This window comes from Mauremys mutica, chromosome 2, assembly GCF_020497125.1.
Source record: "Mauremys mutica isolate MM-2020 ecotype Southern chromosome 2, ASM2049712v1, whole genome shotgun sequence".
NCBI classification, from domain to species: Eukaryota; Metazoa; Chordata; order Testudines; family Geoemydidae; genus Mauremys; species Mauremys mutica.
Window position 1 is genome coordinate 215,061,903 of NC_059073.1, and position 288,358 is coordinate 215,350,260.

Consider the following 288,358-nt stretch of genomic DNA (forward strand, 5'->3'; position numbering starts at 1 on the left):
AGTACTGTACTAATTACTTCTGGTGGAAAGAGACAGTTCCATTTACCACGTCCCCCTGTTTGGGTTTCCCGTCTTTCCCATCCTTGTTCTTTTTCTTCCAATTTTTTTCTGAAACCTCTCCAACCTAAACGTGGCTGCTTTACCTCCTCAACTCTTCTAGGGAAATAGGGTCCCCCCCCCTCTTTTCGCTCCTCCCCAACCCCTACCCCATACTTCTACCTCAGCTCCCACAGTTACTCCTTTTATCTAGAGTCGTGTCCCTCTGCTCTGGGGAACAAACCAGCCCCTTCCTTCTGAACGTGCTCGCTGCCTCTGTCCCTCTCCCTTCCCCCACGCCGCCAGCGAGGGGTCCCTCTCCAGCCCCCACCTCCCCACGAGCCTCTCCACACCAGCTCGGCCCCTCCCTGCTTCTTCCACCAGCCCCTGCCAGCACCGACATGCTCCCCCCTTCTCTCCCGCCAGGGCCGCCAGCCCCGCCCCGGGCCGGGCGCTCCCAGCCGGCTGCCCAGCAGCGCCGCGCAGAGCCGGGTCCGTCCGCACGAGGCGCCCTGCAGCCCGCCGGGCTCCCAGACTCCCGAGTCCCGTCCCCGCTGCCCTGTCCGGGGAGGGCTGGAGGCGGCCCACGTGGCTCCTTCCTTCCTTCCTCCTCCGAGTCCTGGCCCGCCCCTTGTAGCGCGGCGGGCTGCGGCTGCCTGAGACCCTGGCCTGGGGGCACAGACTCCCGGAGGCTGCGGCTGGCTCCTCCCTGCCGAGGGGTGTTATTCATGCCACCCCGGGGGGCTGCTGCTGTTGTCCGGTGGGCCCGCCCTAGACAGCGGGGCAGCCCGTCATTGCTCCCCTGGGGGGGAGTGGGGCTTGAAGCCTGTCTAGTTGGTAGGGTCCGGTGGGGAGAGCCCGGGCAAGCCCCTGACCTGTGTGGGGAGCCCCACTGCCGGCCACTTCACGGGTGCACAGGCACCACAGGGATGACCCTGGTATAAACTGCTAGAGGGACAGAACCAGTGACACATGCCCGGCTCCTGGGTGACTCCAGCTGCCAAACCCATGGAGATGGGAGAGCAGCAGTGAGGGCAGCATCCCAACCTGGCCCCCAACGATGGGGACAGCTTCCTCTCTGGTGAGCCCAGCGGGCACCGGAGGGGAGGTAATCGAGGATGCCTATGGGGGAGGTGGCGGTGAAGCCTGTGAGATCCCAGTGGAGGTGAAGCCCAAAGCTCGCCTGCTGCGCAGCTCTTTCCGCCGGGTGGGTGCTTCGCGGCCTGGAGGCCTCATCGGGGCCAGCTTCAAATCCACTGCCTCGGTGCAGGAGTTGGAGTGCATGGCTGAGTATGAGCGTCTGAAGAAAGAATATGAGATCTTCCGTGTCAGCAAGAACAACGAGGTGGCCTCTATGGTCAAGAAAGAAGCCAAGCTGGACCTGGAGAACAAGAGACTCCGGGCAGAGCTCCAGGTAACTAGCAACTGTACTGACCCTTGCCATGGTTGATAGGGAAGGGAGTGGGAGTGAAGATCTCATCTCCTGAGACAAATAATAATACTTAGCTCCTATATAGCACTTTTCATCCTTACATCTCAAAGCACTTAATAAGTTGAGTGTATCCATTTTACAGATGGGAAAACGGAGGCATAGAGAAGACAAGAGATTTGTCTAAAGTTATTCAGGAAATAAGTGTCAAAGCTGGGAACAGAACTCAGATCTCTTTCTACTTACCATGCACCTTCTGAAATGGGGAATAGACCCCCCTCAGCTATGGCTTTAGCACTGACGTCCTTCCTCCCAACTAGTCTTTGGGTGGAGAGCAGTCCAGTGCTTTTTATCTCCTCCCCTTCCCAGCATCTTCTGGATGGGCTGTCCACCTCCCAGTATTCTCCCTCCTACTCTGTGTGGAGCTGCTGAGTAGCACCCTTATAAAATTCCAGTTTTTAAATGTAGCCTGATAGAAACACCATTCAGAACTGCAGGCTAAATATTTCAGATCAAGATGGCATTTTTTACATGAACAAATCAGAAACTAAAAAAAGAAATGGACAGTTAAAAATGTGTTTAATTTCTTTACCTGTGTTAATCTAGATGTCTTTAATAAAAACATAGGTTGGTATAATAAAATAAAACATTTAGTTTACTTTTCACCATTTAGACAGTTGGTTTATTATTTGCAATACTTCCAGCTTGAACTGGTCAGTTTCACTTTTCTTTCCAGGTTTCTTCAGAGCCTCACTGAAATAAAAATGAAGTCAGTGGGGCTGCATTAGAGCACTGGGATCTGCTTGCACTATATGTATCTTATGCCTTTAAAAACAAATTTTGTATTTGTGGATAATCTAAGCCAGCATTTCTCAAATGCGGCCACCAGCGACTTTTCTTAGGCCACAGCCTCTTGGGTTATGAAGGGGGGCAAGGAGTAACCTTCCCCGAGGGCTGCCAGCAGGAGCTGGTCTCTGTCACCTTATGGAGTCACAAACACTGTAGGAGCAGGTGGCCAGCGTGAATTCCCCACCTTCCTGGGGACCATGGGGCTCGGGTTTCAGGCTTAAAAGCCCTAGGGTGGTGGGCAACAGGCTCTGGCCGGGCAACAGCAAGCTCCATTCCTCAACCGCAGGGCTCCAGGCTCATCCACTGCACATCACCCCTGGCCCTCGCTGCCTCCTCCAGTCCCCATCTGTGCACCAGGGCCCCAGACTCTCGCGCTAGGCTCACCTCCCCCATCTCCTTTGACTCCTGCTATCTCCCATCTATCCCCCTATCACCCCTTGGACCCCAACCACCTCCCCATCTGGGGCTTAATTTGTCCCCCAGGTTGCAGGGGCTGAGTAAGTCTGCTGTGAAACCTGATATTAACAATATCAGGGTTTCACAGCCTCCCAGATAGTTAGCAAGTCTGCTGTGAAAAGTGATATTAACAAATATACAAAATGTCACTTTTCACAGCAGACTTACTAGCTAGCAAGTCTAAAAAAAAGCAACCAAAAAAAAAGGCAAAACATGCAAAGCACCTTATTTGTGTTTCTATTCTGTTTAGGTCCAGTAATTAATAGACAACTGTACATTATTTTTAATTACTGAGTCTGCAAAAAACCCCTACATAAATAAATTACAATGATTTGGACATGTATATGTGCATATTTATTTATTTTTCCTAAAATTAATTAAGTATTTTAGGAAGAATTGTCAGAGCAGCTACCAGCAAGAGTTGCTAGCCGCACTCTGAGGCCACCCAAAAATTTGTTGCGAAAACCCCTGAATCTAAGCACTATACCCAGATGTACAGACACTCTAGTCTCAATCTGTATATATAATTTTAACCTTCACTTTAATCAAAATTTTAAATATTTTGTTTCTCATTCATGATAGGATTGCACTGCTGCACTGATTTGTGTTCCAACACTGCAATGCAATGTTTAAATCTAAACAAATAAAAAAACCAAACAAAAAAACTTCTTCATTGAATTAAGAGTTGTAAAAGGGCAATTGGAGCAACACTTGAATTTGCTGTCTAAACTCAGTAGCTGAAAAATATGCTAAAACTTTATAGCAATAATATTTTTCTCTCAGAGAAATAATATATTAAATATTTTCAGGCTCTTCAGAAAACTTACCAGAAAATACTTAGAGAGAAAGAAAGTGCTTTAGAAGCCAAATATCAAGCCATGGAGAGAGCTGCTACATTTGAACATGACCGAGACAAAGTCAAGAGACAATTCAAGGTAAGCATCTTCAGGAAATTGACCAAGAAAATCTAAAGTAATCCCTTTGGCCGTGATCCTTCAGTGAACTCTTTGTGGGTAGGTTCTGCGTAGATGCAGATGTCTGCCAATATGAAACTCATTGCAAGACCAGGGCCTTAATCCACTATTTACTCCAAATTAATCATACCAAAATTTACCTATAGAAATGTTTTTTAATAACATTTAGTCTTAGTGGAAAATAATGCTTTTGAAAACGGAAAGGAGAACATTTATCATTGCTCAGCATCCTAGCACCTTCTGTGCCATTTCGTCAGCTCTTGCCAATTTCACAACTAGAAGGGGCAAGGAACATGCAGATCAGAAGTTATGTTACATGGTGTTTTAAAGAAAAATAAATTGTAGGTTCAAACACTGATTTTTGTTATTTCTCAGTAATGTTTATATTTAATTTGTTAATGTTCAACATTTTTAGTTTTCATTACAAAAATAACCCCATGCCAACTATTGGCACCTCTGTGGGCTACTAAAATACAAGAGCCAAGTGAAGAGAAAAGCCTTAATATTTTTTTGCCTTAGGGTGGCTTGAAAGGCTTATTAATTGCCAAGCTGACGCTTCTGGTTTTCCCCTCCTGCAGCTAATCCCACTCCTAGCACCCAAAATTAGACAGTAAAAGCACTTCTCTGCGCTGTTTTAGGGCTTACCAATGTCATCAACTGCAGCAGAGGAAATGTTTTGGTAGAAAAGTAAGGCAAGAATTGCTTTCAAAGAGTTTTGTTTTAAATTATATTTGTAACTAAGTCTACCAATCTCTTTTATACTCTTGGGATCTTAAATACTTAGTTCTGATCAAAGACCAAGCTCGCTAATCAGTTTTAGCTTGTGATAGTAATATTGTATATAAAAGACAATTCCAGATATCCGGTCTCTGTATTTTAAACTACTTAAATTAAAGATGTATTGTACAACAATCCATAGTAAAATAATAGACGTCCATTCAAAAAATAATAGGGAAATCTTTGAGAACAAATTATAGTTTTGTTGCTGAAAAAAGCTGGCTTTTATTAAAACTAAGTTAAAAACCATGCATATTACTTATGAGCTTATTTTAGTACCAGACATTCAAAAATCCTGAATCACTAACTCCAAAATCATGGCATTGATTTAAAAATCATGATTTAAAAATAATAAATGTTGGATTCCTTTATTCGCCTTCTGGTTTAGAGAGAATGGGTTGCACTTGGGATGTTGTGAAGGCCAAGACTATAACAGGGTTCAAAAAAGAACTAAATCAATTCATGGAGGATAGAGCTATCAGTGGTTATTAGCCAGGATGGGCAGGGACTGTGTCCCTAGCCTCAGTTTGCCAGAAGCTGGGAATGGCTGACAGGGGATGGATCACTTGATGATTACCTGTTCTGTTCATTCCCTCTGAAGCACCTGGCATTAGCCACTGTTGGCAGACAGGATACTGTGCTAGATGGACCTTTGGTCTGACCCAGTATGGCCATTCTTATGTTCATTTGGGTCACATTTTCAAGTCTTTCTCTACTACAACGAGGGCTCAAATCTCACTTTTTTTTTTAATGACAGCTGATCACAGGAATTCAGGAGCTGAGGCTATAGATCAAACATCAAATTTCACAAGACTTGTGATAAAATAGTAAGAGTTGGCTTTATACGTTAAAAAAAATCCTTTCCTTTTTCTAGATTTTCAGGGAAACTAAGGAAAATGAGATTCAGGATTTACTGAGGGCCAAACGAGAGCTGGAGACAAAACTTCAGAGACTGCAAGCCCAAGGGATCCAGGTGTTTGATCCTGAAGAGTCTGATTCAGATGACAATTGCACAGAAGTTACTGGTAAGAATTCCATCTGCTACTTTTAGCAAGAGAATAAAAAAATTAAATTCTATGAAGTATAGCAAAAGAAAAATATATATGCACTGTAGCTTTTGAGGTTTTATAATGCAAGTTTTAAAAGCACAAGGAAATATTGTGTGAAGGATAAAAACAGTTTACAATTTAAATTGTGTTTTTTGAAGTCTGTGGAGGCCCTACACTAATTAGCCATTTCTGGTTATTCCATTTATTTTTATAGTGCCCCATATTCTAAAAGACACCTTGATTTTCTACCTTCCCTGAACCTTTCTGCTTCTCTTGTATTTTCACTGTGAGTTTCCTGCTATCTGATCTCCTTTTCACAAGTCTAGAGGTTATGTTCCAGTTTGGTGCATCAGCCCCATATTAACCCATCAGAACAGAAAATGATTAAAATTCATTGGAAACTTAGGCAGAATATCAAATTGGAATTTGACAAGTTTTTAACAGCCTTAGTCTTTAACAACACTGGATATTTAGTGGTTGTAGGCATTCAGTCTCCTGGTTTTACATCTAATCCAAAACATGGTATCTGCATCAGCACAGTGCCCATTAGTGCCATGCCAGGGTATTGGTTAGATACAGACTAGGGATCACCAGCCTCACTTTCTGCAACACTTGCGTTTTCCCTTGAGATTCAGTGTCCAGTGCTGTTATATCTGACCCTGCTTTGCTAACAAGATGTGACACAAATCACAGCTGAAGTGGCTGAATAGCCTTCAGAACTAGAAATGTTTCATGTGATATATATGGCTCTGATTCTGCAAAGCACTTATGCACGTGCTAAATTCTAGTGACACCATTGATTTTAATGGGCCTATGATTCCTACCTCTACCCTGTGCATATTTTCTCCTTTCTTCTTTTATGTTCCTTCTTATTTGTTCCTTCCTCATCCCTCTTTTTTAAAAATCTTTCTTAACTTATTCTCATTTATTTTCTTCTTCAAAGAGTTGAATTTAGTGGTCTTGAAAGTGATAGATTAGTAGGCAATGGTGTAATCCAAGGATAATATGAGAAGTCAACTAAGAAATGTATTTCACTCCTGACCTGCAACACTTCTCTGCTTTCTAATTCTGGGTCTTCTTAAACAGAGACTGTCAACAGTGTGGTGACTTTGTGAAGTGCACAAATGACTGCAGTAAAACTATGAACCCCTTCCTTATAGGTGACCTAATAAAACATATGAAACCAACGATGAGGTCCTTAGTTTTGAGAGACCCATGTACTAACACGCTCTGTTACCTATTACTTTAATAGCATGGCTTCTCTAACTGTGAGGGAGTTCTGATTTAAAACTACATTAGCCAAAGCAGTGAGCGAACCTGCTATGGGAGAAGAATTTCAATTAGTGGCATTTGTCAACTAATTTTAACTGAAGTGTTTAGGTTTGACAATGTATTTCAATTAGTGAAAATCACTTTGTATTTATTTTCAAGCTACTGGAGCCCAATCTGAATATTGGACTGGTGGAGTGTTGGGAAGTGAGCCATCAATGGGTAGTATGATGCAACTTCAGCAGTCTTTCAGAGGGCCTGAGTTTGCTCATAGTTCCATAGATGTGGAAGGACCATTTGCGAACATAAACAGAGGTAAGCAACTGGTGTTTGTCTGCTAAGTGGGTTTAACAAGGGGCTGTTTACATACAAGTACTGTTTACCATGGAGGTCTTTTGCATCCATTCTTATGTTCTGTTAAGGGATTTACTGTGTTTGTCACTCCATATTTTCCTTTGAATGACTGTTTTTTGTAAAAATAAAATGGAAGTAGAGCTAAAACACACCTAATTGTGTTTAATATTTTTGCTGCTAACAATATGTGCAGCAGTATTCTTAGGTAATGACAGTGAATCTCAATGCTTCATAGTAAATATACCAAATACCAATTTATTGTATGGGGGCTCAAAAAAAGGCTTTAGATGACCCTGCTTTGAATGACATAATCAAGAAAAAATTATTTTAAATGTGATTTATTTTAGCCTGACAGAGTCCCAGTATCTTGTCCAATTTTTGCCTTGTTTTTCAAATTCTCAGATCCTTCGCCACATAGGACACATGCATGGCCCCTCACAAACTATGGCCCCTCTCCTTCAGCTGAATTTGCATAGGAAGACCCTTCTAGGCGGTGTCCCATTGATTTAAATGGAACTCTGCATGACTTTGAGGGTTCATCCACACAGATCCAATTGCATGATCAAGACCTATGCATGCTGAATTACATTTGTGCTATGGGAAAGATTATCACTGATTTCCCTATCAATTCCAGTATTTTGTAGTTAGTAACAACACTTTCTAACTTGGCTTGACTCACTACCTTAATCTCAATACTAGCCTGTGACACAGACTCAGTTCAAATTAGTTACTCAGACAAGTAATTTATCATCCATAACTTTGAGTTTCTCTGCATATGTTGCTTTGTGACACCACTTTACTCTAATGAAAGATCACTTTTTTGACATTTTCAAGAGACCATTAGTAACTCAGTAGTCAGCTTATCAGAAAAATGGTGTTTTATATTTCAAAATACATTTGCAGGAATTTACAAGATTATAGTGAGCTATTAGAGATCTCATAAAATACAAAATTACACACGTCGTCTTTCAGAAATGCTAAAGTGTTAAGACTTTCCCATGTCAAGCAGCTTCCCTGAAACTGCTCAGAACATAGGTAATGTTAGCCTACAAAATGAGAAGCTAAGAAAAGAATTAGCTTAAAGCTTTCTATGAGAAGATGAATTGACATACAACGTACACATGGAGAACAATGCAGTTTATCGAAAGAATTATGCTACCTATTAGTCCACCAACATTTGTTAGCTTAGTATATTTACAATTAATTTTGAAGCAGAATATTTTACTAAGAATTGCTTAGTTAGGCATCTAATTACACGGGCATCTTTATTACTCCTGTTAGAGAATTTAATTTTTTTGTATGGCAGCCATCAGCTTGACGTTTTGGCTAAATTTCACAAACACTTATTTTAAAAGAAACATGATAATAGGTATGTAATGTGAATATATTTAACATTCAGCTGTTATGTTTTGCTATGTTTTATAATTTTGCATATTATTTAAATCTAACTTTTAATTAAATCTGAAGTATTTTGTGATATATTAGTATGAAAGATACTCTATAAAATGAAGTTTATTATTTCCTCAGGGTGTGTTAGGAGAGCATTGATGCAAACTGTTATATGATGTAACAAGATAAGGAGACCTGTGTCTTTGTATATTGTTTGCAGATGACTGGGATGCTGCGATTGCCAGTTTATTGCAGGTCACACCACTGTTTTCTCACTCTCTGTGGAGTAACACAGTAAGGTGCTATCTCATTAATACAGATGAGACTCAACCTGAAGTGGACATCTTCATTAGGGTGAGAACAGCGCAAAAGTTATGTTAATTAATCATTAATTTAAGGTTCTGTATTTTTCTCCTCTAATACTTGTTCATTGAAACTCTGTGGTAGTTCTTAAAAGGTTTAGGAGTCGGATCTTGATCCCATTGAAATCAGTGGGAGTTTTGTTAAGGATTTCAATGGAAGAAAGTTTATATTGAAAAGAAATTGGGGCTTACTAATAGGTCCTTATTGAAATACGTAATTAATAATAAAAGTCAGTTTATTTAAATTTCCTTTCAGAACTACTCACCAAAACTTCAAAGAATATGTGAAACAATGGGGTACTTCTTTCAAGTTGTTCATTTTCCAGTAGAAAATGGAAATCATTTCCAGGCTGTGAGAAAATGGGAAATTGAGAAAAGTTCCTTAATCATTTTGTTCATACATTTAACTTTGCCAAGGTAAGTTAATAGTTTTGCAGATTGACAAAGCAAAGAGAAACTGATAATTTATGTACAGCACTTAGCTTATTAACATGTATGCAGTGTTCCACTTACAACATTTTTAAGCTAGTTTCTTCTAACAAATTTTCCTTCAGACTTTAGATTTTCTAGCACAGACAGTTAAGAGAAAGCAGCTTCTTTCTGAGGTTTCCCTGTATCTGTGGCTCTAGATTCTATTAAAATGCAACATAAAAGAGTCATCACAATGTGCAAATTTCTTGCTTTCCAAGAACAGCTTTTGCTGTTCATAGTGATAGAATCATAGAAATTAGAGATGGCGTGTGTGAACATCCTCTGTGTGTTTTATTTGCTTATCTGTCTATTCACCTGCCTATATTACCTCTGTTTTATTTGGTCCCATATTCTTTTTGTCTCTCTAAGTCACTTCTCAGTTAATTTCCTGGCTCTTCAGTGCAGTGTCTTGCCCTTGCCTGTTGTGATGTAATTTACTAAATCCATGATATTTTATAACAACTGGTAATGCAGTGCTTTTCACTTGTACAGTGGATAATTGGTCGTCTTACTAGAAGAAAAATAATTTCCTAAACCAAAAGTATTGAATTAAGGATAATGTTACAATTCAGTTGTGATTGTTTCTATTTTGCAGCTTGGACTTTTTTTCTTTTTGGCAGTATACCATGAAGGAGGAAGAAAAGAGGGATTAGAAGTGAAAATACTAAATAATGGGCATAGAGTAGTCATTTTCAATATGTCCTTATACAGTTGGACAGCCGTTTTGATAATCTCTGTCAGGATATTGTCTGACCCTAATTTTTTATCAGCAAGGGGCAAGGAACAGTCTAGATTCTGGCCTTTTAATGAACTCTGACATTACTGCATTAAGTGTCTGAAGTTTAGCTGCCTTTGGAGTTGAGCGAGGATTGGGGAAGAAAACTGGGAGATGAATAAATTGATTCATATGGAACTCTGTCAGCTTTGGTCAGGAGCTTGGGATGAGGCTTCTCTAGCTTTTTGAGTCTGCTTAGAGAAGGAGCAACATATGGAACATCAGTCAGGAATGTGTCCCTCTCCTAAACAAAAAAGGGTACCTACAGTGTCTGTTGTTATGTGCCATTGAACTGTCACACACAGGATTAGGTTGTGAATCCTGGCGATTTTCCTTTTGCCATTTTGCTAGCACCCCTGTTCGGATGTGGGGTGTCTAGCCTATAAACTAAATATCTGACTAAAAAAGGGTTTTTTTGCTAATGGGCAAAAAGGCTAATTAACAACTTGCTAATTGATAATACTGCTGACTAACTAATGCTAGCACTGTGTGCAAAAAAGCAGGCTGACAGAGACACAGAGGTTCCATCTCGCTGGCACAGGTGATAAAAAAAGAACTGAGGGAAAATTGGGTCTGCTCTGCCCTTTGTGTCCTTGGAGAAGTGCGGGGCAATGCAAAGATATTGAGAGCGTTTCAGGCCCTGCTGACATTGCTGGCCAAAAGAATCCGATCGTGTGTGCATGGGCCACATGTGCACCAAGAGTGGAATCCATGTGGACAATACATCTCAAAGAATGGAGAGCTTCCTGACAACCAGGGTCAGCTCCAGGCACCAGCGCAGCAAGCAGGTGCTTGGAGCGGCCAACGGAGAGCGGCAGTATGTCCAGCTCTTCGGTAGCAATTTGGCAGCAGGTCCCTCAATCCCTTTCGAAGGGAAGGACCTGCTGCCGAATTGCTGCCGAAGAATAATGAAGCAGTGGTGGGAGAGCTGCCGCTGATTGTGGCTCCCCCTTCTCCCCCCCCCCCCCCCCCCCCCCCCCCGGCCGCTTGAGGCGGCAAAAACACTGGGGCTAGCCCTGCTGACAACAATATTAATTTAAATAGTTTTTTTGTACAAAAAGTGAGATTAAGATTATAATGCCTCATGTGAGGAAGATTACACCTATCTGCTAGTTTGTCTCCCTTGAGGCTGGCTCTATATGTAGCATAATAGATTCACAAGGCAGAACTTTCAGGAATAAATATAGATATTCCTTCTTACAAGTACAGTGCACTGTCCAGATTCAAGATGGGAGTATAATTAGTCCATTTTGATGAGCCTTAACTAAGATCCTGACCCTACTTCTAATGAGCACAAAGGGAGCTTTCCCTTTGTCTTTAGGGAGCAGGATAGGGCATTCAAATAATTGATGACAGTGTGTCAATACATTTGTTAATAATGACTTGTGACTCTGTTCTCATGTGTTTGAAAAGCTAATGCAGAACTATTACTGTTTAATCTGAGTACCAGTATGAGAGGGTTTGTAAAAAATAGACTTTTGAATTAAAAAAAGCAATAATGTGTAAACCTGCTACTGAAAGAATCTTAATATCTACAGTCCAATTAGCAACAAGAGAACTTTTCTCCATTTTCTTGGCCCAGACTTTAGGTATCCTCTGTTTAAATGTCTGGCTGCCTCTGTGGTAAAAGGCATGCTCTTTCAATTAGATTTTGCACTGAAACCCATCCTTAGAATTTATGTTGATTGAACTGTGAACTGCAACAGTGTAATATAATTCAAGAATGCTGATTTCCAATTTAGCTGTTTGCTGGAGGACTGTGAAGAAGCCTTACTGAAAAATCCGGAAGGAAAGCCCCGGCTGATTTACCGCAGAATAGAAGATGGTAAAGTCAGTTCAGACCCTGTGCAGCAGTTAACTGAGCAAGTTTGTTATGTGAACAAAGCAAAGGTACCACATGTAGAAGGTTGTTATGTTTCAGAGATTTGTTGTCCTCTTATTTTGTAGCATAAAACTTGTAACTTCAGATATTACAAGAAATTGCGTAATGCATCCTTTGTTATGATATCTTTTGTGAACAGGTGTATGGTGTTGAATTTTATGAAATTGTAGATTTAAAAAATTGAGCACTGTGCACTGTGTACAGAAACTTGAACAAAGTTTTATTCTCAGCTGCACAGAGGGGTGCAACTGAACAGAATTTGGCCCTAAATTTCTTACAGAATCCTTATGGAAAAAATCCTATAAGATTTAATAGAAAAGAACTGTTCTATATTATTTTAGATAATCCTCTGGGGAAAAAACAACCCTGCTATAGAATTCTTTAGAATGATTTAAAAAAAAAGTATATACAAGGGACATCCTGTTTAAATTCTATACTATACTGTAATTCCCATAGAATACTATTAAATTGTTATATGCTAAATCCCTATTACATTTTACAGGACTTTCCAATTAGAGAAATAGTCTAACCACATCATTAATGATACATTTTCCTGTAGTGTTTTTTTGTATATCCTCAAAACAAAGGAACTCTGATTCAAAGTCCCCTCCTCCTCCTGCCTGTGGGTTGACTACTCAAATAAGGAAAAGGACAACAAACAAATAATCCCCTAAAGCATACAAGACATTCCAGGCTCTGCTTGAGTACACTCTCCTGGCAGCCATCTTCCCTTAGAAGCTGACCTCTTCTTACAGGCACCTTCATTACCAATGAATCGCAGCTGCCTTAGTAAATCATTCTCCAGATGTCCTCTCTTAGCTTCCATGAGCTAAGAGGGGAACCCTCCTGGGTCCTAGCTCATTGTGAAGCCTTCCTATCCACTGCCAAGGTATCTTTGGTGAGGTGGAAGCATCTCAATTTTAAATGAAATTGTGTCTTACGGTGCCAGAGGGTAAGCCTCCAAAGTATTTTTCATTTTGAAAGGTGGCGAATGTTGTTCTGGAAAGAATATAAGCTTTGGATATATTTTATATCTACATGCCTCAGTAACTGCATCTGTGTTTAATAGTCAATCCCAGAGTTGCTTCATACTTTGTCATTAACTTTTTCAGCTCATTGATCACATGGGAGGAGTGGAAGAAGGAGCGTATGAAACTTATAATTGTGTGGAAAAGATCATTAAACAGGTAGAGTACATGATGCATGTATTCCACATGAGAGGCTACTTTGCGCATTCCTGATTACAATTCGAATGATAGCCTCTGGAGCAGTGCCATCCAGGGCTTTACAAAATTGCCATATTGCCAGTATTCTGCAAGCACTGTAGTAAATCCACAGTCTATTTAATAATCTATTTATATTCACTACAAATGAGTGATGTTTTGTCAAAATTCAAAGGCCTCCATATGTTTCAGCATTGTTAATACCTGGAAGTAAGCAAAGCCACAACCGAATAAAATAGTTTAAGAACTATGCTACTGTAGGCAACCTCCATCATGGGAAAACTGAAAGCACCTTCTTGAGATCTCAGTATAAAGTGTCACTAGGACTCATTTGGTCACATTCTCTGCTGGCGTAAATGGGCACAGATCCATTGACATTAATAGAATTCACTCATCTACCCCAGTGTTGTTACCTGAAGCGGGAATGGATATAGTGCATAAAAACTGTCTTGTCCAGTGTGTGTCAGTATGGTATGCAGCCCATACTATATGGAATACATTTCATGCCATAAATGTTAGTCCAAAATGACATGCAAGTGGTGCCCACTGCCTAGTTGAAAGAATCTGGGGCAATGATAGCATATACTTTTAAGGAGTAAGTTACAATATTTCCATGTGGTTTGTTTCTTACACAGGATATATTTGGCTGTGAAAGCACAGAAGTAGAAGGCAAAGATTTGGGTAATAAAGAGGAATCCACTGCACCCGAGGAGGAAGTTTTTGGAGATGTACTGTGGGATGCACATGATGAACAAGAACAGATGGAAGCTTTCCAGCAGGCTTCTAACTCAACATGTGAACTAGGATTTGAGAAAGTAAGCAGATAGAAATGTCTGTTGATTAAGGGAAATAACTGTGTCTCTGTTTCATGTGCAGCAGTAATGCTGTTATATGGAAAGACCTATGTTTGAGAAGAACCTTGGGGCTTTCACACCTTAGGCTAGAGGAGACCATATATGTTAGACAGATGACATATTTTGTTTCTGGAACAATGCCAGTTATGTCTGTCTTAAAGTGTCCTTAATGAAGAAATGGTCCTTGTTTCTCCATTGGAGGAAATGTTGCCGTGATAGCATGCCGTCTAGAAATAAGGGGTTCTCTTAGAAGGTGGGTAACACACCATACTCTGAAGCCTAAATGAAAGGCCTCAAACAGCTCTTTGAAGCAAATGAAAGCCCTGTCTCAATACAGAGAATTAGGTCTGTTGGAATTGGATAATGAAAAGACTATCGTATAGTCCCACAATCTTAATGTATCTGAGCCTGTGTGAGAGAAAGACATAGTAACATTAAAAATAAAGGAGTACTGAAATGCTCAGTACTTCCTGGGCTGCCTCACCTGTAAGCCCTTGTAAAATTAGGAGTGTCAAAAACAGATACACCTAGAAAGGATTGATTTAAATATCTAGAGCAGGAGTCGGCAGCCTTTCAGAAGTGGTGTACCGAGTCTTCATTTATTCACTCTGATTTAAGGTTTTGCGTGCCAGTCATACATTTTAACGTTTTTAAGTCTCTTTTGTGGAAGCCAGTAAATAATTAACAAGGTTTGAAGAGATCTTAATGAATGTTAGTTAGCAAGAGTCAGGCCATACTGTGACCCTTATGACGTGAGATTTGTAGAAGCAAGATAATGTAAGACAGAGTGAACTGTGTGAAAGTATTACGACCTTGCAATGTGCAGTCTTGCTTTTTCTAGTAAGATAGCAGAAAAGCTTATGTATAAACAAAATGTAGTTGTTGCTTTTTACTGTCTGTATTATTGCTAGAAATTGTCTGAAACAACGGTATAAAGGCTTGATGTAATTGTTTACCAGTTGAGAGACATAAGTCTATAATATATAACTAATCTATTGTTGTAAGTAAAGTAAATAAGGTTTTTAAAATGTTTAGGAAGTTTCATTTAAAATTAAATTAAAATGCAGAGCCCCCCGGATCAGCCAGGACCTGGGCAGTGAGAGTGCCACTGAAAATCAGCTCGCATGCCACCTTTGGCACGCGTACCATAGGTTACCTACCCCTGATCTAGAGGAATCTGTGAAAAGCGCCTCTGGTGGGGAGTTATGTTGCTGTTTGAATAGGTCGGTGTGCTTTCATGCTGTGCTGTGCTTCCTAGAGGAACTGGCTGACAATGTATGTTTGCGCCTCTTGGAGATGCAGCACGCACAAGCACAGCTCCGACAAAGCAGGGCAAAGGTGGCTATAAGCCATCATTTTGTCCCTGGGATTTGGGGCTGATTGGGAATCAAAATGGCCCATGCTGTAATTTAGGAAGTTGAGGGGACTGCTCTAAATTACAGCAGTCCTCCCTGGACTGTCTTTGAACTGCCCTTCAACCTGGAGCTTCTCAAAATGGCTGTTGTACCATGCACTATGATCAGACTCCCTGTTCCAGGACTCGCGAGCGGTCGAGTGTAAGCCCTGGTCTATCCACAATTTTTGTATTGATTGAACTATTTCAGTTAAGGGTATGAATTATCTACTGAAGTAGTTAAATCAATGTAACTCCTAGTTATAGCAGCATAAAGGTGCCTTATACCAGTGTAGCTGTTCCTCCACCCTTTACACGAATAAGCTATACCATTCACCTATAAATGCGTTCACACTAGGGGGTTGCACCACTTTAACAACATACGGGAATAGTTAAAGTAGTATAATTTCTTTGTTAGTTACAATCTAAGTGAGCTGACAGCTGTGTGAGAGAAAGACATAGTAACATTAAAAATAAAGGAGTACTGAAATGCTCAATACTTCCTGGGCTGCCTCACCTGTAAGCCCTTGTAAAACTAGGAGTGTCAAAACCAGATACACCTAAAAAGGATTGAATTAATGCAGTACCTGTACCGAGGGAACCCGTGCTCAGGGACTTTTATGGCTCCTCTACACTGCCACAGCAGCACTCAGGGGCTAGGCCGTAACGGGAGAGAATCTCTTCCATGAGGTTTTGGAATGCAAAAATGTAATGATAGGGATCAAATGTGAGAAGTTAGTCCTGGAAAACTGTCCATCTCCCACTGACAGATGTTGTCAAACCTGACACCGTCTGCTGTGCTGCCTCCAATAGAGATGAAAGTTGGAACAGAGACAAGTTTGAATGCCGTTTTTCCAGTAAATTTGATTAATTTTCTTTAGAAATGGAAATTAAAAAGTTAACACAGTTAAAAGTTAACATTCCTTTCCTTAGAATTGTAAGGAATGTGCTCTGCTATTCTTCATTCATAGTATTCTGTACTTCTGGCTCTATAAGAATTTGTAGCTTCTAAAAATAGCCAGTTCCATATGATCAAGTGACATGGAACATTAGAGCACTATCCTTTTGTCCTTGGCTATCTATCTTAGTTTTTTATGTGCCCCCGCCCCCTTCAACATAGTGTCTGAGTGCCTGTATTTATCCTCACAAAGCGAGTTTGGAAAATACTCTATGATGGGAGCAGGGATGAGAAAATCTACAGGAAGATAATGGCAGTGCCATTATCCTCATTTTAGTGATGGGTAACTGAGGCACAGAGAGGCTAAGTGACTTGCCCAGGGTCACACAGAAGTCTGTGATGCAGCAGGGAATTAAACCTAATGCACTAACCACCGTTCTCGGAGGTCTACATTCAAATTTGCCTTGTCACACATCAAAATGAATTTTTGTCTCACTCTAGTCCATAATGAACATTTGCTTACCTTATAAAACCACAACATAATAATTTAGTCCAGTTGGTAATACATTCTCATGAGACACAAGTCTGGAACACCACTGGGGTCTGGCACTCCAAGATTGCAGTACATTAGCAGAGGTGCAGGGGGAATTGCATGCCTTCTTGTACTAGGTCTTACTGTACCAGTGCCACTAGTCAGTCACATTTATTAGTACTGCAAATTCATCCCAAACTAATTTTTAAAAATTATTTTCTACTTTAAAACGTTTTATGGAAGAGGTATTAAATAGTAGTTTTTAGTGATTCTAGCACTTTCCATTCTTTCTTCTCCATTAAAAAAGCAACAACAAAACCACTTTGTTTCTGTATCCATATATTTTGTTTTACTCTTAGTCCCTTTGACTTCAATGGAACTAAACATTCTTAAAGTTAAGTGTGCGCTTAAATATTTGGAGGATGCATTAATCAGTATATTAATTAATTCGTATATGTATTTCTTTAATACTGGAGCCATTGTAACTTAAATTGTTGTGTTTGCAGTATTATGAACGTCTAAATGATCTAGTGGCAGCACCAGCACCCATCCCACCTCTTCTTGTGTCTGGAGGACCAGGCTCTGGCAAATCTCTTCTCCTGTCAAAATGGTATTTTTAAAAATGGTTAATCTTTTTTTAAATTACACTTCAAACAAGAACAGCACAACACTGGATTGGTAGCAGGAGAAACCAGCATTAGAAAAATACTGAAGTTCCAAAAGCACCCTGTAAAGTCTAGCTCTGTTTTTAGTAATACGTGAATAGTTGTTCCCCTCTAGGCACCAGTTACAACCCACAGGGGACGGTGCCATGGAGAACCCCAAACCTCAACTCCTTCACAGGGGTCTGTACACTGTTCTGAGAATGAGGGTGGTGGTGGCTCCAAGGGAAAGTGTCACCTCTGCTAAGTCACCCCGCCGAGGGTAAATGGGAGGGAGGATCCAAATCCAGAAACCTGTTGCAGAAATGCATCTTGCAGTCTCTCATGATCTACAATAGAACCTACTGCCATAAAATAAACTGACAGTATTCAGATTAGTAACACTTGAATGCAGATGCCATCAGGGAATTCATTACTGTCTCCTCCCCCAAGGATCTCCTCTTTTTGATGTTTTATCTTTGTAATCTGTGAATGTAGCGAGTATCTGAAAATCCCTCTAGTCCAATGGAGATCAAAAGTGAAAATTCTGATGTAAAATATTTAATTATGGATGATTAATTGTCTGACTTATTTTATTATGTATATGCTGCACATGCCAAGCTAAAATGTATAATTACATTTGACAAATCTACAATAATATTTATTGGAAATAAGAATATATTTGCAAAAATGTGGGCTATTGGGAATGTGTGTGTGGTTTTTTTTTGCCCCGTTAGGATTCAACTGCAACAGAAGCATTCACCAAACACACTAATTCTCTATCACTTTGTTGGGAGACCCATGTCTGCCAGTTCAGAATCTGCACTAATAATTAAACGGCTTACTTTAAAGGTACTCTAGTTATTGTTTAGCACATATAGCATTATTCATTTTGTGTGTGTGTGTGTGAGTGTGTGTGTGAGAGAGAGAGAGAATCTATTTAAAGTTCTTATGGCCCTTCTGTACCAAATCAGGGTGATACAGATGATGATTGCCCCCATTTTGTTGAGTTGATCATATATCAGAAATAAATTAAAATATCCTCTCTGAGGCTTTTCATAATACATTGTCATCAATTTTGATTCAGATGAAAAATATTGATGGTTTATAAAGAAAGCCACATAAGCTTCTTTTACTATTTCCTGCCATGTAGCCAAGAAAAGAAGCAGATGGCATCTGTTTTGTCTATGCATTGAGAAACCTGTAGCTGCATTTGCCAGTTAGCACCACACTGTAGTTGGACTATTGTTCTTCTGTGTTAATTTGTTTTAGAAGTACATGTCTGATATGTGTGGAATAAATGAGGGGCCTGATTCTGCCAGGATCTGAGCTCTCTTTATCTTCAAAAGAAATCACTCAGGGCTGCACAGGACTGAGCCCTTCAGAAAGATTAAATCAGCTCTTCCCTGTGTTGTTAAAAGCCTACACATTTTTATTTATACCTTTTCCACACTTCTTATTCCTCAGATGGTCCCATGGGATTTTTAACCTCACGTTGTCTATCTAAAATTAAATATATAAGAACTTCAAAAAACATTCTCCTTTTTTAAAAATGTCTTGCTCCTTATATGCAGTGAAGGGAAAACAACTTTGTATGGACTTGTTTGAAATCAGCTCCCCAGGAGTGAATGATTTTATCTTCTGTCCACCTGTTTCTTTCTGTCCAACTCCCCTAAGCATTTCTTAAGATGCAATATTTTTATGCATGTTTTTAATTTTGCAGCTCATGCAGCATTCTTGGTTAGTGTCACCTTTAACATTGGATCCAGCTAAGCTCTTGGAAGAATTTCCTCGTTGGCTGGAAAAACTTTCTGCTCGTCACCAAGGCAGCATTATCATAATTATTGACTCTATAGACCAAATACAGGTACATTTCCAACCTAGTTAGCCTTTACAAGTGCAAAATAAACTTGGAGTGATGTATCAGGTTAGTAGTGACAGTGAGACAGTAAAACAATAAGTTTACTATGAGAGAGAAAATAAGTAGAAAATTATTTTGCAGTTTTACTAGATTAATTAAATTGTCATTTGATTTATCTATAAAACTTTGTATTTCTGGAATTTGCCAGAGCACGTTGCCTTTTGATCTGTCTCATTGCATTATCTGCTGGGGGTGGATCCAAAATTATGAACTGATTTGTGGGTCAGGTCACGTATCCAATCTGTAGGTGGTGAGAGTCTACATGACACCATGCTAACTACTTTACTTAAGTTGTCACCATGCTGGTGCACAGAAAAAGGGGAGTTTGGCTCTATATAAGAAATGTGGTCCTGAACAATTTTAAGAGAACGGAGGCAAGGAAGATTGTTTTCACTGGGCTGAACAGTTAATGAGATGATAGTGATTTGTGGCATTTGTTTTTAATGAATTTTGAATTAATGCTCTGAAACTTGTTTTTAAGCAAGCTGAAAAACATATGAAATGGCTGATAGATCCCCTGCCAGTGAATGTAAGGGTGATTGTATCTGTGAACGTGGAAACATGTCCTCAGGCATGGAGGTATGTTGTTCTTTGGGGAGGTTTCAAAGTAGCCTGGATTTGAATATACTTATTATATATATGTTGCAGAATAAAATCTGAATCTGATTTTTTACCCACTGAAGTCGGTGGGAATTTTGGATTTGGATTTTCCCCACTGAACATATTATAATGCATATTAAACGTAGGCATGTGCACTTGCAGACTTCCAGTACTTTGATGTAATCATCTGTCTTAGGGCAAGGTTAAAATACAAATGTGACTTTGTATTATTAAAATCCTTTAACAGCAGAAGAGTGTAGTTTCAGATTTCTGCATTGGTATCTTCTTTTTTCCCCCCTTCAAGTAGTTAGATCTCTTTTCTTTCACATACTATTTTGCTGGATTTTAGTGTCATTTTGTTCTCTCCCACTAAAAGGTTGTGGCCAACTCTTCATCTTGAGCCATTGAATTCTAAAGATGTGAAACGTCTCATTAGTGCAGAATGTAGCTGTGCAGATGTTAAATTGACCAAAGAACAGGTATGTCTGTTGTAATTCTGTTGAAAGTATTTCACTCTAGAGTCTAGTACAAATTTTTATAAAGATGTGGAAGAGTAAAATGAGCTGACAAAAGCTTATTTTTGTTAATGTTTCAATAGCCAGGAAAATGTGTTTTATTTAGTTAACTTATAGCCATTTTACACAGGATTTGGTGTAAATATTTGTATCCAGAGGCTGATAGCACCAAATTCAGATGGAATCATAGGCGCCGACTCTGTGGGTGGTCTGGGGCTTGAGCACCCACGGAAAAAAATTGGTGGGTGCTCAGCACTCACCGGCAGTTCCCCGCCCTGCCCCCTCGCTCCAGCTTACCTCCGCAAGCGCGCTGCCACATCCTGCTTCTCCCTCCTCCCTCCCAGCGCTTGTGCTGCAAAACAGCTGATTCGCGGGGCAGGGAGGGAGTGGGGAGGAGGGGGAACGTGGCGCGCTGTGGGAAGAGGCGGGGCCGGGGCAGGGATTTGGGGAAGGGATCCAATAGGGGCAGGGAGTGGGCAGAGTTAGGGCAGGGACTTTGGGGATGGGGTTGGGATGGGAGCGGGGCCAGAGGCGGGGAAAGGGTGGAGTTGGGGCGGGGCCAGGAGCAGGGAAAGGGGCCGGGGAGCGCAGGCACCCACCGGTGCCAGAGAAAGTTGGCGCCTATGGATGGAATAGTATAAATTACTAGTAAAGGAACTATACTTTTACCCATCTTTCTGCAGACGTCCTCCTGTTTTAGTAATAATATGTATTTGCAGTAAAAATGCTTGGACATATACAAGGAAGCCATTTTGAATCCTATCCATGGAGCCTGATACTAACAAGGTGCAGATCATCTCTTGAGATGATCTAGCCCTATTTGATCCTTAACTTGAAAGGAAGCCTTCACTTACATATATCCCACATGATGGAAAAACACACAACGTTTTTTACACTAGTCATGATGTGCTTTTTTAACATCCACAATCTGTGTTTTAGTGTCAAATCCTTAACTCTTCAGAGTGCTTAATATTACATTGGCTTATAATGTTTCTTTAAACACTTGTCTTAGGAGAAGAAACTTGAGAAACACTGTCGTTCTGCCACAACTTGCAATGCTTTGTATGTCACTCTTTTGGGCAAAATGATTGCTTGGTAAGTTGAGATGGCCTGACATTATTGTGCGAGTCTGTGGATTTTAAAAATACAAATTGCTTTATCAGCATATCAGAAAATGTTCAATTGAAAAAGAATTATTCTTTGTTGAGATGAAACTGCTTTAGCAGAAAAAAATAGAAAGTTATTTTCCCCATTTTTCTATAAAAAGGAAAAGAAAGCAGCACTTTACAGAATTAATGGTCTGTCCCATTTTGATGCTAATATTTAGGTACCCACTGAATCTGAATATAGTATATTATCCTCTCCCTATTCTGAATCCAGGAACCAAATCCAGGTCTCTCTCCATCCTTTTGCTTCACTCTTCTTTTTGTAGCTGTCAGTCCCTTTATTCCCTTTTTAAATATTAATTGGGAAGTATTCCTTTTATATTGAGAGGTGCTTTGTCTGTGGGCTGATGTGCCTGATGCTTTGCATCCTAGACTGTGTCTACACTGCGCTGCAGTGTGGACTATGTGGGTGTAAACTCCAGTGTGCACCATGAGAATGCTGCTGCTAGTATGAACTAAAAGGTAGCTAGTGTGTATTAATGTATTCCTCTTCAAACAGGTTTATGTTAATGTGAACTAAGTACCTTTTAGTTTGCGCTAGCAGTGTCCACACGGGACAGTTACAGTGGAACACTTCACACCCACATAGTCCAAACTTCGGGGCCATATAGATGAGTCCATAAGATTTTAAGAACTGGGGAGCACCACTATGATCCTCTGGTCTGACCTCCTGCGTAATACAGGACATAAGATTTCACCTGCAGGTGGAGAGGATTCATCCTCCCTACTGTGTCAAAGAACATAACTGAGCACAGCAACTTGTGGCTGATCCAGCACATATCTTTTTAAAAGACCATCAGTCTCACTTTAGAGACTCCAGGGGAGGACGCTTGTGATTGGTGGCTCACAATTGCTGCTTGTTCTTTATTATTTAAATATTATATTTTTAGTTGCTTAGTTGCTGCTGGAGACACACTTTATAAAATAGTATCAGAGGGGTAGCCATGTTAGTCTGGATTTGTAAAAGCAGCAAAGAGTTCTGTGGCACCTTATAGACTAACAGACGTATTGGAGCATGAGCTTTCATGGGTGAATACCCACTTCGTCGGATGTACCTCCTGAAGCCAGTAAGAGTTGAGGGCACATAGCACTTCACAAGATAAAGATCTTTAATAGCTTAAATGCACTTTGTGGTTGTCAAATTTAACATATTAAAAAAGCTAATCTTGTCTATTCGCTCAGTGCTGGAAGTGCAGGAAATATTGATGAAATCCTTCAACAGTGTTTCCAGTGTCAAGATACAGTATCACTGTATGGACTTATTCTGAGATCAGTTCAGGAGTCCATGCTGAACGATAAAGACAAACACCTTATGAGAGAGGTAAGCCAACAATGCAATGGAAACTTTTGGAAGAAACATGTTCCCTTTCCTCTGGATGAGTTTCTGTGAATTAAATAAAAACAAAGTATTTGACGACTTTTCAGTTGTGTGAAATTGGCCTTTTTTAAAGTGCCAAATATATATAGCGCTAGATTGGACAGTGTCCTGTTCTGCACATAACATATATAATCAAGCTATGCTCACTTAAACCAAGTAACCACAAATATTTAGTTCTGTGGTCAATTCCTTTCAGTCAAGAAAAGGTCTAATACAAAATTTCCCTGTGTTGGATTAAACACTTCTTGAGTTAGGAAATAATCATCTGTAACTTTTAGAAATTCTGAGGACATTTTAGAACTGAGCCCTCCACCATATGTCACTCAAATTGAAGTCCCCATAATAACAGCTTTTTTCCCTCTATACTTTATAGATAGGTGCTTAAGGAGCCAGTCATCCTGTTCTCTACTATGATTTGGTGGTCTATAGCAGGCACTTAAGTAGTGCTCCATCTTGTTGCCCTTCTGTTAAGATATTGATCCACAAACATTCAAGAGCCAGTATCTAATGTTTGGGTTATTCTAAGAAGAAAAAAAAGTTAATAGCCAAATCCATCTCATTGAAGTTACATGAGGGACAAATTTGTCTCAGAAAGTGACAGCTGTAATACTTATAATTGTATTTGCAGGCAATTTTGGTGCATGTAGTTCTTATGAGATTAAGATATTTATATTGTACTGAATAGCGTCTCGAACAACTGCAATATCTGAAGTTCCCTTATTGCTTCAACAAAACACCTTTTGAAGGATAAAATATGTATTTAATTTGCTGTAGTAAAATGGAAATTGACAAATTTGCATAACAGTCTTATATGGGGACCCCAAAGATGAATACTTTACCCTTTCTATAATGTTTCCAATCTAAATAGTCCCTATTTTTTAAACCAGTTACTATATTAAAAACTACATAAATATTTCTAGAATGCTTGGGTAACAATGTTCACTAGAGACATGGTTTTGTATATTTTTGGAAAGATTTCTGAAGTCACTGTCTTATTAGCCATGTTGGCCCAATATTGCCTTTATTTACTCCAGTATAAATCATTCAGTCATTCCACTGAAGCCAATAAGATTGATTCCAGATTGACACCAGTGTAACCGAGCAGAATTTTGCCTGAATTGTACATCCATAACTTCATCTTTAGGTGGAATTAATTTGTGAAGCCTGTTTTCCACCCCACCCCCAGTAACTGTCCTATGTACTTTGTGTACTACATGTATCAAGGAAGCCTATATTATGTTTTAAAACCTGGCATTCAGTATTTATCTTGGGATTCAATATACCTGAGTTACTCATTGAGCAGTTGTTAAACTTATGAAAGCATTAATGTTTTGGCTACACAGGTTCTCTGTCTCATCAGTGTTAGCCACAATGGAGTGAGTGAATCAGAGCTGATGGAACTTTATCCCGAACTATCCTGTGCCACGTTAGCCTCTCTAGTTCACAGTCTGCACAAGATGTGTATGCTGACATATGGCTGTGGTTTGCTAAAGTTTCAGCACCTCCAGGTAAGATTCCATACATTTAGACATATGCAAATAATACTCCACTAAATTAGAAATATTTCGCCAAACTCTGCTCTTAAATACATTGGTGTAACTCCAAGAGTAACTTTGAATCCACTTATGTTTCTCTAGATTTACAACAAGGTAAATCAAAGCAGTATGGCCTGCTGTCTTCCCTTAGACACACAAGCATACTATATAAGTCTGTTTAATTTTTTTATGTAATTGTCATTGACTTAGTCTACAAAGTGTTTGTTGTTTTTTTGTGCCTGCGTTATTCTTAACTATTTGAATGATTGCAAAGCCATACTACGTGTTTGTATTTTTTCCCTCCTCGGAATAAAAAATTCATTGCTCCAAGGTCCAGGACCAGTCCTTTATTAAGCCCTGGACCAGTGCTAAAGAGCACTGCTGGTCTAAAAGGTGTGACCATTTTTAAGGTTTAGAGAACCAACAAGACTAGAAATAAATGATGTACGCCATGGAAAGCGGGAGATTCCCAAGTTGCCAGTTATGCATTAATTTCTAGCTCTGGTGGTTAACTAGATAGCCTTTAAACTACATAATTTTGTTTATTTGCTTGTCTTCTCTCCCACTCTTTCTCTCTTCAGTTCTGATCTGATGTCAGTGTCTGCTATCTTGAGAATTCTTACCAGGATGATCAATGTTGTTCTCCATCAGCATTCAAAAGTTGCTTTCTCATTGATTGCTAACTCTAGCGGTCCGAGAAAATATTGTCTACTAAAAATCAAGCCAGAATTGAAGGGGAAAGGAGGAGGATAATTTTTAAGCAAGTGATAAATCTAGGAGCTTTAGCCTAATTTAGTACTTTGTTTATAGTATAGTTGAATGCCAACAATGTATAACTTTATTAGTTTCACAAAAAGTAAATATACATTATCAGTTGTACCTCCATTATCTTCCCCTTTCCCAGCAAAGCCTGGGAGGCTATTTGAGAACGATGATGTTAGTGGCAACCAAAAGAGTTACAGTTTCCAAGGTCAAGGGGAACATGAAAGACCCAATGAAATTGTTACTGAGAAAAATAAATATCAGGCTTCCTCCTTTCCCCACTCCCTCTCCCACAATATGATATATTTCCTCTTCTTAAATCCCTTGGGCCTTTGTAGCTTCTCTTAACTCATTTTTAAAAAATTGATTTGCTTTCAAGTTGAAGATCCCTTTAGCAAAAAAAAAGAAAGATTTAAAATTCCTCAGCACAAGATCCTTGTTTCCCTTTTGTGTCTTGTAGGGAGCCCCATGCATTGTTAGTATGTAACAGACATATATTGATTACTATAACTCTCTTTTTCAGGCTTGGGAAACGGTGAGACTAGAATACATGGAAGAAGGTCAAAATATTATTTCTACTTATAGAGGAAAACTAATAGACTACTTCACCGTGCAGCTAAGGTATTTCAGAACTCCTCAGAACACAAGAAATGTTATAGTCTTTATAGCCATACTAATCTGCCAGGGAGAGGGGGGACACAGAGGAAACACAGGTACTATAGGCCTGAGAACACAGGAGCAATCTATGCTGGAGGAAACAATACCTTCCTCAGCTCTCATGGACCATCTGGGCACAGAGCCTAGAAATTCAGGCTATGCACAGGGTACAGGGTTTGCCCTTTTGTAAAACTTTTGTTTGCATGAAAACATGTCAGTAAACGAGGGTGTGCTGACCAGTCTAAGGATAACTTGGGGACATTTTGTTTTTGTATTACCTTGGGTTTCATGAGTTTTGTAGATCTGTTAATAATCTGTAATCTGTAAAGAGTCAAAGACAGACTTTGGATCTTTGATTCAAGCTTTAGTTAATAGTTTCATATTATAGACCTCCTTTTCACAAAAAGGGGGTGGGAAATTGCATACACAAGTCAGGTAATTGGTGATCTAAGAGGCTAACTGGTTGTTTGTCCATGTAGTTGTATGACTTACTATTTTCCAAATCAAGCCCTATAATTTTAAATGTTAGGAATGGAAAAGGATTTTATTTTGGTTGCTTTTCTTCCATTAGTCAAGGCAGAGTGACTTGGAGAAGTGCAGATGAACTTCCTTGGCTTTTCCAACAACAAGGCAACAAGCAGAAGCTACACAAGTGTCTCCTGAACCTCTTTGTATCTCAGAATCTTTACAAAAGGTAATAGAGTAGCCAGGGCCTTCGTTTGTATAAACATACTGAAATGGTTTAGTGTTAAGTTAAAGGCATGAAATAAAGTGTCTTTAATGTTTTGTTTAAAAAATAAATAATAGAAATGATAAAATGTACAAATATGGAAGAAATTTACTAGGCCAGTATGTAACCCTATGGCAGAGATTGAAAGCTGGCTGAAGGGTGCTAACTGAAAGGGTGGTGAGAAATAGCAAAGCATAAAGTTATATGGCAATATCTAGTGAGGTACCACTTATGGGATACTCTGCCTGGCTGGCTGGTTGCAAAGCACCCAAGGCATGGGAACCAGTGCTGTTCCATTGCAGCCGATCCCTTTTGTGCACCTAGGTATATCCTGGTGTAGCGTGAACCCTGCTTGTGGGTGCTCTGAACATGGTAGTGTGTAGGTGCACCAGGGGGCGGGGCAGTGAATCCACTGTCATGCTGAGACCCTCTGTCCTTCCACTGCTTCACAGTTGGAAGACCAGTAAGGTGCTGCATAGGTCATTCTGACTGTTGAACTACAATAGCCTTCACAGAGCTGCTTTGCAGCATGAGGGAAAATTCCTGACATGCATATTCCCCATTCCTTGCACCCTGTCATCCAGCCTGGTAGCTGGTTCTGAGCATGGAGATTTGGTGTTCTGTATTTTACTTCTTACTTTTCATGTTAAAACAGGGGGCATTTTGCAGAATTACTGAGTTACTGGCAGCTTGTCGGAAAAGATAAGAGTTCAATGGCAGCAGAGTATTTTGACTCTCTAAAGCAATATGAGAAAAGCTGTGAGGGAGAGGAAAGTATGATCCGTCTGGCTGATCTTTATGAAACTCTGGGACGATTCTTAAAAGATCTAGGCCTTCTCAGCCAGGTAAGTGCATCTAGGAACCAAAGGGAATACCCTGTAACAGCAAGCAAGCAAGGAATTTAAGCAGAGCATAGTATGTGCTTGGTAAGATGTTTTGTGTTGCAGTGTTTTTTGTACATTATCTTACCGGCTCTAGTCACATTCTCAACTCCTTTATTACAGGCAGTTGCTCCTCTGCAGCGTTCTCTGGAAATTCGGGAGACTGCACTGGATCCAGATCATCCCAGGGTAGCACAGTCCCTCCATCAGTTAGCAGGAGTATATGTGCAGTGGAAGAAGTTTGGAAATGCTGAGCAGTTATATAAGCAGGCTCTGGAAATCTCTGAAAATGCTTATGGGGCTGAACATCCCAGGGTTGCTCGTGAACTGGATGCACTTGCAACATTATACCAGAAACAGAACAAGTAAGATTAATAGTAGTGGTGATTTCCTGGATTTGTCATAACATGCAAGTCTTTTGAGGTTGTTACATTGTCTATTTGTTTCTACAATTACACATTTTAATAGATTTAACTTCCTTTTGATGCATGTGCAGAACTGCTATTAATATTAATGAGAACTATGTGTTTCTTTCAAGAGGAGGAATCTAGAAAAAGATTTGGGGTCTAGAAAAAGATTAGTAAACATTTGTGCATTATTCAAATATATAGTTATAACAAAGTAATCTTTTTTAAAAATGCCCTTGTATTGATACAATTGTCACCCTCGCAAAATGGTTGTGAATACTTAAGCCCAAACACAGGAGGTAGGTGGTATTATTATTATTTATTTATTAAGAACAGCAGCATCTACTCACCTGTCTTTACCTTGTGACTGATGATAACAGGGAAAAATATCTTAAGGAGATTTTTCTTTTCCATCAAAAACAAATTACTAGCCCCAGGCAAATGTGTAGGTAGAATTTACAAGTCCGGTTGCAGATTTCTATGGGTTTTCCAAAGGATAAATGTATCCAAATCCTACTTGTTTTATTTTAACACCATGTCTATGGAGTAGGGAAGTTTTACATATGAGCAAAATGATTTACCCTTAATTTACCCTTTAATGCACATGTATTAAGTGACCTTTTCAATGTGACAGTAAGTCTCTGGTGGAGCCAGGAACAAAACCCAGATCTCCTTAGTCCTAATGCAGTGCCTTAAGGACAAGAACATCCTTCTTCTCCAACACATACTTTAATATACTGAAATATCCTGACACCACTTATGAGGCAAATCCTTTCCCAGTGCTCATTGCAAGTAGGCTAGTGATATTGGTGAGGGGAGAAAGGGAAGGAGTCCTCCCCTGGGAAATGTACTTCGGTGTAACACTCATTCAAAAAGTTCCTTGGTACAGTTTGTACTGTTGACTCTGCAGATCAAGCTCCTGTACTTGCATGTAATTCTAGAGGAAACTGCCAAAATTCTCCTCTTTCTTCCTCTGCAAACTACTCCCCAACCAAATCATGGAAAACCAAGACTCTGATTCCTTACCGTCTCAGTTGCAGAACGCACTCTAGATTTGTGTTCAAACTCACTCCTGTTTCTTGGGGATTTTCTTTTAAGGGCAGTGGCAATAACATAATAGTTCAGCCTAAGTTTCTCCTTCAGACTAGGAAGTTTCTAGCATTGGCTTTAGAGTTTTTGTCTTACTCAGTTCTCTCTATGCAGAAAGCAGCTTGCATCTGTTTACATTTGGGGTGGAATTAAGACATGCTGTCTACAACTAGTCAGCATTTCTATGCAGGATTCCAACACCCACTAAGAGGGAGGGGTAACAGAATAACCTTGCTAACTTGTTAACACCCCTAACGCAGTCATAAGCATTTTGCATACTTCCATCTTTGACAAAATGCGTGATCCTTTCATGTATTTATACCTGCTCCTGTATTTTCCACTTCATGCATCTGATGAAGTGGGTTCTAGCCCTTGAAAACTTAGGCCCAAATAAATGTGTTAGTCTCTAAGGTGCCACTAGGACTCCTCGTTGTTTTTGCTGATACAGGCTAACACGGCTACCGCTCTGAAACCTGATAGGTGACTTTCAGGGGGATTTGTGCTCTTAAGTCACTTAGGTGGCATTTTGAAAATCTAACCCAAAATGTATACTTTTGCCATGTATGGTGTTCTAACATTTTAAATAACTATTTTCAGATATGAACAAGCTGAACAGCTGAGGAAAAAATCCTTTAAAATGCGACAAAAAGCAGCAAGGCGGAAAGGCAATTTGGTAAAGATTTGATACTTCATCATCCATTCAACAAAGCCACAGCTAGCCCCTATTTTGATTAAGTGTCTTTGAGGAGGTGTTCTAAAAATCTGATGCTTAAGTGCTTTTGATAATTGAAAGTTTGCCATCTTAACCACTTTAGGAGCAGCATTGGTTTCTGCTCTTTCAACCTCACTGGAAATAAAGGTGGATAAATACAACTGGAATATAGTGGTGGGTGATGGAAAATAAATAAGTGGATATAGAAACCCTCCAAATGTCAGACTTTGGGGATTCAAATTTCATGCTGAGACTATATGTTGTTGAAAGGAAACTAGAGAAATTGCTCTGTAGGAGGTAACTGAGGACCTAATTCTACAACACTACTGTGCATAGTGCCTACTACCATAGATAACAATGTCACAATGGTGACAATGCCAGTAAGCAGTATACTTGGTAGTGGTTTAAGGATGATGCCCTAAGAGTGTGCTTCCTTTTTATGGCACTTCAGTGATTTAGATAATGGCATAGAGAGCACACTTATAAAGTCTGCGGATGATAACAAGCTGGGAGGGGTTGCAAGGATAGGATAAAAATTCAAAATGATCTGGACAAACTGGAGAAATGATGTGAAGTAAATAGGATGAATTTCAGTAAGGACAAATGCAAAGTATTCCACTTAGGAAGGTACAATCAGTTATACACATACAAAATGGGAAATGACTGCCTAGGAAGAAATACTGCGGAAAGGGATCTGGGGGTCATAGTGGACCATGAACTAAATATGAGTCAACAGTGTAACGCTGTTGCTAAAAAAGCAAACATCATTCTGGGATGTATTAGCAGGAGTGTTGTAAGCAAGACACGAGAAGTAATTCTTCCGCTGTACTCCGCGCTGATTAGGCCTCAGTTGGAGTATGGTGTCCAGTACTGGGTGCCACATTTCATGAAAGATGTGGATAAGTTAGAGTCCAGAGAAGAGTGACAAAAATTATTAAAAATCTAGAACACATGACCTAGGAGAGAAGATAGAAAAAATTGGGTTTGTTTTGTATGGAAAAGAGAAGACTGAGAGGGGACATAACAGTTTTCAAGTATGTAAAAGATTGTTACAAGGAGGGAGGAGAAAAATAGTTTTTCTTAACCTCTGAGGATAGGAGAAGAAGCAATGGGCTTAAATTGCATCAAGGGAGGTTTAGGTTGGACATTAGGAAAAACTTCTTAACTGTCAGGGTGGTTAAGCACTGGAACAAATTGCCTAGGGAGGTTGTGGAATCTCCATCATAGAAGATTTTTATGAGCAGGTTAGACAAACACCTGTCAGGGATGTTCTAGTTAATACTTAGTCCTGCCATGAGGCAGGGGACTGGACTAGATGACCTCTCGATGTCCCTTCCAGTTCTGTGATTTCATGGAGGCATACTGGGTGTAATTCACCCCCATGCAGAGACCAACAAAAGGCCTATGCAACCCTTAATTTTCAAAATAGGGCTTACATGGGGTCTATTTGGCACAAGGCCTTGTGCTGTCCTTCTGCACAGGAGTGAATTTCAGTTGTAGATATTAAACTTTTGATGCTGATGGACTTTCATTACCTTGTGCTTTGATTTAGTTTGGATTTGCTCTTCTACGTCAACGAGCCTTGCAGCTGGAAGAGCTCACGTTAGGCAAAGACACACCAGATAATGCTCGAACCCTGAATGAGCTTGGAGTTCTCTATTATCTGCAGAATAATCTTGAGTAAGTAATGTTTGTCACAGAGTCATAGATTCCCTCTCTCTTTCTTATATCTAATGAGACACATTATATGGAACCACATGAAAAATTCCCAGTGATAAGACTAAATGCTTTCAGATACTAAAGACAGTGCAATTTCCAATTTCTTTTAGTTTTCTGTTATGAAATTCACTCATAGTATCTGAAGTCTGCTGTACAGTGAGTGTCATTGGCATCTGGCTATTTAACACATCACTGCATTTCCTATTTTAGAACTGATGTACTACTACATTAAATTTAACTATCACTAGTTGTTAATATAGGGGATTGTGACAAGTCCTCTGCCTGCCTCTCTTCCTGGGGCCCACTGGTTGCCCCAATAAAGCTTAGAGAGGCTTCTAGTTATGCAGCCCCCATGGCTTTATTTACACAACATTCTCCCACTACCAGTGTTATGCTATGTACAGAGCTTGCGGGCCTGATAATCTCCTCGCCTAAACAGAGTCTGCCTTCAGCCTGGAGACTGACCTCCTTCTGGCCGCCAGCCAGCCTTTATAAGCCCTTGAATCCTCAGGCCCACAGGTGCAGCCAATTCTAAAGGCCCGGCACCAGGCTTCTCCCCAGCCCCAATCTATTTCCCCTGATTGGGGCTGGCTGAGCAAGGGCTAATTAGGTGCCTTTGCACCAGCACCCAGCTACAGGGATATTTTATGTCCTCTCTACCATGGTTCTCTATTACATCAGACTCTTTTATAAAATTCTAACAGCAAGGGTTTTTTTTTCTTTTATAGCATTCAAAATGCCAGTCCTACAAAGAAAGTAATGAATTGTACGTATATATTATAGGTGAGATCCTTGTCTCTACTCTGGTTCCTTTATGATGTGCAAAAGGGCCAGAGCAGCGTAAAGAGGCACCATAACTGGCCAGGAGAGAATTCCCCTAGCACAAGAAACTGTCTCCTAAGGGCCGCCTCGCAAGCCCCAGTTCAGAGGCTGTGATGTGTCAGGGCCACAGCCCTGCAAGCTCAGCCCACAGGGAAACCTGCAGATGTTCTTTAACATAGCCCCTCCTCCCCGAGCTGTGTAAGTTACATTGAGATTCTCTCAGATACCTGAAGTAGCCCTGAAATGGGAGAATGCTTTAAAGCCACCTTAACTCCTATTCTTTTTTTGCTGTGCCTCTTAGAAGTGCAACACAGAATTTCCCCTCAAGTCTTTAAGTCCTTTTAGATTTTTTTTTTATTTTTTATTTTTTTTGGTATCTGAATGTGAGGATCTTAGTGGCAGAATAAAGAAGTTAAAATATGTTGTGGTTTAGAGTGTTTACATGTATAGCCACTAGTTAGTGCAAAATCCTAGTAATGAGAATTGACTTGTAACAGTTGATGCATGTATGTTATTTCTTGTTTTACCTATCATGTAGTCAGGCCAAAGTCACTGACGATAAATGACTGATAGCTGTAAAATCTGCCATGTGAGATCATTGTATACTCCACAGTCTGTCAGTTCAGCTGCAATTTTTTCAGATGCTCCCTTTTTCCTGTAGCTCTTTCCCCCCAATTTAATTGGTGAGGAAAATGGCACACTGTCTTCTAGTAAAGATGAAAGTTTGTTATTGCGTTTTGAAACAGAGTACTGTGCTGTAGTTCTGAATCAACCATTAAAAGGGCCTTTTTGATAGTTTGATGCAGCTGAAGAGAATCAGTGATAGAAGCGAATTTGTTTGTATCAACTGATAAATGTAAGCCTGTAGCCGTTATGTAGGGAGCACTCCTTTGGCTCCCACAAGGTGACTCCAGGCTTGAACCCATCTTTTGTGTATATATTAGTCCTTCTCTCCATCTACTGTGAAACAGATATTTCCAATTTACTAAACTGACCTGTCTCAAGAATAGGGTGACATAGAATGTGTGTGTGTCAGGATGACAAACTACCTAGCTGTAATGGATATTGCATACAGGGATTCTATGGGGAATCACTTTCTTTTTGTCACAGAGGGAAAATAGTAAATGTAATAAAATACATAACTATTTGATAGGATAGACACTTGAACAATTACTTCAGAGAAAGCCTTAGGATAGATCTTAATGTGTAGATTATAGCAGCTGAGCCTCTTGTTTATAAACCTATTTCTTTTATGGGCTTTACAATTGTTTGCAAAGGGAATTCTAACTTGCTACTTTCTGAATTTTTATATAGTTCCAGAATTGTTTTACCTGATCCTGCTACTTGTTTCATGAATGTTACTCCTGGGAGGAGTTACATTGAAGCCAGTGGGATTACTCACATGAGTAAGGGTTACTTGTATAAAAAAGAGTGCAGATCAGACTCAAAAGGAATACTCACAAGATAATGTAATATAAGAAAAAAAATTGACCCAACTGACCTAAAGTGCTAGCTTTTGGGAAACTGGTATTAATGTTCTGAGATTGCATTTGGTGCTCTGGTTAACTCTATAATTACATTCTTTCAATTAGACAGTGTATTGTTACCTATTGTCTGTCTTTCGTGTTTGGATATACAGTTACTCACTAAGCCTGTTTAATTGAGTTGCTCTGCTGTATTTGTTTCACTAGAGGCAGCTGAAATGTCTATTAGAATACAATGGCACTTCTGCAGGTACAAAAGTAGCTTTCATGGAATGCACACATTTAATCTTTGGAATATTGTTGTGTGAATTTGTTTGTAGGACAGCTGAACTTTTTCTGAAGCGCTCCCTAGAAATGAGGGAGAGGGTCCTGGGACCAGACCACTCAGACTGTGCGCAGTCTTTGAACAATCTGGCAGCTTTGTACAATGAAAAGAAACACTACGATAAGGCTGAGGAACTGTATGAAAGAGCTTTAGAAATTAGGAGGCGAGCACTAGCCCCTGATCATCCCTCACTGGCTTACACTGTGAAACACCTTGCAGTACTCTACAAAAAGCTGGTAAGTGTGTCTGTGTGTTTTATACATCATTTAAAAATAACGTCTTGCTCTTTCCATCCCAAAAGAGGCAGAGTATCAAAAAGAGTTTGGATATCAGCATCCTCCAGAAATGCACAAAAAAAATTTAAGTAGATAAAGTTGTCTCTGTTTTTGTGCCCCCTAGGAGCTCTGTGGGATATTTTCCTAAAGAAAAGTCGTTCTTGAATAATGTCTTCAGTGTATTGGGCACCTACAAGCTTTTCCTTTAACTTCATTCAGGCAAATATATTCAGCCAGTATATTTACCATAAAGGAAACAACTCAGTTAGAAGACAGAATTATGGCTGTTGCCAGGGAATCTCTTCTCCACTTTCCTATTTTGAGTTCCTCTGCATACTGTATGCAGCATCCTTTGCAAGCATTTGTTCCCATCAGACACTATATTTTTGGCACCTGAGAATAATTTCTCCTAATTTTTACATATGAACCCTGTCAGCCATCTAAGTATTTATAATAGAACTGGCAGCAGCTCTCTGTGTGGGTATCTTGAGCCATTTCTACTTCAGTTCAGTGAAAAATAAGCAATCACTCTGGTGTAGAACACTGTGATGATAATAGTAATTTATATTTTCAAAATACCTTATAAATGTTAACTGTCAATTGACTAGCCCTATATGAAGGGGAATCCCTGTCTATAGGAATATTGTAATCTGTCCTCAGCCTTGCGGCTAGGCAGATCATGAACCCTAAAATTTCCAACTGTTACACGAAGAGTTCAAATTCAGAATAGAGTGATGGTAGCTGAGTGTTTCTTTCTGCATTCTTGCATTTTGCCATTCTTCTAAATTGGAAGTGTTGTCAGTAGCTACCGGTGTGGTGCTCAGCTCTTGTTCGATGATGATAAGTCAGCTTTGTGCCTGTTCCCTCTGTGTGCTGCCCCAGCAGACCCCGAGAGAAACCCCAAAGACCACAGATTCTGGTAAGGTATGAAGGCACCTGGCCAGGTGTCATAGGTCTCACCCCCACTCTGAACTTTAGGGTACAGCTGTGGGGACCTGCATGGACACTTCTAAGCTTAATTACCAGCTTAAATCTGGTCTCGCTGCCACCATCCAGAATTTCTGAGTACCTGGATCACTCCCTTTCCTCCCAAAACCTTCCCCTCCCTGGGTAGCCTTGAGAGACTCCTCCACCAATTCCCTGGTGAGTCCAGATCCAATTCCCTTGGATCTCAAAAATAAGGAAGAAATACTCCTTCCCCCTCCCTTTTTCCCCCCACCAATTCCCTGGTGAGTCCAGATCCAATTCCCTTGGATCTCAAAAATAAGGAAGAAATACTCCTTCCCCCTCCCTTTTTCCCCCCACCAATCCCTGGTGAGTCCAGATCCAATTCCCTTAGATCTAAAAAAAACAGGGAAAAAAATCAATCAAGTTCTTAAAAGGCTTTTAATTAAAGAAAAGAAAGGTAAAAGAAAGAAAGGAAAAAAAAACCCTCTGGGGACAGCATATCCGCTAATCTCACAGACAATAGATTGAAAACACAGGATGTTCTCCTGGGCAAAAATCTTAATACACACAAGAATACCCAATTTGATAATTCCCTTAATGGCACCAAGACAATTCACAAAAGAAAATAAACATAAACCTATTTATTCCTTTCTAAAACTTACTACTCTGAGAAGAGGCTGGTTCCTTGATCTTTTTCACTCCGCTGAAACTGACTAAACAAAGGAAACTTCCCTCCTTCCTTTTGAAACATCTTGTTCCCCCATTGGTTCCTCTGGTCAGGTGTCAGCTAGGCTAGGTAAACTTCTTAACCCTTTACAGGTAAATGAGGCATTAACCCTTAACTATCTGTTTATGACACCAGGTTTATTGTCAAACGAAGCACAGTAATAGTTTCCCGTAGACTCTACAAGACATACTACGAATTTTTACCCTGTAGCACTGGACCGGCTCAGTCAGTGGGGGGACTTTCCACTGCCCCCGAGGCCAGACAAAGATGCGCACTCCCGGACCTCCTTTTATAGTTACAGGACTGATTACTCATCCCTACTGACATATTGAAGTACAACCCATTGGCTCATTAGGGTACTGTCTCCTCCTTTGATCATGTTGTTTCAAACAGATAGAACTATCTATCATGCAGTCCTTTTGACCCTGTCTTTAAGATGCACCTGCTTCTAGCAACCCTCTTCTCACCAACTTCTGTGAGTGAGGCCTGCCTCTGGCTCACAGCCCAGCTTTTGCTTAGCAATGCCTGAAAGTACTTTGGTTCAGGCTTCAGGCCTCAGACTGGGCCTCTGACACAAGAGTTTATGTTTTAGGGCCTCATTTTACTACAGGAAGAATCCTGTAAACTTATTTCTTGGCCAGACTGTTCCTGTGCTTTTGCAGCTAACACCTCCAGTAGCATTCTGAAATGGCTTGAGATCACATGAGCTTTTCCCATTTCAGACTGCTGCAGTTGACTCTCAGAAAAAAAACACTGCTGTGCTTGGATAAACATAAATGAATTAGTGGAAGGGAAGAGAATAAAGAATAATTAGATACTTGACTGTAGACAGTTACCTCTTGATATAAAATCATAGCTGGTGTGTGTGAAGAAACAGAAAAAACTGCAGACTTTACACATCCAAAACTACCTTAGACATGTTCCTGAATTTCCATTTCATGCTAAATGTCAAACATCCATATTCCAGAAATAGAATCCCAAATACATGCCCCAAGTTAAAAAAAAAAAATCATCACTAACTCAGTACATCCAATGAAGCAGATACAAGGAAGGGAGCAGATACAAATCTGGAGTGGAACAAAATTTGCTGGTAAGTTTCCCTTCCGACATCTGTAAAATTAAGATCCACTAGAACTATTTGCTGAAAATCAACTCACGCCTCTGCCATGTGTAGTAAGGGTGGGGAATAGAGCTGCAGGGGATGGAGAAAATTTTTTGATGGACAAGAATGAAACAAACCTTTTAAACACTCTCTCTTGTAGTTACTATTGGAAGGAACATGCTTGAGAAGTAATCAAAGCTAGAGATAGTACCTGGAAGGACTTAAATGGGAGTTGAAGGCACTCGGACCATTAATAATGATCAACAGGAATGGTTTATTGTAGATATTCATTAAGGGTCCAATCCTGCAAGGTTTAAGTGACCTTTCTTGTCCTGAAAGCAATGACAACTTTTCTAAGCTCTTTATTCACAAAAAAATGATATATGCATATAGGCCTGCTATAACCACATGTCTGGTTTTAACAGTGGTTTGTTTTCTAGGGAAAGCTTGACAAGGCAGTGCCTCTGTATGAGTTGGCCGTTGAAATTCGACAAAAATCGTTTGGTCCAAAGCACCCTAGCGTAGCTACTGCCTTGGTAAACCTGGCTGTTCTTTATTGTCAGATGGTAGGTTTTTCCTATCTTATATATTTCAGCAATTATATATCTGAAATTTAACAGCATATAAAAAGGACACCCTCAGGGAATTCAATCTCATGTACATTTTTACAATCTGAAAGAAGATAATGTGATTGTACTGATTGGAATTTAGCCGGGGTGAAAGGTTAAGTTAATCCCTTTAATCTTGTAAAAAAAAGACCATGGGATTTTTAATAAATCATATAAATCACGGCCTTTGGTTTAAAACTACATCTAAAGCACTGGTTTAGTACTGACTGAGGGAGCATTACCTACTGAAATTCTGGCACTCCTTCATGCACACTGATCAAGTGTAGTCTTGCCTAGTCTTTTAAGCTCTGATAAGACTGCAGTTCTAGACTTTCTACACCATACCTAATATAGGTCAGAGAGAAAGAAACATTTACCAAGATCTTACCATCCATTTGTTTCCTTAGTATCAATAACAGTAAACACTTCTACTTCATATATCGTTCTGTTATGTTGCTTGGGATCTGTAAACCTGACTTTCAATAAGAGGTTACAGCTCATTCGCTAAAACCCAGGAATGCGTTTGGTAGTTTATAACCTATTCATTTAGGATGAGACTTTCGAACCCACCTAAGGAACTCTGACCCCAATTATCATAAAATTAATGGGAATTGGGTGTCCAAATCTTTTAGGTTGCTTTGTGTCTCACTCTTATGTAAACAGCAGTTCTTTTAAAAACAAAACACTGTTTTGGTTTAGCAAAGAAACTTAAGTCTAGGATGTGCCTATACAGTTTGTAGAAACCAAATAGTATGTGTAATACCTATTTAAACAACTGGTTTTCATCTTGTTTTCCTTCTCCCACCCAAAAAGAAAAAGCACATTGAAGCCTTACCTCTGTATGAATGTGCATTAAAGATTTATGAAGACAGTTTTGGTCATATGCATCCTCGTGTGGGAGAAACACTAAAAAACTTAGCTGTGTTGAGGTAAGGACAGATATTTTTCTCCCATCACCTAATATAGGGAACTGCTTCCATTAAAAAATTAACAAATGTGAATAATTATATCAATAGAAAATGCTTTATTAGGCAAGTTGGGGGCTAAAATGTAAACAATGTTGGTAACTGCGTTAATTATAGTAGGGTGACAGTCTGAAATGATGCAGACTAGAACCTTGAGGTACATATGCACCTCTTTCCTTTGACAACATGGAGGGACTTGGATCCAAGTCTTGTCCTATCACAATCACAACTCTTCCAATTTATTCCTCCACTATGCAATATAGTTACACTTAACACAGTGAATGCAGCTGGAGTGCATGCTGAAAATTCCTAGTGGCTAGTGCCAGCTCCATTAGGGAAGAGTGAAGATTGTATGGTCCCTTACCTTACCTTTGTATTTCCTTGTTTTCAGAAATTTTAGCTGAACTCAATGTCCTGGAAGGGCACAAGCTAACACCAGGCAATCTTAACTCGGCCTTAAGAAAGATTTTTGCCGATTTCAGTACAGGAGTGAGTTGGTGGGACGGGTTTGGTTAAATTTTGGTTTCTCTCCCAAAGCTATGAAGGAGGAGATTTCGAGAAGGCTGCCGAGCTGTACAAGAGAGCCATGGAAATCAAAGAAGCAGAGACTTTGTTGATCGGAGGAAAAGCAGCTTCCCGGCCCTCGTCAAGTGGAGACACTTTCAGTTTAAGAAGTACATTATCTCCAAATGTTTTTCTAGACCATGGACAAAGGTGATGCAAACTGGCACAAATACAAATGCTAGTGAAGAATGCTTGATGGTTAAGTACTTAAAATAAATCTGAGCATGCTTCAGAGATTTAAAAAAAAATGATTTTTAGGAGACAAAGTGTTTGTGATGAATGAATATATGAAAAAAGTTTTACATTTTAGTTTAAAATATTTCCGTTCATGCCAGTTTTTTTGTGGATCATGTGGTACAGAGTTACTTCTGTGTTACACACAGGTATTTAATGAAAGACTGCTGAGTGTGTTCTGTTAGTTACTTGTTCAGACGGTAGCTGTAATGCCAGAAAACATCAGTTTTGTTTTTTCTCTATACCTCTTTTTAGTAGAGGACCTGTGAGCTGCAGGGTATAATCAATAAAACAGGTACTAGTTGTTATTCCACGTCAGTTCCTTCAGTGTCCACACTGTTATGGTGTTTGTATCTTTCCGTCTTTTCAGGAACAGTTTGTTGTTCAGGGACACAGTACTTTTGAGACCCATATATTGTGTTTCCACCAAAAGAAGGAAAAGGGTTCTTAGTAAGACATGCTTTTGAGTTTTTAGATCATGGTTGTTGAGAGGGGGCTTGTCTATGTGGTCAGTTTGTGCATGGCAAGCCTGGGTGTAAATCTACAGCCCACCAGCCTTCACACTAACTGGCCATTGGGACCCTGATACCACACACAAATTTCTATTGTGTGCTTTGATTTAAACTCTGTTTGAAATAGATTGAAGTGCACTATAGAACTTTTAGTGCATGGTAGCAAGTCCACACGGCCTCTGAGTGTTCAGCATGCTAATGCATTGTAGATTTACACCCCAGCTTGTCATGAACTGATGACGTAGAAAAGCTCTGACTGATATTTTTGTCCTCTTTAGCTAAAGCTTTTTAATAGGTGTCAGTTATATCCACTTATTTTTAGTAGGAATATGCTTTTTCAATGAGTAACCTGAGAGAAAAATATTATGAATTAATTGGGGACTGGCGCACACCTCTCAATTTTAATAGAGAGAAACTGCTCATTAAACTCCAGTATACAAGCATACTTGTATTAACCAGAAGAAAGAACAGAATAGCATCAATGAATAGCAGTAAACTGATTTGTATTAAACTTACAATGGAGTATTTCTCCCAGTTAGTTACAATGATCAATTAAGTCTGTTTGTTTACAAACAATAGAATAAATTTAATAAATTCACGAATTTAAAAATAACACTCCTTTTCATACTTTAGAGTTCAGTGTCAGATCTATGAGGAAACTTCATTGGTGAACTAATCCATTTATTCAGCTAGTGTTAAAGTGCCGAGGCTGTTTATCTCAAAGGGATACTATATCTTCTCCTTTTTCCCCCTTTTACGGTGAGCAATTAAGTCAATTCCGCACTCTCCCCTTCCTTCAGCATTTTTTCTGAATAGAAAAAGAAATATTTAAATAAGAATGTAACTTGGGAACGATTAGTTTTATAGTGCTGCAATTAAAAATGTACAAAATCAAAACTGACATTGAGCACTAAAACTTAGTTGAAGAAGAAATTTCTAACAGACTACACAAACGCTATGAGGTTCTTGCAGCATAGGAAAAGCTGTTTTTATCTGGACAAAAATTGTAATCTTCTAAATTACAAACAGACGGATGTTTGACTTCTTTGTAATGGTGTCCGAAACAAGTGTAATAGCTCTCTTGATTCTCCTTCTGTAGAAAACATATCCTACCAAGTCCTATTCGTACATGAAATTGAAGCGTTTGTATATTTGGTATAAGCCAAATTCTATGTAACTTAATGAACACAGTAGAACTCCACATCAAAACTGATAGTGTCTTCCAGTGTATCAGCGGAGATTTAATGGTACAGACCCATAGCAAGGTCTCATTATTAAGATTCACTGTTAAAAAATTTAAGTTGATAGTATATTGTAGCTTACCACATAAATGAACAAAGTTAGCAAAAATATACAGCATTGAAGTGTATTTGTTCACTGAGTTACAAAAAAATCAGACATTTCCACTAGATTTCTCAGTCAGAGAAATACCATGGTTCTTTTTAGACTTCTAAATTCCAATATGCTTTAATTGCAAAGGTGAAAATCATCATCAGCCACAGGGCTTTTTTTTTTTTTAATTAGTTTTAAGCACTGGTACACAATCATCGGCAAAGTTAGGTCTTGACTCCACCACCTCACTTTACAATTTGGAATGGGCAAGTGTAAAAGTTGCTTTGCTAACTATAGTCAGTCAAGAACTATTTTGCATACACTAACATCATCTCTCTAATAGTAATTAATACATATATAAAATTATTTTTGTAAAACTGTACATAGGATAAAATTGTAAATAGTTGCTTTTTTATAAAGCTGTCAGCCATGTAAAGTAGTAGCTAAATCAGGGTTCTCAAACTTTTGTACTGGTGACCCCTTTCACCCAGCAAGCCTCTGAGTGTGACCCCCCCTTACAAATTAAAAACACTTAAAAAATATATTTAACGTCATTATAAATGCTGGAGGCAAAGCAGGGTTTGGGGTAGAGGCTGACAGCTTGCAACCCCCCCATGTAATAACCTTGTGACTCCCTGAGGGGTTCCAATCCCCAGTTTGAGAACCCCTGAGCTAAATAACTAGATTTTAAAAGTAAACAAAGAATGGTTTTTAGGTGTTTTTGAGAAGACTGAAGTTTCCTGTGCAGTTAATTTTTTTCAGTGATAAGTCATAGCCATGTGTTTACATAGTAAAAATTCTCATCAGCTGCAGTGATGACATGCTAGGAGCTGTTTTGGTCAACTCAGTCATTGACCCAGTAACAAAGAATTCATACCAAAACACTTGTGCCTTACAACTGCATACTCACACCACTATCAAACACAAAGCAATACATACATAAATACTTGTTTATGAAAGAATAGGGATGTGACACAAACTGACAAATCACTGAACCCTTTAAAATTTTTCTAGTGAAATTTATGGCCTATGAAAAGATTGAAGCCTTCCATTTACCCACAACACAGGTACAGCCACACTACAAACTTAGACAGCATAGTCCATTGAACAGTAGCCAGCAGGATGCTTACAACTACCACAAATCTGGTTTACATTTGAAGCGGTAATGTACATGTTAAAGACTCCATTATCAATCCCCTGAACCACTCTATCCAGATAAGGTTACTCCACCTTTAATTTCCCCCATATTGCCAACATGTGGAATATCATTCCACATCATGTGCGATGCTTACTTTTTTTGTGTCAGTTTGTCTATTATCTTTAATTTTCCCCTAGAGATTTGGACCCTAGCATGATGAGAAATGAAAACTTACAGTAGTACAACTTTGTATTTTAAAGCAGTATATAGACAGCAGAATACAGTTATGAGATGCCATCTCCAAGTTTTTATAGTTCTGTTTTACCAAAAGTTCAAGTTTTAAGAAAGGAATTTCTTACAGGATCTTATTTCTTGTGATATTTCTTGATTCAGCTCTAGTGCAAGATCCCAAATGTTAAATTCAATATTCCATTTGCCTACATGTTCTTCATCTTGGCCATGAGTTCTTCTAGGCTTTCCTCAGATTCTGCCACTGTTGTTTCCCCAGCTACAACATTCTCTTCCTATTAGCAAAAGGAGGGGGAAGGGAAATATTTAGTTTCTTTGCTCTGAATAAAACAGGATATAACGGACCCAAGGAGTTCAGAATACAGAGTTCTTGCAAGATCAGGCCCAAACATTACAACATAAGCTATTCCATTGCCATTTACAGTTTTGTGTGTGTGCCCCAAAATCCACTGGTAAACTCCATTCTGATTAGGATTTAAGAAAATGAGTTTTTGATGCATAAATATGAAAGTCAGATTTCCCGGTGACCGAGCTTCAGTTTTATGGTAATTTGACTGCATCTTTCTTTTAAAGGATAAAAGTAATTTGTAGTTGGGGATTGGACTAGATGACCTCCTGAGGTCTCTTCCAACCCTGACATTCTATGATTCTATAAATTTGTAAAAATGGTTTTGCCTGTCTAAACAATTGGGGAATTCCTCAGTGTGCTTAAACCTCAATACAAATAGAGAAACTGAAATTCATTAATTCCTGTTGCCCTCAGCAGCTTCAAGCTAATAAATTGTTTAAAATAATTTTATTGTACAGACTCAAGCAATAATAATTTGATTGTAAGATATACTCAGATTGAATGTACAGGCATGCAATTATTTTACTAGAATTGTTACAGATGAGGTTTTACTATGGACAAATGGTAATAAGTTGATAACTATCATGTATTTTCATCAGTTTATGTAATAACTGAATGCTTTTTAGTACATTCCAAAGGATACAGCAGACAACTGCTTTACAGTGTTTTCCTCTATGACTAGTTTCACATAATATAGAACCTTCTAATACTGTCATTAAATAAATCTATAAAAAGGGTGATTTAACATTACCTTGTTTGGTATGGTATATGCTACTGTAATTCCCTTTGGAAGATCAGGAAGTGGACCAGAAGCAGCCTTCAGTTCCTCTTCTGAAACCTCCGATACCAGCTCAATACCTAAGTGTCAAAATGTCAAACTAATTATTTAAATAAAAAACTGTAGTCAGAGGATCAAAGTTATTGCCATTAGATGAAAACTGCAGCAACCAGAGCTTATTAAAATAAAAAAGTACTTTAACAGTACATCCAGTAAGAGACCTTTTAAGTCAGATTCCTACAACATATTTTAAATAGCTCCAGGGATGGGCCTTTCAACTCCCCTATGGGTACTCTTTTATAGTCTAACTCCTTCATCGTAGGGACTTTTTTTTCCCTGATAGTAAACTTACATTTTCATTTTATTAAAAATACAATATTCAGAGAGTAACTATTTCTAGAGTATATGAATTTAATTTTTTTTGACAAGTGTGCTGACAGTTTCAGCCCAGCATTTTCTCAGTTTTTAATGCCCTTACAGGGAATTTATATAAATAAAACCCCTTATGTTACAGAAACCTGATTATAATGAATATTTGTTGACAAGCTATTTAAAGGGACATGCAGATAAACTTAGACCCAAACTTGAGTTTTGTATAAAAGTTCCTGTAAAATCTAATGAATATTTTCACAAGATTAAAGAAGGTTAAATAAAATATTTTCATTTTATTTAAACATACTTCTGTAGTGTTGAGATTAAATGTTCAATGTATGAGAACCAAAATGTGAAACTGGTTTAGTTTAATTATCAGATTTATTAGAAGTGAAAAAATGTGAGTAACCGATAGTGTTTAATAAAGATTAGTTAAATTCTTTGATTTGTTGGTGGTGTCTGTTCGAGTTTGAGATGATTGCTTACCCCAGTCATTGTCTTCATGCACTATTTCTTCTTCCTGTTCAACTACTACTTGTTTTGGTTGTGCAGCCTTTTTTTCCTGAAGAGACAACATGAAATAACAAAACACAAACATGAATTTGTGGTTATTTTTGTTGCAAGACTGAGGAGAGTTAATACAGTCTAAATATTTATGTGAGTTTGTTTATAGCCTTTTAGGAAACATTTAAGGGTGACCTGCAAAGGATTAAAAAAGGGCATGCTCCTTTACTATGTATAAAGAAGGCCTGAAAGGATTTCTTCCCCCAATTCAACATCAAAGACTAATGAAAATTTTGGGGAAAATAAGATTTTTAATATTCAACACTCACACTCTTTAATTAAGAGGCTAAGAGAGCCCACAATATACATCATCCTTAAACCTTCCACAAATCTTAGAGCAAAAGCAGAGAAGAGCAAAGGTGACACTCTTGATATTTTTAATACAATATAAAAAATAATAAAAAACAGTTCAAATCTTCTTTATTGATCAGAAAGCAACGCATAATTTTTTAAAGAAATCCATTAAATGTCATCTTTACACACTGTTAAGCATACGTAAGAGGTTGCAGGATTGAGGCCTAAGCGACAAATATTTTATTAGGTTGTTTTGTTTTTTTCTGGGCAAATCGATAATTTTCATAAGTCACTTTGCTTACCTTTTACTTTAAGATGACATACAAATACTTCTGAAAATATTTCAAATAATCGAACTTTAAAGTTTGTGCAACCATCAGGAAACAGCCTGTCAACACTGCTTCAGTTCAGAATGATCTGCTTTATTTACCACAGACCTTCAGCATGCATTAACAGATGGATTTTTACCTTGTATTCTTCCTGCTGTTTCCTGCAATTTTTGTCACTGCAGTGTGGGTTTGGTTTCATGGCCATAGTTGGAAAGAAATCCTGCATCGCATTGTAACCAAGATAGTAACTCACAGTACCAAAATTTAATAAAAACCTAGAAAAACAGAATGAGAACTGCAGTGAAATGAAAGTATTTTCTTGTTCGCAGATCCAGAGTGAGTTGCCTAAATGCTTTTTCCAGATGTTATATCTTGTAATCCTCAGTCGTGGTACTGTATTGTTACTCTAAATTACTGTCATTTGGTTTTAAATTACCTATACCAACTTCAGAAATTATGTAGTAGATCCTCACTTGGTGTAAATCAGCATAGCTTTATCAGATAATGGAGCTAGCCTGAATTATACTCCATGAGATTTTGGCCCTATGTTTGTATAGATATAAATATGAGAGATGGATCACGGATGAAATTTGATACTTGACTGCAAACCCAGGAAATGGTAAGTTTATAACAGGGATTGGCAACCTTTGGCACGCGGCCAGTCAGGGAAAACCGCTGGTGGGCTGGGACGGTTTGTTTACCTGCAGTGTCGGCAGGTTTGGCCGATTGCAGCTCCCACTGACCGGGGTTTGCCGTTCCAGGACAATCGGGGCTGCGGGAAGCAGTGGCCAGCACATCCCTTGGTCTGCGCCACTTCCCACAGCCCCCATTGGCCTGGAACGGTGAACCGGGCCAGCGGACACTGCAGGTAAACAAACAGTTCTGGCCTGCCAGTGGATTTCCCTGATGGGCCGCATGCCAAAGGGTGCCGATCCCTCATTCAGAATGTCTCATGGTGCAACCTTCCCCTCCACCCTACTTGTGTCCAATACCATTCAGTCAGGGTGGAATTTTCAAAAGCAATTAACATTGGCTTAATTCTCCTACAAAATTAGGCCAGGCTGACCTCTTGGAAATCACACACTAAAAACAGTTAATTTCTTATATTTATTACTAGAGAACCAAATTCTGCCTCTATGTAAATTCACACAACATATACTAAAGTCAATGTAACACCTCTGTAGCTCAAGGCAAAACAACCCTCTGTTTTACTTCACAAGTTCTGGATTGTTTTTAATTCGGCATCTGCAGCTAACAGCATCTGGACAATTATCCCCAGAATAAGTTTGTCTAAAATAGGATTTTAGCACACGAACTCAAGAGACAAAAATCCGATTTTCCAGACTTAAAAATAAGGAAAGGGAAACAAATTTATGCACAAAGTATTGTTCAAATTTTCTCATGGACATAGTTCTTTGAACAGCTGGAGTTTGTGATATTACTTGTAGAAAATTTTACTATACAGTAAAAATATAGCTGTTTTGCATCACTGAACAGAAACTATGCAGGACTAACTCTCTTCCTATGCTTTGTGCAAAGGAAACCAAGAAGTTATTCTGCCACGTTGACATTCTTCAAGACTTCGTAATTCAAGATGAATAAAAAAAAAAACAAGTATCGCGAAAGAGCACTTGAAACAATCTGTAGAAAATGGTAGCTCCAAAACAAAAAGTTCAGTGACTCAGGATACGTCTACACTAAGGGAAAAAACAAACTGTGGCAGCAAGTCTCAGAGCCTGAGCCAGCTAACTCAGGCTCACACTAAAGAGCTAAAAAATAGCAATGTAGATTTTTCTGCTTAGGCTGGAGCATGGGCTCTGAGCCCCTCGCCCCCACCCCTCCAACCAGGTTTCAAAGTATGGATTCCAGCCCAAGCGGGAATATCTACAATGCTATTTTTAGCCCCACAGCACCCGAATCAGTTGACCCAGGCTCTGAGACTAGCTGCCATAGGGTTTTGTTTTGCAGTGTAGATATACCCTCCTATCACATATCTCGGTATCAACTCCTTTAAGCAAATGCCTTTGTACATGAGTGTGTATGAAAGAAAGGCAGATCTGTCACTGGGAAAGAAAGATCACCAATCTCATAAGCTTATAAATTCCTGAAGATGTGAAGCTCTAATGATCAGAAAGAAGCCTGTTGTATTCTTTATAACAAGGTACTGTAAGTTTAGTCACAGAAGTTCATTCAAATAACTTACTTCAGAACATTTTGTACAAGAATCCCTGCAACTACTCCCATAGTGGTAGGAAGGCTGGCTGCACAAACTCCCTCTCGCTTTAATGTTTTTTCATCAATATTAGCAGCAACTACAAGTGGGGGAGCACACTGGGAGGAGAAAAAAAGAAATTTCATTAAAAAAAAATGAATAAAAACCTCAGACCACACAAAGGCAATAACCAGAATTACTCTGAACTAAAACAAGCTGTGGCTATATAGCTTGAAATACCAGTTTCACACCACACATCCTGTTTTTAAAAGCACAAACTAGAAATACAGTGAATCCTAGATTTCAGAAAAGAACCCCTTCGCCAAGGACTGCATACCGCAAAACAAGCAGATTCACCAGGTATGATAAGTTGTATATGTCCTGAGACTGCATTTTCACTCACTCCAGATTCCATCCATGTTTGTCCAAGCTCATTGCAGGCCTTGAAATCACAAACATACACAAGAGTTACAATAAATTAACACTGTAGAAGTTTGTTGCAAAAGGTTATTAGAAATCATGCATTATTACACTGATGAATCTGTGACTTTTACCCCTTAAAGCCAGAAGACAAAAGAACTGTCAGATTAAAAGAGGTATGACTATAAACTATTTCTGTGCCTTTTTTTAGTTACTCTGACAATAATAAAAATCAAAGGCCAAATATGGGTATTGGATTCAGGACAGCAGATCTCTGCACTTGTCTGGAGCGCCATAAAAATCAATTGGGCTCTGCGCATGTACAGGGCTCCAACTCACAGTTGCCAGATCAGGGCCCAGGAGTCTAATATGGTTTATTAGGATTTTCTATTCAATTTCTTTACTGTTTTCTCCCTTTAATTATATTTATTTTACACACATGCACACGCAAGCATGGATTTATTATATTTATACTATTATATGTGTCATACATACACATGCTGATCAAGCTAGCAGGTGGATGGCAACAAAAATGTGTGTTTTGGAAAATACACTGCATTTGTTACAACTGTGAAGGAAAACCGCACAGTAAAAACTGTATACTGCCTTAATAATGTACATCAAAATAGAACAATTCTTATCAAATTTTCCATAGGATAGTTATACAAAGAAAGTCATTAGTGAATTTAGACAGGGTTTACAAGATGACTCAATACAAATAAAATTTAATAACAAAAATACACTTTTCCTTTATTAACCATTACTTACTATCACATCTAATCTGTTTTATGTCTACTCTTTATGCTCTAAGAACTGAATAAAAAGCTCATTTCCTCCCCACATTTCCTTATTTTCACATATACTAACAGACTCCTTAATAAGGTTTTGCCTTCTTTATGGTGCACATAACTTCTGTAAATAATAATAATGGAAGAATGTATTAGCAAACCCACAAGAATATGCGCAGGCCTCAGATGCTGCACTTACAGTGTTAATCGCCATACGAGCTTCAAAGTTGTCCACGCAGCTCAGTACAAGATCAACAGGTTTCCCTTCTTCTAACCCACCATAACTAAAGTAAATACCACAGTTTACATGAGGATGGTTTGCAAAACACATTAAAATTGTAGTCAAGACATTTCATTCTTTTCATTACATAAATTGATGGGAAATATATTCCTATCTAACAAAATAGTCTGGATCCTATTTAACACTCACAGTCTCAAACAATTCAATAAAACCCTGTTTATCCAAAATGTGCAGTGACATCCATAGAATTAAGTAAAAAGGCAGTCCTTAAAAATGGGGTCATCTGAGGAATCATAAGAGATTCAGTTAAGAGGATATTTCAGACTAAAGGAAATATCACTGGGTATAATTTGCACCTTTTACAAATTTTAAGAAGTGTAGTATAAATTTTTATTTCCCCTAATGGTTTCTCTTTGCATAACATATCTGCAGTCATTTCAGAACTAATTTGTGAGATATTAATTACATTGGAAATGAGAGTCAAGCTACTCAAAAGAAAGGATTGTGCAATTTGATGTCTTTTTAAAGAAGTATGACAACATATGGAATCTTCAATTTGGCAGGAAGCTAAAAATACAGTAATATAAACAAGGAACAAATTTAATTTCAAGTGAGACAAAAGTAAATGCTATTTACCAAGATCTACTTGGATAACAGGGCTAGGAAACAAAAAAGTGTCTTTATATACATATATTTTACATAAAAAATGATTGTTTTCCAGTTGGAGGCCTAACGTTTAAAAAAATTATGAAGCCAATGGAGTATTTTAGACTTTATTTACCAACAAACATCAAAAGAAGTTGTGTGCTTTTCTAAATTTTTTTTACCTTATTCTGTCCATGAAATGTTGGAAGTTATCCACTGTTGTGATATTGTAGTTATGTACTTCAAACTGAACATCAGGATTAATATTCCTTATAAAGAAAATAAAATCAGTCAACAGTGACAATGAATGCAGTAGCAACCTCAAAGAACTCCCTCACTCATCCAAATCACAAGCACTGCTGGAATTTTTAGAAACACACCTTAGCTTACAAAAGATTAGCTGCTATAGCTATTCTGGCAAACCCTTCTAGCACAGACGCAGCCACTACTGGCAAAAATGTGCTTATGCCAGTTCTCTGAATGAAAAGCTTTACTGGCAAAAATCACTTTTTGCTGGTCTAACTGCATCTGCACTAAGGCTTTTCCAGTGTAAAAATGTCATTAACAAATAAATAAAAAATCCTACATCTACCCTAGATTATACCAGCAAAAATTCTAGTGAAGCTCAGTCCTTGGACTCCATGCAACTTTGTTATGGGTTTTTTTTAGAGTGAAATATCTAAGTTTGAAATAGCATCCCATGTTAAACATATCTGATACCCACTATATACCTCAAAGTATGCTCCGCTGCCTGCACTTTACTTAGTCCAGCTTGATGAGGTTGGAAGAAGAGCCTGTTCATGTTCGCCAACTCCACCTTGTCATAATCAAACAGGAGCAGCTACAATGAAGATTATAATAATATATATGAATTTTCAATGGGTCTCTGCTGATGAACACCATGTTGGTATTATAAACAGCAAACTGTGACAGGCCCTGATCCTAGAAATACATCTGAGCAGTTCCATCTATTTTACTGAGTCTACTCAAGTGCAAACCATTATTGAGGTGTATAGACTGCAGGACTGGGCCCTAAACTACTGGTCACTAAGACCTGAGAACACCAAACTGTTGAGATCAAGTCACCAGAACGATGGTTAACAGAACACATTTATCTAAAACAAGCAGAACATTCAGCAGATTATCCACATCAATAGACACTAACTTTAGTGACTGTTCTTTTGACATTCCTACATTTGATTATTTCAAGCTAATTTCTGATTGTATTTTTGAGTTGCAAATCTAGCGTGTAGATAACAATTACTCATTTTCAATGACTAGCTAATACAGAAGGACATCTGATATGTCAATTTGTATCAGGTCAGTAGACCAAAGAGTCAAGTATCCTGTCTTAGACAGAGGCCATTACCAGCTGCTTCAGAAGAAATCACAGAATCATAAGACTGAAAGGGACCTTGAGAGGTCATCTAGTCTAGTCCCCTGCACTCATGGTAGGACTAAGTATTATTTAGATGAGGAGTTCTTAACCTTGTTTTTTTTCCTGAGGCCCCCACAACATGCTATAAAAACTCCACGGCCCACCTATGCCACAATAATTGTTTTTCTGCATATAAAAGCCAGGGCCGGCATTAAGGAGTAGCAAGCAGGGCAGTTGCGGGGGGCCCCACGTCACAGGGCACCCCGCAAAGCTGAGTTGCTTATGCTTCTGCTTCACCCGTGGGTGGCAGGGTTCAGGGTCCCAAGCTTCACCCCTGTGTGGCAGGGCTTAGACTTTCTGTCCTGAGCCCTAGTGAGTCTAACACTGGTCCTGCTTGGCAGACCCCCTGAAACCTGCTCATAGCCCTGTGGACCCCTGGTTGAGAACCACTGATCTAGAGCATCCCTAGCATGTGTTTGTCTAACTTGCTCTTAAAAATCTCCAGTGATAGATTCCACAACCTCCTTAGGCAATTTATTCCAGTGCTTAACCACCCTGACAGTTAGGAAGTGTTTCTTAATGTCCAACCTAACCGCCCTTGCTGCAATTTAAGTCCATTCCTACTTGTCCTATCCTCAGAGGCTAAGGAGAACAATTTTTCTCCCTCTTCTTTGTAAGAACCTTTTATGTACTTGAAAACTGTTATCATGACCCCTTTCAGTCTTCTCTTCTCCAAACTCAACAAACCCAATGTTTTTCCATCTTCCGTCATAGGTCATGTTTTCTAGATCTTTAATCATTTTTGTTGCTCTTCTCTGGACTTTCTCCAATTTATCCACATCTTTCCTGAAATGTGGCACCAAGAATTGGGCAAAATACTCCAGTTAAGGCCTAATCAGTGCGGAGTAGAGCGGAAGAATTACTTCTCATGTGGCTTACAAGACTCCTAATATATCCCAGAATTATGTTTACTTTTTTTTTTTTTGCAACAGTTGACTCATATTTAGCTTGTGACTGCTAAGCACTCGTTTCCCATTTTGAATGTGTGCAACTGATTGTTCCTTCCTAAGTGGAGTACTTTGCATGTGTCCTTCCTGAATTTCATCCTATTTACTTCAGACCATTTCTCCAGTTTGTCCTGATCATTTTGAGGTTTAATCCTATCCTCCAAGTCACTTGAAACCCCTCCCAGCTTGGTATTGTGCACAAACTTTATAAGTGTACTCTCTCGGCCATTACTGTATCTAAATCATTGATGATGATACTGAACAGAACCAGACCCAGAAGTAATCCCTGCGGGACAACACTCAATATGCCCTTCCAGCTTGACTGCGAACAACTGATAACTAACTACTCTCTGGGTATGGTTTTCCAACCAGTTATGAACCCATCTTACAGTAGCTCCATCTAGGTTGTATTTCCCTAGTTTGTTTATGAGAAGGTCATGTGATACAGTATTAAAGGCCTTACTAAAGTCAAGATATACCACATCTACCACTTCCCCTGATCCACAAGGCTTGTTAGCCTGTCAAAGCAAGCTATTAGGTTGGTGTTACATGTTTTGTTCTTGACAAATCCATGCTGCCTGTTACTTATCAGCTTATTATCATCTAGGTGTTTGCAAACTGATTGCTTAATTATTTGCGCCATTATCTTTCTGGGTACTGAAGTTAAGCTGACTGGCCTGTAATTCCCTGGGTTCTCCTTATTTCCCCTTTTTATAGACTGGTACTCTATTTGCCCTTTTCCAGTCCTCTGGAATCTCTCCTGTCTTCCATGACTTTTCAAAGATCATCACTAAGGGTTCAGATATCTCCTCAATCGACTCCTTGAGTATTCTAGGATGTATTTTATCAGGCAAAGGTGATTTGAAGACATCTAACTCGATTAAGTAATTTTTAACTTGTTCTTTCCCCATTTTAGTCTCTAATCCTACCTCATTTTCACTGGCATTTACTACATTAGACGTCTAATCGCAACTAATCTTTTTGGTGAACACCGAAACAAAAAAGTCATTTAGCACTTTGGCCATTTGCACATTTTCTGTTATTGTTTTTTCCCCCTCATTGAATAACAGGCCTGCCTTGTCCTTGCTCTTCCTTCTAATGTATTTGTAGAATGTTTTCTTGTTACCTTTTATATCATTTACATAAAATAGCTAAAGACATAACCTGCTTATTAGGATGAGTTATGATATAAACTCCTCATAAGGTTTCCTCCTAACCCCAAAGAGATAGAGGTTAGCTTTTGCCCTGAAGCCTGAATGTTTAGATCCCTTCCTACACTTAAAAGCCCCTGTACTATATTAACTCTGGATGTTCTCGTTACCCATATAAATCTAATTTTTCCTGCTGCTAAGTTCTTGGCCTCTATATCTTGTGACAATGAGTTCTATGTGCATTGTGTAAAAAAATGTGTCCACTTATTTGTTTTAAATTCATTGCCTCTCAGTTTAACTTAATGTCCCCTTGTTCTTGTTTTTCTGAGAAACAGAAGTGCTCAATCTTCCTTCTCTGCATTATGCATCCCCACCCCCCGCAATCTTTATTAACAGCTTTTCCCCCTCCACTGCCTTCTATGGCTGAACTAAAAGCAATACAGAAAGAACCTGATCCAATAGAGTGTGCAGCACCCAGCTGAGGGTGATTTGCAACATACAGGACTAGGCCCTAGGTAAGGCTAGCCTACTTGAACAGAGAACAAGTTACCTCAGAAGACTCATCACTTTCAATGTTTTTGTCAGTATTACTCTTTTGTTTGCTTCAGATGACTAACATCGGTGCAGACTCAAACAAGAAATCCATCTTGCCAGTACCTATTATATACAGGACTAGTTCATCTGTTTACTGGTACATGAAGAAAATGTATATTACCTTACCAATGCCACATCTTGTCAACATTTCAGCAGTCACACTGCCAACTCCACCAACACCTACTACTGCTACCGTAAAGGTACGGATTTTCTGTAACAAGAAAAATAAATACAGATTAGTATGTTACAAAGTAGCCTGAATGAGAGGAAGTAAAAAACAATTTTCTAAAACAAATATAATCATACCTCATAATCTTTCACAATTCCCATTCGTTTTAATGCCATCAGGCGGCTAGGAAAAAACAAAACAAATAAAAAAAAATCCAACATAGTCAAGGAAAGCTCTCTCAAATCACTGAGATTCAACTTTTTACTGTTGCTCAAATAGTTGTGACAAAGAACAAGCCCCAGAGGAGCTCAAAATAGAATTAACAGTTACACAGTAAATGCTGTGGAATTCTTGACTATAGAGAAGGGATGCATAAGAGGGATTAGCATCTATAATTTTATTTCTGAAATATTTAGATTTACACTACTTCACTAAGGTATCTAAAAGAAAAAGATTCAGAATATGAATATAGCCATATTTATGATAGTACTCCTTTAAGATAACACTTTTTTAAAAAGCAAAGTTTAAGCAAACAATTAAAGATGTACTAAAGACTGGAAGAGTAAAACTAAAGTAAAATGCTAAATTATTTGAAAATAAACATAATAATGTTGATAAATTCAAAAGCAAAGAAAATGAGTTAATGGCTTTGAAATCAACACTAACATAAAATGTCGTATTTCTCACCAGATACTATAATCTCTTCCCTGAAATCTAATATTAAGTAGTCTCTAAAGCAGATTACAATAATTAAATTTTCCACTTGTAGCTAGCTGTTATCAAGAACAATCTGAGACCCTTAATTTATATTTTTTTCCTTTTATTTTATTTGTTTTCCAATTCTATTTCTAAAGTTTATGCATTTCAGAAAGTTGAAGTATTAGGCACACTTCAGAATGAAAGCCCCCATGTCCCTATATCACGAAACCAACCTACTAGCATCACCATCACATTCTGTAAACAGCAGCTTGGAAAAAAACAAACATTTCCTGCTAGCTTCAGAAGAGCATGACTTTAACTCTTCTGCATACTGGGTTTCTAACGAATAAACCGAAGACCACTGTGCTCATTACACTTAAAACTGCTAAGTGGACATGTACGAAATGAGAATGGAAACCCATATCTATGCACAGAACACTAAGGCCCCGATGCTGCAAGCACTTACATGCTTTTCAACACCCCATATGGCAGCACCCCTCCCTGCTACCCCAAACCCCTACGTGCCAGGCTCGCCCCCACTGTCCCCAGATGGCAGGGCCCCTTCCCCCCACGCCCCGTGGCAGCCCTGTCCCTTCCCCCCACGCCCACAGCGCTGCCCCTCCCCATAGGGCAGGTGCCCCCCCCCGCAGGGCTGCCCCTCCCCTAGGGCAGCCCCCCGCCGTTACCTGTAGGGGTTGGAGTCGGTCACCTCCGGGCTCATCCGCTCGATGCGAGCCCGCTGGCCCTGCCCGCCGCCGCCCCGCTCCCGGGCCAGCGCCTCCTCCAGCTCCCGCACGCGGAGCTGCAGCTCCTCCACCAGACTGGCCGAGTCCATGGCAGCGGCTCGCGACGGCCACACGCTCGGCCCGGCAGCGCAGAGACACGTCCCCACTCCCGGGAGGCTTCCGGCCGGGAGCCCCACGAGCAGGGTCCTCCCCGCTGCAACCCAGCCCGCGCGGAGAGTTCCGGGCACCAAAGAGCCCGAGCTGCAGGAGGCAATGGGGTGGGGGTGGCGAGTCTACTGCTGTCTGTGGTGTGTGCACGACGGATTATCATAATAATAACGATCTGTAAATAGAAAATAAATGCTAGTGAGTGCCCCGGTGAAGTCAGAGCCCAAAACTTTGCATCTGGTAATAACCATGTGTAGAGACACTGCCTAGAGGAACAGAGATACATCGCTCTGTACAGGAGACATACATAAGGCCATGCACGGTATTATAGACGATATATGCACTGCATTGTACAGGAGGCACAGACGCTGCTTTTTACTTAGAAGATAGACACCTTGCGGGGAATACACAGTTATTATAAACATGTATGGTCCATCTGTGGCATGTTTTGATTCAAAATATCCTGCATTACCAACCCTAAGCATTCAAAAAATCTTGATTCACACCCCTAAAAATCAGGAATTTATCTGAAAAATAAAGAGATTTTACAAAAGAATACATTTTGGGTTCTTTATATTTGTCTTCTGGTTTTTGAGACTTTAAGGTTCAAATTTTCAATGCTTTCAGACCAACCATGAGGACTAGTAACTTCCATTTTTAAGTGAAGGCCACAATTCTTATGCAACCACTTGACTCCGGAATTTAGAAGTTTAAGGAAAACCCCGAATATAGCAAGATTTGTGATAAAAATCTGGATAATGTCACAACATCATTTTCATTTAAACATCACACAGCAGGCTTAAAAGCTGATGTTTCAACATGGTTTTCACTCACTGTTGTGACATGGTTGTAGGTTAAACATCACAACATGATTGCTGTGATGAAGCTGTGAGTTAAAAGTCACCTTGTGGTTGTCTGTGATACATTGCAACCAGGTTGTCATTCGCATGTCACAATGTGATTGCACGTGAAATGCTCTGGCCAGAGCTAGGGTTGGAATCTTCTAAACCTGAATGAAAACAAACACAAAGACCGAAGTGTTCACATTTTATACTAAATCATCACCTCCCCACCCCCCAAATCAGCTCTACCGTTGGTCGGAAAACTTGCAAAAGTGGCTGTGACATACACATAGGTGCCAGTACCTGTGTCTGCCTGTCTGCCACACTCCTGGCATCTCTGAGAAGTGGTGAAGGAGCTAGTTTTGCTCTCACTGCCGCTTGCCGACCTACTCCCTCGCACTGCAGAGCTGCCCAGGCCCCTTCACTCTACATCCCCTAACTTCAGGCAACTTACTCGAGCCTTGCCCAGGGGGGGAGGGTCCTCAGGCCAGGGGACTGTCTGCGCCAATAGCGTACGCCGGGCGTGGGCTGCCGCCTGGCGTAGCTCAGGGGCAGGGGGTGTGGTTCCGCTGCTGGCGTACGCGCGCTGGCTGGGATTCGCAGCGGCGCCGAGAGGGGCTGAAGATGGCAGCGGAGCCTGGCACGACCGCGGTGAGGGAGCCGCACAGGTTTGACCAGGGAGCGCTGGAGAAATACCTCTCCCGCCACTTGGCCGGGTTTCCTGTGCAGCCCCCCGACGCGCTGGCAGCCCGGCAGTACAGGTAACCCTGCAGGGGCTCCCCGCTCCCGTGCAGCGCCGGCCTCTGCCCATTGCTCGCCCGGGACAAAACGCTGCACATCGCCGCGGCCACGGCTGGCCTGACTCTGGGGCAGCGGAACAGGGACAGGCCAGCGAGCGCTGCCAAGGGAGCCCTGCTTGCTTGCACGGTCTCTTCGGGAAAATTAGCCCTGGAAACCTGGGATGGGCAGCAGAGGTGGGCTGCCTGCCTGCCCGCCTGCCCCTAGATTGTGGCTTCGTCTGGTGGCACAAATCTCTGCGTCTCAGCGGTTGCCCGTGTAAGATTGCGAGGGCACCGCCGCTGTGTGAAGCGAGCTGTCATTTAGGTCAGTGGTTCTCAACCCTGGGAGTGCTCAGAGGTCTTCCAGGGGGTACGTCAACTTATCCAGGTATTTGTCTATTTTTACAACAGGCTACATAAAAAGAACTAGCGAAGTCAGTACAAACTAAAATTTTATACAGACAAATGAGAAAGCAGCAAAGAATCCTGTGGCACCTTATAGACTAACAGACGTTTTGCAGCATGAGCTTTCGTGGGTGAATACCCACTTCTTCGGATGCAAGTAGTGGAAATTTCCAGGGGCAGGTTTATATAGGCAAGCAAGAAGCAAGCTAGAGATAACGAGGTTAGTTCAATCAGGGAGCTGCCAACCTGAAGCATATTCTCACCAGTAAGTGCACACCGCACCATAGTAACTCTAGCTCAGGAACCAATCCATGCAACAAACCTCGATGCCAACTCTGCCCACATATCTACACCAGCGACACCATCACAGGACCTAACCAGATCAGCCACACCATCACCGGTTCATTCACCTGCACGTCCACCAATGTAATATATGCCATAATTTGCCAGCAATGCCCCTCTATGTACATCGGCCAAACTGGACAGTCTCTAAGGAAAAGGATAAATGGACACAAATCAGATATTAGGAATGGCAATATACAAAAACCTGTAGGAGAACACTTCAACCTCCCTGGCCACACAATAGCAGATCTTAAGGTGGCCATCCTGCAGCAAAAAAACTTCAGGACCAGACTTCAAAGAGAAACTGCTGAGCTCCAGTTCATCTGCAAATTTGACACCATCAGCTCAGGATTAAACAAAGACTGTGAATGGCTTGCCAACTACAGAACCAGTTTCTCCTCCCTTGGTTTTCACTCAACTGCTAGAACAGGGCCTCATCCTCCCTGATTGAACTAACCTCGTTATCTCTAGCTTGCTTCTTGCTTGCCTATATAAACCTGCCCCTGGAAATTTCCACTACTTGCATCCGAAGAAGTGGGTATTCACCCACGAAAGCTCATGCTGCAAAACGTCTGTTAGTCTATAAGGTGCCACAGGATTCTTTGCTGCTTCTACAGAACCAGACTAACACGGCTACCCCTCTGATACTTGACAAATGAGAAAGTAAACGATTTTTTTTCAGTAATAGTTTTTGTATTTTTATGGCTGATATTGTAAGCAAGTCGTTTTTAAGTGAGGTGAAACTGGGGATATGCAAGACAAATCAGACTCCAGAAAGGGGGACAGTAGTCTGGAAGGGTTGAGAACTACTGATTTAGGTAGCCCTAAGAATGACTTTGGCAGCTGTGAATGTTGTTTGTGGTAGGTAGGGTCATCCTTCAAAAGATGGATCTATCCGAGACATGCTGGGAAGGATGATCACCCGTAAGGTAGGCAAAGTGCCTAGTTTTTGGTATCTTACCTGTTTTTAGTGCACCCATCATCTTGGTGTCTATGACAGGCAGATTACAGATGTTGTCAAAGTGTATCAGTTAAATACATGTATTGAACAGAGTCACAGGTGTGTGTTGTACTGCACTGAGCTCATTTTGCAGTTAAAGAGGGACACCAAGGAAAATCATGACTACATCTTATGGTAATGCAGAAACAAAATACTGTATCTTCTGTTATCAGTATGAAAGTTCACCAGTTACAAAACATGTTATTGTGTTCAAAGTTTATTTACTGTAAAACAGTAACCTATCTTGTTGGGCACAAGTTCAATGTGAATAAACAGTATTTGCTCTAAGGACAAATTCTTTGATGAATCTTTTATGATTAACTTTATTGCTGTGTGTGTTAGAAGTAGACAGGGAACAGTGCATAGACCCTTAACAATTCTGTAGTGGTGGGGCCTTTGGGGTTCTCTCATGTTTTATTGTTTGAAGCAAGAGACCAGAGAAATTAGCATGTGTGTGATCTAAAACAAAATACTTGTAAAAATTGAGTTAAGTCTTCTTAATTGGATCTCAAAAAAGTGAGAGTTGACAATATACCAAAAAATTGAAAATACTGGTAATATCATTGTAAAACCACTAATGACATTTTCCTCCCCAAAAACATGACATAACAAGACCATAGGTATAAGTATAAGAAAGTGACATTAAAATATAAATTTTTATAATGCTGAAGACTGTATGATTACATCTACCATAGCAGAATAGACAAAATAGATTTATGTCTTTTGTAAATTTATATGTCTTGCATCAACCTAACTCTGTAGTGTAGACCAGACCGTAGACACTTAGGAGAATAAATGTAATTGACTTGAGATGCAGGTTTCTAAGCACCTAAGTCACTTCTAAAAATGGAACAGGGGCTCCTAAGTCAATGAGGCACTTTTGAAAATGTTACTGTGACAGAATGCACCCCTGTGTTCACACCCTATACACTATTGTAATAATCTTTGTACAAAATATGCCTTGTAAGGTATCATTTGAAAACTAACAACTTTCTGGTCAATAATATTATGGTGAAATGTGTGTAGCAACATTATATGTAAAGTTGTGAGTATAAGATGAAATCACGACTGAAGTGTGTTTGCCAGACAAGTCTGGGATGTGAGTAAGCCAGTTTTCCCAAGACAAAGGCAAGTTGAGGCCCCTAGTCAGGTGTCATCAAAGCTGATGGGCCATCACCTATTAGGTGGCCATTATTTGGCAAGGGAAGAGGGCAGGAACAAAAAGATGTACATTTTCACCAACAACAGCATACACAGGTGAAAAGAAATAGCATGAAGCCTCCTTCCTCCATCAGACTCCATGTCTCCATGCTCTCAGTGAGAGAGAATTTTAACTAGGGGTCACACTCAGGAAAGTGCTTTTCGAAGGGTGACAACTATAAAAGTGAGGGGCAAAACCACCCCAAGTTATCTTTTCCTGTCCCTCGGTCTCTTGCATCTAAGAGGACCTTCGGAGCAGATTCTGATCTGAAACTTGGTCAGCAATGCCATTGAAAACCTGTACTAAGAATGTAACCTTGAACAAAGTCTAGTTTTGTTAAGTTTAGTACTAGAAAGCATTTTATCTTTATTTTTCTTGTAAACATGTTTATGTAATGCCTTAATACTTGTACTCACTCAACACCTATCTCTTTGTAATTAAATAAACTTGTTTTATTGTTTTAATCAAAACTAATCCAGTGTTGTGAACTGTGTGGGCAATTCCATTGAAAGTGGCAAATTGTTGTATATTGACCCCCTTAGAAGGGCAGTGGATCTAATATATCTGGACTGTGCAGTAGGGGGCTTGACAGTGCAGAGCAGACATGTTTTTGGAAAATCTGGGAGTGGTTTGGGGTAACTCTGCATATGGTAACCAAGGCTGGTGGAAGCCAGAGTTGTAACTGGTGTGTACTGACAGGTTGCAGGTGTCAGAGCTGCTGAACCAGGGCAGTAGCTGTAGACGGAACTCCAGGTGTGATCTGCTTGCTGGCAGGCTGTTTGTGAGTGACCCAAGTTGGAAGCTACCTTCGCGAAGCTACCTCTGCAAAGCAGTATGAGACACCCACGGTTGCAGGGAAGTGTTGAAACAGCCCCTCAGTAATACTGGATTGCAATCCAGAATGTCATAGTTACCCATGACATAATAAAGAGGGTAGCAAGATAGTAGATGTTTGGGGAAGAAGAAGAAGAGGGGTAACCAGAATGATGACTTGGTTATTTGGCAAGCATAGCATGGAGGAGCAAATATATTTATTTTAAACAAAATAAATGGATGTTTTAGTCATCTAATATCTCATAGGTGTTGGTGCAGAGTGAATCTTAAAGAGGAACTTGAATGAGGAGAAGGTAGTCGATCATCCAGAGCATTGAAGGTGAGGACTAGAAGTTGAAACCTGATATGGTGGAGAAAGAGGAGTCCCTGAAGGGATTTAAAGAAGGAGGGACACTCTGGTTACATTGCTTGCTTGGTAATAAATATGATATTAAGATTGGAGGTGTGACTTAATAGCATACTTCCCAATTTTAGTATTCATCCTTAAAAACTTGCCAGTTGCCTCAGGCAGTGCCTTAGGGACAGATCACGCACTGGATGAGTATGAGCAGACTTTTGTGCCCATATAGAGCAACATGGGCTTCACTGGGGCTCAGTGCTAATGCAAATGTCCACCTGCTTGGATTCCATCACAGGATTGGGGCCTTGATTAGAGAACTATCTCAATGTGTGCTGTATTCAAGATATAACCTATTGTCATGGATGTACAGGATCTGTGCTATGACTTGGCCTTTAGGCAGTCTTCTGGGAGTATCCCTAATATGCCAGATCGCCAGTGGATCACACTTTTCCACAAGGGTTGGTCACTTGGCCTTAGCTCCTCTGATACCTGGCCTCTTTCTCATCATGAGCACTGAACAGTGGGTCCCAACTGAGGGAGACTCCTGTTCAGAAACGTTTACCCTTAAATGTACATCCGTAGGTGTCTGCAGTAAGACTAGGCAGCCTTTTCAAAACAGAGTAGGGTTTATTAACTGGAATATAGCATCAGGGACTCCTTAGGTTAACGTAGAGAAGCAAAGGTTAAGACAGTTCAGACTGGCCAAAGTTAGGGCGTGTACATATTAGCGTTTACTTTGAAACAGTTTGTCGTTCAGGGGTGTGGAAAAGCCGCCCTTCTGAGCAACGTAAGTTACACTGACCTAAGCGCTGATGTGGACAGTGCTATGTCCGTGGGGGACGCTCTCCCACTGACATAACTACTGCCCCTCAGGGAGATGGAGTAATTATGCCGATGGGAGAGCTCTCTCTGGTTGGCATAAAGCGTCTGCACTAGCAGTGCTACAGCAGTACAGCTGCACCACTGTAGTGATTCTAGTGTAGACGCCCTTAGAATTCCACCAAGCCAGGTTGCTCTAGTGCCCATCTTGGCTTTCTCTGTCTGTCAATCCCAAGTGAGAACTGCTGTATGTCTGTCAGCCCAGATCTTACTGCAGATTCCTGTCACCTCCAGTACTTCCACATGAAAACCATGCTGAGTTTCCATGTCCAGCCTGCCCGAGCATCTTGCTGTTAAGTGTCAATCATTTAGTCACTGGGGTTCCCATTGTTTTTTGTGGATCTTCCATTGATATGTGTTGATTCCAGCCAGCACTTAATGACTCATTCAAATCACCCCAGACAGTTAGCTGGCACCAGGGCCGTCCCTAGTTATTCTGGGCCTCTGTGGGGGGGGGAGTGCTGGCTTGGGGGGGGGGCAGGGAGGAACACACACCCCCAGCACTCACCGGCAGCGCGGTTGTGGCCGGGTCCCTGCATTTCCTGCCACTGGTGAGTGCAGGCCTGGCCCTGCTGCAGTCCTCAGGGGTGGAAAGAGGCGGGGTGGAGCAGGGTGGGGGCTTTGGGGAAGGGGTGGAGTGGGGGCGGGGCTGGGGCAGAGCAGGGGAAATGGCAGGGCAGGGTTGAGGGGCCTGGGGAAGAGGTGGGGTAGGGGCTGGAGCAGTACACAGCTGCGCAGGGCACCGGGAAATTTGGTGCTCCAAGTTTCCTGGTGCCCTACGCAGCTGTGTACTTTGCGTATGGGTAAGGACGGCCCTGCCTGGCACAAATATCTTATACCTTTTCTCCATTCGAAGGGAAGCATTTTACCCCTTCTGCACCCACTAGGTAATAATACTAAGCCAAAGGGTCAACTGCCATAAGTATCATTCATAAAAGTGTTACAGAAAATTCCCACTTCTGTCACATCTGTTGTAAGTCAAAGGAAGTTTATGCACTACTGTATAATTCTATTTTTCTTAATCCAGATTGGTAAATTTTTAAGGCTACTACTTTCCATCCAAGAATCTGAGTGAGCTTTGAAAACATTAACTGATCTTCACAACATCTTTGTGGGTGTTACCTCCTTTCTCCAGAAGAGCAAACAGAGGCATAGAATAACTGTGACTTTTCCAAAGTCAAACAGGAAACATGTGGCAGAGCTGGGAATAGAGCCCAGGGCTACCGACTTTCTGAACTGTCATCTGCTGATTTGTAAGATTGTATGTTTAAAAGAACACCCTCATTGTTCCTGGACATCCTCTTCCGCCCAAACAATGATGTGCACTTTTCCAATTTGGAGTTGCTGCTATTCGTTCTGTTAAATGTTTGCAACTTTGTTTCTTAGTACCTCATTTCTTGTTCCTCCATAGCTCAGGCCAGTCCAATCCAACCTTTTACTTGCAGAAGGGTTTTAGGACATATGTGCTTAGGAAGAAGCCTCATGGCCCTCTTCTGCCTAGAGCTCACAAGGTGAGTAACCAATTCCTTGGCAAACTATAGATGCATTTCATAGTTCATGTGCTAAAAGTACATAACTGTGAGGAACAAATGTTTTAATGTAAGGACAGAGACAAATGGCTCACAAATACCTTGGCTAAATTATCTTCGTTTTAAAGGTTTCTGACCCAGTTGCAAATATGAAAGAAAAACTGGCTTTGTATACTTTTTTATGGATTTTATTACACATTAACAAATAAGCAACTTTAAAGTTAATCAAACTTATCACCAAGCTAACTACTATAAACACTTACCGGTACTATACTAAGAATCAGAAAGTACAATTATCAAATCAAGCTCACAATTAGAATTAATAATGATATGAACTGAGTCACCAATTAAGTCATCAAAGTAATACAATAATCAAATCATAAGTAAGGCTCAGATTTTGTCACGGATATTTTTAGTAAAAATCAGGGACAGATCACGGGCAATAAACAAAAATTCACGAACACCCATCACCTGTCCCTGATTTTACTAAAAATATCACTGACAAAATGTGGAGGGAGGAGGGTCTAGCACCTACAGCAGCTGGGGGCTCTGGGGTCCCCTTGCCTCCTGCAGCAGCTGGGAGCTCTGTGGTCTCCCCTGCCACGGCTGAGCCCATGTGGGGTCCCTTCGCCGCCCACTGCGGCTGGGCAGCCTGGAGGTTTTCCCCCCACCGCAGCTGGGTAGCTACTGGGGGCCCACCGCCAGCCGTGGCTGAGAGCTGTGGGGCTGCCTGCTGACAGCTTCAGCCCTGGGGCAGAAAATGTCATGGAGGTCTCTGGAAGTCACAGATTCTGTGACCTCCATGACATAATTGTAGCCTTAATCATAAAGCTACTACAGCACATGATCAGTTTTTACAAATACGGAAACTTGAGGAGGCAGCCACGTGCTTAGCTCTAACCGCCAGTTACAGGATCTTGCTCATGGCAAAGTAATCTATTGAACTGGTTGAATGTTTCAGAATCAGAACCAAACTTGTTTACCTCTCAGCCCTTGAAGCAATATTTAGACTCCTCCCAAAGTTCCTGTGTGCTTAGTGACTATACTGATCACTCCCTCTCTGGTTTAATTACCCAATCTTTGATACAACAGCAGTCGACAGCTCTTACTTCTCCTGTAGAGTAGTGTGGTATTCCTGACACCCTTCACTATTCAGGGCAAAAGTCTAAGTTTAAAGCAGGACTGCCTAGAACTTGAAATAGGAAATGATTAATGTTGCTTACTGCAAATGAACTCACATATGCACACAGTCATTTAAACACACACGTGCATATCTCAGAAGTGTTAGAGAATAATAATAATGGGGGCATCATCACCCAATAACAACATAAGAAAAAGAGGGGGAAATACTTAAGGCAAAAGATGCATTCTTCGTCTTGTGTGGTCTTTGGCGTCACATTGCATCAGTCAGGACTGCAGTTCAGGGGATTGGGTGGTGTCATGTCTGGTCAGTACCTCGGTGCTGGCAAAGTCTTCTGGACACTTAGGCCAGCATAGTCTGTAGTGGTCTTTGTCTTTAGTTGGCTGGTACAGATGGCACCAATTCATTAGAAGGCCTTGATATGTTGATGGCTATAACTTCCCTTGTCCGCGCTTATACAGCTCACACATCTCCATATCTCCTCTTTTAGCATTTCTTAAAACAAATGTAAAGGCCTTTTTGCAACTGTCACATGATCCTTATACCGACAAGGAACTGGGGAACTAACAGTTAGTTGCTTTAACTGGCTGAAGGGTCGTTAGCAACTTTAACCCAGAGACAGAGCTGCTCTAAATGTTGTTAATATAAATCTGATTTAAGATAAAGAAAATTAAAGTTTATACCAGGCCCAACTCTGAAGTGGGCTATTTCCCTCACGTAACTATTGGCATAAAAATTTAAGTGGCTGTTGAATGTTAGAAATGTTAGAAAATGCAATTAATTATTCAAATGCACAAACCAGTAGCAGTGTTCTGTACTGCTTGGTGTTTAGTAGGGCACAGTGTTATATTCTGTATATATGTAAAATTTAATTAAATGTGTTTGAAAAATTTGAACATTATTCTGTACTTACCATACTATATCCTTCTTAGGTTGAGAGAGAATATCATGTGCAGAAAGCATTATTTTCAGCTGGATTTCCAGTTCCTGAGCCCCTGCTGTATTGCAGTGATGTTTCTGTGATTGGAACTGAATTTTATGTGATGGAACATGTACAGGTTAGTCAATACATGTTGTAGGTTTTTGTTTTGTTTTCTTTTTGGTTTTATTTTCATTGCAAGCTGTTTTAAAATATCTAAAGTTTTATATGTTGAAATAAGAACCTTGATGAAATTTTTCAATCTTGGGTACCTAGAATAGGGCTCCTAAGCCCCTTTTTAGGCACCTAAATAAAAATGGCTTGATTTTTTTTCAGAGGTGCTGATCACCAATAGTGCCAATTGACTTCAAGTTTTTTAGGATTTATTTCCCTCTCACAGGGTCATGTGTTTGGCTCACCATTCAACATGATCTTCTCAGGTTGGTTGTCAGGCAGACATTCTGAAATCAGGCAGGATTACTAGTGTGAAAACCCTAGACTTATTAGCGGGAGCTGGTCCGGCTTTAAGGTTGGGCAACTGTTCTCCATCCCAGGCCCTCAAAGTTTCTGGGTCCACAATGTTTTTTTTAAAAAAAAATGATGACTGCATTAGCCAGCTGTTCTTCAAAAGCTAACAGAGTTGTAGTCCAGGCAGCAATTATAAGAATATAGGGTAGGTCTATGGACCACCACTAGACGGGTCACAGAAGTGCCTCTTATTTACTCTGGGGACTCCTCAGATTCAGAACACTAACATCTGGGAAGGAAACCTCTAAACCACAAGCTTCCAATGTTCTATATTTTATTAACTAATCTAAATAAGCAAAAGCATAAACTATCTGTAAACAAATCAAATGACAAGAAAGTGGGTTAATATCAAATCATCAGGTTGTGTGTTCAGTTTAGGAGACAGATGAGTTGAATGTTTGTTTTGTTAACCATGTTCTAATGCTGCTTCCAATTAGATTAACTTTGAAAAACTGCCGGGATATTTCTATCTTTTATACAGTTGGAATTTTCTCTGTCTTATCTCGAGCAAGAAGTTTCTTTTTAATAAATCTAGTTCCCTTAGCATTTATTTTTTTCCCAAGAATGTAAGTTTACACTTGACTAAATTGGATAGCTCAGTTGCTTTTTTATTTTTTTCATTAATACAGTCCAAGGTTTTAGAAAGTAGAACAGAACTTGATGAAACATGTATGTTGACTAAACAATATCATGTAATGCTACAATAAATTCTATTCTTTCACAATTAATTGGCAAAAACTAACCTAGTCAGTGTGTTAGCTGTGTACATTTATTTAAACCATAAACTATCTGGAAGTGAGTGGGTTTAGAGAAAAAATTTGCCTAGTCTTTCCTTTTTCCCATATCAAAGGGTCTACAACAGAGGCAAATAATAGCCCCTCCATCTTCCCTCTCCCCCCCAAAAAAGTAAGTGGATTACTTTTAACTATTTTTGAAATGTGAAAAATCCTTATTAAACTAGAGCTTATCATTTCGTTTTTCAATTTATACACTGAATTATTTTGATTCAGAATATTTAAAATGGACCCAAGAAATACAATCTGGATTTCACACACCTCAGAGTTTGGAGAGTGTCTGGTTCTAGTGTTCTAGTTCAGGATCTACAAGATATATGTATATATACACCTCTACTCCGATATAACGTGACCCCATATAACACAAATTCGGATATAATGTGGTAAAGCAGCACTCTGGGAGGGCGGGGCTGCGCACTCTGGTGGATCAAAGCAAGTTCGATATAACGCAGTTTCACCTATAATGCAGTAAGATTTTTTGGCTCCTGAGGACAGCGTTATATTGGGGTAGAGGTGTATTAAATTCACTGCTCAGGGAGATCCTGTGAGATTGGTAGTTTTTGGATTTCAGTGAGCAAGAGTGCCTTGACCTTCCTGGACAAGAAACAAACGGGCAAGGAAGAGATTACTGACACAGTGACTGTTAATACATCATACGCATCTTGTGCTGTTGAGCTGCGTGACCTTTCTCTCCCTTCCTCCTTCCATCCCACCAAATATCTGATTTATGATGTCTTCAGGGTCGCATATTCCGAGACATCACACTACCTGAAGTCAGTCCAGCGGAGCGATCTGCTTTGTATGTTGCTATGATAGAAACCCTGGCCCGGTTGCACTCATTCAGTTTGCATTCATTGGGTCTCCAAGGATATGGCAGAGGACCGGGATACTGTAGGAGGCAGGTAATGGTCTCCAAAACTACTTACTTTGTAATACCCTTGAATTTTTCATTTGTATTCATTTGGTTACAACACTTTATATTCATGTCTTTAAAAATAACCAACATCTTTAAACGACTCAAGATTTTGGCTTTACCTAGTATCTTATAATTAGTTCAATTACTCTATATATTATAGTGTTTAGAACACACTGGTCCTATTATCATACTGTAGTATCCATTCACCTGTGTCACACCTCCAGATTTGGAATTACACGTGCAGTGGCATTTATATTTGAAATACAACAACGATCAGGTCTATCTTTCAGTGTTCTTTCCCCTTTCCAGAGATATTTAGTACAAATTTAAAGCTACTAAGGGTATAACAACACTGTCAAAATCCAGAAGCAGGAATAGCACTCCCAAGATTAATTGTCATTAATCTGGATCACCTGTGCCAGTTGATATAGGGACTTGCTTTGTCCCTTTTAGAGCAAGCTGGAAAGGATCTTAATCATGTACTCCCAATGGGTCAGAATCTGATATGTTACACCAGTATAAATCAAGAATAACTTCAAGGGAGTTGCTGTGGATCTTTAGTAGTGCAGCCTAGGTCAGAATCTGGTCCTAAATTGTTTTTTAGAGAAAGTTTCTTGAGCATCAGAAATTGAATCTGTATGTGACAGTTTCATTTTGTTTTAGTGTGAAGATGTGGAAGTATCAAAGCTTATTCAACAGTACCTCTGAGGAGTTGATCCATGGTGTTTGATTTTCTGTTGTGCTTATTTTTGTAGCATATAGCAAGGTTATGAAACAAAATATGCACTCAGCCTTCCACTGGTGATAGAAACAAAGGCCAAACATTGAGAGGTGCAATTTTCTGCTATTTATTAAACCTTTTTGAATTCTCTTCTGTACCTTATTGGATCTCTAAGATAATCTAAAGGCCAAGGGCAATGAACAGAGATCAAAATAGCTTGGCTGGTATCAGAGGGGTTAAGGAAGCAGAAGTCCTTTGGGTGACTGTAATCAGAGTGAGCCATTGGAAATGACTGAGCTCCAAAGGCGTGAAAACACAGAGACCCATGAGCAAAGGTGAAATAGAAGCTCAGAGCAGCTAAGCAACACACAGAAAAGTGCTGTGGTGAGATGTGGTTTGTTAACTAAGAGCAAGTCTACACTTAAAATGATGCATTCGTGCAGGTGCACTGATGCAACTGTGCCACTCTAGTGCTTTAATGAAGACACTCTAAGCCAACGGGAGAGAGCTCTCCCATTGGCATAGTTAATCCACTCCCTGAGAGGCAGTACCTGTGTCGGTAGGAAAAGCTCTCCAGCCAACGTAGCGCTATCTACATAGAGGATTAGGTCGATATAACTATGTTGCTCAAGGGTGTAGATTTTCACACCCCTTAGCGATGTAGTTACACCAATATAGGTCTGTAGTGTAGGCCTAAAACCATAACAGTGGACATTCAAAGAGGAGCGTACAGGGCAGACTGAATGGGCTGGAGCGGCTGACCATAGTGGGCTGAAGAGCTAGAGAAGACATGATAGGAATGCATATGTGCAAATTAGATCCAGCCAGTATTTGTCTTCGTTTATGGCATTTTAAATGCATTAGGGCAATAACAGAATCAAGCATATTCCTGCCAGTTACATTTCTTCACCTTAGAGTTCTAATTCCCAGGCCCACAACTAGCTGCATGTGAGGGTGTCCCTGCACCTGTGCATAGTTATGACTGGAACATAATGTATTATTGTCTTTTAAATAAAATCAATTGGCTGTGTCAGGCTAGAGTTCCAAGAAGAGACAGAGGGGAAAAAATGAGTGCCAGGAAGTTTAGCGGTGAATAGAAAATCTCAACAATGGCCTTTGTCTCTATTACCAGTGGAAAAATTGACTGTGCATCATGTTTCATAACCAACTTGGCTACATATTCATAGCCATAATTATAAAAGTGAAGAGTAAGACCATCATAGAAAAGGGAGAGTACATGGTGACAAATATTTTTTTCAACACCTTTGAATTATAACAAGTAAAAAGGAAGTTTGAATGGCTCGCTCCCTCAACTGTATAATGTTCTGCTTATTTCCCAGTTGTTTTACGTGTTTTTTATATTTTCAGGTTACAACTTGGAAGAAACAGTATGATGCATCTGCTCACGTAGACATTCCTGCTATGAACCAGCTGGCTGAGTGGTTAATGAACAACTTGCCAGCTGGTGATAATGAGGAAAATCTGATTCATGGAGATTTTAGAATAGATAACATCATTTTCCATCCAAGAGAGGTACCCCAAACATATAAATGCATATTTAATCATACTTCTTAGTTCTTGTTGTACTATTTCTCTACCTTCCTACCTTCATAATAGACATTGACAGGTGTTGCAGAGCACAATTTTCTTGAGGTAAATTTAAGGACCGCTTAAAACAAATTCACTAACCTAACTCCGATTCATTAGACCTTCTTTTCCCTCTTCCCATCTTCACATCCCCCAGTGCAAACAATCCTGCTCCATTATTGTACTTGGAATATACAGCTCAAAAAGGGAACCATAAAATACACTTAAGAGTCAAGCATGTGCTCAGGTATCATTGATTTGCTCAAGTGCCTGATCCAAAGCCCGCTGAAGTCAATGGAAAGACTTCCATATTAACTTCAGGTGGCTTGGGATCAGGACTTAGTATTATCATAGGGCCTGGTAGCCTTCCTCAGAGACTAGGACCCCATAGTGATAGACTCTGTACAAACACAGAGCAAAAAGGTCTAAATATATAATATGCAATCTCAGTAAAAACAAGGGAGAAGGTAAAAAACCCAAACCTGTGAAAGTAAGGCAGGCCCATTGACAGGAATTCCAGGCCCCAGGGCAGAACAGTCAGTGGGTCCCCGCTGGTGGCCAGCGAGCTGCTGGGTGTGCTCTTCCGGCATGGCCAGGGCTTGCACATGCCTGCCCGGTCGGTGCCTTCGCTGCCGCTGGTACCACCCAGCATGCGCCTAGGAGCATAGGGGCCGACTTCCAGATTTCCCAGGAGATGCTCGGCTCCCCGCTCCGTCCTAGGCCCCTTCCCCTAATGCCCCATCCCCACCCCACCTCTTCCCACCCCTGTTCCGCCCCCTGCCCCGAGGGTGCCCCATATACAACTGGTGCCTCCCCATAGTTGGGGGGCACGCTCCAAAGGGCAGGTCACATGTCTTCTAAATGGGAAGGCACGTGTGTATGTAGTTAATTTAACTTGCTTGCCTTTATTATTCATCTGATAATTTTTATTTATTTATTTAGGCTCGTGTTGTGGCAGTCCTGGACTGGGAACTTTCAACCACTGGGCATCCTTTAGCAGATTTAGCTTATACTGCTGCATTTTACTTCTGGCCTAACACAATTAAACAGTTAGGCCAAGGGGGTACCTTGAGTTTTAGAGATACTGTAGGTAATTGTAATTTTGTTGACATTAGTTTTTAAAAAAATGATTTCTATTTAGTTTTTTATCTTTATAAACAGTTGATAGTCAACTATTAAGCATACCATACTAAACTTGTAAATAACTTCCATAGTTTACTAACAACATGTTTATTACAGTCTAGAAAACTATAGATAGGAAATGTATATTTCAGTACACTTATGAGGTTATTAATAGTATTCCTTTAAGTGAAAAGATATTTTGAATGCTATTTTTCTTAGAGACACTGCCAGATTTTAAGCCTAAAATTTAATCTTCATGTTAAAAGACAAGACAACAATATTATTTTTTTACTGACCCCCAAAAATGTTCTGTTTATATTTGGTTGGAATTTGAACAGTCCCCATTTGTGTTTGGCTCCCAAATATAACAGTATTATATTAGTTCATGAGAACCAGTATGTGACCCTTAGTAGTTTATTTTTGTTGTGTAAATTGAATATAGTTTGTAAGACTAAGCAAGCAGCATAACTGGTAAAACATTAATTAGAATTTAAAAACCAAGAAAGAGAAAAGTTTTGGACATGCTAAATATTCTGTATGGTTTTCCTAGGAATTCCATCACTTGAAGAATTGACTTCAGTTTACTGCCGCTGCAGGGGTATTAGCACAGATTTACCCAACTTGAATTTCTTTCTTGCTCTTTCGTATTTTAAAATAGCTGGAATATGCCAGGTAACATTTTCATTGATACCTAATATATGTTCTTATAGTTTTATTATGAATATTTGTAGTTTGGTAATGTAGATTAAAAATGTAAAAAATATTGAAATGTGAAAAAATTGAAAAGCTTTTGTAATTTTATTTATTCTTTTAAAAGCTGTAGCGTGTTAGCTGCCTGTCCCTAGTAGCTATCTGGGCTATTGTTCCCTTTATGATCAGGTGATGGCTAATTTCATAATTTTTAAAACAAACATTAGCCTTCTTTAGATGTGTTCATTTTGGATATGATCACTATGGATGCTAGATGATGGGGGGGGGCCCCTCAGGAAAAATCACATACACTGTCCTTTAAACTCTGAACGTTGTGGGCCCCATCCAGTGTCTATTGAAATCAACAGATGGGAACCCATTGACCAGCACTAGATCAGACCCCACATGAACTTGTTTTTAAACTTTTATAATTATGTATATGACGTTTGCACAGTAAATACTTGTCACTTGTGCTGTTGATTTTGTTGGTTGTTCTTTGGACTTGGACCATTAGTTTGTCCACAGTGGAGTGAGTATTTTCTTTTAGTGTCTCAGTATCACTACTGATTGGAAATGGATCAATGGCAATACTAATGTATTCAAGTACAATTTGACCAACTTTTATATTGGAACACTGACTACTTCTTTTTATTGGGAATATGTGCATTTAATTTTGTCCACCACTTCACACAGATTATCTGTCATATGGAACTCCAATTTTAAGCAGATAATTAAATCATACATGTCTATTTTACTTGGTTTTAGGGTGTATATGCTAGATATCTCCTTGGAAATTCTTCTGCAGAGAATAGTTATGAGTTCGCTGAGATGGTGAAACCCTTGGCAGAAACCGGATTACTGCTCTCGAAAAGGTAAGAGCACTTGTTGGATATGTCTGTGCAGAAATTAAAAAAACTCAGCTGTCCTGGGTCAACTGACTTGGGCTTGACGAGCTCGGGCTCCATAGCTGAAAAATTGCTGTGTAAATATTTGTGCTCGGGCTGTAGTCCAAGCTCTGGGACCCTCAACCCTTGCAGCCCGAATGACTACACAGCAATTTTTCAGCCCTGCAGCCCAAGCTCTGCGAGCCTGAGTCAGCTGACCTGGGTCTTTTATCCCTGTGTTGATATGCCCTAAAAGGCTTGGCTAACTCAGGTCAAACCTTTCACAGCTTTCTTATGTATTTATTTAAATAGTTATATTCGTGTAAGGAAGTTTGTATTAGCATCAGGAGAACCTGACCTTATTTATTTATTTAAATTTTGTTCCCTAGAACTTCTTTCACGAGTGATGCACAACCCAGCGGTACAGGAGAGCTGTTCCAGCAAACTAAAAAAGGCCAGGAGGTTCTGCGGAAGGTGAAGCAGTTCATGAAGCAGCACGTGTTTCCAGCTGAAAAGGTAGAAGCTTTTTGTTCAGGAAGTAGAGTGTGTTTGTGCAGAAATGCAGAGCTTACTTCACAGCTCACATCTTCACTTTGTTTAGGAACAGAGACAGCGCTTAATTTTGTCCAGTCAGTGATGATTGCAGATTATTACTCATTATAAATCAGTGTAGCCTTGGCAACAAAATCTATCCAAAGTACAGTCTATGAATTAGTAGTGAATGCTAAAGGAAGAATATTGAATGGGGGAAAATACTCTACTAATAACAAATACAATAGTATCTTTCACAGTAGAGAAAATACAGAACTCTGTTGTAGTGAGTGAGTGCAAAGGGGGTTCCTGATGTTGGACATAGACAGGCACTAATGCGCTCTGACTAGCTCACAAACTGGAAGATGTTGATGGTTCGCACAGTGTTACCATACAGAGTCTGCCTGAATCCTGGCCCAGATTGTTTCTCCTTTAGCTTTTTGAGGTTCATGGCTCTTCAGTTCCGAGGGAGTGTTGAAAGCAGGAGATTAGGAGTTGATACTTGAGTTCCCAGTGTTGCTGCTGACTTAAGCATGATCCTAGGGATGTTGCTCAGCCTCTCTCTGTATCTATTTTTTTTTCTCTTCTTACAAAGTTGTTTTTGATAATTAATTGTTTGTAAAGTGCTTTGAGATCCTTAGTTTGAAAGTAACTGTGGTATAAATCGTTGCCAACTATCGTTGCTTTATATGTGGTCATGACTAAGCATTGCATTACAGCTGCTGCAGGTTCTGTATGCCCTGTGACTAACTCCCTTACAACATTTCTGACCCTCAGGACAAACTGCTTGTTGGGAAAGTTGGGATTAAGTCTGAAGATCCAAGCCTTCTGAAAGAAGCAGTTTTTTGACTAATGCTCAACTTGGATATGCACTTTGTTCCCGTGATTGTTCTTTGCCTGCAGCGCTAGGTTGTTTACTTTCTCTAGACTGGTCTCTTGTTCGGTGTGTGGGAGGTAACATGCCTTGCAACCAGGTTAATTTGATAAAAACTTTTGGTGTCCTGCTTTAATGATGTTGTTAGAAGTTAATGTAATATTCAGTAAAGTATTTGACTGTAAGTTCCCAGGACTATAGGATGTTGCTTCTTGTGGAGCCATAATATGCTACTAAGCATGTTAGAGGCTTGATTGTGTCCCAGAGGGAAGAATTGCATTGGAGGGTTGTTTGTCATCCAGGAAGAAGGCTGCTGTTCTTACTCCCCCATCCTGGATGGAAAGTTTACCTTTCCCATAACCTTGCCCTCCTTAGAAAGGGCTAAGTGCTGTTTATATCTGATATTAAGTACACTTCTGTAATATATCAATATGCCCTCAGTTCCTAGATGTGTCTGACATTAATGTAGGCTTGAAAGCTGATAGTGGAAATGGCCAGAGAGGTCCATAATTATGAAAAACAAGATGATTTCTTAATGTACCTGCTCCAGTTAAGTTCTTGTTTCTGAAAGATTTTCTCAAAGGTCAAGCAGCCATCTTCTGGTCACAACTAGTTTTATTTCTCTTCAGGAAAAAATGGGTTCTAAGGAATGCGTGTTTAACAAAAAACAATATGGAAAGTTCCCTACATAACCCTTTAAAGGAAATGTATGTTGGTGTTTGTTTGTTTGCTGCAGCTGGGGTTGGGAATTCAGGACTCCTGAATTCTGTTCCTGAATCTGATTCACTGCATGGCTTTTGATAGGCTATTTAACCTTTAGTATAATGAGTCATTTAAACTTCCCAAAGTTGTTTGAAAAGTGCTTTGAGATCCCTGAATAAAAAGCACGAAAAACTGTGAAATATAATCAGTGCATAAAAAAATTAGTCTTCAAAATGTCCCGTGGAGAGCAACATTTAGCATTAGGATTGCTGTGAAGCGCACAGGTTTTCCTGCTTTTCTATATCTTTAATAAAAGCTTAAAGGGATTTAAATGGTGTGTTTGCCAGGGTACTAAGCATGCTGAGGTCTCTGTATATCTAACCCGAAACCTTGTTTAAGCTTTGTTTAGCCCAGGTACTCCATCTAGACTTTTTTACAGTCTTACACAGTATGAGTGGCATCTCAGAGCAGATTGTGTTGATCTTCATATTGGTTCTTCATCTCCTTTCTTACATGCTTTGAGCAGTGGAATAGTTAACAACACTGACATTTAAAGTGTGATCATTTCAGAAGTTAGCACATACCGAAATGAATGGGGAAGTTCACACCTCACCGTATACAGTGCTAATATCTAGTGCTCCAGATGACTGAGTACATAATGAAAAGATCATCTATTATTTAGAGAAACAGCTGTATTCTTCATGTGTTCACTTGTTGCATACTAAAATTGGATAACTAGCTTGCATGTTGCAATATTGCACTGGTAGTACTGTATGTGCTGTGTCAACATAGTCAGCTTAAGTTTTATATAGCAGTGGTTATTTCATCATGGTATCATTTCATATACAATTACCCTTCAAAAATACTAGTTATGATAAGTGCTTACTCATATCTTCAGAAAATGTTGAACTTCAAACACCGTCAGGTAAGTGTTTTAAATAGCACTGAGTCACTTTTATATCTGAAGTGAGGTGCTGTTTTGGCTAAATTTCACGAGGAGTCTTAAGCCTGTTTTATATGTGTGAGACATACATAATCAGATTGCAATTAGGTTTTTAATTTTTTTGTTTTTAATTATTTAACGTATACTCTTGTACAATAAAGATGCACTTCTAGTATTTAACAGGAATTAATTGTGGTTTGTGGAGATTGGGAAAGAGGTAGTAGAAGACACCATATATTATTACTTTTTATTGTATGTTTGTTTGTTTTTAAGGAAGTGGTTGAGTACTATGCCAGGGATGAAAATTCACTGGACAGATGGAAGAAACCTTCAGTGATTGAGAAACTGAAGGTACTACAAAGTGAATGTTTGCCTGAGTATTGCAGTGATGATGGAAATGAAGGAGTTGATGCAATTGCCTAAGCAAATATTACCTAGAGTAGTTAACCTTTTAGATAATCATGTTTGTCTTATGCATATAAAATACAATAAGCTTTTAAAAAGGAAATGCAGTTTAAAAATACATGTGGTAATACAGTATTTCCCAAGCTTTTGAAAGCTCAGGAAAATAAAACCATTTGTGCCTCTTACAATCCTGCCATATGGTGATGATGTGATAATTGGGCCTACACATTTACCCTAATTGTGAACTCAACTCCAAGAAGTGAGCATGATTTTATAAGATGTTACAATAACCCATAACAACAAATGCTGATGGGGAAAGATACAAAAGTGAGACAGATTGAATTAGTCCAAACAAAAAAGCCTACTGATATAACTCAAGGACTGTGTTAAGCTCATGCTTGGTAAACAAGAGATGAGGGGAACCAGAAATCTTTGAACCAAAATGGTGTGTCAGAAAATAGGCCTAATTGGTGAACAAAATGAGAGGTTGGGCTGTTCCACCCATCACTCTTTTTTGGACGAGACTTTGTGAGGAAAAATTGGCTGCTGAAGTGAGATTCACCATCATAGCTGTCACCCCTGCCATCTCATGGGTCCCTGGACCCTCTTCATCTTAATCCCTGAGAAATGTCCTAACCAGAGCAGGCCAGAGAGAGGGAGCCAGATGACACTGCCATCTCTGCTGGCTCTAGCTAAATCCCAGTTGCCACCTGCAGTGTGAGACTTTGTCTCACCCCATCCCCCCAAGTCCTTTTCCTACTTTGCCTTATTTCATCTCTTCCTTAACTCTCTCCTTTTTCCTTCTGTCTGATAAGAGTCTGGCTTAGCTGGCCAGGACTGCATATTTCACCATACGTCTGTAAGCCTGTGACAGTGGCTGATAACACTGTGTGCTGTACCTGTATTTTTCCAGCAGTGAGGTTGCAAGTGACTCAACATCAGAGACAGAAGATGCATTTTCTATCTTTGCTATTTCTTTTCTATGTGTCTGTCTTGTTTATCTTCTTAGGAAATGGGATCAGACTTTAATAACAGCAATGCCAGCACCAGCTCGTCTCAACTAACTTCTCTTTTTCCCCAAAAAGAAGAGTTATTACTGTCTTAAAAACTGTCAAACAAGGGTTATTTTTTCTTTTAAAGACACTCTCCAGCGAAAGAGAAAGGGAATAAGCATTGTTCTTGAAATGAAAGCTTTACTTTACATTCCAAATGCTTTAACTGGTTTTCCTGCTTTTCTATATCTTTAATAAAAGCTTAAAGGGATTTAAATGGTGTGTTTGTCAGGGTACTAAGCATGCTGAGGTCTCTGTATATCTAACCCGAAACCTTGTTTAAGGTTTGTTTAGCCCAGGTACTCCATCTAGACTTTTTTACAGTCTTACACAGTATGAGTGGCATCTCAGAGCAGATTGTGTTGATCTTCATATTGGTTCTTCATCTCCTTTCTTACATGCTTTGAGCAGTGGAATAGTTAACAACACTGACATTTAAAGTGTGATCATTTCAGAAGTTAGCACATACCGAAATGAATGGGGAAGTTCACACCTCTCAGGGTAGGTCCATACTTACTCGCCGGGTCGACGCGGAGAGTTCGACCTCTCGGAGTTTGAACTATCGCGTCTAATCTACACGCGATAGTTCGAACTCCGAACGCGCTCCCGTCAACTCCGGAACTCCACCACCACGAACGGCGGTGGCGGAGTCGACGGGGGAGCCGCGGAGTTCGATCCCGCGGCGTCTGGACAGGTAGGAAATTCGAACTAAGGTAGTTCGACTTCAGCTACGCTATTCGCGTAGCTGAAGTCGCGTACCTTAGTTCGACCCCCTCCCCCCCATAGTGTAGACCAGGCCTCAGAGGTGCTATTTCAGGCTCTCTGCAGTCTCAGGCAGATGTAATTACATCAGTTACAGCTGGGTCACATTTTTAAGTCTTTATTCATAACCAGAGCAGCAAGAAGTGAGACTGGAGAAGAAGTGGGAGACCTGTCTGAGGGCTTGTCTACACTGCAAAGTTGTCGACAAAACTTTTTTGTCTTTCACGGGTACTTAAAGCCGCCCGCCCCCCCCAAAAGACAAAAGTTTTGCCGAGGCAAGTGGCAGTGTGAACACGTCTTTGTCCGCAGGAATGCTCTCCTGCTGCTCGCGGGGCTGGAAGTATTTTGTCGGCAGAAGTGCTGACAAAGTACCGAGAATGAGTATTTACACATGCTGACTTTTAGCAACAAGGCTGTGTTGACACAGCCTTGTCGCTAAAAGCTGCATAGTGTAGACAAGCCTTGAGCCTTTCCCACCCCAGCACATATGCAGGCATGAGCGCATGCACACACACACACGCGCGCACTCTTTAGAAAATGCTGTGCTTATACTTGCAACTGTTTTAATTGTTACGTTGACATGAGTAGAATTCCCCTCAGACATTGCTAATCTATATGCCAGTTCTGTATTTTTAATAAAGCTTAAATAAAGTATTCACAGTGTCTTTAGGGGGCACCCTGATCCCATGAGAAGGGAGGCCCTGCAGCACTGTGGAGAGAGAGGGAGAGCTCCTTTCTTTCGTTGTCCTGGGATTGGAGCATACCATCACAAAACAGCATAGTGTTGTACAGGGGTGATGTGTGCTGAAACAGTTAGCTATCTCCTCATTCAAATAGCATAGATTCCAAAAGCACGAAAGGAAAACAATATACTACCGTGCAAACCAGAACACACGCATGCATGTGCACACAGTGAGTTATTGCCATTCTAGCCAGAATACTTCATGGAGCAGGCAGATTTTTTAACAGTTGTTCTTTTGAAGGAGTGTTTGGAAGCTTGGCATATGCTACCTGGGTGGTTATTCTGGGCTTATGTGGCTATGTGGTAGAAGCCTTGGAATTCAGGAGTATGTGAAAGAAACAAAGAAAGGGAGAGAGTGTGTGAGAGAGGTACAAATGGAAAAAGTTAGGGAGAGCTTGAGTGTGAGGGGGAAGCCTCAACATTATGCCAAAAAATATAGAGACTCGGGGAAAGGAGAACTGTAGTTGGGACAGCAAGATTGACTGGAGGGAGGTGAGATGGTTACTGAATCATCATGTAATCTCAGAATAAAGATTCATTGTGTGTTGGTCTTATGTCTTCTGACAGGAAATGGCCAAAGCAGAGGGTCTGTGGAACCTCTTCCTGCCAGCCATCAGTGGTCTGAGTCAGGTTGACTATGCATTAATTGCAGAGGAGACAGGAAAATGCTTCTTTGCCCCAGAAATTTTCAATTGTCAAGCACCAGGTTAGCAAACCCTCCCCACATCCCATTCCTTAGCCACAATTTTGTGAACATTTTATGATGTATGAACTATGTATTGCAAAAAGAAACATTCTGATTTCTCCCAGATACTGGAAACATGGAGGTCCTGCATTTGTATGGGTCTGAAGAGCAAAAGAAACAGTGGCTTGAGCCTCTTCTTCAAGGGAAAATTAGTTCTTGCTTCTGCATGACAGGTAAATGTTTCTGCTGTTGAAAACTGCCCCCCCCCCCGTGTATGTTTCACAGCAGTGCAGAGAGGTGCAGAAATACAAGCTATTGTGTTAATACCTTTTGCATTCCACCATTGCTTTGAACCTCTCTATGTGCTATCGACAGCCAGAGGGTCTAATTCTGCAAGACGCTAAGATCCTTAGTCCCCATAGTCACAGTAGTTGCCATTTCCCGTAGTTATAGCAAATAGATTATTATTAATTTTAAGAATATCTTCACGCTTGCTTTTTTATTAATAGCCAAACAAAATTTCTATACAAACAGGACATACAGTAAACTTACCCTCCCATATCAATGACAGTCCATCTGCAAATATTTCATGTTTGTGAAGTGTAATGTAGAAAATCATCACCAAAACATGATGCACTTCCTGTATAGCAATTGTTTATCATTCCTTTTGGGTTTACATTGTCCATTATGGTCAAAATTTTCAAACCCGGGTGCCTGAAATTATCCTCTCAGTGAAAATTGCTGGTGGTCAGCACACCTCTGGGAAAACTGGCACTTTTGATACAGGAGAATATCTTTAGGTGCCCAAGTTTGAAAATTTTGGTCCTCAGGTTTAGGGCCAAATCCTGCAAAGTGCTAAGTGCTTCCTGCAAGTCAACAGGAGTTTAGATAACCCTGCATCTTGCAGGATAGGATATAATATCTCTTATTGCTGTGTTCCCAAAGGAGAAGAGGTGTTTTCACCTAAGATTTGGAAGGAAACCGAATATTGATGAAGCAGACTGAAGGGAGGTTGTTCCAAACAGCAGGAGCTGCAAAGGAAAGGCTGTTGCTCTATCAGTGATAACATTCTGTGAAGAACTCCAAGGTCACTGGCTTTAGGAGGATGTAGAGAAAGAGAAGGACCCAGATTTTCTCCCCTGCTTTGCCCTCTTGTAGTGCAAAGGGGCCAGAAAGAATCTGTCTCACCAGCTGAGAATTCCTTTGGCATGCGGGTGTTCTCAGCTGGCATAGAGTTTATACAATCCTGCCCTGTCCTAAAATAGGGTTTACCTGCCTCTGGCACTTACCAATTAATCCTGGGACCAGCTTGAGAATTAAGGAGCCTTAACTGGCTCCTTGACTGTATCCTGCCTCCAGCAGTGACTGGGATGAGCAGAAAACCTGAGCCAAGGTCTGTGAGATAAACCAGAACAAGTCACGCAGGGTTTTAAAAATAACAAATTTGACTGGCTGTTGAAATTAATAATTATTTATCCAGGGCCCTTACAATTTATCCAGGCTTACAATTAAATAGACAAATGTTATAACTAAAGCTCTAATAACTTTTTAAGTTATATTTTCATAGCGAACATTACAATTGTGTTGTTTTCAAAGCGAACAGTAGCTTTCCAATGAAGACACAAAAGTTTCCACATGGCCCTAATTACGACTGCATTTTGAAATGCTCGGTCCAGAAGTGTTGAGAGGTTATTAGAGAGCACAGTGTCAGTGTTTTCTGCTTTAGCCTTGAATTACACTTTTTATCCCCATCTCTTTTACCTTCTCTCCGGTTTTTTATTGTATGACGTTTCTATAAGCAAAACCAAAAGTAATTGTAATCCCCTCCCATAATATCTGAATAATGGATCTAACTGCAAAACCACTGTACATGCTCATAAATGTGTTTTGTACAGAGCCTGATGTTGCTTCGAGTGATGCCACCAACATGGAATGCAGCATTCAGCGAGATGGAGATAGCTATGTAATCAATGGCAAGAAATGGTGGAGCAGTGGTAAGTAAAAAGCTCATCATTGTAGAACAATGAATTTATGTTTGAATTCCTTCTAAACACGGTGAAACAAAAATAATTTGCATTCCAGTTCTGAGAAGTTTGTGTCTCTTCAGTGACCAGGGTGCTGGATTGTAAAATATGGGGGAAGTGATATTCAGGTTTGGTTTTAATACATGAAGCCCAAACCTTAATTCTGTTAAGGGTGTGTGCTGTTGTTTTACCCTTTTAGTCTTTTTTGACCCTTTTTAAACCCTTCCAGAAGCTACTTAGCTGACACATTGAGCTGCACTGTACTCCTCTAATGTATCTTTCCATCAGATGACCCATGTATTTTAAGCTTTGTCTTGAGGCTTTCTTCGTATTTGGCAGCTCGTGCATGGAATGGGGGTACTATGGAGAGCTATATGGGTGCTTATTTTAAGTCATGCTTCCCTGGCTGTTTCTTTAGACTAGGCTTTGGTGTTGATGCATTAGCCCTGGTCTGAACGCTTCCTGTCTCACTTCCTAGCTAGTTTTATAAGCTGGTGCATAAATGGTGAATATTCTTGAAGCTACAGTGCAAAAACTTTTTTACTCATTTAAATGCTTTGGTAAAGACTATGAATCCCAGCCTTGAGTTTTGTTCCTGCCCCCAAGTATGCAATATATATGTTACTGTATGTCTTTAGAAACCAAGATATGGTAGTTAAATGTACCAGGATATAACACATTAATTCAACTACACTTTCAACATCACTGCAAAGGTCTTGAAACCAAGGCTTATTTTGAGCCCTCGCTCTTCCTGGCGGTAGATTACCTCTTTGCTGATACAAGCTGGTTCTGCCTCCCTGGGCCGTGTACCCCAGACCCTGTGCCCTGCAGCTACAACATGGATATTCTTATCTTGAGTCTCTCTATTCGGTGCTATAGGGCACAACTGCTTTCCTAGATCCTACCCTCGGAGCATCTGTATCTCCACAGGCTGGTCTGGAAGCAGTTAATTGGTGTGATTTTAAAATATTGTACAGGGGATCACAAGGTGAATCACACAGTGACAAAAATTATTCCTGTCCTTGATAGCTGGGGAGGGATAGAGGAATTTTGCTGTCCCTGAACTAGTCTTTCTAGCCTTAAATCAGCATAGACAATGTACAGTAATGTACTATAAGAACATTTTAACTCACCCATTCAAAAAAAAAAAGCATTAATGTAAAATGTATCCTAAATTACTGCAAAGTAACTGAAGCAATGACAGTGCTATGATTTACTATGATTTAAAGTAGCAGTTCCAAGCTCATAGGAAAAAAAATAATTTTCTTTTTGCAGACTGTCTAGAAATACATATGCTAAATACTATATTTTAATATAGAGTAATGCAATTCTAGTTTACATAAATCATTTATATTGTAGGCTTCACTGTTGTATTTTGTAAAGTTAGCATCTAATCCCAGGAGATTTTGATAATGAATTCCCAGTAAAAACAACTAAATTGCATTTAAATACCTGTTACTATATTTCTAGAAAATCTGAAAACAGAAAAACACCAGTCAATGGGACCTGAGGGCACTCAGCACCTTGCAGGGCCGGGCCGCAAATATAATGTAGTGATATCTATACTAACAGTAATTGAAATGGAGTTTGAGTGTTACCTGTGTGTGTGTGTGTGTGTGTGGAGGGGGGAGCTATGTAGTGAGATGCATCCACAGAGTTTGCAAATACACCTCTACCTCGATATAACGCCGCCCTTGGGAGCCAAAAAATCTTACTGCGTTATAGGTGAAACCGCGTTATATAGAACTTGCTTTGATCCACCGGAGTGAGCAGCCCTCCCCCCCGCCCCCTCCGGGAGCGCTGCTTTACCGTGTTATATTCAAATTCATGTTATATCGGGTTGTGTTATATCGAGGTAGAGGTGTAGCTCTAATAATTTACTAATACAGTTTGACCTGCAATATCTAGAATCACCAGTAGATGGAGGGCTCTGTGTAGGCCTAATACTTCAGGGACTGAAGTGGAAAGGAAGCTTGGCATATTTGTCGCCTTCCAAAATGGGAGTGTCACTGATTGATAGCTGCTGTTATCTCAACATAAAGAAGAAGATTGTCTCTTGTCTTCTCTGTAATCTTACACAGGTTTTTACAGTCCATAAGTTTAAACCTACAAAGCATGCCTGATGATTTCTTGTATACCTATTGTTAGTCTGAACATGTAACTCTCACGTCTCAAAATAGAGAGACCAGGTGGGGGAGGTAATATCTTTAACTGGACCAACTTCTCTTGGTGAGAGAGACAGACAAGCTTTCATAGAGCTCTTCTTCAGGTCAAAATAGAGTGCATTTGAGGCCTATCCAAAGCCTATTGTAATCAATGGAAAGACTTCCATTCACTTCAGTGGGCTTTAAATGAGGCTCTATATTGGAGTCCAGTGATTACTTGAAGTGTTTGTTTTTGGAACACCTTTTGAAATGCAAGTTGCTTGAAACAGTTTAATTTTTCAACTGATCACAAATACAAAAAGTGTGGCAGAGATTTTTACTTCTCCATATATAATAAATCTAATAAAAGCAAGGATATAATTAAAACCAGAAGTGAATACATCAGGGCCACCATTTTACAGTATCACCTTTATTTATTTATTTATAGGTAGTAATTACCACAGCATCTACTTCACGAGGAAATGCCAGGCCCCTTGTGTGGAGGTTGCCTTAGAGCGCTTTCTTCGTTATAGACTTAAATTCTTGTTAATATATCGATTACACTGCTTTTAAAATACACAGGGCCAGATCCTCTGTAAATCATGGAGGTATGCCAATATACGCCAGTCGAGAGTCTAGCCCACAATACATGCATATTACAGATGAAGAACAATAGCTATATCAATGCCTGTTAGTTTCACTAGAGTGAGGCTTTATCAGTATAAATGAAGGTTGTTTTATTTATATATTTTTAAAAAACTCCTAAAATTAGATACTGGGCATAACACTGATTAGTTTCATAATACCAACACCTCCGTTTTAGCATATCACCAGTAAACTGACTGGTAAAACTGTCTTGCAGCAGCACAGGCAATGATCTGTTGAATAATGGTTTAGTTTCCCTACACCGAGGGCCACAAAGCCGGCCTTTCATCTTTCGCCTATGTACATACACCTCGACCCTGATACAACGTGACCCGATATAACATGAATTCGGACATAACGCAGTAAAGCAGTGCTCCAGGAGGGCGGGGCTGCGCACTCCAGTTGATCAAAGGAAGTTAGATATAACGCAGTTTCACTGAAAATGCGGTAAGATTTTTTGGCTCCTGAGGACAGGGTTATATCGAGGTAGAGGTGTATCCATCTTCCTCCTCTCGTGAGCCCAGTCTGTTTCCTGCTCTAGCTTCCTCATTTTTTGTGTTTTCCCTTCTTCCTAGGGCAGGGAGCTTATGTTGTAACCAAATGACCACCTACCTTGCCCTGTTCTCACAGGGATGAAGTCACAGGATTTGCTGACTGATTAGCCACCTTCCTTAATTCAGTGGGCCTGCATTCATTACCTTATTTTCTGCATCAAATACATATGAATGTCTTGAGACTATTGTAATGTGGGGTGTGTAGCCGATTAGATCCACCTTTGTTACCATCCTCGCAGTGAAACTCATGTAAACAGATTGCAGAGAGTAGAAGGAAACTGAGTATTCTTTAAACTCTTAAATGTAACAATTATATGAACAATTTAAAAAAATTGTCTATCTTCTAGCTATCACAGGCCATTACTTTTAATCTCACTAATTCCTTCCTTAAGGACCATGACTGTGTCCACTCATTAACTATTGAGTATAAATATGCTCTCTTGCTTCAGCCAATTATTTATACTCAGTGTGCTAAAGCTACAGAGATTGGTGCCTGAAGTGCACCTGCAAAATATCCATAAAGGCAAACAATGCATTTACAAATCAAAACTAATTTTCTATAACTTTATAGGGCTACATGTTCAAAATTAGATCATAAGTGTCATCTGCAAAATGTAAGACATTTCCATTGCTGATTGTTGCATCAGTTCCCAAAGCATTTTATAGAGGTCACTGGAAATGTGAATTGCCTTCCAGGAAATGACCAAATGAGGCTCTGAGTAATCTCACATGAATATGGATTTAAAACCAAAGATTTGGCATGTGCATATAATAGGAAATAGGATTCATTGCAATCTAGTGCAAGCAGAATATAATTAAAAGGCATTCTGTATTGTTACAGAAAAGGAACTCTTTTAAATATGCCACACATATTTGGAATCATAAGACACTGGACCATAGTTTGCTGTTTGCTGCTGCCTCTGTGAAATACCAGAGATGAACTATTTCCTCAGCTCAAGCCTCACAGGCCATTTGTGAAGTGACAGCTGAGGAAAAACAGAGTTGCAATTTCACACAAATATTTAAACTCAATAAGAAGACCTGAAACAGTTTTGAGAAGCAACTCTGGAAGGTTACATTTTAAAAGACTGAAGATCATTAACTGTGGGGTACAACATTCAGTGCCATCATGTTTGTTTTTTTCCTTTTTTTTCTTTTTTACATATTAAGTATATATTTGTTGTGATTAGCATACCGGTATGTAGTCCATTCACTCCTCATCTAAGTAATGGGCTAGCACTGTGACCCTTTAAATCCCACTTTTTTCAAGCATTCAAGCTGAACTCTGTTTCTGTTGTTTCCATTACCTTTGCTATATGGTTTTTGGTCTATTCTATTTTGAATTGCTTTGCAACATCTTGGCTGGTTCATGTGTCAGAACATCACTTCAGATTTGACTTGCAGAGTAACGTGGATGTTTAAGTTTAATCAAAGAGGAAATAGCTCTCAGATGCATTATAATTGTTCCCTTCTGTTACACTGGTTAGAGACGGTGCTACAGCTGCTATATAGTAAAGCTACTTGTTTCTTCTGTGTGGCTGGCACAATTCATAGAAATCTCTTCAGTTGGTAAATTGCGACTTCTCCTCCAATATCCCAAATTTTTGGCTATTTTCATAATGTACATTTTAAAAGAGTCTCCCATAAAGACGTACAAGATTGGGTTCAGGCAGCTGTGAAACAAGGCTATACTTTTAGTTATTTGGAGGGCAACATCTATGGTTTTACTCATGTCACAGTCTGTAATCAGCAAGTAGATGACGTCTATGGCTCGCCAGAACTTGACTATATTGTAAGGCAGCTGAGTGACAATGAAAACAGCCACTACTGTAAGCAGAACTTTGAGGGGCCTAGATTTTTGAACGTTTGGAGACCTAACGAGTGCTCTGGCAATAGCTGAGTAGCAGGTCAGCATGACGAGGAAGGGTAACACAAATACTAGCGTAACTTCCAGGATTTGAATGGTTGCTTTAAGGAGTGTTCCTAGGTCCATTGGAAATACAGGAAAGCATCCATACCGGTCACCGTTTTTCTTGACTGTGTTAAAAATCAGTTCAGGAATGCTCAACAAAATGGCAGCCAGCCAGACACAGATACAAGTTACGCTGCATTGCTTTCCACCTCTTTGGTGACTTTGGGGTTTGGAAATGGCATTATATCTATCCACACTGATACAAGCCAAAAACTGCATGCTAGAGCTGAAGTTCATGGTGTATAAAGCAGAAGTGACCTTGCACATGATGTTTCCAAGCATCCATCCATGGACTGCATTTGCAGCCCAGAAAGGGAGGGTGAATAGCAGTAACAGATCAGCAATTGCCAAGTTGATGATATAAACATCTGTCTTAGTCTTTGGTTTCTTGCAGTAGGCATAGATTGCCACCACTAATGAATTTCCTGCAATTCCCACAATGAAAGCCAGTGAATAAAACACAGGTAGGAACAATTTAGTAAAATTTCTCACCTCCTCTTTTTCACAAAGCATTTCAAACTGAGTGTAGTCAAAGGTGAAGTTTGATTCACCATTGTCCTCATAATAGTCCATTGAGGTATTTTCACCCAACCCCATGGCAAAAGCTATAAGACAAAAAACAAATCTAAGTTGATTGCAAGTTTAAAGATTGTCAGTGGGCCCTAGAACACATTACGGTTTGTATAAAGATCTAAGCTAAATACAAATAAAAACTAACACTATGTATACATTTGAAAATAGTAAGATACTACCCCAAACAAACAATACATCTACAGCTGCTCAGGACAAGGGACTGTGTCTTCCTATCTGTTTATACAGCACCTAGCACATCTGAGCAAAACAATCCTGGCTGCAGATTTAGGGTGCTACCACAATACATACACTGAGAAGGAGAGCTAACTGTTTGAAATTGAGAGGCAGACATTGCTAAGGGGTGCCTGCAGTTGTATATTTCAGCAGGGTGTGTGTGTGTGAGATTTGTCAGATGCAAGTCAGCTGCTTATGGGAGGCGTCTGCTTAAAAACAGTAGAGCAGAATTGGCCCCAGTTCTGGCCATATTGAGTTCACTGGTGCTCTGCATGAGCGCAGGATCTACCTACTCGGATCTGTTTGCAGGATTGGTAGTCTGGTATGTCTCCACAGCAAAAGCTAGCCTACCTAAGCTAGTTTGAATCCAGCTAATGCACATAACAATAACAGTGAGGACAGTGCAATGCAGGCTTCAGAACCGGCTCGCAAACAGAGTACATATGCAGGGCTGCACTGTCTTTACTACTCTCGTTAGCTGCACCAGATGTATTCACGGTTGCTGTTGCACAGCTTTTGCTGTGAAGACATACCCTCTGAGGCAGTCTCAGTTCTGAGAGAAGAAAGGAAGCCACCTATTAGTTTTCCCATATACTATGCACAGAGTCGATTTTGTATCTAGTGAGAATTTTTAAAGGTCAGCAAAATAGTTCAAAACCAAAAACTTCAGTAATTCCCGAGTTATGCTGACAGATTTTCTTAATGATTAAGTGCAAGTACATGTTATAAATAGTCTCATCATTAAATTTTTATTGCCCTTTAATACTGTAGTTTAGGAGATCCCCTCTCCAGTCTGCATCTTGTAGACAATTCACTTATTACACTTTTCCCTGTATCCTATTCCCAGTTCCTATAACTATGTGGAATTTCAGCAAATGAGTAATTCTATCTAATGTAAAAAGAGACTGTGAGATCCTGTAATGGCCTATTATCTGGAAATAAACTGGACTAATGCTAGCCAAGAGCAGAAATCTGCTAAATAGAGAAAACACATTTTCTCTGTTACAGTGTTTCTGAATATTACTGTGTTAGTTATTGAAAACAGATGCTAAACTGATATCTGGCGCTGCCAGTGGGCTTTTTGAAACTTGAAAAAACGCATACAACATTGGCTGTCTTTAAAGAAAACATCTGCCAAATCCTTACTCAGAATATTTATCTGAAAATCTTTTTAAAATGACTTTTCTACAAATAAAAGTTAAATTGTTATTAATGTCATGTGCAAGGTATGAGTGTGTGGGTTAATCAAGTTGGAAACTTGAATTTTAAAAAAAATTGAGAAACGTTAACATTTTCATTTGATACTTGTATCCAAAAATTGTTTCCTCGCTTGGTCATGAAACTGCTTTCAAATTAATAAATGCTGGTTATTTAATATTGAGGTTTTGGTTGGTTGGTTTTGTTTTTAATCCTTAACCTCTGTGGAATTTTTCAGCCAACATTTCAACGGATTTCCTATTCTGGACTTTACACGAGAATTAGTTTTTCTTCATACAAGTCTGTCATCTGGTATTACTGCATTGTGAAGTATACAGTATAGAAGATAAAGGGATTCTATTCATTTTTATTTTGTTTGGCAAGGGATACTACTATGTATATTCTGCCACTGGTAGTTTCTATCAATCAGATGTTTCAACAACAATAATATTTTTGCAGTTACATGGCGCATTTATTGGAAGAATTCAAAGGTAGGAATTAGTATTCCCATTTTACCAAAAAGGAAATGGAGATCCAGGAGATTAAGGCACTTGCCTAACATTAGACAGAAAATTAGAAATATAATCTAGGTCTCCTGACTCCGTGCTCTAAAGTTTAGAGCTCATCTGGAAATGATTCATCTAAGAGGATTATTAGCAGATTTCCTTAAGGGCTAATAAAAAGGGAATTTAAACAGTTCCAGGAAAACTGACTCTCTGACATTTTTGTTAATGCATCATAAAGCAGGAAAGCTTGTAGGGTGGGTCATGTTCAGATAGCTGATATCGTTTTGGGTGAGCTGAATTTTGTATTAAATAATTGCCTGATGCTGCACGGTGGCTATTTGTCCCTAAAACTAATATTTCTTATTCTTGAGCAACATTTCTATTCATAGACATGCACTGTATCTAGTATGAATATTAATATACATATTTGCACATTTTATAAAAATTACAGAAGTTACCTTTTGGGTATGAATTCAATATTACTCTGCATGTGTGGGTAGGCAGCGCTCTGTATGGGGTTGTGTGCACACCACTACGATTAAATATGCATAGTGAGAAATGTACAGATTTTTTCATACCCCTTCTCCCCCTGGCTTTGACTTTACTGTACCACATGAGCACAAATCTATCACTAATGAATTATTTAATGTGACTTTCAGAATTGGAAGTGATTACTTGGTTCAATGAAATCCTTAACTCTGTAAAACAAACTTCAATAACATTCACCAAGAGCAAAATCTCCAGTCCTTCTAGCTACAAACAGACTCAGTATTACACTTAGTGTACAGATAAGTAAATAATAACATTTTAAAAAGAGAGAACTGACCTGTTTTTTTTTTTTGTCAGCAGTCTGGTAGCAGAAGCTGAAGTTTGGAAGTTGCACAGTGGAATGTTCGGTTCTGGTGTGACTCACTCTAATCTTCCTCCTCTTTCCTGCACCACGCCTTTAAAGTGAACCCAACTGTACTTTCATTTTAATTTTCCTGTAAAAATCCTGCTTTCCTGGAAGTCAGTTATTACTTGTGTGAGCTTGAGTAACAAGTTTGCTACTTATGTGCGTGTTTAAACCAGAGCAGCAGAGTTCTCTGGAAAATCAGCTAGTGGCATTCAACTTGTTTAGGTATGATTATCTAAAAAGGATAGGTAAACATTTGAATCTTTACAACAATACACTAGAATAACAATTCTGTTTTTGAAGCATCCCATTGTGCACAAAATTAAAAACAAACTTAACAACTCACTTCTTAAATTATGAAAGAAATAAAAACAGGTTTGTTACAGGGGGAACCTTTTGGGGAGGTTAACAATGGCGGTGCTGCACCTTTTTTTGACTATCTACAATATTTGACATACAAAGGTGAATGTTTCCAGTGGGTCCCCACTTCTACAATTTATTAAGGGATAGTAGGGGATGCTTATTTGGTTCTTTCAGTTTGCCCGTGTGCAAGATTGAATAAAGCCAGAAGGCTGGTATGCAAATACAGGGGAGTCGCATTTTACGCGGGGATTAAGTTCTGAAGTCAGCGCGTAAGGCGAAAATCGCGTATAGTCAAACGCTCATTGAGTGGAATGGCGGGCGGAATCACTCACTACAGATACAGTATTTAAATTGTAATTTTCTCATTTTTGTTTTGCTGAGCGTGTATAGTTAAAATCACGTAAGTTAAATGTGCCTATGATGCGACTCCACTGTAGTGGAAAAGCCAGTGATATGTTATCTGCCAGGACTGAGGATCAGATCTAATGCCCAAAGGAAGAATTCTCAGGCCCTGATGGGCAATGGATAAGGCCCTGAATGAGGCTGGAGCATTATTATTATTTAATTATTTCTACAGTATCTGAGATGACGTGCCACTTTCCAGAAACATAAACTGACAATGTCCTTGCCCAGAAATGTTTATAATCTAATTTAATCATGACCCCACAAGTAATGTATCAGTTAACAATAGTGAGAAAGACAGATTTATTCAGTTAGGAGGTTGTGTGCAGTATTTTGATTGTCGACATTCTGGCAGATTGTGTATTCTCAAGAGTTTACAAAACAAAAGGGTCTTGCCCAGATTAGTTTATCTGGCCAACCTCATGACAGTGACGCTGCTCTTTTGTGTATATACAACGTCAGTGGCCTCCCACACACTTTGACAGATTTTATTCTGCCCTGTCATTTTGTATCCTGTAGCTGTTCAGTATTTTACAGTAAATGGCATACAGGATGCCAGACAGAGAAAGCAGGCCAGGGCTTTGCTTTTTGGTACAATGGATAATTAGTAGCACCTACCATGTTCTGCCTGTGCTGAAATAAGTGTAATGTGTATAGGTTCCATTTTGCAAAATGGAAGGCTGGAGCCAGGTGTAGCAAACATTGTTTCAAGTCTTTTTTGGTCTGATTTGTACAGCATAGAAAGAAAAATAGGAGGAGAGTGGAATTTCCAACTTACAGAGAGAGTCCTGCTGTAACAACATGTTGCTTGTCTATTGGGCCTTTCATCTGAGACATCAAAGCACTTGACTCACATTGTCTAAGAAGGAGGAGATTTTTTTAAAGGCCCTGAGGTACCTAACTCCAGTTGACTTTCAGCACAGACAGTTCAGACAAGGAATGCCATTGCTTAAGGGCTTGATGCAAATCTCCTTGAAATCACCGGGAGTTTCTTGGATCAGAGCCTAAGAATGCACAATACTACTAGACAACCAGTTTAGGACCGGGAAAGAAAACTGCCATGTCCATTTGAAACTGCAAGGAGAAGATAGCAATGAGAGTTGATATTTATTGGGAGGGAGGATTAGCTCAGTGGTTTGCACATTGGCCTGCTAAACCCAGGATTGTGAGTTCAATCCTTGAGGGGGGCATTTAGGGAAGTGGGGTAAAAATCTGTCTGGGGATTGGCCCATGATCTCCTGTGGTCCCTTCCAACCCTGATATTCTATGATTCTAAAATGGTGTTGTTAGCAATGTTACTGGCCAATAGGCAGACTCTGGAAAAATCTTAATTTGACAAACTATGTGTCTGACATCCCAAAAGTTGGAGTTCCACCATGCTTAAACTCTTCAGATCCAGCTTTGGAAGACGTAGGGTAGAGCCCTTTTCCCAGACAGGAGAGGGAAAATATAATATAACCTTTAGGGTTTAAAAAGCAGTAGGGCACTTGAAATAAATAAGGGGGGGGGCTTTTAAGGAGTGGAGTAAACTTTAAAATGATACTGAACTTTGTTTAGCTTAGCGAGTGTGACAGGATGTTTTTGACTAAGTATCATTTATTCATGTTTCAAGATACATAAGCAGTGCCCACGCAGAGCTCTTGTTGCCTTTGCTAAAAAGCTGAATGTGCAGCTGCATCAAAAATAAAGCCAGCAGCCACTCCTTGCCTCCAAAACATAACCAACCACAATAAATCAAGCCCAACCGGCACTTCATCCCCCATATATGCTAGACCTTGTTATGGCCCATGCTTCCTAAAATCCTGGGGAAATAGTTCAGCCTTGCAGCACGACCTAAAGATTAACAAATTTGGGCTAGTTTGAAGCAGAAGGTGAGAGGAGCAGGTTCCAGCCTTCAAGACCCCTCAGTGAGAACAACTTGAGAAAGCTCACTCTCTTACTCTGACAGGCCTCTGCTGACTCCTCATGGCAGGGTGGCACAGAGAAGGAGGTACTCTCTCAAACATACAAATCACAAGGCAGGATAAATCAAAACCAACACCTTAAGTCTACCTGAAAATCAGTAGACAGCCAGGGCAGTTCACTGAGCACTGATGGCATCTTTTTGGGGCAACAAACTCTGTTTAATAACGGAGCTGCGACATTCTGCACCAATTTCAGTTTCGGGGTTGAATTCAGCCATGCCAAACCCATGAAAAAAATGCAGAAATTGGACTTGTTTTTGGCTTAATTGGCTTATGAGTTGCTTGTTGGCTAGTTTTTGGCTTTTAGCTTGTTGCTTATTGTAGCTTGTTGCTACAATAAGCAACAAGCTACAATAGCTTGTTGTAGCTGCTTTTTTTTTTTTTTTGGATCGGCTCCCGGCAGGCAGGGGTAAAGGTAGGGGAGAGAGTCAGGGGTGCATAGCAGGCCCACCACGCCGGGTGGAATCTAGTCACAGAGTGTTGGGGTTCTTAAGGATTGGCTTGTTTTGGCCTTGTTTTGAAATGGGATTAGGCTGATTTTTGGCTTATTGTGGAAGTCGGGGTGCTTATTTTCTGCGTGAAAGTGGGCAACTGTGGTTGAATTACAGCTGATCCAAGTTTTTTTGCCCTAACACTGAAGTAGTGCACCACTTTTTTGTTTGTTTTCCTTATGATAGAAGAGGATAACACCACCTCCTCTCTGGGGCCTTTCTGTTGTTAATTTTATCCCTCTTGATTTACTTTACCTTCAGAAAGATCAGAAATGCCTGGTCTCTCCTGGTTTTGCTGGGGGGCCACTGGGACATGTTTAGTGTGAGCTCTATCACCTTAACAGTGTGGGGGGAAAAAAACAACAAGCGGGTTGTTTTTTTGTTAGTTTCTTTAAAAAATATATATAATTCTGGCCTTCTTTATATATCATGAAGAAGCAAAAGAAGGCCAACGTGTTTGTTCCTTCGCAGACCTCCCACAAAAAGTAGGACCAGATCCAGTATATTGCAATAATCTACTCTTGAGATGATGTAGGCACAGATCACAGTAGCAAGGCCCATAACTGAGGGGAAACTACCACAAATTCACAGCCAGATCAGGGGGAAGAGGTGGAACCTTTCCTGAAACTAACAGCACTTGGGGTTCCAACGCGCTCCCCCTCCCCCTCCCAGATGGTGAGCTCTAGCTACTATAATTGGCAACCATCCTCAGGAACAACAACAGAATAATTCTCACTGTGACTTCTGATTGCTTCTCTTCCACACACACCCATTCTCCCTCTCTCCCCCTCTCCCCCAGTACAACCTATTCAGCATTACTTTGTACTTATCTGGACTGAGCTTCAAGCAGTTAGCTCTCATCCATACTCCAATCTCCCCCAAACACTGATTAAGGCATTCATCAGCAGTGCCTGGGTGGGATGAGATAAAAATATAGAGTTGGGTGTCAACAACTTATCGAAAGCACCACAGCCCAGGCTTCCTGACTAACTCTCTTAGTCGCTGGCCCTGGATACATATTGAACAAGAGGGGACATAGGATGGAACCCAGTGGAACTCCACATGACAGTACTTTTAGGAGAAAGAGCTATCGCTCAACACCACCCTCTCAGCCTGTTACCCAAGAGCAGCTCTGCCCACTGTAGCTACTACCTACAGGACTGTCAATAACACCTTTTCATCAATGGCCTTGAAGGTAGCCAGTAGATCAATAAATATCAGCATGGACACACAATCTTTGTTAGCAGGAGAAGGTAATCTAGGAAGTCCACAGTGCAGTCTGTGGCATATTCAGGTCTGTATCCAGAGCAACAAGGGTCAAGGATATTCTGGGCCTCTAAATACTCAGAGTTGGCTTGCCCTAACCGTCTCTATAATCTGAACCCAGAAGGAAAGAGTAGATGCTGGACAATACATAACCAGATTGTAAGTATCAAGCTTTGGCTTCTTGAGCAAGGGTCTCACAGCTGCTTCCTTAAGAGAAGCGGACACATACTCTCTCTTAAGGGAAGAGTTGATACTCTTCATCAGCAATGGACTCATTTTATCTCTGTTTTAAGTGCAATTGAGTAAAAGTAGGTAATTATGAACATGCATTTCTTTAGTTTGGAACCACACACAGGGAATTTAGAGTAGGATCACAGAAAACACAGGGTTGACCATAATCAGCTAACATGTTTTTAAATACCTTTATCTCTGTTCTATATAAGGTGCCACGTAGTGTTTAAAAACATGTTAATTAACATGTGGCTAACCAGACCTCATTTTCCAAGTCTAGACAGAGTTATAGTCTAAACATTTTGGCCAACTTCTGAAGAAATAAAAATAAGGACAGCTAATTAGAATTTGGCTAATATCCATATTGAAATGTACTTTCAGTCAGCATTCAAAGTCTTCTATTCCCATTTGTTGAACATTGGGTTTCCTGCAGTCTTACTATTAATTCCTGCCAAAATGGCAGTCCCAGCTTCTCTGAGTGCTGTTTTTGTTTAATAAAATGTAATAAATACCAAATTGGTTTGTAAACAAGATTGAATTCCGGACTTGCAGAAGCACAGGAGTCTTCTTTTAGTCTCACCCTGGAGCAGAGATCTCTCTCTGATTCTTACAGTTCTTTTCTAGGATGGAAAAAATCATATGGTTATCAGACCTTTTGACTTTTGAGGATGGGGAAAAAATGGGAAGGAATTTTTCCCTCTTTCCATGAGGAATGGAAAACTCTGCTTATGTTGAAAACTCTGGCTTCCTGTGTACCGCAGGCCACAGAACCTCACCCACCCATGATCATGATTTACGGACTTTAAAAGTTACAGAAAATCCACATTTTACTCTAGATCAAGCCAGCAAGTGACCCATGCCCCATGCTGCAGAGGAAAGTGGAAAAAGGCCTAGAGTCTCTGCCAGTCTGACCTGGGCGAAAGTTCCATCCTGACCCCAAATATGGTGATCAGTTAGACCCTGAGCCTCTCAGCAAGGCTCATCAGCCAGACACATGATAAAGAATTCACTGTAGTAATTCAGAGCCCTCCCCATCTAGTGTCCCATCACCGGCCACTGGAGATATTTTCTACTAGCTGTTGCAGATGGACCACATGCCACTGTAGGCAATCCCTTCATACTGTCCCCTCCATAAATTTACCAAGCTCAATCTTGAAGCCGATTAGGTTTTTTTGCCCCCATTGCTCCCCATTAAACTGTTTGAGTTTGATTTCCACTTCGGATGTGGTAATTTCTGCTTCCAAATACGCATTTCCATTAACCACTCTGCCACTACCCCAAGCTCCTGATTACCCTTATTTAAAACTGAGGCAAAGTATTTGTTTAGGTGCTGGGCCATGCCTAGATAATCTTTAATCTCCACCCCATCTTCAGGATTTAACAGTCACACTTCTTTTCTTTACATTTATATGGCTAAATAATCTTTTACTATTGGTTTTAATTTCCTATTCCTAGGTCTAACTCTGCTTGGCTTTTGGCAGTTCTCAATTTATCCTCACACTTTCTGACCTCTAAGAGGTAGCTTTCCTTGCTGATCCATCCCGTCTTCTATTCCTTGTAAGCTTTCTGCTTTCTCTTAATAATCAGTTTGAGATGCTTGTTCACCCAGTTTGGTCTGCAACCCTTCCCTATGAATTTTTTCTCCTTGCTCAGGATGCAGCTCCAGATAATTTCTGCAAGTTTGACTTAAACTAATTCCAAGCTTCCTCCACATTCAGATTCTTGAGTTCTTCAGTCTAGTCCACTTTCCACTTCTCTTAATTTTTTTAAGTTTGCCCTTTTGAAATCAAGGACCTTAGTTGCTAACCAATTTTTGTCTATCCTTCCATTTAGTTTAAACTGAATTAGCTCATGATCACTCAAACCAAGGCTGCCCTCTACAACCAGTTCTTCTATGAGGTCTTCAGTGTTTACCAATACTAAATCTAAAATGGCATCATATTTTGTTGGTTTGCTGACCATTTGGTGAAGAAATCTGTCAGCTATCACATCTAGGAATATAGTATCACTTGTCCTGCAATCTATAGCTGGGAAATTAAAGTCTTCCATAATTACACAATTCCTGGTAGTGTTGATTTCTTTAACAATATTAAATAGGTCTTTCTTCATATTCAGAACAGATTCTGGGGGGATCTGTAGCATACTCAAAGCACTAGCCTCATAGAGCCTCTTTCTTCTCCAAAGTGATTTTGACCCAACCAGATTGTTTTATCTGTTCTATCACTTTTTAAATTTTTTACAGTCTATCTTGTCATTAATAAACAATGCTACTCCACCACCTTTATCTTTATTTCTGTCTTTCTTTAGCAGTACATACCCTTCAATACCTGTACTTCAGTCATGATAATTATTCCATCATGTTTCTGTTATTGCTATACTATCTGTTTTCACTTCCTGCACCGGTCATTCTAGTTTCTCCATTTTGTTATCCAGACTTCTTACATTGGTGTACATATATCTTAGTTGTTGCTTGGCTTTGCCCAGATTCCTCTCCCTATTAGGTACGGTCATTCTACTGCCAGTATTGCCTACTTGACTGTTAGTGCCAATACCAGTGACATTCCTCTTGGTGTCCATTCTTCAACCCTCTATTGTTCCATTCTTCATTGCTGTATTCTGTCTTACTTGATTTTCCTCCTGCTCAGTATTAGAATCAGGCATGGAGATTACATGAGCATCTCCCAACTGTCTACCCCGAATTCCTAGTTGAAAGCTGTTTTAATCAGTTGTGCCAGCCTCCATCCCAGCACTCTCTTTTCCTCTCTATTCAGGAGGAGTCCATCCCATGAAAACAGACCTCTATTTGTGAATTCCACCCAGTGGTCGAACATCCCAAAGCCCTTCTTATAGCTCCATTGCCTGAGCCATCTGTTGGTCATCATAATCTGGTCTCACCTTCACTCTCCTCCTCTAAGGACAGATTGAATACCACTAAAGGTCACCTGAGCCTCCATTTCTTTAATGTCTTCCCCAGCCAGGCATAGTCTCCCTTGATGCATTCCAGTGAGAATCCAGCAGTATCATTGTCTTTCATGTGGGAACAAATCAGTGGGTTCTTTCCTCATCCCATTAGGATCCTTTAGAGCCTCAGGTTCACATCCTATATCTTAGCTCCCGGCAAACAGCATACCCATCTGTTCGGTGGATCAGCTCTGGTGACAGGCCTGTCTGTTCCTCTTAGTAGGGAGTCCCCAGTCATGTAGACCTGCTTCTTCCCAATGTTGGTGCAATTCTCTGGCCTTCCTCCTTTTGTTCTTTCTGGCTGCAAGTCCTATGTCTTTTGTTCTCACTTGCAATCTTCTGAGAGTCATCCTCTATCCTCCTGAGGCTCCGAGCTCTGGCTATCTCCACTGATTCTTCCCCTCTGCTTCTCTTCTTTGCCCTCCCACCTTCTGTTACTACCTTCCATGCCCTTTCATTTTCCAAGTCAGCAAACCTGTTCCTCAGCTCATCTGTTCAAATCCCCTTTAAAACTCAATAGTAGTTTCTGCCTGCATCTCCCAACCTTAGATCTTTTCTTCCATCAGATCTATCATGCAGCACTTCATACAAACAAAGCACCTATCAAGTACCTGCTCCAGGATAATGTACATCCCACAGCTTCCACATCCAGTCATCTTCATTGTCTCTTCCATTCCTTGGGTCACTGCCACTGCTACCTCTATGGCTGTCATAGCCTTCCTGCCTAAAGTCCTGTCAACGAGAAGAAAAGCACATGCACGCACACAAGCCTTCCCCTCCCCTTCCAATGTCTCGCCTCAGACTCCCCCGTTTTCAGCACTGTTTGCTGGCTCCTGTGTGCTGCGCCCAAGATTGAGATATTTCCTTTTCTCCGTGCCATTGTGCTATTGATTTATAAGATCTGACCAGATGTCTTGTCTCAGTGCTGAACTATGCACTAACTTAAAAATGAGAAGTTTTTCTAATTGTTGGACTATACGATTATTGAGTCATAGAAACTTTTTTCCTAGTTTTTTTTTAATGTGACAGTGATGCAGTTTAAAATGATTTTCAGTTGTTTAAATAATAATTCCAGAAGGTCACATTTTGTCCTGAAATAGGTTTTATGATGAAAGCTGCATTACTCAAGGGTTAGGAAAATAACACCATTACTCATGGATTACAAACTACAAGATAAACATTGTTGAGAAGAAGGGGCAATATATTTTTCCTGGGTGTTATCTGTAGCACCAACAGTCTGATACTGTGAGTGTTTTCATCTGCACCCTTTACTTTACACATGCTAAATTAAAATAGCTTTAGAAAAATACTCACCAATGTACTATACAGTGCTGTTCCCCATATCTGTTTCTAGTTATATCACCTCTATTCATGACCAATTCCCAGAATCTACAGACCATGAGTCCTTAGGGGCATGAGACACAGGCGCTCACATTAGCTGTTCCTCCACAAAAATGCTACCTAGAAACCTACCCCATGGATGTGCTGGAGAGAGAGAAGAGGAGTGGGGGTGGGGTTGGAAGAGACTCCCATTTCTTTTCTCAGTACATTGTAATGTACAAACTTGATCTGTTTTACAGCTGAGTGGGACATCTGTGTTTCACTTTGGGAACACTTTGCTGTATAATCTAGACTAATCCAGAATCTTGTGAATTGTTCCTGACTTTTTTTGAAAGAGACCTTTTTTTTCCCCAGAGATTTTTCTATCAATATGATTTTTCAGTTTGCAAACTTTACATCTCCAGCTTACGTTTCACAAAGTGCTGCTAATTCCACTCCTAAAGAAAAGCTAATGTTGTGTCAGGAAAGAGGGAAGTAAACAGCCAGCACTCTTGCCCTCCAAGCAAAAACAGCCTTTAGCAGAAGAAAGTAAATCTCTCTCCCACCCTTGTCACTCTTAGGACATGCAACCGTAGACTGTTCTTGTGTCAAGGTGGCTGTGCTTTTGTGGTGGCAGCTCTCTTCAAAGCCAGGCTGGCTATGCTCCGCAGGCAGTAGTTATCATCAAAGCTCCTATGGCAGCTTGACTCTGGTCACCATAGCTCCATTTCCAGCTACTTCCCCATACAGTAGAGACCCCCCCAAGCACTGCTGGGGCAGCATTTCCACATGTTTTCAAAGCGGCTATTCAAACGAGAATGGTTTAAATGTCAGTTGATACCAAATGGGCACCATTGTACTGAATTAGTGAAAAACGGCTTGGTGTATGGAAAAGATGTTCCATTAGCGTGAGGTACTACCCTGAAGTGTGACTTGAAAAGTGTCATCGTGGGGTTACCGTGTTATTGTGTCTCAGTGATCTCCGTATAACCACTTCACTTTACACCATAAACAGGATGGATTTACTAACTACCAGCTCAGCAAACTTGAGACTATGTCTACACTACTGCGGGATTGACGCTGCTGCGATCGATGCACCAGAGGTCGATTTAGCAGGTCTAGTGAAGACCCACTAAATCAATGGCAGAGCGCTTCTCCAGTATTCCACCAGGAAAGAGAGGAGTAAAGTAAGTTGATGGGAGAGCATCTCCTGTCGACCCAGTGCAGTGTAAACACCTCAGTAAATCGACCTAAGCTATGTTGACTACAGCTAAATTTAGCGTAGCGTAATTTAGGTCAATTTACCACGATAGTGTAGACATAGCCTCAGCTTGGGATCTGACAGTCAAATTGTGCTTTTGGTTCATTACCACCAGTAATAAAGATCCTGCAGGTCAAATCCCATCCTCAGTGACATGATCTGTGTAAGTGTGATGACTTCATTGGGCATTGCCATGGCAATTTAACAATTCTGCTGATAGTTGTGCAAGGTCAAATAGAATCCAGCCCATTCTCCCATAGCTATGGTGTTCCTGTAGGATGTAAAAAGGACCAAAGCTATGTGATGGTACTAAGGCAAGGAGATGGGTCTCTGAATAGATCATAGTGGGGGAGCAGATCTGTTGAGAAATCATTTTTAGTCACTATTCTCATCTAGATCCATATAATCCATCCTAGAATAATCTTTTGGATTATCCATTACATTTTTGGTTTTCTGTGACACAAACATATATCAGATAATGCAGTGGCTGGCTCAAAAAACTACTGATGTATTTTCAGATAAGAATTCCCATTGAGTTTAGTTTTGTCTTGAAACCAGAACAAAGCACTTTGAATGAAAAAAAAGTGCTTACAAAACTGGCTGTGCTTGAAGAGGGTAGCATCTGGTTTGAGTGAGTGAGTGCTTGCCTTGGTTATTTGCTCAAATGCAAGGGTGATGGAATTAATTTAGACTCCCTCTTCAAGCACCTTGTTTGATCTTTTTCCTAGGAAAATAAAAATGAATGATGGAACTGGATCCAGGCCATTTTCTGTTTGATTTTTTTTTTTCATGTTAATCAGGTGGTTGCACTTCCTTTTCTATTCAATAGCCCAGAAACAGCATAGATAATAGATTCCTCACCTTTGCCATGGTTACACTAAAGAAACATTGTAAGAAGTTGTTCTGTGAAACTTCATTAAATTACTTCCCTAGAGAGATTTTTATGTGAAAAGTGATTTCTTGTGTTTTTAGGGGCTGGGAATACAAATTGCAAAGTCGCACTTGTGATGGCCAAAAATAAAAATCTTTCTGCATCCAGGTAAGAATTAAATGGTTACGGAGACATTTGTTCAGGATCCAAGCAATGAGATTCAAATTAAAAACCCATTTATTGAACCAGCCATTGCTCAAAACACCTTTACATGGAACCATTTTAATTGCATTGGTCAGTTAGAGTTGAGTATGGTTTAGAAATGGAACCTTAGGCCATATACGTACCCTCAGAAATCTAACTGACCAAACTTCAGAATTTCTCAGATAAAGAGTCCAAGTCATAAGATACTCTTGATCTGTGTGGATTGGATCAAGGACAACATATGGCCTTAATGTCTTTAGTTCTCCCTTCAGCCTTTTGAAAATGTATCCTTTAAAATCAACGTAATGAATATTCACTTTTTAAAACTAAAGCCTACCACCAGACCTGGTTTACATTTTTAATTCATTTAATTGTGTTAAAGCATAACTAGAGGAGGGAATGGTTCTATGAATATTAATAAAAGCAAAACTATACAGTTTGTCAGATCAGAAAAACTTAGTGCAAGAATCAAATCAAAAGGCCTGAATCCTGCTCCTACTGAAGTTAATGCCAAAACTCCCTGTAGCAGGGTGAACCTCTGCTCCTGCCCTGAGGGGTTTAAAAGTGGCCTGGCAGGGCTTGAGAGCTGCTGCTCTAAAAGTTGGGCTGATTGAGGGAGTGGCTGCAGGTGAGGCCACGCCCCAAACTGAGCCACAGCTGGCCCCTATAAAAGGCCAGGGAGGCCAGAGGCCCAGAAAGTCTCTCTCTGCCTTCAGAGAGAGAAGGGCCTAGCTGCAGGGAGCTTGAGACTGGATACCTGAGTGAAGCAGGGCTGGGGACAGGCTGAGGAGCTCCAGCCTGGAAAGCCCCAGGCTGCGGCCTAGCGAAGGGCCAACAGGTACTGGGGGTTGCAGAGGGCAGCCCAGGAGTAGGCTAAGGCAGCAGGTCCAAACCCCTTTGCCAGTGATGAGTAGGCTGATACTGCAGTCTGCCCCAGAGTGTGGGGCTAGACGATGACTGGCAGTAGCCAATACTGAGGCAAGGTGGGGATAGAGGGTGGGGATTCCCTTAGAGGGGAGACCCTGAGAGAAAGGGGTTACTGCTGAGGGGCAGCACCCCATGTAAAAGGGCACCGGGTCCAGGGAGGGAGGACAGGTGGATCACCAGCCTGCAGAGGGCGCTCCAGCGCTGGACAGAGCTAATTCCCGGAGTCACCAGCAGGAGGCGCCGCAGGGGTGAGTCCCACCCGTCTACACTCCCATTAACTTAAATGGGGCAAGATCGAGATGCCAGTATACATGGAAAAGTTATTTGAATCACGGGGTTTAACAGTTCATTCATACCACAAGTTCTGAAAGCAGGGACCTTAGTATTTCCTCAGTCTTCTCAACCCAGCTATTCCTGACATAATGCATTGTAGTTACATGTACATCAAGCAGAGAGAAAAATATGAAGGCATCTATTTTGATGCTTACTATAGAAAGGCTCACACTCAGGGCGCGCACCTTCTATCTGGCACCCTTCTCTGAGTGTTGGAACCCGATGTCCAGCTGCGCAGCCCCCCTGGGCACAGCTTTTTACCTTCATTTCTCCCCCTTGCTCCCCGTTCTTAAACACCTCTCTCTCCTACATCTCCACCCACATGTGTAGCACAGGAGAGTACAGATCATACAAAACTTTTTAAAAGTTGTACTTTAAAAAAAAAAAAAATCTAAAATAGCTATTGAGATTTCTCCTAACTGTTACTTTTGTCCTGATCAGGTACAGACAGCACAGTATGATCATAGTTCCACTGGACATACCAGGCTTGAAACTTGTAAGACCTCTTTCCGTGTTTGGCTACCTGGGTAAGGATGAAATCGTAATTATCAGCCATGTTTGCATTTGTATTAGCCCACTCGGGATCTCAGGAGTAATAATTATACTATAAACATAAAGTACTAAAGACACTCTTTGAATGCATATCTAATAGGAACATCAGTACTGAGCACCTGTAATTTGTGAGTGAATATTGGCTAGAACCAATTTTATACATGGATATTTTGCTTTTTCTTTGTTTGATTAGATCAGCCCCACGGTGGACATTTTGAAATACATTTTAATGAAGTGCGAGTACCTGCCTCCAATTTAATACTAGGTGAGCTTCACTGTTAACTGTTCTTTGAAAGTCACTGCAATGACACTAACAAAGTAATTGTGGCCTTTTAAAATCTGATGAAAGCTGTGATGAATAACCTTACTATGTAAAGAATATGCCATTAAGCTTTTGTTCTTCCTTTGTATGTTTAGCTTTCTCTTGGAGAGAGAATTTCATTCTTGACAGTAGTGTCAATAGGGGTTGAATTGGGCCAGCACACAGTCCCTTAGCAGTACTTTTCTGCCTCAAAACATCTCTGACTAGTCTGCAGCATCTGAGTTGTCTCCTCTTCATAGCAGAAGAGGAGACAAATTGTGCTTAATCTGTTTCCAACCTATTTGCTCAGCCAGGAAAGGGGTTCAGAATGTTATCTTTCCCCCCTCCTCCAATAACCTAACATTGCAGAATACTTAGTTTTTATCTTTTTGGTTTTTAAGTAGATATGGTTGCTGTACCAGCAGTGCCAAAATTCCTCCTGCACTGTGGCAGGCCAAAGCAAAGGCTATGGAGTTTTTATCCAAGAACAAACAAACCTCTTAGAAGTTTCCTTCCTTCCTTCCTAATTCCTTCTGAATACAGCCCAGGCCTCTCAACAGACAGGTCTGCCTCAAAGTCTTTCAAAACAGAATTCTGATGTAGCCTATGGCCATGCTATCCTGAACAAGCCTGATCTCGTCAGAATTCTGCATAGGCAACAATAGTTATTACTTGCCCCTTCTTGTAGGAGGAACGTTTTGACCTCTCTGACTCACGCCAAGTCTCATCTGGGGAGAAGCTAGGATTTATATAGCTTCTTCGCCCACCATGTAAGTGCTTTGCTGAATCAGAGTTTTATTGAATCACTCTTGGAACTGATCTTTCAGTTGAACATTCATCAGTTACGCTCTGGGAACCACAAATTAAAAAACCTCAACTCCCATAAAGTTGATAAAAATGTAAGAAATAATTAGGTAATTCAAACCCAACTGGAAACCAGAATAATAACCCCTTAGGCACAAATAGTATTGACAGAACCTGAAGAGAGAGTGGGAGTTGCTGTGTGTTGCTTTGTGTGAATACATATAGGTATTAAACAATTAAAATGGCTACAGTGCTGCAAAATAATCTTTGTAAAGAAGCTCCTCTCTAGGGTAGCATCAGACAATGCCTGCAGTATGGCCACTGATTTTTCTTCAGAGCGGAGGTGCGCAGTTATTTGAAGCATTGAAATGAGTTCCACGTGGCCATTTTGTTTCCCACCTCTCTCTCTTTGTTTCCCACCACACAGGTGAAGGAAGAGGTTTTGAGATCGCTCAGGGTCGGCTTGGGCCAGGCCGTATTCACCACTGCATGAGATCCATAGGTACAGCTGAATCTGCTCTACAGATAATGTGTGAGCGTGCAGCTCAGAGGGTGACCTTTGGGAAGAAACTGTACCATCATGTAAGCACACTACCTCTTTGCCTAGTTTGCTACGAATACCCCTTTGCTTAGCTCATGTGGAAGCTTGGGATTCTAACATCCACGGTAACAATCACTCTAGAAAAGGTTGAGATGTCAGACAGCATTACACATAACTGCCAATTCCCATCAACTCTGAGATGCTGTAGGTTAAATATCTGTCTCAGATTGGAAAGAAAATATTAAAGGTTGGGAGAGTCTCAGTTTTGATTATGCCAAGATCTGCAATCTGAGTGAATTCCTATAGTTGTTTTCCTAACAAGTACTAAAGCCCCATTCACTGTATTTAAATACACATTTTGTAGCAGAGTTTTGGCTGGTTTTCTCTGATCCCCATGGACCAGGACTCCAGAGGCAGGGCACGTCTGCAAACCCTGGACTTGTTTTCGCGGGCACAAATTTGCATTCACCATTATTGGGCACTTAGATGTCTAGCTTTGACTTGTGGGCCCAGTCATTGACTGGGCACTGTGTGATCATAGCCAGGAAATAACTTTATTTTTGCCAGTGCAATTCAATGTTAAGGCCAGGCTGAGTATTTGGCCTGATATGCCAGACATTCCTTCCTGACAGCATTTGCCTGTTTTGCTATGTCTGTAAATTGATGTGCTGAAGACTTCCTTTGGTTGGCAGACATCAAGTATTTCTGGGTCTCAGCCAAGCAGACACAAATGTTTGTTTGTCTGTCTTTTTTCCACAAAGTAAAGGCTTGGAAAGAAGTAAGTGATTGCAGCAGATTCTAGAAAACGGTTATACAGAACTGATATCATTAGAAATAGCTGTATGAGCATCTTAGCACATCACACGGAACAATTAAACACAAAACCAAAGTACTACCGTTAGCATGTCCAACAGTGGAATCACCAAGTGCACACGTTGTCAGAGCCCCTTTCAAATAAACAAAGTTAGGCTTTGTCTCCAGTGGCAAGTGACGACGGTGTGAACAGCGCTTTGGCGTCAGGAGCGCTCTCCTGCCCACAACACTAACATAGTCCTAGAAACAAGATTGTGGGGTAAAATTATTGAGCCAGATCCTCAGCTACATTGACTTACACTAACTGAGGCTCTGGCCTGCTGTGTTCACAAAAGGTGCAAAATGGAATTTTGATCATTTGTGAATGGCCCAGAGGCTGTTCCCTCTGAAGGGCAGCCTCATACAGGAAATACAGCACAGAAGGGCTGTTATCAAGGTCTTCAATTACTGCAAACAAGCTGAGCTTGTGCAATTGTCTATAGTGGGATTAGTAATACATTGGCAAAAATAGTAAAGAGCAAATGCACTAAGAACCACAGCACAACTGTTTCCCTAGGTCGTGAAGCCCCTCATTCCCCCCTAGATTTGGACATTTGAGATAACTAATTGAACTTAGTCCCTGACACTTTTTTTTTTTTTTTGCGTGTCATGGAAGGACTTTGCAGGGAGGTGGGTTTGAACAGGTAGTAATGGCAATGAGAGGAGGTGCATGTAGAGCAGAAGTAGGCAACACTACCAGAGCATGAGGGGAGTGGAGAGTCTGAGTAGCAAGCAGGCAGGTGCACAGAGCCAGAGCAATGGGAAGAGCCAAACAAGTGAGGATGGGCAGTTGGGTGGTGCTTTTTTCTCTTTTTAGATTCTAGTGTAAGAGCAGAACCACAAAAGCAGCAAAGAGTCCTGTGGCACCTTATAGACTCACAGACATATTGGAGCATGAGCTTTCGTGGGTGGCATCCGACGAAGTGGGTATTATTCACCCACAAAACCTCATGCTCCAATACGTCTGTGAGTCTATAAGGTGCCACAGGACTCTTTGCTGCTTTTACAGATCCAGACTAACACGGCTACCCCTCTAATACTTGAAGCAGAACCACAGCAACTCTGAGGCTGGATATTGCCCATCACATCCACGAAGACATGCTGCCGTCTCTCTGTCCACTTAGGCCTTGGGCTTAAGTTGGATAAGAAAAGCTTTTATTAGTTGACTGTGTGTCTGGTTAGTTTTAATTTATGGTTCTCTCATGTGTAGAAGAAGTGGGCTGATTTTCAGAAGTGCTGAGTACACATGATCAGCCCACTTCTATCCAGGAGCCTCATTTCCAGCATTGAAAACTTTGCAAGTGTATAGCTAAGAGAGGCAAAGGGCTGTTCTGGAAACCCGGATGATGTTGGTCTGTTTCATGCCCCCAGTTTTCTTTTTGTCTCTACAGGAGGTTGTTGCCCATTGGATTGCTGAAAGCCGCATCGCTATTGAGCAGGCCCGATTGCTTACACTGAAAGCAGCCAGCAGCATTGATACCAAGGGCAGTGCACAAGCAAGGAAAGAGGTAAATAGGGTTGCGTTGGGTTTTTTTGGTCATTGAGGGGAAAAAATTAAAGTAATAAAGGGCCCACTTTCAGGATTCGCTCCTATCTTAATAGAGCTGGTGGAAATGTTTTGACAAACCCCAGCCTGTTTATGGAAGAGAACACTGCCACAGAAAATTCAATTTTCCATTTATTTTTTAACAAGATTTTTTTTTTGACAACTGGAAAAAGTAAGGCAAACTCACTGTGTTTTGAAAAATAGAACTTGGGTGGGGTTTTTTTTGTTAATTTCCTGGCACCTCCTTGCCCTTTTCCAATCAGTTCTGCTTAATAGATTTACCCCAGTGAATCCAGCAAAAAAATACCAGGGGAAATTCTGAAATCCAAGAGTCACTACATTGTCTTAAATCTGTGCTCTCTTGCGCAAAAGCTTAATATTTTTGATCACTGCTGTTTATTAGCCACTTAGAACAGGTTAAAGATGCCCAGTCATTGATTGGCTACTGGTAATTTTACCTGATATATTTATTTATGTTCCAGGTGAAATCATTACTTGTTATTCTAAGCCTAAAGGTGTAAATGGGGTGGAGTGCATTTGGATGGCCTAGAGGATAGGTACAGAACCTTACTCTCTCGGGCCACAATCCTGCATGGTGTGAAGTACCCTACCTTTCTTTGGGAGCTAGCACCTTGCAACAATTATTTGAATATAGCCCAAATTTGATATGACATGTTAGTCCAAGTGTCCCCATCACAGAACAAAGCAGTTGGCAGTCTTTGAGAGACCAAGAATTGTTGTGTGTCCAAAGACTGAATACTTTTGTAGCCACTGAGGTCATTCCTGAAGGTTAGGGTAAAGTCACATTAAAGGTGGAGTGGAAGCTTGCACTCCAAAGTCCCTAAGTTGTGGCAAACACACAGCTTGTTGCAATCCAGCTCTTGGAACTGGTCCTGTGGAAAAAACAGGACCAGAGCTGTGTGAAATTCCCATTTCCTACACCCCTTATGGTGGAAAACTCCTACATTCAGGTTTGTTTGTTTTGTTAAAATACAGATAGCTATGATCAAGGTGGTTGCACCCAGAGCTGTCCTTAAAGTGCTGGACTATGCAATCCAAGTTTGTGGAGGAGCTGGAGTTTCTCAGGATTTTCCTTTGGCTCGTATGTGAGTAGGAGGGATATCTATCCCATGTTTCTAAAACACTAGCAGTATTTCCCCTTTCTTGTCAAACTGGTGAAAAGGCTCTGCATTTCAGGTGGGATTGAGCCAAATTCTGCTGGGACTGGAGCTGGGCAGTTTCTTTTTGGCAAGTAATCTGATTTTAAAAAAAAATGCAGTTTCAAGTGACCCAAAACTATGTGAATTTTTATCAAGTTTGTCAGATAGTTTTGACCACCCCAAAATACTCTACATGGTTTAGTAATGTCAAAATTACATGTTTTTGACCCAATCTCAAAATTTTGTTTCAACCTCAGGCATTTTCAGAAAAGCAAATGACTAGATTTTTAAAGTTTGAGGAGTGGGGGAGATAGCCAGCTCCCTGATCACCTTTAGCCCAGGGGTTAGGACAGTCTCATGAGGTATCAGAGACCCAGGTTCAATTCCTTCCTCTGCCTGCTGAGGGATTTGAACTTTAGCCTCACATTGCAGCAGGGTGTCCTAGCCACAGGGCTCTGGGTCATTCTCAATCAGACCTGTGGAAGATGTTTTACTTTTAAACAAATAATTAGTATTAGAACAGGGTCTTGAATTTAGGGCTCTCATCTAGGATATGGGAGACCCCAGTTCATGTCTCTACTTTAGTGACTGTTTATAAATAAGTGAAACAGCTTCAACAGGAGAGACAAAATGGCCCAGTGGCTAAGACACACTGCTGCTCTTTTGATTTTTACAAACTTAAATCATTTTGGATCAAACTGAAAATGGATATTTTTTTTTGACTGCCAGTGAATGGAACAATCCATTATCTGCCCAGCTCTAGCCATGCTGTACTCTTACACCTCCATTGAAGGCAGTGGGGCTGCACCTGAGAGCAGAATTTTGTCTCCTCTACTCAAAGGCATTATGCCACTTCAGAGTAGAGAGGTGATATACAAAATAAACTTTTATTCAGTGAAGAGCAGAAGGGACTATTGTGATCTACGTGGACTGCCTGCATAACATACACTGTGGAATTTCACCCAGTGATTCTTGTATTGATCTGAATAACCTGGGGTTGAACTAGTATGTCTTCTGATGACTCAGTGATGGAGAATCTACATTTTATACTGAATTTTTTTCTAAAACCAACTCCAGCTAATCTGTCACGTGAAGGGGGCTCAGTCCAGAAGAGGAACTTTGAAGAGAGTGATAGATTAACTTTGTAAGGGGGAAAGGATGAATAGATCAATCTGAGCAGAATCTGCCCTAGAGCTAGAGTAAAGTTTACTTCCAAAGCTGGGTCTTCAGGCTCAGTTCAGAGTGCTAGTGCCAACCTTATTTAAGGACTTACCCTTTGTCTCAGCAATAGAGCACCTTATTGAGGACAATGAAAATATCCCTTAGCTGCTGGGATCACAAGTGCAGCAGGTATAAGTAGAGGTTTGAAAAATAGTTAGTGTGTCCTGAAGCTTGTCCGTACCAGGTTCTGTTATCAGAGCACCAAGTCACAGTTTAGAGGCCAGCAATAGCTGCCAAGGCAGCTAGACCATGCCCTCCTTTGGCAATCAAGGAGCAGTGAGGGACTCACACCACTGCAAGACATGGGCACAGGCTACTCCTGTTTCAGTAGCAATAGTGCTTCTCATATAGCTGGCTTAGATTTGTCAGTTTGCTCTCAGCTATGGACCAAAATACAGTTCTGATTTCAGAGGCCCACAAGCCCTACTGCTGGCAGTAGCTGCATCGTTTGAGAATAGACCAGTGCACTGGACTGGGGATTCCTGGTTCACATCCCAGCTTTCCCTGTGATCTTGGGCAAGGCACTTTGTTTCCACTCCCACCCTCTTAATAAGACAGCCCCTGCTTCTAGCCCTGTTTGTATAATACCCATCACCATGGGAGGGAGCCTAGTCCTGCTGGGTCCTCCAGGTAGTACTGTAATATAACACAGTGCATTTCCTGAGTTAGAAGTGAGACTTAAGTGTAGTTCTCCCCCTCTAGTGGCCAGACATGAGGTTGCATGGGCAGTGTGTGCTGTACTCTGCACTGCAATTTGGGGGGCCCATCCCTGCTGGCTTCCATTAAGGGGCTGTTTAACTACAGTGTAAGATGCTGGAGGGTCCCAGAGCACAGGCTGCAGCCCAAGCCTGAACAGCTACACTTCAGTCAAACAGCCCCTTAGCCTGAGTCCAAGTCAGCTGACAGGGGCCAGCAGCTAATGGCAGTGTACACACACCCTTTCACCTTGGTGCTGGCCATTTTAAAGGTGCTGGTTCTAGCCCCCTAAAGGTCACTACTCCCCCCCCCCAAAAAAACCCACCACAACATAGCATCTACTGCTTGCGGTGAAAGGACAGATTCAGAGGCAGTAGCAGACAAGTCTATAGATGACCTACATGGGGACTGAAAACAGCAGCTAGCATGGTTACAGTTAATACCCAAGGGAACTGTAGCAGTTTGGGTGTAGTGAAAAGGAAATGGTACTTAGTTGTAGAAGGATAAATGGCTCTATTCCCTCACATAGCACCAGTTAACTTGTGGTGGGAGGGATAGCTCCGTGGTTTGAGCATCAGCCTGCTAAACCCAGGGTTGAGAGTTCACTCCTTGAGGGGGCCATTTGGGGACTGGCCCTGCTTTGAGCAGGGGGTTGAACTAGACCTGAGGTCCCTTCCAACCCTGATATTCTAACTTCAGGGCTCTGTATCTGAACTCTAAACAGGCTGCTTACCTTACAGTAAAAACTGAGTCATCTGGCAGTGCAAGTGCAAATAGGATAGGCTCTTCCACCAGGCAATTGCCAGCAGATGTGGAAAGGCTTGCTTCTTAAATCAATTTGATGCTGGCTTTTCCAAGTGCTCCAATCCTGTAAATCAGGGGTCAGCAACCTTTCAGAAGTGGCATGCCAAGTGTTTATTTATTCACTCTAATTTAAGGTTTTGCATGCCAGTAATACATTTTAATGTTTTTAGGTGGTCTTTCTATAAGCCTATAATACATACAAAATAGTTCAATTATATAACAGTTTTTAAAATGTTTAAGAAGCTTCATTTAAAATTAAATTAAAATGCAGCGCCCCCTGGACTGGTGGCCAGGACCCAGGCAGTGTGAGTGCCACTGAAAATCAGCTCATGTGCCACCTTCAGCATGCATACCATATGTTGCCTACCCCTGCTGTAAATGCATTAAAAAAAGCTCCTGGCTTCATGCACTGGGTTCCTAGCTGAATTTAGTCTTGAGGAAAATTTTCCATTTTGGATTGACTCCTGTTTCCTCTAGGCTAGCGCTACTCATTAAGAGTGGCTTCTTCCCCATAACCAGTTCTGTTCAGTCAAACAATTCTACCACCACAAGTTTCCTTATTTCATGTCTGAAGGAAACCGCCTACTTTAGGTTTTCACTGAGAAGACAGGTAACTATAAAAAAAAATCTTGGGTTGTATTCTTTGCTGTGACATTACCAAGCCACACGATTAAGTGCTGGCCCTGGAGGCTCTAGAATCCACACTAATTTCAGAACAACTTCTTACACAGGTTTGCCTTTATTCGGACCCTGCGAATAGCTGATGGGCCTGATGAAGTTCACCTCTCAGCAATTGCAAAACTGGAACTATGGGACCAAGCCAAGCAACTGACCTCAAAGATGTAAAAGTTTAGTCTAATTGTACAAGAGCATTAGTGCTGTTTTATGAGGAACACCTCTGAATGACTTAGAGGGAGGGGCAATACTCAGGGTATTTGAACTAAAATTATCTATATTTTTAATATTTACCAAAATGTTAATTTTCTACATTCTTCACTGATAAGTTTAATAGTTCAAGGGTATCTTGAATTTGTTTTGCTTAGAGGTACTTGTGTCCTAAGCTGTTAAATAACATTTTTCCAGTTAATCTTCCAGCTAGTGACCTGAAAGGTTACTTTATCAAGCCCTTAGTTGTTCTTATGTCACTGATGTTCTCTCAGTCCAGGCCTCTGTGAAGCTGTCTGTTTGTGGGGCACTGCATCTAGCTAAAGCTTGCAGTTTACTGTTTAAGATTTAAAGTGTCACTAATGCATTGAATAAGTCTGAATAAAAGATTTCTCCCCCAACAGTCCAATGCTGCTGCTTTGCTAAAGGATCAACAGTGTTTAGGGAGACTCCATTTCTTCTAGATCTTTCCTAAAGGCAAAAAATCTTAGATAAGGGTTGCTTGTACCACAAGCCAAAAATGCCTTAAATCTACCAAATGATCCAGCCCACCACAGACAAGTAATAACTGTCTATACCTTGTGTAAAGTCAAGTCTGCAGGAGTTGGGGGGAGGAATTAAGGAAACAAGACAAAGCTTTTGCTTGCTCTCAGATTCTAGCCGGTTCTAAAGAAACACTTTCTGCAGCTCTTCAGCAGTGTAGTGACAGACAGGCATCATATTTGACATTGAATATTGATTTTACTATGCATCACTTATTAACATATCAAGTTTTAGAAGGAACTATTAGTTAGGGAGCAAGTGTTGCAGGCCACACAAACTCAGACCAGAATGTGGGTATTTCTTCAGCAAAGCCTCCACTGCTGCTACTCATGCTATTAAGTGTACACTGCTATTTATATTCTGCTAGCTTGATGTGTCTATACACAGGCAGAGGGATCATACCCAAGCTTGTAGTGTAGATGTAGCCATCCCCTATGCCAATGGCATGTGTCTTCAGTAGACCAGACTGTGACCTTAGCAAAATCATACCACTGAATATTAAAGGACAGATTCTTTCCTCATGTGCACACGTTTACGGACAAAGGTAAAATTTCATCCCTTTGTTAGTTATGGCCATAATGACTTTACCCAGCTGAACTTAATGAATATGGAAGGTCAATGTTGTTAACATGATGCATAACCTCAGCTATTAGCAGTGTTTAGCTGTGTATTGGACTGCATCTCCACCACTCCAGGCTGCGGTGACCCAGTACTTTTTTGTATAATTAAAAGATCAAAGGGGCAATATAATTTTGACTTGCGCTGCATTATTTATCCGAGTTGCTCTAATAGATGCCTGCTTAATATTTTCTGGACTCTTTTCTTGGAGATTGGCTGATTATTGCATTCCACCAGCACGCACTAGAAATCTCTGTTCTGTTAAATACCAGAAATGGAAGAATATGGTCAGTTTTTACACCTCTACCTGCATTTATAAAAGTTAGAGTATGTTACTATCTGAGTTTTTACACATTACTCTGGAATTTTCTCTAGTTTGTGTCCAGGGTATAGGACTTTCTCCTTTGTCAGACATTTGCTAGGTGATAATACTTAGAATACACAAATTTCTTCATTACATTTTTCCATCACTCAAGAACACCCCTCTCTTGCTGGCTGCTCTAGAATTCTAACCATTTCCAAGAAAGAAAGAAAGAAACATTCCACTAAAAGAACTGCTTTGTCTCAGTAACAAGGCTCTCAATTCCCTTTATTTTTAAAATTTTATGTACATATGAGTGATCTGTATAATGTACATTCAATATAGAAAGCTTTTATATACTGGATAATGTATAGAACATTTCACAATTACACTAGGTTCTTACATACCAGGTTGACTTTTTTTTTACTTTTTTTTTCTTGCTGAAGTGTTTTCAATTTGGTAAAGCCAGTTATACATACAAGTGTCTAATGCGGTTTGATCTCAGGAAGATAATGTTAATGATTACGGACATCAGTGAACCAGTGCAGGGACAAACCTCTAGTAAGTCATGTTCAATGAGAATGATCATGTCAGGACTTGGAGCAGAGGAGGAAAATGCCCTGTTAGTGGGGATGGGGGGGGAGGGGGTCAAGTGACTTAGCCCAGTTCTTCTAGACTGTAGTTCAACTCCAGTCATGCTAATTCATAAAATATAAAAGTTAGGAAAAAGTTGTTTGATTCACAGTCTTGTAAACAAATAGAAAGGAACACAATGTGCTTACGTACAACAAGAAAAAAATTCTTGTGTACCCATTTGGGCTGATCCTTAGAGTGCTTTCTTCTGTTATAATGTGACAGACCCACTGACTTTTTTCCCTAAAAAAAATATATTCATAGAAAAAGGAATAACACTGTCAGGAAACAATTGGAAAGGCAGGAGTTCATTTCAAAGCATCAGACGGAGGAAAGTGCTGTTCCTCATCACTGGCCAATCTGCCTTTAAAAGTCTTTCATGGGTATTTCAAATCCCTTAGCTGGTATCTCCCAATTCATTGTCTACAGGGGGTGGTACACTGGGCATTACAGAGGATGTCGTTCCTGCAGTAAGGTAGCCAGCAACTCCAGGCCCTGGTGGGGGGGGGGGGGGGGGAGGAGAAGAGAAAAATATTGATAATTAGTTTTAATATAATCAAATGGCTGTTCTGTATACTTATTATTCAGAATCACCCTTGTTAAAATTGTCATCTTTGAAAATACTGAGACACAGTTTGATTGACCTTATAGTTTTGTTAACCTTAATAAGGAGACCATCTGTTTTACGGCTTTTATTTTTAAGACTTGCCATCAGGAATTGAGGCTAAATCTCATTTATAGCTGTAGTATGAGAACTAGGAAATTCCTAGGATTTGTGCTTAAGGAAACAGATGTGCCTAGGGTTTGGGGTGGCATGTTCATATATTTGAGAGTCTGAAGTTTAATAAATCTAATGTGCTGAGTACCACTAGACAACAAGGAACAAACCAAAAAACCCTGAAAAATCAGTTCCAGACAAATGGAAGAAAAGCTGACAAAATAAAGTGACCTAATGATAACTAGTATTCAGATATTTTATAACCCAGGGTTGGCAACCTTTTAGCAGTGGTGTGCCGAGTCTTCATTTATTCACTCTAACTTAAGGTTTCATGTACCGGTGATACATTTTAACGTTTTTAGAAGGTCTCTAAGTCTATATTATATAACTAAACTGTTGTATGAAAAAAGTAAATAAGGTTTTTAAAATGTTTAAGAAGCTTCATTTAAAATTAAAATGCAGATCTCAGTTTACTGCAAGTGGTTCTTAACCTGGGATGCACAAACTCCCTGGGGGTGGGAGACATGCAAGATTTTTTTTAAGAAGGTAAATCAAACACAAATTAAGCACAGGCACGTAAGTACAACTATTTTGTTAATAAATAAATGTATGTTTCATCAAACTTATGTAATGATTATTGTAATATACAAAGTTTAAGTTTTCAAGTTTTTAAGCTAACAAGTTTAATTTTTGATAAGGGCTGTAGAGCGCTGGGACCAGGCCAGGAGCAGAGCCCTGGGCTGGCTGCCGGGACTCCAGGCTGGCAGGAGGGCTGAAGGCCTGGACCCCGGCTGGCAGCGGGATGGGTGGCTGAAACCCCAGACAGGCAGGAGACATGCAAGGATCTATAGGGCTTTTTCAAAACAAAAAATCCTACAGAACCCCTTTGTTTTAGAAGTTATATGGCTTTGTTACCCTCTATTCAGGGAGTTAGAACTTGTCACACTTAAATCAATGAATGTATCCATTTAATTTCCCATCACCTACATAAATATTGAACTCTAAAGTTCTATTGTCGAAATGTAATAGTGTTTCCTTACAGCACGCTGACAGCCACGCTGTTTTACATTTCAGAAGAAAAAGGCAAACGTGTGCCATGAGGAAACCAAAAAGCACAACACCTTCCAAGTTTACAAAGAGCCATGTAAAAAAACACTTGGCCATGAAGAAAAGTAAATTTTTGGCAACCTGCTACTTAGGGATTTCTGAATAAAGCTTAACTCCATGACTGTATATATGCAAGGTATACGTGTTTCACAAACCAATTGGTGGAGATATACCTTAGTCTATTGGCACAGAGCAGTGGACTGGACTCAAAATCATGTGAGAACCCTAACAGATTCAACATACTAATCCAATTCACTTGTTCCGCAAATCTTTTCCCCAGAAAGAATATTCCAATAAATTCCTTCAGGAACGGTTTAGTCTATATGTTTAGATCATCATTCAGCAAGGTATCTTCTAGGAGGAGCAAGTTCCAAGAGTTGTAAGTACAATTGCAGCAGTTTAACAGTCTGTATAGTATTTTGCACCCCTGTGCAATATTTTGAGACAATGCACTTGTTTCTAGTGTATAGCATGCATCTAAAAGAGCATATATGTCAGTTACCAGGAATGCAGTGAATGGAACATGCATTTAGCAAAATGATATCTACCTGCATTAGAGAGCTACACAGATGTTAGCAAGCTGCCTGGCAGAGCACATCTAAAGCCCACTTCTGAGGTGAAGGGGACTGCTACCAGTTAGAAGGGAAGGAGAAGAGACACCTGAGAGAAAGAGAAATAAGCAAGGGAGGTTGTAAGGGAAGGGCAGACAGCGAAGCAGTTTGAAGCAAAGAGAGGGCAGAATACAGTCAGCCCAGGTCTACCCTACAGATTTACATGACTAACCACGTCACTCAGAGGTGCGGAAAATCCACACCTGTGAGCAACGCAGTTAATCCGACCAAACTCCCAGTGTAGACGGTGCTATTCCGATGAGAGGGTTTCTCCTGTCAACATAGCTACTGCCTCTTGGAAAGGTGGAGTATCTACACCAATGGGAGAAGCTCTCCCGTGTCAGCATAGGTAGATAGCATCTTCACAAAGTGCTACAGCAATCGAAGTGTAGACAAGCGCCAAGTATAGAGAAATGCTCAGTTTACGGTTAGATCATCATTTCTACAGCGTCTTCCCTCCTATGATCAGAAAGCACTTTACAAGCATAAGGAATTTAGCCTCATCCCTGTCATTTAAGAAATCACCCAATGCAACAAACAAAGGCATAGAGAGGTTACTTATCCAGAAAGTCTGGTAATTAAGAATATAAATGGTTTGGGTCCCTCCCACCCCCCAAAGAGCTGAAGCATATAAAATACTGTAGGACTCTACTCAGCAAAAATTTGCGAGAGCGCAATGAATCCATCAGCAGGAAGTCTACCAATGCATGGAACGAACCACATTGGCTCTGAAGTCTAGCTGAGAGCCGAAAGAAAGCAGAGACTATTTACCAAAAGAAATGGAGTAGGAAACAGCTAGACCAGAAGTGGGCAAACTACAGCCCGTGGGACCGTCCTGTCCGGCCCCTGAGCTCCTGGCCCAGGAGGCTCACCCCCAGCGCCCCTCCTCCCGCAGCCTCAGCTCACTGCGCTGCCGGCGCCATGCTCTGGGCAGTGGAGGAGCGAGCTCCTGGGGCAGCGCAGCTGCTGAGCTGGGGCCTGACCCAGTGCTCTGTGCTGCACAGCACAGCTGCCTGTCCTGGTGCAGCCACACCGCCAACCACCAGTGCTCAGGCAGTGCGGTAAGGGGGCAGGGAGTAGGGTGGGTCAGATAGAGGGCAGGGGAGTTCGAGGTGGTGGGCAGGAGCCGGGGGTGTGGATAGGGGCCGGGGCAGTCAGAGGGTGGGAAACGGGGGGTTGAATGGGAGCAGGGGTCCCGGGGGGGCAGTCAAGAAGGAGAGGAGGAGTTGGATAGGGCGGCGAGGGGGGGGGTGTCCGGGGCAGTCAAGGAGAAGGGGTGGTTGGATGGGGCAGGGGTCTGGGGTGGCGGGGATGACAGGAAGGAGGGGGGGTTGGATGGGGCAGGGGTCTGGGGTGGCGGGGATGACAGGAAGGAGGGGGGGTTGGATGGGACAGGGGTCTCAGTGGGGGCAGTCAGGAAGGAGGGGGGGTTGGATGGGGCAGGGGTCTGGGGTGGCGGGGATGACAGGAAGGAGGGGGGGTTGGATGGGGCAGGGGTCTCAGTGGGGGCAGTCAGGAAGGAGGGGGGGGTTGGATGGGGCAGGGAGTCCAGGGGCTGGCAGGGGGACAGAGACCAGAAGGGGTGGATGGGGCAGGGGTCCCCGGGGGGGGAGGACTCTCCATACAATTTCAGAAACCTGATGCAGGCCTCAGGCCAAAAAAAAGTTTGCCCATCCCTGAGCCAGACAGTCTTGAACATGCTGTGTGACTAAGAAGTGCTTTGCCCTTTTCATGTAGGGCAAACAAACCACAAATTAGTGTTCTCCTGTTCAAATCATGGTATACTCCTACAGCCCAACAATGCTACGAATCTGCTCCTAGGCCAGTGGCTCTCAAACCTTTTGCACTGGTGACCCCTTTCACATAGCAAGCCTGTGTGCGACCCCCTTTATAAATTAAGAACACTTTTTAATATATTTAACACTATTATAAATGCTGGTGGCAAAGCGGGGTTTGGAGTGGAGATTGACAGCTCGTGATCCCCCATGTAATAACCTCGTGATCCCCTGAGGGGTCCTGACCCCCAGTTTGAGAACCCCTGTCCTAGGCCGTAACATTCTTAACCTCAATTAGCCAAAAGGGCTCAGTGAGATTTATCTGGAAATATGATCAGAAATATCAGAGCCTTTCCTTTCTACGCATGTGTGAATAATCTAGTCAGTATTACTTCACAAGTGAGGGTTGATGACCACATGCACGTAGAGAGAAGGTGTGACTAACTCTGTGCTTATTTGGGGAGAAGCATGCAAGTTCCCTGGACTGTGAGGAAAAGCTTAGTCATACTTGACTTAAGGAGAAAAGGCTTAATGAAGTCCTTCAAAATCAGAAGTCTTAAAAATTAAAATCCCACATCAACCTTTTGGCCTTTCCCTCAGTTTTGAATAATTTATTTTAGTGGAGAAATTTCATAAGTGTTCTAGGTTGCTTTTATCAGCAATCAGAGAGAAGAGAAGAAACCTGTTACAGCTTATGGACAGTTTGTAGGTTATGTAGAAATGTTAAACATCATCAACTAAAACTGAACTAACTCATTGTTTGTTAAATAAAATAAGTTTAGCTTTGGACTCCCTGAAGGAAACCACAGTATAATACAGTATGCCTTATCAAAATGAAAAATCTAGCCATGCAAGTTTGAGCTCTTCCTACCACAAAAGTTATAGGTCTCAGAATACAAGTATGCTGCTTCAGTATAATTTTGAGCTTTCATGAGTCAATAAATTAATCAAATATTTGCACAGTGTGAACAAGTAACATGGTGCTTCTTGATAAATCCAAGTCACAAAAAGGCTAAATTTGCTTTTGAACAAAAATGATGCCATTTGAAAAATGGAGAATAGAATCCACACACTAGAAGTGATGAAGCCATAATGAACTATGCTCTTAGGCACTTATGAGAGCTTTGCCTGTGATATTTAAGTACAACAGCCAGCAGGAGCTGGAACAACTTTAGCTGTACCACCACAGAGTACTGTGAGGACTATTTGCTATTGGTAGGAAAATCTGCAAGTATAAGAAGTCTTACAAAGCCCAATACACTTATTTTTAAACACTAAAAACCACAGTAACTGATTCCTCAGAAATATATGTTCAGGTATGTACCAGCCTTGGGCTAACGACAACAACAGAGATAGCCTACCCATGTCAGCAGGAGATCAAACAGTATAAAATTAAAAACAACAGTACTTCATGATGGTAGCAAAACTTTGGAGGATAAATAGAGGCTGAACCCACCACACCTTTAAACAATGAGTCAAGTATCTCAGCTCTATTCAGGCATATTTCAAGGTTCATTTGAAACAGTAGCAGTGAAGTGAAGGTTACAACTCAATCTGAAATAAGCGTTGCTGACCTGTGAGGTATCCTACTGTTTGTGTCTCAGAAATGAACAAGTCATGTTTCTGATCTTTGAAGGCACTCCACACAGATGAACGAGACAGGATTTCATTTACCTATAACAATAAGAGCTGGTAAGTGTCTACATTTAATAACTGCTTACAATAACTGGATGGAAACATTCCACTCTTTACTAATAGTGGTAAGGTCAGTTTTTAGAAATTGACTAGATCTATAAAAATGAACACTTAAGTATCCAAATAGGCATACACAATCCTAACCCCAAACCACAAATATTACACAGGGTAAACAGTTGGTCACTGTTCAGGTGGGGGCTGAATATACAAGCATGGATATCCTAAGAAGATTTAGTGCTATTGAACAGCTTGAATTTCTCCCTAGTGCTTTTCTTCCCTCACCCATTCAGTGGGTTAACAGGGAAAGCAGAAGCAATGGTAGCAGGAGGCTAACTGAACCAGAGGGACGTATGAACAAGATTCTGATTTTAGTATTGCTGTGGGAGCGGGAACGTACACACCGTCTCAACTGGTCAGAGGAATCTGTGTTACTTGGACAATTTATTTTTTAGGTCTCAACTCTAAAGCATTCTCTGTGCAGAGGAATTTTCAAGAATCCAAAAAGTTTTCAAGCTGCAGTTCTCCAGATACTCACTGCAGTATAGGCTCCAAGAACACCTGTGCATCAGTCTTGCCTATCTACTTTCAGACGTCAGCAGCCTTCACTGGCACTCTAGGCCTCTCAGACACTATTTCTATAGTTTGTCCGGTGGCCTACAAATCTCATCCTCTGCTCCTGATCTTCCCTTCATAGGAAGATATTGACTGACTGACTCATTAAAAGCTGTGAATCTGGGATACTCTGCCACTTAACATAGACCACTAGTTGACACAGCTTAAGCACTTCAATAAAGGTTAGGCTGGGAGACATGCTCTAAGGTATATTGGCTCAAAAGTGTATCTCTGTATATAATAAGCTCTCTCAAGCCTAGCGATTCAGAACATTGTTTGTTAGGGTGACCAGACAGCAAGTGGGGAAAATGGGACATGGGGTGGGGGTAATAGGAGATAAGAAAAAGCCCCTAAAATTGGGACTGTCCCTATAAAAATTGGGACATCTGGTCACCCTATTGTTAGTAAGTACTTACCTGTTCTCCATACTGTAGGCTGCGAGTCATAGACTTCAAGGTTTTAACTATCTGAGCCTTTGTGGCAGATGGGCTTTCCAAATTTTCTAGGCCAACACCTTCAAGCAATTTTAGGAGATATGGAACCAAATCTGCTTTCAAAGCCTACAAAGCAAAATTATTGAAGATACTTAATACAATGGACTCTGAGAACATTTGAACTGAATGGACTTTTACTAGTGTTTGATTGCTCACTTCACTCTGCTTTAGAACAGTTGTTGCACTAAAGTTTTTTTTGTGTGTGTCTTTTTGAAATAACAGGATTTCTCTTTTGAAGATCCACAATACTCTAAACTGCTCTATTACACCTACTTCTGAAGACAGGTCAGTACATGTATGCAAACAGCTATGCTCATGCTGCTGCAGAATGCCAGGAAAAAAAGAAAATGCAATGATGTCAATTCAACTCAGAAGACACTAAGCTACTCGGTGACAATTATGAAGTGAGTTGGCAGTTGTGCTCCTGGTCCACATCTGTTAAGCAAGCCCTACGGACACCTTTTTTCCCCTCTACCGTCTCAGAAGAGAAGTTGGAGAATGCAAGTCATGAGCTACTCGCTCACCTTAGAGACTTTACAATAAAGTCTAAGTATGTTGTCCAAAGAGCATGGGGAAGCCTGTTCTGCAGTTCTGAGCTATGGGCGAGGGACTTCAGATTCTAGCTTTATCAAACCAGGACTTTTAATAGTACTAGACCAACAATGGGAAAATAGACAAGTTAATAGGTAAGACAGAAGTGAGCACCATCTAGCACTCTAAAGTAGTCAGTAATCACAGGACACAGTTCTTGCACACCTCCTGAACTAATGCACACCTGAGTGTGAGAAGTATTAGTAAGTACTTATACCATTTCTTTAGAACAGGTTGCTTACTTGGGCTACTAAATCATTCTGCTCCTTTTGAAACATTCGATTAAGTGCTTCACAGGCTAAACCAATCGTATCCAATCGCTTTTTCATTCCATTTATCAAAGGGCCAATGGTCTCAAGTGATGCCATTGCTCGAACACAAAGCTGTACGTAGAGAAGGAAAAGCATTTGTACTGTATTGATTTTATTTTTAATTTAAAATTCAAATCATGAGTACTATTGTAACTTCTACATCTACTGCGATGGTAAACTGCAGATATCTGACTGTCGCCTTCATATTTTCCTGGAGGAGCTTTGCATGTTTCACAATAGTAGCAGCAGGCCCCAACTGTTGCAACAGATGTTTGCTGGTTGCTTTTATCCATAATTAGGATGAATTAAAACTACTTACTAACCAAATCAACCACAGTAATACAGCAAACACAGAAGAAAAACCCACCTATCGTTAGAAGATATGTGGGCTTAGTTTTAAGAATGTGGAGGTGAAATATCCACGTAGGTAACCAATATGGCTATTAGGAGAGTTCTCTGAAGATTTATTCGCCACAAAAGTAATTAAGGGCCTGTCTACAGGTTGTGATAAAGCGCTCCAACATGTGCTCCAATTACCCTGTGTAGACTTTGGTGGCACACTCCAAAGGTACCTGGCTTACATTAACACTACATTACCACACAGTAGGTACATTTTAGAGTGTGCCAGCCAGGTCTAAGTGTGGCAGTTAGAGCGCTCTATAAATTGCACCCCTCTACAGTGCTTTGTTGGGCCAGGTAACAAGCCCTAAGTTGGTATGAACGTACACACCATACACACTTAGTATATACACTCCATCTGAAAGAAAATCTTAAATGTGGTACCTCATTATCAGACAGTGTGTGTATGACACGAACAGCACTTTTAGGAATAGCATTGTTCTTGTGATTTAGAGCCTGGAGAATCTTGGGGAGATGACCGAGTGGTGGGACTTGATCTGCTAGCTGAGGCTGAGTGCTGAAGAGGCATACGGTTGCCGTTGTTACAGTTTCTAATGTTTCCCCCTGTGAAAGCATACAAGTTATTAATTTTTCAGGTCAAAATTAGCTATAACATTAAAGAAACCCAGTGCAAGTACTTGCTGTTTCAGATCTGTGGAAAGTCAGAAGTTACGAAGTATTACAGATATGGATTGATTTCTACACTGATTTAAAGCCAATAAATTGGGGGCGGGGGGGGGACGCGGAGGTGGGAAGAATACATCTCCGTTAACAAAAAACACAAGTTTGCATAAACTCACTCAATACATTGCTTCATTTAAAAAAACCAGAATGAGTAGAGTAGAAGTAACTGAGCCAGGATGGGCTTCAGCCTACCCGAGTTCCTCCAGACAGTGTCCAGGGAATTATTAAAAAAACAGTCAAATTTGATACCACTGAACCACCGACTTCCCTCATAGTTTCAAGCACAATTAATGATTTTGCTCATCCTGTGAATAAGCTAAAAATGGATTATTCTTTTTATACTGCTGAGCTGAGTGCTGGGGGAGGCAACCTTGCTCAGCAGTGATGTTACTGGGTCAATAGCAGTATGGGAGGCCAGTGGCACAAACTGACCGTCCATTTCTAACCCGCTCTTAATGTGGCAGTATATGTTGGCAAGTGCTTCTTTTCCTGTGAGTTTTTGTACTGTTAGGTTGAGCTAGACAAGTGCAGTTTTCCTCCAAGCAAGCCATGAGTTACAGAATGTTTGCGGAACTCTCTCGGATTTGCATTCCCCTAGTCAATACCCTGAGCTAAAGCTCCAATAGGACTTAAAGCAGCAATCAAAAGATAGGGACTCTTGATTTAAGAAATTCAAATTCTAATTGTTTGCTTATCTAGTATTTTTAAAGCGCTTCATCATATCTAAGTGCTTTTGCACAAAATCAGAAATAAGATATAAAGCTATTTCTATGTTGGAAAGGAAACTGCCACCACCACTGCAAGCAGAAATACAAGCAGCAAGACAGAAGCAAAGTTAACCAAATGCTAATTAGCATCTCACATTATTGCTTGGAAACTTGCCCAACTTTGCCCTTACTATATGTTGAACACAAATTTTAAAAGCAGAGCTACAAAGGCTTCTTACATGGGGGTTATTTTTCTCCAGCAGTTCAGTGAATTTTTCCAACAGTGCAATAAGAAATTCTCTAGGTTTTCGTAGAACCCAGGCCGGCTGGGCAATAAAGATTCTTAAGAAGACTCCCCCTACAGAAAGTTCACCTTCTGCTTCACCATACACCACAGCAAAGTCTTCAGGCAGCTATATAAAATTGGAGAGGAACAGAAGAAGTTACCATATAACTCAGCAACAAGTCACCCCTCTTATCAGGAAAGAGGCAAATCAGTAAAACCTTGCAACCAATTACAGCCATGATTTCACTAAAGTTTTTTCATTAAAGGAGACTCGCATAACACCAGCTTTCTGTTCCCTAAAACACATCCAACACGGAATTGTTCAGCAAAGTTAGCAATACCATAATTTCTTTACAGTAACTTACTGCAGAAACACTAGATACCTGATTCTTTCCTAACAAGATCCTGAACTTGGAAGTACTGTATGGTGAGTGGGCATTTTCAAGTAAATCCGTGGGTTCAGCTAGTTGCAGTGAATGCAAATATACTAGTGATGGACACTAATCACAAAAGAAATTAAACAACATGCGTGATGAAGACTGAGTTCTATGCTTAGAATTAACTGAGGATAATCTAATGAGCCTGATTTCTTAGTAAATCATCTCAACTTTTATGAAAGACATTCAAATATTTGAAGCTTTACACCAGAACTGGTAGAAAAGTTCCAGTTCAGATTTTTATTGGAACCAACAATTGCATTTTTCCTTCTTGTGTGTTTGACAGTTTAAAGTGTGAAACCATACAGCACGTACTCTACAGGGCATGGTGTGTTATGTTAAGCTATTTCCTAACACTACTCAATTGTCTCCCCTCAGAAAACTTAGTTCTGACAAATTACTAGAATTGCAGTGGCAGTGGAAGAGATTCTAATGTCCTATTATTTTTAGTATCAGAGGGGTAGCTGTGTTAGTCTGTATCCACAAAAACAATGAGGAGTCCAGTGGCACCTTAAAGACTAAAATTTATTTGGGCAAAGGCTTTCATGGGTAAAAACCCACTTCTTCAGATGCATAGAGTGAAAATTACAGATATAGGCATAAATATACTGGCACATGAAGAGAAGGGAGTTAACCTTACAAGTGGAGAACCAGTATCTCTTGGTATTGACACCTCCATCAATTATTGGGAGTGGACCACATCCACCCTGACTGAATTGACCTTGTCAACACTGGTTCTCCACTTGTAAGGTAACTCCCTTCTCTCCATGTGCCAGTATACTTATGCCTGTATCAGTAATTTTCACTTCACGCACCTGAAGTAGGTTTTTTACTAAATGCCCAAATAAATCTATCAGTCTTTAAGATGCCACCGGACTCATTTTTAGGACAGATTTACAAATACTTTACCATACATTTAACAATTCAGACTAGTAAATGCCACCTCACTATACAACCGATTCCGTTGGCCCAGACGTACATTTTTATGTGATGAAAACCTTAATGGCTTACGACAACTGGAAAACAGAGTAATTTGCTATGATCATGTAAGATTTGAAGGTCAGCATACTGGGGACCATTTAAGGCTCTCTGATCACAATTTAGTTTTGAACATCACTGTTAAATTTACAACTTATGTACATTTGTAGCCCACCTGTGTTTAAATGCTTCTAGCAAGAGACCGAATTTGTGGGGTTATTTGTAGGATAGATTCAATAATTCTACAGTGTAACTTGTTTTTTAGATGTCAACTCTAGACTACAGTAATGAGAGAGCGAGCAGGTGGTTTTTGCTAGAAGCGTGTCGCTGGCATTTTCTACGCCACTGAAGAGAAAAGGAATGCATGTGAAAACAAAGCATGAGCACTTATTAATTTCCCTACTGTTTCTCTTGGGGCCCCAAAATATGAACATTTTTGCTTTTACCTTCCAGTTAGTGTCAGGGTTGTCCCTCTGAAGTTTAAAGTGCCTATATAAGAAAAAAAAAAAGAAGTAGGTGAATTAAAAGACTATCGATCCTAGATACAACAAAACTTTGGCTCCCATTCAAAATCCCAACCTTCACTCTCCTTATTGGCTCCCCCACTCCCCGACACGTGCAATGGTTAAGCAAGGGTCACATTCCAAAACTTTACCTTCTTTCCCCCTCACTTTCAATTCTCCCTTCTCAGGTTTGAAACAATGTGACCTGTTGGGCTGAGAGCGCACACAGAACTAGGTGCCTTCCTCTTCTCTGGAGCTTCACAGGCAGCGGGTGGCCATCAGGTGGCAGTTACATGCACTGCATTGCTTGGTACTTATTATTCACAGTTGTGCTGAGGCTCTACTCAACCCACGTGCTCTGCTGGAAGGCATTACACCTTAAGCCTTCTCTACTTTTTAATCAAGCAGAACTCAAATTTTGTCACAAATGGATATTTCTGTTAATTAATGAGAATGACCTTAAGGAATCAAACTGCTACACAAGTGTATCACTTAGCAAATATAGTAGCTATTTACACAGTAAGTCTACATACTCTAGCATCATTTCTCGAACGGTTGTTGATACTCTCTCCCTGGAGAGATCATTCCAAATTAACTCAGGATTTTCATGCGTTCCTTCAAAAATATGAACAGCAGCTTCAGGGTTATCTCTCATGGCATCCATAAAGACTCCAGGCAGAAACTTCATTAGTGTAATTCTAACCTGCAAAAGAAAAGCAGTCCCCACCATCTTGTAATATCAAACACCATACCAGTTAAATTCAATGGCATCATAAAAGGTCTTCCTATGCAATGTTTTTTTCTTTTAATTCATGTATTTGTACATGACTATGCCAAAATACTTCCGTCTGATAAGAGAAAGCATCATTCAAACTCAATTTTGTGTTTATTTCAGTTAATAAGCTATCTGGTATAAAAACCCAACCATTCATTTCATAATGAGAAACGGCATCTCAAATGCAGGCACCTAATGACTAAAAGTCTGTTAAAAAACAAATCTGAGATCACATCTTTGTTATGCTGGTTACCGGTGCTTTTGAGATTTGATACTGAAATCTCACAATTCGAAAGTTATAAAATGATACTAATTCATTTCAGTTAAATACAAATGATATATTTTCTCTTTACATAAACATGGAAAAAAGAGCTGACATTTTTGATATGCAAGTTTGATTTTCAGGGTCTTCAAGCTCATCCTCTATTGAGCATCTACCCTTTAGTCTCCTTCCTGAAAAGATGCCTTTTGTCCCTATCAATGATTTTACATACTGGAAAATGGTATTTCCTAAATCCATCCCCCTCTAGATCTACCAATGTGATCTATATCTTACCAAGTACTCTTGCCATCACATGAAACATATCTGTTCTTATGGAAGCTTCACGGAACATTGAAATCTAATCACATTACAAAAGGTAAAATGTTTTCAGACAAATACCTAATGTTACTATAACTGAAAGATTAGAGAAACATTCGTTTTTTCTAGCCAGTTTCCCTGTTGTTGTACAATCAGTTTCCCATGTTTGAGTCTTTCACAAGCAGAGGAGGAAAAACTTAAGAAAACCTTTGCGCCCACAAAAGCTGTTGGGGGAGGAGGCAGGTGTAGTAAACTACATTTAACTCTTCAAAGTTGACTGAATTTGGAGTTGTTCAGTACCTCCTCTTTGATTTTAGGGACACCAAGTCCTTTCTGTGAAAAATAATGTAACTTTTTAAATTCACTCTTACTCACCTTTGGACCAACTAGCTTATCTGCAGTCATTTTGGCAAAAAGCTCTGCTGTCTGGGTTCGGACCTGTGGATGTGTTGAATTGCAGAACATATCTAATAAGTAGATTAAAGCACCTGTTTGGAAAAACAGGGGGAAAATGTTTAGGTTTTCCCAAATCACAGCAGCCACTAGTTTTACACTGTTCTCAGTAGCAGAGCTAAATCTCACACCACCATGTCTGCAACAGGTTTGATCTTCATTTTGTACAAGTCTATTTTATCAGCCATTCAGAGAATACTGTACCTTTTGCCATGGCCTCTTTAATTATTTTTGTACTAGATGTCAGGGCATAGAGAGTTTCAAGAACAAGCTGCCGACCTGTCAAGATTAAAAACAGAAATATTAGAGAAACTATGCCTGCTGTTATGATCAGTTCTTCCATACAAGATTTATTGGACTGAGCGCTATGACGAACAGAACATTTCAGTTCTGGTGTTAAGCCAACCAAGGAGTTTTTCCTCCCAAAGAACTGGTTCCTGGAAAGCATCATCATGAGTAAAAAATGAAGCCCACCTAATGAGAATTTGACAGAAAGGATCTGAAAGTAAGTACAAGTTAGAGATGGCAGGCCTAGAGTCCTGACTAAATTCCAGTTAGGCAAGTATGTTCCATCTATCTAAAATTTCCTTTATAAAGTTCACAGCAAAGGTGTCATTAAGGTGAAGACCAATGAGTGGAAACTACAAAAATTGAAATATTGCACAATTTATAGATTTTAGAATTGTAGAGAGAGGTATTCAGTTTATAAAGTGAATGTCAAAGAGCTGTTAATTGTACGTTTCCCAAAATGAAAAGCTTGAAATCTAAATGCTTAAGAGGTGTGTTTGAGCTGAACCAAAAGTTAGGTGTATAAAATGGGTATTCAGGTCATGCATATTACAACATTAAGGTTCCTCTCAGGATCAGGTTACAAGTTCACCTAGCTGCATTCCAAACCATTAACTTTTCACACATTTGGTTTTTTACACACACAAAAAAAAACACTTTCTAAAAAGCAACTGCCCAGTACATACTTGAAGGCAGGGAATGCAGGAGGGCCAGTAAGTTGGAAAGAACCATTGCCTCAGCAATATTGTTAACACATTCCTGGTTACAAGTCACTATGTTCACCACCTGCAAAATATCAAAAACATGAATCATTAGAAAGAAGTAAAATTTATTGGCAAATTGCTAGATCAGTGGCTCCCAAACTTGTTCTGCCACTTGTGCAGGGAAAGCCCCTGGGGGGCCAGGCCGGTTTGTTTACCTGCCGCGTCCACATGTTCGGCCGATCGCGGCTCCTACTGGCCACAGTTCAGCAGCTCCCATTGGCCTGGAGCAGCGGAAGTAACGGCCAGTATGTCCCTCAGCCCGCACCGCTGCCAGCTTTGTCAGGAGTATTTAGCTTACTCTTCAAGGCAGGGACTATCCTACTATGTGTATGCACAGCGGGACCACCTCACCCTCCCAGTCTCTGTCAGGACTTCTAACCACTTCTATAGCACAGTAGTCTCCAGTATGTGTAATAACCCTAGATTCAAAACCCAATGTTGAAATTTTACAAGGACACGTACAATGAAGGTGTTAATTCCTAAAAATACATATGTTAAAGTTTTTGGCTATGGTTAAACTAGCCTAAATTATTGTTATCTATATCTAGAGAGAGAGATATCTATCTATATATAGATGATATAAATAAATAAAGAGTGCTAAAACCATTGAGAAAACAGATTCAAGATCTATTTGGTAGCTGTTTGATAAACAAATGTTAGAAACTGATAATTTTTTCCTAGTATATCCTAAAACAGTCAGCATTCAAGTGTACACCCAATGTTCAGGAACTACCGTATGAAACGGTAAGCTTGGAATGAAGTCACGATTTTAACTAGGAGCAAGTTATGATGGATATTAGACAGATTTTAACAGAACAGTTTCTATTTGCAAATAAAAAAAATGCAATTTCTTAACTTAGCCTGGTGTACCTGGCCTGGCTCATCTATGCAACAAATGACACTCAGCATCCATGTGATTGGGTACTGTGGGTTGGGTACACAAAAATATTGCTTAAGCAATGTTTTTACCTCTAAAGCCAACTGCTGCACTTGACCAGCTCCATGGACACGCAGAAGAGAGAATATCAGCTTAAAGTGACCTATGCACTCACACTCAGAACCTACAAAGGAGGAAGAAGTTATTTTACCATTGGAAAGAACACTTACTGAAGAGCTTCCCAATCAATGTTATACACAGTACGAATTACTTTAAAAAAGTCTACGCTCTCTGGAGCAAAGACTGCCTTTGTGTTTGTAAAATGGGGGCCTGGTCCATAACCAGGGCCGCCCAGAGCGGGGGCAAGTGGGGCAATTTGCCCCAGGCCCAGCAGGAGCGGGGTCCTTCACTCGCTCCAGCGGCCCCGGAAAACTCTCGCAGGGCCCGGGCCCCCGGAGCTTCTTCGCTCCCTGTCTTCGCTGGCGGGGGGTCCTTCCTCTCCGGGATAGAAGGACCCCCCTGCCGCCGAATTACAGCCGAAGTGGGACCTGCCGCCGGAGTGCAGCCGGGTCTTTGGCGGTAATTCGGCGGCAGGGGGTCCTTCCGTTCCGGGACCCGCTGCCGAAGTACCCCGAAGACCCGCGGTGGGGGCTGCACTTCGGCGGTGGGTCCCGCTTCGGCGGTAATTTGGCGGAGGGGGGTCCCCGCCGTGGGTCTTTGGGGGACTTTGGCAGGGGGTCCCGGAACGGAAGGACCCCCCGCCGATGACTTACCACCGAAGCGTGGCCCCCCGCCGCCGAAGACCCCGGGCCCCCGGAATCCTCTGGGCGGCCCTGTCCATAACCAGGACCCTTAGCTACTGCAATACAAATAAGTAACCACGCATAAAATATTTGAAGAAGCTGCCTGCAAGTCCAACTGTAAAAGCACTAACCCAACATGAAAAATAGCCCTATCAAAGAACGTGGATCAATATAGGTTTTGCCCAATTAGAATGGCACTACTGGAAAACCAAGTACTGAGTAGATAAAAAAAATAGGATGTATTTATGTAGTTTCAAGGTGGCAGGAACTGGCGAGCACCTGCCACACAAGAATTCAGTTAAAAATTAAATACATTTTAACTGATAGTTTAAAATGTATCTAGTTCAAACTGTTTTCCGGACATTTAGCTACTTCCTCTCTTTTGCTGTTACAAAGTTAGTCCATTTCTACAGAGTTAGCATACATTTGACACAAATGTTCAGTGTCTATTTCAGACAAATACTTTCAAGACAATCCTACCCCGTGGTCATCTCTGCACGAACTTGCTACCTGTTAACTGCAGAACTGCTAATATGCCAACCTTCAGCGTTGTAAGAATTAAATTTAGAGGGCACTTAGTTCTAATCTTTTCCAAAGTGAGCTTTCACTAGTTGTAGGGACATTTCTGCTCCCAGTGTTACTTGTAATGTATGAGATTACTACTTTCAGTTACAGTAGTTTCCTGGGTTTTTCCTGTTTATTTTGTGCATTTGACAGCACTTCCGTTTTGGGACTGCCCACTCTTCCTTAAAAAAAAAAGGCCCTTAAAGTCAGCAACAGGAGAGAGAAAAAACAAAAAAAACCACCTTTGTTTTTAAAATAGACACTTTTCAATATTTTTAAATTCCTTTAGCAAAAATGTGTCTATGTTCAACAGCTTCCAAAAAAGTTAGCATTGACAGTAAGCCCCCTTTGAAGGAACACAGAGAAACAGTTCCACTTTAGACCAGGGGTCAGCAAGCTTTCAGAAGTACTGTGCCGAGTCTTCATTTATTCCCTCCAATGTAAGGTTTCGTGTGCCAGTAATACATTTTAACGTTTTTAGAAAGTCTCTTTCTATAAGTCTATAATATATAACTAAACTATTGTTGTATGTAAAGTAAATAAAGTTTTTAAAATGTTTAATTTTAAATGAAGCTGCTTAAATTAAAATGAGAGCCCCCCGGACCGGTGGTCAGGACCCGGGCAGTTTGAGTGCCACTGAAAATCAGCTCGCGTGCCGCCTTCGGCATGCGTGTCATAGGTTGCCTATCCCTGCTTTAGACACATTAATTTTTATCTTCAGTTTCAGTCTGCAATTGTTAGAGTACCTGATTAGAATTCAGGCTGTTCTGGAAAGACCTTAAAACAAAAAAAACCCTCACACCACACAACCGTTAAATGGGAAAGCTCAGCTTGGTTACACAGAACATAATATGTAGTAGTTCACCAAAACTCCCATCCCCTCTTTGGCCCCTTCAGAATAGTCTATTCTGCAGATAGAACTTTTAACAAAAGCAGTCATTTTTCTCTACTTCTGAATAGCTGTAGGCTGCACCCCCACCACTCCAAGAAAACTTCAGTGTTGTAGTATTACTGCACATTCGAAGACACGAATTAAGAATTTCTAATAAGTTTTCCTCTAGTAATAGTTTCCATAAAACTAAATTAAAAATTTAGCAATCCAGTGTGTTTGAAGAGCGTCTTCCCTCAAAATACTAAAACATTTCCTACCACCCCTGGGGTTCCATCCTTTAAACAGAGCTATGCTAGGACAGGTTTTTTTATTTTGTTGTTTTTTTTGAAGTGGGTTGGTTTTCAATAAACCTTTGAACACAGTACAATAACTCTGCAAAATGACCCTGATATTTCACTACACTAGGCACATGTATTCACACCCCTTTTTACCACAGTGACTAAAAAAACTGAAGAGACTTTACTCAGTTGGCAAAAAAAACTGCTCTCCTTGGAGAAGTGGTTAAGTAGATTTCTGCTGGACTGATGTACCAACAGCAAGAAAAGGGAAACTAACAAAACACTGTCTCAGTGAAATTCACTATTTTCCTAGCAAAGAAAAGCAAAGAATTCTACCAATGCTGCTGTTAAACTATTTAAAGATCTGTTAAAAGTATTCCAGAAATACTCCTTTTAAGACAACTAGCTAGCCAGCGGCATGAATCTCTATAGCTTGGCAACAAGCACAGGTTTAGTGCTAGATTCATCTATCTAAAATAAATCTATAACAAGGTCATTTGCAAGGTGCTGCTTATTGATTAATTCAACATGTTTAACTTTACCTGGGTTGTGTTTTATGACATTTCTCAGAGCCTCCAATGCCATTTCAACCCTCCGTAACCGGTCTCCATGTTGATCAGACTCTACTTTCCCAGTCTGTGTGATAGCCATTAACGTGTGAAGGTACTGTGCCTGTGAGCCAATGTAATCCAAAAGGCTTGCAGCAAATGCTTTTGGAAACTTGAAATAACGAAGAGATCAGTAAGTGTACATAAGAATCTTAATTATTTCAAAGACATGTACAAAGCATTCTGCACTAGAAGTATTGAACTGCATTGTACAGCAAGCTCATACTTAAGGAATATATGGCCAAAAGCCATTTCCAAATTCAGTAAAGTGGCAATTCTCAGCTTCTCCATACTAGAACCTCCCGTTCCACCAATGCATGATCTAGCTAGGATTCCTTTCTAATTTAGCAGAAGGTTCTGACCCTCAGTGGATAACTATTGTATATTCACACCAGTCTTATCATCTTGCCCATTTTTCCCCCTCTTCTGACATGATAGTATTACAGTTTAACTACAGGTAAAATCTGTTAAGAGTTTGACGATGTGACCAAGCATCACCATCTTTTTTAAGAAAGCATAAAACCAATAGCTTAAGAGAGAAGAGTGTGGACTACTCAAGCTATTCTAAGGAAGTATTCAGCCATTTAAAATTGTGTCAAAATGCCTGTGCACCAAATTCTGACCAAACCCATGCTTTTCTTTGCCAGTGAGAATTTCAATTTGATTCATGTCTCTCCTTTTAATTGGGAGATAAACAAGATGATACATCCTAAGCAAATGGAAATGCTTAAGATCATAGTCTACACTGTAACGTTGAGATACCCTGAGAAGTTAACAGGAGCTACAGATGTCCCAGCTTTAGAGGGATATTTCTAATACAACTGCTGAAGCTTTTGTGTAGAATTTCCTGGGTAGTATTAACTCTTGATGCCCTTTGGAATGAGAGTTTGGTTTAAATTCACAAAGTACGTACCACTTGAAAGACCAGCTTGAAGTTTCTCCACAAATAGCAAAATGAAAAATCTCACCTCTAGCTGAAAAGTAGGGACTTCATTGTAAACTCTAACAAAAATCTCTCCCACAATAAGTTCTTTTGCATGGTCACTGAAGACAAATTCGGATCCATAGCTTTTGTCACATTCACCCTTTAAGAAAAAAAAATTATGCCTTGTTAAATATATTTACAAAATGACCCACCATATAAAGAAAAACACTGTATAGAGGTATGGAAAAGAGTTAATGGCTGAGACTCCATTATTTCCAATGGAAACACAAACAAGACAAAAGCAACAGTGTAAGACTTTGTACAAATATGTTTTAAGTTTGTAAAATAAAGCAGTTAGAGCAAAAGTATCTGAGAAGTTGGCCAGTGTAAGGTTTCACTCAGTGGCTGGATAATTCAAACGGCATGAGCAGTTTTTTCCTGAGCTTTAAAAAGCTTCCTATAATGTGAGGCTACCAGATTATTTAAGGCAACCTAGACAAAGGCCTCGATCACAACATATTTTTAGAAGTGCCTCACTCTTTTTATCATGCTTTCTTGTTCAGATTCCAGGAATTCAAGAAGTTCGGCTCTTGTCCCATTGTTCCAGATCAAGTAGGGGCTCTCTGTGTTGCTGTTGAGCATCTTCAGAATCTAGGAGACAGCATAAGGAGTTTAGGCAAAAAAGTGGGTTTAACAATTCTACACGAAAAGCAAATTCAGAGTTTTAACACTGTTCCAAGAGGAGAGATCATATGGAGCGGGGAACTATGGCCTTTGTGAAGATCTGGTTCAGATTATGTGGCCCACTGGCTAGATCTTGGATTTCAGGAGTAGGCTTAAGGCCAAATTTTTCAGATATGATTTTCCTTGGGGGGGGGGGGGGAAGAGATGGGAAAGAGAAGTGATACTTGCCAGAAAGTATGCATACACATTATAAATGCTGGTTTTACATGCAGTTTTTCCATCTCTTCTTCCCACTCACACATGCCAGAAACCAAACGGTTGCAGCTCCCCCATGCAGCTAGCAACTGGAAGCAGCACACCTCTGCTTATAGCCTCTGCTGTAACTCCTTCCCTTGGACCTGTGTTCAGGCTTCAATATTACCCCCTAGCCTGAAAATGCTTCCTTTCCCTTCCATACTAGCTGTTTGAAGTCACCCTCCCGCCACTCACCTTCTTCATCCCTATGATCTCCTCTTCATGCTCTTTTCCAACCCCGTCCCCACACACATTTCAGGAGATGACTCTGACAACCTCATAATTGTACTCTACACTTCCCACTGTCCTCTGCCTGTCCCAGCTCCAAATAAGCTTACTTTGAACCACCACCTTTACTTCCTTGTACTCCCTGAAACCCAGCTGAGGACTCAGCCACTGTCCTCTCCTTTGTTCTCCCCAGTCATCAGAGCAAAGGCATTGAACAGTAAATGGTGTGAGGGGCTGAATGGAGAGTCTTTCCTCACTTCATTTGTGGAGCATTCCATCTGGCTCTTCTCCATTTCTTCCTCCAAATGGTTATATACTCTCCACCATACCCCCATACTGCAAGGCCTGGTTTGCCATCTTCCTCATCTCAGCTCCCCACCCGCACATAAGTGACATCCATTTCAGAACTCTTGGAAGGCACGTTTAAGTGAGAATCCACCTGCAGCTTTGGTATTACTTATTGGTCACTTTTTTTAAAAAAAACAACACATTGTTTTGCTTTGTCACTTACCTCTAACTACAAATTCATCTGTTCCTTCCCATGCTCCCACCACCCACCCCATAATTTACTCTGATAATTTTATTAGCCTCCAACTTCTCTGCTGCTCTTATCCTTCTGTACATTGTTGCTCCTTTCTTTTAAACATTAAAGTCTTTGAAGTCTTTAAATTCTGCCCTTGCATTAGCTTTTGTTTCCCAACACCATGCTGTTTACCCCAAACCTTGGCACCTGCAACCCCTGAATTCACTTTCTGTTCCCATCTTTGTGCTGCAAAGTGCTGTACCTGTCATACATTTTGGGGTAAGGGTGTTCACCTGCATCGTTGGTCAATTCAAGACTTCACTTTTTATTAAGATTTTAAAAAATTGACTAGATAGTCACTGTTACCTAGGTACTGTTCTAAAAACATTCATAAAAATCAGTAGAGTTCAGTTCTAGAGATCAGAAGTTTAAGTCATTTACTTGGTAAATGGTTATCAAACTGCGCTTCATTTCTCAGTATTCAGGCTGCTCTGGTTTATTTGTTACTGTGGCTAACAAGTAAGTTTTTAATAAACGAAAATCATTTCTTGTACATTATTCGTTTTATATAACATCAACACTTTGGTTGCCTTAGACATTCTTGTACCTCAGTAGGAGCAACCACAGCAAGTTTCCTTGCAACATATGGTGTCAGCATTCCAGCCAAGCTTTTCCTTATTGCTGGATTTTCAGGTGTAACTTGTTCTTCACACAAATACCCTCCAAGACGACTCAAAGCAAGAAGACTGAGTTTGGCGAGACTATTGGCTACTTCCTAGAAATGAAAAATATATACATTTAAAAAAGATCAATCCTATTATTGAACTTGAACAGAAACCTCAAGCTGGCTAAAGAGAAATATCAACTACCTTTTTAAAAACCACCTCTTGAAAATAAGTTGTCCAATGCTTTTTTTATGCCTTGCATGATCATAAGCAAATTCAGTTCCCTTTAGTTTACTTCTTGTTTATGCGCCAACCTTGACAGACAGAAATATGCATACATCTGTGCACAGCACTAGGTGTTGCAGAACAGCAAGAGATACTAACAGTTTTTGACATGTTACACCAATATAGTTTGTCTGCATCTACCTGTGTAAAGCCCATGAAGAAAACCAGATGAATTTGGGGCTTTAAACTGACATGAAAATTTCTTAATTCATAATTTAAGGGATAGTTGACCAAAGAATGGCCATTTCTAGAACAAAGACATTTTTATGAGATATGTAAACCTCTGTATAATGATTCAATAGTGCACTAAAAGATGGCCTTTTTTGCATCCTGGCAAGGCTCCTCATTGAGCTGATCCCGACCCATGGGTTTTACAACCAACTGAAGTTCTACAATTCTGCTATAAAGGAGCCTGTTGTTACGGTGCTAATATTAATCTAAGAGGTTTTTTTTTTAGATAAAAGTAGTGTTTCTGACAACTAACAAGCTACTTCTTCAGTTCTGGACTATCTTGCATCTAGTATTTTCCTGCTTATTTTTCTATTGGGAAAATTTGTACTATAGGTAGATAATAATGTTTATGGCCTATCTTGATCACATCATTTTATCTATTCCCATAAAAAAATTAACGCCATCAATTTATTGCAATATATATTACAGGGATGTTGTAATTATCCCAAAACCAAGCACTGTAAGCTAGAAAATTCAGAGTTAACATGGTTCTGTTTAAGAAATTCTAACATAAGATATGGAAGTGCACACTTAGGTCACCCAAACCATATTAACTCTGCCCTGTATGACACCATACAATCATCATATGGTTACAATTAAAGCATTTTAGCATTTATGGTTCCAGATTAGATGCAAGTAACTTTTAACTCAAAGACATGTAATTTGGGGAAATGTTGTATTTTTCATACCTAACAGAGTTTGAATCTGTGCTATACAAGCTAAAAACTTAACCTCAACTAATGAGTCTGGCACTTCCATAATCTATTCCCAACAAATTCAATTACAAGAGAAACGTGAATGTATAGTCAACAGAAACAAATTCAAGCATTATTATTCAGGAAATACATTACCACCTCCCAAGATATGGTAACCAACATCCATCGTAAAGTCTGAAAGAGTCAATTATAAGTTGCTCATAAATATTACCTGCTGATTAGAATCTTCACTCTTCTGAATGCCACTCTCTTCTAGTGTATAATCATAGTTAAAGAGGTAACCGAGTAAATACCACAAAATTCCAGCTTGAAACAAATGTGTTTGTAGCCAGTAATCGACAGCAAATGAACTGACACATTCCACTCCCAAGGAAGCCACTCGTGGAATGTTCTGAGAAATGAAGGAGAATTGGTATTCAGTATTTTTGGTGACTGAGGAAAATGTTAACCGAAAGGAAAAAGTTAAATAGCATACCAGCAAATTAATCAACAGGAACAATGTTTTGGTTTTAGAAAAATTTCATGTTTAAGATTTTGAATCTCTTACCTAAATATAATGGGCAAGATACTAAGGATCTGCATAAACCAGGGGTTGGCAACCTTTCGGAAGTGGTGTGCCGAGTCTTCATTTATTCACTTTAATTTAAGTTTTCGTGTGCCACTAATACATTTTAAACTTTTTAGAAGGTCTCTTTCTATAAAAGTTTATAATATATAACTAAACTATTGTTGTATGTAGGGTAAATAAGGTTTTTAAAATGTTTAAGAAGCTTCATTTAAAATTAAATTAAAAGGCAGAGCCCCCCAGACCGGTGGCCTGGACCCGGGCAGTGCGAGTGCCACTGAAAATCAGCTTGCGTGCCGGCTTCGGCACACGTGCCATAGGTTGCCTACCTCTGGCATAAACTGATTAAATTTGAAGTCTACTGGGGGGGGCAGGAGAAGGCTTACGGTGTTCACAACTTCAGCATAAGCATCTACCATAAAGCTTCAGGGGACATATGGATAGAGGTGGTTGAAAATTTTCCAACAGAACAGTTGTCTGTCAGAAAATCCTGATTTAATGGAAGCCAAGCAGTTGGGCTGTCTGCCTGCTCAGTTAGGCCAGCCAGCTCCCAAGATCCTCTGCAACCTTCCTGCCAGCTGCTGGGGAGCAGTGCCTCTTCAGAGCCCAGTCTCCTGTGCAGCTGGCCAGCAGCTGGAGTGACTGGTGTCAAGAGAGCCTCTGCTCCCTAGCAGCAGCTAGCTAGTGAGCTGTCCTTGTGTGGGAACTAGGGAGACAAGGAGCCAGTCAGGCATCTGGAAATTAGGGTTCTTCCAAAAAATCTCTGTTCTGTGGAAAAAAATTGCACTTTTGACTTTTTGTTCCACTTCAGAACAAAAACATTTTGAAAGTTTTCAGCAGAATGGATATTCTGGTTACTCTCAGCTCCACATGTGACATTCAAATAACTGAGTTTTGGTTAACCAGGGTTTTGATAAAGATTTCACTGTATTCAGAAGCAAAAAAAAAAAAAACACACAGCAGGGTCAGCCTTTTGCATTTTGCTTTCCCTCACACAGTGCAATCAAGATGGACTTCTACTGCTACAAGTTGCTTTAATAGGCTCCAGTCTGCAATTTTTCCACACTGCTCAGCATGAACATATTTGTTGATTTGTATTACATTTTGAACAAAAACTTATTCTATACTTCCTTTTAGAAATCAAATTTTGAAGAGCTCATCTAAGATAGCTCTTTAAAAAGAGAATAGTTATATACATTTACTTCTGCAGTGATGTTCTGTAGGAGCAATCTAATACACCTCTACCCCAATATAACGCGGTCCTCGGGAGACAAAAAAAACTCACCGTGTTGTAGGTGAGACTTGCTTCCCCCCCCGGTTTCTTGTTCCCGCCAGGCAGCTGAGTGCAGGATCTTTCCCCAGCTGCCCCCCCCAGCGACACAGCTCGGGCCGGGGCAAGGAAAGTGGAGCGGGCTGGGGCTGCGTCGCTCCGCTTCCTGCCGCAGGTGAGTGCAGGGAGGTTGGGGAAAGGACGCCCCACACCGTACCCACCTGCGGCGGGAAGCAGAGCGCTGCGGCTGGGAGCTGGCGGAGTGGAGCGGGCTGGGGCCGGGCTGCTCCGCTTCTGCCGCTGCTGGTGAGTACAGGGGGGATCCCTTCCCCCAAGCCCCCTCCCCCGAGCAACACGGCTGGGGCTGGGGCAAGGGAAGTAGAGCAGGCTGCTCCCGGACTCCCGCTAATCCCCTGGGCCACTCTGGGACTGCGGGGCCCCCAAAAGTGCCCTCCCATAGCTCCTGCACCCCAGACCCTGGGGGGGAGCCCCTAACACCCTCTGCCCCTTATCGAACCCCTCGGCCTCAGCCTGGCCCAGCACCCTTAACATGCTGCTCAGAGCAGCGTGTCAGAGCTTTACCGCCTTGTATGCGAACCCGCCTTATATCGGGGTAGAGGTGTAGTTGACTAGCTCAAGCACTTCACATGAAGTTCTTAATTAATAGACTGCACTAAGTAGTGCAAAGATCTGTTTAATGGAAAGTAAAATCTTTAAAGTTCTACTGTGTTTTGGAAGAGCCTTCAAATGGATGTCACTCAAAATACTTTTACTACATTCTCAGCTGATTGCATTTCTTTTTAATATTCAAAGTGAGGTAGAAGTAACCTTAAGTAATTATACCAGCTTTGGATTTCATAGGCCAGTTTTTGAAGGTTTACCATTGATTTTTCTTTTTATGTTTTAAGTCAGAGCTTTAGATTTTGTTCCTTATATCAGCTGTGCCACTTTCTTCCTAGCGCAGCAATGCTATTTTAAAATCACCAGCTAAAGGAATTTAGACGTGAGATTTTTTTCTACTTATAGAAGTAAAATTAAATATTAGAGTAAAAATAAAGACAGTCTGCCTAGGTAATTGAGTAAGTAGTTACTGGTGAAATTCTGCTTTGTCACAACTTTAAATTCAGAGTAATACCATTAAAACCCATGGAGTTACTGGTTCTTAGAGCTGTGAAACAGAACAGAATTTGGCCCAGTGTGGAAGGTAAGCCAGGATGGTGACCCACTACTCCCTTCTCACCAATTTGAGAAATATTCTGACAGGTAGCATTTTCATCTACTATAATTGGTAGATATGGAAGTACAAGAACAGTAGAACCAAAGACTAGGATTTAAATTTAAGTAGAAATACTTGGAGTCAGAATGTATGGATTGGTCTCCACACAAGTTGCACTGGTTTTCAAACCAATTTGATTAAACTAATGCAAAACCTGCTGTAGATGATCTGATCTGTTTAAACCAGACTTGTCTGGCTATAGCTTGCATCTTGTAATTTACAGACAGAATTTAAAGGTGAAAAAAAGCAATATAAGCTAGATATAATAAAACATAGGTGCAAGCTAAATGTATGTAAGAATCTACATAGGGACTCTGCACCATTTAATTAAGCCTGTTTAAAACAAATTGCACCTTTAGTTAAATCAGTGCAAGTTTGTGTGTGGTCCAAGCCTTATATTTGTGTCAGACAGAGGGCAAGTATCTGTACTGTACTGGGAAATTAACAAAACAGTTTTTATAAAAAACTTATTTTGAGAATTAGTCTCAAACAGCGGCTCATTTTTTGGTACTGTATTTACAACACTTAAATATAAAACAAGAACACAACAGCAGCTTAGGTAGTAAGCCAGGATATCTTACCTTCCCGTAATATAGCACTCTACAGAGATCCTTGATGATATTAGGCATTTCAGTGATCTTTTCTCTGCACTCCTCAAACTGAGCTGCCACACTGTAACACTTGCTTATATGCCCACATACCTACAAACAGAAACACTTTCTTAAGCCACACAATTAATGTAATGTACTGCATATCCCTTGAACAGGAGAAGGACATGCAAGTTTCTAAAAAAACACCTTTGTATTAGCTGCACAAAGCCTCTTAAGAAAATGGTACAAAAGATATGGCCCAACATACTGTTAAGTATTGTTTTACAATTTCTGTATTACTTACCTGTACAGACATGTCATCTGGTTTACTGGAACGAGTCAAGACTGCCACACAACGATTAAATGCTTCTTGCAACACCTTTAGGGATTAAAAAGCTGTAAGGGTTAGAATTCATCATAAGCCTAAAGAAAGTATCTTTCTGCAAAAAGTGTAGCTTTACAAGCTTTGTTTCAATAAAGCCTGCACAGGTCTGTAAATCTGTTACCTCCTGTTATGGTTTAACAGCTGTCCTATGCAGCAAAATGATTTTGCTTTTGCTGTTTGGGCTTCATAAGGACATTTTACATCCATAGAGGGAGATTTATGCTACTTCACATGAATTGTCCATCATGTAAAGATAAATCTCCCTCGAACTATCTAGCCATTTCACACTGCCATCATAGCTTAAGGGAGTTTTTAGAAGATTCTTAATACAAGCACAATTAATTATAGTGGTGTCCTCTTCTCCAATATGTGCTATTGAGGAGTATTCATTTGGAATAACTAAACCATGCTCAAATGGTTTGCTCCCACCCTTTAAAGCAAGTCACAATTTTTTATGTGTTTTTTTTTTTGCACAAAACAAGCACAACACAGAAGCCCACTACAGACAGTGCCGTTCCATGCAGTCACTAGAACTTGTTCTGGAAGACGAATGTTATGTAAATCAATTCAAAGCCACTTTGTGGAGTGATGAATTAGTTTACTCAAGAAGGAGATCTCTACTGCCCCTCACCCCTTCCATTTCAGAAGAAATGAGAATGTTTCTTGCAGGAAAGAAGTGGGCAAATGTGCAGATAAACACTACACCATCAATTTTGTTCTCCCCTCCTCCCCCCTTCCTCAGTTGATTATCCAAGAAGTAGTAACCATCAAACAAACAAGCTGTGAAAACAGATGTGCTTATGAGTTTCTTTGGGTTTACCTCTATTCCATTCTCTCTCCGCAGTTCTTCTGCATTAAGTGCTGAACAATTGACTGTGTGGAAAGCCAGCTCTGCAGCAGCAGGCAACAAAGGAGATTCCTTGGAAAACAGAAGATCGTCTGAAGTTTCTAGGGTAATGGTCTTAATCAGCATGGGATAGCCTGCATATTTGTAAGGTTTCAAATCTGAAGGATAAACAGAAACTGAAATGTAGCAAATCTGATACACATTTAGACACTGCTAGTTAATGGCTGAGGATTTTATCTTAATCTGCTTCAGATTACTAAATTACTCTTTCACAAAAATATTCTCTTCCTTCAGAGCCAAGCTATGCGTGAACACAATGTTGGCTCATCTGACAAGCAGGGTTATTTCTGCAGCCCTAGAGATTTTTCTAGTAATGCACAAACCAGTTTGCCGTCTTTCACAGCAGGTGTCTTGCCTACTTCAAGAAATTAAGTAACTGTTAATGTTATTGAGTCAGTTTTAATAAGGGAACACTACATTGGGAAGGTTGCGGAAGTTCTTTATTTTAATGTTACAGAATGACTGCTGAAACTTGAGTCCATCACCTTCTCACATAAGGCATCAAACCCTCTGAATGGGTTTCAGATGGGCTTAAGTTAAGTTCTAAACAAAAACTTTTAATTTGCTATAGAACAAGACAATCTATATGTTAATGTAGTATTTGGTTTAATACATCTAATTGAGTATTATGGGTGACCTTTTCCACACAAGTCAAGAGATACAGCTGTAGTACCCTAAGCAACGTGCCATATTGCATACAAAGTATTTTATACAACTAAGATGTTTGTGGTTTAAGTTACCATATATGATAATGCAATGGGCTCTCAGGATTGTTAGTCAATAATTATTAGACCACATTAGCCCTCACTTCTCCCTGCTACAGGCTGCAGAGGAGGAGAGTGGTGGTGGAGCTCATACATGCAGAGTGTACCTGTCCTGGTGACTAGGCAACAGCAGGGGGAGCCCTGACTAGCACGATGCAGTCAGTTTACAACTCCCTTTGGACTACTTGAGTACTGCAAAGAGTAGAACAGGACAGAGAATCTTAAGTACATCTCTACCCCGATATAACACTGTCCTTGGGAGCCAAAAAAAAATCTTACCATGTTATAGGTGAAACTGCGTTATATCAAACTTGCTTTGATCCACCAGACTGCACAACCCCCCCGGAGCACTGCCTTACCGCGTTATCCAAATTTGTGTTATATCGGGTTGCGTTATATCAGGGTAGAGGTGTACATTTAAGAATGAGAAAGTCACACTGCACATGTGCAGCATGCACTACTTTTATGTTTAGAACTATTTAAGGGACATTTCATAAGTACTAAAAAGTTTTCTTTGAGGACTCAATTTTCAGTCTTGCCAGAGAATAAGAGACCTTTGAGTGCAAGAGTCAGACATTTAACTGATGAAAAAATTTTCTTCATTAGTGATTTTCAAAAACAGGCAACCACGTAACAAATTGTATTGCTAAATGTTCACCTTCAGCCTTGTTGCCATCTCCTGCTATTTCAAAGCACCTGAAAATGTTAATTGAATAAAATGACAATTCCATCACAACTACAATACTGCCAATTATTTGACTAGGTTCCAGCACAGTGAAAGTGAGTCTTGGCCCACCACTGACAAGATATGACACAGAAGTTACTATATTTCCTGTTATCAGATTTTTACTAGATATCTGGGTATTTTTACTGGGTATCAACAAGAAAGCATGATAGTTAGGGCCCTACCAAATTCATGGTCCATTATGGTCAATTTCACAGCCATAGGATTTGAAAATTGGTCAATTTCATGTTTTCAGATGTTGAAATCTGAAATTTCACAGTGTTGTAACCGTGGGGGTCCCAACAAAAGGGAATTGTGGGTGGGGGTTGCAAACCTGTTGCCACCCTCACTTCTGTGCTGCCTTCAGAGCTGGACAGAGTGGGGAAGAGGGGGTGCGGAACTATCTGCAGCTGGGAGAGATACCCAAGAGCAACCCTGCAGGGAAAGAGCAAGTCCTATCCTGCCCGAGCTCTGCCCAGATTAGCAGTTAGGAGCTGCCTTTTCTGGGGCACTCTTAGGAAGAAGGGAAGATTGGACCCACGTCCACAAGCCTCCTCCACTGCAGGAACCTTTGGGACTGTTGCACAGTCCAAAAGCACCCTGCAGCAAGGGGAGACACCCGGAGGGGGTCTGGTCTCCCCCCTCCCCCCGAGCAGCTGTGCAGAGGATGGACAAGTCCTGTCCCTCCCCAGCCCAGCTGGAACTAGGAGCCCTCTTTGCTGGGGCACTCCTAGGAACAAGGGGACATGGGATTTCATGGGAAAAGGCTTATTTCATGGTCCTATTTCACGGTCCGTTTTTCCAGTGTAGAGAGTGTAGAGAGGAAGATGAAACTAGATAAAGTCCTTCTATTTAACTTTTACTATGTTAAATATGAAGCTTCCTCATTTCATGACTTTTTTTGTATTCTCACTATTTCATGAAAAGAAACTTCAAAATTAATGCATTAATAACTCAAAGCAGCTTCAAAAAGCTCCTCTGAGAAATACAGTGGAAGCGATATTTCTGAGTCAGTATGCTCACCTTCTTTGTGTCTGTTGAAGAGGATGCTTTGAGCTTTCAGAATCAAGATGATATTCTCTGGATCTGGGCCATCCACCACTTTGGCAGATTTTGTGCATAAGAACTCGTATGCTTTGTTTACTTTTTCAAACATATCCTGCAGATAACAATATGGACATCGTCAAGCTGTTATCAACAAAAGCTGAGTATTTATTAAGTCTCAAAACTCACTTGCGGCTTCAACCTATTTTCCCTATTTTGATTTTGAATTGGTCAGTGACGACATTAGCTATATTATACCATTGCAAATGAAATTTCAAGGGAGTGTCACATCGGAGAAAACTCTGAAAAATAGTAACTGTGTATGCTACTATAGTAATATTTTTCAGATCAGTTTTCTTTCTATTAAGTCTTTCAGTGAAGGTGTAATCTGACACTTAGTCTTATCAATGAAAAAACATATATTACAAATTTAGCATTATGGCTTCACTGTAGAATCAAGTGAGTGGAAAAGTGGGCTGTAAGAGTACAGTTTACCAAACCTATCTGTCCGAAAAGTTATTGTAAAGAAAGTTACACATTATCTTCATTTTGTATTTAAAATGCCTCATCCTTCAAAAACCCACAAGAGTATATACAGTGCATGTCATTTCCTGGCATGATGGAATGAGATTAACTGTTTCTTCAGAGTCCCTCTGAAGAAAGTGTTTTTAATATGTGTAGTATTCCAGTTAAAATGCTATGAACTCCTAGATTTTGTGCAAGTGTATTCTGGAAGAAAGTGACTTGCTCTGAAAACTCTACCGATGTAAATATTCATTAAAAATCAGACAAACCCATTAAACCATAATCTCAAAAAAGTCTCAGTGTACACTAAAAAGTCATATCATAGTACAATACATACCCTCCCTTCTGGGTTCTTATCAGGGTGATATTTTTGTGCCAACCTGAAGTAGGCTTTTCTGACCTTGCTCTCATCATGCCTATCAGATGCAGACAGAAAATTTCATGTTATATATAGAACACATCAATAAGATAATCAATTCTCATATCAAAAGTGAAGAACAAATTTACATTTTCAAAACTAACGACCTCAAGAAATCAAAAATCATGAGTCAGACCCCTCTCCCCATCCAAATCTTTAGATTTTTTTAAAAAGATATCACATTTTAATCTCTTGACTTTTTAACTCCTCTACAAAGTGTCTGATAATTTCAGGTTGAAAAGTCAACCTTTAATGCACATCTTTCCCTCGCGGTTCAGAAGGAGACTTGCCCTTACACCCCAAGAGGTGGAAACTGCCATCCACTTCCTGTTACTGTCTGAATTCTCCCCACCTAATTTCCCATCTCCCCCTACCCCAATATTTCCCTTCTGTGCAAGGGCTATAAAAGAGAGCTAGAAAATTAACAGTGAGCTTCCAAGAAATATCAGACACTCTTTGTACCAAGTTTTCCAATTATTTTTCATCACCATTTTTTGTAAGCTGCAACGATTGTTCCATGCAAGAATGTTTTTACAGCCACCACCTTCCTAGCTGCAGAAAAAACCCTAACCCAAGTAGAACCTTCTATAACTGAGTTCAGTAATTATGTTTATAATCCTTAAATAATTCAATTCTCACATTCAAAGCATTTACAAAATTAGATCATTCTTTGAATAATTTTGGTCAACCACATAACTATCAAATAATTACAATTTAGTCTAAAATCTCACCACAACTGTTCAAATAGCTGAAATAATTTTAATTATCCTTCTTTCCTGCTGTCCTAGGACCCCAGCCACAGAACTTCCATGACTTCCTCCTCAACTCCCACTGCCCCAGGACTTCCTCTCTGCTACTACAGATATAGAGTCAAACATGAAGGCATGGTTCAATGGCAATGGCAGGTCTGTGTCCTCAGCTCTAAGACTCTTGCAGAGCTCTGCCCATGTGTACAGCTCTGAGGGGGGGAAAAAAAAGTCAAGAATGGAGGAGCTTCGTGTCTTCATGAGAGCTCCTCCCAAAGACACAGAAGTCCTGTGACTCTCAATTAGTTCTGATGGTTATGAATAAGATTACAAAGAACAGTTATTACTGCACTATTCACTTTAAAAATGTTCTCCAATGACTGAATTTGGGGTGACAAAATAGTCACAGCCTGGCAACAAGGCTAGCTACATCAAACTACCAACTCCACTTAGTTGTGAGTACCGTTTCATTGCAAGACCACTGTGCCTTCCCTGTAGTCTGTCTCCACCTTGGACTGAAAATTTCCAAATGGCATTGACAGATGCTGAATAAAACAAATCAAGGCTCATTACCCTGGTGGGTCTCCTATTCAAATACAAGCACTTATGGACTATAAGTTAGCTACTACCCACAGAAGCCAGTCCTTCCAGGTGAGCTGCTAACCTTGCAAGCAATCAACGACAGTTTGAGACTGATTAGACGGGTCACAAGAAAGCAAGAGTGGGCAGGAGGAAGGAGAAGAGCGGAGGGTTTTGGGACCCTGGAAGGACTGACCAAAGCCCAAAGAGCTTTCAGAGCAGTAAGGATACGAAAGGAAGGATTTTGCTCGGAGATACTTATTTTTGCATGGATCTGAACATCTTACGATTCTCTGAGTAAAGGATGTGCGTTTAGAAATCTTTGCAGGTTGTATATACTTGTTTATAGTCATGTAGTCCCAAAAGAGGGAAACAGTAAACCAGCAGGTCCACAGCGTTGATAGAACTCAATGTGCAACAGCTACTGTGAGGCTTGCGGGAGCTGGCGCTAACTTCAGGGTCTATGCAATAGGACTGCAGGGTCCTCATTGGCAAGAGGAATGTCAGCCATGGAGGCTGTACCTGGAGTGTGCGCGCCTACACGCTCAGAGAGAGTTAAACTCTGCCCAGCCCAGAAAGCAACGAGCATGTGGGACCCAAAGTTTGGATCCAGTACAACAGCTTTGCAGGAGCTCAAGACTGAAACAGACATTTTTTCCAAATTATGGAATTAATGGAAGCACCACTTTTTAGCTACAGTGATTAGCCCAGGGGTCAGCAACCTTTCAGAAGTGGTGTGCCGAGTCTTCATTTATTCACTCTTGATTTAAGGTTTTGCGTGCCAGTAATCCATTTTAACGTTTTTAGACGGTCTCTTTCTATAAGTCTATAATATATAAACTAAACTATTGTTGGATGTAAAATAAATAAGTTTAAAATGTTTAAGAAGCTTCATTTAAAATTAAATTAAAATGCAGAGCCCCCTCAGACCAGTGGCCAGGATCCGGGTAGTGAGAGTGCCACTGAAAATCAGCTTGTGTGCCGAATTCGGCACGCGTGCCATAGTTTGCCTGCCCTGGATTAGCCTAATATCAAATCAAAGAGTTTTGGATTTTTTCAGCATTTATTCCATGCTGAATAAAAGTTGCCTCCATCATTAGTATAATTTAAATGCCTGAAATACAATGCCATCTGACAGCTGTTTTTCAGATCTCTCCAGCTTTGGGTACCATACGCTGAGATCAAAATTTCAATTTATCTGGAGTAACATGATATAAAACAATGTGGCAGTTACATATCAGCTTTAGTTTTGTTTTAGGAAGTTATGGCAACTTACTGTCCTTGTCCTTTTGGAAGGTTAAGAACTTCATAAGCATCATCTGTTGACATTGTAGGTGGCTTCTTTTCTACCTCCTTCTTCCAAGCCTCCAGAGTATCTTTTAACAATTTAACCTGAAATTAATTAAAATCCATTAAGGATATTATGGCCAGTGTCAAACATACTTGTCAGCACTTGATACTGGAGTAGTACCATCAAAGAATTCAGATATCGTGAAGCTCTTGGTTATGGGGCTAACTATTTTAATTGAATCTTTCCACCAACAATCACTGGAAATTTGTATATTAGTTTATTTGAACGCAGGCAATGTTGCCTGTTTGTGCTGTTTTCCAGTTTGTAGTTAAATGCTAATTTTTTTTTAGAGAGAGAGAGCGCGCACGCGCGAGAGAGCGCGCGCTACATTTAATGCAGAGGTGAAAATTTTTTTAATGTTAGCATGTAACATCACTTAGATACTCCTATTTTAAATGCTTTCTAAGGTAGTTTTATCCTTAACTGACACACTCTGGGATTCTGATTTTGCTCCATGCTGCCATCTTCCATTCTTAAAAAATGTGTTAAATTTAAATTTGGAGTGGACAGAGTTCTAGAAAGTGTACTGTACCTGAAAGACCTCTTAGGTCTTCATTTTTGTTTGGGGAATTCCATTTAGATATTTTGTACATAAGTTAAGGTTAGCCTCAGAGTTCTAGTACTAAAGTGATATTTTTAGATTAATGCTAGTAATCAAATGCTAAAAATCAGCTACCAGATATATTAGACTGAACTCTGCCAAGTAGCTTTTTAGCAACTTTTAAGTTAAAATTATGAAAACATTTACATTTTGTAAGTTTCAATGAGTAACTGAAGACAACCAAACATTCCTCTGCATATGAGGATTGAGTGACCATACAAGATCTTTAGTTTCATTGTCCAAGTGAGGTGAACTGCAAACACTAAGAGAATATCATATCTATACTGCACTGTAGCCTTAACCCCACTACCATTCACAAATGAAAAACCTCTGACCTGGCTTTTTAGGGGCACTTTAAACACAGGCCAATTTACCTTGCTGTATGGGATGGGCTACAACCCAGGCTCTGTTCTAAGTAAGGCTGGAACCGGTCTACTTTGTATTGAGGGCCCAGGGGAAAATAGATACATCATTCAAGCCAGCAGTCCTCCAGTGTCCATCCCACAATTCCCCAAAAGGATAAATAAGCTCTCTCCCAATTTACTGGGAAAGTTTAACAGGATCTCAGCACAAAGAACCATGGGCTACTTTTCCAGGCACATGCATGAGGGCAGAAACTGTAATGCAGATATGGCTTTGCAGTGGGAATGCTCTCATCCTTGCTAGGCTAACTGAGGTGCCTATCACCTGGGTTAACTGTCAGTGTTGAAATAGCCATCTATTCAGTCTAAGTCTATGTTTCTTGTCAAGCTTTAGAAGTTTAAGCATTAAAAGAAGAGTTACTAAAAGAGTTTGTCAGGTTACTTATCTGGTTTAGTCTCTAAGCCCAGGGTTAGTAAAACTCAGTTAGCAGACGTTAGGTTTGTTAATCTGAGGCTGAGTGTCTACACCCATTCGTAACCGCAGGTTAGGAACTGTTGTCCCAACCTGGGGCTCCAATGTCTACACTGTTTTATGTGGGCAGATTAAGTCCAACCTCCCATATCCCAGACTTCCTAGCGTCCTCCCAAAATCTGGCTGCTGTACTCCTTTGTAGTGTACTGTGGGAAAAACTTGACTGTTCACCAGACTCAACTGCCCAGAGGACAAAGATACCTGGCCTGTGGGATCATGGAATATTTCTGGTGGAGTCCCAGAGCACGAATCCAGTGGGTCTGTTTCTACAAACTGCAAAGCAATATGGCTTAAACCTGGGTCCCGGCTTGACTCAGGCTCAGACCCTCCACCCCCTGGGACTGAGCTCTGATTAGTAAGGTTTATGTGTAGATGGAAGAGGTAGGGGCCTTGAGCATGAACTCACACTGCAGTGTAGACATCCCAAAAGTTGCTGAAAGGGAAGTATAAGCAATCATATCTGATTGTTATAGCAGCAGAATAGTTTTTTCATGCCATAATCAAGAATTCAATGGACAATTCAATTATATTCCCGTTTACCCAATACCGATTTTTAGTTCATCATACATAAGTTGTTACAGCAGGTCCACAGTGTTGATAGAATTCCATGTGCAACAGCTACTGTGAGGCTTGCAGGAGCTGGCACCAACTTCAGGGTCTATGCAATATTACTGCAGGGTCCCTACTGGCAACAGGAACATCAGACATGGAGGCTGTACCTGGAGTGTGTGTGCGCCTATACAGAGTTAAACTCTGCCCAGCCCAGAAAGCAAAGAGCACGTGGGACCCAAAGTTTGGATCCAGTACAGCAGCTTGTCATGAGCTTAGGACTTGCAGATGTAAACCAAAGTATATTGAGGTTTATGGAGGAAACAAGGTTTGAGGCCAACTATTAAGACATTTTATCACTCTTGTTTTTTTGGATTTTAGAAACGTTTGAGTTTTGTTAGGTTTGTGCATATGTGCTATGGATATACAAGCACAGAAAGATTTCTGACTTACAGGATCTTTAATTGGCCAATCTGGAAATAGCAGTGTATCACACAGGTGTTTGAGGTAATAAATATTACAGAACAGCTCATTCTCCAGTTGTGGATAGTTGATAACTGGTATGGGGCAATACTGATAGAGTGCTCTTGTATTACTTTGAAGACGAGGGGTGAAGTCAGCAAGGTGCGCAGCAATCTTCTCGATCATAAGGCGCCTGTGAATTGCAAAAATCAAGAATTATACTAATACAAGATTTTGGTCAGGTACTTTTCATAATTACTCCACTAAGCATTTTTGACAAGGGTTTAATATCCCATAATTACCCTTATTTTCTTGAACAGATTAAAAGTCTTAAGAAATTTAGGATACTACAGTGCTATAATCTCATGTGACTCGTTTTAATTTTAAGACACCGAAACAAAAAAAAATTAAGCCATAATACAGAAGATGTGTACACAGTTCTGCCTACTTATTTGCAGTCTCAAATTTGTTTTAAACACTGAAGATTTACATTTATATAGAAAAAGATATATAATTAGAAAGATTTTCCATGCTTTATATGGGAAATACCTTAGCAACCTGAGAGGTACGATATCCAGACAAGAATTATATGATTTGCAACACCATATAGTTTACAGAGGAAACTGAAGAATGGTCACACTCTAGAGACAGATAACATTTGCTGACACTAACTAAGCATGACGTAGGCAGGCATAAAGCAAACTGTTGGAGAATTTAAAGTGAAATGGTGTAAACTGTTCCATGACACTGATATTTGTACCATGGGCTTCTTTTGAAGAGAGACTTTGTTGTGCCATGTCGTTTCCTGGCTAAAGACTTAATTGGGACAACTAAATCCATTTCACTTGAGAGAGAGTTTCTACAGGCAACTGCTACTATAGCTAAGTGAAGTGAGCCACTGAGCCCTCTTTGCGCAAAATGTAAAATATACTATACCAACTAATCCTGGTCAAATCACATGGTATGCACTTAACACAAGTTTAATCAAAAGACTGAAACCTCTACTTAATGGGAAATAGATACAAATAGTTACCTCATTTCATTGCTCCAAATTGCTTCTGGAGTGTCAAATTCCCCAAGAAAAATTTCAGAAAATTTTTCTGGCTCATAGTTTTCTAAATAACACACCATTGCTTCAGGAAGGATGTGTCCTAGTATGCTTCTTTGAACTATATCTTGCCCTTTTGTCTAAAATGAAAGCATTTCACAGGTATTGAGGTATGTGCAAGTTAAGTTGTAGTCTGATCACACTCATTGCATGATTAACATACACCGGGATACGGCTTTCTTATTTTACAATGAAATTCAATTAAATGGATTAGGATCTTAAATGTTTTTGTATAAATTTTCTTTACATAGCTTCAAGTATGCAAAAAATTTGCTAGTCATTAACAGCTACTTAAATTTAAGAGTGGCTAAGGAGGCTGATTTTTTAAAGGATGCTGACCATGAGTCATCTTCACATCACTTGTATCTCTCCAGAGCTCAAAATCGTCATGAGGTCTCCTAACTGTATGAGCCAAAAATCCTATCTAAAATTCCTAAAAGCTATCCAGACAGATTTAATTATATCATTTACTGATCAAATTGTTTGCTACATCAATGATCTAGTTTAAGTTTAAAGATTTTAACAAGCAATTATATCCTAAATCCTTTTTGATATCATGAATTTAAAAAAAAAATCTGATGTGAGCTAGCATCCCTTATATCTTGAATTAAGTACATGGAAAGTTATGTTGGTTTACAGAACAAGGAATGTTCCTGGATCCTGCTTACTATAAGAATGCTAATAGGAAGTATGTTTAATTCAGAAGCACAGTACTACAGGCAGACACACACATACTATAGTAGCAATAGAAGTTCAGCTTTAAAATTTTATTTTGTAAAATTATTCATTTTATATGGTTTAAAATTTGACTTTAGGGTGACTGTAAAGGGTAAAGATACTGCTAAATATTTCAGACAAAACAATGTATTGCAGGCCTTCTGTAAGAAACCAATCCTTGGGAAACCACCACCAGACTAGCATGATAAGCAGCTTCTGGATACTATCTCCTCCCTGGTTCAGCTTTGCAGATTTAACGCTCTGACATACGTAGAGTGGGTGAATTAAGATGCACTTTCTGTAAGGGCAATTTATCCTCTTTAAAAAGGTGACTGAGTATTAACACCCACAAGCACTACTTCCCACAGTTTACTAAGCTGCAACCAAGTTTCTATTAAAAATCCTATTGGCCTTCTCCCTACTAAAATTCACAAAAATTCAAATTAATCTCAAAATTGTAATGTTAAATTCTACTTTGGCCAGGAACTTTTCTGCAAAGTTTAAAATGACTTGGACAAGGAGTTCCTAATATATAACAACCTAAAAGTAATGGTTAGAGTTTCAAGTTCTTCATTTTTGCCACTTTGCATCAAAAAACAAAGAGAAATAGACTTAGTTCACTGGATTCCTTTAGCTTGATCATTTACTAGGCATTGTGTTCCTCCAAGTGGAATAGCTGTGTGTGTACACAACTGATATCAACCAGAGATTTATGGTCCACAAACTATAAAGAGTTTAAAGGATCATTGTACTGTCCAAGCCAGAAGGTGCTACAAACTCATCTTAGCTTGAAGCTGCTTCCACTTGAGTTACGAAGAGTAAACAGACCTCTTTTGAACTGCCAATTGCAGTCATCGTAGCTGCAAGTTCAGAAGATAGAGGCCACACAAGCTGTAAAAATCTGTATGGATTTTACTCATTGTACAAGATGTTGGATGGGGAAGGTAATGGAGTCCACCAGATTGCATCTCTCTCTGCCACTGAATATAGGGAATGTGCTTCCCCCTATTATTTCCATGGAGTTCTACTGAAGGTTTTTCTTTAAACACATTACAAGCCAATGTCCCATTTTGAAACTTCCTAGGACAAAAAATTCAGTCTCAGAAAACAGACTTCTCTGGTCATCTTAAAGTGTTCACTCACCTCACTTTAAAACCCAAGTTAGATCTTTTGCTGTATGCCTAGACACACACAAGAGACATGCAGTGTCTAGTAAAATCCCACTGTTAACCAATGGGAATGTTGCCTGGAGAGCTACTGGAGAGGTGGTAAGCAGTAAGCTCTAGGTGTCTCAAAGAGTAACTGTAAGAGGAACGAGTAGTTGCTTGGATTGTTACTCCAATCACTATTTGTAGCACTACTAAAATAAACTTCTTCACATCTTAGCTGCAAATGCTTGGTTTGAGTTTAGGAAAAAAAGAGTATGTTTAATGCACCGACTAGGCCGGATTGAACAAGCAGCAGGAAAAGCTACTCGGCTGTGCAAATGGCATTTCTGCATGAAGACAGAGAAAGAGCAGATATTACAAACAGGATGCTTTCTAAAGGAGATTCAAAGCAGCCCTGACTGACAGAAGTTAAGAATACAGAAGTCTATGCCCTGTATTTGGTGAGGGAATATAGTTCATTTTGTAATGAATTACTGCCAATGCACAACAGTCACAAGCAACACAGCCAAGAGAATTAGGTAGTTTGCTCAAGCTGAGGTTTTTTATTTTTGCTTTATGTTTTGTTTTTTTTTTTTAAAAGAGGACTTTAAACATGAATACAAGGAGAGAAAAGAATGTTTATCTTTAACAAAATAGAAAGCGAGTGTCCATTTATGATGAAGATGTAAGCACAAGGTAGAAAGATTGAAAACTGAAGGAGTATACTTCAGAAAATATTTAATATAGAATTCATTAGTTAATTTAGCTTACGAGAGCAAAAATAAATGTTTTTATACTAGTACTTTTTACTCACCTCTTCAGACTTGAAAGCTTGTTTTGTATGAGTGTACTTCAAAAACCTAGGAGAAAAGGAATGTTTTTCAGTTTAGTGGTATTCTCAATGCAGCTCTGCAGAAAAGAAAGCAGTATAGATGCTGATTCAAAAATGCACTTGCTTTTTCATTTTAGTCCTATCTTCATATCAGATTTATAGCTTAACCCTAGATTTTTTTGCCTCCTCATTAGCTTTATGGAAAGCTTTGAATTTTTTACTTTTTAGATATCAAGGTAACAGTGACACGTTTACAAGCTGTAAATGACTAATTTACAAAACAATTTATTTCTGATATTCTGTTGTATAAGAGGATGTATACTTTGAATTCTTAATGTATGGGAAGAATAATTCATTACATGCAGCAAAATCGCTTTAAAACAAATTCATGAGCTTAATAGAAAGCCATTTACATACGCTTGAAGATACAAGTCTGATAAATGTGAATGTTTACATTAAGTGTTTTAGGCATTGATCCTGCAAGGAGTTTTATGGACCCTTATATGAATCTCATTGTTGAAACCCAATTATAATAAAAATAAAAGCTCAAATAGTACACATCAAAATCCTACAATATTTCTTCTAATTCTGGTATTATGTACTCATGTACTTGCTCTCATGGCTTTAAGTCAATGGAAGCCTTGACCAGATACATGATTTTAGCTGTACAGCTGGGCACACTATAGGCACACAACCTCAAACTCCCAAACACTACTTCAGTTCAACAAAAACTGTAAATGTATGCACATAGCTTAATCACTTGTACAGAATCAAACAAGCAAGTCACTATAAAACCTTGCTGTTCACTGCTTAAGAGAAATAACAGGTTCCCCTATCTAGTTAGGAATATTAATATACAGAGGCAGTTCCAAGCATAAATACCTAAAATTGTTATTTTCACCATTCCTCTTGTCCTTACCTCGCAACAGGAAGTACATTGGAACCTGTGTACATCATGATAAAGAAGAATACTCCGCTTAGATAAAAACGAGATAGTTGTGGGTTATCTTGCATGATGTGAAACAGCAATATGGCAACTTTCTCAACAAGGATAGGGTCAAATGTCAACAGCAGCTGAAATGAAGACAAACAGCATTTACATGGAGCATCTAAAAATTGTAGATGAGCTGTAGCCATAAAACAAACTAACTTTAACCAGCTAATCAAAATTGGAATGATTAAAACCAAAAAAAAAGTTAGTGAAAAATAGTAGAAAGAAGCACAACAGCCCAGAACACGATTGTTAAATTATATTAAGTTAGCTGGAATCATTTCTGGATATTTATACATTTCTCAACAACAAACTGACAAAACAAGCAACTTACCTGAGTAATATGGGGAAGGCAAGTACTGTCTGAAAGCAGCCTCTTTACTCTGGGCAAAGGTCTTATAATGGCATTATCTTGATCCCTAAAATATGTATTTTGCCGATCAATGTTTTTAGTGTATAATACATAAATATAAATACAGTATTTGTGCTTTTATTTTAAATGTTTAACTGATTTCTCAGTCAGATTTTAGATTTTGATCCAATGGACTGGGTTGATATCAAGATCCTCATATACACTCCAACAAGTTTTACTATCCTCATTTCTTAAATATTCATCAAAACTTTCACCTGGTCTTAGCTTTGATATAGAGTATATCAGTGAGGTTTAGTAAAATTCACATTAAGTATTCACTCATGGAAACAGTGAGATTAACTATTTGTTTAAGAAGAGTTATAAAAAGTTTGATTATATTTCTAATGCTATCAAAGTAACCTGAGACATTCACTTCTGTTATATTTTTAAGACAATGTTAAATTATTGTAATTTCAGTTTGAGAAAGAGCAGTCAATGCAGCAGTGATCACGAAGTTTTATGGCACGTCTATTAAATGGATTTATCTTTGTCCCATCATAAAACTGCATTAGTTCATCTCTGCTTTCATGGTAGGAAGATTAAAACTTCCATGTTCACTAACCAAATGAAATTCGCTACAAGATGGTAGATGCATGTCCTGTTTAAAGAGTTTCTCCCATTTAACCCAGGAAGTATAACAACAAAACTGGAATAGCAATTGTGCACATTTGCTACAACCATGGACAGTTACAGACATTTTCTTCTCTTGGAACTAAAAAGACTCATTACCTGCTGGGGAAATAGCCACACATTGTGATCAACATGTTGAGGATAAGTGTGGCAAGGTCAGTCTCATTCAGCACAGCCTGTCCATTGGCTAGCAAGCACCATTTAAGCTGAGGGATAAACTGCAATGGTCTCCAGCCATCCATACCCTGAGCCCAGCAACGTGTTTTTGCAGTCACCTTTCCCTTGGTCCATAATTCCTGCATCTTTTTTTAAAATCAGAAGTACAAGTTAGATGCTTCACACTATGAGCAGTAAGGTTTTCTGGCATTTTTCATTACTTGTCTTGGTAGCTCATAACGCATATAAAATCAGATGCCCTCCAAGTATGAAAAAGATTTTTTGCTATGAAAAACCAATACAGCCTAAATATTCCTGTTCCCTTTAAGAGCTCTAAAATCTACCCTTTGTATGACAGGAAAAAGGGACCAGAAAAGCAAAGGAAAACCAACTTGGAAGAGATTTTCCAATTTTTTTTTTTTTTTTTTTTTTAAGTCAAGTCATAGTAAATTGGATTATTGATCTCATTTGGAGACTACACAGAATTATAACTCTAAAAGCTTTGATTCTTGCACTCTTAAAAATCCTAATTTTTTATACCATTTGGTAGTTTGTGTTAGGAAGATAAAATGCACAAACACCATATCCAAAGTGATCAGATCACTGATTTCCTTTGAGAATTTAATCTTTCCTTAGCACACCAAAATTAGAATTTTATGAAATCAAAACTACATTAAATGTGCCATACCCACATTTTTCAGAGGTTGGTACTCAATAAGCTTAATGTACACATCAGAACAATACTAAATATATATTGGATGTGGATTAAGTGTAAGACAATTCATTATAACAGTAATTTGGTACACCAGTGCACAGCTTTACATTTTAATACCATTTTCATGTTAAATAAGATTTCTTTTTTATGATGGAGCTCCTACTGGCTCAGAGAGCAGTAGACTACAAGACTAATTCATTCCACCATACGGCAGGTACAAGCAGTAGCTTGTGGAACTCCACCATGCTTTTAGAATCCCAGTTACAGTCAGAGGTGGTGACAGTATCACTCCCCTTTATTACCTAGGACTTCATGAAGTCTCAAACTTGGGTGGGGGAGGATTATCTAGCTGTACCCAATATCTGATAAGTTATGCTAAGCAATGTGCATGTATTGGAGTAGTGTAGACTCTTTCCTCTTACATTCAGTTCTTTTATAAACACACAATATCCTGGCCTCTTGAAAAAGAAACACTGATTTTAAAGTAATGCACATTGGAAATCCCAACTAGACATACAAAATGATGGGGTCTAAATTAGCTGTCACCGCTCAAGAGAGAGATCTTGGGGGTCATTGTGGATAGTTCTCTGAAAACATCTGCTCAACGTGCAGCTGGCGGCAGCAGCAGCCGCAACAACAACAACAACGTTAGGGACCATTAGGAAAGTGATAGATAATATCATAATGCCACTACACATATCTATGGTATGCCCATGACCCATCTCAGAAAAGATATTAAAATTGGAAGACGTACAGAAGGCAACAAAAATTACGAAGGGTATGCAACAGCATCTGAATGTGGAGAGATTAAGATGACTGGGATTGATCATTTTAGAAGAGAGACTACTGGGTGTCTGTGAAATAGGTCTATCAAAATCAGGAATGGTGTGGAGAAAGTGAATAAGGAAATGTTATTTACCCCTTCATATAAACAAAAGAACCAGGGATCACCCAATGAAATTAATAGGCAACATGTTTAAAACAAACATAAGGAAATACTTCTTCACACAATGCACAGTCAACCTGTGGAATTCATTGCCGGGGATGTTGTGAAGTACAACAGGGATCAAAAAAGAACTAGATAGATTCATGGAGGATAGGTCCACCAATGGCTATTCCAAGATGGTCAGGGACACAACCCCATGTTCTGGGAGTCCCTAAGCCTCTGACTGACAGAAGCTGGAACTGGATGACAGGGGATGGATCACTCAATTACCCTGTTCTGTTCATTCCTGCACTGGCCACTGTTGGAAGACAGGATATTGGGTCAGACTAGCCCAGTATGGTCATTCTTAAGTTTAATTATTTTATGAATCAGCAATGAAAGAGTACGATACCTCTGTAAAGCTGTAAGGACCACTCCTCTCTTTATCTGCATTGCCAAAGTACCACTCTTTCTCACTTTCTCTCTTCATATCAGGTGCTGCTTCAATCACATTGCTCTAAAAGTTAAAATATTTATATTTAAATGATGTAACCAATTTAATGCAAGATCCAGTCTTAATCCGATATGACTTTAGCAATTTGGAAGTTATCTACTTTATGGAGGGGATTTTACAAGGCTGTTTTTTTGCCTGATGTGCATTAGGAGGGGGTATGAGAGTTGGGTGGTATTAACCAAGGCTTAGACTATAAAATAGTATGTGCAGGGAGACAAAGTTAGGGTTGGCAGAGAAACTTCAGCCTGTTTCCTTACTTTTGTAAGTGAAAGATATCAGCCTTAAAAGACTGAATTTCATAAAATCCTAGTTTCTGTCCAAGCACCCTTTAAAAAGAGTGTCCCATTTTAAAAATTCCCTTAAAAAGGCATAGTGTGAATAAACCAAAAGACCTCATACTTGCAATGGTACTGTAGCCCTGCTTGTGTGGAGATGTGCCATGGTAAGCAGATCCACAAGGATTCTAATGCCATTTGAATCCATGAGGTCCTTAACATTTTTCTGTAAACAAGAGAGAAAACCTTCACATGAAATAAATGTGAGCATTATATAAGTGTGTTATGGGTAAGTAAAAAGCACTGTAAGAACCAATCTTTGTATAGTATTTTAATAGGATTCAAAAGTGAGATTTCAACTCTCCTCCTCACACTCAACCATATTCTTTAGAAATCTAGTACAGAACATTTATACTTCCTTAGCCCCTCATTACCCATTCAAAAACCCTAAATTGCGCCTATAGATATAGCATCTGTGCCAGAAAGGGAGAGAGTTGTACCCTTAACATTTGCATCTAATAAGAGATCGTTCTTTCCATTAAGTAAGACACAAGATTAGAGATTCAGTTACAGTTTTTAAAAATCAACTCAAAGCATTAGTTTCAAACTGGAGAACATTTTAACAGTTTAAAAAAATGTATCCATGTTTCATGAATTTTCTTTTAAGTACTGGAAGAATAAAATCTCTTACCTTATTTAGAATGAGCTTGTTAAGGAATAGTATCAATCTGTCCCGCTCAAGTCTATCAGTGCACTTTTGGGGTTAAAAAAAGGGAAGAACAAGTCAAACATGTCCAACAGGAATTACAAATTAATCAAGCCTCAAAAAATTAGCATGTTGAATTAACCAGAGAGTAAAATCCAATTCTCAAATATCTTGTAACAAAACATAAAAACTGTGCAAAAACAGATAAGGTTACCTTTAACAGTAAGATTTCAGAAAAACGTATATATAAAATGATATTGGAAAACATGTTACAACATTCTCAAACATTTTCACAAATATCTTGCAACTCACTATAAACAGTCTCACTAATTTTGGTAGTATTATTGGATTTGTTTTCATACTAAAAACAGCTCTTGAATAATTTCTACAGTTTGTTGTGAAGTCTGTTTGTGCAAAGTAAGTTCAAGTATGCAACTTTCTTCTGAATCAATGTTAATTGTTCATATTATGGGAAAGGTAAAAATACCACTGCCAAATTATCATGCTATAGAATTCACTGTGAAATGGAGTTTTAAAGTTAACTGATTTTTAATATTACCTTATATCCTATTACTGATTTGGTATTAAAGCATGTATGAGTTTATAATTTAAAGGAAACTTAAATAAAAGATGAGCTCCGATTTAAGGCCTGAGTTAACGTTTCTTCAGAAAGAACTGCCAGACTACTAAGACAAGAGCACTGTAAAAAAGGCAGCTCTCTAAAGCTTAAAATGTTAATTTCAGTTGCTGTTAGAGAAGTGCAACCATGAACTATCCTGTTGATAGGCCAAACCTCTTCAATTCACCTTCAAAGATTAAACAGGCATAAGAATTAGAACCTATTAACTCAACTGTATTTAAACATGGTTTGTGTCTGCCTTTACCATTAAAGGGTTTCCAAGTTTTATGGTTACAAACAAATCCAACCCATCATCCTTAAGTATACCAGCACATCCCCAGTTTTGGAGAAAACACGCTGCCTAAAAGACCACTACCAGTTCACTTTGAACCAGCCATTCTGAAGGCAAAGTGTCTCCCTTAGTGGACGGCCCACTCTCCACAGGGGAGCAAAAATTAAAAAGTTTGCTGTTTATTCCTGAAGCACATCAGGAATAAGCAGAAGACTAAAATACTGCATTGAATGCAGTCTATACTGTTTTCATTTATATTTTACTCTTAAGGCAGTGCTTCCATTGGCCTCATTTCAAATAAAAGTATTCTTGCATATTAAAGTAAAGGACTAAAAATGCCACCATCATAGACTTCCATCAGCAGAACATATTCATTAAGAATGAGTTAGAAGACAGAAACTGACTAAAAATGACCCAATCCAGCAGTAACTTCCAAATGAAACTTCAAGCTAAGTCTGTAATACCAAAATCTGAACTGGACAGCAGCATATCAATGACTAAGCTATTCCTAGCCACCACATTAACATTTATTTTTATCTTAAAAACACCATCCAAACAAAACTCACCCTTTCCAACATCCCAACAATATATTTAGTGTCACTAAATTGTCCTATTTCTTCATGACATCGTCCATAAACAATTGCCAGTGCTTGTAGACATAAACATTTCATGTTCACTTTAGGCGTGAGCAAGAACCGGTGATAAAGTTCATTGAAAAATTCATACCTGCAAAAACAGAAGAAAGTTCACAGTGGAGGAAATATGCATTAAACCTCAGAAAAATTAAGGAAGACAAGCTGAACTGTGACTTACGATTTTTTGATTGCTCCACTCTCTTCAGTTTCATCTTCCTCCAACAATAATCTCAGGTAATAATCCCCTATTTTTATTTCCTCTGAAAGGCACTCATACTTTACCTATAAATGAAACATAGGTATGCAAACCATGTGTTATTTCAGATTATACACTTAAAATTGAGCTTTTAGCAAGCTGCCACATGCAATCTATATTTTACTTGATTTCATGGCTTAACAACATGCTCAGTAAATATTTTTTTCTTTTCTTTTTGGAGGAGCCTCTCTCCTGCAATAAGCAGTAAGGTTTAATAAGCAACATTAATGAAATATGATTTGTATTAATTGCTATTCTAAAGGACAATTCAATTTTCATTTTACTAACCTAGATATTTGAGGGTGAAAAATTACTTCTGTACACATGGATGAAGACTATAAACTGACATTCTAAAGAACAGTTGATATCCAACTTGCTCCCAGACAGCCACAATACTCTAAGTGGCACAAAGCCTCTGGAAATCAATAGGGAATTTTAATATTCTAATACACTATGTATTTTTAAACAAAGCGTTTACCTAAAACTGAAGCATTATACAACACACCTTTTAGTTTAAACAATCTAGCACAGGGATCTCTACAATAATGGATACAGTACAGCATTGTAACAGCTAACATTTAACAAGTCAAATAGGTGTTGCAAAGCCTAGAGGCAACAGTTCAATAGCAGGAGTACAAATAAAATCATAATTACATGAGTTAATAGGGTTCCAAGATGAAGTTAACTCTGTACCCTTCACCCATCCTCAATTAAAAACCACTAATATAAGAATGCTTACATGTAAAGATACCTGCAAGAATACAAAAGTAAGTTTAAATGTTTTAAGTGTGGCATTATACACCAACGTCTGTTTCTTGCAGGTTATGAGAAGTTCACTGACAGAATCCCAACAGCCCTCAAACCAGTCTTGGACCAATCTGAAGCATAATACGTTGCCTCTGTTTAGTCACACTGTGCCTGTAGATTTCCTCTTATGACATATACTGCCGTGATAGAGTCAGGTTTTGTAGATTTGGGAGGGAATATCTCAGAATCTATGCTTTTTCTAAAGCTATATATGTTTGTTACAAGTTTTCTGTAAGCTTTTCATATGTGACCAAAATATCAATCAGTGAACAACTGCAGAAAGTGTTTACGATGTACTGTCCAGAGTTTGAGGTTGTTTGATTGCATTTATTGGAGACTATGTAAAAGCTGGATTTAGTTACTTCTAGTGACTCTTCCTACTGATGAGATGGTGATTTGCCATCTTCAACAGCACTCAAGTTCTGCTTCCTATTTTTGTTTTCTATTCAATCCATTCTGTTGTGGAGACAATGTCAAAATTAGAAAATATACAATCTGCTATCTGAAGGCTTTATTATTGAATGATTTAAAAAAAAAAAAACCACCACACCTGAAATAGGCCTAAGCAAGTCAGTTTATTCTGTTCCCACCTAGTTATGGCCTCTTCACTTATGAGACACCTTAGAGAAATACTACCCATTTCCAAAATAATGGAATTCCATATGTCGAAACTATTTTACCCTGGGTGTGTCACAGATTGTTTCAATGATGTTTTGAAGGGCTTACTCTTCCCAGAAGCATCAATATTCTGCATGCTATTTGATATCCAATCTATTCAGGACTTTAGATGGGCTGCCTAATATTTAGTAAGCTTTCTGAAAGCCAGCCCCTCCAAGTGTTTTGGTACCATACTGATTTTTGCACTTGTTTATTATTCACTTTTAATTGAACATGGGAACGTACAATAAATCATCAGGACAAGTATGTTGATACATACTGTAAAAAGAAAGTGGAATACTGCATGGGCCTTACATTTTAATGGCTCTCACTCACTGTTAACCTTGCTAGAATTAATGCTTGAAATTAATAGAACAGTTCTATTGGGAATTTATACATAGGTGCTTTCTTCCAGTGTGTCAGAAGCCCTCTGTGTTACGTTTATGGGACTTTGGCCCAGATTCCCAACTTTGGTTGTCATAATGACAACTCCTTTAAGATGAATTAATCTTTGAATCCATGTGTTAAATACACTTGTCTGCAGTGCTTCATGTGTATATTTTGTCATATCTAAATATCTCTGCCACTTTCACTGTTAAGACAAATGGCTATTTATATAGTTTGTGTTTTTAGTGAATATATTTAGACTCCCTCTTGGCTGATCAGAGATTTGTCTTGCCTGTACAAAGCCATTTAATCTGGGTGTATGAGGTAGTTCATAGAGATTCCTTTGAAAAAGGACTATGCATCCTGCCGGAAGGGGAACTAGTCTGTATAGCCTGCATACAGTCAATTAAAAAAAAAAAAAAGTCAGTACTATACAGAGGAGGTGCCTGCTTTCTCCTTCATAGCTTTGAGTTTATATACTCTGCCCAATCATTTTTGACAAAGGTTGTGTATAACACTCATTTAGAATGTTACAGAAAAAAGCTGATGCGTAAGGACACTAGGACTACAATATTAGGATTTAAGTAAAAGGTATTAGAAAAGTTTACCTCAAACTCATGATGATTCCATGAGATAACATTAGCACTGCCAAGTTCTCTGTCAATATTGAATGCCCGCATTTCGGATTCAAGGGTATCTCTCAACTCTTCCCGTGTTTTGAAGTTCCAAATCAAATTTGACCTAGCATGATCTTGAAGAAATCTAGGAGAAAGCATGGCTAGTAAAAACAAAGTTTTCTACTCTTTTAATGTTGATAAAGATAGTTTAAAATGCATATAAACCTGCCATGCACATCAGAGCATACTGTACTTCAATGAATTAGTAGAGAAGGGAATATGCTTTGCCATTTTATTCTTGATTTGTACAATACAAAGTCTCACTTGTGTTTAAATCATTTTGATATTACATTAGTGACTTGCTCAATATGCCTACTTTGTTATTAGTCTAAGGATCTGTCTACACACAGCAAAGAAAAACCTGCAGCTGGATAGTGCCAGCTGACTCAGGTTCACAAGGCTCAGGCTGTGGGGCTGTTTCATTGCTGGGTAGATTTCCAGGCTTGGCATAGAGACTGAGCTCTGCAACCCTCCCACCCTGCAGGGACCAGCCATGGTTTTTTCTCTGCCGTGTAGCCATATCTTTAGTGTCTATGAGCATCAGACAAGACATCCACTCTACCTTAAAATAAAGCCAGAAGCCACTTTAAATCAACAAAAATAAGGTTCTTGAAATAGCAATACCCTACTTTTCAAAAGCATTAACCCTATTAGTTCTCTGAAATGCAATTTGCCTCCTGGGACTTGGTTGTACAAGTGACAGCATAAATGGTAAAAGGGAAACACGTTTCAGTTGTGTCTTACAAAAATTTCATATACAGCCTTGTTAAATGTATCTGAGTATGCAAGGTCAAAAGCAAGACAATGAGGCTAGGGCTAGCCATGTGCATTTCAGAAGCAGACTAAAGAATTTACCTAGCGCATTTGAGTATTTTTTGCTCCATACATTATATTTGTGGTTAAAGTTCATGTCAAATATTTCAAGTTGTACTGTTTAAACTATCTTTATAGCTGTAGCTTTGAGTTAGAGCTTCTGCATCTGTCAAGTGAATGGCCATGATTTATTAACTTAACTATAACAGATGAATTAAACACATGGCTATTTTAAAAAGCATAGTACATTTATTCTAGATATTTACCTGTAATAGAAAAGATCCCAGTTTGCTTCTATTTTTATTCTTTGCCTTCGTTTCCTTAGTATTACTGGCTTTTGATTAATGTTCTGCAAATAGAAAAAGATGCCAAATTCAGGGCTAGGACAATTAGCAATAGCAGATACCTGGATAATTTCACTTCAGCACATGTTCTTATAAGAGTGGGTTTCTAGTGTTACTTGAAACATGAAAATTAAGCTTTGTTTTCACTGGCTGTTGCTGAGAGATCTCTGCTTTCCAAGAGAACACTTATTACTAGTGATGCAGTTTTCTAATCAGTGATTTCAAAGGCAGTGACAACAGAACAACACAACTGAAATCTTTAGCTAGTGACTTGCACCATATTAATACTAAATTACCAACAAAGGTCATCAAATCATGCTAGAGAAACTTGCAGCCATGTACTTTTATCATACACAGTTACCCCTTATCATCTTGTATAAAAAACCCAAATCCCATCACCATATGCACACTAAAGTAGAGAATCAGCAAAAACTGCTGGGTAATATTTAAATATACTGTGTTACATGCATACATTAACCATGCAGGAAAAAACTCTTTTCCACCAAGCCAAAGAGTGACTGGGGAGCAGAACCAGACCCATCTTTCAGGAGACAATACCCACAGTAAGACTAGCAGCCACAAAGCTGGAGAACACAAAAGGCTACTTTGTTGTTCAGAAGTAAAGGATCTATGAGCAGCACAAGGGGGGGGAAGTCACAGACCCAGCTTGGAAACTGAAAGATTGTTTGATTAACAACAACAACAAACAACAACATCTAAAATGCACTGCTAGACAAGACATCACATGCCAGGCAGAGTTTAATGAAACATAAGCCATGAAAGTAGTATACAAACTCACCATATTGTTTCTGTCCTGATTGTGATTGGAAAGTAGAAAGAAAAAGGGAATATTTAAACAAAGTAAGATACAGCCACTAAAAATATTGTATATGGTAACATGGAGTTATAAAATGTTACCAAAACAAATACTTTCAATGTAATTTGATTGATAAGAATCACAATCAAAAGTGAAGACAGTTCAGAATTTTGTTTTGCAGAACCATGTCTGTTACCTATTGTGCATTAATGGTTTATCCTTCCCAAGTAAATAAGACACCAAGGAAAAAGCGTAAGTGTTCATACTTAGAGTTTATAATATGCAGCTTGTGGAAATAGATTTTTACTGAGAAATTCAGCTAAAATAAAAAAACAAACAGCCATACATCTGATTTATTTTTAACTGAATTTTCACTCTGTCCCACGAAGACTGTTTAACAAATTTTACACAGAGAAATAGGCCAAAGCTAAATAAGAGTAAACCTGCCTCAGGACCCACATAATTTCTTACTTTTCTAAGTTGTGTCATTTGTGTTTTACTTTAAGACTTTATTTACATCAGAAATCAGGAGAAAGTGTTGAAAATCAGATGTGATATGTTGCATTTCCCCTACTTTTCCATCTTTCCTATGTATGGGCAGCAAACCGAAAATGACAAAACTTCTAAATGAAGAACTGAAACTTCAGAGAACAGGCAAATTTCACTTAGAGGAAGCTAAATCGACTAGAATGCCAAGTTTAGTACTGAAAAACACAAAAAAAAGTCAGCAAGAAAGGACTAGGGTCAAAAAAGTTGGAATTATAATAGCAAGAAAAAAGGGGTAAGTCATATCAGCTGACCTTTATAATCACAAAAGAACAACCATACAGAAGGGACAAGGGAAGAGGAGGAATGACAGAGCATAAAATAAATGCATAGAAGAGTCAGGAGGGAGTCTCACGGCACCCTCCACTTTCCTCAACAAGGAAAATAGGGTGACCTCTTGGCTATTAGGAGAATATAGCTGCTGAACACACAGACCTACACCATCTTAAAATAATTTAAGTACTGAGGAGGAGGCACAGACTGAACAACAAGAGCCAGGTGACCTTAAGGTAAAAAGCTGACATTACTATCAAGAAATTCCAATATTGAAAGTTTAAGTCTATTCATTCAAAGCAATGTTCTATTCTTCCAAACACAAAGTCGGATGAAGTACAGTGATACTAATGAATAAATATACCAAATGAATGTATACCTCAAATACACATTGAAAATCCTTGAATATTTTCCTATCACATTATTGTTTAAAAGACTGTTTCTGCAGCAGCCTCTTAAGGATTTCTGCTGCTCTAACTTCTGTAAGATGCCTATAACCAGAAGGGTGCAAAAGAATCCAGTTGCAGTCTAGTTTCCTAGGTAATTAGTTTAAGCAAAAAAGAGGTGTTTATGCAAGTTGGAAATGTGTGCATGACAAATGACATGTCTGCAAGTTACTAATATGCCCCTCTCCCACCTCAACTGATTCACTACAATCACTCAAATTTCTAGCTAAAAATGAAAAAAAAAAAAGAGAAAAGGCAAAAATTTGTAAACCTGGAAACAAAGAACTAATGTTTTGTAACAGTATTTTAAATAGCACATTCACAGTTAAAGCCAAGACTCAGTATTTTCACCACGGTCCTTGAAATCAACCTACCAGTTATACTGCATTAGTCGTGGAAAAAGCCCAGTGTTTACCCAGCATGGTAAATAGTGACTTAAGAGAAATTTGAGATGGAAAAAAGGTATAAACTTGTCTGTGTTTTTACCTCTTTTTGAGCAATGCCCATTCTGTCCCTCCAGTGCATCAAAACCAGATCTACTTTCTCTTTGGCAAATTTCTCTACTTCTTTAGCAGCTTTTCCAGCCAGTCTCTGCCACTCTGGCACTTTACTAAGCTTGCCATACTGGTCCTGTGGAACAAAAGCCTATCAGTAACTTAATAGAAATTTAATCACAAGTGTATTTTGGAGACAATGAGCATCAACATTTTACAACAATTTCTTCCCTCCTTCCCCCATTTAGATACCGGTACAGTACGTGGAACAAGTTACACAGATGAATAGAGAATTAGTCATTTTAAGCTCACCATTCTTTTTAGATAAATACAAATTTTTCTACTTACAGTTGCAATTTTTAAATTATCCCTAATATGCATCCGGTCAGCATCCTTCTCAGGAACAGGATCAGCGCTGTCCAGGTACGCCAGCAAACCTGATGGCTAAAGCCACAAAATAATTTGTATTCCATAACAAATCTCTGAATTCAAGAGTAAGTTATACCGGTGTAAGTGCCTAGTGTAGGTAAGTAGTCTATCATATACAAAAACTCTACATTAAAAGAATGGAAATATTGCCACATACTTTTGAAACACTTGCAAGTTGGGAAATACTAGCATTAAGGTTGCACAGGCAACGTTAATCTGGCCCCCCTGGTGCATATACATTTAGATAATATGTAATTAAAGACTATTTCCCCCCCCCCACCCCCCACAGGACCCTGCTTCACTCAGTACACAGGATGGACTGTACTCAACATAGTGCATAGTGAACAGAATGTTGTATATAGGACCACTGTACCATTTGGTGGGGAAGCTGGAAGTTGTGTAGTGAATGAAGCAGGGAACTGCAGGAAGAGACAGGATGGTTTTATGTTTAATGCAGTTAATCTGGGGCACCTGGCATTGGCTTCTGTCTGACGACAGGATACTGGGCTAGATGGATCTTTGGTCTGACCCAGTATGGCCATTCTGATGTAAAAGCCAATCTGGAGCACTGGATTCTCTCTCTACCCATACCACAGAGTTCCAATGAGATTTTTTCAGAGGTTTAACATGGCCAAATTTGCTGTCTCCATGAAAATTGGCACAAGAGACATCCCTGATACCAGAGCAATCCCCATGCCCAATTTGAGCCCCTTCCCAGAAGCATGGAGATGCTAGAACTTGCCAGTGATGGTTGAAAGTATTTAACAGCTGTTGCCCATGTACTTCTTTGCCTTGTTTAACTGAATTTTGCCTTTTTTTTTTTAAAAAAAAAGAAAGTTCAGCCTGAAACAGAGACCCAGCATGGCAAGTATCAGCCAGAATGGTTGAAGTTCAACAAAATTACAAGCAACTGAAAACTGAGTCCAATAATGAAAAGGGTAAGGCAACCTTAAACTATTTAATAGAAGTTCTTAGATACTACACTGCTAAGGGATTATAAGTGCCTTCCAGCAGTTCTTTAAGCCATGGGTAACAGCATAGCTACTAGCTCCACCTAGAATCCAAGATTTTGGCAAGTTTCCCTTGGACTAGGATACTAGCGAAACGAACATTGAGTGCATCACAACTTTCCCTCAACCCAAAAGCCAAACTCTTCAATGTAAAGCAATAAAGTTATCTGTTTGGCAATGCTTCCATCCAACTTACTTAATCTTTTAAAAAGCATCACTTACTATATCTCCTGTGCCCTCGGTAGAGCTTGCCCCCTTACTGGCTTTACTCCACTCTCTTTCCTGTTCTAGTTCACTGTCTTTTTCCAACTTGTTTTGAGTGTTTTTATTCTCTCCATCTACTCCTTAACTCTACTGTTCTCCATTTTCTATCTCAATCCCTTTTTAAAAAATAATTTTATCCACAGAGTCTTTGCCCCATCCACACAGCTAGAGTCTCATTTCTGCCTCCCACACTCTTTAGTTAAGATAGCTACAATGACTAGGTTGCTCTGTTCTCTGATTTGTCCCCTTACGTCAAGAGAAGGAGCCAGCAGCTCCAGTTAGCTCACCTGCCAGTTCAAGTTACTTCTTCCCCCATGTGGCTGTGTTTCCCGTTCCCCTATCTCTGGCAAAATCTTTACTTGTGTATTAATGACAATAGGTGTTACAGGCTTTAAAATTGTATGTTCTATAAAGTTATCCCATCCCTTCCCACTCTTCAACCTAATCTCCTGCACTGCATGTCAAACTTAACATTGACACTAAACAAAAGGTGCCCAGGTATTAAAAAAAACCCTAAGCTACTCAGGTATATTTAGTTGAAATTTTTTACACCTAAAAGAATACCAACATTTGAGGACACATGAACTGATAAAATAAATAATAATAATTTAGAAGTGGTGTTTAAGAAGAGTAGATCACTCACTTACCAAAATACGTTTCAGCAAGCTCATAGCAGTTGCATTTTCAGCTGTCCAAAGGCCTACTAAATGTCTACTTAGCTGTCTGAAAAAAAGACATTGAGAAATTTTTACTGTTGTCTTGGCTAGAACAGTAGTTTTTTAATCATTACTGTGAATTCAGAACTGCCTTATAAAAAAAAAGAGAGTTTTACATTGTCAGCACAGCCAATGCTCAGATGCCCTTTGTTCACAAGAGCAAGAAAAAAAAAAGATGTTAATGCGAACTAGGTATCTTTTTGTAAAGCGCTTCAGCATGCTGCTCTGTAACTTTCTCATGCAGACCCTGCTGGCATGCTCTAAAAAAAGGTACGTTAATATAAAGGAGGTACCTTTTAAAGTGTGCTAGCACAGTCTGCACGGAGCAGTTAAAGAGCAACACACTGGAAAGCTTTACAAATTGCACCTCTCTGGTGCATTTTGCCAGTGCCATGTAGATAAGCCTAAAGTTATACTTTGTGAAAATTATACTTTTATCATTCTCAAACAGATCATGTATCTAAACAAATAGAGGAAGGCACTCCAAAAAGCAGAGTACTAGGGAAATAGTAGCCTCTCTCCATACATTCCCATAAGAAAGTTTAAGTATCCAGCTTGCATAGTAAGCAAAGAAATGTATGCCATCTTGATCATTAAGGCCACATTAAAACTGGACTGTATGAGGAACTCAGGAGAAGTGAGTTGTGAAATCTTGTTTATGAAATTGTACTTTTTGTACTGTCACACTTGAAGTGCTACTAGGCAAAGCAGTTAAAATGCAAAGAAAATGTCTAAACTACACCCAGTCATAGAGTAATTCACCTGTAGCATTTAAATATGCAAATTAAGCTTAAAATGAAAAATGATTCTTTTAAAACAAGAATGGAAGCTTCCCATGTTTCAGCATTCCCACATATGAATAATGCAAATATTAATGTCAAATAAAACTTGACATACCTATTTGTAAGCATCCTTTGATCTGCGCTTATTGTAAACATAGCAGTACGTAAATGACGAGGTAAGGCACCTTCACTGAGGGCAAGATCTTGCATTTTGGTAGCAATCTCTTTATCTCCTTCCTTTGGAAACAGGACAAGATGATTACTATGGAGAGAATCTTAATTGAGCTGTTCTATCTTTAGTTTACAATATTCATTACAAACTATTTTGACTATTTGACTCATTTAAGTATATGCATTTTGGGTAATTCTGAATGGTTAATTTCGCACTTCTATTCAGGGCACCCTCCTACGTAGCTTTAAAAAATGAAATCTCAGCAGCAGGGATCAGAGGTTCTAACTGAAGTGAAGTCACAAGAACAGAAGCTTTCCAATTGGCTTTAAGACATTAGTTCAAATAGCCATTACAACCTAAAAAAAAATGGCATGTTTATAGTAACACCAAATTTGCTCATTTTAGAATTAGTGATGTTTTGCTCCCCAGCACCTTGCCCCACAAATTCAACCTGGGATCTGAAAGACAAGCTGGATTCTTTTACTTGTGTACTACCATCAGTTACAGAGTGTGCAACTTAAACTTAGTTAACAGTGCTGTGTTTCACAGTTCAGGACAACTGCACTTGTATTTTCCACAGTAGTCCAGAGAGGGTACCTACTCTCAGGCTTCCACCAACTCTCAGACTTACAGCTCCCCAGCAATTGCCTTTCTTGGGTGAAGACCTGCATCTCACTCCCTGCTGACTGGGCTATTTCCAGGCTACACAGGTCCTTGCCTTCACTGTGTTATTCCCAGCAGGGCAGGTTCCCGAGCACACCTGCTTACTTTCAGAGACTAACAGAGTGACTGATTGTCAATCATTGTAAGTTACCAAAGGGCTCTCTTATGCAAACCCACTTTATTCCTAAGGTAAAAGCGCCACAGAGAACACAAAAATAAAAACCTACTCACATGCTAATAAAAACTTACCAGAGATTACCCCAGCCCTAACATGGGCTCTGACTGGAGCAGTCCCTCAAACAGCTGACTCAAAGGGTTTCCTTTTAGTTTTAAATACATCACAGCTTCAGCTCAGAACAAAACACCCAGTCTTACAGGTCTCAGTAGGCCCAGTCCTTCCTTCCAACCCTTGTCTAAGGACTTTGGCAGGACCTCTGTATGTTGAGGGCCCATTTGCTGGATCAGGAAGGCAGCCTTGAGCCAGTTTAAAGCCAGTCTATTTATCCAAAAAATCCTTTGTTTAGGAGCCCATGGAGAATTCAGTTTGAACTAGTATATGCATACCTCTCCCTGGGAGCAGCTTCAATGGAGAAAGTACATTAGCATCCCTCTCCTACTAGAGAAGGTATATCCAACAGCTCAACATAACACAATTGCATTTTTTACTACAATGGACCTCAAAGGTATTAAATATAATTCAATTCAAGAAAATTCAGTCCATCACATTATATATGTGCAAGCCAGAACAGACTGTCTCATTCTCCTATAGTCTGAGGATATTTATCACTGAAGAGTTGGAACTGGTTTTTACTACTGACAAGCTACAGATTCCAATTTCCTATTCAGGAAAGAAATAAAGCCACATTCAACACTTCTCAGCATGTTATCCCAAAGTAATTATTTAAAAAATAATCTCACCTCTATTATTGCCTTCATAACCAAACCAGCTCCTTTTACAATTGCCATTGAAGGGTGCTGAAAAGAGTTAGTTACAATTTAGCAACAGCACAAACTAACTTACATTTTTATGGGGAAACAGACAGTTCAAGGGATAGGAAACTGAATTTCATCTAGGATGCAGTTCTGAATTCAGCTCTGGTCAAAAATGACCAAATATTTATAGTTCTTGGGGAGCATAGGCTCAGGGCCCCTGAAATAAATTAAGAGTTCTGACCTGTTCCTATGAACAAGAGTTCACATTACAGTTATGCAAATAGCACTACTGGAAGTTTCTGGGTACTCTCAAAAGACTGAAATGATCAAATGGACATGGAAACAATTCTTCTCGGCCTGGTCCGCACTACAAAGTATTACAGGCAAAAAACTTACCATGTGCTAAAACAGCCTTATATGCATCCACACTCAATTTTAAATCTTGTTGACAAAACCCTGAGCTTCTGTTGGTCAAATTAAACCAGTTCCCAGAGCAGCACAAACCCTCTACCAGCACTCTTCTACTGGCAAAATGCCTGTGTGGATGCTGAATTACTTATACTGGTACAGAGAGTCCTCCAGCAACAATCCCACAATGGCATTGTCCCCACAGACTTTTTGAACTCTGCAATCAGAGGTCACAGTGACTGGAAGCCCATGCCCTTTTGAAATGCCTCTCTTCCTGCTAGCACATAGGTATGGCTTGAGGTAGTAAGAGAACAAAAAAGGTCTCACCTGAAAGAGCTTAAAGAGGGTTCTCCCATTAGATGCTACCATCTCTAACAACATATCAAACTGCTGCCCTTCAGTTGTCTCACTATACGGAGCACAGAGGGCAAATGTAAGGAAGTCCAGAAGTGAACTAATAACAAGGGCACCTGTCCCATGACCCTGAAATTTAAATGAAGCATGTAAGAATTTTAATCATACCAGCTGGTTTTAAAATCTTTACTTAGGATTTTAGTATTGCCCTTGAGCTACCAAAGGAGCACAGGTCATTTCCTCCACCACTCTTACCTGCATCCCACTTGTAGCTAATAAATAGCAGTATTTCAAATACAGAAAGATAAAAACCATTGCCATTATTTTAGTGTGGCAAAACAAAAAAAAGTTTCCAGAGCATTCCACAAAGGATTCATTATATCATGCTTCACAGAAGCAGAGAGTCCTCTGAACGGAGTTGAAAGTAGTTTTTTGGGGGGGAAACCAAAAGAGCTCAAATAAATCAGAGCGCTACAGATCAGAGGAGCTACAGTTTCTAAGTAGCGCTTTTAGAGTCCTTGCACGAGGTTATTCTGTTGGAAAGGACTGGTTTAACGGGAATGCTTTTCTGCCTATATAGGCTGAACATGTTACAAAAAACCTAATGAGAGCCCTCTTATGGCATGTCTACACTGCCCTGCATTTTGCACAAGGGGGGTTTGGATAGCACCAAAGTGCTGCACTGTGACTCCTCTGTGTGGAGGCTGCAGGCACAAACTTCAAGGTTCTGAGTTATCAATAATTTTGTTCTCTTTGGTAACTCAGGACCTTTAAATTCACGCCTTCAGCATCCACACAGGGGAGTTACAGAATAGCACTTTGGTGCACACAGCTATTCATATGCCCTTAGGGCAGTGTAGACTTGCTCTTAGGGTCTGTGAAGAGAGCAGTTTCCCTCTGATTTCCCCAGATACATACTGAACACAGTCTCAGTATCAATTAGATATATTTTTGCATTTGAGCCATGAGTGCAAACTTCTCTTATAGCAAAGATGTGCACAAGCTTACTTTAAAGGACTTGCTATATATGACCTGTCAAACCCTCAACCTTTAATATTTCAGTACTTTTTCCATGAACTATGCCTTAATCTATGACTTACCACATGAGAATTAAATTTCTCTAATAAGTTTTCCAGAAACTTCTTTGAAGAAAGAAGGGAAGCTTTGTTCAGCTGCTCTTGCCTCAAGTCGTAATCATCATGCATAGGCTATATGATAAAGAAAGCATTCACAAATGCAGTCATATTTCAGCCTTCGAACTAAACTTAAAGATCTGCACAAGTCTTTTGATGTAGCAGAATGAAACTACAGTCCACCAAAATTTAATACTAACAGTGGACTCGTGACAAAGGAAAACAAGCTAGTTATGAGAGTGAATCCTGTTCCTACTTCTAAACAACCATGACAACTGAGTCTACTCATGTGATACTACTGGATAGCCTATGTACACTGCAAGATACGCATGCACTACACTTTCCACACAAACCCCCATTTTCAGTGCCTTGCAATTCACATATTTAATCATTTCAAAATAGGAAATCTCCTATTCTGTAACATAGTGATTTAAACACTTACACACATGAGAGCACATAGCATGTCAATAGAAGCATGTGTTACTCCATCATTATTTCTTTTAAGAGCTTTCACCACCTTTACTCCTAGACGTTCCCGAAATCTGTCACGAGAAAAAAGGTAATTTAAAATGGATATTGCAAGTGTATCAAGATATCTTTTAAAAAAGCCTTTGATATCAAGAACCTTCGAGCAGCTAACTCAGAATTTAGGGCTTGTCTATATGAACTGTTAGTATGTGGCAAGCTGGAGTATAAGTCTACCCAGGGCCGGCTCTAGGCACCAGTGCTCCAAGCATGTGATTGGGGTGGCACTTTCCAAGGGGCAGCACTCCGGCTTTTTTTTTTTTTTTGGTTTGTTTTGGGTTTTTTTTGGTTTGTGTTTGAGCGGAGGTGAGCTGCAGCAGTGGGGGGCACGGGGAGGGCTGCAGGAAGTAACCCGGGCGGGGGAGGGGCAGAGGAACCGCCCCCTCCCCAGCTCACCTCCGCTCCACTGCCACCTGCTCCCCTGAGCACGCTGCCGCTCCGTTTCTCCCCACTCCCTCCCAGGCTTGCCACGCAAATCAGCTGTTAGGGTGGGGGGGGGGCGTAGGGAGGGCCGCAGGAAGTAACCGGGGTGTGGGGGGGTGGCCGCATAGAGGAACCGCTCCCCCCCAGCTCACCACTGCCTCCTCCCCCGAGCACACTGCCACTCTGCTTCTCCCCTCTCTCTTCCAGGCTTGCCTGGGAGGGAGGGATAGAAGGGGAAATGCAGCATGCCCTGGGGAGGAGGCAGGGCCGGGGATCTGGTGAATGGGTTGGAATGGGGCCGGGGGAGGAGGCGGTGGGAAATTTTTTTTTGCTTGGGGTGGTAAAAAACTTGGAGCCAGCCCCGAGTCTACCTCACACTAGCCTGCTGCATACTAATGGCTTGTTTTCACTACCACATGACATTGGCACCGTTGCACCGCGTCAGGTGAAGATGCATTGCGCCAACGGGAGAGCGCTCTCCTGTTGATGTAATTACTCCACCTCAACGAGAGACAGAAGCTATGTCGGCAGGACAGCATCTCCACCAACAAAGTGGTGTCTACACCACACTAAATTGATACAACTTACATTGTTCAGGGTGTGGTTTTCACACCCCGAGCCACATCACTTACACTGACTTAAGCCATACTATATACAAGGCCTAAGCGTCTCCATGGAACCTTCTGCTACACACTAAAGATTATGTAGTGCACTTTGATCTACTCCCATTTCAAAGTTTAGATTGATCTAATCTACTTTGAAATGGGAGTAGATCAAAGTGCACTACATAATCTTTAGTGTGCAACAGCAGGATCTACATAGACCATTAGGATATGTCTACACAGCAAAGAGACAACTGCAACCGGCCCATGCCAGCCAACTCTGGCTTGTGCTGCAGGGCTGTTTCACTGCTGTGTAGACTTCCGGGCTCTGGCTGGAGCCCAAGCTCTGGGACCCTCCTATGCTGCAGGGTCCTAGCGCCCAAGCTCCAGCGCAAGCCCAGAAGTTTACACAGCAGTGAAACCGCACTGAAGCCTGAGCCTCATGAGCCTGAGTCAGCTAACACCAGCCAGCCATGGGTGACCAGTTGCTGTGCAGACATTCTTAGAGCTCAGCAGGACGGTGTAGGGTAAACTTAGTGTGGAGCAAACTGGGGTGTAACTCCTCATATATACAAGTCTTTAGAGGACCTCTCCCTACATATTTTCATTTTCTTTCATTACAACTAAACAACGTACATTTTTGCCAAAAGAAAGCTGAGTCCAAAAGCCCAAAGTCGGAGTTCAAAGTCTGACATAATAGTAGTTATAGTAAGGACATGGACTTACTAAATGCACAACAAAAGAAATCATCACTTTACATGACCAGTGAAAAGTTTACAATAGATTAATGCCCAAAAATCAGAGAATTCAGTTCAAGAAATTTAAACACAAAACAAAACAAAAAGAAACTGTAGCTAATTTAATTTGCCCAATTTTTTCTATTTATAAAATTTCTTCACAATAATCTTCTAAAAGCCACACACACTTTTAACACATATAATGAAGGCTGAACTTACTTCATTTTTACAAAAGTAGCCTAATTCTGAAAGTGAACAAGACATGCACAATTTCTTCAGAAAGTCAGTCAAAAGGTTTCCAGATTGCATCTTTAAGCCAATTATGAGTATGTATCGTGAGTTCTACAAATTGGCAATGAGCAACATTGCAAAACCTACTTCCTTTACATCTTACTTTTTGCTCCTCTAATGCACGTAATCTAAGGTGTAACTGATTTTACACTAAGCTTGGTGCTCACTGCACCTTTTATCCCCTGTGGAATGTATGGAATTTGTAATTGCAGCTGATGTGTCACCAGAAAGATTAAACCAGAGGTAGTCTATTTTTTGGTCAAGGTCCAAATTTCTTGGTGAAGGTATATAGTCAAGGTCCAGACTCCAGAGAAAAAACAAAAACAAACAAACAAAAAAACACACAATAATGAAAAATAGTAAATGATTTTGAGGTTCGTTCAACAGCATCTGGCGGTCCATCATTGACTACCCATGGATTAAACTACTGCATTTGTTCTTTTAAGGAAAAGAAATCAGTTTTGAGTGTTCTGAGTAAATATCTAACACAAACTATAACTTAAAAGCAGAACCATAGCTGGGAACGCTAAAGATTAAATCTTAGAGTGCTGAGAACCCCTAATTCAGAAACCGTCAGCAAGATGCAGTGTACACAATCAGGTGATCCAGTACCATCAACCTTATAGTCTTACATACATAAAACTGCTACTTTATACAAGTTTTTCCCCGAAGCCTCAGCAATTATGGATGATCTCAACCTCAACTCAGACTCAAAGTTTCAAAGAGAGACTGGTGAGCACAAGTCTTTAAAACAAAGTTTCCCGCTATCAGCTTAAATACTTACTTAGGAAGCTGAGTAAAGGCAAGGAAGCCAGCTTTTGAAGCAACTAGTCGTCTCACAGCTTGGAACTGGCTTTCAAGTTCTGCATTAGATGCTACAATGTCCCCCTCTTGAGACAGTAATGCTGTTATGGCATTATTAATCAGTTTCTCCTTGTTTTCAGAGAACAGACCCTGGTTAAGGAGGAAGAACCATTAACACTTGTATAAAACAACAAAACTGGAAGAGGTTGGGCAGAGAATTCATTCTTACATCTTGTGTTACTGCATGCAGAACTCCACTGTATGAGATGTTAGCATTGAACCTGAACACAGCATCTGCAAAATTACCATCTGCAATGAGAAACAAAAGGTAGTTGGGAGTTATAGATTTTAAATGGCTTAGAGATCTGTTGTGCTATAAAAAAAACCAAAACACACCACACGTTCTTTGAACTGCAGTAAAAGCTGAACTTACTTGGAGGAGCAGCTAAAAACCGGAGGTGAAGGCTCTCTACTTCCTCATCTACAGGCATGCTCAGCAATCCCCAGCGCTGGCCTTTGTGTGTTGGGGTCATTTTCACACACACATCTCTATTGCCAGAGGCTCTTACTCCATCCAGCAAGCTAGCTAACAGGGAATCTCTGAGAAGAGAGAAACATGTTTAGACACTTATTACCCTGTGAATTTATTTAGGCACTTATGATTGTTATAAGAAAAAAGTTGAGCACACTGACTGCACCGTACATATGTGTGCCCAAGATTTCTACTTGAATTCACATGGATCAATGTTTTCCACTTTTTAAAGTTTGCAATGCTACCAAATACAAACTGCATGAACCAATAACATGACAAACTATAGTGGAACTCTTCCACTAACAATAAGGAGATATGTAAAGTGATAGTGGATGGGTGTAGTATGATAGGGAAAGTAGTATTTCAGCTAGACTAGATTTGTCTGGACTTTTTTTTTCCTTGCATGTGCTACTTTTGTTTTTATTTTCTGCACACAAGCACCTTGCTCTACAATCAGAGGTGCCTAGCTTATGGTCCATGGACCATTCACAGCCCAACAGAGCATTTCATAAGGCCCACAGCCTGCTTCCATACAATATACTAGCAACTCACACATTAGCATTCTGCTGTCATGCTTACATCATTTTAGTTTACACAAGAGTAAAAATAGGCTGTTCCTATGTATAAGTATTGTCTATCTAAATACATACAAAATAAGCTGAACTTAAAATATAAATCAATACAGGTTACTTTAAAATCGTAATATGTAGAATCTGTTTGGCCCACATATGGATGTACTTAGGTTTACGTGGCCCTCCTGTGTAATAAGGTTGAGCACCACTACTCTACAGGATACCCTCAGCCACATTTAATCCATACAGGTGTGATGGGCAGACAAAGGGGAGGGTGGGGGGGGGGAAGAAGAGAAGAGGAAAGACCAACTCAGTCCAGACACTGAACAGTTTAGCACATGGATACCAGCTAAAACATCTAGATTTAATATATTAGCTTTCAATCAATACTAGTTTCTCAAGAAAGAGCCTGTTAATACTGTCTCTCCTCTAATCGACCTACTTCCTAACACTCGTTTGTTTAATCAGCATGTCTAACTACAAGTTTTTAAAAAACTTGTCAATTACCTTGACACCAAGTGGACAAAAAGTATATTTCTAATTTACCCTCTATAACTATTCACCTGTATGGGATAATATAAGTGTAGGAGAAAAAAATATTTTTATAGTTTCTTCCATGATCCTATTTACTGAAAGCAGATAGATATGGATCACCAAGGAGTTCACAAATTTAAGTGAAAAGCAGATGACATATGGGGAGATGTCATGTGGTATCTGTCTGAGGTAGTAGAGACATCTTCAGGGGGTAAGTCACAGAGTTGAAGGCAGGCTTTGAATGAAGAGAGTTTGAATTTGGTCCTTGAAGGTGTTGTTTTTAACTTCACACAGCTTACATAATATTTTTGTCATTCAACTGATTTCCCATTTACATTTCCCTGTAATCAATAAACTTTAAAAATACCTCTCTGTTGAAGAATATTTTCGGATTTGTCCCTTGATAAATTCAATGGTAAAAAGCTGTGGATTTTCACAATCACATACCAGTGCAAATACCTAAAAAGAAGAAGCCATGTAATAAGAGACCACCACACTTATAGGAAGCATTTAATGCAATTCTCATGTACTCAAGGAGGTGAATTGTTGAGCCAATGCTCAATGTTACAATATATATTCAAGTTTAAAGGAAGTGATCGTCCTCTCTTTTTTGGAGAACTGCAAGTGTAATCAGAACTTCCTAGAATTTGTTGTGTCAGCTTTTTGGTTTGTTTTTTCAAAATGAATCCCAAGAATGGTTTCTGTACCTTTAGAAAATGGGGTCTAACAGAATGAACACAGTAAATAGTACTAATGAGTGAACCTCAGTTTTAATTGTCCTGTTGCAGTGGTACTATACAATATTGCATTTTAATAGTCAAAAATATTATTCTAAACAGGATTGTCACCTACCTCTCCTAGAGGTTTCAGTGTCACAATATTATAAGTAGCAGGATCCCGCTCTACTAAGCAAGTTTCTGTAAGGGCTAATACTCTTTTCACAGGTTCCTTAAAGAAAGAACATGTTAGAAAAGGGGACCTCTTTTTTAGCCACCTAATAAATCAAATAAATAAGATGTAGTCTAAGTTTGTAGACCTTACCGAATGTCTAGGTGTTATTTTTTGAACAACAAATTCTGCTAAAGATGTTATAGACTCATCATTGCTGTATTTCCCAAAGCGAAGGCTCAAGTATTGCTCAAATTCTAAAGGTTCTTTCCTTATTCGGAGGGAGATGCCTATGTAATTGCCAGCATGTTCTATTGCACTTTTGACAATTTCTTCCCTTTGCTCAGATGCAAACATGTGCTGCAAATTTTAGGAAGAGATATTTAGGTAAGTTTAACACAAAAAATAAGAAACTGAACATCAGGTGTAGTCAGCTCACAGACTTAAAGTTTCTTAATAGTTATAAAAAAGTTGACTTGTTTATATTGTATGGTAGTCTGATTTTTTTTTATTAGTATCATTTACTAGTGAATGTTGTTAACTTGATAAATGGCATACTTCCCCCCACTCCCCCTCCACACAACAGGAAATACTATGACAATAAAGAAAAACATTTCTCCACAGCAGTTTGTAACTTGACTTCACTAGTTAAAATGGTTGTAAAAATATTTTAAGTGAAGACATTTTCCTAAAATAATCAGAAATAAAAGTATTATATAGAAGTTGTTAACAATAGCCATTGTAAGTTTTTTTTGTAAACAAGAAATAAGACACTTAAGTGTGTCTTGAATAGCTTAACTTGTGTTTCCCTCTTAGGAATACAGAAAATTAAAACATTTTTAATTGTGGCAGCACTGATGTAGAGGTATTTAAGTTTAAGGTAATTCCTACTGCAGAGCCATCTTGTTTTGCTGCAGACCATTCAGTTGCTTGCAGTGTACTTCACAATAACTGGCTTAGGATTTTTATTTTAATTGGGCATAGCTGCATGGGTTCTCTGCTCCTTCATTTTAACTTGTTCCACTCAAGTTTATACACAGGTAAACAACAACCAGTCTCCCGGTTAGTACTCAAGGGGACTTGGGCACAATTCCATATTAAATGTTTTATTGAACCAACTTCTGTTGAAAGAAGCTTTCAAGGTCTATGGAGATCAAAAGCTTGTCTCTTTTACCAACAGAAGTTGGCCCAATGTCACTCTCATATCCTGGACCAACATGACTACAACACTACCAATATTAAATGTTGTATAATTTGCCCTGTTGAACTTATCAAACTACTCAATCTACAAGCCATTTAGTATCTGCCATAATAGTGATTTGAACCTCCAGGCAAGAGACTGAGACAGCCTCACACTTCTTATTTGGTTTATGTAAAACTTCTCACGACTTGATATGCATATGCATAAAATGTTATAATACTCACCAATCTACTAAATCCTCCATAAAGTATAGCAAAACCTCCCTGATAGTCAGAGAGGTCAGCAAAGCCTTCGATATTTCTGTAGTCATAGGAACACAGGACTTTATTAGTTGCAGGATTAATTTGATCAAACCCTCCAGGAGTCACTTCCAGAATCACAGGTTTTCTCGTCTCACTCCAGTGATGCTTATAGCAGTTGTATCTCTGTGGAAGAAGAAACTGCTGTTAAGTCCGGAGACAACCAAAAAGACTTCTTCACCTTCTGAGGACTACATCTACACATAACAGTTCTTTAATTTGACCTGGTTTCATATGATCAAGCAAGTTTCCCCAATAAGTCTGAAAGCCATGACAGCACAGCATGGTTTGACCTATCTTTACCTCCTGACCTTCAAGTTTATTGATTATATTGTAATTGATATAAGCTTAACCCAGTCCTGACACACTGTTCACTTACCGGATATTCACACTGCAACATGAGTCCAGGCTCTAGCCTATATGCCATCCTCCATCCCCCCTCCCCCTGCCCCCATTTACACTGAAATAGTGCTAACCCAGTGCTCGGACCCAGGGTCCTGAGATCCTGCAGGGTAGGACCACCCATGGTAGAGTCCAGATGGAACCCGGGGTCCAAGCTCTATTGCTCTGCAGTGTCGCTGCAGCCCCACTGACTCGGGTCCTGGGAGTCATCCAGAAGAATGACAATTCCATGGGGACAACTATCCTAACAATCTGCAATCCACTTGGAGAACTGAAGTTACCCCCCTTGGTGAATAGGAGCAGCTCAGGTCAGTGTTGACCTATTCTGATCACCGCTCTGCAAGCACATTATCAGACAGCCTCCTGGGTTGGGTGATCTGTTCAAGCTTCCTGTAAAGTGCAAGATAGGCAATAAAGTCTTCCCACAGTGCACCACGGTGGTAGGGCTAGAGAGGCCACATTCTGCAAGGGACATTAGGGATTCTGGCATATGGTTACCTTGACTTGGGTCTGCGCACTGCCAGATGCCAGAGCCCTAGGTTTAGCATGGGTTAGAAGAGTCTTAAATGCAGGGTTTAAATACTATGTAGACACTCAAGCCTAGGGTTCCCCATCATGGGTCAGTTGACTCAAGTCCCACAAACCCTGGGCTTACATTGCAGCGTAGACATAGCCTTAGATTGGGAATCCCCAACACATTTCAGTCATTAGAATCTTGATTGTTCTATAACAGTGCTATGGAATTCTTGTTTAATAAAGTATCACTTCAAAGAAGTCCTTCGTGGTGTAGCCCTAGAATGGTAATAGGCTTCTAGACACTCAAATGGATATAAATGAACAAAGCCATGAAGACAGAAGATCTATTAAGATGCATTCCAGGGAGACCAGTGGATGTGAAACCAAGTGTCAAGGTATGGGTGTTAAGTCAGTTTTATGAGATTTATGCATTTACTACAGAGATTCAGTAGCTAATTTCCAGGAAGCTCTTTCATGCTCTCTCCATAAGTCTGTCTGAAAAGATATGCCTGGAAGTTTTCCCCTACTCCCACTATACACCAAGAATTATCTTTTTCCCCCCCTTTCACAGTGACTAGCTATGAGGCGGTGAAGTCCTCCCAAAAGTGCTACTACTCATTTACTTTAAAACACAAGACTTTGCTGAACAGTGTTCTGATAACTTCACTTTAATTTCAACTATTTCTAATTAATAATATTCAATCTCCTTTTAAAGTGATTTTTGAAATAGATCCACACTTCTATAGTTTGTCTATTATGGCTACGCCACATAAGAGTAACTTGGTAGCAACCCTTGAAGTGACAGAAGTATATTTTTTCCAGTTTGTTGTGCAGTTACCTGTTACCTCTTTGCTCTATATGGAGAGTTCTCCCATATTGTTCATCTCACAACATTTAAGAAAAAAGAAAAAAATTGCAAGGCCACAGGATTGGCAGGAAATTCAGATTTAGGTGTAGTAGGTAGCCATAACTATTTAAAATATAAAGGGACATGGTCAACTAGAAATTAAAGTCTGTTTTTACAGTGTTTGTAAATATGAAATGACTGGATTTGTAGTCCAATACAGACAGGCCAGATACTTGCCCTTCCTGTGATTTTTCCTTCTGAAAAGTCTGTTCTGAATCTCTGTAAAAAGGAGAATGAAAACAAGTTGTTACTGTGATTTCAGTGAGAAAATAATTCATTGTTCTAATTATTCCAGAGTGACTCGAATTCTTTTGGGATAGTCTAAAACTTAAAGATTTAAAAGTTGTATATTTAAAGTGCACCATTTGTTTTATTTAAAAACATATGTTCACTGGTAGTGAACAATGCAGCGATATGCAGACGGAGGCTCACAAGCCGCAAGTACCTCTTTAATGCATCTCCTGCAGCACGTGATATTAAAACACTCTGCAACTTAATTATTAATCACTACAAATGCTTTTACTGTGTTATTAACAGAGGTGAAAGTAAGCTGGTACCGTGTACCGGTAAGAAAGCGGCCTCTGGTACAGGCTGGTACACAGCTGACGTTAAAGTGCTGCTGCGGCGGGGGCAAAAGGGGCATCTGCCCTGGGGTCAGGCCATTTAAAAGGGCCCAGGGATCCCGGCCACTGTGCCAATAGCCCGAGCCCCAGACAGTGCAGGCTGGGCAACGCTGAAGGGCTGGTTGGGGCAAGGCTGGCACCCAGCCCCACCCATAGGTGCAGGAAGTACGGGTGCAGGGGGTACTGCATCACCCCCCCAGGCTTTGCACCCAGCGTGGCCCCTCGCCCGGGGTGCCAGCTCCTCACCCACCGGGCCCCTCTGCTGCCATCCAAGGTCCTGGCTGCCGGCCCCCTTTCCTGACCCCGGCCTGGGGCTCAACAACCGCCCCCAACTGTGATCCCAGCCTGTGGCCGTGAGGGGTGTGGACAGGGGAAGGAGCAGGCACAGCTCAGCACTCCCTCCTTAAAAACTGTTCCAGCATCACTGGCCCCACCCCTTCCACCTGAGGCCCCGCCCCTTTGGGGGCCCAGAGCCAGGCCTCTCCCACCATGCCCAGGGGTTTGGCAGCATTGCATACCAGTAAGAGATTTAAGTTACTTTCACCCCTGGTTATTAACCAATTAAGTTATCAACTTGCATTAAGAATATTAAATATTCAGGACTATAGTAAATGAAACATTCACACTATTGTGGCTCTTTTGGGTAATATTGGTCACTAACTTGGCTCCTAAACCACTGAGGTCTGAGTATCACTGGTCTAACACATTCAGTAAATTGGAGTCTTACATACAAGTTATTTCAATGAACACCGTAGGCCAAGTATATGAATATATATTTTAATATATAAGCACAGCAGCTTTCCTTCTCATCACATAAAATACAAAGTGAACATTATTACATCTAGTAATAGTGTAACAATACAGTAACGTATCTTAAACTGGTTGAATAGCTAAATAACTTACCAGTGCTTCTGTAATGAGTTCTGTTCTATGGTCTGTAGAAAACTTAAGAGTTTCAGACTTCTTTCCACTCCCCTTACGAAAGGTGAGGCTGAATTCTGTTCCTTGCCCCTTTCCAACAGGACCGATACTACAAATATCTCCATAAGGCCACTAAGGTAAACAAATTAAGGTAATTTGATACGTTTCTATTAATGTAAGAAATAGAATCTTTTATATCCAAAATGTAGTGAAACAGGTATTGAAGGGTGTATTTGTACTTTAGGTCTCTTTATAAGAGGTCTTAATTGTTAAAAACAATTAAGGTTATAACAAAACCCAACACTCTAGTTTGTGACTAATATAAACGTATACTGTAACTAAATAGGGGCATTAACAAGCAGCATACACATTTGTTTTATGTGTAAGTATTCAAATTTGATGAGGAGGCTCACTGCAGTCACTCTCTGCGGAAAGTTAAAAAAAAAAAAAGCTAACAATTCAGCTAATGAGAAAGCACAAAGATCCAGGCAAAGAAGGATGGAGGAGTAGAGCAAAGTTGGGTAAAATTTGTGACTCTGCAGATCTCTGCCCTGCAGTGATTCTTTTCAGGGACACAAGAACTGTCAAATAGTCCTGAGATCGGACGGATGGACGCACACGCGCGCGCACACACAAAAAGGGAAGTTGAAAGAGATTGTTTTACTAAGTAACTATTTTAGTTCTGTTGTGTAACAGAACAAAGAGGACTATACAAGCTTCTAAAGCCACCAAATCACAGTTTAAACTATTAGCTATTGCATCAGCTACTTTTCTTTAGCATATAAAAAGGACAATTTGACTGAGCAAGCCTAAGCACTGCAGTGCCCAATCATGAAATTAGTGCAACTGATACCCCTTTTGGTTATGCTTAGTGTTTACACAAGAGAGAACCCTCTGTAAAATATAGCTGACCACACTCAATATTAAGGAGAGGACAAGGTCAGTCAGAAGAGTATTAACATGAACTCAGATTGCATTAGGATATCTTAAGGTATCCAAGAAGGCTATAACTACATTTATCATTACCTGATTTGTAACTTCTAATGTGTTCGGATTATATGTAGTGATGGCATGGGTTCCAACTGAGAAGACTCTCTTATACCTAGAGCATACCAAAAAAGTATTTAGTTTAAAAGTATTTTCCTGAAATCTCATAAAAACAATATGTACAGATAGTGTATTTATAGTAGAATATCTCCCATTAGGAAAGAACCAACATAGGCCTAATCATAGTCAAACCATTACAATGAATATGGCCAGACTTAAGTGAGTATGCAATTTGCTCAATATAAAGGATTAAGTTTGCTAGAGTACCCTTTCATCCCTTCATCTTTGTCTCTTTTTCCAATGTGCCTGGTGAACAGAAGAAAAAGGAAAGGTTTAAAAATATTTAAATTGTTGCAGCAGTCTCTCCCTCCCTGCCAAAACACAAGAAGAGCTAAGCCCAAAAACTTAAATAATGTGCATTGACATGTTAGGATAATATTCAGAAGTACAAAATACCAATGGGAAACTTGCAATGGATATTTTCACCAACATGACTATATGTAGAAAGGCAAAAAAATTTAGGGAGAAAACTGATATTTACAAATTCAAAATAGCTTAAGTTGAGACAATTCTGAATGGAGAGCACAGCTTCCAAATAAAAGTAACTACGTGAACACTTTTCTCCAAGGAACTATATTGACCTAATTTAACAACAACAACAACGTATACAAAAGCTGCACCAGAAGTTTGATGGTTTGTGTGGTTCAAGGAAAAGCCAACTGGTCCAAATCTACCAACTGCTAGTTTGCAGCAAGCACATGAGTATATAGCATCTATACAAATCTTATTTAAAAGTAACTTAAGACCTCTAACTTCAAGATCTGTGTCTGTCTAAATTAGCATTTTAACATTTATGCAAACAAAAGAGCTAGAAATCTGGAATTAGAGTTCTACAAATATCTTTAAATCATACCCTGTTTCCCTGCCCATTTATAATTCATCAAAATTAGTAATTAGAGTAACTAGGTATATTTTACATATAGACTTCACACATATTAAACACATGCACAAACAGCATGTTTCAGCTATCAAGAGCCCTCTACTCAAGGTGGCTAAAAACGGTATGGCAGGAGTGCATTTCATGGCTGATCATTAACTATGGATAAAGGTAGACATAGGGGGATTTTTCATCAGAGGAGGTATTAAGGAGACACTTTTCTATGGATCATGGTGGAAGGGTAAACAGTAAAGATTTCCTTTGAATTGCAGAGGCAAGCAAGCAGATACATTTTTCAGTGAATGGACAAGTGAACTGGAAGAGGGTCTCAAATTGAAGTTGTTCTTTACATCATATGTATTCTGTGTGATACAACGATCTTCAGTCTCTATTCAAGTGGTGAGGTGCCTGGAAGTAAGAGGCTTTGGGTGAATAGAAAGTTAAAATGACCAAGTGAAAGAGGTAGTTTTCAGAAGCACCTTCAATTAATATTTCACACACAAGTCAGTTTAAGATTTCTAAAAGGTGATAAGTCAGTAAATAGTAAGGGTCTGGCAGCACTCAGTTTTACTACTTGAAAGATATTCGTCAATTAGTTATAAGTATCTTCAGAAACAAGCAACCCTAGGAGGAGAAATTATAGACAGTTACCTTCATTCAAGGTTTCATTTCAATATTGCCTAATGTTTAGTCACCATGTTAGAAATAACCTTCCCCTCCCCCCCACTCCAAGACTAGTTTTACTAGTTATTTTAATTATATTTCCTTGCTTTTGTCAGTTACACCATTATATCCTTTTGAAATATTAGTATTTAATGCCTGAATGTAAATCAAATCTGTTTAGTCTGAGGAAGGATTTACACACTTCCCATTTGCTCACAGCCTTTTTTGCATGCTACAAATTACGCACATTAAACTATATTTCCAAGGACAGTACTGAACATTTAGAAGCTATAATTTGAGGGATGATGGAAAGCAAGAAACAAGATGCGACTTTGAGCAAGTTAAATGAACTTCTGAAGTGTTTACTAACCTCTACTATACTTGGTATACAATATAAATCATTGTTTAAAAATAAAATAAGGTGCAAGTACAGAAACAGTTGACAATTCAAATACTTAGAGTACCCAGAAAGAGCTCTTGAATAGAAACTGTTTATCCTATAAAAACTTGAGACCCATGAATGCAAACTCTCATGGCATCTATTCTATCCTTACAGGAATATTGTCAAAACTACCATTCTGTTCTCCTCGCTGCTTAGTTCTGTTAGCAGTCAGGATGCCGAAATACAAGAATTCTGCTTTATGTTCTAGAATTAGATAAAATATTTACTTTGTATAATTGCGGGGAGGTGAACTTACATTTACATCTTTCAAAGATGAGTTAGGTGTATGGCTGTCAAGACTGCCATAGCATGAACATCATCCTATATATCTGAGGTCCCATATAACACTACATTTTGAGGCTGCATGGACCCCCTTCTCCTCCTCTGCAATCAAATTTTCATACACCATGGAAGAACAATTTTGTTAGGATATAGATATTCAGGCCTGTCTGCCAAGGCCTATACTTTGATAAGAATTTAGGTGTATTCTTATCACTTAGCTAGTTATAAAGGTATAAAAAAATACAGTGATTTTTTATTCTAATGGCCTTCTTTTACTGTGACAGTCTGAGGCCTGGTTCTTCGGCTAAGCAGCAAAGGCAGCCATAAGCTGGGAAGTGTATGGTCACATCCTCACATTCCAAACTAGTCACATTGAAATAAGGTGCTATTAGGAATACAATCCTGTCCTGATATACCTCTCACCTCCAGAGAAAGGGAAGAGCCTAGAAGATGTAAAAGGAAACTTAGTTTGATAGCATCCTATCTGGCAAGAACTCACTTATCAATAGACACAGCTGGAAAACCCTTATGTCTGTATAGATGTAGTTGTGAAATCCTCACTTCTGTATTGTTTTGTATGTTTATTTGCACGGTCTGTCTGGTTCTGTAATTGTTTCTGTTTGCTGTATAATTAATTTTGTTGGGTGTAACCCAATGAAGGTGGTGGAATATAATTGGTTAAATAGCCATGTTACAATGTTAGAATTGGTTAGTTAAATTTCAGTAAAGTGATTGGTTAAGGAATAGCTACGCAAAACTCAGGTTTTACTATATAGTCTGCAGTCAATCAGGAAGTAAAGGAGGGTGGGGAAATGGGAACAGGGACTGGGGATGGGGGAACTGGGATCATGTTTTGCTAAAGGGGGAAATGGGAAACAGGGGATGGGAACAGAAACAGGGACACAGACAAGGCTCTGTGGTGTTAGAGCTGGGAAGGGGGACACTAAGGAGGTAAACTAAACTAAACTCATACTTGCTGGAAGTTCACCCCAATAAACATTGAATTGTTTGTGCCTTTGGACTTTGGGTATTGTTTCTCTGTTCATGTGAGAAGGACCAGGGAAGTAAGAGGGTAAAGGAATAAGCCCCCTAACAAATTTGAGGAGCTGTTTTGGTTTCAGGGGGTGGGGGGGAGGGATAGGGGCTCCTGCCTGTAGTGTGATGTTTCTCTCATCCTCTTATGGAGTTGCATCTAAGCTGCTTCCTTTATAGTTTAGCTACTTTTACAAAACCTTCAATCCTCTGGTTTGCAATGATGTGTACAGACACAGTCTGAATTTACAAAAACTTCTGAACAGACCATAGCAATATCAGCAAAAGTAATTAACTGTCGATCAAACTGAAGAGTAGGTTGCAACAAATAGTAAAATAAAGTGAACTAGGCCTGGAAAACCATTAGTTGTAGGAGAAAAAACTAACTAGCTATCTGGTGGTAGATTGGAAGAATTATAGTTAAAAGGTACCAAATATAGTTAAGGCCCCTCTACACAAAGTAAGTATTTGAGAAATGAAGAGCTCACTTATGTCACACAGGTTTAGTCTACACTTCAAAAGTTTTGCCAGCATTGCTATGTTGGCTAGGAGCATGAAAACAAAACACACTCCCCCACCACAGCTGTGCCAGCAAAAGCCCTGCTGTAGACAGCTATGCTCACACAAGAGTGCTTCTGTCCGTTTAGCGAGCATTGCTGGTTGAAGAACTCCATCGGTCAGCTTACACTGAATCTCTAAGCTGGCAAAGACTATAGGGCAGGCAAGCCCACCTCTACTTTTGCAGTGAAGATGAGGCCTAAATCAGTGGCTAGCCTGAGTGTTTCACAGTATGTGGCCACTCTCATATGAGCTAACTATTACAGTGAAGAAAAAAATATATTACACACGCCAAAAGTAAAAATGCATCTTTAACGGTGAAAATAAGGTCTTGCTTACCAATAGAATGACTGGATTAGCAGCTGACGACTTGTGCTAACTTGAGCTGGGTAGCTGAATCCCCACTACAGTACTGGATTGTCAGCAGCACTGGAGATTTAACCCAGACCCCAACAGGCCAGCTAACTTGAATTTAAGGTCCCATCTAATTCCAGCTAGAGAATGTGGACATGAGCTGGAATAGGGCCAACACTCAAGTTATACCATGAGTTAACACAGCAGTGAAGACAATCTCTTAATAGAGATGGGGAAGGAATGGTTCATGTTTGTAAGCCAGGAGCACAGTACCTTGCAATACCATTCTACATCAACAGCAGTGGGGACAGAAGTGCCAGACAGTGAACTATTAGTTATTTGCATAGTATCTAGGAGCTTCAGTCATGGCAGAGGACCCCCATTGTACTAGGTGCTGTACAAAAAAGAACAAAACCACTAAGCTGTTCCTTTATTTCCAGCTTTTACACAAAGATCTATGGCAACATCAGTATCAAGTTTGTTTTCTCAACATGGAAGCCTCTATGCATCCTCCTAACCAATTCCCTCTATTTATGCCAATGCAAGCAGCAAGACAGGCTTAGTTGAACCAGTCTTACCAGCAACACTACTGCATGCTCTTTAAGAAATGCCTATGAATGTTCCTCCATATTCAACATCCATTAATACTAAAAGCTGTCTAGTCCAAAAAGTCTCATGTTCTTTATTAGCATAATAGTTACAGAAGGGTCCAACCACTCCAGTTAAGGCTCTTATACAGCAGAAGATCTGCCTTTCCTCAGGATAGCTAGTTAAGATCTCTCAAAGCCGCCAGTAATTTTATGTTTTAAGTCAAAAACTTCACCCCTTTACAAAAATGTAACAAATTAGAAACTGATAACCTACCTCTTCACGAGCCACAGATAAGGGATTATCTATTCACTTGATTGATGTATACTTAATGTTATTAGCGTCATAAAACTCTACAGAATGCCAGTCAGCCAAATCAGATGTCACTGACTTAAAACCTATTTCTTATATAGGGCTCTTCATCAGTAGATCTCAAAACATGGCAGTCTTTAATATATTTATCTTCACAACATCCTGTGAGATAGGGGAGGATTAACCCCATTTTACAGATGGGGAACTGAGGTCCTGAGAGGTTAAATGAGTTGCCCAAAGTTACATGGAAGTTAATGGCAGGGTAGGGAACTGAGTCCAGCTACAGTGGCTAGTGCTGTGGGAGGCTCTCTTTCCCGCTCTAACAGCTTCTCAACAACTTTAGTGAACTGAGTAATTACGTCTCCACTTTTATAACTGAGTTGTCGTCTTTTTAAAAGGACATGCTGCAATTTATTTTTAACATACAAGTTATTTGTTTAGTCCATGTACAGGTTTGGAAGTATTGCAAAGTACTGGAACACCCTTGTCTAATGAGGTTCCACAGAAAGCCACAAAAAGAATGTGCCTCCCATATCCAAGGTGTGTTAACACCTAACAGCCCTGTGTGTTTCATTGTTCCTCTTAAACACTAACAGTCAAAAATTATATTTAAAAGTAGTTCTCGGAAATCAGACCCATTTCTATTGATTTTTTTAAAGGTGTAAATGGAAAGTTTGCCTAAGAACCGAAATCAATTTAAACTTATTTCTGAATAGTGTTTTCATTTTTTAAAATCCTATGTTACTCCTTTACACAAATATATTTGAAAGCTTGATTTGAGAAACATTAGGCTCCAAAAATCTGAAAGAAAGATTTACTTATTCTAACAAAGTAAGGGAATGGAGTTCAATATTATTTTTGTGTTTTAGGAAGTGTTATATAATGTTCTAGAAAGTCGAGAAGGAGAATGGGTGGAATTATTGGTCACTAGAGCGATACGGCTATTGGATGTAATCAATTGCATGCTGCAGAAAGGTGAATGGCTAGAGTTGTGAATTACAGAGGACTTGCTCTGCTAAAATCTAGAAGCTTCTGGACAGATGGGCAAAGCATTTGATAACATGGTTCTATATCAGTCTGATTTAACTCATTTGTTTTTATTGTTCAATGTGTTCATTCACTTGGTGGTTTCTTGTTCTAACAGTAGAAAGTAGGAAAAACTGAACCAATACCACTAACAGGTGAATAGTAAAGATTACCAAGAGTTAATATGAAATTCTGACTCATTATGCCTTGGAATCAAGGTGGAATGATTTAATTCAGCAAGCAGAACCCCGATTTAATTTTGTTTTGCATCTATACTTTATTCACTACTTAGAAGAAATTTTTTTCCAAGATCAGGTGTCCCACTGAATTAAATGGCATATTGTATATCACAACACAGATGATCCTGCAGGCAGGACATTTTATATGTGACCACAACAATGGAATAAGGTCCCTATTCTAGGCTTTTCAGCAGCATTTCAATATACACTTAATTCAGAAAGAGTCCATTAGTATTATATAGCAAAAGATGGCGTAAATGAACTTATGATTATTCCACAAAATGAAAGCAGAATAAGGAAGTTAACTTTTTATAGGCTAGCATGACCTTTGTTGCAGCAGTCTGTTCACCTGTAGAACTGTAAAAGGGTGCTGGCTTCAATTTCTGAGTCTGTCATACATTTTATAGATTGTGAGCAAGTGTTTTACGAACTACTACCTCCTATAGCTTAAGTTCTAGTTACCAGCAAGACCACTTCTCACCAAGCAGATTATGGCAGTCAAGGTTCAACACCAGTTGGTAGTATTGGAACCTTGGTAGATGGTGGGAGGGTATTTTCAGAGAGATCTTGATTCTGGAAATCCGTTGGTCAGAAACAACCAGAGACTGTTGGCATTTAGGGCACGGAACAAAACCTCTGTTCACTCAGACTTTTTAACCTTATGAGGCTGGTGGAGAAGAGGATTTTGTATTTAAAGATAGCTTGTGTTTCCTTTTTTCACCCCCTTCCCCAGATGTTGGCAGAGAATTTAAAATGGAATAGTTGTAAAGTTCAGGAGTGTCCTTTCATGCAGACAATAATTTGCAATATGTTAATCAAGATTAACTGTTTTAGTTATTGAAGATGTGCCTATGGGCTTAGGAACAGGATGTGTGTTTTGTAATTTAAACATAAAAATGCAGACTACATCACAGCCTCTTTAAATCCAATTTTCTTCCTTGAGGCTGTTCAAACTTGAATCCCAACAGTGTTCTATTGTCAGGGACGCAAGACAGAACGTTGGCTATCCAAAAGTCTCTTCACTGCACTCCAGGAGAAAAGCCTGGAGCACAGTCTTTTCTAAACTGCTGTGTTTGTATCCCACCCCTTCATTCAGGAAGCTGAAACCCTATTTATCACAGAAATTCAGGTGTCTGAGATCTTCAGATAGATTTCTGCTGCTGCCACATCTGCACACACAGTATGAGAAGAGGCTGGTGTGTGCCAGTTTTAGACTCTGGTGATTTTATGAAGTTACTAGGTAATAAATATGAAAACTATGTAACAGCACTGTAGGATAAACTCCAGTACCAGCTAAAGCTAGCTCTTTGTTTCAGATACAGCCTGTACCATAAAACTGCCTATAAAAATAGTTTAAGTAGACATGTAGCTAAATTGCTATATGAAAACAGTTTTTTATAGAAGATTTTAATTCTGCTGCTCAGATCTTCACACTGACATAAAACAAAAAAATTAAAAAACTAAGTTTTTAAAAAAGTTACCACTTCGTCAGAATGGCTTTAACTGACCCATTGCTAGTTAATATTCTTTACGTTTAAAATGCCTCTTACAGGAAATCAAGAACTTTTAGTTTATTCATTCAAAATGTTGAATATTTGTTTTGCCGCTAAGAAAATTCACCTCTTTTTTTGAGCACACTGAATCTGGGGAAAGTTTTAGAACTTAAAGTCTGGATCAATGCACATCTGGCCCTGTGCAGCAAAATCTTTAGCCATCCTGACTGCTCCTTTTTCACATTCCATACATTTTTTTTTTTTAAAAAGGCTTCCAAACAGAAGGTCAACTAAGTTTAAGTAGGTACCATTTTCCTTTGAACATCAATGGAAAAACAACAATTTGGTGTGCAAGAATACAGTGGCTCACATTCATAAGTTGTCCTGCCTGTAAAGTTTGATAGGATATGCTCTAGAAAGACATTATACACTTATTCGTAAGCAAAGATGCAAGTTAAGAACAGTTATCACAAAATCCTGACAGTTGCTAACAGTCAAAAATGTGTACACTACAATAGTACCCTGAACAAGACAAATTGTAATGAGTGATGCTTTAGAAAAAAAAATTACCTTTAGTAAAAGTTTAAACACAATTTGGGGCCCAATATAGATTTAGTGACACATGACTGGGTTTTAATTTAATTGAAGCATATATATTTCTCCTTTACACTTATATTAAAAGAATTAAAGTTGCAAACTCAAGAGTTAGAAAATGTCAGAATGAAGGGCTCTGTGCAACCTTAATTCAGTCCTTGTGTGCACATGCCATAAGATACAGTCTAATTACATTATCGCATGCTATTTTCCTAATATTTGAATGCTTGACTCTGCAACCCTATTGTTTTTAATCGCAGGTTTTGGGTTTTTTAAATGCAGCTTCCTGATTTGGGGGGGAAAAAAAGAATTCTATGCACCCGCAGCTTGGGTCAGCAGCAACAGGACCTTTAGCAAAGACCTGTACCACTTAAGTTAACAGAGTAACATGCAGCAGTAGTAGGCTGTTTTTCTCTGTGACCAGTCACTAACAGAGTGAAACACACTTCGCCAGAGTGCTTCATAGCTATTTGCTGTCAGCAGAGGAACTTAGACACAGGACTCCTGGGTTCAATTTCAGGTTCTACAGGGGAGTGAGCTCTACAGTGGTTATAGACTCTTCTGTGCTGTACCCCAGCTCCTAAACCAACCACATGCCCACAATGCCCCAGCACCTTCCACTTTCCTACTAAATACACCCAGCCCCTATACCCTCTGGCTCCTGCAACACCCCTGACTCTGCCCAAATTCCTCACTCCTCTGCATTCAAGTCAGGTGGCACTTCCTTTTCTTTATGGCCTGCAGGCCAGCAGTGGAGCACTGAACGCAAGGGAGAGATTCCTTGATCTCAGTTCTGGTACACTGCACCACAGCAGCCACAGGAGCAGTTAGGAAAAAAAACCTGCTCAATCCCTTCAGCCCTGAGATGAATGATGTTCAGCACAGGCAGAAACTTTAGAGCAGGCCTGCACAACTCGTAAAGCGTCGAGGGCCACATTCCTCCAAAGAAAACACCTGAGGGCCGAAACCTCCCGGCCCCGCAGAAACACCCCGTCCCAGGGCCGCCCAGCCCTGCAGAAACAAACCCTCCTTCCCCAGCGCCACCCCACCAAAACAGCTGTGGGCCAAAAAGGAAGGTTGGGGGGTGGGGAGGTGATACTTGATTTTAAATCAACCAGGGGCTCCCAGCTGAAGAGGTGGCTGGGAGCCCTCAGGGGCAAATTAAAGGGCCCCGGGTTCCAGCGGCTGGGGGAACCTGGCAGGGCCGGCTCTAGGTTTTTTGCTGCCCCAACCAACCAAAAAAAAAATTGGCTCCCCCCGTCCCAGCCCTGGGCTCCCCCTGTACGCCCCTGCTGCCCCAGTCCTGGGCTCTCCCCCCACCCACACCCCCTGCCGCCCCAGCACTGGGCTTCCCCCTTTCCTCCCCACACCCCACTGCTGCCTCAGCCCTGCGCCCCCCTCCCACACGTGCGCTCCCCCCCCCCCACACACACACACCCCTCCTGCCGCCCCAGCCCTGGGTCACTGGTAACTCGCTCCCAGGGTGGGTCATTCAGCAGGAATTTTGGATGTGCACAGAACACAGACAGGATTGGTTCCCATATGGTTACAGAGCTGCAGTAAAGTGGAACAATTTTCAGCTTGTGTGATTGGAGGATATCTGGATGCATATTATAAGACTGTCCTCCATAAATGAGGAAAAGTTGAGGTGCCTTTATTATTCTTTTGTTCCACTCTTTCTTTCTATGGGGAATTTGCCAATGCAATATCACGGTCTTCCTTAAACAAAAAGGCAATGGCTGTTGAAAATAGCAATTCTAGTCCTAATAAGCATTTCTTGCTCAATTTTATCCTACTTTTTCTACATCAAGTTACAGTGGATCAGTATATTTGATTTGGGAGAAATGAAGAAACAGCTGCCCAAACTGAGCTTGAGCACTCCTGAATTTTGAGGTGTTCAAATCTGGAAGGCAGTTGCTGGGGGGTGAGGGGGCTGGGAACTCAGCGGGGGAGCATGGCAGCAATGTGTCTGGAACTGCATGGAGCCAGACACACTGGTCTGAGTGGCACGGTAAGAGGGCTGGGGGTGGGAGAAGGGGTAGGGAGTTCCGGGGGGCAGTCAAGGGACAGGGAGGGTTCAATGGGGCGCAGGTTCAGGAGGGCAGTCAGGGGACAGGCAGCAGTTGGATAGGCGTGGGAGTCTCAGGGGTTCATCAGGGGACAGGTGGGGGTGAGGTCCTGAGGGGAAGTTGGGGGGGGCATCTCAGGAGGGGGCAATCGGGGGACAAGGAGCAGCGGCATTTAGATAGGGCAGGGGTCCGTGGAGGGGGCAATCAGCCGCTGCTGGGCCGGGATTCAAAGGGCTCTGGGCTGCCCGCAGAGCGCTGTGGGGGAGGGAATTCAGAATCCCCCCGCGGGCTGCACAGTGAGGCTCCATGGGCCGTATGTTGTGCAGGCCTGCTTTAGAGACTTCAGCTGCCAAACTCTTCCAAGTGTGCTCATGTGTTCCGAGGCTCATGACTTGGCCGGATTTGGGTAATTTTTCACAGAGACACATCAAAAGGCACATCTCTAGCACTAGTGTGCTTTCCCCCCCTCCCACCATTGCCAAACTTCAAATCCCTGCTTCAAAGCATAGTGGTGCTAGGGTTTCTCAGTGAAGCAGCTAGAAGAATTTTTAACATGATCAAGACAATGTATTTGCACATCCTGGTTCTTGGAGCCAGCTGAACCATTTTTGCTGGAACTTAAAGAAAAAAGAAGTCAGCCTGAAGCACACACCCACCATGGAATATTTTATCCCCAACTTAAAACTTTGGCAAAAAGGTATAAACAACTGAAAGCCAAGCATTATGGGAAGTGTTAGGCAACCTTAGCTATAGGCAGCACTACCAGCTCATTATATAAAAAGTGGCATGATTTGCAAAGGTGTTGAGCACCTGCAGTTCTCATTTGTGTCCTTGATGTCATTGACATCAACAGGAACGACAAAATGATCAGCACTGTTGGAAAAAAGGTCACACCAAAAAAAAATTATTTTTTTTTTTTAAATATCCTTGTCCACACAAGACATTGCAGCAATCCAATACTCATTTACAGGTAAATTTGTTGTTGCAGCAGCATGTATGTCCATTTGCCCATTTAACTGCACAGATTTGTTTTAACAGTGTGTTTTTAATTAAGCTCAGCGTTGTTTTTATTCTTATTACCCTGAGGCAACATATGTACCTTTTAAAAGATGTCTGAGTAATTTTTCCATGATGATTTTAATTGAGAGTTTACCTCCTAGCAATAATCATGATTTCAGAGAGAAGTCACCACTGTAAAGCGGCCTAAAGGCAGAGCCTTGTCCTTGCATCAAGGCAGTAATAATGTAGCCCAGAGCAGATTGAGTGGAACTGCCAGGCTTTAGAGTTTTATTGTTGTTGGACAGAGAACTGTCAGATATTGACAAGTTTTATTTCAAGATTTCTTGGCCATCAGTCCTTCCTTTGGCCTCTTCCAAGAATTCATGATGCTACTTCAGTCAAGCAGCGGTGGGTCACTTTTGTCCCAGCGCTCCTAGCCTTTGCTGAGGAATGAGCTGACACTGAATTCTGGAGTATTACCAAAAGTGATCAGATTTCAACCCCAAGTTCATTGTTCAAGGATGTGTCTACAGGCTAACCCCATATCTGTCCCCAACAAGAAGGAATGCATTGTACTCTAAGAATTCAGAAAGCAGCAGCATGAAAGTGATGCTATCCTACAGTTCTACAGTGAATGCTACTAACAGTTGAATGCTGGATCAATTCAAACAGTCCCCACACAAACACACTAAAGAACTTCCATCGTACTATGAAACAGTCAAACTGTGCAGGAAGATTTGCTGCCGGTAAGAATGCTGTTTAGCAGAGCGGAGTTTCATTCCCATTCTAAGATCAGGTAGAGCAGAATTTCAGAAATGTTTATACTCCAAACACTGAATTGAAAAATATGCCAGGAATATTGCAGAGGATGTCAGGAAATACAAAGGGAGGTAACTTCACTACACATTCTACTTCACAGTGCTGCCAAGTTGAAAGTCAGTCAGTCATCATCATAGTAGGAGGGAACCCAGGATTTGAGTTTTATTTTTGTGTAGGCCCCCAAATTTAAAGTCGATCACGCAAGGAGACAGATGAGGCAATGAATAAATAAAAGCTATTTTCATGTCCATTCTCTCCCCGCCCCCCCTTACACTTCAATTGTATGCTCTAAATGCATCATGTCACCTCAGTTCAGGTTTGAGTTGAAAGTTGTGGGGAGGGAAGGGAGGCAAAAAAGCAGCACTTGCCTGAGGGCTTGGCTACACTTACAAATTTGCAGCACTGCAGCAGGGTGTGAAAACACACCCTCTCCAGCGCTGCAAACTGCGGCGCTGCAAAGCGCCAGTGTGGTCAAAGCCCCAGCGCTGGGAGCGCGGCTCCCAGCGCTGTCCGTTATTCCCCACAGGGAGGTGGAGTACGGACAGTGCTAGGAGAGCTCTCTCCCAGCGCTGGTGCTTTGACTACACTTAGCGCTTCAAAGCGCTACCGCGGCAGCGCTTTGAAGTGCTAAGTGTAGCCACAGCCTGAGGCTTATGTCCCTCTCCTTCATGCCACCACTGAAGTGATGCTTCTGGATGCCACAGTTTCTCAGATAATATGTAACCATTGTATGTTCAATACAAGTGACAGCTTGGCCCCCTAGTCTTATGGCATGTTTAGAATGATAATCTTAAAAAGCTTTAGGTCAGTGTATGGTTGTTTGTTTTTAGGCTGAAGTACCATAAAGCAAACACTTAAAGTCCCTCTGTAGCATTCTAAGCAGCACACTTAAGTGGATAATTATTTGCTTTTAAAAATAGACAAGGCAACTTATATGCCAAAGACTGAAGTAAAGTAAAGTTAAGTTTGATTTTAAAACCAGAATCAGTAAACAAAGTACTTTGTTTTGTACTATTGTACTTTGAATTGTGACTTATAGTTGCAAAAACCTCAAATACAACATTACATTTGGCTTTAGTATCCAAACAATCACAGCATGATGGCACGTGGAAATTATACACTGAAAGTTTGCCATGTCTCTGCTTGGCTCATGAACAGTAAGCCTCATCTACACTATGGAATTTTTACAAAGATTTGCCACTATTACCAATACTACTTTAGCTGCATCAGTGCCTAAAACACTGATATGCTGCTCTCGAGCTCCGGCAACAGTATCCAACTCAGACTCATTTATATTTAACTTATGGTACTGAAGACAAATGCTGGAGCAACATGTATGGTAAGGCTCCCACCTTCACTAAGACCAGTTCAGATCCACTATTGTGTCAGCAGTAGTGGAAGGTTTTTTACATTACCTAGGGAAAAAGATTTAAGAATGTCTACACTGCATCAGAATAGGTGTTCCCAAAATAATCTCCGGGCTTGGCTACACTTGAAAGTTGCAGCGCTGGGAGTTACAGCGCTGGTCATGCAGCTGTGCAGGAACAGCACTGGTGTGTGGCCACACTCACAGCTACCAGCGCTGGTGTGTGGCCACATTTGCAGCATTTACAGCGCTGTTGGGAGTGCTGCATTATGGGCAGCTATCCCAGCATTCAAGTGGCAACAACGTGCTTTTCAAAAGAGGGGGGTGGAGGGTGGTGTACTGTGACAGGGAGTGGGGAAGATAGAGAGTGTGGACGGTTACTAATTGCAGCACTGGAAAGCCTCTACCAGCGCTGCAACTTGCAAGTGTAGCCAAGCCCTCCATTAGTAGTTCAGCAGTTAACCCATAACAATATAGTCCAAATAGAAGTACAGACTAGTGATCTTGTCCATTAAAATGGAAATGAGAAGAAAAGACACCCATGAAAAAGCAGTTTCTAAATATTCAGGTACTAGTTTGAAAATGTATTACATCTCTATTTATGCAATTTAAAATATTTTGACTAGTCACTTTAATTTCACTAGTGCAACAGAAACCAAGACAATCAGACAGCATAGCCCAGAGGTGTTCTCTTGAAAACTGGGAAGCCTTCAGTAGAGAGAAGAGAATTGGAACAGAAGTGGATGAAGGCAGGCTGAGCAGATGGTTAAACAGTAGTAGTTCCAGCTTCTGAAGAGGCAGAGTAGGGTGACCAGATGTCCCTTTAAAAACGGGACAGTCCCATTTTGGGGGACTTTTTCTTATATAGGTGTCTATTGCCCTCCACCCCCTGTCCCATTTTTACCACAGTTGCTATCTGGTCACCCTAAGTCAGAGCAGAGACTTCAGCTCCACAACATTTTAAAAGACTTGAGAGTATACAATTAGAGATTAGAAACAGGATGAGAGCTATTTTGACTATACATGACAGTATTTTGTATGGACATGAGACAAAGTATTAGATTTAAAACTACTTACTTTCCCCTCCACGAATGTTTTGTTGTGTAGAAACAAGCAAGATCTTTATTTTCCCTAATTATATTCATTTTGTGCCCAGACCTGAAACAAAATAGATCTCATGTTAATACTTTTGATCTTAATTAAGACCAAATACAACCACTAATCACCAATATGCTCTAAAATACATGTGATACAAGGATTAAATTCATTTACCTTTCACTCGGGTCTGTTTGCAATTTAAGACCTCCTGAGATACTTGACCACTGCTCAGATTTAGCTACTTGAAGGAATATGGTTTTCAACTATTCACTGGGTACAGAATACTAACTATTCATTTCTTCTCCTCCCTATTACCAGCATGTAATGATCTAAGAGTAGCCAATATTGCATTACTCCTATCTGCTTAAAAGACACTGGTATTACTGTACGCACACTGACAGTGCACAGAAAACAATCCCCACTTCAATAACTTCCCAAAGAAGGAAGCAAATTTAGTTTTGTTGTCTGATATGACTCAGAGAACACAAAATCAAGTGTGTGTTTTCTCTTAACTGCATAAGGTAATTTCACTCCAGTTACTTTTGTACAATATAGCTATCGGAGTGTAAGCAGCTCCTGCTCATCAATACAATTAAGCCAAGTTCCAGAATATTATTAGTAAGGCTGTCGATTAATCGCAGTTAACTCACACGATTAACTCAAAAAAAATTAATCGTGATTTGTCATTTTAAATCACTTTTAATAGTATACCAATTGAAATTCATGAAATATTTTTGGATGGTCTACATTTTCAGATATTAATTTTAATTACAACACAGAATACAAAGTGTACATTTCTCACTTCATATTTTGATTACAAATATTTGCACTGTAAAAATTAACAAAAAATAGTATTTCAATTCACCTCATACAAGTACAGCATCACAATCTCTATCGTGAAAGTGCAACTTACAAATGTAGATTTTTTGTTACATAACTATGCTCAAAAAACAAAACAATACAAAGCTTTGGAGTCTACAAGTTCAGTCCTACTTCTTGTTCAGCCAGTCGCTAAGACAAACAAGTTAGTTTGCATTTACAGGAGATAAATGCATCGCTTTTTATTTACGTCACCAGGAAGTGAGAACAGACATTCGCATAGGACTTTTGTAGATGGCATTGCAAGGTATTTACGCGCCAGATACTCTAAACATTAATATGCCCCTTCATGCTTTGACCACCATTCCAGAGGACATGCTTCCTTGCTGATGATGCTCGTTTAAGAGGGGGGAAAAAATGTTAATTAAATTTGTGAATCCGTGGGGGAGAATTGTATGTCTCCAGCTCTGTTTTACCTTCAGTCTGCCATATATTTCATGTTATAGTAGTCTCGGATGACTACTCTACACATGTTGTTCATTTTAAGAACACTTTCACTGCAGATTTGACAAAATGCAAAGATACCAATGTGAGATTTCTAAAGATAGAAAATAGCACTCGACCCAAGGCTTAAGAATCTGAAGTGCCTTCCAAAATCTGAGCGGGACAAGTTGTTGAGAATGCTTTCGGAAGTCTTAAAAGAACACTCAGATGCAGAAACTATAGAACCCGAACCACCAAAAAAAGAAAATCAACCTTCTGCTGGTGGCATTTGATTCAGATGATGAAAATGAACATGCGTTGGTCCTCACTGCTTTGGAGGAGAGCCCATCATCAGTATGCATGCATGTCCTCTGGAATGGTGGTTGAAGCATGAAGGGACATATGAATCTTTAGCGCATCTGGCATGTAAATATCTTGTGACACCAGCTACAACAGTGCCATGAGGACACCTGTTCTCACTTTCAGGTGACATTGTGAACAAGGAGCAGGCAGCATTATCTCCTGCAAATGTAAACAAACTTGTTTGTCTGAGCGATTGGCTGAACAAGAAATATGACTGAATGGACTGGTAGGCTTTAAAGTTTTACATTGTTTTATTCTTGAATGCAGGGTTTTTTGGTACATAATTCTACATTTGTAAGTTGAACTTCCATGATAAAGAGACTGCACTACAGTACTCATATTAGGTGAACTGGAAAATACTATTTCTTTTGTTTTTTAGAGTGCAAATATTTGTAATAAAAATATAAAGTGAGCACTGTACACTTGGTATTCTGTGTTGTAATTGAAATCAATATATTTGAAAATGTAGAAAACATCCAAAACTATTTAAATAAATGATATTCTATTATTTACATTGCAATTAATCGTATGATTAATCACAATTTTTTTTAAAATTGCTTGACAGCCCTAATTTAGTGATGAACTAAAGGGGAGGGAACGGCTTTATTTTCCAATTCTAGGATGAGTCTAGATCAAAGATGACAGCATTTTTACTTGTTAACTGAGCATATCTGATGGAAAAAATTGAGGAAGGAAGACTCTCTCAAGATCAGAGAAATCTAATGATCACCGATTAATCTTATATAGTATCTAATTACGTAACATTTACAACACTTACTTTCAAATACTCAATATAAACTAAGCTCTAAAAGTAGGTTACCACAACTAGACTAGACTTTGGGTTTCCTATGCCACCTATCACAGCAGTTAAACACCAGAAGATACTAGAGACACTAAGCCCATGTCTTCACTGCTGAAAGAGGCATTATATTTTACCTGGAGGTTACCAACATGCATGAGCTATTCCAAGCTAAGGGTATGGCTACACTGGCGATTTGCAGCGCTGGAAAGCCTCCACCAGCGCTGCAATTAGTAAGTGGCCACACCTGCAGGGCACTTCCAGCGCTGCAACTCCCTGGCTGCAGCGCTGGCCGTACACCTCACTCGGCATGGGGAATAAGGATTCCAGCGCTGGTGCTGCAGCGCTGGTCATCAAGTGTGGCCACACACCAGCGCTGTGATTGGCCTCCAGGGTATAAGGTGTATCCCAGAATGCTTTTATAAATTACTCTCTTTGTTTTGTTATGCAGCCTCTCTTTGTTTTGTTGTGAACGAGCTCCGATCAGAGCTCCGAACAAACAGAGCTCCTGTTTGCTGTGATCATCTGTACCTGGCTGTAAACAATCAAATGAGAGGCAGGCAGGGAGAGTGAATGAAACAGAACGGAGGAGCTCCGTTGAACTGCTTATCTAAAAAAACAAACACTGATCACAGCAAACAGGAGCTATCTGTACCTGGCTGTGAACGATCAAATGAGAGGGAGGGGAAACAGTGTTGGATGCAGGGTTCGCAAACATTTTGTGATTTTTCCAATCTCTCTCTTCCCCGCTCCCTGTCACAGTACACCGCGGGGAGTCCGTGTTGGAGGCAGGCTGTTTGCAATTAAGAGTTAAGACTAAGGGGTCAGAAACATGTTCTGATTTTTCAATGCAGGAAGCTAAACACACAGTGTTGGCTCCAAAAATCCCCTCTCTCTTTCCCCCCGCTCCCTGTCACACTAGACCCCACTCCATCCCCCTCTTTTGAAAAGCACGTTGTGGCCACTTGAACGCTGGGATAGCTGCCCATAATGCATCACTCCCAACAGCGCTGCAAATACTGCAAATGTGGCCACACATCAGCGCTGGTAGCTGTGAGTGTGGCCACACACCAGCGCTGGCCCTGCACAGCTGGATGACCAGCGCTGCAAACTACCAGCGCTGCAAAGCGTAAGTGTAGCCATACCCTCAAAATACAATGAAGACAAGGCACTTTAGTTTTACTGCCATGTAATCTAGGTGAAGTCAGCACAACAATCCCACAATCATAGGTGGTGTTAGAAGACAGCTAAAAAGTTTAATATCAGGAAAGAATTTCTTTTCTGTGGAAGCAATTATTACAGAGATGTTACACAATCACAAATGGAAGGACAGGCCATCCTAAATTAAACAAGGTATCTCTGCATAAGCATGGTCCACACTGGGAAAGTTTTAGAACTCCTGAATGGAAAAAAAGGCATCTCGTTACTAGGTATGCAGAACCAAATCTGATGAGGAATTTGGGGCACTGTCCTTAAAAAAAAAAAAAAAGAAGAGCACTTAAATGACTCAGAAGCCTAAATTCCATTTTCAAAAGTGACTTCAGCACTTAGTTCATTGAAAGTCAATGGGACTTAGGAGCCTAGGTCACTTTTGAAAATGTTACACCTTACAAAAAAGAGAATTTAGAGTCATGAAAAGTAATACATGCCCTGTATTATGGGTAACCACAGGAAAATAAATGCACCTGAATTGAAGTACCAGTATATGAGGTCTGATTTGCCTGTATATCTTAGTATAAATTAGTGATAAGATTAAGTACTGCAGATTGTGAATTTCTTGCAATTCTTAGGGCCACTTTTCAGAGAAGCAGGCATTCTCTATTCTATCCAAGTGGATAGAATCAAGATATTAGCCTTCACGTTTCCCTTCCCACACCTTCACAATTTTCTTGCCATCACTCAGTGTTATTGATCATTTAGGTTGTAAGCGCCTCAGGGCGGGGCAAGGGAGGCAAAATCCTATTCCTATAAGCCTACATGCATACCTGTGAACATGTATCTATATACTTGATGTTATTTACATTTCTAATTTACCTTAGACAAGTACTTAAAATCAAGAGCAGAATCAAGACTAAACTGTGGGAAATAGTTCACTAAATCTGAGATAGAACACCATGAAGTAGTCTAGTATCAGCTCTATCAAACAGTATCCAAGGGCTGAACAGTATCTATGCTGGAATATTATTTTAGGGAACAATCTAAAATCTCTGGAATTCTTCACAGCTCCCACTGATATTAAAGCAGTTCAGCGACATTCATCAAACTGATATATTCCTAACCATGAATTAGCTCAAGAGCAGATGAATCATTTGTTTAATACCCCTCTGGCTACATATATCCATTCTTTCAATCTTACCAAACAGCACATTTTAAAAGAAATATTCAGGTTACATGGCCCATGGGCAACTTACTCCAGAAATATTAAGTTATTTATTCAAGCATCTATTGACACAAGCCAATAAAAGTTAGGATAATGAGAACTGAGTTAGTGAATTGAAGACTGAGTTATACATCATTTTGATTTTCTTGGCTTTTGTCTCCGCATGTTACAACTTTGATGTTATTCTTTTTAATTATTTTAATTAAAATATCTAACAGCCATAAACTGCTCTCACAAATGTTTGCTACTGGAACACTTAGCGGTTTTACTAAAGTTTTCTGCACATAAATACTAGAACAGTCTTTTGGAGCCATCCAAAGCAACTGTTTTCTGAATGTAAAAAGGTAAATGTACTTCAGGAAAAAAACCCTCAAACATAAGTTTTAACCTTGATATGGACTGTTTGCTTGTCAGTAGTCTGCAGCAAGGAGATTTAGAAACAGTTAATTTTTCCTAATATCTAACCTATGGATAGTTAAGCACTTGAGCAGGTTTCCAAGGTGGTTGTGGAATCCCCGCCACTGGAGGTTTTGAACACGTGCCAGGGATGGTCTAAATATACCTGTCACTGCCTCAGCAGAAGGAGATGGATTAGGTAATTGCTTAACATCCCTTCCAGCTCTACTTTTCTCTGGTCTTGTCAAAGAATCATAATTCATTTCCCAATTTTAAGTTTCCTACCAACTCAGCAAGAACTGAGAGGGGAACTGTAACTCCTGTCACTAGACAAAATTCTCTGGAAAGCAGACTCTCCGTGCCCCTCAGATCTCATCAAGTGAGAATATGGAATAATTGTAGCTGAACCTTCCCTATCTGCAAGGCTAAGGTACTCTAAAGATTGTAAGTTGCTCAGATACTTTGGGCTAAATCTGAGAGGTGGAAGGTAGAGTCGGCAGGAGAGTGCCCCCCCCTTAACACAGCACGGTGTAAACTTCAGTTTTCTAAATTACTTAACTGAAGTAGCATAACTTAGGTCAACTTACAGCTTTAGTGTAGACCAGTCCTATAATAATGGGGGCAATATAAGTGCATGACAGACTAATTTACCAAAGCATAGGTGTGTCACTCTGCATTATATACATCCATAATAGGATGCTAGAACTAAATTAACCTAACCAGATGATAACAGCTAAGTAGGGGTGCACTATATCGCGTACACAGTCACTGTAAGATCATGCTCATCTTATTCACTCTCTCCTGCATCTGGTAGTTAAGATGCAACAGGTGAATGTGTCAGTTACAAAAAAGGTTTTAATCTGACAAGAGATTCTCTAAATACCAGAAATGTTCCGCCTTTTTGTCTAAAAGCAAAGCTTCATTGTTGCCGGTCCTTAACACTTTCTTTCAGTGGGTTTCTACAGTGCCTAAAGCAAAACTGGGATCTGATCGGGACAGGTGCTTTTAGGGACCACTGTAATCCATACAATTCTCCACCACAGTTTAAGTGTTGGAGGCCAGAAAACTACTGAAACCTAGCACTACTATTACATGCAACTGAGCTATCACCTATACCATCTTCAACTTAGCATCTAGTTTTATTTTTGTTAAAGCGAAGTATGGAATACTGCACTTGTTTCCACAGGCATTTTCTAATGCACTCTCCAGGTTTTATAAATTACTGTATGGAAGTTAAACAAGCTTCCCACAAGACCAAGAAAGTTTATTTAGCAATACTTTGCAGTTACAGTATTGTAAGAATGAATGAAATATTGGGAAAAGTGAGCTTTGCATTTTCCTTGCACTGCATACAGTACTGAGTTAAAAAGATACTAGTGTCATGTACCTATTACAAAGGGTTCAATAGAGTTTAAAAGTTGCATGTTCCCTGCCTTAAGATTTTTACATAAAACACTCACCAGGGGGTTTGCACCTATACAAGCCATCACTAATTTTAACCCTTCTGTTCCATTTTAATTTTGCAAGACTGGACACCATCAGGTGTTGGCTAAGAGTGGAAAGGGATCTTTGTTTAGGTTTTTATTTTAGAAAGGGAAGTCTGCTGATAACTCCTTTCTCTAATACCATGGTTAGAAACTAGGGCCTTGATCCTCCAAACACTGAAATATAAGTACTTCACATTCATGAGTAGTTCCACTGAATTCAATGGAAGAGTTTTCAAGCATTAAGTTACTCATACACTTGAACTGGAGCCTAAATTTGAACCACCAGTGAAACTATTTTTTTCTGAACTCCCCAGAAGCCTATTTCTATGCTATTTCAATCTTTTGTATCTCAAAGTGACATGTTTAGTATTTGCATTACAGTAGCAAGTAGGGGCCTACTAAGATTGTACAGTGCCTACCACTGCAGGACCCGAAAGAGTAAGATGGTGCTCTTCAAAGAGAGTATACAATCGAAATACACAAGCCAGACACAGGGTGGGGAAAGGACAACATACAAGCAAAGCCAACAGTGAGAGTTTGCAGGCATCATACTTGTGTAACAATTTTTTATACTGTAATATTGAGGTGAGATTAATAAAGTGTAGTGTAAGGCATCAGTGGGAGACAAGGGAAGATAGGAAGGTATTACCTAAAAGGGGTAACAAAAGAAGGGAGCAAGGCTGAGCAGAAGATGGAGTAGACAATGGAGACCAGCTGGAAAGAGGCTTAAATGAAGAGACTGAGGGAGGGGATAGGAATAGGCTTTCTAAAACAGTCTGTATACTTGATCCTTGACTCAGTTTTAAATTAGGAGAGGCAAAATACAGATAGACTATGAGTTCATTCCAGATAAACAGATGTTTGTCAATAGACATGGGCTGGAACCTCCTAAGTCTATCCTCTACCCTGCAAGGATCATTAAAGATCTAAATCCAAACAAACAGTTTTTGGCACCTTTGGAAGATACTGCTTAAAGCTCTCTCTAAGTCATATAAACAAAGTGCTTTTTGCACTGAGCATTCTGCTTTTTAATGGTGTTGGTTCCCCTCTATACAATTATAAGAGACAAGACTTTGAAAAGTAACAATTTCCTTTTCACAGAGTCTCTTAAGAAATACCGGAAAATTTCAACCATTTTGTCTAAAAGCTAGCTTCATTTCAGCCAAGTCTCTTAAGCATCATCCTAGCTACCACTCCCCTTGTGCAACACTCCTTTGTCCCACTACTGTGCTGAATTATGTACTTTCAAAAGTAAAACAAACCTATACTCACACTGCACCTCAGGCAAGCCTTTGCCACTTCATGTTTTTAAAACAGCAGCCTGTTTCATTCATGAGTTGATGTTTAAAAAGAAATAAAGCCAACTATTTGAAAATCCAATATTGCCGGTCTTACTGTATACCAGGGGTCGGCAACCTTTCAGAAGTGGTGTGCTGAGTCTTCATTTATTCACTCTAATTTAATGTTTCGCGTGCCAGTAATACATTTTAACACTTTTAGAAGGTCTCTTTCTACAAGTCTAATATATAACTAAACTATTGTATGTAAAGTAAATAGGGTTTTGAAAATGTTTAAGAAGTTTCATTTAAAATTAAATTAAAATGTGGAGCCCCCTCAGAGCAGTGGCCAGGATCCAGGCAGCTAGAGTGCCACTGAAAATCAGCTTGCATGCCACCTTTGGCACGCGTGCCATAGGTGGTTGCCTACCCCTGCTATATACCTTGGATTTTAAAAGTTACTGATGCAGCCCAAAATTCTTTCACGAAAAATTCATGAAACAAGATCAAAATATTTTAGGGTATAATTCATGTGTGGGAAAAGGAAAACTAGATACAAAATGGCGAGACTAAAAAAAAACAATGCTATCTTAAATAGATATTTTTCAATAAGTAATATTACATATTTAGTTACCTGGGGCAGGATGAAGGCTACAGTGTGGATTTTTTTATTTTTATTTCAGAGTTGCATAGAGTTGCAAACTTTCCATTATTAATTTAAGTTGTAGTGATATGTTCCAAAATTTGTTTAAATGATGTTTCAGATCTTTTAACTAACACCTATGTAGGCCACATAAATTAAACCTTTGTTACTATGAAGTACTTCATTTATACATATTTGAAGTTATTAAGGTTTATAGATGAGTGTTGATTAAGATTTATGGATCAAGTTACTAAAGTAAGATCTGAAGTTTTAAAGTGATATTCATCAGATCTCCTTAGTTTGATATTACAAAATCTGAAATTTTGACCATTAAGAAGAACTGTTCCTGAAATGCCAAGAGTTTGAACATTCAGAAGATACTCGATGATTCAATCCCTGAGACAAGTAAATAAGTATAATCCTAGACCATTCAAAGGGAAAAATCAAACATACATACAGGATTTATTGTTTTTTAAAACTAAGATGCTTTATGGAGATAAGGAGAATGAGAGCAGCAGCAAGAGAAAAAAGAAAATAATTTGGAAAAATGTTCATAGGTTATGTAGGGAAAGTGTTTAGTTTATGAATCTTTAAGCATTATCTTTCCATTTGCAGCAAGTTGTTGAATATGATTGATCAAAGAAGTTTAAATATTTACCCAAATGTATTACTGATGGTTTAGCATTTGGCCCCTTACAACAAACACAGATTAGATCAAGCTTCAAGTTAATGAACTCATCTGGGCTAAAACCCAGTATATTTTTTATTTATTTTTAGAAATGAGCACTGGCAAAATGCTACTACTAAATGAAGTAGTGGTTTAACAGATAGCGAGAGGAGTAGCTCCGCACATCCCCTCGACTTGAAATTCATGGATGAAACCAGAATCACTTATGCTCCCACCCCCTAGACTTCATATTGAACATAGATACCACCACCAACAAATAATTAAATTCCCAAAACTTATATCTTTCCTAAAAATAAACTGAAGCAGAGGCTCATGATTTACAAGACTGAAGAAGGGAAACAGGAAGAGACTTCCTGAGATAATCATTAACACCAGAAATGAGACTAAATAACGGTAAGAAGAGAAACATTTACTCAATTTTATCTTCTCAGCCCTTCTGGCAAAAGTCTAATTTGTGTGCAAGGAAGAGGGGAGGGGCACAATGGAGATGTCTTTCAGATTAATCTTCAAGCAGTGTTTTCAGTTCCCTCAAACAGTGGAGGATTTAGTTGTCAATGAAGATTTTATTTAGTCTCAATTACCATCATTTCACATCCCCTAACTCAAATCTTTCCCTGAAGTTGAGAGCAACAGTTCCTAATAGCAAAAGCAGGTTCTCCCACTCCATCATCATCATCTACAGTTCACAGTGGAAAAGCTGAACAAACTTAAGTCACATTTGAAGGCAGATGACCTGGAACATTTGATGTAGGAAGGGATGCAAACTCATCAGGATTGAAGGGAGAATGCACATTACTGGGTAGATCATATGAACTAAAATACATTTATCTAGCTTGTTCTCTTCAGAGCTACTGCTGAAGCCTGAAGTAAAATTTCCTGTTGAGGACAGAGACACCCCTCACCAATAAACGACCCACCCTCAAGTTATTTCTAGAGTGCACCATGGTGTCCAAAGATTTTGATCTTGCAGTGGTGGAAAGGGGAAAAGAGGTGAAGGGTAAAAATAAACACTAAGAGTGGTTATTAGTCTCCCCCGAAGGAGATGATGCACATTTTGCCAAGTAGCCACTAACTCCTCTCCTCGGGGATAAAACTGATTCAGTCAACACAGGGAGGAGCAGATTCTGCTGTGTGTGTTACCGTCTCTCCTGATGTCGGGGAAAAGGAAAGTTGGGGAGGAGTTTTTGGCAAGTGTCACAGCCTCTTTCAGACGGGTGGGGGGAGGAGGCGGAAGAAAGAGGGGATTTCGCTGGGTGTATGACAGCCTCCCCGGTGCCATCCTCCTCCAGGTGAGGCAGAAGGTGTATATGAGCCTCCTCTATCCCACCCCCCTCCAAATGGGGCGGGGGAGGGTGAGGTGCTGGGGCAAGGAGGGGGTATGACAGCCTCCCCCGGGGCAGGAAGGGGAGGACGCCCGGTGAGTGTGTGACAAGCGGGAGTCACACACGCCCCGAGCGAGCCAGGCGCGGGCCGGACACCTCGGGATCCCGCTACTCACGCAGGCGCTGAACCCCGAGGGATTTACCTGGCCGAAGAGCTGCGCTGCCCGGACTCCCCCAGCCTGGCTGCCCCCCGGCCGCAGCCGGCGCTGAAGATAACGGCGGCGGGCAGAGCCGGGAGCTGCTGCTGCTGCTGCTGCTGCTGCCGTCGCCGAGCGCCGCGCCTAGGCTGCAGCTGCTGCGCCCCGTTCCTCTGAGCCGCTCAGAGTCTCGCGCTGGAGGCCGCCATTTTCACTCCGGCAGCGAAACGCCTTCTATGCGCAAGCACAGTCGGTTCCCACACTGTCACGAGACCCCGTCAGCTGACTCGCCCCGTCCCTTTTCCCGTCCCTCCCTTACCGAGCAGCAGCCTACAGGTGCATGCGCAAATCGGAGAGCAGCAGTGAGTGGGCGGGGCACAGAGGGGAAGGGGTGGGGAGGGCTCAGTAATTGGGCAGGACGCAGAGGGGGGGAGCTGGGGGAGGGCTCAGTGAGTGGGCGGGGCACAGGGGGCGGAGCTGGAGAGGGCTCAGTGATTGGGCAGGGCACAGAAGGGAGGGGCTGGGCAGGGCACAGAAGGGAGGGGCACAGAGGGGAGGGGCTCGAGAGGGCTCAGTGAGTGGGCGGGGCACCGAGGGGAGGGGCTGGAGAGGGCGGGACACAGGGGAGGGGTTGGAGAAGCTGGGAGGTTCTTTGGCAGGGGGCAGAGCTGGGCAGGGGCAGAGAAGGAGGGTCTGAGAACTGGAAGGGGTCATGGTTATTAGGGTGACCAGACAGCAAACGTGAAAAATCATGATGGGGGTGGAGGGTAATAGGAGCCTATATAAGACAAAGACCCAAAAATTGGGACTGTCCCTATAAAATCAGGACATCTGGTCACCCTAATCATTATGGGTGGCCTGGGACGGACCTTTGGGGGTGAGGATGGTGTAGGCGGGTGGAAGGTGGGTTGGGCCTGTAAGATCAGTTCATAGTTACGCAGAAGCTGAGTGGAAGATGTCCACATGCATTATTTCTTAGCTCTCCATGTGTTTTAATCCAACTTTATGATTTTTGGGAGTGTGATTGTTGATCTGTGACCACTTGGGGCGAGGCCTCAAACATTGACATGCCCACAATAATCATGGCTTCCTCCGTTTTTCACACCCTGTCTTCTACCACATTTCAGTCTATGGGCCTGACCTAGCAATCTGTATTTCTGTTGAGTTCAGTTTATGTTTTTCATAAATAAGAGCTGCAGGGTTGTGTCATAGTTACATACAGCACCATCAAAATGCAGACATCTGAGAAGTGGTGGATTGCACCCAACCAGTGGAAGGCACGCTGCATAATCAACAATCTATCACACAGAAACAACTTTTTAATGATGTCAGTTTTATTAGGAAGATGGAGTAGAAAGTAATAAAAATATGAATATAGTCAACCTTAAAATGGTGAGTAGGGATAGCTCAGTGGTTTGAGCATTAGATGCCTAAACCCAATGTTGTAAATTCAATCTTCAAGGGGACCATTTAGGGATTAGGGGCAAAAATCTGTCTGGGGATTGGTCCTTTGACTAGGGGGTTGGACTAGATGACCTCCTGAGGTCCCTTCTAACCCTGATATTCTATTCTAATGTTAATCAACCCTGAGGTCTCATTTAAAGTATACAGGCTGCCAGCTGAGGTTGGAGGGTGGGTATAGCAGCCAAGGATGGTTGTGGTATAAGGATGCAACAGACCTGCCTTCCCTCCATCATCTGCTTTCTGCATGCTGTCCCTGGAATGCAGTGGTGCTGAAACAGTTAGAGTGGGGGTGCTGAGCTGCACCCGCCCTTACCCTCTCCACATCCCTCAGCGGCCCCTAGAGCTGAGGCCAGGAGCATGGCCATGGCTTCAGGGGGGGATGACACATGGACAGGGGTAAGAGGTCCAAAGCTGGGGCACAGCTAGGGGTGGGTGTGGAACCCTGGGTGTGGGGCCAGAAGCAGAGCCCTGGATACGGGGCCAACAGTCAGGACTCTGCATGTGGGCTGGGAGCTGAGTCCCAGGCACAGAGCTGGCAGCCATGTCCTGGAACTGGCAGGGGGGGACCCTGACCACAGGGCCTACAGCTGGGACCCTGGGCAGCAGGCAGGCACAGGGCTGGCAGCCAGGACCCTGTGCAAAACCTGGGGATGCTGCAGTATTCCCTGCACCCCTACTTCCCATGCCTATATTGGAATATGATGTAGGAGCTCTGTGGAATCAGAGGATTCTTCTGTGATGAGATTATTTCCCCATAGTCATCTACAGTAGCTTTAGGGCAGCATTGCAGTAGCATCCCTAATATAACTGAGGACAGAGGTAAATGTTTTTGAAAAAACTGTGAATTGGCATGTTTGTCCTTATATTGCATTCCTTAGTAACATTGTTTTTTAAAGCAGCTGATGAAAAGTGTTATATAAGAGTTAGGTTTATTTATTGAATGTTCTCAAATAGGCTTTGGATATATTAGTCTAGTTAACATTGATAAACCCCCCTAAAATAGTTGGATTTAGTTTCCATTTTCTACTATCCTTGTCCTATACAGTATTCATCATGTCCCATAATTCATGGAATATCAGGGTTAGAAAGGACCTCAGGAGGTCATCTAGTCTATCTCCCTACTTGAAGCAGGACCAATCCCCAGACAGATTTTTGCCCCAGATCCCTAAATGGCCCCTTCAAGGATTGAACTCACAACCCTGGGTTTAAGCAGGCCAATGTGCAAACCACTGAGTTATCCCTCCCCACTTTAGGTAAAACATTTTACATGACTGAATAATCTTATTATTCAGAGTAGTAGTCAGAAGAATGTGGACCACCATTATAAAATAGTGCTAATGGGAAGCTAGTATCACTGGTGAAATTGATGTATAACTTGTAGTCACAGAAGTTTGAAAAAGTTAAAATAAGACTCACTGTTCTATTATTACATTAGGAATTCCAAGGGTCTAATTGCAGGAGGAAATGGTGAGGTCCAGAAAAGTTGTACATTCTAATACATATTACTCATGACACAACAGACTTTTGGTTTTTCCCCCCTAGTATTTGCTGTTTATGTATAGAAAGTGAAAACACAGTAAATCAGGAGTTCTTTTGTAAAATATTTATTGCTGGACACCAAAGACTGACTAATAAGTAATACAATTACATTAATAAATTGTTGTAAAACTAGGAGGTAATTCCAGAAACCAAGTTTTTGTCTCCTACAGGTTTTATCAAGCAGGATTGATAAACATATCTATTCAGATCAAACTAATATTTCAGTATTAAAAAGCTAGGTGACCTTCCAATAATAAAGTTTGTGGTTTAAGTAATTAAAAAAATAAGCCAGTAAAGAAAACATCAGGGTTAATTCCTGGTTCCACTGAAATCAATGAGACTTTTGCTCTTGACTTCAGTGTGGCCAGATTTTCCTGCAGTCAGAAACAGTATGAAACCATTTTTAATTTATGCAAAAATTGGAATTTTAAAGCAGTAAAATGTCTTTTGGGTCTTTTTCAAGGCTAAAATTCTTGATAACCTCAATCTGCTTCGGAGAAATGCACCTGTCTTCATTACTTCCAGATCTTTCATCTGAAGAATTATTTCAAATGTCAATCTGACCTTGTCAGATCAAATACTATCATTTCCACAAGAGTCAGGCTACCTCTAGTCTAGCAAACAAGGTCTCTCCTTACCATCCAATTACTGGAATCCGGAAGGAATGAAGATCTCCAAGCTACTACTAAATAATTAACACTACAGTACATCAAACTATTTCTGTGATCAGCACCTAATCTAAAGTGTTGTGTGGGGTTTTTTTGTATGACTAAATTCTTCAGATATGTTACAGTACCTTGATACAGCAGAGAACCAATGCACTGTATATATGCAACAAGAACAATAAGATATCTTGACCATTTAAATACAATCCGCAATAGCAGGGTTCCGTATTTGTAAAGCACATTTACTGAGATTCACAGCAATCACAAAGGACCAGATTCTGCCTAGCATGGGTACAAGTGTTCAGGGTGAAGTGGGCAAAAAGAGCTTCTAGCCCTTGCACTATTTGTGAAGGTTGGGCAGAATTACACTCCAGTACTGTGGGGTGGCAGAGTCTCTTCAGCTTGTCTTGTGGGCTCAGTGTGCCTCGAATAAAGCTGAGAGGAGGTAGAGCCGTGGTTTCATCTCCCTCCTCACTGCACAGCAGAGTCAACCAACAGGGTGGAGGGTAGCTGCACCCTACAAAGGCGTATAGTAGTGGGGAGCAGAAGCTACACACTGAGGTAGAATGTCATTGTTCTGCATGTTCTGAGGGATTCTGAGGCTCTGCATTAGCCCACAATATGGGTTGTGCCTAAATGGCACAATCTAGCCCAATATTAGTAATGCTAAAATAACTACATAGGGTCATGCTTTTAAAAATGGCCTCCCTTTTTGTCCCTGCATTTGAACATTTAGGCATCTAACTACAGTATCTGATTGATCCCACAAATAAAATAGATGGTTAAGGGGAGATATTCAAAGGCACAAAGTGGAGGTAAGTGTCAAATGCCTAGTGAGAGTCAACAGGAGGTTGCATGCCTAACTCCCCTCTGTACCTTTGATAATCTCCCTCCTAAATCCTATGAGTTGTGCCCACAGGATGCAGATCTGCAGATACAAAAATAGAGATTAGGTAGGGAACCCCTTAAATATCCATCTCATCGGGGGGCAGGGGAATTCTTCTCTTGTAAAGAGCAGAACTTACTGATTCTCTCTCTGTTAAAGGAGAATACAGCTAAGAGAGAATGGAGTGTATATTCTAGTCTTGTGTAGTTTATCGATATATTGGTTGCCTTTGATCATGCTCAGAGTGAGAGTACTATGTGTCTTGCAAGGATTATTGCACGGAGCTAAAAAAAAAGAAAACTGCATGCAATATGAGGTTTTTACCTAAAATAAAATATTTTAATGCATCACTCTTTCTGGCCTCCTCTGAAGTCATGATCCAGTCAATATAGTACTCCAGAATGAATTCAGTCTTACCAATCCTTATATTTATACCAAATTGTCTCAAATTACTTATATACCATCCAGGTTGAACTACATAAGAAATCTTTTTAGTATGGTTAACTATCTATCCATCATATTTTGAGGGCATATTCTAGAAGTACTCCATCCATATTACAGAACAAATGTTTTATTAGCCCTGTTACATTATATGTTTTCCTTCAGATTTTCCTAATGTTAGTAATATTCATATGCTCGTGTTCTCCTGATTTCTATATATAAATTTGTTATCAGTTTAAAATGTTGCCCGCATTTCAATTTAGTTTTTGGAAGCAAGTTTGCTTTGATGCCGTGACTGAGAAGTTTTCACAGATTGTATCCAGTGCTGCGCAAGTGCTGCTGCTAAACTTATTTCATTATGTGCTCTTTCCTTTTTGTTCTATTTGAGCCACTCCCTTAGCACGCAAAGTACGAGCTAGCAGCTTCTGACTAGAAATGGAGACTGACTTATGGTCTAAGCCTCAGAGGTAGTTCTTCCAACAAGGGTTGAGTCACCGGTGGGGGAAGCTAGAAAAGCATCCACTGTGGCTGTGTATACTAATCTCCTTCTGTGTATAAGCAGAGGACCCCTCACTAACAGTTACAGTCAGACGGGCACCTTCCCTGGCTGTTAAATTAACACACAACATTAACTTAAAATACTAAAACAATAAATTAAATCCTTTTGCCTTAGATTTTCATAATGGCATTTGCTGAACAACAGCTGCTATGAGTGTCATTAGCTCTGATCCTACAAGTGGACCATTGGAGGTGCAATGGATGAAAGCCATAGGGCTCCATGCAGGGGTAAGAGTTCACCCACACTGATCTGACTTTATAATTATAGTCTTAGTTTGGAATATTCAGAATCCACATGCCAAATTCTTCCTTCATGTAAACCTAGTGTCTTAGATCCAAATTCAGCCTAGAATTTGATGGTACAATGGTCTGGGTTTTCTGGAAGGATCACAGAATGCTTTATGGCCAGGAAAGGAACCATTAGAACTGTGTGATCAGGTAACCTGAGTGAACAGTACCAAAACCTGAAAGTTTGATTGGAAGTCATTAAACTGATAGCTAACTATAAGAGTTTTGGGGGAAGGAGAAAAAGCACAAAGAGGAGGCTTAATGACCCTCAGGGGTTTTGAAAAATGCTTAAATCAACCACAAAGGGTATGTCTACACTGCAGTAAAACACCCATGGGTGGCTCACAGGGCTCAGGCTGCAGGGGTATAAAACTTTAGTGTAGACATTTGGGCTTGGGAACCCTCTCTCCTCCTGGGGTCCCAGAGTCCAGGCTCCAGCCCAACCCTCTACATTGCAAATGTATAGCCCCACAGCCTGAGCCCTGCAAACCTGAGTCAGCTGACATGGGCCTGGCACAAGTGTTTTATTGCAATGTAGACATATCCAAACTGGCCAGTAAGGTGGCCATATGAGTCACCCTGTGGACACAGGGGTCCATTGCTATGGATACTAGGGAAGCCATGAGACTTTCTACTGAGTGGGACCAAGCAGATTCAGTCCTGAGAATGAAACAGGGACATTGCTAACCTCAGGATGAAAGAGTCTTTGATTTTTACTTAATCTGTATTTTAAGAGCCTTGCTGCTTACCCTGTGGTGTTTGTTTAAATGTTAGATATTAAACTCCATGTTTTAATTTTATTTCCATTGATTCTCTGACTCTCTTCCCTATTTTTTTTAAGTTAAACCAGTATTGGTCTGTTCTGGAGTTATTGAGGTGATCTGGCCCATGGAGGGTGTGATGGGGTGTTCACCACCACACTAGCACTGAAGAAGTTAATGTAGGCTGAGAAGAGGGCTAATTAATCAGACAAGTCAGCTTAAGTAATCACCTGACTGAATAATGAGGGAGCCCAGCTGAGGAGGCACAGCTGGGCTGAGTTTATAAAGGGAGGTCTGAGTGGGGTTCTTGGGCCAAAGTAGCCTACAGTTACCTGCTGGGAGGAGAGAGTTTTGGGGCTAGCAAACCCAGAGAAGTGGGGGAGCTTGCTGCTCAGTAAGGCAGCTAAGGTCCAGAATGCAAAAGACCTTGGCTGCTGATTTAGAGGGTCCCTGGGTAGAGGGTAGGCCCAGGTTCCCTTACTAGCCAGTGGAGAAGTGGCACTAGCTGGGCAGTGAATAGGGAGACTGCCTGAGCCCATTTGTAAGAAGACACTTTGATACCCTGAAAGGGAAGGACATGTGTGACTTGGCAGGAGGGCTAAGACATGAACACAAAGCAGCTTGCTGTGCTCAGAGCCAGGAAGAGGAAACAGGGCAGATGGTGAGAAGCGGAAAAGAGGTGTCTGACCTGGAATCAGCTAATCTGCAGAGCCACCAGGAGAAAGCACACTAGAGGTGAGCAGACCCCATGACAGAAGGATTGTCTAAGCTTAGGTTCTTGGTCAACAACATAAAGTGGGCTGTCAGCATTCTGGCTGTGGTACAGTGATTAGAGTAAGGGAAAAGACCAAGGAAGAGAGCTGAGTTCTGAGCAGCAAAGGTGATCAGTTATTTGGGTCAGTTTGGACAACATACCCTCTGATCCCTGTATCTAAATGATCAGTGTGCCCAAATTGACAAAGACCTCATATGACATGTGATGTCAATTGTATCCGGTTTCATACTTTATTAAACTTTCAGATGCAACTGAACAGGCTACATGTACATAGTTAAACCCTATATTCTGTTCACAATTTCATCATAAACCCCAGAGTGGAGCACTGAATGGCAAGAGTTTCCACACAAGGTAGAACTGCTCTGCATAGCATTGACGTTATTAGTTACAAAAACACATTCTAATTAAAAGTACTGCACTTTACACAGTTGTAACCAGCCTACCTCTCTACTAGCAGATGGAACAAGTGTATAATGTTATACTGTACAACATTCACCCCCCTTCCCCTACTACAAGTTACTGGCACAAAGAAGAAAATAGCTTTCTTTTGCTGTCCAGGGGCACTTACAGAATGCAGAAGCAGACAGTACAAATTCTAAAATGAGCACCAGTGAGTATCATTTAGAGACTTCCCCCTTTTAATAACAAGAGCTACACACACTTCTATATTCTTGCAGTTTGGCATAGCAAAGATCCCTTCCTTGTTCTCTATAGTCTCACCTCCATTCTCCTCCCGCTGCATTTCTGCAGCCTATGCTCTAGGACCCTGTGAGGTAGGAGGGTCTACATCGCAATTAAACAGCCCTCTAGCCTGAGCCAGAGTCAGCTGGCACAGGCCAGCTGTGGGTGTCTAATTGCAGTGTAGGCATGTCTGAATCTTTGAGCTCCTCCTGGTCAATTTCACTGTGTTGCAGATATGCTAGCATATTAAACTCTTATGTATCCACCCTGTTGGAAGAATTTCTTCATCTCAATTGTTTTTATCAAGTGACTGGTCCATGGAATCACATTTCATGGAAACAGTTTGCAATGCATGACTGTGAAAGAGCACAACCGTCAGTAATAATCATGTGAAATGCACTAAGTAAGTTAACCTTGCATCCAGCATCCATTTCAGGCAGCGGATATCCATGTGTATCCCCCCGTTCACTTCGCTTTGCAAAAAGTGAACGGAAAGGTTTAAGAATGCTTGCACTAAACCCCAGTGTAAGGGATGTTCCTGGCTTTTTTCCATATGTGGAAAGAAGCAATGTTTTTGACTGGCAAATAACAGGCACAACACTTTTATCTTTCAAGATTGAAAGCTGGTTTCCTCTTAAGCCAGTAAAACCCAGCTGCAGCCATCCAGACATTTCCATTGCCTTTGTATTCAACAGGTACAATAGGTTATGAAATCCATGAAAACAATGGAGGTAATGGAGATTTTCCCATAGCAAAAGTATAACTTTTCCACTGTAGTCTGGCAATTATTTTATTTTTCTTCCATCACCACCTCAGGTCAGGAAAGTCTTTTAAAGTTAGCATCCCCTTTCTGACGCAGCCCAGTCCCAGCGTCACTCTAGGTGTGTTCTTTGTTATGCTCCCACAGACAGGACGGGCTCTAGGATTTTTGCCGCCCCAAACAAAAAAAAATGTTGGCTGCCCCCCCTTTTTTTCGTGCCCCTGCCCCAACTCCACCCCTTCTGAATCCCTTCCCCAAATCCCCAGCCCCACCTCCTCCCCCGGGCGTGCTGCATTTCCCCCACCCCCCATTGCTTCCTGGGGGCCCCCCCAATCTCTCACCCTAGCTCACCTCCGCTCCGCCTGTTCCCCCGGGTGCGCCGCCGCTCCGCTTCTCCGCCCTCCCTCTCAGGAGAAGGAGGGCGGAGAAGCGGAGCAACGGCGCATTCAGGGGAGCAGGCGGAGCGGAGGTGAGCTAGGGTGGTGGGGGGCGCGCAGGAAGTAACGGGGGGTAGCGGAACCGCTCCCCGCTCTAGCTCACCTCTGCTCCGCCACTGCTGCCTCCACCGAGCACCTGCCGCTCGGCTTCTCCTCCCTCCGCAGCGTTGCCGCACGAAACAGCTGTTTCGCGTGCAGCAAGCCTGGGTGGGAGGGGGGAGCAGGCGGGCGGAGGTGAGCTGGGGTGGGGTGGGGGGCGCAGGAAGTAATGGGGGATAGAGGAACCGCTCCCCGCTCCAGCTCACCTCCGCTCCACCACCGCCGCCTCCCCTGAGCGCCCCGCCGCTCGGCTTCTCCCCCCTGCCTCCCTCCCTGCCAGACTTGCTGCGCAAAACAACTGTTTCATGCGCAGCAAGCCTGGGAGGGAGGGGGGAGAAGCGGAGTGGCGGCGGTGTGCTCAGGGGAGCAGGCGGAGGTGGAGTGGAGATGAGCTGCGGCAGCGGGGGCACTTTTTCCCTATGCCCCGGAGCCGGCACCTATGATGGCTGGTGCCAGAATGCTGCCCCTAGAAATGTGCTGCCCCTGCATGTTTTGCTGGTGCCTGGAGCCAGCCCTGCCCACAGAGGGAGAGGTAAAAATCTGAGTTTTGCAGGCCCTGAATGCACTGAAGTCTGCCTCCTCCTCTTTGTCATTAAGTTGTTTGGTTGCTCTGCACAGGGGCGGCTCCAGGCACCAGCGCACCAAGCGCGTGCCTGGGGCGGCAAGCCGCAGGGGGTGGCCTGCCGGTCACTGCATGGGCATCAGTCAGGTTGTCTTCAGCGGCATGCCTGTGGGAGGTCCGCTGGTCCTGCAGTTTCGGCAGCAATTCGGTGGTGGGTACGCTGAAGGCATGGGACCGGCGGACCTCCCGCAGGCACGCCGCTGAATCCTCGTTACCAGTGGACCTCCCGCAGGCATGCTGCCGAAAGCCGCCTGACTGCCGTACTTAGGGCGGCAAAATAAATAGAGCCACCCCTGGCTCTGCAGACTAATTTACCCCTTTCTGCTACAGGATTACTAGTTCCCTGTATCAGCAGCAGACCACATAGAGATATGGCTGCTCAATTTAATACCATCTGATCTTCTTCCATCTCCTTATCTTGTTTCTGCTTGTAGTCTAAATTCCAACAGGGCAACCTGTCACTAAGTATTTTTCTTCCTTTTCAGGAGATTTGAGAGTATACACTGAGGAACTTTGAACTATTCACTCAGTTGCCCTGGCTTCTTGTTAGCATTTTTTCCAATACACCGCAAGATTTCTACCTTGTTGCACTGAACGTAGTCGAGCTGAATATTTTAACATGAGAAGAGAGAGTGAGAGAACCACATTGGCCTTGGTGACTTAGCTACTTAGAGTGTAATCCTTATGATCTGAGGCCAGCTGATCCTTAACAGCAAAGCTTTATATGCATAAGCAGCAGGATTGGATTTACAGAAATGTACTTGCAAACTGTCATGACTGAATCTGAATTTCATTGTAGATGTATAAAATTAAATATTTTGATACATCTTGTAAAGAAATTGCAGAGCCTTGTACTTATTTTCCCTCTTCTCCTATATAGAGATTGACAGCCATTAGATTTCTGAATATACTTTATTTTTCCTGGGTCCAACTCCGGAACATTGGGTTTTTTCAAATGGCCATGTAGGAACACTAATGGATTTTACAGAAGCTTAGAGTGATGATTCAGCACCTGGCAGGAGAATACCAAATTGTTCAGTCATAGCTCTAAACTTCTTTCAGCTCAACCAGCAAAGAATGGCAAAATGCAGACGCTGCTGATGAACAGCAAAACTAAAAAAACTGAAGCTTGTAGTCCAGTTTCCAACCAGCTGATCACATGTAGTCCCATTTTCTCTTACAGTCAGCTTCTGGTGACAGTCTACCTCAGGCAGCCCAATGTAGAATATCGTCAATCTTTCTATTTCAGAAGAAATTCTTGTCCTTTACTCTTCTCTCCACTGTGGCTGCCCATGTAGCATCTTAAGCATCAGGCTGCTGTTAGTAATATTCTGTCTTTTAAAGAGCCAGAGGTAACAGCAAATATTCAACTTGGCCAAAATTAGGCACATTACATAAGTGTTATAGGTTGTCTTTGTTTCCGTGCTTATGCTGCTCTGCGTCTTCACTAGCCAGAAACACAGTAGCAAGGGCCTGACCCTGCAAACCTTTACTTATGCAAATACTCTTATTAAAGTCATCCAAGTCAATGAGAATATTTGCATAGGTGAGGATGACTCCTTAGTGAAGATTTGCTGGATAAGGCTTCAATTTTGTTCTGTAGCTATATGTCCCACAGGCTATTTTTATCTAATCTGCATTATAATGCTCTTCTCACTACAGTATCTGAATGCATGCTAAACAGCATTGTCCTGTGCCACAAAAAATTACTGGAAATCAGTAAACAATTCCTGAATATTAGCATCAGCTAGTTATCAGTTTTCCCAAGAAATGCCCCCTTTGCCACTGTAATTTGCTAAACAAAAAATAAATGTACTGTGGCAATCTACTTGTTTGTGTGTTGTCGTTCTTCTGCAACTCTGAACAATAATTTGATTGTACAACAGGATTAAGGGAATCATTAAGACACATCCCTCCCTGTTTACATCAATAGAGAAAAGGTGAAACTATTCTTGTTTACATTTTATATACATACAAATACACAGACTGTCTTCTTTCCAAATCGTTACACTGGCACATTTTAATGGAAGAAGCTATTGTGCTACAAGCTGCTTTAGATCTTATGCTTCATTCTTAAGGTTTGTAGTAAAATTGATTTGGATCTAAAATCAAATAGTTAATAGTAAGGGACAATTCTAAAGAATAAAAACTAATTTTTGAACCATTGTATGTGTTGTTTAAAATCAAAATTATTAGTTTGGGCCTAACCTCATGATTGGGCTTCAGTAAGGGAAGAATTGGTGTCTCATGGGCTCATTTTCCAAGGTTACACTTACAGATCTCACTGGATGCAGCATGAGAGTGTAGGCTCGTTGAGGGGAACCCTGGAGATGGGGCTGCTTTATCCCTGGACACTCCTCCGCCACACAGCCACATGCTTATTCATTAACAGCCTGATTTTTCAAAAAGAGAGATTCTCTTTTACATTTCTAGTCCACCCCCCCAACAAAATTGGAGGCTTTGGGGGCCTTTAGTGTCCAGCTTGGTTTGCAAGACGCACACAATTTCCATCAACTTCAGGACAGAAAGTCAGGGTCATCAAGTGACAAAAGCATATTACATCAACAGACAAAAAGGTCGAAGAGTGCTTTCCAGGCAAGCCCCACTTGAAAAGACCCCATTGAAATGCCAATTGACAGAATCAGTAGCCAGGTGCCATGGCATGGATTTATGGCTATGAAAAGGAAAAAAAAGTAAGCATGTGCTGTGAGAGAGTCTGTGGAACAGCATGCACATTGACTGTGTGTAACACATTTAAGCCTGTGATCAACAGGCTCTGAGCAAGGAGATTTCTATTCATATTCTTCCGTTTCTGGCTTTTGTTTTGTTTCATTAGTTTTCTGTCAGTAAAGAGTTGTGTAACTCAAGGCATTTAGTTTGTTTCACTAGCACACAAATTAGCATGCAATGAACATGAAGCCCTTTACAATGCTGACTAGAAATCTTCTAGCAGTGGCCCAAACACTGGAACTGCCAGACAGTTCTCTTATTGTGTTTTAAAAATAACACAACTAGTCAATTGCTGGTGTAATTGGTTTCAGTGGAAACAATATTGGGCCTAATACTTGTAATGTTGTTGAACTGAACTATTATAAGATTTTAAGAGATGCAAGCACAAGGTACACTATAGTGCAGCTGGTAGGGAGAGGGAGTCAGAAGTAAGGAAGATCACTTAGGCCTGGTCTACACTAGGACTTTAATTCGAATTTAGCAGCGTTAATTCAAATTAACCGTGCACCCGTCCACACCAGGAAGCCATTTAATTCGACATAGAGGGCTTTTTAGTTCGAATTCTGTACTCCTCCCCGACGAGGGGAATAGCGCTAAATTCGACATGGCTATGTCGAATTAGGCTAGGTGTGGATGCAAATCGAACTTAGTAGCTCCGGGAGCTATCCCACAGTGCACCACTCTGTTGACGCTCTGGACAGCAGTCCGAGCTTGGATGTTCTGACCAGCCACACAGGAAAAGCCCCGGGAAAATTTGAATTCCTTTTCCTGTCCGGACAGTTTGAATCTCATTTCGTGGTTGGACATCGTGGCGAGCTCAGCAGCACCGGCAGCAATGCAGAGCTCTCCAGCAGAGGAGTTCATGTAATCTCTGAATAGAAAGAGGGACCCAGCATAGACTGACCGGGAAGTCTTGGATCTGATCGGTGTGTGGGGCGAGGAGTCTGTGCTTTCGGAGCTGCGCTCCAAAAAACGGAATGCAAAGACCTACGAGAAGGTCTCCAAAGCCATGAGAGACAGAGGATATAGGCGGGATGCAACGCAGCGCCGCGTGAAAACCAAGGACCCCAGACAAGGCTACCAAAAAATCAAAGCGGCAAACGGACGCTACGGAGCCTGCCACCACTGCCCCACCAGTGACCATGGACTCTGACGATGGGACAGTGTCGACGGCCAGTTCCTCGGCGATGTTCGCGGACGGGGAAGATGAGGAAGGGATTGTGGAGGACGAGGCAGGCGACAGCGCTTACAACGCTGGTTTCCCCGACAGCCAGGATCTCTTCATCACCCTCACGGAGATCCCCTACCAACCCTTCCCGTCCGTTAACCCGGACCCTGAATCAGGGGAAGGAGCAGTCGGTAAGTGCTTTAAACATGTAAACTTTTATTCTTAATATTACAGGAATCTGAAGTATGTGAAAAGGAGGTCTCCATATATATGGGGATAGAACAGAACTCCTACTGGGAGATCTCCACGAAGCTCTCCAGGAGGGAATCGAAAAGCCTCCACAGGAGGTTCCTGGGGAGAGCTGCCTTATTGGGTGCTCCGTGGCAGCACACTTTTCCGCGCGAGGCTTTCATGAGGTACTCAGGGAGCATTGCCTCCCCGAGCACGGCTGCATAGGGCCCTGGTTTGTGCTGGCTTTCACGCAGCATGCGCTCTCTATCTCCTTCAGTGACCGTCCTCAGGGTGATCTCGCTCGGAGACTCCTGCATCTAATTAGGGGAATTACTGTAATGTTACACCTGGTCCAAAGTATTTTTAAAAAATCTCCAGACAGACGGCGTAGCAGAGACTCAGCACGCTGCTGCGTGACGAGCGTAACGGAAAGCCAAAGAATCAAATGGACGCTCATGGAGGGAGGGGGGACTGAGGACGCAAGGTATCCCACAGTTCCTGCTGTCTCCGAAAAGCATTTGCATTCTTGGCTGAGCTCCAAATGCTTCTAGGGTCAAACACAGTGTCCGCGGTGGGTCAGGGCATAGCTCGGCAATTTACGCACCCCCCCCATCCACCCCCTGAAGTGAAAGGGAAAACAATCCTCTGTTGACTCTTTTACATGTCACCCTATCTTTACTGAATGCTGCAGATAGATGCGATGCTGCAGCACTCAACACCAATATCCTTGCTTCCCCCCCCCGCCATGGGTGGCTGACGGTACAATATGACTGATACCCATCGTCATCATCAGCCTATTGGCACATGGGGCAGTTCAAAAGGACTGGTAACCATGCCGACTAGTATCAGTGAGGTTGATCAAGGGCACCTGCTCCTAATTTTTCCTGGTAGATGGTGCAGTATGGCTGGTAACCGTCCTCATCATAGCAACAGGGTGCTGAGCTCCATCAGCCCCCACCCTTCATGTGTAAAGAAAAGATTCAATTGCCCCTGGACTAGTAGAGGGATGCTGGGCTCCTCTCCTCCACACTCCTTAATGTCCTGTCTGGACTATCATAGCAGCTGGAGGCTGCCTTCCACTCATTTCTCACTAACAAGTCACTGTGTCTTATTCCTGCATTCTTTATTACTTCATCACACAAGTGGGGGGACAATGCTATGGTAGCCCAGGAAGGCTGGGGGAAGAACGGAATGAACAGGTGGGAATGTTGCAGGAGCACCCCCTGTGAATAGCATACAGCTCATAATTTATGCAGGATCTGACACAGAGCAGCTGTGCTCTCTGGTTCTCTGATACAGTGGTTCTCTAGTACACTTGCCCATATTCTAGGCAGGACTGATTCTATTTTTAGATACCAAAAAGGAGGGATTGACTCAGGGAGTCATTCCCAATTTTGGCTTTTGCGCCCCTGGCTGATCTCAGCCAGGGGCACTTATGACAGCAGCAAATGGTGCAGTGCAAAAGGACTGGTAACCATGATCATCTTATTACCAATTTATGGTATGGTAGATGGTACAGTATGGCTGGTAACCATCTCTGCTGTCATGCAAAAGCAAAAGCATGCTGCTGTGTAGCGCTGCTGGACCGCCTCTGTTAGCGGCATCTAGTACACATACGGTGACAGGCACAAAAGGCAAAACAGGCTCCATGGTTGCCACGCTGTGGCGTCTGCCAGGGCAATCCAGGGAAAACGGGCTCGAAATGATTGTCTGCCGTTGCTTTCCCTGAGGAAAGGATGACTGACGACATTTACCCAGAACCACCCGCGAAAATGGTTTTTGCCCCATCAGGCACTGGGATCTCAACCCAGAATTCACAGAGACAGACTAGACTGTGTTCATTGTTCGCAAAAATGTATCTTTGCAAGGAATTCACTCCCTTTTTCCCATCACACAGCTTCCACTGTCTCCAGACCTGCCACAGCATCCCCCTCGCAGAGGCTGGCAAAGATTAGGCGGCGAAAGAAAAAGACACGGGACGAGATGTTCGCTGAACTTATGGGGTGCTCCCGAGCCGAGGCGGACCAGCAGAGCCAGTGGAGGGAGACCCTCTCTCTGTACCAGCGCTCACACAGCGAACGGGAGGAGAGGTGGCGTGAGGAAGGCAAGCAGACAACTCAAACACTGCTTGGACTAATGAGGGAGCAAACGGACACACTCCGGCGCCTTGTGCATGTTCTGCAGGACCACAGGCAGGAGGACAGAGCCCCCCTGCAGTGTATCTGCAACCGCCCTCCCCCGCCACAAAGTCCCATACCCCCCTCACCCAAAATAACCAGAAGGAGGGGTGCCAGGGGCCGTGAAAACTGTCACTGCACCCCAGCAGAGTGCTCAAGTACCCCAAAGCTCTCATACCCTAAATTTTGAGAAGTCCTTTCCTTCCCGCCTCACCCAAGCCCCCGTCCCAGTTTCATCCCCTAACTGTCTAGTTGATAATAAAAAATACTTTTCTGTTAATTACTGTTTCCGTCATGTTCTTTTAGAGGAGACTGTGTATGAAGGGGGGGAAGGGGGTTGGTAATTGGACAGGACAATCACCTTTACCAGGGTACAGACACGGGGGCAGGATCAGCAGCAGGTCACACACACAGTGCAGTCAGTAGGCACCCTGGTCGGTATGGGAGGTGGTTTGCAGGTTCTGTGTGGGTGGGGGGGTACATGACTTTGTAGCGGGGGAGGGGGGAGTTACAGATCTCATGCAACGGTCCCTGTCCTGGACCACAGAGCCACGCAGCAGAGGAATCTGTATCCGTCCTCCCCCGCCAAAAGGCCACATAGCCCCCGCACACAGAGTCCCAAAAAGGAGGGATGGCAGGCTCCATTGAAACAACCAGTCCGGCACTGCAGACCGCTCTGGGAGCAGGAGCCTGTCATTCCTCGAGTTTAGAGGTGGTCTTTACATCACCGCACACCCTACCCAGCACAGTCCGCGTCCCAGTTTCAACCCTTTAACGCAAAGTCATCAATAAAGAAACCTTTGTAAAGTTACAGTGGAACATGTATTTTATTTTTAAACGTGTGTTGGAAGTGGGGGAAGCGGGGTGGACGGGGTATGTAACTGCAGATGCTAGTCAACAGTAACTTGGTAAAGAAACAGGGGCAGGTTCAGCTTCTCTGTAAAGAAACTGAACAGTCACAGGTCACGCTGCTCGCTGGTACTTGAAGAGTTCCTTGTCGCTGTGCAAGGCGCATGCATAGGGCTTCACGAGCCAGGGCATTAGCGGGTAGGCTGGGTCCCCGACGATCACTATAGGCATCTGCACATCCCCAAGAGTTATTTTGTGGTCCGGAAAGAAACTAACTTCCTGCAGGCGTCTAAACAGAGCAGAGTTCCTGAAAACACACGCGTCATGAACTTTGCCTGGCCACCCGACGTTGATGTTGGTAAAACGTCCCCCATGGTCCACCAGTGCTCGCAGCACCATTGAAAAGTAGCCCTATTTCTCAGCAGCTGACTATGGAAGAGGTGGACGATAAGGTGCAAGGAGTTGACAACGGCCATAACTGCAGCGGGCTCCGTGCTCGCAGTGCTGTGGCGCCCGCGCTGTCACTGAGCAGAAAAGTGCACGAACAGATTGCCTGCAGGCGCTTTCGGGGAGGGAGGGAGGACGTGATTGACGGTTCAATGATGACAGTTACCCAAAACCACCCTCGACACATTTTTTCCCCTAGCATGCATTGGGGGGAAATCCCAGAATTCCAATGGGCAGCGGGGAGTGCGGGAACTGTGGGATAGCTTCCCACAGTGCACCGCTTCCAAAGTCGACGCTGGCCCCGTTACTGTGGACTCACACAGTCGAATTAGTGTATTTAGTGTGGATACACAACTTCGACTTCATAAGGTCGATTCCACAAATTCGAATTAAGTTGATTCGAAATAGTCTTGTAGTGTAGACATACCCTTAGAAGAAACGTGGGAACCAACACAGAAATACTGACAGACGACATTATTCCCTTCCCTCTGAGAGGGTCACACACAGACCAAATGAAGCTCAGAAGGCCTAGTCAACACAAAGCTCTAACCTTTGAATGTAATTGAGTAGTAGTTTCCATCTATCCCAAAGTGTATTGATTAAACCTGAATAAGTACAGCTTTTTTTTTTTTAACCTGAATGTGTGGTGATTTTTTCTGTAATGTGAAAGAAGGATTCCTTCATTTGGCAGTAATATCTCTCAAACCTCCTGGCACACACACTCAGAGGAAAAAGAATGTGCTGTTAATTAATCCAGTCTCTTCAACACCAAAAAGAGAAGCTGCTGTGGCAAGGGAAATCAGTGTTGTTACTCCCAAGATGAATTTTACCCCAAATCTTGAAACCTCAAAGATGACAGATGGTGCATTTAAAACTAAGTTTCCAAACACACTAGGCAGAAATCTGAAAGCACAGGCAATATTTATTGTCAGTAGATGGCAGACGCCTCACACTAATCAGTAGGAAATGGAAGGAGAGGACACTATACACTGTGAGCCTGCAGGCAAAGGGGATGGAGGGAGAATGGGTCTGCTGCTTTCAGAACTTTGGCATATGGGCTACACTCACTGATGGAACATCAAAACAGTCTTATTGGAAGAGTCAGTCATGCTATGCCTATGTCAAGAAATGTGCCCAAACCATTGCAAATTGTGTAATGTAAAAAGCAATCCAAACCAGAGTGGCTGTGGCAAGAAAAATTTGTTTTTCAAATGAAACATTTTGGTTGACCCAAAGTGAAATGTCTCCTTTCATTTGAGCTGTTTAACCTTCAATTTTAACATAAAATGGAAGTAAATTTCTACACAAAATCTAATTTCAAATAAAAAAAATAAAATATTCAGTTTTGAAAATGTCAACTTTTGATATTTTGTAATTTTTATTTCTTTTCCCTCAAGCAAAACCATTTGACGTGCATTTGCAAAAATTTTTGGTCAACTGAAAACAGTTTTGGCTGAACAATTTTACCCATTTCTAGTAGTCAAACCTTTGCTGCATAACCTCTATTTTTAATTGCCAATGCATCTCCCTCTTTGATAGACTCCTATTTAAAGGTATTACTGTGCCTTTACACTAATTTATCTTAAAACCCCTCTACTGTTTCTTTCTGCAATACTAACTTTGCAACTGCCTGGTGAATAGGTGAGGCTGAATTCATGTGGGTAGCTTCTGTTGCAAGTTCAATTTTCTAATGGCTCTCAGCTTTGCTAGGGATTGATTCATACTGCTTCCCTTTTCCATAGCTCAATTTCCTTGCTTTCTGAAATATAGAGAGATGAGTATTGAATAAACACAGAGACTGTGATCTTCCTTCCGCTAGGAGAGGGAGATCGCTTCTGGTCAGTATTAGGGAAGCAGAACTGGAGCAGAGGAGCTCCAGCCCCAGAGTGAAAAGTCATGCAGGCTCAACTTCCCTATTCAGTTTAATCTTATCTAGCACTAACCTAATTGATGCTTCATCCTAATTTATCCAGATTTATTTCTATTAAAATCAAATCTCTATTCCATTTGTATCTAGTTATATTAGTCTTTATCCTAAAGAATCTAAATTCTTAGATTTATTCAGAAATACTTGTTTTTGAGCAGGTATTTAGATTGGTGTTGAGATGGTAATCTAGATACTTGCCTCTCCATGTCCGGGCTAACATTTACCAGGGGATCAATGAGCAAAGAAATCCTATACTGATAATTAATTTTGAGCACTTTAGCAGAAAGGAAGTCACTTCCATGCATCACAGCTGGATTTATTATTTTTGGAGGTATTTAATTTAGCTTATACAAAAACTCATGCAATGCTTAGCACCTATGGTATGCTTTTCAATTTAGATTTGTTTTGTGCCCAATGACTTTCTATTTTCACAAATTAGGAGGCGAAGACAATGTTGTTTCAATTCTACTCTGTCCTGTATGACTCTTATCTCACTGATTTTGTACTTGCCAAGTTGTATGATCACATATTTGTTTTTATTTGACTGTTTTCTGACTTGGACAGTCAAGGTCTGTCATCTCCAGGAATCAGTGTTTCCTCTGATAACAGGTATTTTTAGAATTACACTTTAAGACAGTGCAGTTTGCAGTAAGATAAATTGTCACACAGAATACATGCTCAAGGATAATCAGCCTTTGAATCCCTTAAGGCAGCAATTACTTCATTCCAAGGTTAAAAAGATCTTGGAATTACAGTTCTTTGGCTGTTTTGAATAACATACACATTGCAGTTATGAATGTCTCATGGCATTTTTCACTAACGGTAGGTGTTAAACCCGGTGGCTTGAAGGGCTGGGAAATAACATACCAAGTACTCTGCTGTTTTAGTTTCTGCCTGCAGTAAGTGGGATTCTCCTTAAATTCTCATCCCAAACTGGGCATATGTTCTTGGTCATTCACAACTGCATTTTATGGTGGAAGTGAATCAGCAATTAGGCTTGTAAAGCAGTTGTCACACAGGCTACTGTAATTCAACCCACAGCTTGCTATAAGGCCAGAAGTACTGCTGGGCTCTGCCCTTGCAGGAAAATGGAGGCCCTAATTCACTTTTTCACAGATAAGAGCATGCTGAAGTGCACAGGCTTCATTAGAATTGCGGTTAGAAGAGGGAAACTGTTAGTCAGTAGTGCTGGGCTGATTTCTGGCTCTGAACTGGAGTGCAGCCTTATGGCTAGAATCAGGGCTTAAATTCTTACAGAGTATTTCCTGGAGCCCGCCATGTGCCCCACCAGTATGCTATAAAAACTCCGGGGGGGTTCAAAATATTTACCGGAGCTCAGCTCCAGCTGAATTTAAGCTCTGGCTAGAATGAAGGGGTTAGAGCAGGGGTTCTCAAACTGGGGGCTCAGGGGGTCACGAGGTTATTACATGGGGGGTTGTGAGCTGTCAGCCTCCATCCCAAGCCCTGCTTTGCCTCCAGCATTTATAATGGTGTTAAATATATAAAAAAGTACTTTTAATGTGTAAGGGGGGGTTGCACTCAGAGGCTTGCTATGTGAAAGGTGTCACCAGTAAAAAAGTTTGAGAGCCACTGGTTTAGAGCAGCGGTGGGCAACCTGCAGCCCATCAGGGTAATCCGCTGGCGGGCTGCGACACAGTTTGTTTACATTTGCACGGCCACTTCCCGCAGTTCCCAGTGACTGTGGTTCACTGTTCCAGGCCAGTGGGAGCTGCGGGCGGCCGTGCAAATGTAAACAAACTGTCCGCTGGCCGGCCAGTAGATTACCCTGATGGGCTGCAGGTTGCCCACCGCTGGTTTAGAGAAATAGGACTCCTGTTATATTTCGAGCTACAATGAAGTTTGATCCAGTGATATGAGCAAGCAGGGTGGGAAGAAAAACAACTCAATAGCTATGCTACAGATTGTGTGGTTTCAGGCCACTCGCTACAGCTTCATCTATTCTCTCTCCTCCATGAAGTGAGAATAAAGCTTGCCTATATGTCAGGGTGAGTGTGTTGCTATTTGGGGGAAAAAAATCAGAAGAGACCTTATTTGGAGGGTATAAAGTTGCACAGCATCCTTAGTAAAAGGGTATTTTTTAGCTCACATCTTCCTTTAGTGAGAGAAAAGGTCCTCGCTTTTGTTTACTGTGCACAAAGGGATTGCCACAGCAGTTTCTTACATGGATATTAGAGCTGTCTCATATGATTCAGATGAAGGGCTGCTTGTGTGTTTGTGGCTAATGTTTTCTCTTCTTGCACTAGAATGCAGCATTGTGTGCTTGAGTTGTTCACTTGGCTGCTACCTTCTACTCCAGAGGAAGTAGCTTTTTCACAGGCGGTGTATTAATTCCACAAGTGAAAAAATGACTGTAGTACATGTAGCTTTTCTGGAGCACTGGCACATGATGATTCAAAACTGCACCAGAAATTGAGTCACTCCCAGAATTTAGGATTTATTTATGGAGAGAGGCAGAGGTTTTCAGAGGTTGCGATATTTTGACTCTCTTAATTTAAGTAAAGCCTTGAGCAAGAAGAGCCCCAGTTGCAACCCTATTACTCTCCCAAGAAGTACAGTACAAACCCCCTTCTGCTGCTGGATAAATAACATTGGCCTGATTAACCCATCACTGGCCTGGAATAGCAGGGTCAATACCAAGGTGCATTGGCAGCTCTGCGTTGTCTGTTCCAGGAAGTAGCCATTATTATTAATACTTCATTTTCATGATCAACATGGGAATACAAATAAATAATTGCAAATATCAACCAGATCTTGAGGGAAGTGTCCAAGATGCTCTTTCCCACTGTAGTTTGTTGATGGATGTGAGGTCCTGCTGCATGAACTAACCATATTCACCTCTCCTGTGAGAGTACATAAAAAGGAACACAGTGGCCTCTAGTGGCTGTTCTATTTCTCACAGTCATCTCATCAGACAGTGTAACATTACACAGCTACCATTGTTAGTGTTTTTGTCCACCTAGTGTTGATAGTCCAGCAAAGTGTAGAATTTTATTGCTGTCCATTTGCATGTAAAATCCCAGCGAGTGGACCTTCCCTCTGTGCCTGATTTTGTGACTTATTTTCATGATTATTATTATTAACTGTTGCTCACTCTCACAATTTAATTATCTCATGATACTTGTTTTCTTAAAGCCCCAGTTTCTGAAGCCAAGTGATCACATTAGAATCTGTTTTCTATTTCTTTTCATCTTTTTGTTAAAGAAGTAAGGTGTTAGTTCTCTTGGTTGTGGAGAAAAGCTTGAAAATGTGATTGTAGTGTACATGAAAAAGTCAGAAACCAGAAAACACAAAAAGGAACCAAAATGTATATTAAAAAAACTCATGGTTTTTAAACCAGTATCATGATTGTTGAGGCCTGATTCCTCTTTTTTGAATATTTGAGGTTTGCAATACTGTTTGCTTTATACTAGCACCTACAGGCCCCGACAAACATTGGGGCCCCACTGGGTTAGGTGTGGTACAAACCCATAGACAGTCTACTAAAAGCTTATAATGTAAATAGATGAGACAGACAACAGGTATGAGGGGAAACTGAGGCACATAAAGGTGAAGTGACTAGCCCAAGGTCACACAATAAATCAGCGGCTGAACTTGGTAGAACCCAACTTGCCCGAGTCCCAGGGGTTCCATCCACTGCACTATATTGGTCCAGCAGATTTAATTGTCAATGTGCGCCAAGGTTTCTCCTGAAAACTACAGCTGTAAATCATATTTGCAGAGCCTTCCACTTGTGATAATCAATATGTTCTTACCCAGTGCAGCTAGGTAGTAAATTATGCCTGTGTTGTGGCCTCTGTCTGAAATGAATTTGGGGTTTTCAGTCCATTCCTAATGAAACAAGTATTCACATCTCATCAAACCCTATCTTCTGTCTATTATCGTTATCAGATAAAGTCTATCTAGACCAGGGGGTCTCAAACATGCGGCCCGCGGGCCGCATGCGGCCCTCGGAGCTCTTCCCTGCGGCCCGCGGAGCTCCCCCAGTTACTTCCTGTCGCCGCCAAACTCCCCTCACCCCCGCCCCCCTCCCCGAGTTATTTTCTGTGCCTAAGCTCCCTGTGCGCTGCTCCCCAATGTTTGGGGCCGGGTCTCTCCCCTGGCCCCACCTGCCGCCCCCACGCGCCTCCCCCCAGTGTCTCCCGGCCCCCACTTGCTGCCCCCTCACCGCCCGGGAGCCTGCCCGGGAGCTCACGCTGACTCCACTCCTTCCGGCATCACCTGCTGCCGCAGGGTCCTAGCGCCCCCCTGCACTAGGGCCAGGGCAGGCTGCCCTTCCCCTGCCCTTCTGCCCTAGTCCTGAGACTCTCCAATGCCCCGAGCCTCTCCAATGCCTCAAACCCCTCACCCTCAGCCCCACAACCCTCACCCCTGCACCCCCTCCTATCCCCAAACTCCGTCCCAAAGCCTGCACCCCCACCCCCTGCCGCAGCCTGGAGCCTGCACCGAGCACAGAGCCTGCACTCCAGATCCCCTCTCCCACCCAAACTCCAGCCCAGGGCCTGTACTCCAGACCCCCTCCCACACCCAAACTCCCTCCCAGAGCCTTAGGCAGTAAATCTAAGTGCGTGTTTTGTCCTTTGAGTGAGGTGCATTACTGAGTGTATATATTTATTAAAACTGCTTGGAAATGACTTCGTCAAAAAAAAGAACACTCATGGAAGAAAAGAGAGTTTTCCAAGACAAATGGGAGAATTTATATTTTTTCACAGAGGTAAAAGATAAAATTCAATGCTTTATTTGTCAGCAAACAATTGCTGTTCCCAAGGAGTATAACGTGCGTCGGCACTATGACACGATGCACCGTGAAAAATATGATGCATTCACCGGAAAAATCCGAGAGGAAAAAGTTTAGCAACTTAAAGCAGCATTTGCCAAGCAAAGAAATTTATTTTCAGGGATTAACAAGTCTAGCGAAGATTCAGTAAGAGCAAGTTTTGTGATAAGCGAAATGATAGCTAAATCATCGCGACCTTTTACAGAAGGCTTATTCATAAAAGAATGTCTTATGAAGGCCAGTGAAATTTTATGTCCTGATAGGAAGAAAGTTTTTGAAGGCATAAGCTTGTCTGCAAATACAGTTGCCTGCAGGATAACGGATTTAGCTGATAATGTGCAAAAACAATTGATTCAAATGGCAAAAGACTTTGAAGTATTTTCAATTGCTCTTGATGAGAGTACAGATGTATCAGATACCGCACAGTGTGCAGTGTTCATTAGAGGTGTGGACTGCAATTTGAATATAACTGAAGAATTGCTAGACTTAATGCCACTGAAGGGTACCACAACGGGACGTGACATATTTCAAGGATTGGAAGAGTGCATTGAAAAAGCTGCGCTGCCATGGAACAAACTCGTATCTTTGGCTACGGACGGTGCGCCATCAATGTGCTCTGAAAACATTGGTGTGGTTGGATTATTGAAGACCAAACTGAACAGCCTCAATATACCAGGAATTAGCTTCACCAGTATACATTGTATTTTGCACCAAGAAGACCTGTGTAGTAAAAGTCTACAAATGAAAGAAGTTATGGATGTAGTTGTTAAAACTGTTAATTTTATACGTGCACGAGGGCTGAATCACAGACAGTTCACTTCTTTTCTAGCAAGTATGGACAGTGAATATGGGGAACTTCTGTATCACACTCAAGTTAGATGGCTGAGTCGTGGAAATGTTTTGAAGCGTTTTTTTGCACTTAAAGAGGAGATTGATTCCTTCATGAAAATGAAAAACAAGGAGGTTCCACAGCTTGCTGATTCCACTTTTATCTGCAATTTTGCTTTTCTAACAGATGTAACTGATCACCTGAATGCACTGAACTTGAAACTTCAGGGTAGAAAACAGGTGATAACACAGATGTATGACAGTATTAAGTCATTCAAAGTCAAGCTTACTTTATGGGGGAAACAGCTGACTGCTGGCAATTTGGTCCATTTCTCAACTCTGAATTCCTTAGGAAAAGTTGAACCCAAATCCTTGAAAGAATATGCAGAGATCATTTCTAACTTACACAAACAGTTTGATGTGCGGTTTAAAGATTTCAAGGCACTTGAACCACATTTTCAACTTTTTTCCACACCATTTGCTGTTGAAATTGACAATGTTGCAGAGGAAATGCAGATGGAGTTAGTGGAACTTCAGTGTGACACGATTTTGAAGCAGAAGTATACAGATGTTGGAATTCCAGAATTCTACAGGTTTCTTTCACAAGAAAGATTTCCCATGTTATTCTCTGCTTCTGCAAGGATAATGGCAATGTTTGGAAGTACATATATATGTGAACAGTTTTTCTCTTCCATGAAGATTAACAAATCTGTGTTAAGGTCAAGGCTCACTGATGAACATTTGCAAGCAACACTGAGATTGGTTTCGTCTCAGGATATCAAACCTAATAATGATGCTCTGGTTGATGCAAAATGCTGCCAGCTAAGTGGCCAAAAATGAAATGACTGTCAAAATTAGCACTGACGTTTCACATTACAGTTAAAGAAGTTAATAAAAAAGTTAATAAATTGACTTTTAATAGCATACTATATTTTAATACTATACTACTATATTACTCTTCATTTTTTTTTCTGCCTACCTCCAGGCGCTTCCCGCTGCCAAGCCGCCAAACAGCTGTTGGTGGCGCTTAGCACTTTCCAGGAGGGAGGGGGAGGAGCGGGGAACCGCGCGCTTAGGGGAGGAGGTGGAGAAGAGACAGGGCAGGGGTGGGGCCAGGGGCAGCAAGGGGGCGTGTCAGTGATGCGGCCCTCGGGCCAATGCACTAGTCCTCATGCGGCCATCGGGGTCATTTGAGTTTGAGACCCCTGATCTAGACAGAGTTTAGATAAGAGAAGAAGACAGAGATTAGATATAAATAGATGATAGAGAGAGGTTACATGATAAATAGATCAGCTATTTTAGATCTACTGCAAATTATGCATGGTGTAGATGCATCATACAACTCTGTTCTGTTCATAATAAATTGATGATTCAGTGTAGTTTTATAAGAGAGACAAGGTAGGTGAGGCAATAGCTTTTATTGGACCAACTTTTATGGATGGAAGGGACAAACATTGGAGCTCCACTGAGCTCTTTTTCAGGGCTGGCTAGGGAAGGTAACCAGAGCCTCTGAGCTAAATACAAACTGGGACAGATTGTTAAGCATATGAGTTTCACACATGCTGTAAGACGGCGGGTCTCAACCTTTCCAGACTACTGTACCCCTTTCAGTAGTCTGATTTGTCTTGCATACCCCAAGTTTCACCTCACTTAAAAATGACTTGCCTACACAATCAGACATCAAAATATAAAAGTGTCACAGCATGCTATTACAGAAAATTGCTACTTTCTCATTTTTACCATATAATTATAAAAAATCATTTGGAATATAAATATTGTACGTATATTTCAGTGTATAGCATATAGAGCAGTATAAACAAGCCATTGTATGAAATTTTAGTTTGTACTGACTCCGCTAGTGCTTTTTATGTAGCCTGTTGTAAAACTAGGCAAATATCTAGAAGAGTTGATGTACCCCCCTGGAAGACCTCTGTGTATCATCAGGGGTACAGATTGAGAACTACTGCTGTAAGAGACCACTTAAAATGAAGTGTGCAGTTAAGGGTTAGCAAGCAGTAAGGTGTGTTTATAATGAGCATAAAACCACTTTGTTTTTTAGTATTTAGCAGAGTTATGAATTTGAGTTCCTGGCTTGCCTTTTGAAGGTGTTGTGCAGGTTTCCTTTGAGGATGAGGGCTGAGAGATCAGATATAGAGTAATCATTTTGTGAAGAGTTTTGCCCACAGCTGATGGGGAGTTTGTTTTTCTGTGTGAGTTCTTTGGAGAACATAGTGTTTGTCTGGTTTCACCCACATAGTTGTTGTTGGGACATTAGATGCACTGGATGAGGTATACCACATGTTGTGATAGGCATGTATGGGACCCATTAATCTTGAAAGATGTGTTGTGGAGTTATGTCTTCATAACATAAACAGTGGAGTTATGTCTTCAGGTTTTCCATCTGTTCTGATAAGGTCTGGTGTCGCTTGGTGTGTCCTAGTCTGTGGGGAGCTTGCTTCTTGGTCAGGTTGTGGGGTTGTTTGAAGGGCAGAATAGTGGAGGTTGGGAAAGATTTCTTTCAGAATGGGGTCCCCATCAAATCTGGGATGTAATGGTTTGATATCCTGTAGGGGTTCCAGTGTGGAGTGATAAATGACAACTAAGGGTGTCTGGTTAGTGGGGTTTTTTTCCTCCCTATATCGAAGCAGGTTTTCCTGGGGTATTTGAGCAATCCTTTCCATGATGTGATCTATTTCTCTGCTTGAGTGTCCTTGTTTAGTGACAGTGCTTTTAAGTTTGCTTAGGTGTGTGTCCTGACTTTATCCTCAGAGCGTATTCTATAATATCTGAGTGCCTAGCTGTAGATAACAGATTCCTTGGTGTGTCTGGGGTGGTTGCTGGATCTTTGTCTGGTGGGTTTCTTGTCTGTGGTTGTCTGCAGAGTTCCATTGTTGGAAGCTGATCATAGTGTCCAGAAAATTGATGCTGGTGTGGGAGTGTTCTAGACAGAGTTTGGATGGGTGGGTGGTGGTTGTTGAAGTTGTGGTGGAAATCTTTGAGGGAATTTAGGTTGTCTGTCCAGAGGATGAAAATATCATTGATGTATCTCAATCTGTCCCAACTTGTATTTAGCTCAGACACTCTGGTTACCTTTCCTAGACATAAAGAAGACCTTTGTGAAGCTCAAGAGCTTGTCCCTTTCTATCATATTCCCCACGGTACAATCTGGAGTAGTTGAACAGCTGTGTCCTCTCAACCTTCCAGGCTTGGGGTGCCTTTCACACTACTTTGCTGTGAGAACAACTACTCCTGTCCTGTTCTCATGCATCTTCTAGCATGCACAGTCACTCCCAGATGAATTATATGATTGCGTCTAGACAGCCATTCCTGAATTACGTTGCAGAATGACACCAGCAAATTCTTAGTCCCAGACTTGTCCCCAGAAATGTGCATCTTCTACTGCTCAGCTCTTTCCTTCTGTGCAGTACAAGGTCAAAGAGAGCCTGTTATTTCATTAATAGAAAATGATGTGCACAAACCCTGTTATCTCAAATGGAGGTTTCGAACACTTCAATCCAAAAACACTGGTTTAGATAATAAAACACATTTATTAACTACAGAAAGATTTTAAGCAATTACAATGAAGCATAAAAGTCAGAATTGGTTTCAAAGAAATAAAAGGTAAAAACACAAACTAAAATCTAATTTAACAAGCTAAATGAATTCAAAGCAAAGGTTTTTCTTACCACATGCTTTTACTGGCTGAACTCCTTCAGTCAGGACCATTTCCCCCCTCCCCCCAGTTCACTGATGCTTCCTTTGTCTTTCAAGTGCTGTTGATGTCGTGAATAGAGAGGAAGGGAGAGATGATGTGTCCTCTGTTTTCCCTTCTTAAAGCATTTCCATTCTTTAAGAATCATTTCCAGCTCGGGTTCAGACAACAGCATATAATTATAAACACCCCTGCTGCAAAGGGGCATAATATTTGCAGAGACTGGGAGAGTGCAGACTGGGAGAGGTAGTCTGCAATAAGATTGGGGAATCTCCACAGATCAGGCTGAGTCAAGTGCTAACGCTGTGTGATCATTACAGCAGATGCTTGTACCCGGGCTTGCAAGACACAGGAAATTTGAATCGAGTTGGTTGTTTTTACTCTTTATTAGAGATAACAATAATGCCACAGAACTCCATGCCAGAAACAGAACACAAAATACATCAGAATTAGAGGTGGGCCAGACCCAAATCCCTAGATCTGAACATTGCCTCAAGTCTGGTATGTTCTGAATATCACAACCTGGGTCCATTTGTGTTCAGACTCCTCCAGCACTGGGAATTAACTGTGAACGTATGTGTCTTGAATAGTAACATTTCATGTTTTTCAAATGGCACCAGATCTACATATTACATACAGATCAAATTGTACTCTCAACTAAACCTGTGGAAGATCCTTTATAATTAAAGAGAATTTTTGGTATTTTTCTGAGAACAGGTTGCACCTGATAACTTGATACAAGAATAAAGTTTAGACCTTTTGAGTAAGGAATGTTCTTGCCCTGCTCTAAAACACAACCAACACATGAGACTTTATTCCTCATTGCCTTGTATCTTTGTGACATTACTCAGGGTACAATCTGGACTGTTGAACAACTGTGTCCCCTTAATTCGCTAGCTTGGGGTGCCTTTTACATTGCTTTGTTATCAAAACAGTCACTTTTGGCCTGCTCACAGAGCCCTTAGCAGGCAAATTCACTCCAAACTAAATACATGAGCACTCTGACCAGTCACTCATGAATTACAATAGAGGGTGACACCTGCAAATTCTTAGTCCCAGCCTTGTCCCCAGAAATGTGCATCTTGTACTGCTCAGTACCCTTCTGAATAGTACAGTCTCATAGGAAGTCTGTCATTTCATCAAAGGAAAATGATAACGCACCAGCCTTGTAATCCCAAATGGAGTTTCTCACGCACTTTAATCCATACACAATGGTTAAGATAAAACAATAAAATAAGTTTATTAATTACAGAAAGATAGTTTTAAGTGATTACAGGTGATGATGCATAAAAAGCCAGGATTGGTTACAAAAAGAAAATAAGAGTAAAATGCAAACTAAGATCTAACTTAACAAACCAAGTGAACTTAAAAGCAAAATGTTTTCTCTCACCATACACTGCAGTAAATCTCACAGGCTGAGCCTCCTTTCAGTCTGGGATCCCTCCCCCTTATTTCAGTTCTTTGAAAGTCATTCATGTCATGAGCAGGGATGCAGGCCACTGCCCCTCATTCTTATACCACCCTCCCCTCTTTGAGGATTGCCCCCAACTGGGATGTAGGTGACAAGTAATCTCTTGTGGATGTGAGGTCTGACTAGAGTTGCCAACCCTCCCGGTTTGGCTGGGAGGCTCCTGGAATTGGGCTCAATCTCCCAGAGCTACTGAAGCCAATCTAGGAGAAGCAGCCAGCAGAGGGGTCTCTGCGTGCTGCCCTCACCCTGAGTGTCAACTCCACAGCTTTCATTGGCCAGAAACAGGAAACCATGGCCAATGGGAGCTGCGGGGGTGGTGCTGTGGGTGGGGGCAGTGTGCAGTGCTGCCATGCCATCTCTGAGCCTGACGCCACTGCTGGACATGCTGCCATTTCCAGGAGCCACCCGAGTAAGCACCTCCTGGCCAGAGCTTGCAGCCTGAGCCCTGTCCCGCACCCCAGCCCTCATCCCCCCTCCCAAATCCAAACTCTCTCCCAGGGCCTGCACCCAGCACCATCTCCAACACCCCTGCCCCAGATCAGCCTGGAACCCCCTCCCGCACTCTGAGCCCCTCGACCCCAGCCCAGAGCCTGTCCCCCAGCCCAGTGAAAGTGAGTGAGGGTGAGGGGCTGGAGTGAGCAGGCACGTGGCCTCAGAGAAGGGGTGGGGTAGGGGCATAGCCATGGGGATGAGGAAGGGGTGGGGAAGGATATTTGGGTTTGTGCCATTACAGCTGATAACCCTAGTCAGACTCATCTTGTGATGGAATATAAATTTCTTATTCACACTTTCCTGTTGCTGGAGAATGGCTGCTTAAGCAGGTGACAGCTGTTTAACACCTGGCAGGGGTGTCAATGTGGTGTTGTCTCTGAAAAACTGGTCTCAGCCTGCTTTTCTTAACCTTGGAGCATGTTATAACAATGTTATACACCAGAATCTTTTAAATTCACACACAATGTTGATACACATATTTTACCAGGACAATAATGTTCAGTAGCTTATGAGTTTTCAAATGATACCTCACAAGGCATACTTATCCTAGTCTTATGAAAGTGGTGAGTATAATAATATAGATCACAGGCAGGCAAACTTTTTGGCCTGAGGGCTGCATCAGGTTTCCAAAATTGTATGGAGGGCTGGTTAGCGGAGGCTTTGCTTCCCCAAACAGCCAGGCATGGCCTAGCCCAACTTCCTATCCGACCCCTCCTGCTTCTTGCCCCCTGATGTCCCCCCTGGGACTCCTGCCCCATCCAACCCCCCACCCCGTACCCTGACCACCCCCAGAACCTCTGCCCCTGACTGATCCCTGCCCCCTCAGCCCCCCTATTCCCTGCCCTCTGACTGCCCCAACCTCTATCCACACCCCCACCCTCTGACCACCACCCTGAACTCCCCTGCCCTCTATCCAACCCCCTCTACTCCCTGCCCCCTTACCGCACTACCTGGAGCCCTGGTGGCTGGTGGCACTACAGCCGTGCCGCCCAGAGCACCAGGACAGGCAGACGTGCCGCCCGGCTGGAGCCAGCCATGCCGCTGCACAGCACAGATCACTGAGTCAGGCCCCAGCTCTGCAGCTGCGCTGCCCCAGGAGCTTGCAGCCTCACCACCCAGAGCATTGTGCCGGCAGGGGAGCGAGCTGAGGCTGCAGGGGAGGAGAAACAGCAGGGGAGGGACCTGAGGCGAGCCTCTTGGGGCAGGAGCTCAGGTGCTGGGCAGGAGGGTCCCGTGGGCCGTAGTTTGACCACCTCTGATATAGACCATCACAATCTTACATTGTCATTTATGTCGGTGCAAAGTGGGTTTAAAACTCTATTATTCCTGCCTATATAAGTGCCTGGCTATTTGTTCCTTAGCTTTGCCCCTCTTGCCCTTGTTCCTCTCATGACATATTGGCAGAGGGGAATCTGTGAATTTCCAGGGAGCAAGCATGCAGAGAGGCTGCTGCTCCATATCGTTAACTCTCCCTGGCCTTTTTTTTTTTTTTTGCTTGCTTTTGCTTTCTCCACCTGTATAGGTGAAGGAAGCATTGGACCATACATTTAAAATATTGTACACAACTAAAGTTATGGGCCAGATCCCTGGTTGGTGGAAATCAGTGCAGCTCCACTGAAGTCAGTGAAGCGATGTCAATTAACACTAGCTGAGGATTTGGCCCAGAATTTTAAAAAGTAACCTTGAAATGAGAGAAGGCTCAGTTTGGTTTTCTAACTCTGAGCACCTTCACATATGTAAAACAGAGATGGAAGACGCTAACAGATTATCTTTAATGCATGAAATGGTGACTTTGTTTCTCATAAATAATGAATTCTGATCCAGTGCTTTATGTGAAGTAAGGTGAGAAGTTTTCTCTCTAGGGATGGAACGAATATGCAATTGAAATTGGATTTATACATGACTCAGCTGATCGCTTGGAAAGTTTTAAACATAACGGATAGTCTTATGATATATCATCATGATGATGTGTCACCTTATGTATCGAATTTGATGATTGCTCATTCATATTTACAGCAGCCAATCAGGTAGGCTGTGGGACTTGTTTCCACTTTGACTTTGGGACCTAACAAGTGATATGATGTGCACTATGATCTGGGAGATTTTCTCTTTGGCTCTTGTCCTGCAAAAGCTGACTGTAAAGTGTGCAAAACCTCAGCCACTCAGACTCAGTGCAACACGTTGTCAGGCTGTTCTCCATCATCTGTGTTTAAACATGAAGACATCGAGTTAGTATGACAGGAGCCAGGGTTCAGTCAGCTCTGGAAGTTACAGCCATCAAATTTCAGCCATGTGGAGTTCAGAGAACTGCAGAAGAATGTGCAGCTCAGAAGAGACTGTAGAAAATCAAATCTCTAGAGACAATTCACACTGCGATGTTGTCAAGCAATAGTAGGATGGCATGTGACTAAAGTCATCCAACAGGAATCGAGACTTGGGATCTTTCAGGAAGTGATAAGGCAAAGTCAAGAAAACCACACAGGATAGCACAGAGGTCTGTCTCATGTAATAGTTCCACCTTAAAAATACAGTAGAACAACAGAAATCCTAACATACACACTGGGGCTCCAGCCACATTTATGCATGAGGATTAGTGAGCACTGGAGTGGAGCCAATGTGTATGAGCATTCTTCTGGTGAGCCAGTGTGAGAATACCTTGCCACCTCTGCTGGCTCCTGCGTGTACCGGCAAACCCTGCAACAGAGCTGTATACCCAACTGCTGTCACTGCTTCCATGACTGTACTGTGGGCAGACCCACAGGGTTATGTGGAGCTCTTCCATTTGTCCTTGGGGACTAAGCTGCCATCAGCCTTGGCCCTTGACAATGCATTAGTGTTTTGCTGTTCCCTGCTTCAGTGAACAGGAAACTAGAAAATTCAATTTTGTTTGGATTTACCGATCACTAAGTGCACATTAGTAGGGTTCTACTGTAGTTCATTCAAATATAAATGCACACACTTTTTTCTTTAATATTTTTATTACAGTTTTACAAAATTGTGAGCAGTATAGTTTGTCTCAAATGATCTAACGAGTCACCAATGAGAAAAAAGTTAACTTTTTTAAGGCTTTTGGGTTTTTCATTTAGCTTTTAAAAGCCAACAAGCCTGATTCTCATTTACACTAAGGTCGCTTTATATTGCTTTGGCATTGTAAAGGGACCTTAAAATGGTGTGACTTTAATTTAATCTGTCAGAGCAGTGTAAAGGGGCCTTGGTATAACTGAGAATCAGGCCCTACATCACAGTGAGAATTTTGAATTTGCAGATTTGGATCAATCCATTATATTCTATTATGTGTTTGCTGTATCCTTATTAAGGGCACTTGGATTTTCTCAGGTATCATTTGTAATAATTGTATGCCATTAACAGAAATGAATCCCAGAAATAAAACTCCTTCATGCCAGCAGTCAATATAGTTAGGATGGCCACCTGAAATTCTGAGTAACGGCGTCAACTTTAGAAATGTAATTCATACAAAGGTTTCCAAATGCCCTCAAAACCCCTCTATTTCCCTATCTGAATATAATCTTTTGTAGAAAGCCATCTTGGATAAGCATGCTCCATTCCACCTCAGTTGGAATGCCATTGTCTTTCCAGTGCCGCAAAATAGCTGTCTTCGCTGCCACTTATCTACCAAGTCGTTTTCTTTGCAGGCAGCTACCCTATATCAGAAGTACCAAATCTATGAAGCTGGTGCAGCCAAAACATCTGATTTATTTAAGGATACATTTATTCTTTTCAACAGCATTTCCCCAAAGCATTGTACAATACAGCACCCTCAACACTGATGAATTAAATCCATCATTTGATTGTGACATCCCCAACATAAATATGGCAGTCTTAATATCAGGGACATAAATGCGGTGTTATCACTGATTGAAAAGCATCACTGGCTAAAGTTACTGTAGGCAAAAAAGAGAGGAACTTGGGAAGCTTCTTATTCCCACAAGTCTGTGCTATCCCACTTTTCTGTTTATGCCATTCGGTATCTATCTAATCTGTGTCTCACACTTCTACTGTGTCCATAGTTGTAGCATCTAGGTACTAGATCTATATCATTTTGTACTATTAAGGACAGATTGTGTACAACTCATCTGTGGCTGTGGAGAGGTGTTGTATTATCCCTTTAGAAGGAATATATGGGTCCAAAGAGTTAAAGGTGTTAACTTGACCATGAAACTGTCCAACATTAAACAGTTTAAAGCCAGGTTCAGGGTTTGGTATTGTGATACAGAAGGGCCAGGGAGCAGTGGCAGAATGGTAGAGGGAAAATATATAAGCCCTAGGCCAACTAAGGTGTGGTTCCCTGTAGACTAGGGATGGTGGCTACAGGTTAATTGGAGCACCTGCAGTCAATTAAGGCCCTGTCTGGAACCTAATAAAACCCCCTGCCTCAGGCAGTCAGGGAAGAGGAGGAAGGAGAGAGGACTGGAGCTTGGAGGTGTGTTGTGAGATTTGAAAGACCAGAGAATTGAAGTAAGGGAGAACCTGCCCCAGCGGGGGAGGGAGACTCCCTCCCCCAGGGTCTAAGGACTGAAGGTACTCCGCCCAATGGGGAAGAGGGTAAGAATCCGCAGTGATTGAGAGGGGCTGGGGCTCAGAGTGAGGAGCAAACCCAGACCCCTCCCACACTTCCCTCTCTACCACCTTCCTGGGCCACTAGTGGGGCCCTTGGTGCCTCAAGAGCAGGGGCAAGGGGTGGCATTTTAGTCCCCGTCCCTCCACGCCAAGAAAAGTGCAGGACCCACCATACTAACATCAACCATCTTGTCACACTATACAGAGACCTCAGCCTCCTTAGTACCATGGCACAAACACCATTAAAATCCTTTAAACCTATTATTAAAGATACATTTAAAACATAAAATTAAGGCTTTTATTTTAACAAGATTTCATATTCATTTCACAAAAGGGGAAAGAAAAGAATAGCAAAGATTAAAAAATGGAGCATCTGTCTCTGGCATTGACTTTCACTTGTGACATCACTGCTGGAAAAACACAGGCAGAGCACACAATCTTATCTACCACTCCAAGATCTGGCAACCTTGTACCAGCATTGTGCTGGTTAGGGTGTTGCATTTAGTTGCCTTTCTGGTCACAGCCTTACAGCAATGTTGCAAAATATGCAGTGTTGTGCAGCTAAGCCAGACTCTTACTCAACAAAGGAAAAAGAGAGAGAGAGGAAAGAGAAGAAATAAGGTGGGGGAGGAAAAGGACACGTGGCAGAGACTTGTTTACTAGTCATGATCTTAACACAACCCTTGAATTATAGCTGTAAGCCTTTTTGTTTGGACTAGTTCAGTCATTGTCTGGGTTTTTTTTGTACCTTTTCCCTTCAGCATTTGTTGTTTATAGGTGGTTATGACATTTTATAAACTTTTACTCGCATTTCACAGTTGAGTTCACAATTAGGGTAAATCTTTGGGCCCAGTTATTACAACAGAGGACACCAAGAAATTTCTCCTCAGAGTGTGTCAGCACAAGGATGATAGAGGGAATGCTTGCTCACCACCGGATAACAAGAGTCTGAAACTGAGGCACAGCCAAGGGCTGCCTCCTCTCCACACCCATGGAGTGGGGCTGTTGCACTGAGGGGAGCAATTTCCTCCATTCTAATTATTCATCTTCCCAGGGCAATGGTGGCGATTGTGCATGGAGCAGCACTGAGAGAAATTGATTCATGATGTTTCTGCTGGGGCAATGTGGCCCACATCATCCCCTATAGAGCTGTGGCAGAAAAGGTACAAACTACCCCTTAAATTATTATTAATAACCATATCTTATATGGATCCATCATTGTGTATGACATGTTACAGACATGGAAGGAGACAAGTTCTCTGCCCAAAGAGTTTACAATCTAAATAGATTAAATGCAGTTCAGGAAAGAGATACAACATAAAAAACAAAGCAACTGATTAGTTTCTATCAATATATGTCGTCTTAGGGCTGGTCCACACTAAGAAGCGGGGTCAAACTAGGGTACGCAAATTCAGCTACGTGAATAGCGTAGCTGAATTACAACTACCCTAGTTCGAACTACTCACCCGTCCAGACGCCGCGGAATCGAAGTCCGCGGCTCCAAGGTCGACTCCGCCACCGCCTTTTGCAGTGGTGGAGTACCGGAGTCGACCTTGGCGCTTCCGGAGTTCGAACTATCGCGTCCAGATTAGACGCGATAGTTCGAACTCCGAGAAGTCGAACTCACCGCGTCGACCCGGCTGGTAAGTGTAGACTAGCCCTTAGTTCCAAGGATTTTTAGAGAGGTCAGGGAGCAGAGCTGGTGCTAGGCATAAGCAGACGAAGCAATTGCTTAGGGCTCTGAGCAGCTCAAGGGAGCCCCTTATTCACTTTTTTTTATTATTATAATAAATGTGGACTTTTATTAGTATGAAGGGGAGTCAAAATTTTCCTGCTTAGCTACCCCAATGGGCAGGCTTCTGCCAGGGGGTGAACATGCAATGTGAATTCAAATAAAAGATAAGGTGAGGCCTGAGATCAGGTGTATGGAGGGTTAGTGTCTAAAAGCTGACTGAAAGGAATGGTGTTTATGGAGGGACTTGAAGGAAGAGTGGGAGGTGGGTAGTGTACTGTAGGAGGTAGGCTACTCTAGGTATAGGAGTAGGACCAGGGGTAGAAAAAACAAAGGCAAGTGGAGAGCCATGGCTTGGGGGAGGTCCAAGGGTGGGAAGAGTGGTGAGAGGGGGGAGTGAAATAGTAGATGATAAACACAATATTGGCTTCTGGCCTGATTTTCAGATGTGCTAGTGAGTGCTCACAGTTCCAGCTGAATTCAGTGACAGTGTGAGAATATAGCACCTTTGCAAGTCAGGTTGCCCATTCTTGCAGGTGGAAGCTGAGGTCAGCACTTAGGCATGGTTTGCATGAATAAATGTGGTAATTGTGGACACAAATGTTGGTACAAACATTTTTCGCACAGTAATTGCAGTTTCCATCTGCTGAATATATGTTCCTCTATGTTGACAGAATAATCACACGTAAGAAGTAAGGAAAACAGTATAGACACTGATTTTCAACAAAGATTACTTTGGTGGAGGTGAAAGAGGGACAGATGGTAATAACTTCTATCAAAGTTGGACAATATATCACTGCTTTCTCTGGTGGTTGCATTAATAATTGATATAAAAACCACAGATAAAGATTTGACTTTGAAAAGATCTGAGTGAACAACATAAATGATGCTCAGCTGTAAAAGCTGTCAGTCATATGTAGTAAAGAGATGCTTAGATAATTTTAAGCACTGTTTTCCTAAACAAAATTAAAAAGGTAAATTCTAAACATGAGCTTATTTCAGTGATGTTCCAGTGATTTATGAATTAGGTTGCAGAGTCTCATCATTCAATGTACTTTGTAGAAACATTTGATCAGAGATAATCGTAGATTGTAAAACATTGAGGGCAACTTAACAATAACAACAGACATCTAGCTGGTCTTGAAGTTTTGCAGTTTCTACCTATCCGTTCTTTTACCTTTAAAAGTTTTGAAAAGTGTTTTTACGCCTGCAGCTTCCATATTCATAGAGGAGGTACAACAGCAGAGCATCAAAAATGAACAACAGGCCAACAGCAAAGTCAAATCCTAGGAATGTATCTTTGGAAAAAATAGTAAAGGAAAAATATGCTTGTTAGGAAGAGGTATCAATATATGTCAGTTTAGAGTTCCAGACTATAGTCTGAACTTTTAATATTTTGCATTAAAGTATTTTGTAGCTGAATTTTGTTTATTTTTCTGGTAAGTTTATATATCTGTCAGTACATTAATACAGATGCTACACCTATATAAATACATATACCCCAATCCTGGAAACACTGATGTACATAACATCATTCATGTGAGTAGTCTTGTTCATGGCCATAAGTGTTCACAAGGTCAGAGCTATGTACCACATGCCAGTGGGAGGGGGTCAGCAAAACCCAATATGGGTGGGAAGAGGGCATGGCCAGGAGTGTTGGAAGATGCTTTGATTCAGTTAATCTCCCTTAAGAGTCTCAATGGCAAACTTATATGGGCCTTATAGAGTTGTGGCTATGTACTAAAGCTGCTGCCCCACATCAGAAACACTGGAGAAAAGTGCTGGGAGTAACACTGCCTTCACTCCTTTTGGGTGAATTTCCCCTTCACATGCAAGGGAGCTCACTTGCACAAGGCAATGTAATTTATACCCCCGCTTCCCCATCAGTGATGAATATGGCCCATAGCCTTTAGCTGAAGGTCAGTCTACTATTTTAAAGAATCATGGCACATAGAAAGTTTGAAGCCGTTCCTGCAGTTACTGCTTAAATGCTATGTGCAGACAAGATGCAATACTATTACATTGCCTTTCATTTTGTTTCTCTTTAGTGGACTTGGGGAAAGAGCCCCTTCCACACCCCCCAACCCCCATGACTCTGCACAAACGTGATTGGCTGGGGGGTGGGGAGTGCCACTCCAAAACAAGGACACAGAATTAACTACAGACCACTTGGAAGGCTTTACATCAATAGTAGTTAGGGAAGAGAATAAGATTTGGAGAGAGAACAAAGAAAGAGCAGAAGCAGCAGCAGCCCTGAGCTGGGGCAGAGACAGAGTCTGAACCAGGAAGCTTCTTGGAGGAGAGCCAGCTGCTGCACTGGTGCTTTCAAAAGGGAATTCTTACTGGAGCCATCAGGACAGCTAAGACCACCCAGCAAGGCCCACCAGTTTGTGCTCACAGTGCATGCCAGCACCTAATGAACAGGCAGGTTGGGTCTGCACCAGCAGAAGGAACCCTGGAATGGGGGACAGAGGCCATTATGCGCTTGGCGTTGGTAGCACGGGACCACTTGAAAGTAGAGCCAAGCCAGAGTGGTGCATCCTACATCCTGACTATGGTGAATCACTGCACCAAATTTCTGGTTGCCGTACCCCTCAGGGAGATCATGGCCAGAGCAACCGCAGAAGCTTTCTGGTGCTACTTTGTCCAGCCCTCTGGCTATCCCACCAAGCTGCTGACAGAGCAAGGCTTGCCCTTTGAATCACAGTTGTTCAAGAAATTGTGCTCCCTATGTGGCAGCCACAAGCTAAGGATGACAGCCTACCCCCAACAAGGCTGTGGCCTCTGTGAGTGAGTCAACTAGATGCTCCTAGCAGGGATGTGGTGGAGACACTGGACTTCTTGCCTGCCAGAGCTGACCTATCTGTATAACAATATGCTGCACACATCCACGGAGTACCCTCCCTACTTCCTGATGTTCGGCAGGAATGGGCAGCTGCCAATACACATGACCTTGGGCATCCAACCAGGGGCCTCAGAATGAGCATCACCAACACCCCCGTGAGGCAGGTTGGCTTGTAGCCACTAACCTGGGCCAAGCGTGAAACAGGCAGAGATGGAGCTGTAACAAACATGTTGCTGGACCATTGGCAGGTCCTATTCACACAGCAGAGGCTCTCCAAACTGGATGCAGCCTGGTGCCCCAAACTGTGCATCTGTGGGATCCCATACTCCAAATGGCCCCAATGTAGAAGATCCAAGCAGTCTGCAGAGAGGCTGGAGAAGGTGGTCCACTGGAATATGGTCAGGCCTTGACACTTTTAGCCCAAGCCACCAAACAGAGCAGGGGGAGCAGATCTTAGTCCTAGTAGCCAACAGGCAGGGATGGAAGGAGTCACTGTGTTCCCATTAGTAGGGTGGCTCACATGGGGAGATCCCCAGTGGAAGCACCCAACCCTTCTCCTGGCTCTGAGGCAGGGGTAAGTAGAACTAGATTGTGTGTCCCAGGGAAGAGCCCAGTGGTGCTGGAACAATTTTTACAGTGGGGGTGCTGAAGGCAACATGTATTTGAGTTATTACTATTCAAGCACCCCTAGTTCCAGCACCTATGGAAGAGGCACCCAAATCTGGCCCCATTGCAGGCGAGGAGCAGAACAGGGAGGTGGGAGAATTGCGACGCTTTGACATTATCAAAGATTGAATGGAGGTGGGGGGGGGGTTCAACGTCCTACCCTACTGATACGGTAATGCCGAGGGTGGCCAAGCCACGGGGCATGCCTGGTACCTGGGGACAGGTGTGTTTATGTGGTGACTGGTGTGGGACTGGGTAAAGAGCCCTTTCCCCTTCCTTTATCCCCTCTTTCCCCCCTCCCTACTACTCTGCACAAACTTGTATGGCTGTGGGGGGGCTGCCACTCCAAAACAAGGACACTACAGATGGGGCAGCTCCAGGCACCAGCACGCCAAGCGCGTGCCTGGGGCAGCAAGCCATGGGGGGCACTCTGCTGGTCGTCACGAGGGCAGCAGGCAGGTTGCCTTCGGCGGAGGGGCCGCTGGTTCCGCGGCTTCGGCGGACCTCCCGCAGGCAAGCCGCCGAAGGCAGCCTGCTGCAGTGCTTGGGGTGGCAAAATACCTAGAGCCGCCCCTGACTACAGACCACCTGGAAGGGCTTAAACTAATGAGTTGATGGTGAGGGGATGGGGAGAAATAAGCCGGGGAAGATTTACAGAGAGAACAAAGAAAGAGCAGCAGCCAGCAGAAGCAGCAAGCCTGAGCTGGGGCAGAGACAGAGTCTGAACTAGGGAGCTGCTTGGAGGACAGTCAATACTGCTGCATTGGTGCGTGCACAGGGGGACTCTTACAGACACAGCCTGGAGCTGACAGATCCGCTGAGACCGCACAGCAACACCCACCAGTTTGTGCATACCAGCACCAGCATGGAGAGAGGTTGGACTGACCTGGGGGTGGTGGTGGGGGTTGCAAGGGCATGGGGCAGAGTCTGTGTGTGTTAGCCAGATATGGGAACAGGGGCTCTGTGCTGTATCGAGGTGGGGAGGTGTGTTATCTCTAACCAGACACCTTGCCTTGGGTCTACTCCTGGCTTTGCCTGGGTTATGGTGATTGATCCAGACATGAACTCTGACCCCCTTGGCGGCAGGGGATTGGTGTTTGTGCAGAGGTGTGTGGCTGGGATCTGCTTCCTCAACCCTGGGAATCCCTCACCTGACACTTTCCACATTCTTTTGACCAGTCTTCCACTATGACAGGAGAGACCAACTTAGCAAACTTCTCAAGCGGACAAGGAGACGTGCAGCCTGGCAGCCTGAGTGGATAAGGATCCGTCAAGGAGTCATTCCGATAGTACATTTCAATGCTGTAGTGCCTGATTTGCAGAGCCCGGAAGAAAAAGAAAGATTAGATCTTTATATCTGAGATTTCCTCTTCAGAGAGACTGCCCTCTGCAAATTACAGCCTTTGTTAATGGAAATTATTGTAGAACAAATTCTTCAAGAACAGAGACCTTGGCAAAGACATCCAAAGCTCAGTGCTCCTTAGAACAGTCATGTCACTGCTAAAGTCACAGGTCATGTCAGCAGGCCCTTTTGAAATATTTAATTAAATGAAAACAGAACTAGACCCTATGTAAGGATATTTGATTGTGATAAGCTTTAAGGGGTAGCTTGAAAACTACCGCTACCATTTAGGGAAGCAGTCACATTTATCCATTCACTTAATTCCCATCACTAAACTTGTGTGTTCTCTCTCTCTCTCTCTCTCTCTCTCTCTTTCATATATTTCAGTTAATTATTAATTTTGAATGCATTTAATGCAACATTGTGAATAGGACTGCTCAGTAAAATTCATTTAAAATATAATTATTTCATGAGGATGCTTTTCTCTCAAAATAATCTAAGGCATTAATGAATTGATATCTGAAAGCAAAACACATTTGCTTGCTGCAGATGTGTCAAGATACTTGCCCACTGTTTTCTTGGTAGAGTTCAAAAAACTGGCAAGCACTGTACGGTGGCAGTTTTCCGTTGAAAATATTGAGCGCCATCTGTAGGGCACCAATTGTGGTGTCATGCTATAAAAAAGAAAAAGAATGCTCCCATGTCATACAGTAGTTGCTTTTAAGTGGGGTTTTGCTGCCCCTACTTCCAAAAACCTTTTTTTAGTTCTAGGAAGGGATATTAAAGTAAAACCCCAGTTGTGGTCTTTGTTTTTTATTTTTGAAAAACCCATTGCCCCTTTTGCAGGAAAACCCATGGCAGGGTGTTGAAGGGGGGAGGAAGGAATCCAAATCTTTCCCTAGAGCCAGGGATAGGCAACCTATGGCACAGGTGCCGAAGGCAGCATGTGAGCTGATTTTCAGTGGCACTCACACTGCCTGGGTCCTGGCCACTGGTCTGGGGGGCTCTGCATTTTAATTTAGTTTTAAATGAAGCTTCTTAAACATTTAAAAAACCTTATTTACTTTACATACAACAATAGTTTAGTTATATATTATAGACTTATAGAAAGAGACCTTCTAAAAATGTTAAAATGTATTACTGGCACGTGAAACCTTAAATCAGAGTGAATAAATGAAGACTCGGCACATCACTGCTGAAAGGTTGCCGACCCCTGATCTAGAGTGAGTCTCTTGTTTGTATGTTTACTGAGCTTGTTTATATGCCACTCTAACTGTTGTATTTTAATCACTATACAGGGTCTAGAACTATAGATACTTTATAAATTGCAACAGATAGATAAATTGAGTTACAGCAAGCATGAATTTGGTTACAATATGTTAAAATGAAAAATATAGATCTCATACAGCCCGTTTGCACCAAGCCAGCAGCACCAAGTGGCTGTAAAGATGGCTTAAGCTGGGGGAATCTCCAGGTGGCATATAACTGGCATAGCCTGCTCAAGTATAGATTACGTGTGGGAGGTGTGGCTGAAGTGCTACTATATTCCAGTGATCCCCTGCTAGTAGAACAGCACCTTGGTGGTTTGTTGCATCAGGATGCCTCTTAGAGAAGCCCTGAAGTTGCTCTATGTTGCACTGGGTGCCAAGTCTTAGAATTGGGGTTAGTGGGGAGTAAAGCTGCCTTTGCCGAGCACAGGTTGGCTGAAGATGAGGAGTAAATCCTATGTTTTTGTTTTTTTTCACATGTTGCAAAAATACATAATTCCATTCAATGTGTTGAGTCCAATTGTATCATCTCATTGCTTTTCTTAGCTTGTAACCTTTTTATTTTAACACTGGAAAGTTGTTGCATCAAAATACATTGGTAACATTGCTTATAATTTCCCCCCTGCATTTGCTCCTAGTGCAAGTCAAATGAAGCCCATTCTGTTGAATTCCCACTAGTAAACATATCAATCCAATGTTAGGAAAAATAAAGTTACTCACTGCGGAAAAGATCTGAATTTTTCTCTTGTTTGATGGTTGAGTGGCGTTTTTGATGCTTTTTAGAATAGCATTCACCAGGACACCTTAAAGAAGATGGAGAAGAGCAATGAGGATGTTGATGAATAAAGTGTATTCAGCTGGAAGCCCAAACTTAAATATCCCCAGGTATTAAACAGGAAGATCTGTTCATGATTGTACAGCAGTAATTCATTTTAGTTCACATGGAATTTACAGAAGTGAAAAAATATTTTTAACCCAGGGTAGTTTGAGAAACCGGAGCATTAGAACCCAGGCTAGAATACGGCTGAAAATCAGGGTTACAATGCCTGCCCCTTAAGTTAGGCTGCGCTGCCTTCTCCTCGATGACATTTCCTTCCATTAACAGCTGCAGGTCAGAGAAATATTTCAACCATTCACTTGCCATAACTTCTGACTGTTGCCCCCTCAAGGCTTGGTTCTTGAGTCTTTTTAGCCTAGGGCACTTTTGTGCTGTTCTCCCAGTACAAAAGTGTCCTAAAGCTGTCAGAACCAGCCAATGGAGGAATCCTTCTAGTGGCACCTACACCATTCCCTTCCCTGCTCCCAGCATAGGCGCTTGGCCAGGGAGAAGGGATGTGGTTGAGGTGTCCCTGTAGTTTGCCAATCCCTGCCTGCTAGAATAGCCCTGGGGGCCAGCTGTCAGGCAGTGGAGTTTAGAGCTGACTTGAGGCTCTTCTAATTTACTCTATGGTGGGAACCAATGTAGAACCAGACCCAAGATGAGAGGGCTACCAAGGACTCTGAATCCCCTATCATCAGCTGTGCCCAGAGCTGCTTGGGGGCAGGTTTATATCTGGGCCTCAGTGAGGTCACCATGAAGGTGTTTCCAAGGTTAACATTAAATGAGAGAAAACAAATCAAAGCTCAATAAACAATTAGATTTAATATTGGAGCAATAGATCCTAAAGCTGGTTTAGGCTGCTGTCATTCATTTAAATACTAGTAAATAAATAAACACAGCTATGACATAATTGGCATCACAGAGACCTGGTGGGCTAATACACATGACTGGAATATTGGTATAAAAGGGCACAGCTTGCTCAGGAAGGACAGGCAGGGGAAAAAAGGGAGGAGGTGTTGCCTTATATATTAAAAAAGTATACACTTGGACTGAGGTGGAGATGGAAATAGGAGACAGGTTTGTTAAAAGTCTCTGGGTAAGTATAAAAGGAGTAAAAACCAAGGTGATGTCATGGTAGGGGTCTACTACAGACCACCTAACCAGGAAGAAGAGGTGGATGAGGCTTTTTTAAACAACTAACAAAATAATCCAAAGCACAGGACTTGGTGGTGATGGGGTACTTCAGTTACTCAGATATTTGTTGGGAAAATAACACAGCAGGGCACAGATTATCCAATACATTCTTGGAATGTGTTGGAGACAATTTTTTATTTCAGATGGTGGAGAAAGCTACTAGGGGAAAGGCTGTTCCAGATGTGATTTTGACAAATAAGGAGGAACTGGTTGAGAATTTGAAAGTGGAAGGCAGCTTGGGAGAAAGTGATCATGAAATGATAGAGTTCATGATTCTAAGGAATGGTAGGAGGGAGAACAGCAAAATAAAGACAATGGATTTCAAGAAGGCAGACTTTAGCAAACTCAGGGAGTTGGTAGGTAAGATCCCATGGGAAGAAAGTCTAAGGGGAAAAACAATTGAAGATTTTCAAAGGGACACTATTAAGGGCACCAGAGCAAACTATCCCACTGGTAGGAAAGATAGGAAGTATGGCAAGAGACCACCCTGGCTTAACCAGGAGATCATCAATGATCTAAAAATCAAAAAAAGAGTTCTACAAAAAGTGAAAACTAGGCCAAATTACAGAGGATGAATACAAACAAATAACACAAGTATGTAGGGACAAAATTAGAAAGGCCAAGGCACAAAACGAGATCAAACTAGCTAGAGATGTAAAGGGAACAAGAAAACATTCTAAAAATACATTAGAAGCAAAAGGAAGACCAAGGACAGTGTTGGCCCATTACTCAATGAGAGGGGGAAAATAACAGAAAATGTGGAAATGAAAAAGGTGCTTAATAACGTTTTTGTTTCAGTTTTCACCGAGAAGGTTGGTGGTGATTGGACATCTAACATAGTGAATACCTGTGAAAAATGAAGTAGAATCAGAAGAGGCTAAAATAAGGAAAGAACAAGTTAAAAATTAGATAAATTAGATGTCTTCAAGTCACCAGCGCCTGATGAAATGCATCCTAGAATACTCCAGGAGCTGACTGAGGAGATATCGGAGCCATTAGCAATTATCTTTGAAAAAGGATGGAAGATGGGAGAGATTCCAGAAGACTGGAAAAGGGCAAATGTAGTGCCAATCTATAAAAAGGGAAATAAGGAGAACCTGGTGAATTAAAGACCAGTCAGCTTCACTTCTGTACCCCAAAAGATAATGGAGCAAATAATTAAGCTTTTGAATTGCAAACATCTAGAAGATAATAAGGTGATAAGTAACAATCAGCATGGATTTTTCAAGAACAAATGCTGTCAAACCAACCTGATAGCTTTCTTTGACAAAATAACAAGCCTTGTGGATAGGGGGGAAGTGGTAGATGTGGTGTATCTTGACTTTAGTAAAGTTTTTGATACTGTCTCACATGACCTTCTCATAATCAAACTGGGGAAATGCAACCTCGATGGAGCTACTATAAGGTGGGTGAAAAAATGGTTGGAAAACCATTCCCAGAGAGTAGTTATCAGTGGTTCACAGTCATTCTGGAAGGGCATAACAAGTGGGATCAGTTCTGGGTCTGGTTCTGTTCAATATCTTCATCAATGATTTAGATAATGGCAGAGAAAGTACACTTATAACGTTTGCGGATGATACCAAGCTGGGAGGGGTTGCAAGCGCTTTGGAGGATAGGATTAAAATTCAAAATGAACTGGAGAAATGGTCTGAAGTAAAGAGGATGAAATTCAATAAGGACAAATGCAAAGTACTCCATTTAGGAAGGAACAATCAGTTGCACACATACAAAATGGGAAATGACTGTCTAGGAAGGAGTACTGCAGAAAAGGATCTGGGGGTCATAGTGGACCAGAAGCTAAATATGAGTCAACAGTGTAACCCTGTTGCAAAAAAAGCGAACATCATTCTGGGATGTATTAGCAGGAGTGTTGTAAGCAAGACATGAGAAATAATTCTTCTGCTCTGTGCTGATTAGGTCTCAACTGGCGTATTGTGTCCAGTTCTGAGAGTCACATTTCAGCAAAGATGTGGACAAATTGGAGAAAGTCAAGAGAAGAAAGACAAAAATGATTAAAGGTCTAGAAAACATGACCTATGGGGGAAGAGTGAAAAAATTGGGTTTGTTTAGTCTGGAAAAGAGAAGACTGAGAGGGGACATAATGATTTTCAAGTATGTAAAAGGTGATTACAAGAAGGAGGAAGAAAATTGTTTTTCTTAACCTCTGAGTATAGGAGAAGAAGCAATGGGCTTAAATTGCATCAAGGGAGGTTTAGGCTGGACATCAGAAAAAACTTCCTAACTGTCAGGGTGATTAAGCACTGGAATAAATTGTCTAGGGAGGTTGTGGAATCTCCATCATTGGAAATTTTTAAGAGCAGGTTAGACAAACACTTGTCAGGGATGGTCTAGATAATACTTAGTCCTGCCATGAGTCAGAGGACTGGATTAGATGACCTCTCAAGGTTCCTTCTAGTCCTATGATTCTATGTCAGGCTCATGTCAGAATGGCCTTGAATCTTCTCCTAGGATTTCTGCAACCATCTCGTAAATTTGGCCTAGGGTAACTAAAGGCATTTCTACATTTAGGAAATGTACATTTAGGACATCCCAGGGATCATGAAAATACCAGTGTTCAAAATATATTTTTAAATGTTTATTACTGTGTGCAGGTATATTTAGAAACACATTGTAGTGCCATTTTAACAAGGAGCTTTGCATTAGTAAGGAGACTTGATTTGTTATATAGTATCAGCTCCTCCCTTTTCAGTGCTGTGTAATATTTTATTTACCTCCCTGTAGTCGTGATTTGTCTTTTGTTTTGTATATCCCAAAGATTGACTGTAAGGACAATGCTGCCAGCTCCTTCATCTTCTTCATTACATCTCGGGAAGCCCATTCAGGGAGAGTATAATTGTGAATACTCTATAGTAAAAAAAAAAGGGAAAATGAACATTATTTTTCTCCCATTAATTTTCTTTTCCCCCAGCCCACCCTTACACTGTTGCCTTTGGACTCCCTGAGGCTTTCTCCCAGTTCCTTCATCATGTGGCTTCATTTCCTGGCATCTTCCCCAGAACACTCTTTTAGGGAGGTTCCATTGGGGCCCCAATGGAAATTTAATTCTTTCTCTTACTGCAGTCGCTTTCCAACTTGTTTTCTGCTAGTGTGCGGGTTTGGAGGGGAAGATGCATGTCCCACATGGCCAACTCACTCTGCTCCTTCTCTAACACTGGATCTGCAAAGCATAATCTAGCTCACAGTGGGGAACTCTCATCTCCTGACTCCCAGTTCCGTGTTCTAACCACTAGACAATGATGCTACTGCTTATTTTCAACGTCCCGCTAAGTATTCTATAGTTATAAGGAGTTGTTCTAAAGAAAATATTTCACTTTTTCTATTAGCAAAAATCATGATGAGCTTCTCAGCATGCTTGAGTAACTACAGTAGCACACTGGATTGTACAGAAAGGGAAATAATATAAGGAGATGGATTTTAGTGTCCTGTTTTAGAGGGATGATAAATAACAGGGATGAATGAAGATTAGTTTTCTAAACTGTAAACTATGCTTTGAGAATGTCCTTTTCTAATGCACTAAATTATGGTTCATTATCATTCACCATTCTTCAAATGGTGCTGAAAAGAAACCAAGCTCAGGACAGAACAGAAGATCAGTCATTACTGTGTTTGGTTGAAACCAAATTGCTGAGTTTAGCTGAATCAGATCTTCTGGATTAGTCTCCCTCTCGCTTTCTCTTTTAAATACCTCACAAAGCAGAGTATCGTATGTATTCCAGGCTTTGAACTTATTCAGTTGTTTGAGTGTGTCCACGTCATATCCTGTGTTAGCTGCCATAGTTTTTAAAACACCCTGAAAGACAAGAACAAAAGGAAACATACACAACGAATGCCTCAGTACACTCAGATACATGTTCATGTGGACTCATAGACCCTGATTCTGCAAACTCTTACACGTGTGCTTAACTTTACACATGTGAATAGTCCCAATGAGGGTTTTTTGTTGTTGCAGTTCTCACTCATGGCTTCTAGGTGCTACAGCTCTTTTAGTTTCTGTGTCTGCCTTTTGCTTATCCTTGCTATTCTTCATTGGAAGGCTCCACTTGCTGGCTTCTTCTCTCCCTGCCCTGAGTACTTCACCCCAAGGAGAGGGTGCAACCTCACTCACCTCTTCAAGTGAACCTTCCAAAATGGGAGCTCCCTTGGGGAAGTTGATAAAGAGAGAGAAGGCACTGGGGGGAAGGGGAAGAGGAAGAGAGGAACAAGGGGAAAAGGAAATGGAAACCCCAAGGCAGGAGGGAGGTGGAGAACCTACAAGATGGAATGGGAACAAAGCCCAGAGGAAGAATTAAGGAAAGAAGGAAGAGAGAAAAACAAATTATGTAGGGGCAGGAAGAAGAAGACTGCCTGGATGACTGGAAAAGGGCAATGATGGGATGGGAGAAATGTCTCACAAAGATGCCAAAAAGGGAACCAGGATTGCCAACTGCCCCATGAAGATGGTGGTGAGGAGAGGAGACAAGACCTGCTATCTGTTCCCAGTCACTCTGGTGAGGATAGCAGACCACCAGCCTTCTCTCTCCCACAGAAGACAACAGTTTGTGGGGGCTGAGGCCTCTTTGTGGGGGAGGGTTGGTTGTGTATGAGCAGTTGAGCAGTTTGGTGGGGTTGGATAAGCATCCAAAGATTAAGTTGCTTCTTGAAAGCTCAGGATTCTCCCATCACTGTTTAATATGTGTATTTTACAATATTGGTTCATGTATTTGCAGCTTGTGTCCTTGTGACAAAACATCATTACATATTGCTGTAAGGGTGCAATGTATGGGGCAAAGAATGTAGCGAATGAGGGATTTTCAATCCAGGAGGATGATCAGTTCTTTGAAACAGCCTGAAAAACTATATCAGCTTTGAGGTTCTAATAATTAAATGAATCATATGAGATGCCATCGAAATGTCACCAGGATGTGTACACTCTAGCTGGCAGCCAGGTGACCTCTACACCTCTAGGACTGGCTTTGGAAAAATCTTCCAAAACTGAGCAATCTTGCACCTTGCCTCTGGACTACCAGAATGGCAACCAGTTTGAGAACCAGTCCTTGACTACCAGTCCTGTGAAAAGTAAGCAGAATTACCTTGGAGTAAAATGAACATGAAATATGGAAGCCCCACTATATCTCTCACTCCTTGTAAATGATTTATATCAATTTGACTTTATTAAAAAAAATACCTGGAATGTAATGTTTGTGAGAGTTGTCTTTCCTTCTAACCCCGAGGGGCCTGAAACTGCCCGAGGTTATGCAGGGCTCTGCCTTCCTTATCTTTTTTGCAATTACCTAGTTATGTATCATTTCCAGAGACCATTTGTGAAGCCCTGCTCATGGTAGGCCTGGTCTATATGTCTCTCAGGCACGTGAAAAATCCAACCCCCGCCCGAGACCTAGCTATACTGATCTAACCCTTGGTAAAGACTGGCACTAGGTCAATGGAAGAATTCTTCTGTTAACCTAGCGCTGGTCTACACCAGTGGTTAGGCTGGTATAGCTGGGTGTGTGTGTGTGTGTGGGGGGGCAGGCTTTGTCTCATCCATGAGAGATGTAGCCATACGAAAGTAAATTCCTAGTTTAGACCAGGCCTTACTGTGCACTTATTCGTGTGAGTAAGGGTTTCACAACTGGTTCCGCAGGGACCCTTGCTCTGTGCTCCTGCAGAGGGTATAAGGGGACTAGCCACTTTATGCCCATGCAGGGCCGGCTCCAGGCACCAGCTTATCAAGCAGGTGCTTGGGACGGCAACTCCGGAGCGGGGCGGCACTTTCAGCTATTCGGCGGCAATTTGGCGGAGGGTCCCTCACTCCCGCTCGGAGCGAAGGGGCTCCTGCTGAATTGCCACAGATCGCGATCGCGGCTTTTTTTTTTTTTTTGGGCTGCTTGGGGCGGCAAAACCCCTGGAGCCGGCCCTGTGCCTATGTGTTCTCTACCTGAACCATGGGAGAAGGGTAGTGGTGTCGGGCTGTTACTTCCCCTCCCATGCAGTTGGCTGTGGGAATGGGTGAAGCTGGCCAGCACAGCAGTTGGTGCAGAGTGGGAAGTAAGCTGCACACAGGGGCAGCTCTAGACATTTTGCCGCCCCAAGCAGGGCGGCATGCCACGGGGGGCGCTCTGCCGGTCGCCGGTCCCGCGGCTCCGGTGGACCTCCCGCAGGCGTGCCTGCGGATGGTCCGCTGGTCCCGCGGCTCCACCGGACCCTCCGCAGGCACGCCTGCGGGAGGTCCACCGGAGCCGCCTGCCGCCCTCCCGGGGACCGGCAGAGCGCCCCCCACGGCATGCCGCCCCAAGCACGTGCTTGGCATGCTGGGGTCTGGAGCTGCCCCTGGCTGCACAAGGAAAAAGTCAGGCACAGCTTGCTTTCCCCCATAAAACAATGAAGAAGCAGGAACTGACTAGTGACACTGATGCAGCACAACTAGGCACTGCTTTAGCAGGCTACCCAATGTAGCAGTGGCTACTCTATAGACGGTGCAGTGTTGTTCAAGGCCTGCTCACCCTATTTACTTATTGCCTGCTACAGCCTCTGTAGCAGGAAAAGTTGTGGGGTATTTGGGTGAAGATGTGTGTCAAGGCCAAAGCACTGCTCAACTTCGGGTGAGAGGATGCAAAAAAATAACGTTGTAATGAAACTTGCACAAGGAGAAATGCTTGAGTTGTTTTTACATTGGTTTTGCATTGCAGCAGTCACATCCTGAGGTCTTTATTTCTCCTCAGTTTCAGCAGGATAATCACATCTGTATGATTGGTTTTGTGCTATACTGTAGTGCAGGAAATTGCTGCCTCCGGAATATTTTCAGTCTTGTTAGACTATTTAGCTCAAATTAAATATAACTCAAAATAGCCTGAGCTAGTTAATGATACATTCACATCTAAAAATTAAAATTAAAATAAAACTCAAGTTAAAATATATATTTGAGACTCATTCAATGTACAAGTATATTAATATTTTATAGTAATATTAGCCTGTCTTGTGTTAATTTTATTTTTAAGAGGCTGTTGTTCCTCAGGAGACAGTAACAGCATTTCAGTAAATGGAAACAATCCAATGTTACAATCTCTTAAGTTTACATTCTTTCCTTTTTGTTTTACCATATAGGGTTGCAACTTGTTTTGAAATTGCCATGACGCCTGGGTTTCATTCTGAAGTTCATCAAAACATGGACAGTTAGGAGAAGGAAAGTGCAGCATCTGAAATAAAATAAAAAGTTAAACTTGTCATGTGGTCAGCAGGGGCAGCTCTAGGTATTTTGCCGCCCCAAGCACGGCAGGCAGGCTGCCTTCGGCGGCTTGCCTGCAGGAGGTCTCAGGTCCCTTGGATTCGGTGGCACGCCTGTGGGAGGTCCGCTGAAGCCGCGGGACCAGCGGACTCTCTGCAGGCATGCTGCCGAAGGCAACCCTCCTGCCGCCCTCGCGGCGACCAGCAGAGCCCCCCCCGCGGCTTGCCGCCCCAGGCACGCGCTTGGCGCGCTGGTGCCTGGAGCTGCCCCTGGTGTTCAGGCACTTTGAATGGGATCCACACAGGAACTTAGGTGTTGCAAAACCGGGCATCACAGCGCTTAACTTTTAGGTGCCTAGAAAATAACAGGAACAACACTGGGATCCACAAAGCCTAAGAAAGGGGTCTAAGCTCCCTATCCAATGAAGGGGAGCGGTAGGCTCCTTAGACTGTGATCCACAAAAGCCAGCATGGCTAGGTGAGGAGCTGCCCAAGCTAGCCAATGGCAGTTGCCAAGCACTGCCCGTCTCTCTCAGAGTTAGGTACCTAAGTCCAGGCTGAAGGAAGGTGCGTATCTTTGCTTAGCAATCCATGAATGGGAATCAGCCACATGGAGTCAGGCAGCTGAAGTACCTAAGCTACTTCTTGAGACATTGAGTTAGGTGCCTGCCTGGCTCCACACACAACAGCCAGAGGAGAGGGTGGTGGGGGTGCCCACCTTATAGCTTTTCCCCCAGTGGTTAGAGCACTCACCTGGGATCTGTGAGACCCAGGTTCAACTCCCCCCTCTCTGCCAGAGAGGGAGAAAAGATATGATCTGGGGTCTCCACCCTCTCAGGCACATTGTCCAACCTCTGAGCTCTGGGATATTCTGATTTAGAGCTTCTTCAGTCTCTCCTGTGGAAGCTGTTGCACTATGACTAATAATGAAAGAGTGATTGGAGCAGGGGGACTGGACCTGGAGTTTCCCACCTCCTAGGTGGTGCCCTAATCACTCACTGTCTTACGGCATCTCTCTCTCTCTCTCGCCCAGTGAGTGTTCCATTGTGGATAAGTGCTTAAACAGTCTGGGGTTTAGGTACCTAAATACCTTGCTGGATCTGGACCATTGTGACTATCTATTTAACCCAACTTAGCTTCATCTATCATTGTGGTGTCTAACTGTTGTGGATCAGATTCATGGACATGCTGCAGCTGCTTTGTGCCAATCCATTGGTGCAAGTTGTTCATATACTTGGTGAATTTGGGCAGTGGAAGATTTTGCTGGCATGTCCAGGAAGCTGTTAATGTAGCTGATCCCTGGCTGTCAGAATGACCCTCTTAAGCCGCTGTGTATATCTTAGAACTGCTCTGAGAACTGGCCCAGTTCCCTGGATCCAGTGTGTAAAGGTGGTTGAAACTACTTTTCCCCCACTTCTCAACTCCTGAGTCACACCAAATACAGCCCAGCACTGGAACCTGCATATTAGACTGCTGAAAATTTGATTTCTTTGTCCAAATCCTGCTCTCAGATTTGTGTGTAAAATATGGCATTGTTTCAGTGGAACCACAATAACATGGTACCTGTTTTGCCGTTGAGTATTCTTGGGAATAAACAAGAGACAGAAGTGAATTGTGCTCCTAAATATTGAAAGGGTGCCTATGTAATAGCTTCATTACTGCTTAATACACCATGTGTGAAATTCATCCTTATTCAGAGAAACTACCCAACCCATGCATCACTTAACTCCTACTTAAGCCCAACTTTTATGGCTTAAGAGGGACCTAAGTGTCGCATGTCTTGTATTGGCCTTCTCTGACCTAATGTGAATTTCACCCTGGGTAAATTGGGCAGAATGCACCTCCAGTGCGTCCCCCTGTAATGGTCCTTCCTCACTGAAGTGTCAATATAGAGGCTGGAGCAGATGCTAGCAGAGAGGAGTTAACATTTTAAATAGGAAATATTGCATGACCTCCAGAGTGCGTGTTCTTCTGCAATAGCCGCAAACCTTGGAGGTTCAAGGCTATGTTAGGAGGCTTTGGAATTGCATAATAACAAATACTCCTTTTGCTTAATTACCACCCTTTGGGTGTTAATACTTAAGCCACTCCCTTTGGTTTCATTAAGTAGTACACAGTGCTGCTGTGTCAGTTCTTAATGGATCACAATAGGCCAAGAAAATAATCTGTGACCAGGTTTATTACTATATGATACTTTGTCTTGATTTCCCAGTCTGTGTTGTTTGAGGCTTGAAAATACCCACAGATATCTGGACATGGAAGGCTCAGGAAGACAGAGTTCCTGGCTTATAGGTGGTTGGCCTATGCAGCAGAAACTTCAAGTTGTTCCAGGAAGTCATTGTAATTAAACTTTAATTCCCCTACCTGGGAAAGTTGCAGACCTGGCAGGAAAGAAGAGCACTCATGCAAATGACCACAACTCCCTTTCTCTTTAAAGTGGTGACTCAGAGTTTGGAGGTTTGGTTTGGATAAACATCTGACAGGTCTGATTCTTATCAAACCCTCTTTCAAGCCTTTCCCACCTGCAAACCTCCCTTCCTCTTGCTTCATTGGAGGACAGAGTGAAGGTTCAAGCTGGGTCACATGGTGTCTGATCCAGTTTGCTAGAAGCACATCTCACTTTCACACATGGCTTTAGAATGGAGAAGAACATCTCTGGAGTAGACAGACATGATGGCCTAATGACAGTGGCCCATCCTCTGATGACCTTGGTGACATGGTGTGTGGTGGTTTTATTGTTTCTTGTTTCTATTTCCTCAAAGTACTGTAGATAGCATGAGGAATGAAGTCCTTTCTGTCCCTGCTCTCCGCAGCTTTTGTTCTTGTTAAATCTTTGGCCTGTACAGTGCCTCATTGCAGCATCACCCCCAGGCTGACAGATCTGTACCTGCCCTGTCATTTCTTAGGCCTGGTCTACACTAGGCGGGGGTGTCAAACTAAGGTACGCAAGTTCAGCTACGCGAATAGCGTAGCTGAACTCAAACTACCTTAGTTCGAACTACTCACCCGTCCAGACGCCGCGGGATCGAAGTCTGAGGCTCCCCCGTCGACTCCGCCACCGCCATTCGCGGTGGTGGAGTTCCGGAGTCGACGGGAGCGCGTTTGGAGTTCTAACTATCGCGTCTAGATTAGACGCGATAGTTCGAACTCCGAGAAGTCGAACTCTACGCGTCGACCCGGCAGGTGAGTGTAGACCTACCCTTAGATACATTCACTTGGGCTGTATGCTTCTCAGGGTTGGGTCTGTCTTTCAATTATGTGTTTATACAGCACCTAGCACAATTGGGCTCCAACCTATGATTGAGGCCCCTGGTTGCTACTGCAATATAAATTAGTAATAACCACAGAGAGATTGTTACAATTTTGATGTAAACGTCTCTCCTTGGCTGACCTCAGGAGCCAACCTGTCAGGCAGGGAAGAATACAAAGCACATTTCAACTTGAAACCACCTTAAAGGTCTGTCTGTCTGTCTGAAAGAAAGAACCTGCCCCCATGAAAAGATTTTAGTGGAACTTCCTCAGCTTCATTCCTGACAGGATAACGTCAGAGCTTCCCTGTGGAGGAGATGGTGATGAGGAATGCATGTCAGCTGTTCAGCCCCTGTAAACTTTCATGCAACAGTTTTGGTTGGGCCTGCATGACTGCATGTATTTATAGACCACCAGCTATGGAAGGTGTTGGATTGAACATGTTGAGAGGAATGATATTTTCTCATCTCCTAATTTGTGTTCCTACTGAAAAATCTGATCAGAGGTGGAAAGTTCCCCATTGGTACTCACATGGTCTTCCGATAGTGGCACAATATGAACTGGGATGGGTTGCCAAAGGATCTGGGGATTCCAGATCTGGTTGCCCACTGGGGGAAAGAGTCCAGCGAGATATACCTGAGCGCTCATAATGGTTCGATCATAATCTGTGCTTTGAACGAAAATCTGAAAGTAAAATGACAAATATTTTTTTCCTAATAATTAACAAGAGGGCAATTTTATCCAAATTCCCATTCCATGCTTCCTTCTTTTCCTTTCTCCTGTTTTGCATAAATCACAAAAGGTGAAATTCACCCTTGTGCAGAGGGCTAGCAGTAGATTTGTGCACCACTTAAGTCACATTTAAGTCCTGTTTCTAGGAATCTACTTCATCAGTCTAAATGGAATTTCTCTAAGGCACCTTTCACCTTGGAATCTAAACACTGAAAAAATTATGAAGAAGCATTAAAATCTAGATTAAAAAAAACATTTATCCGTTCCTACCGTATATCGGCATAGGAGCTAGAACTACGGGTGCGGGGGGTACTGCAGCACCCCCTGGCTTGAAGTGGTTTCTATTATAAACAGGGTTTTCAGTTTGGTTCAATGGCTCTCAGCACCCCCACTATAAAGATTGTTCCAGCACCCCTGTGTATAAGTTTGTATGTTCAAGATGTGTTTTAAAGTACTCGTGTGTGCCACTTCTGGGGCAAGGTTGACAGTTTACACATGGTGTTTGCTGGTGCTTCCTTCATTTCCCTGCCAATCATAGTTCACAGTATACCATATTACTTCCATTAAATACATTTTTCTCAATAAGAATTTTCTCAGATAACAGGATTATTAGGATATCATCCGAGAAACAGCCTTTTCAGCCATGCTTAGAGCATTTCTCATCTCATCCATTAGCCCAGTGGGGCAGGATTTTAGGGAAATGTGGGACTGTAATGCAGTTTCCCTCCCTCTCTTGTGACTTTCTGAAACTCTGTTAACCCTTTATATGATATGCTTTATGGCCAGAATTTTCAAATTTAGGTGCTTAATGTTAGGCTCCTTAATTTATATTTATGCATCTAATTAAGTTGCCTGATTTTCAAAAATGCTGAAATGTTGTTAACCTTATCTCTTGCTTTAATATGGTGGGTTTTTTTTTGACCCAGTAGTACAAGTGTCACAGTCCAATGGTGCAAGAGAAATTTCCTTCACACAAATTCTGATGCTTACCTCATGCCGGTTGTATGTGGCATTCAAGAAGTTTGAGTATCTTTTCCGCGTATACTGTCCAAGCTCATATTGCTGCTGCATTCCAATCTGTGTGGACAGCAGTACAGGTGAGTGTCAGTTTAAGGTGGCTGTGAAACTTTAATACAGCTTTTCTTTCCACTCTTCCTTCTGTCTTCAGTGAATTTTTCAAGTGATCATTAACCATTTTTATGCCATATTGTATGCTTTGTGCATGTTTACATCTTGTTTTTCAATGGGAAAGTTCACTTTTATCCATAAACTAGTATCAGTATACCAGGACACTATACTTTCTAAGATATTGAGGGTGTTAATAGTAAGTCATAGGTCATGTCCTGCTGGGAGAGATGTTGGGCCTGATTCTACTCTCACTTAGAGCTTTCACACTGATGTAACTCCACTGACTTCAGCAGAGTTAGTCCTGATTTACACGGTGGGGGGTATTTGAGGAGAATCGTGCCCATTAAGTTGTGTGGTCAGTTAGTGCCAAATGATCTATCTGTTCTATTAGATCTCTCCAAGGCTGTGGGTAGGATCCCTTAACCTTTAGCAGCCAAAAAAGCACTTTTATTGAAGTGGAGTCTCAGAGATCCACAAAAGAATTTCACATACTTAGAATAAAAAATAACGAATGAAACATTGAAAAATTATTAATTAAAATAAATTAGAGCAACTTTCTACAAGCTAAGACAAAGAAGTTTTTTCTTATCTTAAATGGATTGCCAACACAAATACAGGTCTAACCAGCATGATTATGTATTTATTTATTTTTTAAATTAAATTGCCTCTTATCTGAAAACAATCACATCATCAGGAAGGTGTGCAATACCTTCCCCCAGGCTGAGTCACATCTCTACCTATAAAGCGCCAGATGGAATTTAACACCTACTGGTGAAATATCACTGCACTAAAGGTTTAATTTATGAATTACACCTACCTGGTTAGTTGCTACTATTTTGTCAGTCACAGATCAGACACCTGCATAATTTTTATTGCATTAATGTTCTCATTTCTGTGAAAAGCCAACAAACCTTGGTAAGCTGTCCAAATCCTTGTGGCCATTCACTTTCTTTGTGTAGACCAGTTGGAAAGTTTTGAACTGGGGTTCGGTCACCATGTCGAAAAATCTAGTGAGATGAATCAAAGACTAAATTAATTCCCTTTGGGTTTCCTTTTTACTTGTCTGGAAGACTAGCATATCATTTTAGTCCTAGCCCCTCTTGGGCAATCCAAAGAACTGGAGAGTCTGCAGAAACACAGGTCAACCCATCAAGTCTGATTGAAGTATATATTAAGATATTGAGGTATCATTGTGATGCCCACTGACCTATGAGTGGGAACAGTCTGATGATTTTTCCCACATAGAACATAAAAGTATATTGGCCAAAATTTTGAAACCTGAATGCATCCAAAGCCATATTTAGGTACTTAAACAAGTGGCCTGATTGACTTGTGAATGCTCACCTCTGAAAACTAGACCACTGATTCAGGGGCCTAAATATGGATTTAGGTTCTTAGCTTTGGCTAAGTAAATAGTAAATATTTACTGATATTAGTAAGCATCTACTGACTGCTATCCTCCCCCCTCCACACACATACACACTCTTGCATAAGGGCAAGGCACAATCTGGCTCCATTGGATATAGATACTAATATATGTTATCTCTATGTTACCTCCTGTTTTGGTCACCTCAGATGACGGGACTGTTCTTAAAAGTTTAAATTCAAGAATTTGTTTCCATTAACCCTGAAAACAGAGGGTATTAAATTTTTTGCCCTTACATATGTCTGAAATGCCTAGTATGCCATGTAAATCTGATTGATTTAAGAAGGTACCTACCTAGATTTTGGGTGGACTTGGAGTAAAATCCTGGCCCTTTGAAGTCATTGGAAGTTTTGCTATTAACATCAATGGGACCAGGATTTTACCCTGAGAGTTTGGTCCCTCGGATAAGCAAAACACACGAGCTGCTGTGCATGTACATGCAAGGCAAGTGGTGACATGAGTCATGCATCAGAGGGCATATATGGTTGCTTTTGTGGTCTTTTTATCCTAGTGTACAAAGAAGGAGAATCTGATTTCCAATATAATGTTTTATATTTATATGTAATTTTTAATTCCACACTTTTTTGTTACTTATTTAAAATCTAAAACAGTGTTTTTAATCCCATCTCAGGGTACTTCTAATAAACAAAATAGTGAAATAAAGAGCTGTGTTCCCTGATGATTGAATCAAGTGGACAGGGTGGGAAGGAATGCGGGACACTTCCATCTCTGCTGGGGGGATGGGGAAGAAAAGTTGCTTGTTTCTTTCACCAAGTACTTGTCATGCTGACATACCACAGGTCTCTTGTGGGATTAATTTGCTCTTTTGGAGAAGCTGATGCCTTTTCTAAGAATGAAGATTAAATTCCCAATTAAAAGGCAGCTATGTAATTTGCATGCAACTGAAAATATAACTTCATAGCAAGACATTTTTTTCTAAATTTTAAGTACATGAAAGTTGCCCAGACCAACTCCCATTGAAGTCAGTAGAAAGACTTCTGTAGACTTCAATGACTATTGGCTTGAGCCCTTGATACAGAAGCGTGCCTTATTTGTTAACTAGCAGAAAGTCACTAAAATCATGGTAAATTTGTAATAGTAGCACTCAGCATCCTGTACTCTGTATGCAACATAACTTCTTGCACACTCTTCAGTTCCAGTTCTCTCCTTCAAGAGCATTTATGGTGCTGAGTAAAACAGCATTGTAGCTCTATCTGGGTGGGTAAAGAGCGGGAATGTGCACGGGAGTTTTTAAGACGAAAATGTATAAACCCGTGTCCTTTCTGTTCGGTCTAGATTAAAGAAACCTTTTTCAGAAGGGGAGGGATTTGCCCTCTTCTGAAAAGTGCTGTGGCTTCTTTAAGTCCACACAAAGCGGAAAAGACCTTGGTTTGTATGTCTTCATCTAAAGATCAGTGCATAGCATAAACTTTATGTAACTCCATTTCTCTGCATTGGAAGGGTGAAGAGCTGAATAAAGACTACTGAGGCCTAAGCCCATGGTTCTTGGGAAGCTCAGTCACATATACTTCCAAGCATCTGAGGTCTGCTTGAGTTCAAGCCCCAGATGTGGTGTGCTACTTTTGAAACTTACCCTGGTCAGGCTGGGAGTGGGGATTGAAGCTGAGACCTTTTGTTCTAAAGGCATGAATTCTTACTGGTGGATCTAAAGGACTAACTACCCTAAGTAGGCAGCTATAACCAACTCATAAACCTCATATGTGGTCCAGCACCCTCAACTGTGGTCCAAGATCCAGGTGCTCCTTGTGCTATAAATGTGTATTTCAAAGTTGATACTTAGACCTTTTACCTCTAGTTAAAATGGAGCTGTTACTTCCAGTTAAGTTTAAAACACACCCATGTTGTAGCGACTTGGAGCTTTCCTGGTCTCACTTGGCAATTCAGTAGAGAATGGCAGGATGAAAGGGGAAAAAGGAGAGAAGGGATTGTGTGATGGCAAGAGTAGATTTTTATACTTGTGACACTGGGAAACAGAAAAAGGCAGGGCAGGAAGGAGATATGGAGATGGGACAAAGTGAGAGCAGTTTCCCTTGATAAATGTGTTCACTTCAGCATCATTAATTCAAATATTTTACTCAGCTCAATCCTCAGGGAGGGAGGGAGGATTTTATAATAACATACATCAGCGTTCTTTCATTTGTGTCATATGCTAAGTTCATTGGCTGCATAAAAGTATTAAACCAAATCTGAAGGAAACCAGAGACCATATCGTCTCTTCTCCTCCTGTGAGTGGAGCAGACTGAGATCCCTGGATCTCTCCTGAAAACACAAAAGGGGGTTTAAGCCACGGCAAAGAGAATCATTGTGGTTTTGTTTTCATCCAGCTTCAGTTTAATGCCTTTATGCAAATCAGAATTTGGTTTGTGTATTTTACTGCTTCTGAGTTTTGCAGGTATTGGGGGGAGTGGGAGAGAGATTTCTAAAGGCACAAATGGCAGTTAGGCATCTAGTACCCATTGGAAGTCCATGGATGTTAAGTGCCTAACTGCCATTTAGGCCTTTGGACATCTCCCCCATGATTTAGACCAGTGGTCCCCAACGTGGTGCCTGCGGCGAATTTCGGTGGGGACGCTTCTCGCCATCGACAAGTGACATCATCGAGAGGCATCGCTCCTGAATTTCGGCGGGGACGCCTCTCGATGACTTTGCTTGTCGACGGCAAGTGGCATCATCGAGAGGCGTCGCCGCCGCGGCATTTTGGCGGGTGCTCTGCCGCTGCTGTGGTTGAATTTATAGGTTTAACAAAAACAAATTGCCTCCCAAAACTGGAGTGTTTGAACAATATTTATAAGTGGGGTTTCCTTCCCTTTAGTCTTTTTCCTATCTCTTCCTTGCCTGTTTTTTCCTTATCTTGTTTCCATCTCTCCAGAGATGGGCCCAAGCCAAAATGCTGCATTCGAATGAATCCCCCAAGTTTGTAGAAGTTTGAATCTGAACTTCACAGCTAGGATCCATCTCTCCTTGCATAACTCAGAGCAGAGAAGATAGCAAGTGTGGGCAGAACCATAATGTACAAAAAAAGAGGGGAAGGGGAAATTGAGTGGGTGGGGAACATCTGGTATTGTCCATTGGAAAACATAGTAAATTATGCTGAAATGTATGGCTCTGGGTAATTTTGAGCCCCTGATGCTCACTCTGTGCCATATTAACCCCAACAGAGAGATCATAGAGAGAGTGGGGAGGCAAAAGCAGTATGGCAATGAAACCAGCCATGCTACCAGTGCCAGGAAATCCACAGAGGCTGGGAAGCTGAGCAGGTTTGCTCAAAATTCCAAAGTGTTTGAACTATCATTGTTCCTGGATTCTTTGCCTGTGTGCCACACCCCTCTGCCTCTTCTCCAATGCTGCCTTTCCCGTGTTACAACAGGGAGGATGTGGCGCAACTGCAGCTTCTCAGAAACGACTCCCCTTTTGGGCGAGTGACTTCTTTCCTAGATCCGTGGGTGGGGACTATATGGCTCTATGAATCTGTGATTTATAGATGCAATGTCTTAGACGTTCATTTCTACCTAATGGGATTCTGCTAGATATTTCCCATTTTTTCTACCAGATCACATTTGACATTCAGCATCGGGGCCCTGCACAACAGCTTCAGTGGAGGCTAAAGTTTACACATCAGAAGGAAAGTCAAAATAGCATTTTGATAAAATGGCTTAAATTATCCCTGTTCAGTGAAAAGAATTAGTGGTCTGTAAGGCACAAAGTGCAGAGTCAGCGCAAAGGTGAAAATCAGCTGGCGAAAGCTTGGCAGCTTTTCAGAATGTGGCAAAGTCCTGAAAGTAAGAAAGGGAAACATTTGTCTTGTTTACTCCTGCAGGTGTGCTTTATGCTGTGAGTTGCTGCTAGGAGGGAAAAGTAATAAGAAAAAGAAAGGGGTGAAAATGGTTTCCATTTTGGCACATCATTTCAGTATATCATTCAAACTCAAATCAGTGAGCCCAGGAGACAGCACTTAAAAGATAAGAATTCAACCCAGTGACCCTGTGCCAGGGAAAGGGAAACATACTCTGATGGTAAGACCAGATCTATAGGAATTGTATAGCTGACTGCTCAACCAGCTAAAGAGTAACTGGAACACTAGAATAATTTAGCTTTTATCTGAAAAGGAGGAGAATTTACATGAAAATTCTCTGGAATAGCAATTATAATAAGTAAGGAAATAAATAAATAAAATGGCGTATGCGATCCTAGAAATAAATGGAGTACTATGTTCTTTTTAATGGCTGGGAGAAAGTGAATGGAATAGAGGTAAAGAGGTGGTTCTTAGATATTAAGGACTTGATTCTCCAAGCAAGTGAGCACCTCCTATGAATGGCTCTGCAGAACTCTCAGTTAATAAATTGGGTCAGGACATCAATTTGTAGAACATACTTACACCTATTCAGCTCAAGCTTAAGTTGCTTTAGAGTAGTGGTTCTCAAACTATGGGGCGGGCCTCCCAAGGCGTGAGAAAGTGTCAAGGGAGGTGTGAGCTGTATTCTTTTTCTTGGGGGTGGGTGTGGGGGAAGAGCGCTGGCTCTCAGTCACGATTAGCTGGGGCTCGTGCAGAAGGGCCATGCACATCCAGGAGGTGGGGATAAAGGGGACAGCTGGAGTCCCGGCAGCCTGGGGTTGACAGCTGGAGCCCCAGCCTCTTCTTCCCTGCCCCACACTTCAATCCCTCACCTGAGGCAGCCTTGGGCTCTTCTTCCCCCCATCCGTCACATGGAGGTGGTGGGGCTCCAGCTGCCAGCATCGGGGCAGCAGCAGCACAAAAATAAGGGTGGCAATGGGACTCTAAGTCTGCTGTGAAAAGTGATATTGATGAATATCACTTTTCACATTGCCACCCAGTGGCTCTGGAACAGTTTTTAGGGTGGGGGCAAGGCCAATCGGGGTGGGGGGGGCAGGAGGGCCATTTGGCCTGGGCCTCAAGCTTAAAGGGTGCCTCAAAGGAATTGCTTCAAGAAATACTCAAACTTGGACTCTGGGGTGTTTCCTAATATCACAATTGCATTGCGTATTGTTGTCAGTTTGCCTGCATCAGTGGCTTCAGGTGAAAGCACCTTCAACGTGTTGAAGCAGGTAAAGAACTAGCACCGTTCAACTATGCGATAAGAGCATTTGAATGGGCTTGCCATGCTTAATATCAACTGTGACATTGCACGAACACTAGAATTTTCCTCAATAATTAGTACGTTTGCACAGACAAAGGCTAGAAAAGCATTTGTTAAATAAAAAATATTCACTCTTTTTTGGGTGCCTTATTTTATTTTCCTGTGTCGTCATTTTTTATTTTCATTATGGGTAGGGGCCTCAAAAGCTGGAAGTGGCCTGGGCCTCTCTGGACCTCTGAGAGGGCCTGAGCGGGGGTGCTGAGCTGCGCCTCCTCTTACCCCTGTCCACACTCCTCAGCCCCACCCCAGCTGGGGTCGGGAGCAGGGAGGGGGGACATGGACAGGGGTAAGGGGGCCAAGGCTGAGGCCACAGCTGGGGGTGGGTGCGGAGGTCAGGTCCAGGAGAGGAGCCCTGGGTACAGAGACAGAAGCAGAGCCTTGGACACGGGGCTGGCGCCAGGACCCTGCATACGCAAAACCTCGGGGTGCTGCAGCACCCCACACTTCTACTTCACACACCTATGTTTTCACCCTTCTGTGTTGCTGCTGGTGTGCACTGCCTTCAGAGCTGAACGCCTGGCCATTAGCCACTGCTCTCCACTCTGCCTTCAGAGCTGGGTGGCGCTATATGTACGGGGGCACAGGGACATAAACGACTACAGACACAAAGAAGGGGGGCCCGATCAATACGTTTGAGAACCACTGCTTTAGAGAGTTCCATTCTCCAGCTGCGCCATCTGCCTGATGCCACCTATGCATTCAGTGCTCTTTCATTCACTTTAATACGCTTAAGATATTCCTATATACATGCACTAATGAATGGGACAGATTTTGAACATGTTGCTGAAAACAGAACTTGGGTCTCTTCTTTGCCTGGTGCCTGATCCAACTCCCTTTGAGATTTCCACTGAAGTCAATGGGAGTAGGATAAGACGTTCTGGCCCACGAGCCAAATGGTACTCCTACTAACGTCTGCCGATAGAGACAGGAAATATCACAGGTTCTCTTTCTTTGGCACAGACAGTAGAGTACGCACACAATAGGTCATACTGTTTTCTCTACATGGATCAGTAAGTGCTCATTGGGAACTGTGGAAGGTATAAGAATGTTTGGATAACAGAGTTCCTTGTTACAAACAATAATTCCAATGCCTAGGATTCTATATTAGAAACAACACTTTAAACTGAATCTTCTTTATCACTGCCACCTGTATATATATCTAAAAAGAAAGATATAAACATACTGTTGAAATTCCAGATCCATTGGGAGAAAGCCTCCCCAAATCTGTTGAGAGGAATTGGATGCTATATTGTCATTCTATAGACTTTAAAACTAGAAATGAGTCATGAAAAATTGTTGCAGCCAGTTTCCAAATTCATCCTAGTTAATGCAGCATGTACCACAACACTATATAAATGAGGCTTCATATGCCTCTGCATGCTGCTAGGCCAATTCAGCTATCATAAGAAATAAAACATGCATTTCTAGCATGCCTTCCATTTGAATTTACCTTTGAAACACCTATGAGCTAGGTAAGTATCCTCAATTCTATAGATGGGAAAACTGAGGCACATAGAGATTGACATGGGCACACAAAGGATGGGAGGGACAGACAAGGATAGAACCCCAATCTCTTGACTGCCATTTATGTGCTTTAACCACACATCTTGGGGGTTTTTTTATCTTGTAAAAAATCTTTACAATTTGACTTATTTTATCTTCATTAAAATGAGCCTTTAAAGGCTTGATTATCCACTGTACATGGAAATGCCTACAATATTTCTTTCCTTGTGGAATCTGTACAAAGAGGAGTTGAAATCTTACATTTTTACCAGTTCAAGGAACAACACTCTAAAATCATTACCAGCGATTAAATGAAGAGGCCATCTACTTACGACAACCAGAAATTTCAGCTTTCTTTCTGCAGCAGTTTGGTGAAGCAGAATGAGGAAAAGACTAAAAGCGAAGCAAAAACTCCTGGACCTGCATGGAAGCCGTGTCATTCCCATCCTGGCAGCAGCTGAATAAGCTTTGTTGCTACAGTAGCTCTTCAGGTTTATCAACCTGAAGTGAAGCTGTACTTTCAAAAGGACAAAAGGGGTGGATCTGCTTCCTGTGTCTTTCAAATGCAGGAGAAACTTGGGGGTGATTATGTAACACATCTATCCTTTTAAATCATTTTCTTTCCAGGTTGCTGTTTACATTCTTTTTAACCTAATTCAGTGTTGCCAACTCTCATGATTTTTGTGATGAGTCTCACCATAATTATTATTTTCCTTCCAGCCCCAGCTCCTAGAGTCAAGTGGATATGTGATGATTCCAGCCTTCATTCTTAAAGAAAAAGTAAGTTTCTAGCCCTCGTGGCTGTGGAGAAAGCTTCAAAGTGTGACCCCAGTGCACTCTAAAGGCTCCAAAAGCAGAAGGCAAGTAAAAAGAATGCCAAATCTATTACTTTCACTAACTCTCATGATTTTAAGACCAATCTCATGATTTTTGAACATTTGGGGTTGACAATAGTTTGGTTTTGTTTTTTCCCATGTGATTTTTTTGGGGGGAGGGGTGTTTAAAAATAAGGGGGTCATCATTCCATAAATAACCAGATTTGCAGATTTTTGCATCTCTGCTTTGTCTATATTTTTCAGTTCTTGGACACTTTACAGGAGGCAGTATGGCCTGGAGGAATAAGCATTGGACTAGGAGAAGGGCAATCCTCAGTTTCCCTTTGCTCCCTCCCAGTCACTTCTCCTCCCCCTTCACCACTATTTTAAGCCCTTCTTCCATCCCTCCATCATTCTCCTCCTACACTCTAACTCAACTTCCCATGACCATGTCAAGCTACTTTTTAAAAATAATATAAACAAAAACTAAACTATATGTATATGTATATATATTAAACTACCCTGTCCCAAACAACCGTAAAATAACCTCCTAGATGCATGCACAGCTCTCTGAGCAACAGTACAGTAGAACCTCAGAGTTACGAACACCAGAGTTACGAACTGACCGGTCATCTACAAACTTCATTTCGAACTGGAAGTACACAATCAGTCAGCAGCAGAGACAAAAAAACAAACCAAAACAAAAACCAAATACAGCGTTAAATGTAAACTACTAAAAAAATAAAGGGAAAGTTTAAAAAAGATTTGACAAGGTAAGGAGACTGTTTCTGTGCTTGTTTCATTTAAATTAAGATGGTTAAAAGCGGCATTTTTCTTCTGCATAGTAAAGTTTCAAAGCTGTATAATGTCAATGTCCAGTTGGGAAATTTTGAAAGAACAAGCATAATATTTTGTTCAGAGTTACGAACGCTTCAGAGTTACGAACAACCTTCATTCCCGAGGTGTTCCTAACTCTGAGGTTCTACTGTATGATTTTGTACTTGTACCTACTGGCCTCACTTTCAGTTGCAAGCCTATTTTACCCCTTTGGATCTGTTTGTGTTCTGTCTTATTTAGGCCCCAATCCTGCAATGAACACTGTGTGCGTGGATCCCTGAGCTCACACTGAGCCCAATGCAGAATCGGGGCCATAGATTGTGATCGATTGGGTGCAGACTATTCCTGTAAAGTGCCAAGTACATTTTAGACATGATACAACAACAAACAATAATTATAGTTCTGGTTCTGAAATTGAATCACTGGCTGTGAGCAGGTTGCGTAACCTTCCTGCTGCGGCTTTCCCTTCTATAAAATGGGGACAATGATGCTTTCACACTCACCTCCCAAGGGCTGTGTGCAGACTAATTAGTTAGTGCTGGCAAAGGGCTAAAAAAGCACTAAGTATTATTATCGGTAATGCTACCTTGGGAATTGCCCAAAGTGCCCCATTCCTATCACTCCCAAACAAGCCTCCGTGTCCTCCATTGAGCTCCTGCAGTAGTGATCTCAGGACGGGGTACAAAGCACACCTTACCACCTTAATTTTGGTTTAAAATGTATCAAGAGGCATCTGACATCCTATAAGTCACAAAGCCTTCAGAGCTCCATCTGGTGATGGGGTGCGGGAGGGGTTTCAGGGTGCAGGCTCTGGGCAGTGCTTACCTCAGGTAGCTCCTGGGAAGCAGTGACATCCCCTTCTGGCTCCTAAGTGGAGGCCTGACCATTTGGCTCTGCGCACTGCCTGCGCCTACAGGCACCACCCCCTCAGCTCCCATTTGCCACGGTTCCTGGCCAATGGGAGCTGCTGAGCTGGTGCTGGGGGCAGCGCGCAGAGCCCCCGTTGCTGTCCCTCTGCCTAGGAGGCAGAGGGAGATGCTGGCAGCTTCCTGGGAATCACGCAGAGCCGGGTAGGGTGCCTACCTGTGCTGCCAATCAGCGGTGATGACTGGAGCCACCAGGGTCCCTAGTCGACCAGGTGTTCCAGTTGAAAACTGGACACCTGGCAACCCTATGCAGGGCAGACCTATGGCTACACTTGAGATTTGCAGCGCTGGTGGAGGCTTTCCAGCGCTGCAATTAGTAAGTGTCCACACCTGCAGGGCACATCCAGTGCTGCAACTCCCTGGCTGCAGCGCTGGCCGTACACCTGGGTCTGCATGGGGAATAAGCATTGCAGCGCTGGTGATCCAGCGCTGCTCATCAAGTGTGGACACACACCAGCGCTGTTATTGGCCTCCAGGGTATTAGCAGATATCCCAGAATGCTTTTAACTAAATTACTCTCTTTGTTTTGTTATGCAGCCTCTCTTTGTTTTGTTGTGAACTCGGAGCTCCCGCTCGTTGCTACCGGAGCTGCTTATCTAAAAAACCAACACAGCTCCTGTTTGCTGTGATCAATCAAATGAGATAACCCCTGTGAATGAGGCAGGCAGGGAGTGAGTGTTTGCTTGACAGAGAAGATGCAGGCTGTTTGCAATTAAGAGTTAAGACTAAGGGGTTGGAAACATTTTCTGATTTTTTCAAGGCAGGAAGCTAACACACAGTGTTGGCTCCAAAAATCCCCTCTCTCTCTCTCTCCACGCTCCCTGTCACATTACGCCCCACCCCACCTCCCCTCTTTTGAAAAGCACGTTGCTGCCACTTGAACGCTGGGATAGCTGCCCATAATGCATCACTCCCAACAGCGCTGCAAATGCTGCAAATGTGGCCACACACCAGCGCTGTTCCTACACAGCTGGATGACCAGCGCTGCAAACTACCAGCGCTGCAACTCGTAAGTGTAGCCATACCCCTAGTGTTATTCCCATGTTATATACTGACCTAGTCTTATGTTAAATTTGGAAGGAATTTTACATAAGCTGATCACCTTCCTCTAGCTTTTTAAATCAGCCTGTAGAATGTAATAGAGAATAATATTGCGGCTCTAGAATTCTGTTGGATGGTTCTAAAGACAGTAGAGAGGATACTATTCTCTATTAAAGCTACATGTACACTATGAGCTAGGGGTGTGATTCTCTTGCTCCTGTACACGTACTCGCACTACCCTCATCAAGCTAGTGTGAATATAAATAGCAGTGTAACCAGGGCAGCATGGATAGGGCAGCACAGCACGGCTTAGCCAGGCCGAGTACAAACTCACCTGAACGCTGCTGTTTTCTTGGCAGCTACCAACTCCAGTCACCATATTTGACAACCTAAGACCTTATCCATATTAGGAATGTTGCTCCAGTGTAGTGAAATCAGTCACACCAGTGCAAACCCCATGGTATAGATGGACTTAAACCGTTGTAAATCACCTTTAAACCCATTTAGTTTAATGAGATACGTTATGGTTAGTAAATTGCTGCATTAGCCTAAATTGTTGTAAACACAATGTAAGCCAGTTTAAATGCATCTGTCTATATCAGTGGGTTTGCACCAATGTAACTAGAGTGGTTTTAAATCGATCTAGTTACACAGTGCCTGTTCTCTAATGTACATAAGACGTCCTTTAGCTGGTACAGGGATATCCACGTAACATGGAAGGGGAGAGGTGGGGATGTCTATTGCAGCTGGAAATGTAAGTGCTGATGTCTGTTTGTTCTCATGGAAACAGTCTTCTTGTGAGAGAATAACCCAAAAAGTGGTGCCTGTTTGATCTTCACATGTGCTCCAGACAACTTTGTGCCCCATCCTGAGGACATACAGAGCTGCATGAGTGAACCACCCTCAGTTCCTTCTCAACCGCCCTATAACTTGAGGCACAGCAACTTATGAGCCTGCTTTCAGCTTAGCTGTAGCCGTTCTACTCTAGTTCTGGTATAGTTCACTTTACTTACTTAACCTTCTATCTGGACAGAACAAAAGCCAAACTGTTTGGAAAGTCTCCCAGACTGATTGTTTTCATTTGCAGACAGAGCCAAAGGACTCTCAATTTCCACTCAAAGACTCGGCAACGTGGGTATGTTCTCTCTTGTTTTGACGCCACCAGTGTGTAGCTACTGCAAGATGTTCCAAGTTGTTGAAAGATGCAGAGCTGCAACCTGGGGCTCAATTTTCACGTTTCCAGATCAGCTGTGGTTGGCCATGCAGTTCTGTCTTCAGTGTTAGATCTGACTTAGAAGCCCCCTTCTCCTTCTGGGGACACTGCTTGGGAGTCACCTGAAGTGGGGCACCCTGATGGACACTGCTTGAAGGAGGAGGAGAGATTACTGAATTGTGCAGTAGCTGTTTTTTTTCAATATATGTGTCCCTATAGGTGTTGCACTACCCACCCTCCTTCGCCTCTGCTTCAGAGTTTTGTCTCACAGGACTCCATGGTAGAAAAGGAACTGAAGGTGGTTCACCTGCACAGTCCTATATATCCTCACTATGGGGCGTGAGGATGTCTGGAGCGCATGGACAGGCAGAATAGGCACTGCTACCAAAAATCTTCTATCAAAGGTGCCATGGGGTGCCCGCACACCTGAAATGGAGCATCCATAGGGATACCACTCAAAGAACCATAGTTACTTCACATGGTGATTAATCTCTCCTGCTATAAATCTTCATTAAAATACTTTTCTTGATGAAATCTGGGTTTAGATTTATTAGGAACTGGGGAAACTTTTGTGAAAGGGGGAGCCTATACAGGAAGGATGGGCTCCACCTAAACCAAAATGTAACCAGATTGCTGGCACTTAACATTAAAAAGGTTGTACAGCAGTTTTTAAACTAAGGGCTGGGGGAAAGTCAACAGGTGTGGAGGAGGACATGGTTCAGACATCCCTTAGGGGAGGATCTATTAATAGAGAATCTCTATGTCCTAGTGAGGACAAGAGAATGGAAAATGATAAAATACAGACAGGGTCCGATCAGAAACAATCAAATAAAAAAGAGTCTCTTTCAATTACATTGTGTAATGGCAGACAGCTAAAAGGAGACAGGTTTTTAAAGTGCTTATATACCAATGCTAGAAGTCTAAATAATAAAATGGCTGAACTAGAGTGCCTCGTATTAAATGAGGCTATTGATATAATAGGCATCACAGAAACTTGGTGGAATGAGGATAATCAATGGGATACAGTAATACCAGGGTACAAAATATATCAGAAGGACAGAACAGATCATGCTGGCGGGGGAGTGGCACTGTATGTGAAAGAATGCGTAGAATCAAATGCAGTAAAAATCATAAATGAATTAAACTGTATCATAGAATCTCTGTGGATAGAAATTCAATGCTCTAATAATAATATAGCGGTAGGCATATATTACCAACCACCTGACCAGGATGGTGATAGTGACTGTGAAATACTCAGGGAGATTAGAGAGACTATTAAAATAAAAAAAAAACTCAATAATAATAATAATAATAATGGGGATTTCAATTATCTGCATATTGACTGGGTACATGTCACCTCATGACGGGATGCGGAGATAAAGTTTCTTGACACCTTAAATTATTGCTTCTTGGAGCAGCTGGTCCTGGAATCCACCAGAGGAGAGGCAATTCTTGATTTAGTCCTAAGTGGAGCATGGGATCTGGTCCAAGAGGTGAATATAGCTGGATCGCTTGGTAATAGGGACCATAATATAATTAATTTTAATATCCCCATGGCAGGAAAAACACCACAGTGGCCCAACACTGTAGTATTTAAGTTCAGAAAGGGGAACTACATAAAAATGAGGAGGTTAGTTAAACAAAAATTAAAGGGTACATTGCCAAAAGTGAAATCACTACAAGCTGCGTGGAAACTTTTTAAAGACACCATAATAGAGGCTCAACTTAAATGTATCCCCCCAAATTTAAAAACATAATAAGAGAATCAAAAAAGAGCCACCGTGGCTAAACAGTAAAGTGAAAGAAGCAGTGAGAGGCAAAAAGGCATCCTTTAAAAAGTGGAAGTTAAATCCTAATGAGGAAAATAGAAAGGAACATAAACATTGGCAAATGAAATGTAAAAATACAATTAGGAAGGCCAAAAAAGAATTTGGGGAACAGTTAGCCAAAGGCTTAAAAAGTAATAGCAATTTTTTTTAAGTACATCAGGGAGGAGGGATAGCTCAGTGGTTTGAGCATTGGCCTGCTAAACCCAGGGTTGTGAGCACAATCCTTGAGGGGGCCTGTAATAGTCCGAGGTTGGGGCCGTGCCCTCTCAGGGGCCGTCGGGAGCCAGGCCGCCTCACTACACGGCCCAAATCAGTCTCGGGGTTCTGAAGGTCTCGGGGTTCTGTCCCTCAGGCAGGGGCTAAACAGAAGGCACACGGTCACTGCAATGAGCCCCAGCCCTCAGTCAGGGCGGGGCAGCCAACACTAGTTCTAGGCTCAGATCCTTCCTGCAGGCTGAGCACCCGGAAAGTCAATAAGCCCCGACCCTCAGTCAGGGCAGGGCAGCGAACCAGTGCTAAGCGCCGGTTCTCGCAGCCGGAGCTGAGTAATCACAAAGTCAATAAGCCCAAGCCCTAGCTCAGGGCGGGCAGCACACAAGAGTCCAGGGGCTCAGGTCCTCCCTGCAGCTGAGCACCAACAAAGTTAATAAGCTAAGCCCGGGCCCTCAATCAGGGCGGGGCAGTAATACAGCAGTTCTGAGCTCAGATCCTCTCAGCAGGAGCTGAACATACAGGGGCACTAGCCAGCCCCGGCCCTCAGTCAGGGCTGGGCAGTACTAATAGTTTCAGGGCTCAGGTCCTTGCCCCAGGAGCTGAGCAGTGATAATAGTCTCAGGAAGCCCAGGCCCTTAATCTGGGCGGGGCAATACACAATAGTTCAAGGCTCAGATCCTTGTGTCAGGAGCTGAGCTACAGCAATATCAGTCCAGGGCTCAGGTCCTTGTCTCAGGAGCTGAGCAACAATAGTCAGTAAGCCCCAGCCCTAGGTCAGGGTGGGGCAACAAACAATAGTCCCAGGGGCTCAGGTCCTTGTCTCAGGAGCTGAGCAACAATAGTCAGTAAGCCCCAGCCCTAGGTCAGGGTGGGGCAACAAACAATAGTCCCAGGAGCTCAGGTCCTCGGGCAGGGGCTGAGCAGCAACAGGGACAGCTCAGGGCTCAGGTCCTTGTACCAGGAGCTGAGCAGTCACAACAATACAGGGGCTCAGGCCCTTGTGTCAGGCTCTGAGCCACAGCAGGTAAGTGCAGGCTTCTCTGCCTGAACGCGGGTAGGAGGGGGAGTCTGCCACCCGTGAGTGGGGTGGCAGGGGGGACACAGGCCCACCCACTCCACTGTGTCCCAGCCCGGGGCCCTAACAGCGGCGTGGATCCGCTGCAGTCAGTGGGGATCCTGGCCGCAACACACTGACATGGGCACGTCAGTGCCCTCAGCCGGACAGGGGTCGGCTACCCCCGGGCTACACTGCATTTCCCCCTCCTCGGGTACCTGCTCGCCGCTGGGGTCCCACACCATGGGCTCCTCGGCGTGCTGAAGGCGGTCTAGGTCGGGCTGCTCCGCCGGACTCGGGTCAGGGGGCCGCTCGGGCCGCTCCTCGGGGTACCGGGCTCGGGGCAGGCTCGGCCAGTCCACCTCGGGGTACCTGGCTCGAGGGAGGCTCGGTTGGTTCGCATCCGGGTACCTGGCTCGAGGGAGGCTCGGTTGGTTCGCATCCGGGTACCTGGCTCGGGACAGGCTCGGTCCGTCCGTGTCAGGGTACCTGGCTCGGGGCAGGCTCGGTCCGTCCGTGTCAGGGTACCTGGCTCGGGGCAGGCTCGGTCCGGCAGGAGCCTGCTCAGGAGCGTCCGTCCTCTCTGGCCGCTGGGCTCCAACTGAGGGCTGAGGCCGGGCTTTTATACTTCCTGCCCTGCCCCTTGACTTCCGGGGGGCGGGAACAGGTGGCGGTAGCTCCGCCCACTGGGTGGCTGTTCCGGTTCCTCTCTCTCAGGGGCCGTCGGGAGCCAGGCCGCCTCACTACAGGGCCATTTGGGGATTGGTCCTCCTTTGAGCAGGGGGTTGGACTAGATGACCTCCTGAGGTCCCTTCCAACCTCAATATTCTGCAGGAAGCCTGCTAAACTGCCAGTGGATAATTGAGATGCTAAAGGAGCACTCGAGAATGATAAGGCCATTGCAGAGAAACTACATGAATTCTTTGCATCAGTCTTCACAGCTGAGGATGTGAGGAAGATTCCCAAACCAGAGCAATTCTTTTTAGGTGACTGATCTGAGGAACTGTCCCAAATTGTGGTATCATTAGAGGAGGTTTTGGAACAAATTGATAAATTAAACAGCAATAAGTCACCAGGACCAGATGGTATTTACCCAAGAGTTCAGAAGGAACTCAAATATCTTTTAAATCAGCTTCTGTGCCAAATGACTGGAGGATAGCTAATGTGACACCAATTTTTAAAAAGGGCTCCAGAGGTGATCCTGGCAATTACAGGCCTGTAAGCCTGACTTCAGTACCGGGCAAACTGGTTGAAACTATAATAAAGAACAATATTGTCAGACATATAGATGAACATAATTTGTTGAGGAAGAGTCAACATGGTTTTAGTAAGGGGAAATCATGCTTCACCAAT

General features: G+C 41.3%; 6 protein-coding genes and 2 long non-coding RNA genes across 14 annotated transcripts; 4 read left to right on the plus strand and 4 right to left on the minus strand.

Moving 5' to 3' along the window:
• Nucleotides 1-768: 768 nt before the first annotated feature.
• On the plus strand, nucleotides 769-41,318 carry NPHP3 (nephrocystin 3). The gene is made up of 27 exons (XM_045004410.1): nucleotides 769-1,450; nucleotides 3,580-3,705; nucleotides 5,396-5,546; nucleotides 7,002-7,154; nucleotides 8,803-8,936; nucleotides 9,201-9,361; nucleotides 11,933-12,080; nucleotides 13,185-13,259; nucleotides 13,931-14,110; nucleotides 17,479-17,582; nucleotides 18,351-18,465; nucleotides 19,337-19,480; nucleotides 20,016-20,113; nucleotides 20,511-20,613; nucleotides 21,662-21,744; nucleotides 22,998-23,136; nucleotides 24,537-24,701; nucleotides 26,014-26,111; nucleotides 26,719-26,841; nucleotides 27,533-27,722; nucleotides 27,882-28,123; nucleotides 29,852-29,927; nucleotides 31,519-31,646; nucleotides 34,312-34,552; nucleotides 37,809-37,934; nucleotides 38,790-38,905; nucleotides 39,479-41,318. The coding sequence occupies exons 1-27, from the start codon at nucleotides 1,097-1,099 to the stop codon at nucleotides 39,657-39,659; spliced, it is 3,954 nt and encodes a 1,317-aa protein (XP_044860345.1). The 5' UTR covers nucleotides 769-1,096; the 3' UTR covers nucleotides 39,660-41,318.
• Nucleotides 41,319-42,145: 827 nt separating this feature from the next.
• Nucleotides 42,146-57,120, minus strand: UBA5 (ubiquitin like modifier activating enzyme 5). Of its 4 annotated transcripts, none has more exons than XM_045004413.1 (14): nucleotides 56,999-57,036; nucleotides 56,758-56,862; nucleotides 55,647-56,028; nucleotides 54,399-54,444; nucleotides 54,214-54,303; nucleotides 50,694-50,803; nucleotides 50,145-50,231; nucleotides 49,276-49,360; nucleotides 48,206-48,310; nucleotides 47,860-47,987; nucleotides 45,796-45,931; nucleotides 44,956-45,031; nucleotides 44,071-44,177; nucleotides 42,146-43,245 (listed from the first exon to the last, which is right to left on the minus strand). In XM_045004413.1, the coding sequence occupies exons 3-14, from the start codon at nucleotides 55,793-55,795 to the stop codon at nucleotides 43,159-43,161; spliced, it is 1,206 nt and encodes a 401-aa protein (XP_044860348.1). In that variant the 5' UTR covers nucleotides 55,796-56,028; nucleotides 56,758-56,862; nucleotides 56,999-57,036; the 3' UTR covers nucleotides 42,146-43,158. The 4 variants fall into 4 exon arrangements, with proteins under 4 accessions (XP_044860348.1, XP_044860349.1, XP_044860350.1 ...); XM_045004414.1 differs by having other exon boundaries at nucleotides 56,983-57,001; XM_045004415.1 differs by lacking the exon at nucleotides 56,758-56,862 and having other exon boundaries at nucleotides 56,999-57,120.
• A 174-nt stretch (nucleotides 57,121-57,294) lies between these two features.
• ACAD11 (acyl-CoA dehydrogenase family member 11) lies at nucleotides 57,295-113,103 on the plus strand. Of its 2 annotated transcripts, none has more exons than XM_045004411.1 (20): nucleotides 57,295-57,456; nucleotides 63,887-63,986; nucleotides 66,078-66,203; nucleotides 68,127-68,288; nucleotides 70,392-70,556; nucleotides 71,553-71,700; nucleotides 72,283-72,404; nucleotides 73,188-73,294; nucleotides 73,696-73,822; nucleotides 76,630-76,707; nucleotides 79,885-80,023; nucleotides 80,128-80,235; nucleotides 81,898-81,996; nucleotides 101,978-102,044; nucleotides 103,782-103,867; nucleotides 104,086-104,157; nucleotides 105,425-105,579; nucleotides 107,782-107,898; nucleotides 108,933-109,042; nucleotides 112,549-113,103. In XM_045004411.1, exons 1-20 carry the CDS (start codon nucleotides 57,320-57,322, stop codon nucleotides 112,661-112,663), a joined length of 2,340 nt encoding a protein of 779 aa, XP_044860346.1. In that variant the 5' UTR covers nucleotides 57,295-57,319; the 3' UTR covers nucleotides 112,664-113,103. The 2 variants fall into 2 exon arrangements, with proteins under 2 accessions (XP_044860346.1, XP_044860347.1); XM_045004412.1 differs by lacking the exon at nucleotides 57,295-57,456 and adding an exon at nucleotides 61,558-61,575.
• Nucleotides 84,038-91,158, minus strand: ACKR4 (atypical chemokine receptor 4). Of its 2 annotated transcripts, XM_045004419.1 has the most exons (3): nucleotides 90,678-91,158; nucleotides 90,310-90,383; nucleotides 84,038-87,946 (listed from the first exon to the last, which is right to left on the minus strand). In XM_045004419.1, the coding sequence occupies exon 3, from the start codon at nucleotides 87,936-87,938 to the stop codon at nucleotides 86,874-86,876; it is 1,065 nt and encodes a 354-aa protein (XP_044860354.1). In that variant the 5' UTR covers nucleotides 87,939-87,946; nucleotides 90,310-90,383; nucleotides 90,678-91,158; the 3' UTR covers nucleotides 84,038-86,873. The 2 variants fall into 2 exon arrangements, with proteins under 2 accessions (XP_044860354.1, XP_044860353.1); XM_045004418.1 differs by lacking the exon at nucleotides 90,310-90,383.
• A 1,332-nt stretch (nucleotides 113,104-114,435) lies between the features above and the next one.
• On the minus strand, nucleotides 114,436-202,599 carry DNAJC13 (DnaJ heat shock protein family (Hsp40) member C13). The gene is made up of 55 exons (XM_045004409.1): nucleotides 202,519-202,599; nucleotides 187,648-187,723; nucleotides 186,604-186,753; nucleotides 185,255-185,296; nucleotides 183,178-183,378; nucleotides 181,906-182,112; nucleotides 181,717-181,812; nucleotides 181,232-181,323; nucleotides 179,660-179,826; nucleotides 179,456-179,535; nucleotides 179,207-179,376; nucleotides 176,287-176,386; nucleotides 175,812-175,919; nucleotides 174,685-174,840; nucleotides 173,935-173,991; nucleotides 172,297-172,418; nucleotides 171,331-171,406; nucleotides 169,329-169,424; nucleotides 168,973-169,116; nucleotides 166,327-166,409; nucleotides 165,179-165,332; nucleotides 162,642-162,745; nucleotides 162,395-162,554; nucleotides 160,903-160,965; nucleotides 160,336-160,437; nucleotides 159,835-159,939; nucleotides 157,726-157,928; nucleotides 156,919-157,003; nucleotides 156,513-156,667; nucleotides 155,576-155,621; nucleotides 152,822-152,976; nucleotides 151,780-151,981; nucleotides 149,208-149,323; nucleotides 146,526-146,604; nucleotides 145,643-145,778; nucleotides 143,045-143,229; nucleotides 142,144-142,218; nucleotides 141,831-141,950; nucleotides 138,350-138,529; nucleotides 136,849-137,016; nucleotides 135,050-135,163; nucleotides 134,556-134,672; nucleotides 133,522-133,699; nucleotides 130,535-130,626; nucleotides 129,488-129,587; nucleotides 128,718-128,792; nucleotides 128,436-128,548; nucleotides 127,239-127,408; nucleotides 126,649-126,691; nucleotides 124,741-124,914; nucleotides 123,495-123,674; nucleotides 122,643-122,783; nucleotides 121,732-121,875; nucleotides 120,583-120,682; nucleotides 114,436-115,292 (listed from the first exon to the last, which is right to left on the minus strand). Exons 1-55 carry the CDS (start codon nucleotides 202,584-202,586, stop codon nucleotides 115,195-115,197), a joined length of 6,723 nt encoding a protein of 2,240 aa, XP_044860344.1. The 5' UTR covers nucleotides 202,587-202,599; the 3' UTR covers nucleotides 114,436-115,194.
• On the plus strand, nucleotides 184,429-193,396 carry LOC123363454. The gene is made up of 3 exons (XR_006576762.1): nucleotides 184,429-184,565; nucleotides 186,723-186,758; nucleotides 193,278-193,396. It is a non-coding gene; the product is annotated as an uncharacterized LOC123363454 (long non-coding RNA).
• A 9,371-nt stretch (nucleotides 202,600-211,970) lies between the features above and the next one.
• Nucleotides 211,971-224,215, plus strand: LOC123363453. Of its 2 annotated transcripts, none has more exons than XR_006576761.1 (4): nucleotides 211,971-212,267; nucleotides 219,062-219,174; nucleotides 220,565-220,730; nucleotides 223,855-224,215. It is a non-coding gene; the product is annotated as an uncharacterized LOC123363453 (long non-coding RNA). The 2 variants fall into 2 exon arrangements; XR_006576760.1 differs by lacking the exon at nucleotides 211,971-212,267 and adding an exon at nucleotides 213,623-213,755.
• A 27,457-nt stretch (nucleotides 224,216-251,672) lies between these two features.
• On the minus strand, nucleotides 251,673-279,523 carry ACP3 (acid phosphatase 3). Its single transcript, XM_045005960.1, has 11 exons — nucleotides 279,410-279,523; nucleotides 271,883-271,978; nucleotides 270,834-270,920; nucleotides 269,643-269,795; nucleotides 265,736-265,834; nucleotides 262,348-262,452; nucleotides 261,374-261,506; nucleotides 257,348-257,430; nucleotides 255,927-256,033; nucleotides 255,169-255,328; nucleotides 251,673-251,804 (listed from the first exon to the last, which is right to left on the minus strand). Exons 1-11 carry the CDS (start codon nucleotides 279,521-279,523, stop codon nucleotides 251,793-251,795), a joined length of 1,149 nt encoding a protein of 382 aa, XP_044861895.1. The 3' UTR covers nucleotides 251,673-251,792.
• Between the last annotated feature and the right edge of the window lie 8,835 nt (nucleotides 279,524-288,358).

What these genes read in the sequence shown, in the direction of transcription:
- ACAD11 (XM_045004411.1), top strand. Translation starts at nt 57,320, where the DNA reads ATGGCAGCGGAGCCTGGCACGACCGCGGTGAGGGAGCCGCACAGGTTT. An exon ending in ATGTGATGGAACATGTACAG is followed by an intron (nt 66,204 to 68,126) that starts GTTAGTCAATAC and finishes TGATGTCTTCAG; the next exon opens with GGTCGCATATTCCGAGACAT. An exon ending in AAATAGCTGGAATATGCCAG is followed by an intron (nt 72,405 to 73,187) that starts GTAACATTTTCA and finishes ACTTGGTTTTAG; the next exon opens with GGTGTATATGCTAGATATCT.
- NPHP3 (XM_045004410.1), top strand. Translation starts at nt 1,097, where the DNA reads ATGGGGACAGCTTCCTCTCTGGTGAGCCCAGCGGGCACCGGAGGGGAG. An exon ending in TTGGGCAAAATGATTGCTTG is followed by an intron (nt 21,745 to 22,997) that starts GTAAGTTGAGAT and finishes CTATTCGCTCAG; the next exon opens with TGCTGGAAGTGCAGGAAATA. An exon ending in TACTTCACCGTGCAGCTAAG is followed by an intron (nt 26,112 to 26,718) that starts GTATTTCAGAAC and finishes TTCTTCCATTAG; the next exon opens with TCAAGGCAGAGTGACTTGGA.
- ACKR4 (XM_045004418.1), bottom strand. Translation starts at nt 87,938, where the DNA reads ATGGGGTTGGGTGAAAATACCTCAATGGACTATTATGAGGACAATGGT.
- ACP3 (XM_045005960.1), bottom strand. Translation starts at nt 279,523, where the DNA reads ATGGGAATGACACGGCTTCCATGCAGGTCCAGGAGTTTTTGCTTCGCT. An exon ending in TGCCACTATCGGAAGACCAT is followed by an intron (nt 265,835 to 269,642) that starts GTGAGTACCAAT and finishes ATTTTATTTCAG; the next exon opens with ATGCTGCACTTTCCTTCTCC. An exon ending in CAAATCACGACTACAGGGAG is followed by an intron (nt 257,431 to 261,373) that starts GTAAATAAAATA and finishes ATCTTCTTTAAG; the next exon opens with GTGTCCTGGTGAATGCTATT.
- DNAJC13 (XM_045004409.1), bottom strand. Translation starts at nt 202,586, where the DNA reads ATGAATATAATTAGGGAAAATAAAGATCTTGCTTGTTTCTACACAACA. An exon ending in ATGGAGGATTTAGTAGATTG is followed by an intron (nt 182,113 to 183,177) that starts GTGAGTATTATA and finishes TAAAATTTGCAG; the next exon opens with CACATGTTTGCATCTGAGCA. An exon ending in AAGAAAGCATGATAAAAAGA is followed by an intron (nt 134,673 to 135,049) that starts GTGAGGCACTTC and finishes TTTTTCTTAAAG; the next exon opens with GGTGAATGTGACAAAAGCTA.
- UBA5 (XM_045004415.1), bottom strand. Translation starts at nt 55,795, where the DNA reads ATGGACTCGGCCAGTCTGGTGGAGGAGCTGCAGCTCCGCGTGCGGGAG. An exon ending in CATTTCATGGACAGAATAAG is followed by an intron (nt 49,361 to 50,144) that starts GTAAAAAAAATT and finishes TATTTACTTTAG; the next exon opens with TTATGGTGGGTTAGAAGAAG. An exon ending in CATATACCATACCAAACAAG is followed by an intron (nt 43,246 to 44,070) that starts GTAATGTTAAAT and finishes TTTTGCTAATAG; the next exon opens with GAAGAGAATGTTGTAGCTGG.